We start from the raw sequence: 285,715 nt of genomic DNA, 5'->3' as shown, positions 1-285,715 counted from the left end.
CAATCTGTGCAGAAGTGGCATTGCTGAGTAGATGGGGCTCCTCTGTTGTGGGAACAGCTTGTGTGCCTGAAGGTCAGGGCAAGATCACTGCTCACCTGAGGAAAATCAAGCTGGCTCCTGCATGGTGAGGTGCAGACTGGGGACAGCTTTCCCTGTTACAAGTGAGCGGCAGAGTGGGCAGAGCCCTGGCTTCCCTCCCATGCTCCTGTCCATCAGTGAAGGACAGTGAAGGTGACCTTCTTGCAGCCACCAGCAAGCCCTGGTCCTCGTCAGAGGGCCTGCTAGTCCTCCTCAATGGTCCCATTTCTCCTCAGGGGACCTATTGGTCCTCTTTGATAGATCTATTGGTCCTCTTCAGTGGGGCTGTTGGTCCTCCTGAGGGAAATTTCCTTCCCTCTCCTTTTGCAGCTATTACCCAACAGCACAAGGCCACGCAGAGAAGAAACAATATTGTGACGGGATCACACTTGGTAAGGATTCATTGCCAAGGCAAAAAGGGCCAACTTTCAGCCACCAAAGACAAATGTAATATTTCTGTTAGTCCAGCAACATGGGGAAACATTGCTATGAAACTTTCAATTTTCCTCCTGTGACTCACACCAGATGTAAGTGATGCTGTTTGTGAGATGTCTGATTCTGATCAGCTCTTGCCAGCCCACCAAGAAATACCCAACCTTGTGCAGCCATTCGCTCTCATTTCCAAAAAGAAATGTGATTTACTACTCTGCCCAAATTTTCAGTGTTGTTCTTGTCACTGAAAATTTGTCATTGTCTTCTTTAGCATCATTATTTATCATCATTTCAGTTCTCACCAAATCTGAGAAAGAGAGCATCATGGTGAGTTACCAGGCAATTGCACAAAGTAGGAGGGATGAATTTGGCAGCAAGAGGGGGAAATAATCAAAATAATCACCTGGAGTCACTAGCACAGCTCTTGAGAGAGTGGGCACCAATTGCCATCCCTAAAGCTTGTTTCTCAGTGCTTTAAGGCAATTCCATCAGACTGCTGAGGTTTGTCTCATTAGGTGGAAATCAAAGGCTGTTTATGGACGAAGGAGACCTCAGCTTGGACCTTGGGAAGTGCTCCTCCCTCTCACAGGGCAGAGGTGCAATGTGATGAAGATTTATTCTGCACTGCACTGACTTTACAGCATCCTCAGCAAAACGCTGAGACAATCACTCCACAGCAGCCCCTGGAGACAGGACCAGAGCAGCCACGTGCCATTCCCACCTACCCTTCACTGCTGAGATATTAAAAATGGATGCACACATCTGGGAGATTGGGTTGCCTTCAAAATGCACAGCCCTGCAGCTTTCCCAGCCCATACAGCTCTGCAGGGCATTAAGCTGTTCCCCGTCCCACCAGTGCTTCTGTGCAAAGTGCAGCACTCTGTTAATAAAGCACAATAAACTCTCTTCCAAAGCAGGGTAATAATCACTTGGTAAGGCTCTCGTAACATTTTCCCCAAATTCTCTGATCTAATATTATCTGTATCAGTGTATTTCCTCCTTTGCCACACTGACGTCGTTGTTTCTTTCTCAGTAATTGCAGGAAACGGCCGCCAGTGGGACGGGGGGAGCAGGGATGCAGTGACTGCCTGCTGCAGGCGAGGAGCGTGAGAAGTGATGGAGAAACGGGAGAAATCAGAACTGGGGTTTTTTTTTAATACATGTTTTTTCCAATAAAATTTACCAAAAAATAATAAGAAACCACATTCGGGATGAACTTCACCTCCTGTTGTATTAATAGCTGGCAGATGTTAGCAGCATGAAACATCCCAAACAATACCGACTTAAATCTTTCCTAATTTTTAATGTAAAACTTCCCTTTGAAAGCTCACGATGAGCAAAGATCAGAAAACCTGTTGGGCAATGCTCTACGAGTGGGATGTGTTCCTGGAAGAATTCTTGAAGGCTCTAAATTACCTTTTAATTACGTTTTATTGCACACTGGGAAGACAGACAGACACCTTCCATACCAGCACCACCAGGGGACACTGCTGAGAGGGAGCAGCACGCTGTAGGCTGAAGCACGATCTCCAGCTATGATGATGATGATGATGAAGTGCTCCATAGGTACAGAGCATGGAGCCAAGAAATACATTCTTTTTTGTGTTTTTGGGTTTTTTTTCTTCTTCTCTTTTTCCTCCCTGCAGCTTTAAAGACAGTGCTTGTGCCATCACCTGAATGGCTGGCAGGAAGGGTTATACAAATCTGCGGATGTGTGTTTTGAAAAGTCCCAAATATTCAGTGCCACGTACCTGCTCATTGGCACCGGGGACCCAGGGTTGAACTAAATGGTACTGAGGACACATTCCCACTTCCATTTCAGAGTAGCTTTCCTTTGGCAAAGCGTTCTTCCCTAAGAGCTTCTCAGACCATTTTTCCCACGCTGTGTAGCACTCTGTTACCCTCCCGGCACCACTGTAGTGCAGGTGATGCTCATTTTCTGTGTCCCCATTAATAACTCTTCTTCATGGATTGAAGAAGAGGATTCTGGAGCAGATGAGGCTCAGGGGAGATGTTATGGGTTTCTACAACTCCCTGAAAGGGGGCTGTGGTGAGGTGGGAGTCAGTCTCTTCTCCCAGGTAACAGAAACAGAGTGAGAGGAAATGGCCTCACATTGCATCAGGGGAGGTTCAGGTTGGATGTTGGGAAATGTTTCTTCTCCAAAAGAGCAGTCAGACACTGGCACTGCTGCCCAGGGAGGTGGTGGGTTCACTGTCCCTAGAGGTGTTCAAGGACTGTGCAGATGTGACTCTGAAGGATGTGGTCAGCGGGCATGGTGGGATGAGCTGTGTTCAGACTTGGGTATCAGGGAGGTCTTTTTCAACCTGAATGATTCTATGATGCTGTGACTCTATGACTCCAGATGATTTCTGGTTTCATGTCACAGTGGACGACAGCAATTCTCTCCCAGCCTGCAGCATGACCTCTGTGCTCATCCCAGCCAAGCTGTCACTGCCTCTGGCACAAGCAGGCACCGAACTGCTTACCCATGAAGGAAATAGGTCTGGCCCTGTGGAAGCAGCTGGGCAATGCAATGTCTTTTTTAGATATGCCACTAGAGGGGAACCAAGATCTATAATATTCCCGAGGTTTGCAGAGAGTGCTGGAAATCCTCCTGCAATCCACGAGCTGCAGTGCCCGCTTGGAGCCGCCTGTATCGGACACCAATGGAGTGCTGTTCCTCCTTGCTGCTGAATTCCATGAGACAGCAAGAAAATATCAAATGCATTGACTGCGTTTATCCCAGCCAGTGGTGAGCAAAAGCAGTGGCTCCTGAGGCTCTATGAATTCTATTAAGCACTGACATACATAGATGAAAAATGAAGAATGTAGCCCTCAGCAATACTTTTTTTCTGATAGCACTATCCCTAATTCAGATATCTGTGATACATACAGGATGTTCATGTCTAAAACTAAATGAATTAGTTCTAAGCCATCCACACTTTACATTGAGGGCTCCGTAAATGGAGCATGTGATCATTTCTTTGCAGATTGTCTAAAAATGATGAAGGCTGATATTGTGATTACTGTGTCATTCATTATGGAGGCATCATTCATTTGCAATAATCTGGAGGCGTTAAAGCTGAGCATCTCTAATTATGATGCTTTTAGAGGAAGCATACATAAAAGAAAAGTAGGGGGTAGCTTGTAATTCTCATCATAAAATTAGCTCCTAAATGAAAACAGGAGGGTCAGAAAATTCGTAAGGGTTTTAATTAGTTTAGGGAAGAACTTTAAATTATTTGCAAAATGATGTTGGGCAGCTTTGATGCTCTGAGAGGGTTTGTAAAATGCAGAATCACAACAGAACTTCAGTTTTGACAATGATTTCTGTGATGGAAACCCTTTGGAGATGAGGAGGGGATGGAGCAGCCTCAGTTGTTTGAATCCATTCAAAGGGAAGGTGTGAAGGTGAGACGCACACATGTAAAACCTCTCTGCAGCACGATCTCTGGGCTGGGTACGGGACTGGTCTCAAAGGAAACGTGGATTTCCCTCTCACTTTGGCTTGCTGCAAAATGTAATGGTGAGTTCAGGAGGGAGACGGCTGGGTATCCTTGCTGGGATTAGCACAAAAGGGAAGTATGGATGCTTGTCTGGACATAAAAGTTATGCAAAAGTTTGGAGGGATATTCACTTATGGACCAGCTGACTGCTTTAGCAAAAGGCAAAGTGCTTTCCTGCTCGGTGTCATGGGAAACCTGTTTCCAGTTGCACAGAAGAAGGACTGGAAGCCAACAGAAAGTCCTGAAAGTAGGAATAGGCACAACCTCCTTCTGGGCTGGCTTTGTGTCTGGCATGCAAAAGGGATTGAATTTATGTCTAGCTAGTGCATGATAAAGCAACAGTGTGCCACATTGGATCATGAGCTCTACAAATGGCTCTAGTGTGGGCACCTCACCCCTGGATCTGGACCTGTGCCTCAAATCCTTAATTCTTTGCAATAAAGTAGGCAGGGAGGTTCCCAAATTAGGAATGGTCCATCCCAGCACAGCATCTGGCTCTGAATCCTACACAGCCACACACCAAAGGTCTTCTCCATTTATTTGGATCCATACAAAGGATCTATCTCTTCTTCAAAACCAGAGAGCTTTGTTCTCCTCCCAAAGCACTTCAGTGGCTTTATCTAAACCTCCAGAGCTGGAATGTATCCACCAGTAAACGCAGCGAGGTTTCCATCTGTGCTACAAACACCTCTTAAAATTCTCTCGAAAATACAGCCCAGTGGCCACAGTGAGTTTTTTGGAGGCTGAATTCCTCCCCAGCATTTCTATCACAGCTGCCAAAAAGCGATAAGCAAAATGACCCACCAAAGTGATGCCTTCCTGCTCTGATGTCACCCCGGTGGGTGAGGACAGGGCACATCTCATCCCCTCCACACTGACACCGAGAGTGATTCAACACAGAGTTATGTTTCCCCGGAGGGCTGAACAACAGTTGGACACTGAATCTCAATAGAAATCAGCCGAGAGCTAATGTTTATCTTTTATCAGAGTAATGGGAAAAGTTCGAGCAAGCGGCGAGATTCAGGGCGAAGTCAAACTCCCAAACTTTCTCTTAAATTAGGCCCAGCGGGGGCGTAAAAGCATCCTTGGGGACCGCAGAGCTCTGCAGGAAATTATGCCAGCTCCACCAACTCGCGTTCATTATCAGTGTCGCTCACTCATGTCACCTCCACAATTATTTTAGGACCTGTCACCAGGAATGTTCTCCCACCAGCAAATGCTTCCAGCTAGCGCTAATGGAGAGGCTGAAGTACGAAGCAGAAGTTACCTCTGCACCTACTCCTTCTCACCCACTGCCTTTTTGCACCCCTCTGCACAGAAAGCTTCCAGTCTGGATTTTGAGGGGAATTAATGCCAGGCTCTCGTGGAGATGCTAATGATGTAGGGAGAGGTGAGAGGGGGAAGGAACAAGAGCTGTGCTGTTACAGGGCTGTCCTATGGATCCTGATGGCTGATTAGTTCTCACTGTTCTCCCCTTGTGCTGCTCCATGCAGCTGCAAGCTGTTCCCATTGCCTGCTGGCTGGGGCAGCTCCTGCTCCCCTTCCTCTCCAGCCACCATCCGCACTTGCTGCACCACCATGGGCACCATCCCTGCATGGTGGTGATTTGCATCACGTGTATTCTTGGCTACTTGCACCCCACAATACTGCGGCTGCGTCAGGTTCTGGCTGCAGCTTGAATCCCTCTGCCAACACAGCACAGCAGCCACTGGTGGAGGCACGGAGATGAGCCATGTACTGGAAGGGAGCAGCTCTGATTAAGTGGATTATGCTGGAAATAAGCACCAGACAAAGCACAGAAATGTTGACATGAGCTATAGCAATGAGAAACGGCAGTGATTAATAAGCTGCAGTACTGTAACTAATCAGTGTTTGCAAGCTCTTTGGACCTGGAAAGCATCTGCTGAGAACTGTTTGCTGCGAACATTTCCTGCACAATGCTGACAAATCATATCAAAATCTTCACAGAAATGGCACAAGAAACATTTTAATGATGGATTCTCCATGTGAGCACACCACATCACCCACTCCCCATATCTTCGATCCCTATGCACCAGGGCTGGGGCTCCTTTCAAGCCTCCACCCCACTCCACTCCACCCAAAATGAGATGATGGGTGCACACAGGGCAGCTGCCATGCACCTCAGCCCATGGGTGCCTCTCGCACACCAGATGCAGCTAGGACTGCTGTTACGTCTTCTCCACCTCCACCATCTCCTCCTACCACCTTTTCCAGCCAGAGGATGACTTAAGGGCATTGAGGTGCTGGCAGAGCTGTCCAGAGGGTTTGGGGATGCTCCATCTCTGCACTCCAGTCCAGGCTGGATGGGTCCTGAGGATCCTGATCTGGAGGGTGGCAGTTCTGCCCATGGCAGGGGGTTGGGACTCGGTGCTCTTTGAGGTCCCCTCCAACCTAAGCCATTCTATGATTCTATGTTTCAATGATTTCCTTGGGTCAGCATGAGCACTGCATCAATCTGATTCCCAACAGAGCCTGCTATCAATTCATTTTTTGACACCAAGTTAGCTGAAGCTGAGTTTTCTACAGAAAAACATATAGTTGCCGTATGAGCCAGCGAACAAAAAGCTGCTTCCTTACAAAGTAAAACCCTCCATTCTTTTGTAAATATGCTGGGGAAAAGGGTGCTCAGAGTGAAAGCTCTGGCCCCGTCCTGCCCCCGCCAGAGCAGACACTGCTCCCCAGACACCCCGTCCCGAGACAACAGGTGAAAAGCAAGTTCATGGAGAATTTCTTCTTCCTCCAGTTTCTCTTTTCTTTCCCCCCCCTCCTCTTGCCTGTGTGCCTTTTATGGTGTAACATATGTCAGGGTTCATGTAACAAAAAGAATTTCCAGTGTCAGGCAAATAATTTTTCCATCTGTGTTTTTCTCCCCCCATTTTTTATTCTTTAACGGAAGTGGCATCTGCGAGGTGCTGGCTGTAACCGATCCGGCCAGGAGTTGTGCCGTTCATTACCAGCAGCCCGCTGTCGGTATGCCATTTTTGGCCGCTCCAGCTGTTGTTATGGAGAGGGTATGCATCAGTTCAGCTGACAGCTGCAGGCTCGCAGAGAAAATGAAAGTTGTTTTTTCCTGTTCAGCAGTTGTCTCATCCTTCCCAGTGCACCCTGATGGGGTTTTCTAGTAATGGGCTGAGGTTAGGAATCATGAAGAACATGCACAAGTGTTGTTTGGACATGGGTCAGGGCTTTCTTTTCCTCTTGCCTATCTGCAGAACAGTGCACCCTTAGTGGTGGTTCTGTATGAAACTGATTTGTCAGCCTGGGAGATATTTGGGCACCCAGCAGGTACAAGCTGTGCTGGGCTGTCAGAATTCATGTCAGACATGAGAAAAGAAGACTGAGAGGGGACCTGATCCAGGTATATAAATGTCTAAGGTGTGGGGAGCAGAATGGTGAGGCCAGACTGTTTTCAGTGGTGAGTGGAGACAGGACAAGGGGAAACGGCCGGAAACTGCAGCATAGGAAGTTCCGCACAAACATGCGCAAGAACTTCTTTACAGTGAGGTGACGGAGCACTGGAACAGGCTGCCCAGGGAGGTGGTGGAGTCTCCTTCTCTGGAGACGTTCAAGACCTGCCTGGATGCCTACCTGTGTGACCTGCTGTAGGGAACCTGCTTTGGCAGGGGGGTTGGACACGATGATCCCTGGAGGTCCCTTCCAACCCCTACAATTCTGTGATTCTGTGATTCTGTGATTCAGACACTGAAGGAGTGTGATGAGAAGTGGAAGAGAATGCAGGGAAAGAAGGTCCTCCATCACACCCAGTGTTAGCCATGCTGACTCTGAGCAGTGAGAATTAAGGAATTGTCATTGGCCCCTACTCCAGGTATGCAGAGCAGGGCAGGGCTTTCAGGTGGACAAACCTGAGGAGCACAAAGCATTCTGGCACAGACACAGGCTCATCCCTTGGCCACATGGAGCAACATGTTTGTGTTATTAACAGTGTATTAATGAAGACAAAAATGTAGGTATGTACTGAAACCCTTCCTGAACAAAGTAAAGATAACAGCAGCCATGGTCTGACAGTCCTTCTGCTTGCCCTGTCGTGACGTAACCAGAGCTCATCAGCTGGCTCAGATGCTGTCACCATTACTGGACCAGCATGAGACACCAGGATCCCAGTGCAGAGCCCTGTCCAGGAGCAGGCTGGCAGCGCTCTGTGTCCCCAAGCCCCCATCTCACCACTATCTCAGCTCTGGGTGCAGTTGCTTGTGGTGCCATGTGGTTACAAAACCCCAAGTCTTTGCAGTGGGACTTCAGTTCCGAAGGAGGGGCTGACTCCTCGCTAAATGCCTTGTGGAGGTGGAAGTGCTCTTTCCATCGCTTCCCTGCCCACGCTCCTCCTGTGAGATCCCACACACGTGGCAATCAAAGCTCAGAAAGCAGCCTGACTCTCCAAGCGTTCCGCAGTGCTTTCTCGCCTGCCCAAAGGATGCTGCTGGGGGACACAGCAGGGGCACAGAGCTGGGGGATGTGCAGCTCTGCGAGCACTCCTCTGCATCACTCCCAGCAGCACTGAGGGGCTCCGGGTTCACTCCTACAGTGGGCATGGCAGATTGATGCTGCGTGCTGAGTCTGAATGTGTAACAAGGATGCAAGAGGAATCTTTCCCCCCAGCAGTTTAAAAATGAAGAATATCTGTTTGTCTTTCCAATAAAAGCATCACAGGAAGGATAACTTCCTACTTGAGAAAATACAGGCTGTATCACAATGAAAAAATTGAGGGAAATATTGCTCATCTATTCTCCTTAACCGCCACAATATTTCCAAGCATCCTTCTTTTATTAAATACCGCCTGAGACCTTTTTTTAATACTACATGAAAGAAGGGTACTTTATTAGGTAAATATAATGAAATAACCATGTGTTGTTTCTCACTTCATGGCAAATGTTTCTACTTCCTGATGGTATTGATTCCAGAGATTGAAAAATGTTGCTTTATCCCAGCACCACTCACCTCCACACAATCTGGTAAGTGCAGCCCAGGAGCTGCGTCAGATCTCCTTTTCCATCAAGTCCTTCTGATTTATTAAGTATAACACTTGTGGAGTCAAAAGATGCTGCTTGAACTCAAAGGTTCTGTTCAATGCAATGTATTTTTGCTCGGCATTTCTTTTTCAGTGCCCTACTACTTGTGCACCCATGAAAAGAGAATTTTTTTCAGCTGAAATTGTTGGGAAAGGAAAATGGCAAAGTACACATTTGGTAGAAATTTTATCCAAAAGTTTGCCAGGTGCTGGTGGTAACCATGCACCACCCAATAAAGGACTGAATCTACTTTGAAGAAGACAAAAATTGTGAAGACCTGAAGTGCATGGGGCTTGCAAAGAGCACTTCTTGCGGACTGGAGGATGAGATTTCCTCTATAGGGGCTGTTTGAATTCATTAGCTGAAATCACAACAACCATGCCACTTTAAATGCATGATATTACTTAGGGGACAGGCTCTGACAAGAATGGCTTCTCCAAAGCTCTGTACACTCACACTCTCCAAAGTGACTGGGAAAAGCAGGGAGTGCCTGATACCTTCAGCCCTCCCAAACCCAGCGTACAACCCAGAGGAGTTTGGGGTTAGGAGATCTCTGGTGCACACAGCAGAGAAGTGATGAGCAAAGGGAAGAATGTGTCCTTTGCTGTTTGACCTCTGGTGCACAGTGATGCTTTGCAGAGCCAGAGCAGGTGCAGGCAGCTTTCAAGCTATAGCAAGAGCCAATCCCAACCCTGTGCTCTGACAGTATATCTGCTTTGGTGTTGGATGGGGAGACCCGAATCTGATTCCACGTGAAGTCAATGATGACTTAGGATACAAAAAGAGGTGGAAAAACAGCTGTTACTCTTCTCCATCACTGACAGCACAGCCCTGGATTGCCTGGCTGGCTTGTGTCCTGCAGGTGACACCAAGGTACAGATGAGGGTGTCTACTCGAGGCAAAAAGGGAACAACCAGGCCTGAAGAACTTGCCATCCCCCTCCCTTCTGCCAGTTCCCCTCTGCCCAGTAGTAGCAGTCTCATCTGTGCAGCCTGCTTCTCCTGGCTGTCTATAGCACTTCTACATCTTTTTCCTGACCTTCAAGTTCTGAACTTGAACAAGAAGAGCTGAGCCTGCTTGGGAAAGGTCGGGGAACCCCAGGGTTACTGCACAAGGATACATCATAGCTCCCTTACTTTTGGTTTTCCCTCAGCCCTTGGTTTTGCTGCCCAGCACGAGGAGATCATCCCTCTCTGGTCCCCGTCGCAGCCAGGCTGGCTTTACACTCGCACTGATGCCCCTCAGCCTTTCTCAGCAATTACTTTTCATGTGTGCAACCCAACACACTCCAGCCCATACCCTGTGCTGTGTGACATAATCCTGGATCAGTTACTGCTTATTTCCTTCTTTTTGTTCCTTCTAGCCTCAATCAGACGAATACACATTTTTCACCTCCTACATCAAACGTGCCGTGCATCGCTTCCTCCAGCCACAGACACCGATGGGAAAACTCAGCACCATGAGCCCACTGCAGCATGGTGATGTTTCTGCTGTGATTCTAAGCAGTTTTAAGCTGTTGATTTATTTAAGGTTCTACATCTTCCCAGCATCACCAAGCATCTGATGATTTTATTTTGGTTACTCCTGGCCAGCCTGCTTTTCCACTCACCCAAGCCTACTTCGGTTATGGGGGAAAAAAAAAGTGGAATGGTGGATGTTTATTTTATCTCTTTTCCCCAGAGAAGGAGTTTAATAATTTAGCAGCACATATGAAACTGCTCCGTGAGGAGTAATTTGTTTTAGGGGGAAAAAAAATAAGATGGCTTTTTTTTCCCCTCTCCCAGATCCCCATGCATAAAGGTATGGTTTGCTTTGGATCATGTTCACTCTCTGAAGACTTGGTTTTGCTATTAAAATCTTTATTTCACTACAGATTATTCTACCATTCCTTTGTCTCTCTGCTATTAGTCTGCTTTTGGTATGCAGCTGTCACCATGGCTTTTAGTAACCTGCTTTCTATTGGTTCCCAGCACTGGTTTATATCCCCTCAGAAGACGCCAATAAAGGATTTCAGGTGCTTTGTAACCTGCCAAGTGCAGCTCATCAAGAAACGTATGGAAAGGAAGGGCAGGAAGCAACATATTTGTCACAACTGCTATTTACCAGCCCTGGATTTGGAGGTTATTTGGTCTCTTCAAGAACGCTTTTCCCTAGTGAAATAGCACCTTTGTGCTTGCAGTGCCCAGTGCAGAGATGGACAAATGCACTCTCACTGAGTGAGACTACCTGTGCATCCCTGAGCACTGCAGTCCCTTTTACGGCGATGGCAGGAGTGGGGCTCAATAAACCGCATTTCTCAACGGAGGAATTTCAAAGGCCATTATATGTATTTCCCAGAAATTTCAGAGGTTTAATAGTCTCTGAAATCACCCAGATCTTCCAAAGGTCTATTCTCAGCAGACCTGTAAGCACTCGGTATCTTGCCAGTCTTGGCGTCTCTCTCCAACAGGGCTGAAGTTGGCTGAGTTACTGCGGGAGAGGCAGACAGACAGGCGCATTCACAGTGGCCTCACAATCCACCTTTCACCAACTGGGTAAAAAACCAAACAGCTGAAAACCCTGAGAGTCCCCGCTCTGCTCTGCTCCAGCATCCCATCACCGCCCTGCCATGCGGGTCCCCATATGGGAGACTCTTGCATTCGGGTCCCCATCCATAGCCCTTGTCCTCCTGATGGGGAAAGTGGGATTAAATACAGAGCAGGTCATGCAACTGCTGACTCCTAAACTGTGTCGCTTTTGGCAATGCTGTTTTGTGTTCTGACCAAATGGAAATTCTTCTTTATAGCAGAAGGTTGGATTTTTTTTTTTTTTTTAATTTGGTTTTTTTTTTCCTTCAAAAATTTTTAATAGTTCTTGTGGGTTCCCCCCCTCTGCCATTTTTTAATGCGTACCACATAATAATATGAAGCTAAAGACGCTGTTCTGATAATTCCTTGAGCAGCCCCAGAGAAACACTATCCAGATGTGTTGCTGTTTTTCTGCAGGGGGAATGCATTGTGCATGTCAAAAAAAAAAAAAAAGAAAGAAAGAAGGAAAGAAGGAAAGAAAAAGGCAATTTTGCTCTCCTCTTGGCCTTTGGTTTTAAGTGAAGTGAGGTAGGCCACGATTTTTTGGGCTAGAAGATAAAAGCCAGCACACTCAGCCCTTCCAATAACCCAGTGAGAAAGGATCCAGAAGAGTTCATTCAAGGAAGAAACAGTGAGAGAAAATAAGAAGGGGGGAAAAATCCAGGAATCGGGAGCAGAAATATGAGCCTCGTTCCTTGTAAGCTTGGATAATCTAAGTCAAAAACCACATGAATCAATTCAAGCTGAGTCCAGACTGCTGTTCTGTACACACATGTACACACACACACGCACACACAGTGCATTTGCTGTGTTTTATAACATTTTAGTGGCTGCTGCTTTGTTGGGAACTGTTGGGAAACATATTTGCTCTGTTCCCACTCACGAGGAGGGCTGAAAATGTTTTGATTTTTATAATAATTGGACTTTTACACCCTGAGTGTTTTCAAAGCACTGTGTGAGCGCTATCTAATAATCCTCAAGGCAGCTCAGTGAGGTAGGTAACAGTCAGCATCATTATCCTCATTTTTACAAACTGGGGTGAAACTGAGACGGGGTGATATGTGCATTGCCCAGGGCCACACAACACGTCGATGGCAGAGATGGGATTAGTGGTAAGGAGCTGCTGGCTTCTGGCCCAGGATCAGGGCTCCAGCCACTGGCCCAGGTTTCCCCAGGGATGGAAATGAGAACGGCAGAGGGGAGAAAGGGAAAAGGGTGAAATGTGCAGAATATAGAATCATAGAATGGTTTGAGTTGGAAATGACTTCTAAAGTCTGGTCCCACTCCCTGCACTGAGCAGGGACACCCACAGCTCCGTCAGAGCTCCGAGTTTAGCTTGACTTTGGATGTGTGCAGGGATGGGGCACCACCATCTCTCTGGGCACCCTGTGCCATTCCTTACTGCCCTTAGTATAGACAACTTCTTCCTTATATCCAGTCTAAAATATGCACTGAAATGAGTAATGCATGGATATTTTAAGCACCAAAAAGATGAGCTCAGCACTCAGCGATATTTCGAATGCCCAGGATGGCAGGCAGAGCTGATGGAGGGAATGAGTTTTGCAATGCAGAACAAAGTCAGCTTGTTGCTTCCCTCCTGATCAAGCTCAGCCTGAAGTGAGCCAAGCTCAAAAAGACAGCAAGCAGCAGCTCTGTGCTAACTGGGCTCCTCGGACAGAGATGGATGAGGGAGCGCTGACCCAGGCGGCCCTGCTGGCAGCGCAGCAGTGACAAGCAGCTGGTGGTTACAATGGCCTCCCCCGAAACAGCTGGATCTGAGGGAGGACATCTGGATGCGCTCTGGGTGGTTTGCATGAAACAATGTCCACTGAGTCACAGAAGACCTGGGACTTCAGGATGCAGAACGCGAGCAGTGCCGTGCTGGAGGCAGGAGCTGTTGGAGCGTGGGTGCATGGGGAGGGGGATGGGGCCTCCCACGGTGCTGGGGTGGAAGGATAAATTGCATTAGGGGCTGTGCACTCCCAACCCTCTCCAGGTGTCCAGGGACTGCTTTGGATTGAAGCTGTGTGCAAACCAGCAAAATCCAATAAATCTCAGCATGTGAACTCTCCAGGGCCAAAGAGCCAAACAACAATGCAACAGGTGGAGGAAACTTAAATACATCCTTTCCTATGGCTGCCAGGATGGGTTTGGCTGATCCACTGAAGGCTTCTGAAGTTCCAAGAAGGTTTTTTTCCATGGGATGGTGGGGCTGCCAAGCCCATATCCCACTGGTGCCATGGCCATGCCCTGAGCCTTGCAGGTGATGAGACCATCCAGCAGCGCACCTGACAGACTTGAACCAGGTTTCCAGCTCCTTGCTCTGGATTTCAACAGCAGGTGGAGATGAAGCTCAGTGCTGGCTCTGCAACCCAGCCAGATTTGCCTGGTCCACGGAGCACAAAACTTGTCATAGGCTGCCTTCAGTGTGGATACAGCCCTGTGTTGTGAGGATGTTATTCCCCTCCTGTATGCATCCTTAACTCTGCATTTTCACACTTCAGAAATCACCTATGCATTTTCATTTCTCTGAGGCCGGCATCCTGGATCTTACAATGCAAGGTGACACAAGCACCTGTCTCATTTCTGCACTGCAGTTGTTTGCTGAACACTTCTGCCAAGCAGAGCTGCTTCCAGATCATTCAGCTCACTCTGCTGAGTCCTTCACCCTCCTGACCTCCTGTCTGATTTCCTTGAGTAACTTCACAGCATTTGGGAAAAGCCTGCAACATCAGACACCAGAACATCCCATCAGTGACAGCCTCAGTGGGAGCTTCATCAGGGGAAATTAAGTTTTAGACATCAAAGACTCGGAAGAGTAAGAAATCAGCATAGGAAACCAAATTTTACTAGTTCTGGTGCTGAGCTATTTCTTACCGAGATGACAAAAGTGCCCTTAGGAGTCCTCTACCCTAACGGGAGCACTGGTTACAGGATTAAGTCCAGATCTGTTTCCTTCAAAACATTACTTTCTGCAAAGCAGTGACATTATTGGCATCAAACTGCTGGATTTGCTCAGTGAGAAACCAAACATTCCTTCCTTGAGGGGCCTTGCACCCCAGATCCCAGGTGATGGCACAAAGATGACTTTTGGCAGCCAGTTTCCAGCCCTATGAGACTTGGCTGTATTTCTGAAGTCAGCCAGGGTCTGCAGGTCCTGACCCACTGCCTTCTCCAAACCTGGCATGGGAGCCCACCCTTAGGGCAAGCTTTTATTAACCAGGTTATTAATTTATTAACCATTAAAGTGATTGCAGATCCTGTGCTCACTAAGTACCTTGCGGTGTCCGGACCCACAGCCATAGCACTGCACAGCTCTGGAAAGCTGGAGCCTTCACCAGTTCTGGCTGGAAGTTCATCTCAGTTCATAACTGTTGTGTTTTACCTTTGTTCTGCTTCCCTCCGCATAAGCTTGTGGCCTAGAGGGAGAAATGCTGCTTGAATGTGCAGGAAACCTGGGCTAGATTCCCGTTCTCCTGCTCCTTCAACTACTTTAAAAGGAAAAGGAATGGGGTTTTCCAGCCACATGTGTGTCACAGCCATGCGTTTCGTTAGGCATCTCGGGGAACTCACTCACCCAACCTCATTACCTTTTGTCTGCAGTTCCAGAAATGGAGCAGACGGTTGCCAGACCATGGAATGCAACGTTTGCCCCTTGAAAAGTCTTTAAAGACTTTAAACTTTGCACAGATGCTTTAAGCAGCCCCAGCTGCTGTTTCCACATGAGATGGTCTTAAAGATAAATGGATGTTTGTAATCACATGGGCGCTGATGAGCGGGATGCACCGCCATCCAGGTAAGCAGCTTTATTCAGTGTAAGGGCATTTCCATTTACAAAGCATGAGACTGTCCTGGGCAAGTGCACTGCAGGGCTCACCCACGTCTGTCCACAATTTCTCAGAGAACCATTTCTCCTGCGCTCAGCGCTGCAATTAACTTGATTTATAGGATATATCATTATTGCTCCCTTTTCCTCTGTGTCCTTCTTTTGGAAGGTTTGACAACAGAACATCAGATCTAACAGGACAGGAAAGTGGTCCAGCAGATGGGATCTGCTCCTTGTGATGCCACAGACCTCACCAGGAGGAGCAGAATCCCTAAGCAGTGAGCAGGTTTGATTCAGCAACACCACACAGCAAGCACTCACCTGGCTCAGGGATTTCACAGCAAACCCATCTCACAGGTAAGAAGTTACCATGCGGGGCGAAACTTTCTGAAGTGGGATGCGGTGCTGGGCAGGGGGCCAGCCCTGAGCTGTGGGAGCCCCGGGGCTCGCTTCACCCTCGGATGGCACCATGAGCCCACGCTGCTGCTGCACTTTGATACGGCCCTGCATCCTATGAGCAGCACATGGGGCATTGCATGAAACCTCCCCGCCTGGCTCTGCGTGGGAGCCCACCTGGGTGAGCTATGCTATGAGCTGGCATGGAGAGGTGGGGAGATTTTTGGAGCAGGTGGTGAGGTCTGTGGTGCTGCGGGCATTGCTGTGGGCAGATGAGGTGTTGGCAGACAGTGAGAGTGCCAGGGCAGCTGAGCAGGCAGACTGAGGCTGGTTGGGTGAGATGAAGCAAAGATTTGTCAAATACGGGCTGCCACCTCCACCCTGCCCTCACTCAGCTGTGGTCTTCTCTCAGCTGAGAACTCCTGGCACCTCTTTGTTGTGCTGAACTAAGCTGCTCGATGCAAGTGTAGCGTTTTCCTCTAGGGATGAGGAGGATCACCCCACGATGCAGAAATCCCTGTTCCCATAGAGAGGTAAGCACCGACCATGGGATGCAGAAGCCCCACATCCCATGCAGGAGCTCAGCACCAACCAAGGGCATGTTCTCGGGGGTGGCACCGACCCGCCAGGCTCGGATCACTCTTCTTGCCCTAATCCACACTGGATCAGCTGATTTCATTTCTAATTTCCTCACACATGTGCTCAAGCACAGCTGTGGAACATGAGCCGAGTCTGCAGAGGAAATCCTGAGATTTACACAGGCCCCAGTGGATTACAGAAACCTGGAAACTGGACAGATAACACTCATGTAACAGACTCAAAACATGCTGAGGAGAAAAAAAAAATCACAATAGATTAAAACCTGCTGTTCTCTGCAAAATGTAAAAGTGTCTTTTCCAACACTTTGAACTACTGTGTTAAAACTTTGTAGGTAGCTGTCGTTTCAAAGGTGTAGTCTTCAGGAGGAGAGTTGGTTTTTTAAAAAGGATTTGCTAAAGTCGCAATAAAAGAGACCTTAAAAGGGCTTGACCCGGAGGGCTGCAAGCTTTTTGGCCTGGTGAGAATCATTCCTAAACTGTGTGCAGCTTTCAAAGCTTCTGAGAACTTCCAACGCCTGGCCTAGCTGATGTGAAGTGTGCAAGGTGGTGGGAGTAAGGATAAACATCTCTGGTGGGGAGATGCTGCTCTTCCAATCCCAATGAAACCTGTTGGATGCTGGGTGGGTTCCCGACATGCGACAAATAAATCTCTTCTCTCAGCTCCTCTCTGCCTCCAGAAAGCTCAGACTTTGCATCTGGGGGCCTGGCTTCCTGCAGCCTGGGACAGGGCCTGGCTAGAGGAGGATTTATTCATAGGTGGGTGCTAAGCTGGTGTCACAGCAGGTTTTCCATAGTGACTGGCTCATCATTATCTGAGTCTTGCGATATTGCAGCCTGCTGTGGACAGAAATGCTTTTCTTTTCAACTGCAAATTGTTTCTGGCCATAGCCCCCATTTTCTTTATGAAATGGCTTTGTCCTCATTCACGCTTTCATCTATTCTGTTTCATTCTCTCAGTTTCTCAGTGTCTGCTTTTACATCTTTTTAACAACTCAAGCTAACAATTGGTCTGGAAGGGATGGCCACCACCCTGGACAGACATTTCCATGTTCCCCATATAATTACTGTGTGGAGGGTGTTTTCTGCACACTTTCTAGTTGGCCATGGACTCAGAGCTGTCATTTTTATGCTCATTGAGGTCTACAGCTGCGTCAGTGCTGAATTCAGTGGGACCAAGATCAGGCACAAGGTCAGACTGGTATTTTTTATGCTGTCAAACATGATTTATTGCTTTTCTCGGGATCAATGACTGAAGAATTTGGGTTGCCAAGCTGTGCTGGGTCTCATCCACCCAGGGCAGTTAGCAGGGCCAGAACCTCTTCTTATGAGGCCTCTTCTTCCCTCAGGACTTTGTGTGAATCTGGGTTCCATTTTATCTCTGGCATCAAAAGAATGTTGAGGAGGGGTCAGATAAAAGGTTGGGGGGTTTCCTTCTTCATTTCTATGAAGGGCAAACCAAGATGGTTTGGGGTTTGCGAAAGCAAAAGCAGGTTGACTTGCATCTTAGATCTCCTTTATCTCAGTCACCAATCTTTCATTTGAATGTGAGGTTTCCAAACCTAAACCCAGCTAAGACTTTGTAAGAAAAAAAAAGAAACCAAACCTGAAATCCAGCTTCCTCCTCCACACATTCCAGGCGGTTGCTGAGAAGAATTCTCCTCCAAGTTCATTTTATTCAAACTGTGACAAGAAGAAACCTCAGCTGACTTCATCCTTTGGTCCTAAATTTGGTCCTGAGAAGGGCAAAAAGAGCGGAGAAAGGCAGACAAGACCTGACTTGGATTCTGCCCTACCAACATGCTTTGCACTGGAGCTATTTAAATGCAAAGCAATAACTCCAGGCCTCTCATGACCTTTAGCATGGCTTGAGACACTGTGAAATGATGTTGTAAGTACCATATGGCAAGACAGAAGAAACCCTGCTGAGATTGGCCTGGAGTGCAGAAGCTATTGTAGTACCAGAGAGGCAACAGTAGTTTGGGTTGGCGCCTTACAAGATGAGAGAGAAGGGGTAAAAGGTGCATTGCCTGGAGAGAGGATTGTCTGAAAGATGTAGTAATGTTGTCCTCCTGAAGGGAGCCTGTTCTGGCACAGAAGGGGTTAATATTTTAGGATGCACAAATGCGGGGCATGTAGGAGATGGGACAGGGCAGAAGGCTTGGTTTGAAGAGGTGGGCTTTAAGTATGCGTATTTTGAGCCCTTCTCTTAATATCCAGAAAGAATCAGGGTTTGGCAGATGGTCAGTGACAAAAAGAAGGAAATCAGTCTCTGCAGGTCATTTTTTCCACCAGTAATGTGATCCTGCAACATAAAAAAAAAAAATTAGTTTCCAACCTCTCCCCCAGGAATCTACGTCTCTCCTATTGGATCCAATTCTTTTAAAGAACTGCTTTCCATCTAAAAAATGGATTTCCTCAGCTCTGAATTTCTGTGCAAGTCCCTTCTATTGTGATTTCCAAGGTATCTGTTCTGCTCCATGCGTCAGCTATTTTTCCCAAGAGTTTTGTGACATAAACTGTGGCTTTTGACCGAGAATTAAAGCTTCCTGGGGTGAGTTCTGTGTGTTTTCTTTTGCATTTTGCAGTTCTCTAACTTAGTAAGCAAAAAGTAGCCAAGTATAAAATGGTCCATCCTATGCTACTAGAACATACTCACACAAATGTTTGGGGTTTTTTTGGTACACTCTGTAGCATTTATTGGTGAGTGTTGCAGGCCAAATAGAATGGGAAAGCAGAATGAGTCAGAATCTGAATTTAGTTCAGTTTTTCAAAATTATGGTACAGGTAATGCACAGAGCAGAGATCCCCCAGCGGACCAGCAAGCAGTGTCAACCTACGGTGAACTCCCTTGTATCAATCATCAGTGATGGGCTCTGCACACATTTAATCGCCTTTACTTGCTTATACCAGCCTTGGTTTGTCACAGCACTACCGCATGATATCCACTTTGCCATGCTCACCCTGATCCAGGCTCTATGGGCTCAGTGCAGTTGACAAAGTGCTGTGGATAGGTCTGTGGAAGGCACTATTTTGCAGGCACAAACTCCAAATTTGGTACACAGCTGTGTGCCCACTGCCTTATCCAGCACAGCCACCCTCAGCACCACGGGCTCCAAACCATGTCCAACACACTGCACTTTCACATCCATCCGAAGCGGATCGCAGCGCATTGTAATAACACGCTGCAAAGCCAAGGGCCCAGACTTAGGGATTTTATTGGACCATTAACTCGGACAATGAAATTCTTCAGGGAGGATATTTCTCTAGACAGACAGTTTCATCAAGTGCTTTTTTTCCATCTGACCCTGGGCCCCAAAAGTAATGACAGCCTGAACACAGTGATGCTGTTTGCTGATTGGTACCATGATCCCACCAAAGGGAACCATGAGCCTGGTGAATTCTCCTTTGTAATTAGGTGTGAAAAGCCAATGGAGCTGCATGGCTCTCGCAGGAGACTCATAGCTGAGCTGCTCCATGGATGGCTCCTTCCCATCCCATGGCACTGCTGCAGAATCTCACACAATTGCCCTTTGAAAGCTGCAGCCACAGCACAGGCTTCCTTGCCCTAGTGCTGATGGCAAACCATGGAGAGCACGTGCCTGGAAATCCTGGAGCCCCTGTGAGCTGAGTCTGTCTATGTCCCACCCTCAATAGGTTTCTACGCTGAAGGATCTCAGCCACCAAAATCACTCTTTTTACCCTGCGTTTCAATGCCTCTTTTCTGTCTGAGAACTGGTGCAAAGGTTAATTTGATCCTGGAGTACAGTTGTACAACAGGGAGGGTCATGATCGTGTGCAGGAGACTGAAATGTTGGGTTATTCACTATTTTAGGGTTCCCAAAGAGCTGACCCACTATTTAAATGACAGAATTAGGGTCCCACTGGCTACATTCCCCAAATGAAGTGGCACAGCCTCCAAAGAAGCTGACATTGCCCCAGTGGCAGGAAGAAACATTTTAACTAGCACTTATTCTACAGAATTAAACACTTATTCTACAGGTTAAAGTGACTTGCATGTTGTTTTGGGGAGTATTTCCACCATACTTGAGTGTCTGTATTACTGAGTCTGAGGCACGCGTTGCCCCGCTCATCCCTGGAAAGGGAGCTCCTCATCTCCAACCTAAGCACAAACTGGGGATACAAGGCAAACCAAAGTGGTTGTTCCACAGCTGCCTTTGCTGCTTGACTCGTCATGCTTGATGTGCTTCTTGACATGCACTACCAAATGGCCTCTTGACAGGCAGCTACGCTGACAATAATAAAACACAGGTAAGGTATCACAATTTTTAATAAAAATACACGATTTATTCAAAAGATCAGCCACCCCCATCTCCCCACACAGCAATATATGATGGTGGGAGTTAACCTTCCACATGTTACAGTTGTTTCAGTTCAAGTTTTAAGTGGCTTCCGCTGCACCAGTGGGGAGAAAGAGCACGCCAGCAACAAAATGTGAGCAACCTCATAAATCTGGAGGAACTGGAACCTGGGAGCATTTTGCATGGCTGAATGCAAAACAGTGCAGTGCGTGCAGCAATTGAAACATCACATTACAATTAGACAAGCGGGATATTTGGTAGCATCCTCCAAATTATGTTCGAGAGCATCTCTGTGGCATGTAGCAAAGCAGTTTTGCTGTAATCCAAATAACCCGAGGATAGCAGTAAGGACAGCTGCACCACTGGCATCTGCCTGTGGCTGCTTACCTTACTATCACAGCTGAGCAGCTGCTGTCGGGAGCAGACACAGTTATTACCACCACCATTAACAGCAGCAGTCCACTAACTCTTATGCAAACATACATTATGCAACAAAAGTCAATTCTGCTCCAAAAATAGTTTGTACAAGACCTGATGGCTACAGCAAGAAGAAGTAAGTTTCTGCAGAAGAAACACCTCTGGAGGAGTCCCTCCATCAAGCTGCAATTTAAAAAACAGTAAACATGAAATCATCATTATGTAAACACCACAGATAAGGTTTTCAGCATCACTGATGGAACTTGCAGTTTTCCCAGGAGCTGCCACACCAGCATTGGGTCACCAAGTCAAGGGCTTGCAAAGCTTTCCAGAAACCTGCCAACTACCATAGGCTTCTTCCTGACAAGAGATACAGTGCTTCTTGCCAGCTTTGAGTATGTAGGTGTTTTGGTGGATGCGATTTGGTGCAGGAGAGCGTGGTCAGGTTCCTGGCACAACCCGATCCAACGATATCTACCTACATATGACCTGGCAGCTGAGCTAAGGGCCACCAGAGAAATATCTGATGAACTTAAGATAAAAAATGAACCAGAAACTGCTCCTGACACATTTCCAAAGAAAGTGGATACGTGGCCAACAGCCTCCGAAACGTGGTGCTCTGCCATCTGGGAGGGGACAGTGATGGGGAGGCGCGAGCACATCTGTAGCCTCAGTCTCAGCTTCGGACCACCCCAGGGGATGTAGGAGCAGTTGCTCTTGGCTCTCATTTTTCCGTGCAGGAAATCGCAGACAGAAATATGATGCATCCACCATACGGCGGAGTCCGGTGCGTCCTGGACAAATGAGCTGCTCCCTGCGGCCGAGTGTGCGGGGCGGAGCACGGCCCCGGTAGCCCCTTTCCCCTCTCCCACCTCCACTAAATCCACGCCACGATCAAACCCCGGCATTTCACCGACACAATGAACTCAAACATTCCCCTTCCGGAGGGGATGTGGTCAGTCACCACACACATCTTCTGGGGCCCGACCACAGATCCAAACAGTCTGGTCACACATCACATGTAATCTTAACAGCAAAGTTTCTGACATGCAGTTCAGACCTACCCCTGTCCTTGTGGGATATTTCCCTTATATCTCCATGATAATAAAGAGTGAGACTTGTTCAAAATATTAGTATCTGGGGAGAGAAGGAAAAACTCTTCGGCAGACTATGACTCACACAAGAATTCCCTGAACCTGAGATGTGGGTAAGTCGTTAGGAAGGAGGAACTCATCCCAGCTCGGACGTGAAGAGTCAGGATCTCTTCCCAAGCCAAAGCTCCCTGAGCCTCCTCCGATGAGGCCCTTGCCAGGGAGCTGGCACCACACAGCAGATCCCAGCAGCAGCCCCAGGTGCCACTCGTAAGACGCAGCCCTTTGAGCACAACCTATAGCAAAGGAATCAAATTTAAGGCCACCATTATCTAAGGCCAAAATGTTTTTACAAAAAAAGTCAATTGATTATTTTTTTTTTTAACTGAAAACTTCTATGTGGGGCAAAAAGTGTGTATATATATATATATTTTTTTTTTAATCTGAAGTTGAAAATTCTTTCTGATTTGTATTTTTCAGGAAATAGATCAGGACTTTGGAGTTTGGGGTGAAACTTTCTGCACTTGGGTGAAGCATGTTTTCCCACCAGCTGTAGAGCGTATATCAACACATCCATTTAATCAACCTGCAGTTTCCCTGGTGCCTATTAAAATCCAGCCTGTAGTCTCCCTCTTCCAGCAGCTAGCATGGAGTATCAGCACTTTATCAGCATTTCCACCTATGCTTGGAGTTGCAGATATCTGCAGTAACTCTTTGGTAATGACTTTCTTATGGCTTCTGTTGCAGATATAAAAGCCTATAATGTTGAAATGATTGTTTTTATCAGTCAAAGTATTTTCCAATCTGTCCCATTTCCTCCACCCACATATTTTGTTTTCAGTGAGGAAAATTAAATAAACAGGATCCATTTTTCCAATGAAAACAAAATTAGTTTGCAAGCCAAAAGGAACTCAGCTTGAATGCTATTGGGATTAGAGCAATTTTAAACTATTTCTCTGCATGTGTTGATGAAGAAATTAAAAGTTAAGAGGAAACAAAATCACCATGAATGACGCACTGGAAATAGCCTAACTCAGCTCTGCAGGATAACACGTATCATTTGGACATGGCCCTTGTTTTAGATAACACTGCAACAGCATAGAAGGCTGTGACAGCCACAGCTTTGGAAACTGAAGGACAAACCAGGCGTGATTTGGCTCCATCTGCTCAGAAGATGGGAACAGCACTCTTGAACTGCAGAGGTGAAGCAGCAGCTCCCAAGCTCCAGAATTGTTTTTCTACAGCTTATAGGCTGAACTTAGCCTTTTTCTGGTGCCAGGGAATGCACTGGTGGCTGCAGGACAACCAGCACCTCCAGCCCTTCTGTGGCTCCTAGGTCTGATCCGAGCCCTGAGTGAAGAACATGTAAATGTGTGAGTGCTTCATCCTAATCCAAAGCCATGTCCTTCCTCCTCTCCCCCTGTTGAGCCCTCCCTGTACCAACTTTCAGTACCATATCTTGTATTTCTGCCGTCTCTGAAGGACTGCTTCCTGCACCACAATGGACAGCTTGGAAGAGGTGATATGTGCTGGGAAGAGCTGGAGCGCGCCAAATCCTGGGGTGGCTCAGGGCAGTGCATCCTGCATGGGACAGTGCATCATCTCCGGTACCTCTGTCTCCTTCTGCAGCTCTTGGAGGTGGAGACAAGAGATTGAAGGTCCAGCACTGCAAACCATGCTCTCTCCTGTCTGATCATTCCTTAATTTCTCCTGAGTAATCCAGACCTCTCATTAACACTAACCCCAGAGGCCAGCAGCCCCCATCCCACTCCCAGCAGCCATGACCCACAGCCCATTCTATGTACTTGCACCAGTTGCATTCATCCAGTTTCATTCATCTCCCTTATTGAAATCTGGAAGTGGCTCAGGCCCAAGAAAAGGTCACTTCCCTCCAAACTGGGAGGAGTCAAGGGCTCTGCCTCCCCAGCACCTCCACATCACTGGCCAAGTGCAAACAGTAATGGAAGACTTTTGTAAGGAAGACAGCCAGGAGTCCAGCAAGCTGCAACCATCCTGCATGGATCCCAAAATGCATGGCATGATGCAACAAACCCCTGAGTAGGGCACATGGCATGGAGAGGGCTTCTGCCAGAGCTTCTGGCTCTGTCCTGGGGTACTTTCCAAAGGCAAGCTCACTGACTGAACCTGGAAAGAGAAACACCAGCATTTCCACAAAGGAGAAAAACCACCATAAATAGCACTGAGAATCCAGGTGAGCACAGAGGGCTCAAACAGGAGGAGGGCAATACAACAGGTTGGTTCCCTCTGTGCTGCTGCTGGCACACGCTGCTGACCTCCTGTTGCTGTCTCTGAACAGATGTGGGCAGTTTCACCAATGATGAAGTACTGAATAAGTTTCTCCTTCAGGGATTATCACTACTAAATAAATCTGCAGGTTTATATGTTTAGCAGCTGACCAAGATTCTTTTTCCCTCCTCTTCTTCGTTATATTATTCCTTGCAGCAAGAGCCAAAACAAGGCTTTTAAGCCAGGGGAGGAGAGAGAATGATCAGGATGTGATTTGGGAAATTTTAGAAACAATGCTAAAGCAAATGGGGGCAAAATATCCTCCCCAAAACATAGCTCATTTATGCATTGCAGCTTGTTTCACGGCATATCTTGGACTCCATGAGCATCGGTTTAACCACCAGTTCATAAATTCATCTGGTATATTTTGAATTTGTGTCCTGGGAAAAGATCTCTCCCTGTCTCCTGGTGGTATTGGATTTATTTTTTTTTTTTCCTCTTTCTTTCTTTCTGAGCTGACTTTGAGCAACATGGGGCTTGGATTTACAGTGGTTTTAGTTCCTCTGAAAATATTCCCTGGCCAGCCCCAAAACAAAAGACAGAGTGTGTGATGAAGGAGCCCAACCTGTTTGCTCCTGGTTGGTAACGGCAGGTTGAACTCGGGGCACAGACTGAGTCATGCACTCTTGATGCTTTGCTGTCTACTTTTTTCTTAAAGCTTCTAAACTTTCTTCAATGCACCTCTAGAGCCAGACCTGAGGGAGGCTTGGTGCTCTGCCTGTGGCCTCCATGGCTCCCAGAGATGCCATCCCAGTGCCATTACAAGAATGTTTCCCAGTTCCTCCTTCCAGATTCTAACTTCTCCTTGCCTCATAAGTATTCAATTCAGAATGCTAAAAGGCCCCAGTTTGGGAGAAAGAAGGGAAGTACAAGAAAAACTTACCATAAATCAAAGGTGATGACAGCATCTGAAAAACCCCAAGAATCTTTTATCTGTGATGGGAAAACGACATTGCTGGAGAGCTGAAGGACTCCTGTGGGGCAACTTGTTGCTCAGCTACGGCCCTTGTGTCTCAGAGAAGTGTGTTTGGCAGTGTCCTGACCCTTGGATATCATCTTCATTATCCCAAGTGAACAATGTGAACAAGAAGAGAGGCTATGGAATAGATCCTGCTTGGGTGCAAGAGGCAAGTGTATCCTGTTGATTAAAACTCTGAGTTTGGTAAAAAACACAGAAGTGGAGACTTCTTCAGGAGAAAGTCAAGAGAAAGTTATCACTTCCAGAGGAAGAATAATAAATGCCATGCACAAGCTGGCAACACTCTTACATGACATTGGATACAACAGCTGTGCACACTTCTCATCTCAGCTATTGCGTTTGGGACAAGGATGCGGCTATGGTGGCTGTCCCCTCCATCCCTAGGAACACAAGGACCAGCAATGCTCTGCTCCCTGCCCAGCACTGGCTGCACACATGGCCTCATGCCCAGAAGAAGCAGCAGGTGCTGCGTGAGGCTGTGCCACAGGCATTTAGGAGAGCTGCAAGGAAAAGGGGAGTAAACCTGGTACAAATCCCTGCTCAGCTCACAGGTTTTCAGAAGGCATCCCTCGCTGCCTTTTCCACCTTGCAAGCATGAGCTAATTAAACCTAAGGACAAGCACAGTGTTAGATAAAAGTAAAAGGACCCAATTTGTTCTTTACTTTATGGTAAAAATGGGAGAAAGGTGCTAGGAAAGCCCATGGCCATGGGAGAAACCTGCTCTTGGACTGATCCCCTCATCTTCTTGCAAAGCTGAGGGGGAAAGAAATACTATTTGTAGTATGCTTTTGACAAAAGTGTGTTTGTATTTTTTTTTATTTTTATATCCCAGTTTGCATGAATGAACATATTACACTGGTTTAAGAGAACTTTGGCAGCTTTTTATTGCTGTTTTACAGCACAGTTGTTCTTAGAAACAAAAGGTTTGAATTAATGGTGTTTTAATGTACAGGATATGACAGAAATGAAATGCAGAAACAGTTGGCTTGCACACTGGGATCCAAGTCAAAATAAAATTTGGCCATAAGCCTGCAGCACTCCTCTGGGACACCCAAAAGGGGTGTGAACATTAACTCATACAGCAATAACCCTGGCGATCATGAGCCTGCTTCAGACTCCCACTAATGCAATAATTGAATAAAAACCATCTTCAATTGTCATATCAAAAAGCAACCTTGAACACTGGATAAAGACCCAATAGGAGAACAAACTGCATGTCCAGAGTCATCCCAGGTTCTGGTTAGCTGCAGTTGTCCTGTTAAAGGTGAGCCTCTGACAGAGTCCCAGGCTTTGGTTTGCATCTATTAAGATTTAGCAGACTACTCAAAAGGAGCACTGCAGATTTTCTTTCTGCATTTTTGAGTTAATATAAATCCTCCAAGTACCCAAACCAGAAGGCAGGGATGAGTATCATCAAAATATCTCTGACACTTCCTTCAGGGCTTCAGAAATGCTCAAGACCTCTTTCAATCTGTCAGTGTCTTCCCTGCAGCCTACCACCATGTGCCTTAACTCCTCCATCTCTCCATCCCCCAACTTGCCTCTGACGGTTCCTGCAAGAAGGATGCATTGTGTAGTTGGAGGCTGCTTCATAGTGGTGCCAACTTGCTCCACAGACTCAGCTCTTTTTTCCCCTTTTTTTTTTCCCCCCCTCCTTCTTTTGGTAATTGGGAACAGGCAAAATTTTGGGTATTAAAAAAACAAAAAAAAAAGCGTTCCACATAATTTAGAGAAGTTAACAAAGCGTGAAACTAAATAAAAAACACCATCCGGTGCTGATCTCAACATTTATATATGCGTGAGTGCCTATAGCCATGTAGAATATATCTGAACTAGATCCCCGCTCTCAGAACAAGCTTCTTGCTCTTTCTGTTGCTCTGACACCATACAGTAATTTGAAGACTTTTTAACCAAATCTTTTTTCCAAGCCATGGTATATGTTAAATGCTTCAGGTTTACCACACTCTGATTGCTTTGGATTCTGCCAGTTTGCTGTCATGTCTCTGAACTATCACAGCAATATCTCAAATGCGGTGCTCTGGCACTTTCTGAAGACCCTATTAGCAGCCACAATGTGTGGTCTCTCTTTCCATTCTGCTCTTTCTGAAGATTGGAAAGGCTTGAGATGAAGAGGAACAAGCAAGAGAAGAGTCAATGAGAAAGCACGAGCATCCTGCATTCACTGGGGCTGCTGTTGCATGAGAGGATGAAGAAGCTGACCTGAGGTTGTCAGGCTGGAAGATCTAGAGCTCGATCTTGCCATTGCACAAGGCAGTACCAAAGGGATAAGAATCAGAAGGCTCTTCTGAAATATTTCCAACAGCCATGTCTGAAGCACATTCATATTGAGGACATCCATTTGCTTACGTGCACCATGCCACTAATGCCACCCTCATTCACTTCTTGTTTCCAAGAGGATGAAGCTTCCTGGAGCCATGCATGTGCCCCAGTTGATCTCGGTCCCAAAATTGAGGGCAGTTTGGTCAAGTTATGCTTTAAGTTCTGAGGCTGACAGCTGGCTTGTGTCAGTCAGTGAGAGGCTCGGCATAACATAGTAAAAATTGATTCCTTCTACATTTCTTCTGTTCCTCGCCCGAGCCCAGATTAGACACATGCTCAGCCTCACTCTAGCAAAGTTGATTTCCTGGTTGTGATTAGGGATGGTTTACATTTATTTCCCAACTTTGTTTTCCTTTTATTACTATCATTTAAATAGAATTGTGTATCACTGCTTTTCCAAGACACCTACACTTCAAAAGACACTTACTAGCTTTGGGTCTGAAAAAGGATACAAAAATCCCACAGCCAGAATGACTTGCACTGGCCGAGGCTCCGACCCAAATGCCCTTCTGCAAAGCCTCAATCTTCCTGTCATCCCACTACTTCAAACTCAAGCTGCAAGAGGCACTGAAGGAATTAGAGCATGTTTATCAGAGCACTTAGTGAAAAGTGCAACATTAAATCACTGCCTGTGGAACAGCCACCAGGATGAGTAATAATGAGCTGCTAGCCTGTCAGTTTTCCTCTGGCCGATGCTTTTGCCAGCTTTTGACTCTCCTACCCATCTCAACACCCATGAGGAGTGGGAGAGAAGGTGAAACAGGCTGTCCTCATGAGCTCATTTTTCCCCCTTGAATTATAAGTCATACTGTTGAGCAAAGAAGTACATTCATTTCTTCCATCAGTTCCCCACTGCGGTGCATGGCTGAGCAGCTCCATGTTCAGCATTCGCCTGCCCTGGGGCTATGTCTTCATCTCCTTCAGAGGGGTATGTCTGCTCTGCGTGGAAGGCAGAGCAGGACATTTAGGCACATTAATGTATATGTTGGTCATTGCTTGTGAAAGGACCCAAAAAAAAAAAAACCAAAAACCTGGCTATGTGAACTGGAAGCCTGGATTCTCTGTGAATGCCCAGCTATTCTTTAATCCCTCTTGATAAGACACCAGAGACATGATAACAGCTCCTCCTCCTCTTCCCTCCATAGAGAAGCAGGGATTTTCTCTTCTGCACAAACAGCTTCTTATGGAGAGTTTTTCTGCTAAGAGCTTCCTATGAATTGACCTTCCCCTCCTCTCCTGAGGACATCACTTTCACCATCCCATCCAGAATGCATTATCCCAGTCATGAACATGGATTAAATAATGCCTTTAGGAAGCACTAGTTGCACACAGCAATGGAGCAACCATCAATAACACAGCTTAAGGAGCACCCAATTTTCTCTGAGAACAGAATGGATTCAGAATCAATATTACTTCTCAGGTAGAGCTGGGAGTGGTAGTGCAACTCCACCCATACCTCATAGGAATAGAATGTTTCAGTCACCCTTTGGATCAGCAGGAAGTCATGGAGAAATTAGATACTGAGATTTACCTCCTTCACCAAAATACAGTCAAAATATTTCAACATTGCATCTCATTGTGAAAGTCCCACTCATGCAGCCAAAACAAAATGTTCTGACCTTATTCACACAAAATTGCATCATAAGCTTTGATTTGTCCTCCATGCTTCTTGCAACTGTAAACTCCGCTCAGTCTTTTTCCTTTGGCAGCATCCCTCTGATTTTATGAGGTCTGCGGGGGGTTATTAATGTAGTTCCTGACTCCCTGACAATCCAATACAAGAACTTTTTCCATCTGAAAAACATCCCTAAGATCCCACAGAAACAAGTGCTATTCAGACAGAAAAGTGTACACACCTGACCAGCGGCCCACTGTGCTCTGAGTGCTGCATGGGAAGGATGCTGCAGGTCCTGGAGCATCACCTTTGCTCTGAGCCATTTCTAAACACCAGAGAAATTGCCAATCTTATCCCCATTGTTTCAGGTTGTCCGTAGCCAGGCTCCACCCCTTCAGTCACACAGCTGAATTGCCTTCACCTGTGCTCCCAGGGTTGAGTTGGTCCTTTCCCCAGGTGCTCAATCAGTGGTTCAGGCTGTGACCCAACAATTCCCATACAGCAATTCACCTGCATGTCTGGAAGGGGTGGAAACCAGCTTTCACCCCTCCCTAAGCTTTATGTAAGCACTGGCTGCCTGTAAGGAAGGATCTTTAGCTGGAGAGCCCTTCTCTGGGAGTATCTGGTGAGCCCTGATTTTTGGGACAGAGGAGTAAATCTTTCTTTTTTTTCTTTAACTGGATTGTGACCATTGCCTTTTTGGGGGGGTAATGTAGAACTGGTTATCTGTTATTGCTATTCCCCACAACCGTGGAGATCCTTCTGAAAAGCCAGGTAGAATCAAGGTGACATTAAAGTTCAAACTGCATTTCCCTGGAGCCGAATTAATCCTTAGCAGGGATAACTCAGTGATGCTGTATGGCTGCCTTCATTGTCATGGCAATGGGCAGGGAAGCAACCTGCAGAGATAACACCTGGGGGGGAGAAAATGTCACACTTCTCAAAACACGGAATTCGGGATACCTTGTCTGGATGTGTCTCAGAGCTGGAGAGGGCTTGGTGGAGGAGGCTGAGTTATGCATGTTTGCTGTAGCAAAGCAACAGTAGCTAATGTGAAAGACCATTCCAAGGCTGTTTTTTATTATATGAGGTCCTTTGGAGTTTTAACAAGCATTACTGACTCAACCGGTAAACATGGTAACTGTTGCTAACAGCGTGCAACAATTAAGCAAATTAATCTCAACACAGCCGCGTGCTGCAGCGCTTGTGGGCCTGTTCATCTGGCTTCCCCTCTTAAAGGAGGAGAGCTTTTGCCTCCCTCCTTGATTTAAGTGATGCTGTTTTTTCCAACCAAACTGTGAACTCAAACATTCTGTGAGCTGTTGGCTGAGGCACCTTCACACCCTGAGGTGCCATAGGAAAAAGCCTGCGCTGGCAGATGAGGGACAAATGACAGAGATTTGGATGTGAGATCTTGTCCTTCGTGGTGGTCCCAGCAGCTGATGTGGAGATGCCAAGGTGGTGTTGATCACTTTGCAAGCTGTTGTTGTGCCACCAGGAGACATCCATTCACCTTAGAAAGGGTTTAAATGCTGCCAAAGGGCTGGTTGTGCTTCTGGCATAGAAAATTACATGGGCACTGGGGTTGAGATTGGAGAAAATGCAGGAATTGGTGCTATCAGCAAATCCAATGCTCAGTAAAAACCTCAGAAAGAACCCAATTTCTGGCAGGCAGTGCTTTTGCCCAACCTCTGCAATTGAGGCTTCTCATGACTCTGAGCAATAAACTGAAGTACCCAAAAGCCAGAGTCATTTTAAAAATGGGAAACATGGAACAAAGTAACTGCCTGGTTCCACCTTTGCTGATGCAAGAAGCACATGGATTCACCAGGGTCACCACAATCTCATCACCTTTCCTGCCACCAAAATCCAGAATGGAAATATTGTATTCGAGTCCTCAGCGAGACCAAATGAAGCACAGCTGACAGAGCTCAGCTGAAGCCCAGTAAATCACCCTGAAAACACCCGTGTCACCAAGTTCCAAAGAGAAGCCACCAACAAAAGCAAAGTGAAGCAGTGCACAGGTAGCTATGGGAAGACTCTTAGTCAGGTTTGCAGGTGACCTGTACCACTTCTACTCTTTGAATCAAAGTTCCCCATTATTACATAAATATCCCTCGACTGCTGGGTAATTTCTAAGGATTCTGGTGCCCACCATGGCTAGCAGGTGAATTAGATGTCACTGCATGAGTATCTGCTCTCTTTAACTTCACAGTAGACAATCCCAAGGTGTTTTGTGGAATGAAATTAGACAGAGCTTTGTCAGGCTTCCCAAGAAAACAGAAGGCACTGAAATCCAACTCAGCTTTGTAGACTCAAGAAAGATTGTAAATGGTGGCTCATTTTCATAACTTACAGGGAAAAAAAGAAAACAAAAAACAAAAAACCAAGACATTTACTAGGAAATCATTGGCATTTCTTCTTGGAATGTTTCATGGTCATTCTGGGACATGGGTTTTCAAGAAAACACAGAGAGAAAGGATATGTTGTATGGGGAATGTTGCAGTGCCTTACGCTGTTGAATGAAGACTATTTACTAAACATAATTACATGAACTGATAATAGAAAAGAAAGGCAGCTTCTGTAGGGTGAAGATGGGGAAGCTGAGGCACAGCAGGGTTCCCACATGTTGGCACAGGATAGATGAGAAGTTGCCTCCACTCTCCCAGTGTACTCATTCATCACTGCAGAGTGAGGACTTGAGGCTGCAGGCAAACCTGGAGGAAGTGCATGGCCAGGACAAAGCACCCCCTGGCAAGGCAGGGGTGGTGGTGGGAGGCTGACAGAGCAAAGGGCTTGGGAGAAAATGCCCAGAGATGAGTCAGGCAGCCAATCCAATGGGATTCCATTCTGAATAAAGGCGGAGGAAAGGCTCCACTATTTGGCCCATGACAATAGCAAACCATCCAGATGAAAATCCGCGGTCAAAAGCTCTCTAGCTTGGAGGTCTGCACTGGAGCAAGTGAGCTTTTCAGCAATGCAACATGAACCTCTAGCAGACCAGCAAGGAAATCACCCTGTGACAGTAGCTAAAAATACGCTGGAGCAGAAATCACTTCAAGGCAGGCCAGGGCTGCTGGAGCACCCTCTCCCCTGCAGACCTTTCCAATCACTCTAGCGTGCTTCCTTTTTTCCTTTTTTCTATGTTTTTTTTAAGCTGAATTGGATGGGACATGACTTCCTATTGTGACCAAAATTGCTTCCGTAGGATTGTAGGGGAGAAACCAGAAAAGAAATACGTTAATTTTTCCTCTGAGGCCAGGGAAGAGAAAGAAAAGAGAAGCTGGATATGCAGATGGATAAATGATTAACCAGACGCTGTCCTTTATCTGTCTGGAAGTCCTCTGGAAAATAAAGGTTAAGAAAAGAGTACAGAAGCAACTGGCCATAGAGCTCATTAATCTGTCTCTTTTTGTTGGCACCGGCCAGGTACTCAGACCCCCAGGGGCTCTCAGCATCCACTTTCAGCATATTTCTGTGATAACCAATGTGGTGGTTTGCGTCCAGCAATGACTAAGTGGTGGATTTTGCACTGTTACCTTACCTTACCCCCAGTGTTTTCAGATTGCAGGACAGCACAATAATCAGTTTGGCAAAGGACCTCAGTCAGGCTACGCTTTTAATATGATTTCCAGAAAGAAAAAGCCCTCAAGTTTGTATGAGCAAGAAAGAGCCCAGGTTTCTCCAGAGTTAAATAACAAGGGAGAGCTGAAAAGAGAGAGAGTCATCCGAAAACACAGCCCTCCTTAATGAGAGAGTCTTGACCAGCATAGTTGTTCTTCTTCCAAGTATTTTCATTGTTTTGTTCCATTGGAAAGGAAAGCAGCCTACGTTCCCAATACACCGTACATGCAGAGCTGAGGAAAACCATGGCGGGGAGGTTCTCGACTCAGCTCACATCACCCCCTTCTGCTCAGCCTGCCTTGCGCAACGGTGCTCTGCAGCTGCACTTTGCACTTCTCCAGCAGCCTTGGTGCCAAGCCCACACGAGAGCTGCAGGAGGATTAATGCCACTGGGGCACGTTCCTGTGCAGAAATGGAGCAATGTGTCCCAGTGCTGGGGTCCCTGCAGCAAAGGCTGCTGCCAGATGGCACTGCTTCCCGCTGCAGCTGGGGAAACTGAGGCACAGGTGTGCTGTCCTGCTCCGTGGTGCTCAGTGCACACTTACTGAGTTCCACGGAGCATCCAGCAAGTTTGACAGAGGAAAATCAGCCAAACAGGTGGGAATAAACACAAAGCTAAGCAATCCCATTTGCCCTTTCATCAGGGAGCTGCTGCCCTTTCTGGGTTTGGAGGAAGGAGAAATGGTTAAAGTGATCCATCCCGACAGAGATCACAGGAGACCCCCCTTTGTCAGTGTGGAGTGCTTGCCAGATATTGGGCTGAATAATTAAGCAGCTACTTAACCCTCGGACAGCGCGGCTCCCTGCTCCTGACAGCCCATGCTCATGTAGCTATAGCAACGAGCTGGGCGCCAGCCTGTTGACTGAAGAATATGGAAATCACAAGGATTTAATTTTGCTGTGGCACAAAAAACTTGTTTGATCTGAGGGTTGTGGCTTTTCTGCAGCTTTCAGCAAAGAATAATTTCTATATTCATATCTCCCATTCAGATGTCAGTTAACAGTGCAAAAAAAAAAAAAAGAAAAAGAAAAAAAAAAAGGCCAAGCAATTCTGAAAAAAAAAATCATCTCGGTTTTGTGGGCTGGATTAACGCTTGAAATGCCAATGGATGTGAAGTACTATTGCTTCATCCTGATGTAAGAGAGGCTGGAGGGGGCCTGGCTCTCATTGCATCCCAAGGATGCTCCAAGTGATGGGAAAGTGGGCAGAGCCAGTGAGAGCACAGAGACATCCAGAAAAGGGCTATTGGAAAAAACAAGTTCATTCTGGGTTTGTCGTTTATGGGTCATTGTGTTAAGGTACATACAGCAGGAGGAGAATGTACCTGCGCCAAACCTGTGTCTTGATAACAATAACTGCCTTGGCAACAACTGAGTTACTGGAGGAAGAATGGCAGAAGGGCAGCAGCATCAGCGCTTTGCTAAGAGAAATAGCCAAAGGGATGGACTTGAAGAGTCAGTGCTGTTTCTGTTTTATCTTTCTTGTATGTTGGAAGGGTGGAGGTTGAAGCAGACAGAAGCCTCCATGAAGAATGCAGCAATTCAAAACGCATGGTATCAAAAACAGCCATGTGCATCAAAAAGTGCCCAGTTGGAGCCTACCAAAGCCAACAAACGTTTGCTGTCAGCAGTGATGGGAGCTGGATTGGAGCTACTGCAACTTCACATGAAAAAGGTCTTGTGTGGCCGTGGCTGAAGTCAGCCAAAGCTCAGAGTTAGGATTTGCTTCTCTCCCATTTTCAGAACCTCTAAGGTATTCAGGAGCAACAGGTCTGGGATCTGGGCTCTGTCAGAGGCATTGGCACCCAGCTCTGCCAGGACAGGAGGGAAGCACCCAGCCAGTCTCAGCTTTCCCCACTGGCTGATATCTCCTCATCGTCATGAGCCACCTCATTCATGGGAGTGTCAGCATCAGGGCTTGGAAGCTGTTGTGTTTAATGGGGTAACTGCTCATGGACGGCTCCTTTGGACACCATCCCATGCAGTGGGGCTCATAGGTGCAGAAAAACCACAGTCCTGGCACTGCAGCTCCTCACCACTGGGACCAGTGGGCAGCAGCTGAGTCTGCAAGTTGCCAATGGAGCGAGAGGATATAGTTAATGGCAGAGTTAAAGCTCATTTTTCTCATCCCCAGTAAATCCACTGCTCAGTTAAAAGCTGTAACAGCTTGAACCAAAGAACGCAGGCTCTGCAGCTGCTGACTGCAACAACTCGTGACCTCTGTGGGTTGGCAAAGCTGGAAAGCTCTTGTAACACCCCCCCAGGAGGTTGCTCTGGCTCCTACGTGGGCTGAGTTCTTCATGTCGAGCTGTATGTTGGAGCTGAATTTTAAATGCTTGGTGTAAAACAGTCCTACAGCACAAGGGCTCCTCTGAGGTACTGCTGCAATGGAAGAACATGACATGGTTTTTAAAAATACTCCACAGAAGTGATAACTTTCACCAGGTTGGCTCATCATTTGCAGGACTCACAACAATTGGTTTTCTTAGGAAAATTCTGACTTGGGTTGTCTGCTGTAAGCAAGCAAGAGGAGCACAAGAAGAGCCCTCCTGGGAGTAACACTGCAAGTGTTTGAGCTGGTAAACATCCAGATAAGCAGAATTCTGCAGAGGATTTTGGTGGCTGTGTCAGGAATAGAGAGGAAAATTGGACCCAAGGGTTGTTCAGATGCAGTGTGAACTGACAGTGGAGGTTTCTGGAGAAATTGATTTTTTTAAAATTATTTTTATTATATATATTTTTTTATGTCTGCATTAGCTATTTCATTCCCAGGATGATGGAAGACCCTTAAGGCTCCTAGAGTTAGTTCTGGTCCATTGAACACATAAATTATCCTACATTTCAAAGTTGTCTGAATAAAGTACGCACAAGCAGCCAGCTGGCTGGAGGACAGTTTAAAGTTTCCCTTCTCAGCCATCTGCCCTCTTCTCTGCCCATAAGAATCTGTCAGCAAAGAGCAGCATGGGTCAGGCTCGGTCATTGGCCATCCTGGAGATAAGAACTGCAGGACAGAATCCTCTCTGGCATTCATACACAGATCTCCCTCCTTTCTAGGAAGGCAGTGGTAAACGTTCCTTCTCAAATCCCTGTGTAACAGCTGGTGTGGGGACACCTCCTTGGCATGTGGTGATGGCCTGAAATGGGTCAGCTGCAAAGAAGGCATTGCAGCAATTAAACACAAGCCAGGCACTTACCTGACCTTGAAATATCCACAATGGTAGAGATCAGAAAGCTTGGAACAAAGTCATGAAAGCATCGACCAAGCGATTTGCTGATGGCCTCTAATTTGCTTGAACAGCTCCCAGCCAGCCCTGCCCAAAGCCCACCTGCTGTCTGCGGGGGGAGGCACGCAGTTACCAGCCCACATGGTTCAAAAATGGGAATATTGGTATTTCTGAGGGTTTTTTAATACTACAATAAGAAAAAAAATGGGGACAACAGAATAAATGGTGTTAAAGCTTCTAAGTAGATGTGTTTAGGAGCATTACTACAGAAAAACTGATAACTACAAATAAAAATCCCGATTCGTTTATTCATTGGAAAATGAGTTGGGAAATTGGGAAAATCACAACTTTAACTTGAAAATTGCTCTGTCAGTGAATTCCTAAGTTTTCTCAGAGCAGTGTTTCAGTGAGTGTATATCAAGTGTTACAAAGAAGCAGCAAATAAAATCAAATTTGTTGACCTCTTGGTACCCAGAACTATGGAACTTCCCTACTCTAAGTAGATTGGGCTTTTCTTCAAATCAATTCCAGAGCATTTACTTCAAAAATGAAACACAAAAGGAGTAATACTATTTCAGCAGAATTTTTCCTCTGGGCTGACATATCTGTAAATGCTGGACTGTCCATGGTCGGATGAATTTTGCCTTTCCAGTCTGGAAGTTTATTGTCCATTAATAATTACAGTATCCATTTCAGCCTGTAGGAATGAGGGGATTTGATGCTGGAAGCTGCTGTGTGCTGTTTGCATAAACTGGAGACCACAGTCTGTCCATGCCATCCCAGCCAAGTGGGGAGGATAGATTTCACCCCAGTATGAGTGGGTCCAGAGCTGAGTGTGCTCTGGATTGTGGGAAGCTGCCCACCAGGTGCATTTTCTCCTTGGCACCAAAGACCTACATTGAATACAGTGCTCCCAAGCTCTCATTTTCCATGTTTCGTTCACACTTTTCAAAGCAGCTCTTGCTTTTCTTCTCTCTTGGACTCTGATCTGTATGGGTCCCTTCCAACTTGGGATATTCCATGATTCAAAAAAAAAATTCTAAGGCTTTTCACATCTTCAGCCCTTTCTACCATCCATCATTGGCCCCCTCCAAAATCCCCCCGTCTTTTGCAGAGACGCAGCAACTGAAATGTAATATGGTTCCTAAGCGTAGTTCATCCAACAGAATGACATTAAAATACCTTTGGCTGTGTTTTCTTTAAGGGCTGCTAGCTTGTCAGGCTATCAGGTGGCAATGTTGGTCTTAGCATGAGGAAAGAACCATTCCCGTGCAGCTGAGTGGAGGTTATTGGGCAACAGCACGGTGAGCATTGCAAAGGCTGTGGGCTGCAAAGGCTGTGATAAGCATTGATTCCCAGGGCGGAGAAACTACTTGGGAAACGGGCTCTGATTTTGAGCTGAGTTTCCTAGAAGAAGGGATTGTGCCCGTGCCAGTGCTGGTATTGATAGGGTACATAAACAAATGATACCAAAACAGGCCCTGCACTGTTAGGGAAAGGAGACGAAGAATCCTGGGGTTCTGCTGTGGCTCAGTGGGGCAAAGCAGTGACGGCATGAGATGATGAGATACCATAGGAAGGGACCACCCGAATGAAGGCCTGCAGTTACATGGCACTGAGCAGATACAGCTGTGAAATCTGCATCTCCTTTAGTAAGGTTTAAGAGGTTTTGAACAACAACAACATTTTGGCAGCTGTGTAATCCTCTATTTCACTGGCTGCTGCCATCAGTTTTCATATGAAGGCTTTTCCAAGCTCCTAGAGCACACAGAGATGCGTTTTCTCTGGGTGACCCAAAGCCACTGTGACCCCAATCACATGCAGAACTCCAACCAGAAGCACGGGGACTTGCGTTGCAAAGGCTTTTGTTTTACAGGTCATCACACAGCTCCCTTCAGCTGTGAAGCAGCTTCCTTCCAGCCGTACCTTGGCACGAGGGTTGCAACCAACCAGCACTGCTTTCCTTGCGAGGAGACAGCGAGCAGAAGGATATGCTGTGCTCCACTCTGTGGCAATAGCTCCCCAAGGCAAACTCTGCTGGCTAATCCTTGGAGCCGGGCAAACCTCGCGGAGCCAAGCCGTGCCGTGGTACGAGCCTCAGTCGCTCCCCGAAGGCTCTGTTGCTGTGCAGAGAACAAGGGATCCTGTGACACAGATTAAATCAGGAGATCTGTGAGTTTTCATTCAACTCTAGCCTGAATTGTCCTTTTTACTGTTTAGGTTTTTTTTTTTCCCCTAAGAGTAGAGGGGGAAGGAAGTGCTGCCAGCTCTTTGAGAGGCTCCGAGCCCAGCTGTAATTAGCTGATAAGTTTCTTTATCGCACATTATATGGCAAAATCTTTGGCTGCAGGTCTAAGAAGGGTCACAGGGCACCCAGTCCCCACATCTCCCATTCATCACTGTGGCAAAAACCTCCCAGCACCTTCTCACATGCAGAAACCACAGTCGTGGGTGAGGTGGGCAGATCACTGATGCTCAGGGCTCCTGCAGTACAATGGAATTTACTGGGGGATGTCCCCAGCGACCCTGTGCAGTAACCCATCCCCATGCTCCAAAGGAACCCAACGGTCTTTAGCTTTCTGACCTGAGTGAATTGATTTTTGCACCCTGAATCTGACCGCTTGTTTAACCTGGAGCTTGGGGAGTGATCTATCCACCAGGCGTCCAAGAGGTTTTAGTACCACTCAGAGCATAAGTGTTCTGCTCCACATCCTGTTTCTAGCAGAGGCCAATTTCCACGGTTTCAGAGGAAACAGAAAATTAAGTAAAAAAATCTCAAAACCAGAAGCTAAATCCTGCTAAAAGGGTCAGAAATAAACCCTTACCCCTGTGGATGAGTAGGGGAATCCCCGGAGAATAGGATGCATATTACATAAAAGCAGTGCGAACAAATTTGAACAAGCAGCTTGTAAGTGCACCTTCAGCCTTCCCTGCAGGCATGGAGCTCAGAGGTGGGCAATGGGATAGGCATACAAATTGAATTTCATTGCCGTGGACATCCAAGATATGTTCTGAGTCCCCATGGTGGTGTCCAATGGGATTTACCCTAAGATGTGATGGAGTCTGACAGCATTGTCTCTACTTGCATATTCACGTATATGGCGACAGATGTATATGTATATCCATATATGTATATGAGTGTGTGCATATATCCATGCATACACATTTATAGGATGTAACCAGCAATTGCAAGAGAAAAACCACAAGTTAATGTATGTAATCATGTCAAATCCCCAAAGCAATAAAGGGGAAACCACCTCTGCTCGAGGTTTCTGTGCCATGAAGCCGTTCCCACAGAAGACCCCCAGCAGCCCCCAGACACCCACTCCCACTCCTGGATGCACCCAGCCTGGCCCCAACCCTCTGTCACAGCTCCCATCTCCTTCCCAAACCACTCCAGGACACCATGGCTGAAATGTTTCCCTCCCAACCTTAAGTTATCTCCTTCCAAAGAACAGGGTAATAATTTGTATATATGGCGGTGTACTGTTTTTTGGGCTTTTTTTTTTAATGGGACATGAGCTACTTTAGGAAGCCGTAAGCCTGGAGCCTGAGGTTAGCAAGACAGAGGAGAAAAAAACTCACCTAATTATAAGTGTGCAAAAAAGAGTTCGCCTGTAGGAAATGGGAAGATTACATGCTGAAGGAATTGGCAAATAGCTGCACGACAGGCAGACTGAAGTGAGTTATGTCTCGGCATGACGGCTCCCCACTTGTAACTATTTTCACTTCGGATCATTATTGTCTTCCTTCCTGAGAAGCGTTCAGGGGCTCTGGATCACCCCTGCCTGAGGAGGAGTGTGGAAATTCCTGGCCACAGAGCAGGTCAAGGGGCTGCAGGCACGTTCAGTCCTTCCTCTGGGAAGGACCCCATTAACCACCCGGAGGTGTGGTCACATTCGGAGTTGATTGAAGAAGCCCTCAGCTAATTGTGACTTGCTTTATCAGGGCAACGGATTATTCTGCATGAAAACATCTCAATTTGCTCTAAGCCTAAGCAGGCCACACATTGCAATTAGATGTGGATGATTTTTTTTCACTCTTTCCCCGCGCAATCTGTCTACACAACTCATCTCAGAGCTGTACTGGAAAGTAAAGCTGTTCTCCCAGCTGAGAGCCTTTCTCATTCACCATAGGGCTCCATTTCTTCTGGTTTGCCTGCTCATTGCTCTGCCTCTGAACAGAAAGGAAATAATTCAGCCAGCAGACATTGCAATGATGAGCAACGGAGGAAATGGCTAAACAGCTGGGTTTGTGCATGGTATTTTTATGACCTCTGTCTTACTGGTATTCTCTCTCCATTAAATACTCATTATTGGATTCTGATGCCTTCCCTTCCATATGAAACTGCAATTATTAGCTCTGCCTGTGAATAAACCACAAGTATGGCGCACTTCAGAGAGCACACAGCCTTAGGAATCACTGAAGTTCTAGTGCAAGATGTACATAATGATCTGAGCCCTCCCAAATATCAGAATATATTTAAATATGAGCTACCACCTTAACTACAAATTCAGCAGCAGCTGTGTTAGGGTAATGCCCTGAACGAGGCCATTTCTGAGCAGATACTTCCACCAATGTCATGCAGCTGAATTTGGTGAGTAACAGCCATAGCCTAAGTTATAACATCCTATCACCCCTATTGGTCACAGCAGAAAATCCTGTACCTTGGGTGCTGCTGATGCAAACCTGCATCTTTCCAGCTTGATGGAGGTGTTTTGGTCTTGGCCAAATGCTCCATTGCACCTTCTAGCAGTTGCATGACAAATCCCAGACTTGGATAACTGTCCCTGAATATTGCATTACTGGCTTACACATCAGGCACTATTTAGGCTTTTAGTCTAAGGCACTGCAGCTGTTTCTGGACGGGAGCAGAACATGTCTGCTCTGCTGTGAGGTATGATTGAAGCAAGGGTTGGCTCTGGGGGAAGGAAACCACACTCCAGAGGCCACTGATGGCAATTTCTGTGCTCCTGGTAACAGCAAAGACAGGCACATGGGCTGGATGATGTGTAACCAGCCCCACACTATGGAACACTTGCTGTTGCCATCGAAAGATGGAGAAAAATGCCAGGGGGACCTGAAGAGCTCATCACCTCCCCCCACCCATCGGGCAGGAGCAGCAGCCCCAAAACAGCCCCTGGTAGCTCTGTGTCCAACCTGTCTCAGTGAACTCCCACCACCACGACTCCATTTCTCCCAGTGCTTAGCCCCTTCCAGCCAGAATTCTGACTTATAACGCACTACTAACTGTGGTTTAACCCATCATTTCCATCTCTCTCCAGTGGGTGTGGAGGGAAGGGCTGCTTCTCCTTGCAGCAATCTCTTAAACACTGGCAGATTTAGTAATACAAAGGAGTGAACTTGTTGTGGCCTTAGCAGGGGATCAGCTTAATAATGACTATTATCATTGGCCGGGGATCTATGCTGTCTTTAGTGCTCATCCCCTTCAAGTGTCCCCCAGGGCTATTTTCCAATTGTAAGAAGCTGAAGGAGCAGGCAGAGCCAAACCTCCGGACTGCCATCCTCCATTCCCAGGTCCCATCCATGTTTGTTTGTGGCTTTATTTTTAGATCTACAGAAAAGAAATACTGTGAAGGCGTCGTGCTTCACGAAGAAGCTGGTTTCTGCTCAGCAGTGGTGTCACCACTGTGTCCCACTCAGGTCACAGTCCGTGGGCTCACATACCAGCAAGGACAAGGGGAAATTGTATGGCTGGAGTTTCTGCCCCTGCCCACGAGGCAGCACAGCAAAGCCAATGCTGGAAATGCTGAGGAACTTGGCCTCATTCTTTGCAAGTCAAATGTGCCTTGATAAATCAGAGCCAACTCCACACTGGGGACGTGCAGGGGCCACAGTGTTTGTGTTTGTTTAATTAACGCATCTGGTTTTGCTCCACTTTAGTTCTTTGTTTTCACTTATCAGAAGGTGAAATAAAGCTTGTGCTTCCCCAGGACCCCCGAAGAAATAAGGAGTGTGTTTTTCCAGGAGAGGGAATCTCTATGGACCATCAGCCTATCTGCAGGTTGAGCAAACCATTACAGCCCAGAGCACAGCCAGGAGATGGTCAAAGCCTGTAGCAAAGGGAGAAAACCTCTTATAAATAATATAAATACTATTCCTGCCCCCTTCAGGGCTTTTCTCTTTTCTGATCCATGCAGACCCTACGGGTTCTGCTGCCTGCAGAGTTGCACCAGATGACCTGTAATGGTCCCTTTCAACACAGACATCTCTAGAATTCTACGATTTCCCCACATTTTGTTTCCCATCGAGGCAGGGATAGCCACAGTCCAGCACTGTGCTCATCACCCACCCCTTGGCCAATAGAATCTGTTGGCAGGGCAGCTCCTCTGGCAGCTCTCAAAGAAAGGCAGGGGTGTCAATGGGAAGCTTTCAAAGACTTCCTTGATGTCTTTAGGTTTCTACCAGCAAAAAGCCAACCCCAAACCAATACTATAAGGCAAAACCAGTCTTCCAAATTAACAGCTTGATCAATCTTAGAGCACAGTTTTGCCAGAACAAGGATGGAGAACACTTGCCAAATTATTTGTTGTCATTAAAATAAATTAGGTATCAAGTTATAAAACAATTGCGTGGTGACAGAAAGCTGGAAAGCAAGAGCAGCCCTAATCAGAGGCAAACAGGCTGCGTGTTCTGGAGCCGAGAGCGCGGCGCTGTGAGCAGATCTTCATCCGGTGCAAGCAGTGTGGATCTGCAATCCATCTGCGACCCCAACGGCTGGGAAATTAACTCACAGGGACTAATTACCTCTGAAATGGGAAGAAAGAAAACATCTCACACTGCTCTTGCAGTGTTTTCTTGAGAGTGCCCTGGGAGGCGGATCAGTGATTTCAGTGTTGATCCCCTGGTGCCCATCCTGGAGCAGTGCGTGCTGCTGCAAACCAATGGGAAGCAGCCAGGTGACAGTGGAGAACGTCGAAGTGTCATTGCCTCCTGTTTGCAAGTGTGAGGCTGCAACTCTTAGAGGGCCAGGCTGCACTGCAAGATGTGCCAAGAATGCCCAAAGGAAAAAGTGAGGAAGACGATGAGCAACGAGTACTGAAGGCTCCCGTACCTCCCAGCACCCAAAAATGCCACTTATGGCCAGGTTTCCCCATGGGTGAAGGTCTGTAGATGTAGCTAGGTGGCCCTACAGTGCACCCTGGCACCTTCCTGGCCCCCAGCCCCACGGCGGGCAGCTGGCGCGCGGCGTGTTGTGCAGACGGATTAGCAGTGGCGCGCATACAGCTGTGCTGATCCGACACACAGGGGTTGCGTTCCCGCCAGGCAGGGCTGGCAGATTCCCTGGGAAGGGATGGGGGAAAGGACACCCACAGTTGTTGCCCGAGAGCTTGTCTCTCCCCACCGGCACTAATTCCCGCGGTAATCCCCCTCCACAACAGGCGCAGTGTTGGGGGCCGGGCGGCCCCTTGCCTCCCCGGCTGACCCCGCTGCTCGGACCCACGCCAGCACCCGCTGCCCTGCTCCACAGCTGGATGCTGTCCCCAAGGAGGGGGTGATGGGTGATAGGGGCTGCCCTCACAGGTGGTCCGGCCAGCTGCCAGCTCTCCTTCCCATGGGGCTGTGGCAGGGAGCAGGAGAAGCAGAACGGGCTCTGGGGAGGACAGATGTGGCTTCCTCAGCTGATGCTCAGCCTTTGTCACTCTGCCACAGAGAAAGATTTGGTGTACTTTCCTGCAGACAGCATTCCAGGTCCTGCTAACACACAGGTGCTTCCCTTTAGTTTCTCACCCAGTATCTCATTTAGCTCTGACCTGGGGCTCTGGTGCCTGCACATCCTCCTGCAGCTGCATTGCAGCTCAGCTGGTGCCCCATCTCACAGACAACACTGTATTTATTTATTTCAGGGTACTCTGCAACAGAAAACATAGCAGCAATCTTTGCTTAGAAGCGGCCTGAGTTCTGCCAACACTCTCTGTGCCCCCATAGAGCCCACAGGTGTTTATTACACCATGCAGCATCCTCCACAAAGGTGCAAGTGAGTGCAGCCAAAATATCATCCCTGATCCAGGTCCAGCATTAGCTGAGGAGGTCAGAACTGGGCCAGCCACAAAATCCATAAAAAGGAGCAGACCAGACAGCTGCTGCTCTGCTGAACCACGGAGTTCAAAACCAGTGGGAGCACTGCCAGCTTCAGCCACCAAAACACCTTAACAGAGTCCGATTTTCAGAGGCACATCTTTCATGGAGAATCCCTGGAAAATGCAGATCTATAGTGAAGCACACAGAAATTAGAGACCCAGTTCTCCTGGTTGAGGGAATGTCTCTGCTCTGCTGAAGCAGCGCTCCTCTAAGCTGAGTCTTTCAATTTGAAAGCGTACAAACCTCTACGTGATGGGCAGACAGAAACAATCTGGCTGGACAAGTTTCACTGCCTGAGCTAAGTAAACTCAAAACTGGTCAAATAATGTCCTTTTCACCAAGCTTGGGTTCTGCAGATCCCAGTATGGCTCCATGCATTCCGGGTTCAATTCCCTGTCCTTGCTGCACCCATCAGTACAGGGGCCGGTTTCCAACCTGCTTTCCTTGCCTTGTGACACTGTAACACAATCTCATTGAAGTTTTCTTTCTAAATTAGTTTTTCATACTAGAGCAAACAAGAATGAGAATAGAAGGAAAGTCATTAGGCTGGCTATCACAATAGCTCTGGTTGGTAATTGATTAATAAATAGAAATGGAAAGTACCTTGATTAAGGAAAAAAAACAAAAACCCAGTTCTCAGGAATCAAATTTCCTTTGAAGTAGTTGTCAGTGAGTCACCTGCTGACCGCCAGGATTTACTTCACAAGGGGCTGGAGGTCAAGCCTTCGTGACGTCAGCGGTGTAACACACTGTGGTGATCTGTCACTGCAGTTCTCCAGCGCTGCTGCTGCTGTGCTGACAGCATTTGGGAAAGGGAGAAGGACCCATGGAACAGCAGACTGCCTACAACTGCTACAGGTGACATTTGTGACAGTGACTTTCTGTTCAATCAATAGCTTGAGACACCGGACCTTTCCCAGTGTTACCTTCCCACCTTTAGTAGCAGATGTCACTTGGAGTCTCCAAGTAATGGTATGGAAGAAGGTTGGGGGAGAGCACTGCCTTTCTGAAGAGCAAATTTCAGCCTTTGGAAACTTTCTGATGTATTTTGTGTGTTGGCCGTTTTTTTTTTTCTCTTCTCAGTGACTTTCCATGGAATGCTCACTGGAGACAGGAATGTTGGTTTCTATGCTGCCCTTCCCAAGTGTCCAATGGCATTTGGATAAATTCCACATGCAGCACCTTTTTTTAGCTCTTTTTATTCTTTTTCTAGCTGAGTTTTTTTCAATTGGCCTGCAGTTTGGACTAAAAGCAAGACAAAACTCCCCTTCTGCTGGGTTTACTCAATTATAGCAATCAGTACAATAGTGCTTTCAAAAATATTGAATGCTGACTAAATGGAAGGATCTCCCTATCAGTGTGCTTCAACCCAGAGCAGAAGTGCTCAGCTTTCAGGACTTATGCCCTTTTTGTTTTTTTTTGTTGGGCCAACCAGTTAGCAGCAAGGGAGCTGATGATCCTGGAGACATTTGGACACTTTCATGTCAAGAGCTCCAGGTTTTTCATTCACCCCTTCCCTCTCTTCACAGCCCTGCTGATGTTGACTGCCTTGAAAGAGAAGGGAAGACAATTTGGAGAGGCGTGTGCTGCCCAGATCACCACCCCATGTTCAGACTGTCCTGCAAAGAGCACAGACAAGATGTGGTAGAGGGCCTCCTAGTGATACCCTATTGCAGCACAGCTAAGGAATTGTCCAGCACTTTCTTGACAGAAGGTCTTGTTTTGGTACATTTGGATTATTCACATCTATTTTTCATTTGGTTCATCTGAAATAGACAACATGACCTGCAATCTTCCACAGGGTTTCAGTGCTGGTTCTGTTTGGCCACAGCCTTGCATTTCAGACCAAAGCTAGTTCTGTACTTTTCTGTAAGTGGGCTTATAGACCTGAAACTGGAGGTCAGATTTGGGTGGGAGCTCACAGCTTTTGTCTGCAGGTGGAGAATTGCTCTTCTCTGGGGTTTGGGGTCACACGAACAAAGTAGGACAGAGCTGCTCTTCTATGCGGGCAAGGGCAGGCATCCAGGCATCTCACCTGGGAATGCAGAGAAACAACAGAATCACAGAATAGCATTAGAGAACCATCAAGGTTGGAAAAGACCTCTCAGATCACCAAATCCAACCCCCAGCCCATTTCACCATGCCCACTGACCATCTCCCCAAGTGCCACGTCTCCACATTCTTGAACATCTCCAGGGACAGTGACCTCATCACCTCCCTGGGCCAGAGGGATCAGTACACCTGCTTGCTTGGATTTGGTTAAGCCCAATGCCTGTTTTCTCATTCAAAGATCACTGTAAAACATCACAAGGTTCTGCAAAACGGAGCAGGAAAACAGCAAGTGAGAAGGGGGAGTTGTCATCTCTGGTACCTCCTACTTCTAACGGAGTTTCTTTTAAACACTTTCCAGCATAATCCTCCAAACTATGTGATCTTTCTCCCAGAGGAGCTGCGCTGTTTCTATGGAGTCCTGAAGATACTATCCATTTTCTCTTTGACTTTGTTTCAGTAGCTTCAAGTACTCAAGTAAAACAGTGAGGAAAGAGAGGTTGCACCAGTGGGGAGAAAGGTGCACGTAACAATAGGTCTTGACTTTTCAATTCTCTACGCTTCCCACCCCACAGGGCACAAGTCAAAGGCTGAAGATTAGCACCCGCCGCGCGTTCCCCTCCATCCAAGGCCTCCCCCAACTGGTGGCAATAAAAGCTCAGCCTCAAATCAAAAGCTAAGCTTGCTGAGACTTCAAAACAGCTCACAGCCCAGGCGTGCAGCCTGAATGCCACTCAGCAGCGTGCAGCCTGTGTACAGGTTGTGCCTATTGCCAGGATAAAACCCACCGAGCCCCACAGGCACCTGTCTGAGGGCAGTGTGCAGCCATCACAATGCACAGCGTGTCCATGCAGCAAGAGCCCTGATTTTCCTCTGCCTCTTTCAGAGCTGGTCAGGATGAGGCTCTTTGTTGACACATTGGGTTCTTCCAGCTGGGGATTTCCAAGGTTCTCTCAGTCCTTCCACTAGACAGGGAACATCAACCATATTTTACATATAGGGGGCACTGAGGGGAGCGTTAGGATTTTGTAAGCAAAGAGGGGTTTAGAGGTTTTGCTTGCCCATTTGAAAAACTAAGGGAAAAATCATTTGGGGCTGAATCAAAACCAGGCTTGTTTTTTGTTTTGTTTTTTAATCTTTTGGCAAATCACAAACTGAAAGAGAAGGTGGAATGGGTCATGTAAAAAGTTGCATTTCAATCAAATTGAAACCATTCCTTTCACTGATTTCTTGAAAATGTCTTGGAACCACTTATGCAATTAAAGGGAAGCTTGAAACAAGAAATGAAATGGCGCTTTTTGAAAAATGTCAAAACAAGACCTTTGAGTGCTTTTGCAGAATTATCTCTTCTTTTTTTTTCGAAAGCTAATCACTGGGCAAAATGATCAGAAATTCATTACACATTTCAGAGTGAAGGAATTTGCATTTTTTCACGAAAAAAAAGATAGAGATTCAGGAAAAGAAAACAAATCATTCTCCTGAAGCATCCAGTCCAAAGGAGAGACAAGAGCAGATGCCATGCCCCACAAGTCCTCCTTCAGCCCAGTCCTGCAGCTCTGACCCTTGTAAGCCACTCCATGGAGCAAATTAGTCTCATTAATTTTAATAGAGCACTCAACTGGAGTAAACAGCCCTCACACAGTCATGTCTTCCTCACACACAAGGAAATGTGATCCATTCCACTGCTTAGGGCCTCTGACAGTTCCAGCAACTCAAGTTTAGCACAGTCTCAGTTTGTTTAAGGACTCAATTATATTTAAACTACCAAGGCTCATCTGTAGCATCGGTCTGGTCATTTTATATCCATACTAAAGAAGGAAGCTCTCATTTATGTGTTGCATTTAAGCATGCAGAAGTGTTTTCTAGGTTCCATGGATGACTGAACTTTGCACAGCTGTGACAGGAGAAAACCCAAATCTGAGGTACCAGAGAGGAGTTTGTTGTTTTTTTTTTCCCACCTGACTGCAAAACCAGCAGCACGAAACAAGACCACAGGGTGGCAATTAAAGTAACTACAAAAAGATTAGGTCCCTCCTTCTTTTTCCCTCACATAATGGCAGGTCATTAAAGTTAATAGTCAGGATCACATTTGTACATGTCAGCAAAAAGTCACTGCAGCATCTTTCATCTCAGCTACTGCACGCAGCTTTCCTCCCATTCCTTCAGTCTCCTTGGGAGCAGTATGGTATGTCGGCTTCTGGGTTTGGGTTTTCTTCATTTTGCACCTGCTGCTGGGACTCGCCAGCAGAGGCTTCGAGGTGCTAAATTGAGCCTGTTGGGATATGAAAGCTTTCAAGTTCTCTGAATATTTCTAGGTCAGGGAGGAATTTTTGTTAGATGTAACCCTGGAGATGACTCCATCTGGAGCCAGAGGTGGGTATTTGGTGGAGGAAGGGAAAAATCAGGCTGAAATGTCTTTGATGGTGGCATTTCTACCCCAAGGAGGCAGGTTGTCCCCATGCTACGTGGGTTGACTTCAGTCCAGAGCATCCCAGCACCATCACTCCCCCACCAGATAAACTTGCCTGTTGTTGGACAGGTCCTGTTTCCCAAAAAAGATAGGGTGGGTTTTATGGATGGACCACGAATGGAAACTTCACATGCCCTGTGCATGATCAGCCATGAAGGAAGACTTTCTATTTCTACTTTTTCCCTTGTAGTGTTATAATTCCACATTAAATGTGAGAATAAATGAAGCGTGGCTTTTGGATAACAGATTCAAGTGATGTCCGTCGGTATGGCACCTACTGTGTTCTATTAGCACAGAAAAGGGTATATTATAGGCACAGACATGAGACTCATCGCCATAAAAACTGAGTATATCATAGTTGGGCTAGTCACAATACTCCTTCTTTTGTTCTTCTGTCCAAGGACAAAGTTTGCCTCTCTTCCCAGCTGGCATTTGCAGGAGGAACACACAGACAACAGGGAATAATAATCACTAACAGAGGAAAACTACTACATGTGGCAAACATGCAGAAAGATTGTCAATTTTATAGCAGCAAATGATACCAATAAATGCATGGGCTCGGGGGAACCTGGTGTCATGAGGGAAGTTATAGGTTCCAAACCACCAGCTGCTCTGTTTGCTCTGGTATCAGAGCACGACCCGAACAAACAGGATTCTTGTTTTACATTTGATCCCGCAGAGATGGATACTGTTTGCTGAACTCATCAGCAGGCCTCTCCTGACGGCAGAGCATGCCAGAAGCTGTTGAACGATTCAGGCTTGATGTGATCCTAGGAGAAAATTTCATTTCCCCATTTTTACACTGGAAGGTCTCTGAACTATTCCAGCTGTTTGGGAGTGGGGGGTCTTCGGGAATGATACACCCCAGCCATGCTCCTTTTCCTCCCCACAGGTCTAAACCAGCAGTGATAGCACAGCACAGGTCTTCTGGAAGGAGAATGGAAGAGGGTTTTGCTGTGATCCTTCTGGGGAGAAATACGCTAAGTGTTGGCAGTGGATGTCAGGAGCCCCTCTGCAGAGATGCATCTTTTCCTCCATCGGGGGAATGATCTCATGGATTCACCAGCCTGCTTGGCTTCATTTGAGAGCCATCACCTCTCAGTTTCAAAATGTAGAGGAGACAATGTCTTCCAACCCAACCTGACTCATTGCAGGCAGCCATTGTAGGAGTCACTGCCCTCAGAGTCGTTGAAAAGCTCTGCTTGCGCCCACACATTAGTGGGTCCAGATCACATCTGGATCTGCCTTTTATCTTCTCTTCATACCTTCCAGAACCGCGCGTGTTTACTGCAGCCAGAACTGCTGCAGAGCTTTCAGTCTTCTCTGTGTCTGTCTTGTGGCTTCCAGTGGCCCAAAGACTGCAAATAAAATATGCTGGAAATTCCCTAGCCTTGCCCTGTGCAGGTCTCAGTACCTCCCATATCATCAGTCCTCCTTCAGCAAATTGCTATTGTGCATTTGATACTTTTATCTTTTAACAGTTTTCCTTTACATTTTTCATCTGCTAAATTGCATTTTTGTGGGCTTCTCTCTCTCCTTTTATTTTAGTTTACGTTATTTCTTTCCCTGGTGTAACTGTACTCTTAGGAAGATTTTAATTACCTTCCTTTAAAGCCAAATGACAAGTAGAGCATGTCATCTGTAGCTAAAGTATCACTTGAAAATGCAAAAGCCCCGGCTTTATCAGGCTTAAAAGCTTTCCTGGAATATGTTCAAAAACTGCTGACTGGGCAAGATTAAACATCGCAATGTTAAGTAAAAGATCTCCGCATGTGGTATTCTTTTATTCCCCTGGGTGATCAAGTTCAACTGCAATAGAGCCTTCAGGCCTTCTTCTGAAATATTATTGTGTTTTTCTTCTCCTTTGTGTGACAGGGAGAGGGGTTGGCGCTGCGCTGGTGAGAAGCCGAAAACAACAAACCCAAGAGCAGAGGGGAGAGGCAGAGGGGGTCGGGTATGTCTGGAGCTGGGCAGGGCAATGGAGAGCACCTGCAGAACAGCTCCATCCAAACCCACGCTCAGTCCTAAGCAATCCCCTTGTATGACTCAGGGATGGGCACTGGGAATGGCAAGGCATGGCGTGAGATGGGATGGCATGACATGAGATGGGATGGCATGGGAGCGTACTCCCATTACCAAGAAAGCCATGAGAGGGCCGCATGCAGACAGCAGCAGGCAGGACCACCACCCTGGGGATCAGTTTGGGCTTCCCTGAAGGCTTCAAGGACATGGAGGGCTCTGGATTTATGATATCAGGTTTTCCCCTCCCTGAACACGGTGGGATGATCCTGCCCTGGCAGCCAAGTGCTTGGAAAGGAGAGTGCTGGGATGTGAAGGGAAAACACTTAGGGCTTAAAAGGCATGTTGGGCTTCCAGGTCTGTCCAGATTGTCTCTGAAGAAATCCTCTGAGATCTTGGATTACACATTTTTAATATGAACAGGAACCACCTGCCTGCAATCACACACATAAACTGTTGGTTACATCTCAATGGAAGAGCAGCTTGAATGCTTTTTTTACTGTAATGCTTAACCCACTGTGCATTTTAGAGCTTTATCTTCTTTTAATTGAAAACACACTTCTCAGCCATGCAATGTGCTCGCCTTTATCTCCTCCTGTCTCCCCAAGATGCAGGAAGAAACCCAGACTTTTGCAGAAGGCTTTGCTTGGTTTGAAGTTGGGGGATTCGAGATGACAAAGGGAAAGGCAGTGCTCCACCCATCACCCATGTCTCCTCCAGTGCAAGCACCAAGCTGCTTCTCCTCATTTCCTCCCACCCACCAGTCCCCCATGCTGAGGGAGGGAGTCCCCAGCCACCCACCAACCATGCACAGTAAATCTCAAAAAGCCTTTCTTTAGCTTTTTTTTTTTCAGAGCCCCTTTCATATCCCACCAACAAAAGGAAACAGGTGAACAAACAGCAAGAGAGAGGCAGGGGTCTTGAAGGAGGATGCCCAGAAAGACTTTTATTTTTCTTTCTCCAGATTCACTGAACCTGATCAAGTCTCCTACTTGATCAGGTTCAAAAAAACAACACAGATTTCCAGAATTTTTCCTCTCCTTTTGGACAAACAGGCTGAGCCATGCTGGTCGCCCCAGATTTTCACCAGCTGGGAAAATACAGTTCTCAGTTTCGAGCCAAGCAGCCAACATCAGAGTGTTTTGTTGCTGTTCCTTTTTTGTTATTGTTTTCCCAATCAGGCAAATGCAACAGTTTTGCATCCTTGACCTGTGTGTATGTAACTGTGGTGTTTTAGCAGCTAGAATCACCTTTTGTCCTGCGGGGTTTCCATAGGGACTGAGCATTCCCTTCAATAAAGGACTCCAAATGAATGTAGCCTTCTCAGGGATATCATACAACCAGGCCTGCAAAAGCCTTTTATTAGGACATTCACCTCTGATGGGATAATTTTACCTATCAGATCACATAATCTCTTCCCCTGATGTCGAGCCAGGAAATGGAAAAAGAACAGTGGGGAGATTTCTGCCTCCTGAGCCAGGTTCTGCGTGATGACAGCCTCGATTACTTGGTCACAGCCTTCTCAAAAGATGAGTACACCGAGCACAGCCTGGAATTACAATGCACAATCAAACAATAGGTGGGGCAAGAAAGAGAGCAGCACCCAGATACTTGGAGATCAAATTATCACCATTTAGTCTGTTCGTAAATGTTTTAGCAGGTTAGTTAGCTTGTGGGGTTCAAGTTATGGTGTCTTCTGCTGCTCCAGTAGCGTTTGGTGCAAATGCTTGTGATTGGAAATACGTGGAGGTTAAGAGGATTTAGGGGCAGAGGATGTGGATTAGCACACAGCAAGCTGAAATGTAAGCCTTCCTCCACTCTGACTTGTTAGCACATATCCTCTTTCCTCAGGTTGAGGAGAAACAGAATCACAGTGCAGAACGAGGCTGTGTAGCCTGTTGGAAGGTAATCAACACATACCTGGGTGCAAGAATAAATGATTTCCAGCCCAGAGGAAAGGAGCTGGGCTTCCCGCTACACCCTTTGGGTGAAATCAGCAGCCCCATGAAAACAAAGCTGCCCCATGCATTGCTGCATGATGCATCCCCAGCCAGAGACTTTCAGTAGGCAAACCTGACAGCAGAGCTGTGCTCTGCCCTGCCATCCTCCCCTCATCACAGCTTTCAGCAGAATTCAGGCTGAACCTCTCTCTGCTGAAATTTAAGCCCTCTCTTCTGTGCGTGTGGAGAACTGATCATTCCCTTTCTCTTTTGCAGCAGTTTTTGAAGATTGCTCTTGTCTGCTTTTCCAGTTTTCTTTTCCTGAGGCCAAACCACGTCTCCTCACCCTTTCTCCATCAGGCTGTGATTCATGCTCAGCTGGTGGCCCAGTAGACTCTTCTCTAAAGGAGCACAGCCTGCCCAGCTCCTTTGCACTTTGGTGACGGTGTGAAATAAACTCTGGTTGCAGAGTTTGTGTATAAAGGAGAAATAGCCAGAAAAACATCCCATTTGGTCTAAGGCACAGTGACCAGCCTTCCTCACTAGTGATCCACAACACAAACTCTCCAGCACAGCAGAAGACACGAGGTGCACATTGTGTATTACAAAACCCTGTGGGGAAAGAGCTCAGGGCAGCAGAAGGACAAAAGTCAGGTGAAGCAGGAAGGGGAACCATGAAGAATAGCCTTGATGGAGACCAATTCACTGACCCTGGGTGGGGTGTGGGTCATGCTTTGAATTCAAAGGTATTGCTCCAAACCGAGAGGAGTGCCACTGGATGAGAAATGCTGGTTTATCACTCGTGCTCAGTGGAGGGAAGCCCTCTCCTTCACAGTAAAGCTCTATTTATAAGAATCAGAGTAGTAAAGGACAGAGGCTCTCTTTGTGTTAACCAAGGGACAATAATTTCTGGGAATTCCGCCTTCCCCTTGCCCTTCAGTTTTTGCCCCACAAGTTCATTATTCATTTATTATGGGGAAGAGAGGCGAGGCAAAGGCATGCAGTCCGCTGACAAGTCACCTCCTCGGGTATTTTCTGGCTGGAGCAGGAAGTTGCAGCTGGGTTGGTAACAAAGACATCTTCCCTTTGATTTCCCCCCTGAGCCTTTCCCTGCAGCCTCAGCTTGCTGTCTCAGTGTTGATCTGCTATTTCACCTCCACTGCGAGCCTTCCTCCAGAATAGTTCTACATGAAAGAGGAGGAAAACCCACATGGGACATTATTCTCCTGCAGCCAGACAGGGCCATTATGATCGTCAAGTCTGACTTCACACATAATACAGGACATTCCTTTCTACACTGAGCTTATAGCTCCTCTGTGAGCCAGAGCAGAGCTTGTCGGAAAACACCTGGGGTTAAAGGCTTCAAGTGATGGGGAATCTGCAGCACACCTCCATAATTCCCTGCTCACTCCTACTGGGATCTGCAGCTTGGGATTCCTGCAGAGGGCAAGGACAAAAAGGCAGGAATCGACCTTCGCTCCTGCACATCAGGAATGTTTAAATCAGTTGAATAGCACAGAGGCAGCCTCCGTTCCTGGAAAGATGAGAAGATTGGGCTCATTGCTAAGCCACATATCACTGATCACGCAAAAACAGCCTACTGAGCTGTTTGCAAATTAATCCCTTAGAAAAAAGAGCACGCTCCTAAATTTCAGCGTGCAAAAAAACTCCATGGTTTTGGAAGAGCCAGAACAACATGGGGCTATTCTCCATCTCAGAAGCACCACTGTGGCTCTTCTGGTGCCAGTCTGTCCAAGCAGCCCCTCTGAACCTGCAGAGCCCGAATACCAGCTGCAGGTCAGGGCAGCGTCCCATACACCTCAACAAAACACATCCCACTGCAGCTTATCTCCTCCCATGCAGCATTGCAAAACAGCACTGGGTGCCAGGAGGGTGCTGGGGGCTATCTGCTGGTTCCTGGCAGAGGCTGGAGCATCTGCTCCTCTGACCCAGTAATCAGAGCAGCCGCTCTCCCCTCCTTTGCCAGCTGGGCCGTGTTATGATCCTGACTGCAAATAAATATGGCAAGAAAGCAGAAGAAGGGCTGTCAGGCCAGTAGATAACTCAGCTGCTGTTCCCAGGCAGATTCCCCCGATATCAGGCCCAAGAGAGGCAAATGCCCCTCTCTTGAGGGGTTCAAAGTTCAGGCTTATTAGTGTAAGCTGAGCGAGAGCTAATCAGGGCAGAAGGGCTGATGTCAGAGTCCCGCTCACCCTGCCTGCTTCCCACACAGCAGCATGACCATTAATTAGCTCTCTGATGAACTAAGTCATCTTTCAAGTGAAACAGCCTCTGCAGAACCTGAAGCACAGTGTTCCATGGCAGTAACCACACTGGCTTCACCAAGGTTGGGATTTGAGCCTGGAGAGAAGCCAAACAGCAAAGCACTTCCCATTGCCCGTACAGAGCTACATTAGCATCACACAAATGCTCCTTGCTGCTAAGGACAGACCAAGGTCCCCTCAATGGAAAAGGTTTTACCGCTTTGAAAATCATTACTGAGAGCTGGCGTGGTCAAGCAGTCCAGCCCATAATAGCTTAATCCAAAAAGGGCTGCTGAAATGCACCATTTCGGCTCCGTCCAGCTGGGTCCTTGTGCTGCATTCGTCACGGTGGTATTGGATGGCAGAGCAAGGCAGGGACACAAGGAGAGGGGGCAGAGCCCAGGCTTCCAGACATCTGCCATGCAGACCATGCACAGTCATTTGGGAGCAGCCAAAATCCCAAATCCATCTCACAGACAAACACTTGGGCAGCCTCGACCTCGCTGTGCTTACACTCCTCAGCCTATGCATCCCTTGCAGCCAGGTTCATGCCCAGTGAGAAGGCTTTCTGTCAGCACCCTCCCAGTCCCGGGGATATGCCAGGCTCTGGGTCTGGTAGGACTCCAAGCAGGCTCTTGGCTGCTAAATCTGCACAGAGGGGAAGGGTTGCCCCTTGCTGGGTACAGATGGCCAACTGCACCCGCACATTCCAGGCTGAATTCAATTTTCTGCTCTTCACCCAGGGCCCTGGAGAGCAGCAGCTGCCTCAGACTGCACCTAAGATGCATATAAATAGAGGCATAATACCTTATTATAAAGGAATGCATGCCTAAGTAGGAGACACAGTTACCTTCGGAGGAGGAAGGGGGAGGAGGCGAAATGCAGCACAGAGGAAGGAAAAGCAATCTGACAGAGATCTAGATTGACTAACAGTAACAAGATGCTGTCAAGATGAAAAATCACATTGCCTCCCTCCCTGCTGCTGCAGCAAAAGCAGGGGCCAGATTCTGGCACCTTTTGCTGGGGGAGGACACAAGTTTGCTCCTGAGATGCTGGAAAATGAGGATAGTCCCTGACCATCCCCACCTGCACAGCACAGCACAAGAAGCCTCTGCAGCATGGGGAATCCTCGACAGTGTGCTGCAGTGCTTGAGCCCTGGTTAAATTGAGGGGCTGCAAATTGTTTTGGGCACTGGAGAGCTCGTGGTCCTCCCAGTGCATCCCCTGGCGCTGCTCAGCCATGTGTTCCACAGTACGTTGTGCAACATTGTGCCCACATCAACACGTGCATGGGACTCATGGAGAGCACCAGGCTGAGAGATTTGGCAGCACCCACACAAAACGGGTCTGCTCTCTGCACAGTTTTGGGACAATCTTGCCTCTCACTTGCAGCCAGCAATTGCAGGCAGACTTCAGGGCTCTGCACCTAAGCAAACACGACCTGGCAAACATCCTATGGACATAAACCATCACCAGTGAGCACCACCCGGCCAAAGAGAGCCAAGCCAGAGCTCCCTGGCTCCTTCCAACCCAGCAGCTTTGAAGGTCTTTTTGTTAAGAGTTTTTTTCCTGCAGAGCCCATGCCATGCCCCGGCACACCGCATGCATGGCTGCACCGAATGGGTCCAGCTTGCCAGCGCTGTTCTTTGATCTTCCCAGCCTGGGATGTGATGTAACACCTGCAGAATTATACAGTAACAAGAGAAAAGAAAGCTTCTGGCAAAGAAAAGGCACCAAAAGCAGAGGGTGGAACCTGTCTGACCGCCCCGGCTCGGCACAGCACGCTGCATGGCTCTGGGTTGTGCAGTCGGTTGGCAGAAGGATGTTTAAAGTGGTTTTGTTTGTTTTTCAAGGCACAACCCATCGCCTTGGCTCTGCTCTGTTGCTTGCCCTTCCCACAGTGGGCAAAGGGGAGGAAGGGGCAGACCCATGACTGTGCCCACGCAGCCCCCGGCACAGCTAGCTCCTCTGGCCAGCATCTGAGGTTTCCTAGCAATGCTATGTACTACCTCAGACCAAAGAAAACACATTAGGAGAGCATCCACTTTAGAACAAGGACAAAAACGAGTGCCAGAAACCATGGAAACCCCAGAGAAAACAACTGAAATTCATGTTTATGCGTGGCTCCCGGTAGCTGCAGAAATTGGATTCCCACATGAAAGCGGCCCCACAGCAGCCACCGAGCGGGCAGAGAGCCCAACCCACTGCCACCTGCTTGGCCCCTGCTCCTGGACGCCAGGAGACAGGGGAACATGAAGCTTTGTGTCCATTGGTTAATGCTGGCAAAGGACTTGGGGCTTGAAGCCGAAGCAAAGAATCCATCTTTGAAGAGATTACTCAGCAAATTCAGGTGGCAGCAGCTCTGGGTTACACAAGGACTGGCCCTGTGAAATGACATGGGAGCAGGATCTGGTCTAGCTGAGCCTGTAGCATTTTGGAACTGGCTGCCCAGGGAGGTGGTGGAATCACTGTCCCTGGGGGTGCTCGAGAACCATGGAGACATGCACTGAGAGACGTGGTCAGTGGGCATGGAGGCGTGGGTTGGGGTTGGACTCAGGATCTGAGAGGGCTTTTCCAATCTTTGTGGTTCTATGATTCTATACACTGGAATAAAGCAGTGATGGAAAATGCACCCAAGACCTTTGCCAGCGGCATCAGGGAGGTAATGAAAGCTTCCAGCTTGAATCTTGCCAGAGCAGTGGGTGCTTACTCCCTCACAACAACTCTGGATTAATCCCAGCCCTCCAGCCCAAATATTTCTCTATATCCAGCAATAGATCGAGATCACTGCCAGCAGAGACATATAAATCTCTACCACTGAGGACGTGGCCCCAGCTGGTAGAAGAAAAGGTTCTGGACATGGTTTGTCTTTGAGCTTTGGGAGAAAGCTTTCAGGGCAAGGATCTGGTTTTCATGTTAAGAATTCTTCCATTTCTGATGATTTGTGACAAGCATAATCCCATACTAATTAGATTTTGGTGCATGTGTTGAAAGCACACTGCACATTTAGATCGGTTGGGGTTTATGGAGGCTCTTGCTTGTTCTGCACAATTGTTTCAAAATTAATCCTTGGAAGCCAGTAAGCTCAAACCAGATAGAGAAGCCAGAAACCAAATAAAAAAAATACATAAATAAAATCACTTTTTGTTTTCTACTTCTCCTGATCTAGCAGGGCAGTAGGCAGGTTACCATTTCTGACATTACACTACCACTCAAAAATGTCCCAAGCTGTCTGCTTTCATTGCATCAATGATATCAGCTGTGTTGACCTGCTCTTAGAGAGTTTTAATTCTGTTTGCTCTTGGCTAAACTCCATTCCTAATCCTATTTTCACCCATTTCTATCCAATTTAATACAGCTTCTGTAAGTCAAAATTAATTACTCCATGTGCTCTTCCCAGCCCTGTGGTCTGAAGGAATAATAGAGAAATCCTTCCTTGCCATTAACGGCACCTCATGGCTGCTCTCCTCCAGGAGAGCAGAAAGACAGAGTGAGAGTTGCATACAAAAATCCTAACTCCTTGCTCCTTTGTGCCATTAGTATTTCATCACTGCAGCCCTCTCCTTGGTCAGTCTTCATGTGCCCATTTGCTCATTACGAGATGGTTGTGCCTGAGGAGGAGCGCTGATCTCCTGGGGCAAAGAAACAAGTCAGCACCTCCAGGCCATCTCTCCCTTTTCCTTCACCTACTCAGAAATATTTCATTTGCCTTCCATTTCCAGTATTAATTACTCCTTCTGTCCATTTTTGCCAATGGGTCTCCCAAGGGGAGGAAGGATGGTTGTGTGGTCACACGCATCTCACATTTCGTGAGGCCGTTCTGCTGTATGCCATCCTCACCTCGATGCTGAGTTTGCTCTCTACAGGGATGCCATAGGTTTGAACTCACTGAGACTCACAGTATCCAGAAGATTTAAAGATTTCCTACTAAACCCCATAATAATAATTTTATCCCATTTCTCAGGCATCTGATGCCCATAATGGATATTCTTAGTTTTGTCTGTAATTATTTCATCCTCTGAGCATTCTCACATCCTTCTTTTTTATTTTTTTCTATATACAGGTTGGGATCCAGGAGAGTACCACGTGCTTAGGGACATTGAAGGTTCTCCATGCCTTCGGAAGGAAAAGCATTGCTCTGTGAGCTCTCTGGTTCAGAAAGGGAAAATTAATAACCATTAGAGCAATAAGCCAGTGAAAAAGAAATGAGGTGTTTGTGTCTCTGTATCTGTGCACACCCAGCAACCAGTCTGGCCCAGGCATTTCTCAGTGCTGCTGTATTTCAGAGCTAATTGCCCTCATTGGAGGGAGGACAGTACAGAGCTCTAGGAGGAAATGTCAAGGGCAGTGTGGCCAGCTTTTTTGCCAGGACGATGCAGAGGGAAAATTTCCTCCCCAGGGTTCAGTAAAATGTATGCAGAGGGTACTTGGAGTCCTCCAGTAAACTCAAAAATGGGTTCTCCCAGGAAGTGGAATGATCCACTCAGTGGCATCAGTGAGAGTCACACAGGGTTACTGACATCCAGCCAACAGAGAAAGTTTGCTTTTTCTGTGTCAGACAAGAAAATAAACACAGTGTATAATAAAGCAAGGAGTTTGCTTTCATACAGGATTAAACCATTCATGCTGGCCCATGCTCTGAAGCAGAGGTTAAAATCCAGTTACAGAAAACATTACTACTAATGCAAAAATCTGCATGGTTAAAAAGATTCGAGAGAAGATGCAGTTCTGCAGTGTTCAGGTTTGTTGCTGCAATGCTCAGACATCCCTGAAGCGTGGTTCATTTGCCATTTGGGGAAATATTTGCTTGTCTTCTTTCTTAAACATCTTTAATGCACAGGTTAAACCTTCATCAGAGGATTTTGCATGCTTCAGAGTGTGTTTTCCTTCTGGTATTTAGAGCAGCAAAATATCATTGTGGATATTAGGCAATCACCAGTAACTTGACCTGAGTACCCTTGCAGCAGCAGTTAGGCGATATTTATGAGCACGCACAACTTCAAATTGCTCTGAAATAATTGCTCTAAGCTTTTGCCAAAAAAAAAAGGTCAAAATTACAAGTGAGATATTAAAAAAGAAAGGTTGTAATGCCAAGAAAGGACTTTTTTATGTAACCCATGAGTGTCCTGTAGCTAGCTCTAACAGTGACAGACACTCAGGGTGAGCAACTGCAGTGTCCCAGGTATCTATGGAAGCATGTTTGCAAGCTCAAACGAACCATTTTCCCACAGCATTATGGTAATTCAAGTAAACAAATTGAAAATGAAAGCTTTTTAAAAATTAACTTCATTTCCATCACTTCATTTCTATTATTTACGCTGTGTGGTGCTCCTTTTAGCCTCAGTAAATCATTCCTCTTTCAGTTTCTCAGCAATTAGCACATGGGTGCTGTTGGGCAGGATTTAGGATTTGCTTACCACAATGCACTGAGAGAGAAACAAGTGGAAGAGTACTATGAATCGTTGTGCCATTCCCAAGTGTCAGGTTCTTAAAGAAAATAAGAACATACTGTTGCTGTTTCTTAATAGCATTACCCCTGCAGCTTAAACAGAGGTTCAGTTTGCAGAGCTGACATATTCTGTGTGGGACCAGCCAAAAAAATTGTGTTGGTTCATCATGAAGAATCTCAAGGTTTCGTAAGTCCTTTTAATCCCCACCAATGTTTTTGGAAACTATTTGAGGAAATAAATAAATAAACAAACCCACAAAGAAGAGAAAGACCCAAAATGACCCAACTACACCACAGGTCAGTGGCTTACTTGGTGGTAGAGCATCTCCCAGGGGAAGGCAAGGCCAGAGCTGCTTGCTATACTTCATCTGCTAGCAGGAGAAACGAAGACATGCAAGTGCTAAAACACGGCCGGCACAAAAGTGCTCTTTCATTCCTGGGAGCCATCATCTTCAAGTAATTAACTGGGGATTAGTAAGAAATGATGCCCAAACAAATGAGAGACGGAAGGGCAAGAAATTATATTCCTTTCTTGAACCTTGCGTTATATGGAGCACTGCCAGTGCAAACAGCAAAGAGAACAGAGCGTTATGTCTTCCGAATAATGAAAAAAAATGAGATTGGCAATTAAAGTCGGATGGTTATTTTCACAACAAAGCATCTTAGGGGTGGGCAGTACTTTGCCTGAACCCTGGCATGGTCCTCTGCCTCTGCCCGGCTTCCTGGGCTTAGCTGGTCCCCTGTCCTTGAAGCAGTTTGCATGGGACTCCCAAGGCTGTAAATCAGGGGCTGTGTCAACAGCGTGTCAGCAGCATGAAGGAATACCACTGCTCCTCATGCGAGGTTTCCTTTCAACAATCTCCTCCTTTCATTCGCCTTTTTGACTGATGCATGGCTCAGGAAGCAAGCACAGGAGCAGAGCAGTTGCTAATAGCAAAACTGCATTATCTACAGCATTGGGGAGTTTTGTCCCACAGAGCAAGGTGCTGCATCTGCTGGAGCACTGCTTCCAGGGACTGCTCACATCAAGCTCTCCAAGCTGCTCCTGCTGCTGCTGCTGCCCCAATAAATCATAGAATCACAGACTCATTAAGGAAAAGAACTCCAAGTCCAATCCTAACCCATCCCCATTATGCCCACCAATCCACGTCCCTAAGTGCCCCATCTCCACTGCTGTTCAACACCTGGATTTGCACTGTTTGGATCAGCAATAAGAGCTGCTATTGAAGAACCCAAAGCAGCAGTTGCCTTGCAGCAGGCTGGCAGTGTGGGGAGTCCACCTCATTGTGAGCCTATGTGGAGGAGAAAAAGTGGCAATCCATATAAACTGGGAGTAGTAATTGAGCACGTGTCAAACCACTTTACAACCGTGCTGCACTGGGAAGCCAATAAAAGGACAAAACACAATCCAGCGAGCTTTGATTAAGAATCTAACATTTAAATGAGGTGCATCATCTGTTTGTGTTAAATGTGTTTGATTTAATTTGTTATTGTACACTTATTAAATAAATCAGCTTTATTGAATTTGCTATGCTGGTGGCATGCTGAACAGAAGTGAATAGGAGAGAAGGGTCTGGAATTTTCTTTTTAAGTCAACGAACGCTCTGTTTGCTTGCAGCAGCACTCAAGAAAATTAATTCCAGTTAATTAAAGATGTGAATTTAGAGCAGATCAGTTCAGCCACCCTAAAACTCCTAGCAGAGCATTTCATTCAGAATTCAAGCGCCGTTGATTCAGCTCAGCTTGATTCACTGGCCGCGTGTTGCAAGAAATTGAATTAAGGCCATTTTAAATCTGAATGAATGTGAGCACCAGCCCTTCCTGAGGGTTAATTTTCTCCCAGTGTTTCCCCTGAGCATCTCAGTGCAGTGCTAGAAGCCACCAGCCCAATGGGATGCACCATCTGCCATGCCCTGGGTGGAGAATGGCCTCCATGGCACTGCCCTCCCAGTGCTGACTGCTGTGAAAATGCAATATTTCAGTTCATTGTGAGGGGAGATCCAGTGCAGAGCTATGCATGCAGAGAAGCTGGGGACTTCTCCTACAAGTGGCAGCCGCTGGGAAGACCACAGATCTCTGAGCACAGTGGCATCCATCACCCCTGCCATCAGCTTGTCACCCACATCACAGACAGGCATCCCCCAGTGCCTCCAGGTGTGAGGTGGGTGATGCCCACCCAGCACTCACATATCCAAACACACCCCGGCATGGAACATCTTGAAAAATATCATTATGAGCCTTTTCCTGGTTCCCCTCCATCCTTGCACACAGCCAAGCAATACCTGCTTATGTCACAGAACAGCCAGGGAAGCTTCAAAGCCCTCATGCCATCCGTTGCCATGGGACGAGCAGCATGAAGCCTCCTGCCATCCCATCACCTCCACACGTTGCTCCTTGGAGGAAGGAGGAATTCCTGCCTCGGGACTGGCGCCGCCATGCCAGGACTCCACTGACCTCTATAACCACACAAGATTTAGTGGTTACTTTATTTCAGCTGTAATGAGGCTTTGTAAACCACTAAAAGCCAAATGTTTTCTTCTCCTTTAACTCTTGGTGGAGCATGCAAAATAAATAACAGGACAGGCTGTCTGTGCACAACCTGCACTCTGGCTCCCAGTTACCTGCTGTCTGAAGTTGGCAAGGCAGTGGGATGGGAGCAGGTGAGTGCTGAGCCAGAGGCTGAGTGCGGGCAGCAGTCAGAGCCCCACATTGCATCGGGCACAGGGATGGCTGCCACTGCACTGCAGAGAGCTCAGTGAGAGAAACAAAGGGAGATCTCCTCCAATCTCTTGCAGGTTAACAACACCTGCTTGGAGCACAGAAGATAGATGTTGATTAATGAATGGAGCTGAAACTGTTGTTACTGGACATATTTTTAAGGTGAAATGCTCTTTCTGTAAACGTGCTCCTTATTCCAGACTCTGCTTTGCTGCAGCATAATGTAGACAGCGATGAACACAGTGATGTGCCGCCACTGTGTAATGAACTGCTCCTCCCTCTACTGCTAACAAAAAACTCATCCCATTTCTGTGCTTTGCAACAAGTGTCCGGATGTTTGGCACTCCCATAACCACAGGGGCACCTGGCAGAGCAGTGCTGGGGTGCAACAGCAGGGCTGGGGGCTGTCCCAAGCACACCGCCGTGCCGTCACAATTGGGAACAGGGAGGCCGTTCAGGATTCAGCCCGTGTGACCCAATTAATTTGGAACAACTGGAAACATCTTTCTCCAGGTTTAATTTGCTGCATGAGTGGATACCGCCTGTGTGATGATTTAACGTGGGACAGGGGCAGCGCCCTAGGCAAGAGCATGGCACCAAGCCATCAAAATAGAGGCTCTTGTTGAGGTCCTTTCCCCATTGCTGGGAGCAAAGGGGCACCCAGTGAGCACCCTGCTGCCCACTTTAGCACAGCCACATGCCCCAAGCCATGCCTGCTGTCAGCCAAGAGAGGCTGCTCACCGCATGGAGCATTAATTCATCAGAAAGCACTACTTTCTGTTAACAAGGCAACTGTGATGAATTGTGCCCACTCTTTTCATCAGATGAACTCAGCTGCACTGAGTTGGGAGCAGCCCTTTGGGGTGAAGTCAGGAGTCTACAGAAGGTGAACTGAAAGTCAGGAATGCTGTATTCAGCTCCCAGCTGGGCCCCCAGTAAATAATAACAAAGGAGTAACGAGCTTCAATCAGGAGACCAATCTGCTCATGTTCAGGGAGGATCAAGAATTTCCATTAAATTCACCTGGTGGGTATTTTGTGCCCAACCCCTCTGCCCAACCAATGCCACACAGTAAACTGTGGCTGCAATAAGGGCTGCTTTCAAAGTGTTGGAGGGGTTCCGTGGATTGTTTCAAGTGCACCTTCTCTTTGTTCATTTTCTGGTAAACTAATCCAGCTTGATATTCTAGTTTTTGTTACAGCCGTGACCTTTTCTGTTCCAATTCATATACACAAGCCCAAGCATTTTGGCATCTGTTAAGCTATTTGCTGTAACAATAATCTTGCATCAGTAAGTTCCACAAGTTTATAACCTATTGTACAGCAACAGTTTTATTTAAACAGATAAACTCAGATTCTCACCTGCAGTAAGTTGGACTGAAGTCAATTAATGCCATCAAAAGAGCTGGCCCAAAGCTTTAATTTCATCAAAGGCCTCTTTGATCTTCTATTAGAGGAAAGGGAAAATAGATGCACTTTATAACTAGAGGGGGTTATGCCATGTGTTTTATCTTCTTCTTCTGTCTCTTAATCTTTCAAAGTGCAAAAGTGCTGCCCTTTTGATTCTTCCTGGTTACAGGCTCCCACTGGCGACTCTGCCTCGCGCTGACCCTCATTACAAGGCTGAGGGATCACCTCTCTGACTTGAGCTTGCAGAACAGATCTCCCTTGGGTTATCTGCTACGAGAAGAGAAGCCACCTACACATTGCAAACATGTTTTAGGAAGGGCAGCAATTAACTCCGCACCTGCAGGATGCCTTGCAGCTCTTAGTGGTGTAGAGTGCAAGACAGATACTGCTATGCAGATTCCACTAGGTGGACCTGGCCCAGGTTCACAGCTCTCAGGTTAAGGTAGGACCTTATCCTGTCATTTGCTTATGTTACCAGGAAGACACATCTTCTCAGCCCCTATCACCAAACAAAGGCTTCACTGTATGACATTCAGCCATGTTCTCCTTCTCACCTTCCCCTTTAGTCCCCTCTTGTGACCTCCCCATGATCTCTCAGATAAACCAGTTTCATCCCATGGAGCAGTCCTACTGCAGCCAAACGAATTTCCTTTCCATTTTGCCAATGTAATTGCTCCGGGAGATGGTACTTGGGTTGAACAAGATCTGGAAAGGTTTCTGGAAAGATACTCTTATGCCTCCATTGTTGAGTGGGCCAGGGAATGTCATACAAAAGACATTTTTCCAGTTATACTCCTGGTTTTTATACATTTTTTTGTGTGTGTGTGTGCATGATCAGTCTGAGCTATTGAATGGGTCTGAAAACTCAAACTAGGTCAATGTGCAGTAATTGCACCGTTGGATTGCCGCCTTGGTGATATCCATCTCACCAAGGACAAAGCCGAGCTGCCTTGGCAGGGCTCTGAGCTATCATCTGAAGCTGATCGCTTTCTGTCTCCACCAAGCAGAGCTGGAGCTGAAGCCCAGGCTGCGACGGATGCGCAGCTTGCCTTGAAGCTGCAGGAATCCCCATGCTGAGTCTGAGTGAGGAATTTAATCGGGTCGGGTCTCCCTCGTCTTCAGTAGACTCAGGACAACTGCTTGAGAAGAAAGTGCCAGGGGCCACCGTGCCCAAAAGGGAAGTTTTGTCCCTACCCCCATTAATTAGAGCTTTGCAGAGCACTGAAGCATGAAGATGTAAAACAAAGCACTGTTCCAGCTTCATTCCCCTATAGCTCAGGATCACCTGCTATGCCACAAGGCACTGGTGAGCCCACCAGCAGCTGTGCAGCAAGCTCTTGGAAGCTCTTAAATGTTAAATCATCCCTATAAACAGAATCCACAAAAATCCACAAAAGTTGTATTTCCAATCCTCCACCAGGATGGCCTCTGCCTGGGTGCCTTTAAGCCATGTTCTTTATTGAAAGACAAGAAGAAAAAAAGAAAAACAAGGTAGGGAAAAAAAAAAAAAACAAAAAACAAAAAAAACCCATAGCTTTTAATTTGGACATTGTGTTCTGAGATTGGCTGTGTTTTAGGAAGAGAGCGCTGGGCTCTCTCCCACTTTGTGCCTACACATGGGCATGCCTCTAGAAGACTTTGACAGTGGGGGCAGGCTATAAGTTTCCAGATGCACTGAAATTGGTGCCTGGCACTAATGCTGAGCTGCAGCCTTATGCTGCAGAAGCAGGGAGCGGACATCTCAAGGACATAGTGGAGGAACTACTTACGGTCATCACACCCAGGGCTTGGTGCTCCCTGCAGGACTGGGTGGGTGGGTGAGCAGCACCTGGGACAGCCCTTAGCCAACAGTGGAATGAAGATGAAATCCCAGAGCCCATGAGGACAGTGGCCTCCATGCCTTGCTCACAGATTTATCTGCAGGAGAACCTTGCACTTACATGTACATAAATTAGCCAAGCTTGATCCCAGATCTACTGGCTGATCCAGTGCTAATGCATCTTTGTCAAACCAGCTCGTGTTATTGACCCTGTATTCCACACTCTACATTCTTTCAATCACATTGAGCTGAAGAAGCATCTCCAGAGAGAAAAGAAGTCAAGCTTAGTTAATTCAGTTTAACTACCTTTGACAGAAGTCTTACTTTTCCTTTGTCTAGACAACAGCAAGAATGGACATATTCATGGTGTGTAACACCATTGCCAGGCATACACCTGGAGCAGCAGAGGCTGTGACAAGAGTATGCAGGCAATTGCACTGCAAACAGAGCTGTGACCCACAGGAAGACCCTACCAGCCAGGAGTTGGGAGTTACTCCCTGCACGGGCAGGAAAATCCATTGCAACCATAGGTGAAGTAAGTCTGCACAAGGAAAGAAGGTGTCTGCAACTTGGCCGTACAGCAGCAATCACGACAGAAGTCCCTGGCTTGTGAAGTTGTCAAACTGTAAAGTTAATGAGGTAGAAATGAGAGTTCGATGCAGGCGTCTGAATGTTTGAATTGCTCCCCAACGGGTTCCCCCTCCTCTTATTGCAGCCTGCGTAAATGAAGTGACTAAGGGTCTCCCTGGATGCCGGCCAACTCGCCACTGCTGCTGCAAAAAGTGTACAGCCTTGTTTTGCGGATTAATAAATACGAAGTTGCTGGTGAAGGAGGAACATGTGGTTTCTAAGAACTAGACAAGCAGGAAAAGCAGACAGACATTACTGTGCTCCTTGTCCTGCTGAAAAAACGTCATCCAAGCCATGCCTGCAGAAACACCCCTCCACCAGGAACGCGAAAGCAGTGCTGCTGTGAGACAAAGCAGTGGTGTTTCCAGGAGGCAGAGAGGTGCCTGGGGAGACAAGGGCTCAGGTGCTAAATGAAAAAGGTTGCAGATTTTTGTGCTTTGCCACTGGAAGAGGAACTTACACTGGATAAATCCGATTGGACGTGAGACCTGTGTGGAGGATAAGTTGGTGAACACAGAACTGACACATCAGCACCCATAGGTGCTCGGTGTGAATAGCACTGGGGGAAGCAACAAACAGATCTCTGTGCTACAGAAAGGTGAGGGATGAACTGAGACATTTCCAACAGCCTCTTGGCTGAGGAAATCATATCTCCTTTAGGAAGCCCCACCAGGTGACCCGTCACACTGCTCAAGTGTTAGGAAAACCTTAATTGCAAGAAGCAATCAGAAGAGTCAATTCTGCATTCGTGCCTCCAGTTTGTGGCTAAGATTTTGCCTTTTAAAATCCCATCACTAGCTCCATAAAAAATCCTCCTCTTGAAATGCATTATTTCAGAGAAGCCTGATCTCCCCCTTCCTCACTGCTGGGGAGATGAGGGCCCTGCTACAAAATAAGGGAACAACTTTCATCTGAGGATACAAGCAGGTTCAAAGGAGTCTAAAAGTGGAAATTAAGGCAGAAAAAGGAGTGACCCAGTTAGGTTTAAAGGAGGATTTGGGCCCCGCTGCTGATTCTTTCCCACACTGAAGGAACAGGTCCATACACTGACTTTGGGAAGAGCTGTCCCAGCAAACCCAAAGCATTACTGACGTGCTGATGGATGTGTAGAACGATCCAGGCTCTCACTGCTAACATCTGCACACTCTGCATTATCTGCATCATCGGGCTTTCTATGCTCCAGGCTCGAATCCTCTCCCAGTGCATGCTATAGTGATAAAAAAGCAGCTGTTTAGATCCGGTATCATATCCCGCGTGCAGACAAACACATGTGATGGCAGCCCTGGGGTACTCTGCTCTCTGTTGATGACACATACAGCAACAGGGAAATTGTGAAGATCAATTTTACACCTAATTTGACATGAGTTAACATGTCTCTGTAAGTTTCCTAATGTAACACAGCTTCACTGCGTGTCACTTACAGCTGTTTCCTTTATTTGGTGACTTCCAAAACTGCCGACTTGCAAGTTTAGGAAATTGCCAAGCTGTGACTTTGAATTGCATCGACTCTCATCGTCCAAGAGGCGCTGGAAAGGCTCCAGGGAAGCTCTGTGACGGCTCTGGAAAAGCATTAACACGTCTCATTGGGAGCGAGGCTGTCTGAGATGGCTCCGGAGTATGTCCAGAGATGCTCCCACCTGCCTCTGGGATGAGGTCTGCCGGGGTTTAGTGTGGGTCTGGAAAACTCCAAGAGTTCTAGGAAGGGCACTCAAAAAGAGTTCTGGGAGACTTTGTACTCCTGCTATTGGGATGGTGCTGAGAAGCTCTGCAGAGCTCCTGGATGCCTCTACAACTCTGAATTGTTTTGGGAGGGTTTGGTTTGCCTCCTCTGGAAAGGCTGCAGGAAAGGTCTGGGACAGTTCTTGCAAAGGACGCATGGAGCTCTGAGAAGGCTCCAGCAATGCTGCAGGATCTACGGGTCTCTAGAGGTCAACAGAAGCCACAGCAGTACTCTGCAAAACCCGCAGTCACACATCGACAGCTTCACAGGGTTGCCACTTGGCAGCGTCGGGAGGCTGTGACTTCAGAATTCAGATTTGTGACTCAGCGGATCACAAAGTCTGTGATTTATTGTGTTTCACTGCATTTTGCAAGTGTTTCACATTTGTGGGTTACAAATCTGAGGAGCTGTCAGCTGAGGGGCAATTTTCATGCATACTTCCATCCCATTACTGCTCCTCCATCACCTCTGCTGCTTCCTTCACTCTCAGAGAGAGGAACCAGAGTTCAAAGCCCATGCCTGAGCCTTCTCACATGCCTGCATACTCTCTTCTTTTTCTCCCCAGAATCGCTGCTTTTCCAGGAACACAGAGTGCAATGCTTTCCAAACTACTTCTTCATGTTTAATCACTTGAAAGTCAACCCTTCCCTTTTTCCCCATGACATAGTTTGTCTTCTTACAGGTTTCATATCAGTATCCAATTGCACCTACTCTCCTCTGCCTTCCCTTGTCTCTGCTTTCAGTTTTCCTTCTCCATGTATCCTTTCACCTTCCCAAGCAGGATCCATCTGCAGCACACTGTGATATTTGCCTTCCTCACACAAGCACAGTCCCTGATTTCAGGTTCCCCTGGATGGACACAAATCTCAGCCACCCTCCACTCACACGCCACCAACCCTCCTGTTTAGATCCACCAACCCTGCTGTTTTTCACCACTGTTGTCCCCTGCAGGAGATACATTTTGCCTCATGAGAGTTAGAGAGGGATGGTCCTGCCTCTGGGGATGGATTGAGAGAGCTGCATTTATCCAGAAGTATTAACATGCATTTCTATTTTATTTTCCCACTCTGACATTTATCAAATGTAAGCATGTAGACGTGAACGCAGGAGGGGAGCAGTGCTGGGCAGGATGTTGGCAGCATTGAGGAACTTGGCAGCTTTTTTTCCATGTGTCTCCCAAGTCTTGCTGTGGTTTTATCTCTGATTTTGCCACCAAAGCATGGCTTACATTTTGTAGTAATCTCTGAAGAACAGAACTCCATGAGAGGGATTTCAGAAAGAACCAGCTTGCAAACTCAGCATGCCAATCCTGTTTTATATAATTCTAACATTTGCTTGTAATTCTCATTTAAGACATTTTCACCAAAGCGCAGCCATTCAAAAATACATCTGAGTCTCATTTTCAAAACACAAATCATATGAAAGATGACAATTCACATGAGTCAAGCCAAGCTAGTTGCATTTGGCAGGACTGGCACCTCCTTAACAGTGCTTTGCCTCCTTGTTAGCATGGCTGTCCTCATTCAGGGACACCTTTATTTCCCTGGGTCCTGTTGGCCAGCCCCAGCCCTGGCTGCATTTGGTCTGCTTGCTGCCCATTTCTGCAGCAGAGAACAAGAAGCTCCGGAGCTGCATGGGGCCATTAGTAGGGTGAAATGCTTGCAGCAAGCCCTGCTGGCCCCTCATGTAGGGCTGACATGTGCCATGCAGACATCTTCTTCCCACATCCCGTACACAGCTCACTGTCTGTCTGTCCCCTTTGTTGGGTAATGCGTTTCCAGGGTACAAGGCAACACGCTTCTACAGGGGTGGCAGCAGCTCCTATCCTGCAAAACTCAACTCATCATCTCCCATCCCAGCACTGGAGCTCGGAGGTCATTCAAACACAGGTTGCAGTGAAACTCCAAAATGCTGCTAGGAATCAAAGTGCTTCTTTGGGAGAACCCACAGTGCTTTCTTCCTATTGCAGTAACTATGATTCATTTTCACTGGGTCCAAAATTTTACCTTATGCTGTACTCCCCGTTACACCCAAAGATAGGAAGTAGGCTTAGGAAGTAGGCTCAGGTTCCCCCTCCTGTGCCTCTGTATCCCCCTTTTCCTACAAGAGCCTTCTCACTGAGGCTGAGCCACCAGGAGAATTGTGAGCTACTTCTCAGCCCTGCAGCTCCACAGCACGGATGCTGGGATCGCACCGCAGATGTTGCCTGCTCTGAATATGCAAGGATACTGCATGGTGGTGTCACAGCTGGACATCCCATTAATAGGAACAATATTTGGTTTGAGCCATTTTAATTGAAACCACGGCTGTAGCAGCATGTATTTTTTTTCTGAATCATACGCAAACGTGTTCCACTCGGCCCTCCCCTCCTCCTGCGTGATCGTTATTGCTCTAAGACATCTGGTTTCACAGTTCAACAAGCACAGGCGTATTTCCACCATGTAGTTCCTCGCTTGTTGACAGGGCAGAATTTTTTAATATGGGGTTACTATCATCCAGACTTCCTCCACCTCCTCATTTATGTGACGGATACCTCTAAACAGTCCCCCAGCTCCTCCATCTTCAATCTGCTGGCCCAGTTTTATGAGCTCGCATACATGACACCTCAATGTCTGATTTCCCGCTCCCCTCCCCTCCCAGATGAAATCCAAACCCCAAACATGAACTGGACTTAATACTTTGTTTTTCCCTTTTGTTAAGGGTTGTTCCATAGAAACAAGGCCAGCAGCTTGGAGCCCATTCACTCTGCAAGTAATGTGCATGGGGCTGTATGGGCAGGATAAGCTCCCTGGAGCAGGGCTGTGGGATAACCGAGAGCAGAGCAGCTCCAGAACCTCAGTTTTCTTTCCCTACAGCCTCAACCTTTGTAGTTTTGGTATCTGTGCTCTTTGCATCCTTTGTCCATTGAAGGGTCTCCAGCTGCACTTTAACCCCTCCAGCCCTGGAGGAAAGCATTGGCTCCACTCCAGAGCAGGATGGTGAGCAGGTAACTTGCCCAGAGGTGACAGGAGGTAGGAACAATAAGGACACACTGCAGACATGTGTTTATCTATATAAATCAGAGAAGCAAATGTGAAAATTTTGCATTGGATTGGATGGACCCCAGCTGCAAAGCCACTTCTTGCCCATTGGAAACCACAAGTCTTCACTCTTGGGCTATCTCTTTGCCCAGCCTACAACTGGATGGAAGCACTGCAGCAGGCAGACATCCCCTGACAGTGCATGACCATGGAGAGCTTTAAGCCTGGCTCAGAGAGGTGCACGCTCACCACAATAATTGCACCTGCTGGCCCAAGGCATGAACTGGCCTCTTTGGGTTTTTTTTTTAGACTTGATTATGCACAAAACTCAAAAATAGAGGCAAAAATTATTAGGTAAGGTAAAAACAAATTTTACCTTTCGTTCTTGGTTTATTAGTTACTGGAAAATAAGTTTTACAAACTATCTCTTGCAAAGGACTTGTTTGCAGCTAGTTTATATAGTAGCTTTTGTTCACATAAAAATTTAGAAAGCTACTTTCCTCTTCTCCTTTCCCCCCCTCCAATACATAAGGGAGGTATTACAGTGTGAAATATATCTACCGCTAGCAGGGCTGTGTTGTGAAGCTAAAATGAACACAGTAAATTCTGAGAAGGAATTTGTTTAACCTATAACCTTAAAGTAATAAGTGGAGTGCTAAATGTTTTGGCTCACACTGATATATTTTTATAACACTTGGCAAGGCAGCTAGGAGTCTGTAAGAAAAACTTGAGCACTGGAGACACAGCTCCTGCCTCTCTGTCTCGGGGAGGCTGAGCCTCAGCCGGGCACCGAGCCCCGTCCCCATGCGGGCACCAGGAGCACACGTGGCACTGTGTGAGCACGAGTGGGGCTGCTGCATGAAGTCAGCATGGCTCAGATCACCCTGCTGCAAGCTGCATCCGTTTGCTTTTTGTAATTTAAGTAACATCTCTCTGGAGGCAGTGCTGGAGAAAGTGTGGGTCCTGTGGTCCTCAGGGCCCCGCTGCTCCCCATTTCCCCATCTGCCTCTGGGAACAAAAATTCCCCTCCTCCCTTCAGCACGCAAACACGTTTTCCCAAAGATTTAAGGGGGATGCAATATGCAGGCCTGGTTTTCCTTCATTAACACCCGGCTGACATGGATTTCAATAACGTCACCCCTTGCTCGTGCCACCGGCGGAGCCGCACTGGGTGCCGGGTATCGCTGGGTTTCACAGCAAGCCCCCTCCTGCTCTGTGCTGGCCCCAGGGCAGAGGGCAGCAGCCTGACCTCAGCTTCACAAACCCACAGGGAGCTGCAGAGCAGGAGCTTTCATGGCTGAGATGCAGAGCAGTGCTCGGCCCATCGCCTGGCAGGGGGCCAGGGTATGGTCTGGCCCAAAGGCCTCCTGTATGCTTTGGTTGCGAAGCCACGAACCACAGGTTAAAGCAAATCCTTCTTTCTTTCCAGACAACGTCACTCCTGTTGCACCTCAGCCCGAGGTGGTGTTTTTTCTGGGGGGAGACCAAGGACGCTGTGCTGAGCCAAGGGGCAATGCTGGAAGGGAACTGCAGACATGAGGGAGTCCATCTCCCCAGTTCTGGGGGTGCAAGGCTGGGGAAGGAGGGGTTCAGGCTTGTTGAGGACTGCTTGCAGTGCAGATCCTGAACAGGGCACTGGGGAGGTGGAAGCTGCACCATGCAGAGATGGGAAAGTGGATTTTTTGGGGGGGGGGTTACAGAGAGCCATGAGGTTCCCCTATCACCTCATATGAGCAAAAGTGCAGCAAAGGGAGCTCACCACAGTGATTGTTGCTGTCCTGATAAAGAGGAAAGGGTCCATGCTCTCCCACATGTCATGGTCCTCCCACCCCTTTCATTGTGAAAACAGCACTTTAAAAAGATGTTCCTCCTTGGTCTAAATACACCTTGTGCCTCTTGTAGCTGTGGCACTGAAGATCCATTCCTCTCACCCACTGCCCTGAGGAAGTAAAAAGCATTGACATTCCAGATTTAAAGACGGGGAAAGTGAGTCAAAGAGATCTCAAGTAACCTTCTCCAAGACACGTCAGGACAAGGTCTCTCCCCTCTAGCAGTCCCCAGGAAAGCACTGTGCCTGCAGAACCTACTCCAGGGAGCAGGGACAGCGTCAGGAATGCTTCACACCCCTTGTCCTCCTCATCTTCTTATTTTTTTTTTTTTAATTTGGTATTATTAATCTCTGGGGTGACATAAATAACCTTGCTTGCCCCTTCCCTGCCTCCACCTCCCAGATCATTTACTGTGGATTAATATTTGCTAGCTCGTTTGCACAGTAGCCTGTAGATTTTCAGCCTCCTTGCTGGAATGATGTTGACTTGCAGAGAAATTACAGGGGCTTTGCCCTGGTACAAAGCAAACAGTGTGTGCTGTAATCAGACTCAACACCTCAGCAAATAATGAAAAGAGATATTATGTGGCTATAATTTCCACGCGGGATTAGGTGTTTGTCTTGTAAAGCATTCAGGTGCCACTGGGTGTATAAATGAGTGTGTAATTATGGTCATCAGGTTAAACAGAGGGAGCAGGAATCCGACCCGGGCTTGGGCGTGCACAGATGGGCCTGGTGGTAGCTGTTAATTTGCAGCTATGAATGGCTCTTACAGGTCCCGATTATTTGAGTGACTCGGCTTCTATTTATGGGTCCCGAAAACAGAGCCTGACCCAAGGCTCGCAGGGGTCCACAGGAGCCTTTCCTGCAGTTTGGTACTGAGTCCCCTTTGGAACAGCTTTTGCTCACCTGATTTTTTGTGTAAATCAAGAGTGCTTAAAGAGCTTCTTACACTGTTCCCAGACAGCATCTGGACCTCATCTGCCTATGAAAGCTTTTTGTTTGATGAAGAAGAAGCACTGGGGCAGGAAGAGTGCAGGGACAGCAGCGCTCTCACTCTGGAGAAGTTTGGACAGTGATGGGATGGCAGCACATGCTACATTTCCTCCTGAAATTGTGCTTTGCTCCCTGAAGCTGGAATAGTAGCAACCCATCTACCCCAGATCAGCTGGGAGCTGACAGCTATCCCAGTAAATTCAGGTAAAGTAACCAAAGGACAACGAAGGGGTCTGAGAATGTTGGGCAAAAATGTACCCCCACAACCAAAATGCAGGGTGGGAGCAGGATCTTGCCTACAAAACTAATCAGGGTCCAGCATGGAATGACCAAAGTCCAGAAACTGAAATTGTATAAAGCACAGACTGGGAATAGATACTAGCAAGAAATGTTTGTTGCTTTTTAACACCCCACGAAATACTGATGTACTCATCCTCTCCAGATGGATACAGCACTCACTTTTGGGTTCATTACATAAAAAATCCAAGTTATCTCATGGCCCCAAAGGTGATCCAACTTAATTCCACACTTTAGCTCTACAAACCCAATGAACTTTCCCCCATATAAACTAAGCCTATCCATGCAAACCATGCCAGTGCTCCAGCTCCCAAGCCTTCCAGACAGCTGCTCTCCTCTAGTGCCCATGACATGACTGGAGCTGTGGGGACAAGGATGACAGCCAGAAAGCTCTGGACAGCCTTGCAGGGAGAGGAGCAACTTTGCAAAGGAAGGAGAATTGCAGTCCTGCAGAGCCAGCTCAGATGCCAAAGTGGGACAGAACAGGCAGGAGGAGAATGCTGGTGGAGGAGGCTGGGCTGGTGTCTGGCAGAGGACAAGGCATCTGCCCAAGCTCTGGCACAGCTGCTAGAGACAAAGGGATGGTTTGCAGCCCCAGCAGCTGCCTGGAGCCATCTTGGCTGTCCAGCCCCATGGGTGGAGGCAGGAGAACAACACCTTCCATAGAAACCTCGGGGCCATGTTTTCCCCAAAACACCACCCTATTACAGGGCTGTTCCTATGGAGAGCCCCATAAATACTCCAGGTCAGTGTCATCAAGGAGATAGGTCTACAGCCCCGCAGCATGCAAGAAAACAGCCTGGCCAAAATGTCTATGCTGCGCTCACGCCTTCCCCGAAATGGAGTCACGGCTTATTATAGCAAATGTTATTGCAGCAGAGAAAGAGGCTGCATCCAGGAGAAGGCAATATCCTGCCTGAAATGTTCAGGGACCTCTGCCATGTGCGCATTCTTCCACAGTGTAATTAGGGTGGCAGGCGCTGGCGACAAGCGCGCAGTCTGCTGAGGACAGGATTGGGTTTTTTTCACTCTCTTTGCAGGAGATTCACCTCACATTGGGAGCACACTAGTTTATTGAACACAAAATGTTCCAGAGGAAATAATTAAAGTGGGGTGGAGTGACAAAGCGCTCCATTAATGTCACCTAAGAGAAAAAGGGCGTCCAGAAAGAAAGGATTCAGGAAAACTCTGATGGCCCCATATGCTCTCAGTGAGAAACAGGGACTTGAAGCCGATGCTCTCCTGGGGAAAGTCTGTAGCAAACTGATGGTTTCTGGGATCAGTGTGAATAAAATGTAGGTATTCCTAACACAGAGCACAGAGTGAGCTCGCACACCAGTGTGCAGCCCTGCAGTGTGCTGGGGGCAGCCGAGGGGATGGGAGAGGCCATGTCCGCTCCAGATACACTGGCACAGGGGAATCCACTGTGCTAAATGTTGCGTGGCAGGAGGGACAGAGAGACTTGTACGGGGGGTGGTGGCAGGGGTGATGTGTTAGCCTAGCTGCGAGTTTATCCAGCCATGGATGCAGATACTGGGGGAAGCTGCCTCAAATTTTCTGAATGTCACAAAATTGTTTTTACGAGAAAAGACTTAGCATCTGATGTCACTGGAATATGATGAGGTTGGTGTTCTGACCAGTGCCTTCTTCATATTTCCTCCCATGTGAAGCCCCTGCTGCTTGGTAGGGATTGGGTTCAACCCTTTCCCAACAAAGACTCAAGAAGCATCTTGGAGGAAGCTGGAATTCATACATTCCGGCATTCATGAGATGGAGAGGAGTTCTGCTGATCTTCAGACCTGTTGAGCTGGATTCACAGTGGGCAGTGATCTCACCCCCTGGGGTGCTCAGGGGGAAAGATACTGTAGGTATGTGGCTGGTAAGTCAGGATACATGGTGCCCTGAAGTAATCAATAACATACCTAATAATAATTCACTATTTAAATTCACTTCATTAAGGGAAATGCAGTCCTTTAAACCAGTCTACATACCTATTAAGTCCATCTCCTTCAACTGAGAAGACTTAACAAGTTTAGGGGGAAAAATTAACTACTGAGTAGGCTTGTGTTTGCTGAGGATGTCTGGAAATAACTTCATTCATTCCATGATAGGTGGGTATATGGGGGAAATGTGTTACCCTGAGTACTGCCTTTGGGCTAAAGCATACACTTAATATTTAGCTTGTTGTTTTCCTGTCTCCTCTCTGGGGTGACTTGGTCCCTAGGGAGAAATTTCCACAGCTATTTTGGAGCCCAAGGATGTGATTCACTTGGAGAAACAGATGCAAACAGTAAGTGTCTGTCATGTCTGTCCCCAGGAAGTGGAGGAAATCTGTCACACTTAAAGCTCTGTGGTGGACACCTAAATGCACAGCAAGCTTCTCCCATGGGTGAATGGACACCACAGCCCTGGTGCCACTGCCGGCTGATGTCCCAACCTTCAGCCCCAGTTGAGAGCGGGTCTGGGGCCTTTGGCCCTCCAGGAGCTGCTCTGTCCCTGAGCTGCATCCCTTTTTCTTCTAGTTACAGCTGCCTGCCCCACAGAAAAACAGAACAAAATATGAAATATTTGTCCCAGATGAAAGGACTGTGCCTTGGCAGAGAACAGTCACCTCTCAGGCAGCACCCTTAGAGCCGGCTCTGTGCCCAGGCCGCAGTGCTGAGCAGGAAGCAGAGGGATATATATGTTACCATGGCCACACTGCCTTGGTCTGGGAGTCAGGCAGAGGCAGCACGCCTGGGGCAGGAGGGTACATGAGGTTCTGCGTCCCGCAGGTGGGAGCCCAGCCCTGCCTCCTGCCCAGAGACCTGCCTGGCGGCCGCATGCAAACACACAGCACCAACACTTTCACACCACGGCTGCACGGGGCTCTCCTTCAGGAGGAGCCACAGAGATACCTGCAAGGCAACCGCAGCCTTTGGGCTCCACAGCCCAGCCTCCAGCTACTGCAGGCCTCTGGTGGCACGGCCACAAGCCTCAGACAGCAGCAGGCCTCGAGTGGCCTAAGGGTGGCAGTGGGCCTCAGGCGGCTGCGGCCTTTGTGCACCCACAGGCCTCATGTGCTCTACCACAGCCTCAGCCCAACCCAGAGTGGAGGGACCCAGGGTGCTGCAGTGAGAGGAAAGAGCAGAAGTACAGGTAGTTTCATAGAGGCTGTGTGTGTAATTAATAGTAATTAATAGATAAAAAGTAGCCATCTAGCTTGCAGCAGATGCTGCTGCGTTTGCACAAGGAGGAACAGGATTTTAAAAGGTTGAAAAGGCAGAGCTTTAAGGGCCTCATCCTCCAAACTTTACACACAGATATCCCTTTGTGGGCCCAATAGCAAGCGTTTATATCCACCAAGAGAGCTGTGAAATCATTCCCTCCTGCCTTGGTACAGCTCCAAGCAGATTCTATATGGAGCGAATGATGCAAATCCATGCCCCTCACTTTTACTTCTCATCCACATGCCTCCTCCTGTACTGTGCCCATACTGTCCATGAGGACACAGCCAGTGCAAATAGGGAGCACTGCTCAGCTGAGTTGGGGATGGTGGGGGAGAGAAAGTGGGAGAGAATGAGGACAGTAACATGGGCAAGGATGTGGCACTGGTGCCTTCTCATCCAAGGAATGATCCAGCACCAGAGCCAGCAACATCAGCCTGTATTTTCTCTCCTCTGTAGGAACTGACACAATTTAGCTTTGTTAATCTTGAAGATGTAAAGGAAAGCTATGAGTAAAACTGATTTCAGAAGATCTCTGAGTCTGACTAGAGCTGGAAGGGAGGCAGCAATCACTTCATCTCACCCATGCTCATGACTGAATGCTATCTCTATCATTCCTTCTCAGAGGAAAGAATAAGCAGATGCTCACAGTGGAGAAAAAGCCCCTTCGCATTAAAGAGCAGTCAGGCAACGAGGAAAGGCTCCAAGGGCATCCACAGAACCAGCTGCACAGCTCTTGTTGTACTAGTAAAGGAACAGGGCACCTCCAGAGCTACAGAGCTGCAAACTGAGTGCCAAGGGCTGCAGGCAGCACCAAGAGGAGGAAGAGTTTGGCCCTACATCCAGAGCCCAGAGCCCACACGTGGTCACCCACAGCCATCAGCAGGCACGAGCACATTCAGTGAACCTCCAGCCAGGATGATCGCACACAGTAATGACATTAATAAGAGTAATAAAACCCCACTCTAACTGTAATAGCAAAGCTGAAGTGTGGAAGAAAGTAAAAATTATGCAAATGAGGCTTATCAACTGATCAGAATAACAAGTGAACTTGATCTGTAAGGGGACAGCCTTCTTCAGTAATGAGGATTATTTACACACGATTTCCCTTGCAAATTCAGCTGTACGTTCCCAATAGCAGCAGCACAGGCATTGCTCAAATGCTCAGCTATGTCTCTCTGAGGCTGGGCATTGCCTTCAATGCAGGGCCTGGGCAGCACAAGGGGTTGTGCCACACTCTCAGCTTTTTGCACTAAAACACTGGCCCTAGGTTGGGCACATCCTCCCATCACCCCAGGTTGTGTTGGGTGCCTCGCAGACATCTCTATGGCTGTGCTGAGTGTATAAAGAAAAGAAAACCAGTCAGTGTCATCCACAGCCTCTGCTGAAGAGGGAGTTGGAAGACGCAGAAGTGAGCTTATATTCTGGCAATTAACAGTGTTCATAGCTATTTTTCTCATCATTAGTGGACAGAGCATCTGCCCTGTATCACAGAGAAGCACTTGCCAATGACCCTGAAAGCCTGCACAGCAAGAACAGAGTCTCAGCAGGCTGGATGTCCCACTTCCTCAGCTCCGAGGGATCGTCTGTTACTGAATGCAGCTTCCAAGCAGTGTTCAGAGAGTTGTCTCTTGGAGCTATTTGGGTCATACCCATTGTTTTTGGGCCAGGACTATTCCCACATGCATGATCTATGTGTTCCAAAATATTAGTGTATTGGAAAGGTCCTATTCAATTTCATTCTGTGTTTTCCATACATTTATTAAAACAGTGGGCTGTGAAATTCTGTTATGGATTTCCCCCAGCACAATTTGTGTCTGAGATGCATCACCTGGAAAAGGCCAATCCAGCACAAACCTGCACAGGGGCATCCTTGCTGGGTGCTGACAGGAGCCTCTCACAAAGGTCCCTGTGCAATATATGGAGGAAAAAAAAAATCCCACAACTTTTTCTTTCTGATTATTCAATACAGGACACAAACATCATAAATAACTGGACTTTACTGACTCTGAAATAAGGATGTTTGTGGGACTCTCTGGAGCAATACCTCCCTTTTCCTCATGTACCCCAATTTGCAGCATCCTAGTGCTGGGCACTGCTCCACATGGCTTTTCCCAGGAAGAGTGAGTTTACTGTTTCCTCCAATTACCCCTGGTTTGGAGACCTCTGCAGTCTTCTGCTCTCCCATGGGAGGAGTAGATACCTGGAAGAGAGAGCAGACATACCACAGACATTGTGCTCAGGCTGCCAAATTTGGATGGGACATCAGAGGAGTGCCCATCTCAAAGCTGTGTGTTACCTTCCCCGTGCAAGCACTTACAGCCTTCTTAGAGCAGAATTTCAAAGTGTCACCCATGGTTGTGATCTACCACAGGGCTCCATGAGGCCCCAGGACAAGCCTGCACTGCCAGCAACACGGAGGGACCACCTCAGCCTTGGTGAGTATGTGCAAAAGTATGAGAAAAGGGGAACTCAATTATTAAGGCTATGTGAATATTTTGGGCAGAAGTCCAAGTCTGGCAGTCTCAGTGTGCTGAAACCCACCACACCCATACCCAACAATGCATATTCTTTTTGGCATACCAGGGGGCAGAGGGCAGCCACTCACATGCCTGTGCTAGCGCTTTGTTTCAGGACATCATGCTGTGGAATGGGGACATCCCAACACAAACATTGTCCCATTGTCCCTCTGCCCCAGTACTCCCACAGCCCAGAGCTGGTCTCCAAAGAGCAGATAGAGGAGGTGCTTTGGGGTTGTTTTTCCAGCCCTGAGGCCATCTGCGCTCTGGGAACTTGCCAAGCTCCGCACTGCTCACCCCAATAACCTACAGAAGGATTTGCACCATTGTTAAAAATGCAGGGGCTGGCGTACTACAGGATGTGATAGTTTGATTTTGGTGATGGTTTCTCCAGGAGTGCTGTACTAAAGAGCTCAGTGCTTACTGAGCTTTGGGTGCTAAGTGTCCAGGAGAGCATCGACTCTCAGCCAGGATCCACTCTCATCATGCTTGTACAAAACTTAAGTAACATTCCTGGTGTCGCTAGAGATACTGCATGTTTGGAGACTCATAAATGAAAATGGGATTTGGCCAAAGATTTCTCCCAACAATCCTTTCTCATGCAAATATGCCCATTTTGCACACGCCTTGAATACCAAATTGGCACATGCTATGCTGCTCGGGCAGGCTCACACTTCCCGCATGTAACCCACAGCCTTATTGTTGGCCGGGCACGCGGCTTCCCCTGCCTGGGTGGGGAATGCTTGCTGTGAAATCGGGTTGCTGTTGCTGCATCACTTGCAGTAGCAGCCCATCAGACAGGACAGATGCTCCCATTCAGCCCTTGAGCTAAGAGAAGGAGAAGAAATGAAGATGCAACGCGGAGCCTGGGAAGTCAATAAGGAGCTTTGCTCCATCTCCTGGTTGAAGGTGCTTGAGCATCACAGAATGGGGAGGGGATGGGTGGAAACTCACAGCTTAGGTAAATGGCCATGAAGCAGAAGTGCAGAAGAGAAAGGCATATTTCTGCTCTGCCATCCGTAACCAAGGAGAGAGCCCTCATTCCCCAGTCCCTTCAGGTGCGGTGAGGGACCCGAGCTGGGGGAGTTCACTTTTGTCTGGCTCCGCGTCGCGCTGATCCCGCTGCAGCTGGGAGGGGATTTCCCGTCAGCTCCAACCCAGCTGCTTAAAAATACTCCTCCACTAAGTGAGCTAATATTTCATGAATAAATTGAAGTGGTCAAGTCCCATTTTGTGCAGAAAGCACGGTTCCCTGCCGATTAGCCTGCTTGGTACTTTCGGGGATATAAATAACTTCACAGGCTCATTCTCTGCGCCTTTCAAAATAAAAGCAACATTCAGTTATTTGATTTTTTTTTAATTTTATGCAAATGATCTTCTGTTCTGTGTTATTATGTAAACGAGCCAACTGAAATGGTAATGAGGGAACCCAGAAGTATGCATATATTAACTGCCGCTATGGAGCTTTACACCTACAGAAATGGCACTGAATTACATTTCTGAGGGAGGGACAGGTGTCCCGAGGGTGAAGATTTTATTCCAGAACTTGGTCTCTTCTGAAATCCCTGTATACGAGCATTTCCTGCTCAGGAGAATACTCAGGCATTCCATTCAGAGAGCGAGTTAGTGCTTCACTTCTCAATGGCTTATTGTCAGCGTGAGAAAGCACGGTGTGCTCAATGACCATCAGCCTCACAGCAGCACAGCACTCTGTGTCCCTCCTCATGTCCCTCCTCATGCTCCATTGAGACTAAATCAGACCTGAGCCTACCTGAGAACAGACAGCAGCCCACAGTGAGGGCAAAGCTGTAGGAATTTTTCTCTCTGTGTGCTCTACTGTAAAAGAAGAAGCTATGAGGAAATTGTCCCTATGTGCCCTGCTCCAGGGTTTGGGCAAAAAGAGCATTTCTGGGCTGGGGTGAGCTCATGGTGTGATGTACAGATAGGATGATATGTCCTAAGAATAACTTCTTGCCTGCTAAAAGGAAAAGCAAAACCCCTTTCCAGAGGCAATGCAGACTCCAATGAAGTCCACAGCATAACTCATCCATGTGAGAGGAATAAAAATGTTTCTGCTCCCTAAAGAGCATCCTGGAGCCTGCTCAGCATCCCTCCCCTGTGGGGCGCTCCCATGCTCCCCCTGAGCTGCTGCATGGGACACGTCCCAGTCAAGAAAAACCCCACCAGAATAACAGGGTAAGCAGTATCTTCATTTTCTGCACTTCTCAAGAACATTCAAGGATTTCAACCAAGCTGAAAGCATTCATTTCTTACCCTCATCAAACACCCTGAGAGAGATGAATCTCAGCCCACAAGGGAACAGATGCCTCAAATCCTTCCTAATCCCTGTGTTTAGCAGCGATGTTTGAAGTGATTAGAGGCACAGTGAGCACCGTTCCTGTGCAGGTAGAGCAGATGTCGGACACAGAGGTGCACTAAGCTCTCAGTTGGAGATGGACTGCAGAAATTTTGGCCCAAATCCATCTCGGCACGTCTGATGTTGTGATTATTCAGCTCCAGACACAGAGGGCTGGATGTGTAGCATCACAACATGGTTTCACTTCTCTCATTTTGTGAATTCACCACTGCATCAGGAGCTGGAATGAAATCTGGAGCCCTGTCTTTGATTTCAGGGCAACAGGGATCTCCAAATCTGCAGCTTCTGTTAATAATTAAATGTGAACCAGCAAATAATTGATAATTTGTCATAGCAAAAACTACACCAAGTGCATAGGTCTGATCCAAAAGCCCATGAAAGGCTTCCGCTGAGCCGACTGGATTTTGGAACAAACCTATAGTGGTAATAAAAATAAATCCCTGTAATTAGGCAAAAGGGAAAATCCAAAAGATGCCATTTGAGCCATTTAGGGCTCAAAACCTGCATCCTGGGGTTAGGTCCAGGTGGCCCTGGAACCAAGGTCATGGCCTTGTGAAATGGCAGTTCCCAGAGACTGGGGTGCCCTGAGCCTGGACAGGAATAGGAACCATCACCAGGTTTGGGATGCAGTGGCCCCAGCCCCCATCTCTGCCTGGTTTTCCCAGGGAGTTCTGATCTGCACCACGCCATCGATCCTTCCTCCCCACAGGCATTTGTACAACAGTCCTGGCTGGGATGCTTTGCCATCCAAGATGTAAATGTCATTTTGGGCAGTGCTGCGGGCTTTTCTGCATTGTCTGCTTTCTCCAGAGTGTATTTTCCCAGAGATCTAGAAATTTATCACTTGGAAAGCACAGCCCAAACAGCAGGATTTATTGCTCAGAAACCAGGAAACCCTGACTTTTAAAGCATGTTTATAGTCCATTTTTCACACTGGGATGAGACAAATGTCACCAACATCAGCGCCAGGAGCACACAGGGCCCCAACATCAAATCAGGACAAAATTGTGCCCACTGAGGACATTTTGGATTGGGAACTCAACTATACTCCCTGCTTTTAACGGACTCCTTTCATTCCAGAGAGAGGTCTTCAGGTGCAGATAATTACACTTCTGGCCATAACATTCCTGCAGCAAAAGTGCCTCATCCTCTATTGATGGCTGGAGGCTGGCAGAGAGGAAGGGCTGCTGTGTAAAAGCTGTTTTTTTCTGTGTTCTGAGGGGGGTTTTGTTCTCTTCTGCCTTGCAAACCTGCGTGTGTCTTTAGAGGATGCACTTTTAGACAGACCTTTGCAATCCTCCAGTGCAGACATCTCTATCTTCCTTCCTACTCTAAAGCAAATCCGAACATCTATGTTTACTTAGGGCTGATTGTTTTAGCATTTTTTGGTGGGGTGTTCATATTCTCTGCATTTCCAGAAATAGAGCACAAACATCTACTACTCGGATGTTTTGTTAAGTTATTTTCATTACAAAAAAACAAACTTGCTTCCATCTGGGAATTTTGTTAAGTGTTTTAGATACATTTTTAAGTTCTCTGTATCCCATAACCAGACGTGGAGTTCAGCCAACTATTCCAGGGCTCGAACACATGGATCTTTGGGGATGTTCGGGATCTGGCTCTGAAACCTTCACCTGACTTCATTCTGATAGACGTCGCTCCAAGCTCCTCCTCCACAGATCTGATTTCTCCCAAATGTTGAGGATATCTGGATTCCGGCCCAAACCTTGTCCATGTGGGTTTGCTCATCAGGTTTGCTCAGCTCTATCCCCGTCTCCATCTGGTGACCAGCAGAGCTGCCCCTATCAGCAGAGAGCAGCTTTCCCCTCTGCCTCCCTCCCAGCCACAGTGCAAATGGCAGAGATCGTTCCTCCACTTTCACAGTATTAAGAAGCAGAAACCTCAGGAGGAACATTACAATTTCCAGTGGAACAGGCTACCTTCCCACCTCTTCTTTTTTTTTTTTTTAAAATATTAGTTTTGTTTGACATGTACACCTTTACTTTCCCAAATGAAGATTGCTGCTAACTACCTCTTAAAATATTACTGCAGAAGGGCTGTATTCTACTGAGAATGGCATTTTTTGTAATAACCCCATTTTCCTTTTCACTTATTCTTACCTAAAAAGTTTCAGATTGCAGCTCATCCATCTCCCTGACACCCAAATCCTCTCTCACTTTTTCAAATATATATATATATATAGTTAACCCATTATTAACCCATTATACCCAGGAGAAAAAAGCATGAGAAGGGGCCAGGCCCTGAGCTGGATGAGGCACATCAGTGATTCTGCTCCTCTGTGCTTGGGAAGCAGAGGTTTATCCGTGCCAACCCATTGCAAGCATGAGAGGCACTTGCTGCCTGAGAGCAGGATGCAGGGTGGGTGTGCATCTCTTTATCAAAGCATCGCCAATGCGGGACAGATCCTGAGGACAGGAAGGACCTTGCCAGAAGTGCAGTTATCCTCTGTGAGCTTCTGAGAGAGATTAAAAGAGTAATCTTCAATGTGTAAAAATGTCGAGGTTACATGAAGCTGACGGCTTTCAATTTTCATCAGGCTGCCATGAATTCACTTTCAGGAAAAGCAGTGTCGTATCTTTGGTGAAGTTCCTTTCCTCCATGAAACTTTCAGCCAGCTGTGAACACAGCTGACACTCAACTGCTGAATATTTGCTAACCTCTTCTTAAAAAAAACAGCGCATTCCTCATCAAAATCACACCTACCCGGTGTGCCTGGAAAGATTGTTTTATTCTTTCCCTCCCTTCTGTGTGTGTGGCTTTTATTACAACTCACAGGCAACTGCTTAACATCAACAACAAGAAGGAAACCTTGGCAGAAGCCGGCTCGAAGGAGCCGTATGTGGGATGGTTCTCTGCGTCCTTCCCAGGCAGCGATGGGCACCCAGTGCTGCAGCTGCACGACGCTGCCCCGGCCGGCAGGAGCAGGAGGAGCCCATTCCTTCCTCTCCTTTCTGCAAAGGGAGCTGCTTCTCTCAAGTCTAAATATTTACTGCCGTTTCTGGACACACACACACACAAAAATTAATAAAACTATCCGCGGAGCGAGATTTTGATTCCCAATTATTTTGCCTTTGCGAAGTTAAATGAAAAAAAAAATCTCAACTTTGTTTGTGCATTCTTATTGCAAACACAATGCCAACAATGGCTAAATAGACAGCATAATAAATAGCACCACAATGCCGACATAAAGGCCTTTCTGGTACTGCATACAAAATATAAACTGTGCCATGCCATTATTATTCTGGAGCCCTTGCTGAAACAGTGCAGTTGAAATTCCACCCCCAATGTGCACCTAATCAGCCATTCAGAGCCCCTTAATGACTTGTCAGTTCTTTGCCCTGCCATTTTCTGTCCAATTAATTCTTTTATTGTGCACCGGATAAAGGAAGACAAAGGCCTTCCATGCAATAATGAATCATTAAAATTCAGCAGCTCCTCTCTTGTGCTCTTGGCTCCTCACCAGCAATTCAGGCTGTTTCGCATTCGTTATGTGTGTGGTGGTTAAAATTCACTCTACCTCAAACAAGACCTTTCAAAACGCTTAACCCTTTCCTGGGTGAAGGACTCCATCACTATGTTGTGAATTCAGACGCACAAAAAAAAAAAAAAGGAGGAGGAGGAGGAGGAGGGAGAAGAGTGAGGGGAGGAGAAAGGCAGGCGGAGGTATTTTGGGTAAATGTTTTAATATCACGTCTCTGACAGTCACAATATTGCCTGCTTTCACATCTACAAACAAATACGGGGAAGGAACCGGTGCCAGCGCGGCCGGGAGACGCAGAGCAGGCGCTCCCCAACCTGTGCTGCAGCCCGGGCAGCCACCCGCGCTTTGCATCGCTTTCCCTAAACCAACACGGCCCCGGCAGCGGGTGGTGGGAGGCAGGAGGGGCACTCAGAGTTTGGATTAGGAGCGGCTTGTTTTTTCATTCCTAATTGGTTTAAGATAAACTGAAAGAAGGCGGCTTTTAGACCTCAATAAGTGTGTCCAACGGGCTTTTTGCACGGGCTTCACTAAATCAGGTCAAAACCAACACTCCAGTTAAGCCAGTGACACAGCGTGTCTGCTTGTGCCCGCAGCCATATGGGAACCTCTTGACGGGTCACCAGCAGCGCCCAGACACTCTTCCAAGCCCTGGTTGCAGCCACCTGAGCACCAAATCCTTCCTGGGCAGGACCCAGCGCCCCCAGGCTGCAGAAGATGCAGGTTCCTCGAGCTCTGTTAAAACTCCTTTTTTTTCAGCAGGTTACATGGTTTTGTCGGAAAGCATCGCCTTCCATTTCAATCCTCATGCAGCACAGCTCTGAAACAAAATGAATTTACTTTCCACTCAGACCATAGCTCTGGCTACAGTCCCACTGATGTGACCTGTGCTCACCCTTCACTCCTCAGCCCCACAATGGGAACCCAGAGCGGATGGGAACCCGGCTGCAGGGCGGCAGGAGGATGAAGCAAGCTGTCATCAGCACTGCTTGCTGTGGTTTGGGCTCTGGGGGATTATTTTCAGCTTCTGCTGACTCATCTGAGAAATGTCTTTCCCTCACCGAGCCTTGTGCTTGGCTGCTTGGTGCTGTCCCTAATTCCTGCCTCTAAGGGGCACGAGGGCTTCTCAAGGTGATGGCAGTCCAGCTCGGCTGGCAGTGGTGCAGCAGAAGGACCCAGGAGCCACTTGGTTCTCCTCAGCTCACACGGCACTATAAGCATCGTCCCGTCACGTTCTTTAGTGTGCCATGTGGGGAACCCCGAAAAACCTCGTGGAGCCTCTGCAGAGCCTCCAAGGAAGAATGGAGCCAGGAGTCACGTGGGAAAAGTCCCTGCTTCCACAGGACTCCACGGGAACGGGAGCTTGGAGCCTTTCTGCTGCTGAGTTCCTGCTTATGGATCAGCCTGCAGGCTTAAAAGAACCTGATATCAATTGGAGCTGAACTGAGCCTCTCAAAGGCTGAAAGCAGGGAAATGCTGGAGCATCCCTCAGGAACTGATTCGTCCTCATCCTCGGCTCTTCCATCCCTTTCCTGCTTCCAAAATCTCCCCAGCTTTTCACTGCAGCTGGGCTCAGCCCTCCCCACGGAATAAAAAAGGGGAAAAACAAACCCCTGAGAGCTCCTCTTGCTCTTGCAAGAGCTGTGGGCTGCAGCCGGGGAGTGCAAGGAGTGCGATGGCCTCACATGAGGTTTATTAAAGCTGAGCACTGCCAGGGGGACACCATATAAGAATTTCTTTGCCATAAATCGAATAACTAACTGTAAAAAAAGTGTAACAAAAATGTATAAAACTCCAGGAAAATTTACAACAAGGAGGATGGGAAGGGACTTTTTCCTCCATATAGAAGCAATGTGGATATGGGCTATAAAATTAATTTCCTCTTCCTTACTAAACAGCACCTTCCGAGCAATCCAGATAAATAGCAACAATTATAACTCCCTGCATCAAAATAGAAGAGGAACTATTATCACTTGTATATTCCTGTAATTATCTTGAGAACCCTTTTTTGTTGACAGCCAGGGGTCAAAAGCCGGCCTTGGTTTCACCTGATCTCATTGACTTGTGCAGAGACATTCCAGATCCGCGCCAGCACAGAGCCACCAGCCCAGGCTGGGAGCACACAATGCAGCCATTCACATCGGGAATTCAGCTCGGGGAAAATCACGTCTCGTTCTGCGGGCTTCATCCACACAGCACACGGGAAAAAGGAACAATGCATGAGAACGCATTTGTACAAACAGCAAAGATTTCAAAGCAAAATGCTCTTCTCCGTATATAACTTGTACCACAGATCAGCGTTCTTGGAGATGTGAGTGCAAAACTAAGCATGGGAAATGAACATCGGGAGATTTCCAGCACGCTCTGAAGTCAGACTCACTGAGACTGCTCAGGGCAAGGAGCTTTCCCTGCCCGTCACCTCTGTGAGCATCCATCTGGTAACGTCTTTGAGTTTTACTCCATTGGTTTGCAGTGGGTGTCAGCCAACAATTTTCAGCGTCGGTATTTTGAGTGATGTGCACTGCTACCCAACGCAGACATTTTGACTCTGCCTCAGAGTTATGCAGACATCAGTGAAGTCACTGTGAGCTCTGCTATTAAACATCAAGGGGGCTGTAAAGATAAGCACTTATATTCCCATCTCTCTCTTTTTTCCTTCCCCAAGCATGGCACTTCGGAATGGAAGTCCCGCAACAACGCACAGAGCAGGCAAAGCCAAAAGGCATCAATTTTTCTCACACGAACTAGGCCGAGACTTGAAGCTTACATTGCAACTGGAGGGAGGATAAAGGAGAAAAGAAAGTCTGCTCTGAAAGTTACTCTGCAGCTTTGGCTTACGGTGTAATAAAGTCATTTTGCCAGAAGTTTTGTAAACGAGCACAGAGAAAATGGTGTCCAGTTACAGACACTCTGGCACGATAGGTCTTGGCGAGGCTGCAAGCAGATTTGCTGTGGGACTCTGTTGTTCAGACTTCGTCAATGTTCTTAAGCTTCATTAATTGTCATCACATTTATTATCCTCATGCTCAAACATTTTCCACAGCACTGCAGCACAACCAGGCCTGGTGCATGCTTCTCTGCACTTCTAATCTCAGCCCCTTCCTCCCAGTTTGGGCCCAGCTTGGGAACTTCACACCCGTTTGTCTGAACCACTGAAAACAAACTGCAACATCATCTATATAACCAAAAAAAGTCACAAATGTAACTATTCTAATGGCTGGATTAAAAAAAAAAAATACCATGTGTAATGTATAATTTTGTTGCTATCGTAATTAAGAGGTATTTACATGGGTTCACTAACCAGAAAACAGAATCTGTTACTGTAAAATTCCTACGTGCTGCGCAGAACAGAATGAACTCGGGCTCAAACCATGCAGTCTGACCTTGCAAAGCCTTTCTCACGTGAGCAGTCTCAACAAAATCCTATGAAATCCTTGGGATTACTTGCATGGAAATACACTCCTTGAGGAAGTATAAAAAAATAAAGGCAATCTTGCAGTAAGGCACAGTTTAAACGCAGGGAAAGGGAGCAACAAGGAGAAAACAAAACAAGATAAAAAGGAAACAGCGGAACAGAAAGCCTCGGTCAACGTTTTATTCTGAATAGCCTCTTTCAGAAATATTCCAAGTTCCACAGCAATGGGCTCAAGGAGAAAGAAAACATAACACAGACTTGATAAAAAGCCACTTTTAATTTTATCAAATTGATCTGTACAAAAGTTAGCATTGCTTAGTCAGAAGCTAGTGAAGAGAACAGATAAGTAACAGCCAAAGTCTTTCAAACTTTATACAGAAAAATAGATTGCATAAAAACGAGTTTTCTGTATTTTTCCCCCACCCCCACGTTCCCAAAAGGAAATATGCAAAAAATATTTTTAGAAAAAGAGTAGGAAACGTAGAAAAGGTAAAAAGATGATAACGTCTGAAACATGTTTTTAGATTTACAAAGTTTTTAAAGGCACAAGTTATCATAAAATAGATGGTTATTATATGCTCAGCATACAATGGAAGAAGTAGAAATATATCAATGAAATATTAGTCTAAAACTAAGTACCTAAACATTTTTTTTAGTGGAGAAGATTTTAGTTTCACAGCTTGATGGATGATACCTGGTCCCTAGAAGCCAAAAAAATTAAAAAAATAAAAAATAAAAAAAAATAAAAAAATCAAAGCAGAAGTTGATAATTCCTCATTAAATTACATCTTCCTATAAAGTAGTCCTGGTTCTGAAAGCGTACAACTATTTGCAATGCCTTCAATCCCATGTTAGAGCCTGAAAGCAGGTAGGCAGGAAAACACGGCGCTGTCTGCTGCCGGCCAGGCGTGTGAGCCTCCGAATTTAGGGAGCAGCTTCTGCAGCACCCCTGAGCGCTGCGCTGCCCGTGCTGCAGCTCCCAGTGGAGCTCCCTGCTCATGACCAGGTCTGTGCGAGGCTGCAGCCTTCAGCCTCCCTCGAGCGGTTCAAAACAAAAAGAACCCGAAAACCAAAGAGTATCTATAGACTCATAACACCATTTTATTGTATCATCTCCACTATTTTGATGCTCCCTCCCCACCCCATCTTTAAAAATCTTTTAAAATTCTACTTTTTTTTTTTTCTGCACAAAATTACTTCATTAATTAAAAGACAAAATAATACAGAACATAAATACATATTTAACAGATTAAAAAAAAAAAAACACTTTAAGCTTCAAAAAAAAAAAAAAAAACCAAAACAAAATGTTAATTACAGCCAAACCTTGCTTAGAAGAACTCTCGACTACAAAACAAACACTTCAGACATGTAATTGGTTGGTCCCACCACACTCGCTTGTTCCCACAAGATTGTTACGCAGAATCGCTGGGGTTTCGCTTTCCGTACGCCTTGGTCCGGGTGAGTTCTTGCCCTCAAGGTTGGTCCGTCTCCCACATTGCAATAGACCCTGAAAGTCTCCAACGTCTCTTCCTTTCTCCCCCCACCTCCCCCCCACCCCATTTTGCACTTGTCAGCTTCCACAATGAGCAAGTTCAGTCCTCACAGAGGAGTCGAATGGTTTTGTCCTTCATTTATTCAAAAGGAATCACCAGTCCTTTTCAGTATTTCTTTTTTAACTCTTCTTTTTTTTTTTTTTTTTTTCATTTTTAATTTTATTAATTAAAGAAAAATAGAGCTCTGTCCTTTTGGAGAGTTTCAAAGCAAGGGGACACCCAGTCGCAACGAGCAGAGTTCCCAGCGGCTCAGGAGGCACTTGGGAAACAATCGCGGCACTCCACGTTCTTCCTCTTCGTTCCTTCATTAGTGCATACGTCGGGGAAGCCCTGGGGGGGCTCCACGCATCCTTTTTAAGGCCTTGTCAGGGTTGTGTAGACCGGCTGGTCCCAGTTAGCGGTGGGGCTGTGGGCCGGCGGGATGGACAAGCCGTTGAGGATGGGCGTCGCGTAGGGACGCCGTGAGGAGTGGAAGTAGGGGTACTGATAGATGCTGGAGGGGTAACCGGGATAGGGGTTGTAGTAGTTGGAGCTCTGCAGGTCCGTGTAGTCGCACTGGGAGCTGGAGAAGGAGGCGGCAGCTGTGGCGGTGGAAGCGGTGGTGGCACAGGCCTGGGTGCTGTAGGAACCGTAGTCGGAATGTGCAGGGGAGCCGTGGGACTGGTCGCTGTAGTGACTGGGGCTCAGCTGCTCCGTTTTGATGTGCGGCCTTTGCTGGCCCGAATCAGCCGACGATGGCGATGCTGAGGCCGGGCTCTTGTGAGTCCACACCTGGCCAGCCCCGCCGGCGCCTGCTGCCGAGTGGGAGTAAGACGTGCTGTAGGAGCCAGCACTGGGGCCGTGGTCAGCCGGCATGGCGGTATGGCCATTGAGCGGCAGGTACTGGTCAAACTCGTGCACATCGAAGGTCTCCATGTTGTTGATGACCTCGCTGCTCAGCTCTGAGATGTCCACGTTGCTGAAGTCAATGTTCTGGCGGCCGCTTTCCACGAGGCGGCGGCCCTCATGCTTCAGCTCTTGCTTGCTGCTGTGGTGCAGGTCGGTTTTAGGGGTTGTGGGTGGCGTGGGTGGCCCATGGGGCTGGCCTGGGGACAAAGGGACAGGAAAGTTTTAAGGAGAGAAACCACAAAACACCTCTCAAGGAAGCCGAGAACCACATGTTTCTCCCCGTCCATAATGCAAAAGGAGAAGGGGCAACTTTAAAATAGAGCCCCGTGTTGGAGGTGGCTGATGTTTCCCCTCACTCCCCATTATTTCTTCAAGTTAGGATACAATGCTCACAGAGCCAACAGTTCATAGCGAGAAGCACAACCCAATGAGTGCTGCATCCCTGCAGGGTCACCCTCACAGCAGAAGGACCCCTCTACACAGATGGCCTGAGGCCAGCGTGGCTCCCCCAGAGCAGAGATGCTGTTCCAGCCATGAGGGAAGGGGCCGGGTCCCAGCCAGGCTGGGCAAGAGCGCAGACACGCCTGCAGCCGCAGGACGTTCGCAATCCTCCTGGAATCTGTCAACACGTACCCTGTGCCAATTCACAGCGCTGCGAGAAACGGGGAGCTTCAGGGGGCGCCGCTCCCCCAGACACCCTTCAGGTGACCAATGCATTATTAACCCGTACTGTCACAATTAATTCCCCTCTCTAGACACAAAATCTGAGTCATTTTTTGCACTTCAGGCATTTCCAGTTGCATTTAGTAACTAAATGCATGGCCACACTCACAACCTGATACAAAAACCACAGCTCTTAGAGCAACGGCTCTGCTTTTGGATGCCCCTCAGTCCCACACTGCACAGGCTCTGAGCATGCAGACGGGCTTGTGCCCACAGGCAGGTTCAAGTCACAAAGCAACACCTCCACAACGAGCAGTTCTCAGCCCCCCAGGACCCTTTACCTGTGTGCTCGCCATGGTGGTGGCCATCAGCCATGCCCCCCAGCCCGCTGTCAGCCTTGTAGATCTGGGTGCCGGCGTGGTGGCTGAGCTCAGCCCCGGAGTCAGAGTCGCTCTGCCCAGCTTTCACGCTTTTCCTCCTCCGGGGCTGGTATTTATAATCCGGGTGATCCTTTTTGTGCTGGACCCTGAGCCGCTCAGCTTCTTCCACAAAGGGACGTTTCTCATTTTCACTTAACAAACTGGTTTGGGATTGATTTTTTTTTTTTTTTTAATAAGGAGGAAAAAGAAAAATCCAAAATTAATGTCTTTTCCTTATAAGTTTACAGTTTATTTTCTGACTCACATCCGCACTGCAATGACCAAAGAGTTCAATACAAATTTGCCGTAGCAGCAAAAAAAACAAAACCCTACTGCAAAAATCTGTTAAAATATCAGTTATAGAGGCAGAAAAAAGCACATCCTTACCGATATTGAAAATCAGACAAAATACCCCCCCATCCCATTTAAAAAAGCCACTTTTCATCCCTTTGCCAAATATAATTCCCACAGTCACCCTACAAATGCCACCCCACCACCACGACCCGCAGTGCTGCCCACGTCCAGCTTTGTGTGGGGCTCACAAAGAACTCCCAAAGGCAAAGCAATGGGATCCTTTCTCTTAAATCTTCCCCCGGCCCCAACCTTGCTTTGTACACTGCCGAGGAGCCCAAACAGGCAGCGGCAGTGCGGGTTTGGTGCAGCTGCAGCACACGGCCCAGCAAGAAAAGTTTGCATCAGTTGTGGTAATGGTGCTCATAGCGAGGGAAGTAAGAAAGCAGAGCGAAATTATAGCTAAAAATCGGCTTGTCTAGTTTTACAGATTGTTAGGCAGCAAGCGAGCCAGCCAGCAAAAAAAAAAAAAAAAAAAAAGTACATGAGAAAACGACATTGTAAAAGAAGCAGTAAGAAAATAAGCAGCATTTCTCGGGGATGTAGGAAGCACTGGAAAGAACAGGAACGAGCAAGGGCTGAAGAGTCCGAAGCGCCCTGAGAACCGCTCCACGAGCAAAGACGGACAGGGAAAAAGAAGTTAAAGAAAGGGAAAATGTTAAAGAGAAAGGGGAAAAAACAGCATGAAAGAAGCGGTGAGAGAGATGCGAAGCTGCGCGAACGGCAGCGAAGCCCCCGGAACGTCCCCGGCGGCGCGGAGATGCGCGGTGCGGACTCACCGCCAGAGCTTGCCCAGCGTCTTACTGAGCTCGGCGTTGTGCAGGTGCGGGTATTGGTCGGCCAGCTTCCTGCGGGCGGCCTGCGCCCACACCATGAAGGCGTTCATAGGCCGCTTGACGTGCGGCTTCGCCTTGAGCGACCCGTTGCCGCGCACGGGCATAGGCACCAAGCTCCAGTCGTAGCCCTTCAGCACCTGCGAGACGGCGTCGCGGATGCAGGCGGGGAAGCGCTCGTCCACCTCGGCCGCATCCACCTTAGCGCCCAGCGGGGCGGCACCGGGGGGTCGCGGTGCGGGCGCGGGCGCGCAGCCCAGGCCCTCGGAGCCGGCGGGGGACAGCGGGGAGTCGGAGTCCGAGTCCACGTGGGACATGGAGCTGGTGGTGCCCGCGGGGCTGCACGGAGCCTCCAGCGCCTTGTCGTGCTCCTCGGTCATGTTGAGCATTTGGTGGCCGCGAGCGGGGCGGGATGGGGAAGAGGACGGGGGAGGCGAAAAGGGGGCGCGGGGCTGAGCCGCCCCGAGAAGAGCAGCGGTGCCGTGCAGCCCTCCGCAGGCTCCCAGAAGGCGAGGAAAAAAACCAAAACACAAATAAAAATACAAAAACTGAGCAGAATACGATTTCAAGAAAAGGAAAAAGGCACAAAGGCAGCAAAATCAGCCAAAAAAAAAAAAAAAAAAAAAAAGGAAAAAAAAGAAAAAAAAGCACTCAAACTCTCGCTCCGCAGTCCCGGCGCCCCGCACCGCTCCCTTCGTCCGCTGCCGCGCTCCACGTCCAGTGCAAAACGCGGCCCCCGGCAACGGGCGCCTTTAAGGCGCGGGAGTGAGGCTCCGCCCCCAGCACCGTTCCCGATTGGCGGAGAGGGCGGGGCTCATTTCCATACGGGGCGGTGCGTGCGGTGCGGGGCAGTGCTGCTCTCGCGCTGCGTTCCCGCCCGGAGTGTCCGCTGCCGCTTGGAGCGGTTCGGTTTGCCGCTCCGTTCTCTGCGCTGCGCGGCTGTAAGGCGCTGTGGACGCTCCGCTGTGCGGTACCGCTGGGGCGGCGGGGCTGTGATTAAGCCCCGGCTGTGCCAAAGGTCCTTTTATTCTGGGGGTAACGGGTCTCGGTGCGGTTGGGGTGCACTGAATTTTTGCTCCCTGCCCTGTTCTGTAGCTGTTCGGTCGGTGGTTACCAGGAGAGGAACGCGGTGCTCCGTGCGTCCCGAGCCGCCCGGTGCCGCCCTGCTCCTCCCGTAGCCTTGGGCCGAGTTCAGCACGAGCGCTGCTTCCCCAGAACTCATTGGGAGCATTTGATTCTAATTAGCCGCGGAATCCAGCCCTGTAATTGGGGCTGGAAGAAAGCAGTGCTTCGAATTCCGGCTTTATTCCTTCCTCAGCTTCTCTTTCCCTCTGGAAAAATAGGATCAAGTATAAGATTTACGGGGAAAAATAAGACTTGTGCTCCAACAATGGGCAGTAGCAGCAATATGTGGCTGTGAGCATCGTTTGTTTCCTGCAATGTTTTCTCACCTTGAAATAAAGCGTGCGCTCTGAATTCAAAGTGCTTTCACTTGTGTGTGTGTGCCACGGTGTGCGTGTCTGTCCTATGGGAAAGTGGGTACATGTCAATGAAGTGCAAAGCAGGAATTTATGTTATTTAAAAACTCTCTCATTTCCTTATTAATGTCATTTCTCAAGATTTCAGCTTTCCGTTTCCAGAGCTGCAAAATGAATTACCTTTGGGCAAAGATTTTCTTTTTTAAGTGTAAATTCACAAAGCATCACTTAAAATAATGCTGCTTTAAAGCCTCCCAACACCATCTGTAGGGTAACCGTGTGAGCGAGGGGTGAGGGAACGTCTCTTCCTACTCCAAAGCTCTTGGGGCTGTGGGTTTAGCAGTGCTGTGGGTTTAGCAGTGACACTCAGCAGAGCTCTTTATGTCAGCTGAGAAATGATGCCGGTCACTGTGGGGTCTTGTGGCTCCCTACTAAATTTGTTGCATGGTGTTTCTGTGAGTCAGGTAAATTGTATTTCATTCTTTGAATGAATGGCAGCTGAGCCAAAGAAATAATCACTGCTTTCAGTCCCTGATTGCAGTCAGCCTCTCCTGGCAGTGCCTCCCTGGGAAGATCCCATTGTCATTGTAGGGTTGGGAGGACTCTGTGGGGTGAGGAATGGCAACTAGAGCTGTGCTCCCCTCATTGCTGCCCTCAGGCCCAGGTCATCCTGCAGCCCTGAGGAATGTGAGATCAGTGATGCTGCTTTTCTCCTCACTCACATCCTGCTGTCCTGCCTGGCTCCCCAGTGCTGCCTGGGGCAGTGAGATGCACCTCCTGGCCCGCATGCAAAAGCAGATAGGAGGAGAACATCAGGAACCACTGCCTCTTATTCTGGAGATGGGTAGGAGAAGGGGAGAGCCAGGGATGGGCAGGGCATGTTTCCTCACACCTGCTTTGGGGATCTTGCAGGTCCGTATTTAGTGTGACGAAGAGTTGAGGATGTTTGCCCAGGGATGGGCAAAGGATGGAGCTGCAGGATGGGTCCTGCGGTGATTCCACACCATGTGTTGTTTTATCTGGGCTATCAGCTGGCTGGGAGGAGCACAGACATCTGAAAGGGAAGGGCACCAGGGGCTGAAACAAGGGGCAGGTACAGTCACGCTGCAGTTCCACTTCTGTAGAAGAACGTGTTTCTTCCTTGGTGATTTTGTTTGCTTGGTTCATGCCATATCCTGGTTGATACCCTTTGGCCTTTATCAGAAGAAAGGGGTTACTTCCTCAACCATGCCTATTAAACCAAGCCTCAGATGCCAAAGGAGAAACAGACTGCACAGTCTGCTTTGGGGAGCATTGAGGTTCACGTAATCCAGTGGAGGCTTAAACAGTGTGCTGAACAGGGCAGGTTTAGGGATGGTTTGGGAGGGATAAATAAGCTTTTATTGACAGGGTGGCTACAGCAGGACTCCGTCAGGCACCTGCCAATATTGGCAGTGTTTCTTCATTTTTTGAGAAGTCTGACACTGATAAAATTCCTGGCCAGCTCACACCAATGTTGCTCGGGATCAAGTAGTAAATCCCACATCTGTGTGTCTGGCTCCATCACACTGTCACTTGTCTCTGGGAACTCTCAGAGTCACTGCAGGGTGGAGGAACTCTGACCCCAGTCCTGGTTCCTCTGCAGCACATCTCCTGGTCCTGCATGGCAGTGTCCTGGCTGCAGGGCTGTCAGTGCCCCGTGAACACTGGGGAAGGGACATTTCATCTCAGCATCAAAGAGGAGAGTCATTTTCATATGCGTTTTCAGAGCGTACAAGAACACACAATGGGAAATGCTCTGCAGCACTCATTCCCTCGCTGGGGGGTTGCAGCCAAAAGTGGGCTCTGTGGCTTAATCTGATCGAGTGGTAAGGTTATCATTTTTCAAAAATTGGCTACCTTTGAACTGCGAGCAGACTTTACATGGGAATTTTGAAGAGCAAATAAAAAGAACATTACAGGGAGAATTAAAAACAATCCCTAATCAGATAAGAGTAACCTATGCATCGTGTTAAAATAAGCCTCTGACATCTGCAGGATTAATGCTCTGCCCAGAGGATACGGCATTTCAGTGGCAGCTCAGGGATTTCTGCAAAACAAAATTCAGTCATTTTCAGTACAGCTACTGATTTCTAACAGGGAGGAGAAGATGGGCTGTAGCTTTTAGTTAATTTCAATTAAAACAGCAGCAGAAGAGAGGAAAAGATTTGCTCTCAGAATGAACCATAGTATTGGGTCCAATCCTACAGTGCTTGCAAAGGCTCCAGCACAGACCGCTGTCTGCTCATACAAATCTAACACTGGATTTACATCGCTCAGCTGCTTGCTTGATCAGTTGTGGTCTGAAATCTGTCATCCATGCACATGAGTGAGCCATGCTGCTTTGGACAGTTTGGAAACCTAAGGAGTTGGATCCATTTGGAGGATGAAAATGGACAGAAGTTTTCTGCAAATTTTACTTAACACTTGGAGTATTCGGTCCCCAGCATTTATTTCCACAGCTCCCACCACCAGACTTAGCTTTGCTCTCAAAATTCTCAGTGTCACCTGCACAGCAGGAGTGGAAAACAACCGTGTGCTCCCATCAGAGTTCCTGCGTTCCAGACACGGTGCTCCCACTGCAGCAAGAACAAGTCTGTATTGTTACAGCCTCATCCAGAGCCCATTATTAGAGACGTTTCCACAGACTGCAGAGAGCTAGGGCTCGGGGCTTGCATCACAATGATTGGAAGCAAACCTGCACTCATTGCACAGCTGCTGCAGCTTGCTGAGAGCAGGGTGAAGAAAGAGGGGCTTAAATATTAGTTTAATATTAGTTTTTATTGCGTTAATGGGGCTCTGAGCTCATGCATCCCTTCTTTTTCTGGACAGCTGCATGATAAACGTAATGCAGGAATGTGTCTCCTGGCAGCTCCTTTCCAACCCATGAACATTTACCTGGTGAGATGAAGAAACTCAGCACACCTGTGCCAGGCAGGGCTGCACTGACTTTCCCTTGCTGAAAAGGCACATGGAGAGGAGTGCATGGGAATCCCAAGTCCTTTTCTAGATTTCATCATGGCAGGAGATATCAGTAAAGAAATGAACCTCTTCTTAGGAAGGTTTCATTTCAAAGAGCGCTCTGTGAAAATCTTCACATGCCGCGTTTGGCCTGGAGAGGAATTTCTGCTAAAAGAAAATCAAAAAGCCCTCGCTGACAAATGCCTTTTTGATTATTAATTTTTACTATCCCAGTGGAAGATGTGAACTCGTGGCTCACATGGAGTTTTTGCCTTGCAGCGCTCGCAGCCGCGGTCCTGGCAGCCAAGGACCTGGACCTGAGGGCAATTACAAACCTGAACAAGTTTCTCTTCCGGTCTCAGAAAATGTGTGTAGGGACTAAAACTGGGGGAAAGCAAAATATATGTCAAGGTATTATTTCTATCCAAATTTTAAAAGATACCATTAGCATCACAAAATTTGCTGTAGAGCGATGAATGACACCACAATCAGATTGTAAAGGCCAGGTGATGCAGTGGCGAGAGGTTTGTTTTTTCCCGTTGCACGATGCAGACTGGATGGCATTTTTATTTTATTTCCTCAGAATAACGGAGAACGACAGTTTTATTACATATAATTACTGTGATTATTAATTGTTTGTCCTATGGTACCACTTTGGAATCCCACTTCTGAATCAACACCTCCCCCCTCCCCTTGTTATAGACGCCATACAAATACTGTAAGAAAAAAGTAATTCTTCCTCCAAAAATCCTTTTCAGTCCTAATCCTGCTAACCCTGGAGTTAAGGATCGGATTTCCAGAGGGAAAGATCAGAGATTTAATGGAAAAAAATATTACATCTGGAAAAATGTTAACTAGTAGAAGGAAGCTCCCAAATTCTTCGTGAGATCCCACCTCCCATTCAGCAGATGCAGCTGAACGCTCCGTGGGATTGCCTATTACTGTATTATACATAAGTGAATGTATGTTTTCTTTAGAGGAGTCCCCAAATGTTAATGCTTCTTTACAAAATAGTTATTTCTGCACACATTCACTCGCTCTGTTTTATTTAAACCCAATTCCTGGCAGCCAGAGGGGGAGAAAGTCTGGACCTGAATGAACACAGAGTAATTTAGGGTGCCAGGGACAGCAGGGCTGAGGTGCTGATGGGGACAGCTGCTGGGTGCTGTGACAGTAAATGCTTGTTTCTCTGACACTTTTGCAGCTGTTTGGAACACAGCAAAATAGGGTCGGGCGGGGGGACGTGGCGGCTCGCATTTTGTTGAATGAAGATCAGCATCAATGATGCCTCTGCGCTGCCTGCGGGCCTGACATTTATGAATCGCTTTCCCTTTGAGACGCAGAGCCTGGCTCTTAAATATCTCGTTTGTGTTACTTGCTGGGTTCTTACATTGTTTTCTTTTCTGATACTTTTGTTCGAGAAGAGGGAAAGCCAACAAAAATTACAACATGAAAATGAAAGCTGACAACAAAAAAAGTGAGCAGAAAACCAAACACAAGACAACACCGCACACAAAGCTGGGCACCAACATGAACTGTGGAACAGAGGGAAGGTAATTCAGCATTCTAATCCACCATTTTATGGCACGTTTTCCTTTACAGCTTGATCCATCTTCCAGTAGGGCTAAAGGAAGGCTCCTACGGCCTTTTATGAGTGCTGGATCGGTCCCTTAGAGTAACAACACATTAATGCAATTTAATATACTTAAAACCTTGCAGCTCGTATCGTTGCAAGGCACCATTGGCACGCTGCTGTCTCAGCCTGGGCTGCAGAGCTCAGGGCAATCCCTCGCCATGAAAACCGATCAAGTTCTGCGTCCCCAGCTCCAATTATTCCCTTTTTGCTAAATCTGTAGCCTAAGCCTTCCACTTTTCCTCAGCAATTTCCTCAATTATCCAGTTTGTTTTACAGACATTGCCACTTAACATGGAATTTGCTGTAAAAGTTTCATACAGACCCCACAAAGGAAACCATTCGCTTCCATCTCCTCACATCTATCTAGCCAAACCTCGTGGCTAATCCAAAGGGAGAGCAAAACTGCAGTCCACCCGCAGCCCTTAACAAATAACTTATTTTTCTTTGCCTATACAATGCACCATTATGTCGTGCTTGTGTTTTTTTCTATTTTTTTTTTCCTTCTGACAGAACAATGCAAGCAGCGGTGATGGGAAACTGGAAAAACAAAAGAGGCATTTATAAGGGATGGGTGCACAGTCTGAGAAGCACTGCATAGCGTCACACCTGATAACAGATACTTTCTCAGAGCGCAGCACACGGCTCAGCAATGCGCTGTTTATTTGGATGGGATGCGCTTCTGAAACCTTCTAAACGGCGGCCGGGGACACTGCACTGAAACGTGGTTTGGTTAAAAACAATATCCACGGCTGAACACGGGGTCAAGCGTTTGATGGCTATAGTCATAAAATCGGTGTGGAGATGTGGCTCTTGAGGACTGGGCACAGTGGGATGGGTTGGACTCGGGGATCAGAGAGGGCTTTTCCTACTGCAATGGTTTTACGAGCAATTCCCGGCTCCCTGGGGACTCGCAGCCAAACCCGAACGGCAGCGGCCGCGCTGAGGGGCTGCTTCCCGCCCGCCGCCCTGCCCGGCCCGCGGGGGGCGGCCGCACGCATGCTCGCTGCGGGTCCCGACATGGCGGCGCCCAGCGCGGCGCTGAGGCAGCGGCGGGCGGCGGCGGCGGGCGGCAGCGGCGCCCCCGAGACTCCGGGACGGGCGGCGGGCCCGGAGTCGGCGGGCGGCGGGGTCGGGCCGCCGCTGTCGCCAGGTACCTTCTGGCTCACCCGTATCGTGCTGCTGCGCGCCGTCGCGCTGCTGTACCGTGAGTGTCCGGGTGCTGCCGCCGCGCCGCGTTCTCTCTCCCGGGAGCGGGTGGGGGACGGCCCGGCGCTGCGGGCGGCCCGGCTCGCTGCCAGCAGAACCGCGGGAATTCCTGAGGGTTTGGGGCTTCTCGTGGTTCTGAGAGCTGTCGCGGGTCGGGTGGAACGGTGTGAAGGTCTGCGGGACCCATCGCAGTCTGCTGGGTGGGTGCGGAACGGGGCCGTGCGGTGCGGAACTCGCACTCAGCCCGGGCACAGCGCGGGGCGGGCAGCGCTCAGCCCCACCTCAGCGCCGGTTGTTCACGGGGCGTCGGGGTGCGGGTTTGTGTTCAAAGCCCGAAGGGTGAGTGAAGCATGTAGGATGCTGGGGGGAAATCCTTCGCTCAGAAGGCGATGGGTGCCCCATCCTTGGAGGTGCTCGAGGCTGCAGATGGGCCCTGGGCAGCCTGAGCCGGTGGGCAGCCAGCCCGTGGCCACGGTGGGGCTGTGAGGACCCTTCCAACCCAACCGTGGTGTGATTCCATAGGGGTTATGGGAGAGCTTGTTTTCAGTTCCGCTTCTTGTGCCCAAATGTGGGACGAGGCCCTGATGCCCAGTGAGCAGCACTGGTAGCTGGGTGGGCTCGGGGTGGTTTGGGGGCTCCTGTCCCACTGAGGAAGGGGTGCCCCAAAGCCAACACCTGTCCTCACAGCTGGGTCTGGCCATCCTCAACATGTATTGTGAGGCAGTGGTGCAAGAGGAGCTCCTCAGCTCATCAGAAGAACTTGAAGCAAAGGAGCTTCTGCATGTAGGATCAGAGAAAGACCACATCTGGGCCCTGTGCAACCTACTGTAGGGCACCTGCTTTAGCAGAGGATTGGGCTACGTGGTCCCCAGAGATCCCTTCCAACTGCAGTGATTCTGTGATGTCCCCTCCGATCCAAGAATTGCCAGTAACTCGAAATGGTGAAACTAGTCTCCGACTCAGCTGTACGCATTTGGCTCTTGTTTTGGCAAGTTATACCAAGAGCTCAGAGCCTGCTACCGCTCTGCTGAAAAAATATTCGCAGTGAAACCTAAACTGACATGTAACACACTATGTTACAAATTCTAAACTTGCCCCAGATTTGTCCACAAAATCGTTAGGATTTGTAGGCTGCCAGCCTGCTTAGATTATTTTGCATCAAAACCATGCAGAAGTTGTAGTTTTGTATGGTTTTGACACGTGCTCTGTTTCTAGTTTGGTTTCAGCTCTCGGTGAAATGCGGGGTTATGACTCTTTCAGTCAAAATGAAAGCGATTCTGATATTCCCGTGTGTAAATCCAGACTGCTGAGTTTCCCATAGCTCAGTTTGCAGTTCTTATGAAAAACTGATCAGCGTTCTCTGCTGTGTGTTCTGCAGGGGCTGCTGCTTTCAGATCGTGGATTTGGGGTTATAAATACATCATATCCTGGAACAAATGCTGCCCTGTAGGCTGGTGGTGTGTTGGATGGGAAGGGAGCAGGCAGGGGGTGAAGAGCCAGGAGATGGCAAGGAGCATGTTAGAGGAATGGAGCGTTCAGGTGAATGGGAAACCTCACCTGGGACAACTGAAGTGCTGAGAGGTGGAGAGCAAGCATCGGTTTTAGGGTGATGGGAGCTACAGCATGGAAAAAAGGAGAGGGGAAAAATGAAAGTGAGAAAATGAAGCTGAGATGGAAGGCTACTGACTGAAAGCACGGTGAGCAAATAGAGGCAGAGGAACTGGGTTTCTTTTTTCTGGACGAGAAAAGTGGGAATGCCTGGGGTGGTGAGAGATGATCCCCTAATGCTTCCACAATGCAGAGTGTTGAGATCCTTTAGAGAGGTGCTGTCAGAAGAAGAATTTCAGGTGCCAGAAGTGGAGGCTGGAAGGAGCAGGGTAGGAGTCTGTCCTTTGTGATGGGAGAGGCACAAGAAAAGAGAAGTTACCTGCAAGTTATGAAACTTCTGTTTGTTTGCAGTCAGGTAACAGTGAGTTTTGCTGTTTGTCCTGGTTGAATAACAGCCAGCTGACCCAAAGTCAGGTGTGTGAGCAGGTTTGAGATAGGTCTGATTCCAGCTCTGGTTGTCCCCAGCATTGCTGGGACACCAGCTCTGATCTCAGTGTGGGGGAGATGCTGTGCTGAAACGTTTGTGGGGAGGAAACTGATTGCTATGTCTGAGAGAGAACTTGCCATCAGGCAGATTCCTCTGTCAGAGGCTGCAGAGCTGTGGCATGGCTGTGGTGGGATGCTCTCGAGGGAAGGTGGGTTGCCTTTTGATCTTTCCTGTGAGCTTGGCTTTAGAAACAGCAGAAAACAATTTTAAGCCCCTGTGCCAAGCACCTCTTCAAGTCTCTCTTTTGAAGATGGAACCATTTACTCTGACAGATTATTTTTTCCCAGACATGGCAATCCTGTGCACACCGAGACTCAGACTTGCTGAGGAAACGGCTGATGGCGTTGTGACAGTTTGACATTCCTCACTTGTGGGATGTTTTTCCCCTTCTTTCATTTCACCTTTTTAGATGTAACCCTTTCATTCCTGCTGTGTTCAGGAACAAAACCTTCAGGGGAGAGGGGAGAGTTTTGCAGTAAACTATTGGGGAAAGTGGTCACCCCTGTCGATTGCAGCTCCTGTTAATTAGTGGAGCTGGGAGCTCATTATGCCTGGTGAGTGCAAAGGGAAGGGTGAGAGAGGGAAGGACCCTGAGGATTAGAATCATAGAATCACTAAGGTTGGAAAAGACCTAAAAGATCACCCAGTCCAACCGTTCACCTATTCCCAATAGCTCCCACTAAACCATGTCCCTCAACGCAACATCCAGTCTTTCCTTGAACACCCCCAGGGTCGGTGATTCTACCACCTCCCTGGGCATCCATTGCAGTGCCTGACCATTAGTAGATTAGTAGAGAGAAGCATGATTTGATGTGCACAGTGATGTGGAGGTGACAGGTCTCCATATCATCCTTGGTGCTTCTGCCCTCCCTCCTTTTGGCTGTACAAGGGCACTCCTGAGCCTGCTGAGTTGCCTGCTGCAAGTCAGATGCCTTCTCTTTGGATCTTCACCTCTGGAAGGAGGACAGGCAGAGCTAGGCAGGTATGAAGTGTCCTGTGTGTACTCCCTTTGGTTATAACAGCTCTCCTCTTCATTTTTTTTTTTATTTGAAGGGGGTTTCCAGAAGCATCCAGGGCCTGGGAAGTCCCTGGCAAGGAGTCTGCTTGGGAGGCAGGTTGGAGGTGGGAAGGTGGAAAGGATCTGATTCGTGGAGGCTGGTGAGCAAACCCACCTGCTGCTCAGGGATGGGAAGTAAGGGCAAGATGGCTCTGAGCTGAATGTGCTTGAAGGCTTGCTCTTGGCATTAGGGTAGGCCATTGGGGTTCTCCAAGCTGAGCAGTAAGGTAAATAAAGCACCTGTCCATGCAGTTCTGTTTTGAATAGTAACTTCAAGGGTGTATTTGTAATTTGGGTGATGTAAGCTCTTACAGCTGACAGCCCTCACAGGTGTGTTGATAGCTGGGAGCTCTTTCTCCACTTTAAGTAAATATAGGCAGACTCAGTGGCAAAACACTTCTGGAGGAGGAGTGGGAAGTAAAGCAGGCTCCAGCCTGGGACATTGGGGAGAACTATTCTGTAGGTCCTGTGCTGTGCCATGCTGCTCAGATTCCTCTCCTTGATTCTGTAGAGGCATCTTTATATGGCGCTGGTGCTGCTCTGACTTCCACTATTAACACCTATCTTCCATGGCTAATTACAGTCTGTAATTCATGGCACAGAGGCTTGGAGAAGCGCAGTTTTGACTTCTGAAGCCTTTTCGTTATGGTCTTGTGCTTCGTGTATGTTCCCTATCGCAGGGATAAGTACACAAAGCCTTTGAGGTGCTGGTGGAAGTGCTGTTACAAGTAAAGAGCTGGTCCCAAAGCTTCTGACAACAAATGTGTGTTATTTGCTCCCTTTGCCCTCTTTCTAAGTCATTTTAAGTGCCCTTTTTTTGGATGATTACCATCATCAGATTGCAGATGTAGAAGTTTTCAGTAATTAGATACCACCCTTCCCAATTTCAGCTTTGCTTTGTGGAGTGCTTTGAAATAAAAGCTAGTATGTAAATACAGTTTATCTTCCTTCTCCTCATGTATTGTTTAATAGTAGCATTTTCTTTCCCCAGAGCCAGGCTACGGGAGATTTGTGCTGCTTCTTCCCAGCTCTGAAATCCAAAGCCTTCCTGGGGGAGTTGGGCTTCCTGTGGGCTCCTGGCTCTCTCCGGTGTCCTTCCTCCCCTCTCTCTGCCATCTCCTTTGCTTTCCCCTGCTCTTCCCTCAGTTATTTTAAAAGGCTCCCAGTAGCTTTCCAACAACCTTCTCACTATTGTGGTACATCTTCTGATGCCTTTTCTCCCCGAAAGGTTTTATTTTGGTATGGTGCTTGTTAGCAAGGCTGCACAGCAGAGGCAGTGTGTTAGTGCTGTGTCTGCTAGTGAGCTCTGTGCCTCTTGTTTAACTCTGCACAGGACCAGGTTTGCACTGTAGGAAAGTGAATGGACAGCAAGCAGTGTTAATTTGAGGGAAATGATAGCAAGAAGTGGGAAGGAGTGAGCCTGCCTCCCAGGAACAGCAGAGAGGAGCTGCTCTGGAGCAGATGCATCTTCTCAGAGCTGGAGGCCGCACTGCTGCACTGCTGCCTGTATGGCATTGAGCAAGGGTCAGGTGAGGGAAGTTCATAGCAGTGCCACAGCCTTTTGTATTTGCTTTCACGCTTTTTCAGTGAGACAATGGAGAGATAGGCACTTAAAAAGTCCCCATGCACAGCCACCCCGAAGTCCTTTGCTTTGCGGCTAATGACAATGAAACAAAACAATGCTGAGAAGGGGCTGGTTGTGTTTACTGTGGCTGTAGGGCTGTGGGATGAAAAGTGGCTGCTCAACTTCATTATGGCTTTTTGCTTATTGCTAGACGTTCTTGCTTTTGTATTACAGAGTTTTGCCAGGGAATTCATCAATTGAAAACTAATGGTAATTAGGAAACCATGAACATTCTGCTCCTTTTTCTTGTCAGCAGTACAACCTCCATTTGCCAGCATAGGGCTTTTTTTGAATGCCCCATTGGGTCAAAGGTGCAACTGATACATGGCTCCAGGCAGGTTTTTCTTGTGTGCAAAAGGTAGTTTGGTTTTCATGCAAAGCTCAGTGCTTTTGGTTCATTTCTTCTTGTGGTTTGGGCTTGAAGTAAAAGTTGAGACTTCTTTTAATGAGGGGGAGAGAAAGCCATGTGACCGGAAAGTCTTAGGTTTCACATCTTTAAATCTTTACAGAGCATGAAGAATGGGATTCTCTCATTCTCCTACCATGACAGGCTGAGCCTGGACTGGGGGAAAGGAACTGAGGTGACAGGGCAATGTGGACAGACCAAATCCTTTCAGATGGGTGATTCCTGTGCTGCATGCTCCAGTTGTGTTTATTGGTAGCATGTGGGTTTGAACAAGGAACGCCTTCATTTGGGGGAGAGAGGAGCACGGAAGGAGAAGGTGGAGGGGGAGCTAATGGAAAAGTACAGTCAGGCACCTTCTGAGGTGAGGATAAGTAGTGAAGGTCTATTAGCAGCTGGTGACAATTTACATGCATTACTTATGTAAAGATCAGCTGGCAGCAGGTAGAGGAGCGTGTTCCCATGTGAGCTGTCAGAGGCTCCTGAGTGGGAGGGAGCATGGGAGTCTGTGAAGCAGAGGGTTCTCCAATCTGCAAAGAAGTCAGGCAGGGTGCTTTGGGGGAAAGAAGAGACGGGCATGGGATGAAGATGCCCAAATGGAGGCAGTGTTGATAAGGAGGGAAAAAAAATAAGTCAGTGCAGTGAGCAGCAACGATGATGGGAAAGATGGAGCTTTATTCTGAATTCAGAGAATGTGGGATGTGTTCAGCTGTGCTGGGAGCCTGCAGAAGAAAGCCCTGCCTTGGGAGCCCTCCCAAAACCTTGTGTCGTTCCCAGCAGTGGTGTGGGGAAGGATGGCTGTGTCAGGGCAGCAGTTAACCTTGCCCCCGTGCCCCGGCCGTGCAGCAGGTGTGCCAGCAGGAGCCCCAGGTGGAAATAAATTCCCTTGACCATGTTTACCTGGAGGGAGTAGGAGGATGGGGAGTGGAAAACCCCCAAACACAAGGCCAAAGGGGAGAGGCTTCAGAATAGGGGCTAAGGAAGAGGAACAAAAGCACAGGCTCTGGGGGCAAAAGGGACTTTTTGTCTGAGTAAGCCAGAATCAAAGGGCTGTTGCTAATGGGATTTAGCTATGAAGTCATTAGATGCAAAATGTCATCAGTGCAGCAAATAATTGGTGTTCTGAGGGGGAAGCCACTTCGGAGCCCAGTCTGTGCAGCCTTTAGATGTGCAGTTTGTGCCAACCTATAATGCAGTCTTGTCTGCTTTCAGACTGCAGTATTTTGTACATACAATGTGTACTTTGAATGCTATAGTTTGTTTTTCCTAAATTACCCTTTCCTTGTTTATCTTGCATGCTGCACAGGGGTCTAATTTAGATTTTTCTTTTTAAACTGCTTAGCAGTTCTGGGTTGGGGCAGCAGTTCTGGAGTGTTTGGTGGTGTGGAGTTTGTGATGTAGTTGGTCTTAATTTTTTTATTTACTTATTTTTGAACTCCACATGGAAGATGAAGTTGTTTGAGGATCAAAAGCATTATGTTCCCACTGGCTTGGTGTGATAGGCTCTCTGATTATGCAGAAATCAGAAAGAAGTATTGGTAGAAAAAACGAGTTCTCTAACATATAAAATATGTGCTTTGTTGTCCTAAACTGATTCTTTAATGCAGGCTTTTTTTTTTTTTTTTCTTGTCAGTAACAGAATAAAATATTCTGTGAGTCTTTATCCACTTGTGAGGTCCTTCTAAAAGATGGGCAGAAGACACAACCACTGATACCCCGACATGATTGCGTTCACACTTGGATTCAGGACCCGTTGGCTTCAGTGGGAACCTTCCTAGGGACTTCAGGGGTGCTGTGTTGTGTCTTGGTGGCTTTAAAACAAGGACAAAATACACGGCGTGTGCAAAGAGATGGAGCAAGCAGATGGATTAACTGAACTGGAGACTGTGCTGTGTGTCTGGGGGCAGTGGGATGTTTGTTTTTGGTCCCTGAGGTTGCAGGACTGACTTTGGGAAATGGGGATCCAGGCCTGAACTTCACACAACATTTCTGCCGGCGTTCCCAGAGAGAGCAACCAGATGAGCACCCAAATCCTTGTGTGCCGAATGCCAGCGTGCAGATAAGGAAGGAAATGGATTTGATCATTAACAAAAGGGGAGCGGGGGGGGGGGAACCAAATGGCGTTTTGCAAGACCTCAGCTATTGCTGCGTGTGACGTGGCTGCTGTTTGGTTTGTGTTTGTGACAAGGGTGAGTGAGCTGCTGGGAGCAAAACGCGTGGAGCTTAATCAGGAAATGTTGGCCTTCATATTTATTTTTTTTTTTTTTTCTGAGAAATGGAGATTACTGCATTTGTGAACTGCAAATTGGTAACTGGAGGAGATTCCTAAAATATGAGATAATCCCTAGAAGCTGACCAACTTTCTCTGTAGAACATCAAATTCTAGGTCTACAATCTGTAATTAAATTGCTTGTGTGCTGTTAAAAAAAAGCATCTGGCTGTTCTAAGATTGTCCAGTGTGAGAGTGTAGATATGAAACATGGGAGAGCTGCAGCAACTTGTAAAAATAGTAGCAGTTTAGAGGATGGGAAAATATTAAGCCTCTGTATTTCCAGCCTACCAGATCCAGAAGGTCAACCCATATCATAACTGCCATCTTCTGCAGTTGCAGTGCTTAACCGTGGCGCTGCTGGATGAATGATGGCGTGTTTTGGTCTCATTAGCAGTATTGTGAAATATTAAGTGTATTCAGCATGAGGACAAATTCCAGTGCTTGATAGGTGCGCAGATAATGCTTTATAAAAATGGGAAGTAGGCTGTCCACTGAAATCAAAACACTGCAGATAAAATCTGCTTCTGCCGTGGGCTCTGTGTACTGGACAGGGGATGTAGAGTAAATCAGCAGAGCCAGCATCCATGGTGGAGCTGTGACACTGCAACATATTTGGTGAAACTGAAATAAAAAGGGTCAGAAGGTGCAGCTGTCTCTGCTGCTGCATAGGAACTGTGTGCATCCATCTGGCTGCTTAAACTGTGCTCCCCGGTATCTGTGCTGAGGGCTTCCTGGTGTATCCCACACAAGCATTGTTTTGTGGGAAGCTAATTCCCTCTGAAAGTCTTGAAATTAATGCATTACTTTCACTCTGCATCTGCAATGCAATTAAGCTGTTTTCCTCATCTGCATTAGGAGATGAATAGCATATGTGAGTAACCGGGGGTCACGCTGAGTCCAGCAGTTGGGCTGAACCTCCTGTTTGTTGGTGGGTCAGGTCCCTTGGCTGCAGGCAGCTTTTCCCAAAGTGTGTTACTGAGTTTGCCTGTGGCAAATGGCACATCCCTTGCAGCAGTTGGGGAGAGAATTATCTCAAAACAGATGCTGTGCCATTTCCTGGTGTAAAGCGTAGATGGAATTCCTCTGCCTTTTACATCATGCTAAATAGAAATGGCTGTGTTGTGTTTTAGTGGAGACGAGGACATGTAACAAATTCCTTCCAAAGACATGAATATACTTCTGTAGATCTGATTTCTAATATTTTTTTTTTCTCCTCGTTTTCTGTCTAGTTGTGGCCTTCCTGGTGGCGTACCATCAAAACAAGCAGCTGATAGGAGAGAAAGGCCTGCTCCCATGTAAGCTATACCTACAGAATGTCAAAAAGTATTTCAAAGGGAAGATAAACCTAGATGCCCTCAGCTATGCCCCGACAATCATCTGGTTTCTGGACTGGTCAGACATGGACAGCATCTTGGACTGTATCTCCATGCTTGGTCTGGTGATTTCAGCCTTTATATTGATAACTGGATGTGCAAACATGGTCCTCATGGCTGTCCTGTGGATCCTCTACCTCTCATTGGTCAATGTTGGACAGATCTGGTAGGTTAACAATCTCTCTACTTTGCTTTTCTCTGTAATTCCTTGCAGTTTATTGTCCCCATTGACGTTCTATTACTATTTGAGGTTAGTCATCTGATCAGGAATGATGCATGTGAGAGAAGGAAGACATTGAGCAGAAATGAATTACAGGCATGTTCCTGCTCTCTTTCGCTCAGAAAATCAGTCCTGATTGCCACTGTTCTCTGTGAGAGAACTGGCTGCACAAAATACCGTGCTGCACGTTGTCTTTTGCAAGGGAATTCCCTTGAGATGGTTTATCAATTTTCAGTTTTATCCAGAGAGCTGGAGCACTCAAAATAAATATGCAGAACCTGTGGGAAAGAAAAAGGAAAGAAGAAGGAGGAGTGCACATTGCCTAGCTGCAGAGAAGATCTATGGAGCAGATTTTGGTTTAAAGAAAAGCATGCTCCAGCCAGAGAAGGCATTTCAGCTGGTCTTCATGCTTTTTTTAAGGCCTTAGAGTTGCAGGCTAAAATAATGAGGTCTTGGGAAACCAAACTTCATTAATTCACCTCTTTAAGTACCCGCACCTCTGCTAGAGCAAAGGCAATAGGCTAACTTGGAATAGCTGGAGGGCCCTGAGGAGAAGAGTGCCTGTACTGTTGGATGTGATCCAGCTGTGTCACTGCGATGTTCTGGCTCCACAGCATGTGACTGGACACCCTCATTATAGAAGGGATCAATGAATTTAATTTTAGGGATCTGTATGTGGTTGAGCAGCCCGGCGTCGTGTCCCATCCCATTCATTCCTATCCTACTCCCAGTGGTATGTAAGTGGGTGAACGATAACAGCTTCAGTTTTCTGAAAAGCTCTGTTTTCTGAGCTCTTAACTCAGCATGAACTTCAGCCTGCGAAAGAAAGCCACAATTTGAAAAATAGTTTGGAGACAGTTTTCTGTTGCTCGTTTCCAAGTTACTCCAAGATTGCTTGCCTGTTTTTCTAGATTCTCTACAGGGTGAGGATTCAAGCATCACCCTGCTCATTTCCACAGATACAGGATTCTGGGTGGGACTAATACCTGTCTATTGCCAACATTATTCAAGTTGCAAGGTATGGATGGTGGACCTGCAGAGCTGTAGCAGGCTGAAGGTTTGATCTTGCCCTTCAGGAGCAGGCTAGCTAAGAACTTAGCTTTCTTAGTGCTCTTAAGGCACTCTGGAGCACTCAGTGTTCTGGTGTCATGGCTGTACAGTGGTGTAACTTCATTACAGTTTTCAAACAAAAAGGCACCCTGATTGGGGTGTGATCTCAGCCTCCTGTTGGTCAGGCATGTTCTGCACCGCCCCTCTGCTCCCTGTGGCTTTCCATGCTTGCAGCAGAGATGTGGACCTCCTCTCTGCAGGAGCTGGAGGGATGGCAGTGCTGCAGAACTCCCAAGGTTTGGCTAAAAGCAATCCAGTTATGCCTGTTTAAGTGACCACTCTGTTGTCTTCCAAGCCTGCACAGGGAAGAGCAGTGGGATGAGGGGAGCCTCTTTCATGGGGAGCTGAACCACCAGTAACCAGCAGACCGTGTCCAAATGCCTCTTCCTGGGGGGTTTTAAAGCTCACCACCCAGCTTTAGGTCTTGTTGCAGCTCTGAAGACAATGGGTTGACCAACAGGAATGCAAGAGAGGCCAGAGTTTGCATTCTATAGATGTTGTGGTTGAAAGGAAATGTCCGTTGATTTTTGAGATAAGGCCTTTTTATTATTTTTCTTTGTTTGCCTCATTCATACTTCAGATTTGGAATTTAAAAGTGACAGTGACATGAGGGGGTTACTCCTGGTATCCAGCAGTAACACAGTGTGGAAAGGGGCTGGGTTCTTCTGGGGGAAGGGCTGAGAGGGAAAAGGGTGGGGGGGAAGTGCTGCCCCAATTTCTCTTAGTTGTGGCATTGAATGTATTAGACAGGAAATTAAGTTCATGTAAAGGGGTGGGAGAAAGGAATCAAAGCAACCCAGCAGTACAGTCCATTCTTTTGTGGTTACAGTTTTTCATTAGATCCTCTGAAGTGGGTCACTGGGTGATGTAAACCACATTATTGTTGTGCATGTAGTGTGACATTCAGTTCCCTGGAGAAGGGGTGCTGGCAGCTGGGTGCTTCCAGTGCAAGTGGAGGTGGGGAGAGGGAAAGGGGTGGGTTAATTCTGTCCTTGGCACCCTGCAGAGGGTTTGATGGCACCTGGTGCAGGCTGGCTGTGCCTGAAGTCCTACAGACTTTGGGGTTGTGGGTAACAGTGCTAAGCTTGGTATTGGAGTAGCCTTGAAACTGTGTCAATGGTGATTTTGATGGTATTACGTGGCCTGCTAACTTTGTCTTACAGATTTGGGCAGGTTGAGAGGTTTTGATGAGGTGTGATTCTTCCCTGAATCATGTGGGAAAATTGCTTTGCCAGAAGAGTGGTGGAGTCACCATCCCTAAAGGTGTTCCAGAGCCATGGAGATGTGACACTGAGGGACGTGGTCAGTGGGTATGGTGGCATGGGGGTGAGGCTGGAGTTGGGAGCTTAGAGATCTTTTCCAGCCTCAGTGATTCTGTGGTCTATTGAAGACCACAGCAGCTTCATAAAGAAGGGGAAGGGATAACATTGCCAGAATTTCCTGATAGCAATTATGAGACAGCTCAGTGAAGGTGTCTGAAATAAAGAAGCAGCTCCTCTCATGGCCCCATTACTGCATGGTTGGTTGTAGAGCTGCTTTGCAGGTGTGAGTGCTGCAAGCTGGCACTGCTGGGCACAGGCTGCGGGCTGCTCCTGTCCAGCCAACATTGGGAAAGCAGTTCAAGGATATACAGGGGGACAGGGAGGAAGAGTTCTCTTTAGGCCAGCGAGGAACAATTTATTCTTTTTATCGCCTTTTTTTTTTTTTTTTCTGTTTTAATTTTAAATGTTTCTATTTGTTTTGGGCTGGAGGCTCCAGATGCCGGGCGCTGCTGAAGGATCAAGTCTTTCAACTGCTGCCCAGCTGGCTTGGGCTCAGAGTCAGAGGAAGCTTTAGAAGAGCAAACCGTCCCCTTTGGAAGGCCGGGCACGTTGCCTGCCTCCTGGTGCTGCTGCCTCCGAGCTGGGGGGGAGCAGAGCCTGCTGCAACTGCGCTGTAAGGGACCAGCTTGGGCCTTTGGGTGTGTTATAACACCTATTGATTTAAAAAACAAACAAAAAAAGCCAACCAACCAAAAAGAAAAGACAAAAAATCAGGATTTAAGGTCCAGGAGAAGAAAGATGCCTACCTAGATGGTGAAGGAGGTTAGTTGTTGACTGTGGGAAATGAGGTGTCTGGGGGGGGAGAATGTGGTTCCTTGTGTCCCAGCACTAGGGGTCACATCCTTGGAGGCAATGGCAGGGTCAGCTCCAATTGCTGGGGAATGGAGCTGCCTCTCTGGATGGTGCCTGGTTCTTTCAGTGCAGGATGGATTTTAGAAGCTTGTGTATGCAGGGAAGGAAGCTGTTCCTGCAACAGGTTGGCATGAGATGTTTGTGATAGATTTCCCATGATAAGGATTACTTTGGGAGCCTAAGAATGCTGAGAACTGGAGCCAAGGCTCTGTCCTGGTAAACCCTTGATTTGTCAAGTTCACAGTTGTCTCCACCAAAGCACAGGTGAATTGTATGAATTAAGATGTACTTTGTGCTCAAAGCTAGGCCAACATTTGGAGAAAATCACGTTAATTTTGGTACCTGTGAAATGCAGGACCAAGATTGCCAAATCTTAAAGTGAAGTGCACAGGGAACCTTTTGTAATTCCGAGCACTCTGTTCCCACGCCAGCTGTGATATTCAGAGTCTTCTCAGACTAAATCTGGATGTATTCTCTGGCTGTGTAATGGTACCAAGCTCAGTATGTCTGTTTTAAGATACTGGATTTATTTCCCCCTCTGCCATTCTGAACTTTTGCTTTTGAGCTAGGAAGGGGTCATCGGGATTTCTAAACACTGAAATAGCACAAAAGAACATTTGAAGTCTGACCACAGGTTGGATGAAATGCTTGATCACTGCACTGGTTTTCTTGCAGGCGTTGCAGGCTATTCCTAACTTCAGTAAAACAGCAACAGCAAAAAGTGGTCCCTATTCAGCAATAATAGAAACTATTCAATGAATCTAGAGGTGCCTGTAAATGTTTTTATGGGAGCCTCTCGTGCTTGAGTGTGTGTTTTGTTGTCTGCTAGTCCTGCTTGTCTGGGTTGAGTCCCTGGAAGAATGATAGAGCTCTGCAGGTTTGCTCTGAACGTCTTTGCTTTTCTCCGTTTCCTCCCTCCTTAACATGAATGTAATGGATTGTAGTAGATTTCAGCAGGAATGGGAAAAGCTGTCCCTTCTTAAAAGTACAAGTGTGTGTTGCAGGTGACCTCACAAAACCTCCATTTGTGGTTTTCTTCCCCATGGCTTCTGCTGCAGCCGCTGTCTGCAGGGATGGGCTGTGCAGAACAGGTCCTTTGTCAGGATGGGCTCTTGGGGAGAGGTGTTCTAGCAGAAGTTGAATCATTTTTCTACCAGAATAACTAATGCACTTCCAAAGTGAATTCATAATTCTGGAATAAAATCACTTTTATCCCACAGTAAGGTGTCTCCAGAGAGCTATTACATTTTCTTATATAAACAAACTCTTAAACTACTCTGCCACTGATCTCCTGTTCCTTCTTCTGTTCTTTCCTCTGCAAACCACTCCCCCAGCTGACATTCAGATGTGGTTTGAAAACCCTTTCCTTTCCCATCGCCATTGCCTTGCTTCACTGTACAAAACATTGTCCACTGTTAGAGAGCGTTTGGCGGTACGGTGTGCAAGATGTGATACAAAAGCTGGAATTGTGGGGTTTTAAATCCTATTACCTTTTTTTCCCTTCATAACTGAGATTCTGGTAGAGCTACAGGAGCTCGAGGGAATATGTTAAACAAGCCAATAAATAACATGCTGTAGCTTGAGGTGGCTACAGTGTTCTTTTCAGTGCCTTCTTCCCTTGTGGAATACCTTGGTTGAGCTACTGCTAACAGATATCTAGGATAAATTAATGCTATACAAGGTTTTTTTTGTTTTGTTTTTTGGTTTTTTTTTTTTTTTCCTGCAGTGAAAATGAATCTGAGCAGTGCTTCACCACTGCACAAAGCTAGAGCGTGGTGGCAGATCAGCTGAGCTGTGTGCAGGTGCCCTTTGAAGCCTGTGTGCCATGGTGGGTTCCAGGAAGTTGCAGATGCTTCCCTGCTTTCCTGGAGCACAGAGGAGAGGACAGGCATCTGTCTTTCTGGCCCCAGATGCCTGTTTAGCTGACTGAGCATAATATTAATAGTTCTAATGTTAAATACTTAATGAAGGGACAGGTATACTGCAGGTCAGGAAAGCGTGTCTGTGAGGCATGTAATTTAATTGCAATTAAATTACCATCCTCAGAACTTCATTCACAATAGAGGAAAAAGAAAAACTTGGACGTCGTGGAGGTTTTGTGTTTTATAGGTCTCATTAAAAACCACTTGACCTATGCAGGACTTCAATCACAGTCTCCTGTCTGCAAGCAGATGAACTGGTGAATGGTTCAGGTTGAACTCCACTAAATGCTGGGAGGCTGATGAGATGCTCATGGCTGTGGTGTTCCCTCTCCAGGAGGGCTTTGGTACCATCAGATGGACTTCTCCTTTTCTTTTCTCTTGTATTCTGTAGCTTATTTTTTTAATAATCTGAAGCACTTATGTTTTTGTCTAGCAACATCCTATCCAGTGTAAGTTAGATTTCTTATTCCAGCGTATCAATCAACCATTGTGTGAATTATGGACTGGATTTAGCAAACTTTGTTTGCCTTTTTAAGTGTGCTGGTTTTTGAGCCTCGTGATGAGGGCACAGTGCTTGCAGGGATGGTTGTTTTATGACAAGAAGAGACCAGTTCTGCAGAATTCAGATGGAGAAATCATCCACTGAGTGTCCAGCAAACCAGAGCCATCTCATGTGTGAATGGAGGTACGGGCACGGGCTTGATGCATTTGGGCTGATGCATATTCAGCAGCATGAGTAGTTCACTAACGCTTTCTTGGCTACTCCTGAGCAAGCAAATGCTGAAGGATCACAAGATGTGCCAGCAGGGACTGGGACTTGTGTGTCCTGGGTTTCACTGATGTGCCTGGTTCGGCTGGGGAGTTTGCTGAGGCCTCTCCTATAGGCAGCGATGGACGTGCTGGGATGTACTTAGCTGTGTGACCTTGGTCTCTCTCCTGCTTTATCTGCCTGTCTGGAAGTAATACAAGGCTTGTACTGAGGGTCTAAGGCTTAATTAACATCAGCTTTTCAGATTTTAAAATTGGAAACGCAGGCAAAAAATTAATATTGTGCCTGAATGCAGTGTGCCATTTTGTGTATTTAAAAAGGCATCGAAGTTTTCAGACAGGTCACATGAACAAATATCACCTTGATGTGTGCGCTAAGTTGGAGCTGTTTGGGCTTCATTTAAGGCTTTGCAAGTAACCCTGTCTGCAGCCTGGCTTTATTTTTCTAGCTCTCCCAAGCATCCCAATGACAACAACAACAACAAGTAAATGTGGAATATCTCATTCCTTTATCTGGCCCTTGCCTTGGCCGTAAACCTCAGGAATTTCTTTGTTATTGTGGCTCACAGCCTAGCATCCCTTCATTCCAAACTTCCCTCCCTCTTTCCCCAGAAAGAAAAGATTATCTCTAGAAACGTAAACCTGAAGCTGAAGGATCTCAGGGGGTCATCCTTCCTGTCGAGGAAGCTGCTTTTTGGCACTTCCTACTCCTAGAGAAGAGAGGGAGCGGATCAGTTTCAAAGAATGCTGTGAGCAGACACGGGCAGTTGATATGACATATTAATGAAAACAAAGATTAATACCATGTGACACTGTTGCCTTGCAGTACAACTGGGAACTAATGAGGCTAATGAGAACCATATTTTTGTTTGAGAGATTAAAATTTAATCATGGCTGATGTCAGAAATGAATCATTTAGCATCCCCCCCAGCGCGTTAAGGTCTCCCCTCCCTGCCCTGGGCTGGCGTTTGCTCAGCAGCCACCCGAGGGGCCGGCTCCATCACCTGGCACTTGCTGTTCTCCTTCCTCCATCTGTGAGACCATAAATGTGTGTTCCGGGGTGAAGCTGCTGCTTGCCTCGCTTGGAGTGGTTGGATTAGTTGCCATGGGTTGGGTGCCTGGGTTGCAGTAAGGAGCGCAGGTGCTGCAGGATGTCCCAGGAGGCTTGAGAGCATCCCTGTCCTTATCTTCTCCCAGAGATGTATGTTGGTCTGTGAGAAAGGACTGCAAAGGCAGGCAGAGATAGAGAACACAGGTCCAGCAACGAGTGGACCAGGAGCGAGGAGCTCTTTGTGAGCAGCACTGCCAAATGCCTCACGGGCTGTCATGAGATGCTTCAGTGGAGTCTTGGGCCGCACCAGCTCTGCTCGCTGTCTGCTTCCATGGATAGATTCTTGGAGGAGAACTGAGCCATGGCAAGTGCAGCTTGCCATTGGGGCACACTGGAAAACAAGAGGAGTGGTTTTGGTGGAATGGCATGCCAGGGTTTGTTGAGCAACTGCAGCATGGGACAGTGCAGCATCAATAGGCTGTGCGTTTCTGTAGCAAGCGGAGTCTCTGCAGTGAGTCTTATTTAAATAATGTGAATGCTTGTAGGAATTCAAAGAAATTTGAAAAGAAGAAAATGGAAGAGGAATGTAAATCCTTGAAATCGGTAGCATACAGTGTTTTGACTTGCTGCAATTACTGGTTCATTTTTACTCAATAAGAGTACCTTGGATGATTTATTATTTTATTTTCAATTAATAAGCCTTACAGCACTGTTAGCTCACCGTGCACTCGGGTGTTGTGCTGAGGGTCCCATGCAGGCCTGTGTGCAGCCACAGTGCTGCATCCCTGTGCACAGCGCTCCGTGTTCAGCAGCCTCAGTGTCTGGCTGTGACCTTCAGCCTCCTCGGTGAGTCGCACTGCTTCTGTCTGAACGTGCCCTAAACTTGATTTCATGAGAAAAAATGTAAATCTTCAGGAGTGATCAGAATGGGATATGGAATAGGGCAGCTGTGCAGGGAGCCTTGTGTATGGGCAGTTAATGACATCGCTCTGTTTCCTTTGCAAGAACTGTCTCTAGCTTGCAATCTCTTCTGCAAATCACAGTTGATGAGAAAACAAGAGTCCAGAATTATCATCATGCTGTGGTTGGTGGCATGGCTGTGTGGTGTCGGATGTACCGTGGGGCTTTGCCAGAGACTGAGACAAATATTTTTTTAATTGCTTATTATCTGGCACACCCAGTTGCCAGCTGTATCCAGTATGCAGACTTGGGTATTGATTCCACAGCTGAAAGATTTAGGAAAAGAATGAATAATGTTTTTTCATGATTTTTTTTTTAAAGCTGTAACTTGCCAAATAGCTTCATGCACCCAGCCTGGTCCAGCACACGTTTGTGTTGCTTCACTCATCTAAGTTCCCCAACAGCTGTGGTTGGAAAGAATGTGAATATAGAGGTTGGTGCAGCTGAAAAGAGACCAAGGGTTAGGAAGGGGTACAGGCCTGGTGGAAGCTGTTTGCTGACTTCCCTGAGGGTCTTCACCCGGACATTTACTTTTGAGAGTGCTTGCTGTCAGTAGTGCAAGCTCTTTGCTGGGCTGGGGTTACCCGAAGCACCAGAGAGGTGCAGGGCTGAGCTCTGCTGCTGGAGGGAGCTTCCAGATCTGTCTGGATAAACAGTGGTGCTGTCCTGGGGAATGGGAGGGAAGTGGCTGCAAAAACAAAGCTCTCCTGGGAGAAGATACTGTGGTATAAAGGAGGTGGAAACTTGAACTGAAATAACTCATGTCTTTATGAGCTTGGTACCATGCTTCCACTGAAACCCATAACCTTACTGCAAACTGCTTTTAATGGGGAATCTTACTTGCAGAATGGCTGGTGAGAGGGCTTTGGGGGGGCAACCTTCAGAGATTAATGCAATGAAATGATTTATTTCCTCAAGGAATGGAGTTACTAAAGTGCAGTTTTCAGATTTTACCTATCAATGTCTGTGAGCTGAAACACAAAACCTTTCTGCTGCAACATCCCAGAAAAGCAGGCCTGCAGCTTTGTGTTGCACCTCCTGTGCATCAGCGTGCTGCAGCACAGCTGCCTGGCATTACAGGATGTGAATGCACCAAGCTGATGCTCCTATTTTCCATCAATGCCTGTGTGTGTTGGCTCTGCACGTGCTGTTCTTTGAGCTGGCTCTGCTCAGGGTGTGCTGTAGTTGGGTGCAGTGCTGCTTCCTGCTCCTGTTCTTGTGTTTTCTGTTTTGATCCTGGTGGAAGGAGCGGCTCAGAATGGGCTTCTTGAAGCTGCTGCTTCAGCATCTGTTTTTGGCACTGGAAGGATTTAACCAAAGCAAACACTGCTTTAGTTTGGCAAGTTCTGCTGTCATGCAAGGCAGGGACCCATAATGGCTTTAACTTTGGAAATGAGCACAGGCTGTGAACTTGGCAAAGGCCGGGGCTTGGCCTTTGTGTGTGTGGTCATGTAACCAGGCTCACCAGCCTCACTCCCTGCCTCTTGAGGGACAGATCATGGCACCCTTGGTTTCTCATCCACTGCTCCTCCCCAGCTCTGCTCGGGCACCTTTCCCAGCTCCAGGCGCACACCCAGCCGTAATCCTCCCCTTCGAGCCCCCTTTTATAATGTTATCCCCGTTCCTTCCATTTAGATGTGGATGTTGTAATTACAGAGCACAGGATCCCAGTTTTTAGAGATCCGCGACCACAATAAAGTGAATTCAGAAACCAGACGAGTGGTTTCATTTACTGCCATTCTAGCTTATTTCCTCCCCCCACAACCGCTGTGCAGTGCTGAAGACTTGGCAGCAACTGAAACCAGCTGTCAATAAGGTTTCCTACCCCCACACTTTTAAGTTAATGATGTTCTGAAATTAATGGTGCACTGGGTTAATTCCGTCATCTCGTTTTGATGGACAGTTGGTCTCTTGGAAGTGATGTGTGCCAACTGGCTTTGTTTGGAGGCAGTGCCCTGGAGAAGTGGATTCCCAAGTGCGAGGCACTGTGTGTGTGTGTGTGTGTGTGTATAAACATATAGAGAAAATATGGATTTTGTCCTGAAGTGTTTATGGCTTCGTTTTGCCAGGTGTGTTGCAATTACCTAATGCACTTTCGGGCACATAAGCTCCTCGCTTTTAGGAGTGCCACATGTGGGATAGCAGCAGTGAGTTCTATAACTTTGCCCTTTTTTCTCCCCTATTGCAGTGTATGGACTTGTGACAGAAGCTTCTCCAATGTTCCCTTTTGCTGAGACTTTGGAAGGAAGCTCTGAGCTCTGTCAGAGCGGTGTTGTCTCTGCTGCCACTGCCTATGCCTGGACAATGCTGGGGACATGGGGACGGCAGTGTCACCTTCCATCCCTCACAGGGAAGCAGCACTACCTTTGCAGGCTCTACCTGGCTTCTCTTGTGCAGAGGGGCTGCTGTGGCAGCATCATGCCTGCAGGTTTTGGAGCTGTATCCTGGAGGAAAATAGAAGCTGCCTCCGCACTAACCAAAAACTCTTCTCCCCCATCCTAAGCTGTGCAGTCCGGAGAATAAGAGATTCATAATAGAGATGAAAGTTGACATCTGGGTTCACTTTCTGCAGAGGATGTTCTCTGTGGAGAGCAGTGAGAGAAGCTGTTAACACCAGCTGCAGGCTGGGGATGCAGCCGTGAATTATCCTGCCTGTGGAAATCCCTTTGGTTGGAGGGGCCCTGTGGGGCTGGGCAGTGCCAGGATATGAGTGGTGGGTAGGACGACTTTTTGGTTGTAAACACGGATGCATTTTCCTAGCAAGTATTGGGAAATGTGGATTTTCTATCTGTTTTAAGACTATTTATTAAGAGGCTCTGTGCAGGAGGATGTGTTGGTGGGGAGGGATGCAGCTTCCTGTAGTTCAAACCACACTTTGCTGTGAGGTTTTGCTTTCCAGGAATACACTACGGATCTACACTAGAGCTAGAATTAATCAGTGTGACAAAGTGATGAAAACAACTTACCCCAAGTATTTGATAGTGTTTATGATTCCCAGCTGATATTTATAGCCTTTCCAAGCATGACATGAGATTTGTCTGTAATGATGAATTGTGGCTCATTAACAGTGCTTCTCTCACCAACGAACAGGAATGGCTTCACACCTTTCTTTGATTTAGAAAATATGAGTGGAACATACTTTGAACTTGCAAAACTTTGGGCATTAGCAATCTGCAGATCACAAGTCGCTGCATGGACACCTTTCCAAACTCTCTGTCAAATCCATATTTTCACTTGTTCTTATCTCTAGGTGACATTTCAGACTTCAGAGCACAAGGTAATGAGATAGATGGATATGCTTTGTAAGAAACACTTCTGTTTATGTAAGCAAGGAAGAGAAGGAAAAACAGTCATTCAGTTCCAAGCCACAATCTGAAGTTTAGGGGATTTAGGTACCTGCTTCCTTATACCTATAAAAAAGCCCTGCAAGAAGCACTGCTGCTGTTAGCGTTCAGAGTTGGCCGTTTGGTTTGGGCTCGCTGGCGTTTACATCACAAACATCTTCAGAGAAGTAAATTCACAAGTGTTTGCCTGTCATCACATGACAAGTCCCGGAGCCTGGATTGATGTAATCAGCAACAGACACATGTCAGAAAACTGAATGTGGTTCGGAAGAATACAGTATTTTATTAATTCCTCATTTGGTGTGTGTCTGCGTGTGTTTTAAATGAGCCTCGGGGGGTTCTTTCCTTCTGCCAAGAAATAAGAATGGTTCGTGCGAGTTTGTTTCAGTGCACCACAACTGTGGTGGAGAGCAGTGATGCTGGGTTGCCCTTCATGACAGATAGCTTTATAAAGAGCTGTGTTATTAACAAAGTGAAAACTTGCTGTGCATTTTAAAGTTACGGCTTTGTAGATGCTGGTAGACCCACGTGGGAACTGTTGTGAAACACGTAGCGAGCTGCTTCATGGATTTTGGGACTGTTCAAAGTAGGCATATGTAGGTACAAAGTTTGCACACCTGGATAAAACGTTTGCAGTAAGATTTTTCTGCAAACAGCGACGCATTGAGCTTTGTGGTGTTCACGGTGTGGGTGCAGCTGGGTTGCCTCCTGCTGGGAAGCACCTGCTGTGCCCTGGGCCGTGCAGCATGCAGCGCCCTGGGCCGTGCAGCATGCAGCCTTGTAGCACACTGAGCAGTTCATCACGCCAAAGCAAAGGTGAGGCTTAATTTCCCTCCCCCCCATAAAAGGAGTTGAATTTGCTCTGGTGTTTCAGGCCACAGGGCAGCCAGAGCAACAGTTGGCCACATGGCGCCCTGGGCTGTGCGTTACGTGGGGCAGGCATGCAGCCATCCTCCTTGGCAGATGGTTTGAAATCCAAAAGCTGTGTGAAGTTTGCACTCAAAATAATTTGAGGCGGAAGTCCCTATGAGCAATTAACTGAGTTTTTAATTATTTTTGCTTTTTTTCTCCGTTTTGTTTTGCAGGTATTCCTTTGGTAAGTGAATAAAAACGAGAAAAAAATCCGCAGTAATAATTTATTGGTGCATTTGTGGGTATGTAGTTTTTACTTAATCTTTCTCCCTCTGTCAATTGTTTACATTTAAGATTGTTTTTACTCTCTGCCTTTTATTTTTTTCCTCCTTGTATCCTCTTCAGGGATTTTCATCTTCTCCTTGTTCTGAATGGTCATGTTAACAAGTTTCAGTGCACTTACCGTGTGTGTACCAGTGAGGTGATGCTTCACCAAACGGAGAAGCAGAGGAGTATGGAGAACTGCTCTCCTGTCTGTGTATTTATGCTAATCACTCCAAATTGGTGTGGATATTTTAACTAGCTGGACTTTGCCATATGAATCCATACTTCTATTGTGTTGGCGAGTGCACCCATTGTAATTTTAACCCAAGTTATTCATCTTCTGTATGCTTCCTGCTTTCACCAGTGGTTTTACAAAAGCTGCCTTTCCCGAGTGGCATTCTGTGTTTTTGTCCTTTCTTTGTGTCCTGACTGGAGAGCCACCCTATGAGGGTTTCTGAAGCCCTTTGTACGCAGTAGGGTTTCTCCCTTCCTTGTTTTTGGCTTAGGGACTATTTCTGAGTGAGATGAATGAGATGTAAATCTCGAGCTACTTTTGTTAGAATACAGGAAAACCACAATATTTTTGTTATAATATAGCTGAAACAACAACACTGCCATCCATTGCTGTAGAAGTACATTAAATATTGCTGAGCTCTGGAAGCCTTCTTCTTTGGTAGCATCTACTTCAAAGCAGGATCTTAAAATAAATAAATAAATAAATAAAAATTCCTGGAGAGATCTTTGTAAATGCTGACTGTTTCCTATTCCCCTCCAGGAAGCGTGCTTTTTTTTGATACATCTTAGGATAGATTTTGGTAGCCTCTATTAAAACTGCAGGCTGTCCCTATGAATTTTAAAGAACTCCGGAGTCTGGAAATAACAACAAGCTGTTAGGCCAAATGGGATCAACTGGTATTGCCACAGGTTCTGCTCTTTGCTCTTACTGCTGTCAGGTAACAGTTATTAAAAACACACCTCATATAGGGAATGGGCTGCAGGGCGCCGTGCTGGAGGTTCTGCAGTGCAGAGCACCAGCCATGTTGGGCTGTTTGCTTCTGAGAGGTACTCTGTGCTGGGAACCTGGAGTAGGCTCCAGCCTGAGGGATAGAGCTGGTCTGAAATTAGCTGAGCTGCAGGAATTTCTTGGCTTTATTTGTTGTCATTCTACATTTGACTTTAGGTGCAGCACAATGTGTTTCATGAGCACATGCTGAGTCCATTCCAACGGGGCTGTGCTGCTCAGGTGTGCGATGCTCCTGGCCAGGAGGTAGGAATGGCCCCTTCTCATACTGTTCTTTGCAATGCAGTGCTCTGGAGGTTGAGCATGGACTACTTGCTGGCTGCAGTGCTTGGAGATGCTTTGGTCCTTCCTCCTTCCTGAGATGGGGCTGCTGGAGCCTTGAGGATGGATGGAGGTGCTGCCTGCCCCCAGCATAGCACACCTGCAGGCTGCTTCAGGAGAGCTGGGCTCCTATGGCAGCACTGTTTTCAGCATAAATCTCATCCTCAGAGCCAGGTTTGGTTCTGGCTATTAGCTACAGAACCTAGAGATCTGCTAGAGAATCAGCATAGCGGAATTTGTAAGTCACAGCCTAGAATAGTGATTGAGCACCTGATGGGGAGTCAGGGCCAACCTAGAGGAGCTCAGGTGTGTACAAAGCATTTGAGTGACCACATGGGGTAGAGACAGGATCCACCCCTTTTCAGACCTCATTTAAGGATTGGCAGTAGAGGCAAGGGTATCTTGCTGGAGATTCCTGTTTATCTGAGGCCTTGCAGAGGTAAGCAGCTTTTTTTTTCTTTTATTTCTGTGTCCGTGGCCATTGCATTTGAGTAAATTCTCACCTGCTGCAGCTTAGGACCTTGCTGCTTTGCTGCCATTGCTGTGTTTTCCATCATGTTACAACCAGCAAGGCCAGCTTGTTATTCTTCTTAAAGTCTTTGCTCTTCTCCTTAAAATTAAGGGCATCTTTTCTTCTGGTGTAGAATAAGACTAAAGCTGCTTCAGCCAATCTGTGGTGCTGACAACATGGCTACTTCTGGCCTTTTCTGAGCAAGGATATGTTTATTCTGGAGCAAGAGTTCCTGGTGATGCTTCCGTCTGAGATATCCTGAGGTTTTTCAACATCCAGGCCTGGTTTGTGCAGTGATTTATTACCTCTGCTCTCACAGAGGCTTTGAAGAAGGTGATGCTCCTGTACGGGGTTTCTTGCCGTCTTTCTTTTGTTCTGCCTCTTATTACCTTAAGTAACTCCAGATATTCAGAAGACAGCTTGGCAGTGCAATGCATGGTCTGAAGTGGGTACAAGAAGAGAGTGGGGTACAAGAAGAGAGTCGAGCAGAGCTGCAGAAAGGCTGCAAAGATCTCAGTTTGTTGCAGGCTGCTGTGTCTCCCAGTAGAGCAGCAATGCAGGTGTGGTGTGGGAAAGTGATGCAACCATTTGGGGAGGTTCTGATTCCACGTTGCTGTGTCTGCGGTCATCAGATACCTCTCAGAGCAGCAGTCTGAATTCCCAGTAAGGAACATGGACAAAAAAATCAGAAATGTGCCTGTTTACCTTTGGGCTATCAATGGGCTCATTAAATAGAAAGGATTGGGAAACAGCTGATCTTATTTGACTCTTGATGCACAAAAGTGTCCTATTTGGAGCCAAAGCAAATGTTTCCTTGGGGATGGTTCCAGAGAGCCTCACTTCTACACTCTTTGCAGGCCAACTGTATGGCTAGAATTGGAGACTTTTTAAGCAAAAGTGCTTTTTTCCTCTTGCAGTGAAATATCTTGTTAATCTTGGTGTGGAGAGAAGACAATTAGAGGTTCTCTGAAAGTTGAGTTAAACTCCAATTTTTTTCTATAATCTCTAAACATGGAATAAGCAAATAGTTTAGTCCCTATCTCTGCCTGCTCCCAAATTTTACGTGGCATCTATTATCTCAAAATTTAAGCTGAAGTGTGTTTTGATTAGAGGTAGAATAAAAAGTTGAGAGCGGAGTGTATGTAATTCTCCATTACTTGTTAAATCCTCACTCTGTACTTCAATGCAAATTGTTCCGAAGAGAATTTTCTTTTAAAAGGTCTTCAGGGATCTTGAATTTTAGATGTGCATTGACATAAAATGAAATGTTAGAGTGCACAGCTGGGGTTCTGGCTCTCGCAGCGTGAGATTGAGATGTTCTCCTTTGTGAGTGTGCGTTTCCAAGGCAGGGGTGAAGTTTTCCTGTGAGTTGCACTGCATCGTGAGCAGAGAAGTGGCTGCAGAGGAAAACGAGAGTTGGGAGCACTTGGGGCAAACGTCGCTTGTGCAGGGCTAAAACTTAACTTACAGGGCATGAAGATGGGTAAGCATGGGCTGAGCTGTGCCCTAAGCGAAGCCGCTCATGCCTGCAGACCCATCTGCAGTGCCTGCTGGTGGGGCTGAGATGACCCAAGCGTCACGGTGAGCAAATTCACAGGGACGCAGAACGCTCCCTGGTCTTGTGGCATTCCTAGAGAATTTGGCTTGATGGCAGCACGAGGCCTCACTGAGAGCTGGGGAGCAGCAATGGGTTGGGCACCCAGATAGCTGCAGTGCTGCTCCTCGTCCTTCCCTGCTGCGAGGTGAGGGCTGGGCTGGCTTAGTGACTGTTCCTGTTCCTGGCCATTACCGTGATCTGCTGTTCCTATTTCTCGTGTAAGAGTGGGAAACTTTTCTCTCTGTCTTATTAAATCTATTTTTCAAGCTGTCACTTAACCAGGTCTAGTGACAGAGTCGGATGTTTATGTGGCCCTGGACACTTGAACTCTGGTGTTTTCAATCACAACAGCACCTTTTGCCAGCCGTTGTGAATTAAATACTCCTCGTGACCTTTTACCCTCGCCGCTCTTAAATTCATGCTTTAAAAACAGCTTAATGAGGGGTTTACTGGCCCAATTGGAAGTTTTTATTAAAACCTATTAGTGTGCTGGAGTAGCCTGCCTGAAGGAAACGATTAGCCCAAAGCAACTAAACTCGGAGCTGGCCCCTAGTCACACCAGGTTTTCCCTAAACTGTTTCCAGACCCACGTTAACCCTAACACTGCAGCCTGCATGGTATTCATATCCTCTGCTTTAATTTATAGCTTGTCTGATTCTCTCCCCAGCCTTTCTCCATGTTCGCGAGAGCGTTTTGTTTTAATGTAATTAGACCTGCATTAAAGGGCAGCATGCCTTCATCCGGGCCTCTCTTGTTTGGGAACCTCAATTAAGCAGGAATCCTCCTCCCAGGTCTGTGCATGAGGGTTGGAGCTGGGAGATGCTCTGAGACCCTGGGAGAGCTTCATGTGCAGAGCATCCGCTGGTGATGCTGGGGATTGCAGTGGGTAATGCAGAAAGTGCACACCTCTGGATGGCACGTGAGAGCAAGAGTGGAATCCTGCTGGCTTCTGCTGCTGGTTTCCCCTTGGAGCCATCACATAAGCTCCAAGTCTGGCTTCATTTTGTGAGCTGGGCCAGTGGTGCTTGCCTGTTTTAAATATACGTTTACAATGCTACTGAAGCTCTGCAGCTATTGTCTGAGTGTTCTTGGGTGGATGTGCAGCTGAGGGAATATCAGGCAGGACTTCAGCTGAAACGGCTCATTAAAGTTGCTGCAGCAAGTCCTATGCTGTAGAAATGCAGAGCAGCTGTCACCTTTGTGCACGTTCCTCTGCACTCCTGTGCTGCCCTACTCAGCTGGGTTCATGCAGTGCCTCCCCCCAAAAAACATGGTGTCTTGGAGAAAGGACCTCCAATTCTTTTCATAGATGTCCTTTTGGTGGGGTATCTTGTCTGTTTGTGGATGTCAGCAGCTGCTGATCCAACAGCATGAAATAGTGCACAATTTGTAATCTGCACTTAATGTTTTACTGCTGGGTTTGTGTTGCCTGATTGCTGCAGTGGCTGTGCTGGTGTTCATGGCACATCCCAGTGCCCACGAGCCACAGCTATATGCACTGAATGTAGCTTGACAGGCTTTATATTTCTGTAACTTTATTGTTAACATATAATCAGGGAAAGAATAGAGGGTGAGACATGGACACACTTAGAAGACCTTATTTTAGTCTTTTAGCCTGGAAAGGAGCCAGGTTCCCCCATAACATGATTACATGTTGTCAAAATGAACAACAAAAAAAAAATGGGGGTGTTTTCCATATATGCACTAGATTGCTGTTTAAATGATTTTGGTGTGAGATACATTTTGAGCATCAAAAAGCGATCTGTAAACAAAGCACAAACCAAAAAGCAGCTCAGCCCTCCTCTGTTTCCCGAGCATCACCTCCTGCCTTTACTTCTCCACATGCGGGTGCATCAGCCTGGGGAGGCACCTCTTTAAAAGAATGTTTAAGGAAAAATCTGCCATTAAAGTCATTACTGTAAAGTACTGCCTTTGATTGCGGCAATTATGCAAATGATTTTAAGGGATAAAACACTCCTTAACAAGGACTGATGGAAATGGCGATGCTGGAAGGAGTGTGTGACTTCTCCAAGCACCATTTCCCTGCACAAGTAATTCTCTCCCAGTGGTTTGCCATGTTGTCTGGATGCTGACCTGTGTAAGCAGTGCCGGCCCACGGATGTGATTTTATTTTCCCTTGATCCAGGAATGTAAGTGGGTGGAATGGGAACGCTGGTCTTGCAGAAGCTGGGAAGCCCTTTCCCTAAGCAGATTGTTTCTCCGCAGCTCTTGTGGCTTACTTTTGCCCCAGCTTTAATGAAAAGGAAACAAACAAAAATGCTTTCTGCAGGCAGAGGTTTTCCTTAGGAAAAGTGAAGCTGGATTTTGGTGCCGAGCAGGAGTGGGGCTCTCCTCAAGTCAGGCTCTTGCCTTAGAGCGTTGCTGAGGTTGAGCTAAATCAAACTTTCTCCCATATGGTTTTAAAGCAGAGAAGTCGGATCCTCGTCCACCACGGTTTGGGAAAACACCGTCTGTACTTAACGACTGTGTTGTGGTGTAGCTGAGGGACCTGCATCCTACTTTGGAGTCTGTGCTGCTCATGTTTAGCTTAAATGTGGCTTTTAGCCGATGAGAGTCCAGTGACAGCAGCCATGACCCATGCACAGATCTGTCTTGGATTCATGGCAGTGCCTGGCTTGGCTGGAGCAGGTTTAGTGATTGGCAATTATAAGCACAGCATCTGCTTTTGAGTGTGCAAGTAGCCAGTGTATCATATTCAAGGCGTCATAACCTCTGCCTTTTCTTCTGAAATACATTCTTCCATTCTGGGAGCTTTTTTTCCATGTGAGGGATTTAGTGTGCTTATTGCCATGGCATTGATGTCTCCTTAGTTCTTAATCCTTCTAACAAGGCTGGCTGAAGAAAATGTCTGTGTCTTTATTTTAAATCTGGGCATCTCAGAATGACAATGCAGTTTGGTTCCCTGTATTTAAGAATGCATCTCCTCAAACACACACCTGAGCTCAGTACTGGAGCTGACTTGGTGTGTGTTATGAAGCTGATGGTTCTCCTTATCTCGTGGCAGCATCCCCATCATCAGCCTTTCTGTTAACCTGTGACTTGATGCAGTTTTTTCAGCTACAGCTCTCTATGCAGAAGCAAAACCAAGGTTGGGATATGTCAGTTCTTTATATATAGATACACCTATTTTTGGTATCCTGTTCAGAGAGGTGCAACTGAACAATAGCTCTGGCTCTGATCCTGCTCAGCGTTTTTGAGGAGGATTTGACTGATGTCCAAACATTCCAGCTTGGACTGATTGCTGCTTGTTTGTCTAATAGGAAGGCATTTCCTTTGCCAAAGGATCCCATGCCTGTTCCAAGCTCACAACAGGTGAGGGAAGTGCTGCCCACCGCTGACAGCCTCCCACCACTCGGGTGAGGGTTAGCATGGCCTCATAATGCACGTGGGCAGCGCGTTAAACAGGGCAACCTGAACACAATATCCACTTGTTTGGGGGGCTTAAGGAGGTCAAATGTAATTACCCAGTTGAAGTGTGGCCGGGCAAGTGTGATTAATTCCCTACTCCCTTGGAAAAGCCCCTGGGAATGCTAACGACCTCAGCGCTCAGCTCCTCAGCTCTGCACATGGCTCAGCAGAGTTCCACTGGCCCAGCCTGGCTGCTGTACTGCTCTGCTTACCTTCAGGACTGACCCAGCACCAAGGAGCAACGGGGACGTGTGGTCCAGGGCTGCAGATGGGTTTGGGAAAGGTAACGAGGCAGGAGGGAGCACCCTGACTTTGCTCAAGCTGTGGGGTAGTGAGAGGCTGCAGCAGTTGCACCCGCTGCTGGGAGGCCTCCTATCTCTTTTGGTTGCTTCTATTTAATTGAACAGAATTGTGAATTTTCCCTCTGCAAAACTGGAGCAAAGTATTCCAGCAAGGCTAACCTCACACCGCAGCCACAAAAATTGTTCTTGTAAATACTCTGCTATGGGATTATTTTTCCTTTAGCTCTGTTTTTAAAATAACAAAATTCTGACAGCTGTTTGAAATGAGGTTTCTTTAAGAGCTTAGGTGACTGCAGAGCACCTCAGTTTTTTTTCTTTGCCTCGTTATGGGTTACTGATGCTTCTTCTGCTCCTGAGCGGTGCATTCCTTCTGCCTGTAGTGCGCACTGCGTTACCGTGTCCAAGCTGCTTTGTTCCCTGCTGCCAACCTGGACAAATGGCAGTCTTGTTCTCCCTGCAATATTTACCAGTTGTCACATGTGCTAAGAGCTGGGATAGCCCCAAGCATTGTCCATCTACTTGGTTTTGCTCGTTAGAAAAAAATCAAGTCTGCTGTGATTGTGCTGCAAGCCAAATGGCCACCTTAAGGTATTATGCACCTGAAACGTGGGAGATGGTGAAGTTTTTAGCAAGAAGGACAAGCTGGGGAGAATCCAGGGAAAACAATGGCTTAGCTCCACTGTTGGCTTCAGCAGCTGACACCTCTCAGCAAGGGGCTACTTAAACTCATTGCAGTATTGCCAAGCTTTTGATGGCAGGAGGATGGGAGATGGGCAGAGCTGCCTTCAAGGCGTGCCTTCATCAGAAGTTTGAGCCTGGCAGGGCAGGATGAGCTTTGTTTTTATTTTTCTATCTTTTTCTGAAGTTAAATAAACCTTGATGTTCGGAATAATCCCTGAGCAATAATAATAATAATAAACTAAAGGACATCCAAGGGACTGCTGGCATTTTTATTTTTTCATTAATCACGCTGTCATTTCTAACATACACCTGATTTATCTCTGTCTGGTTAACCATTCAAATGCCCTTTCTCCGACCTGATCTACACCACCTGAAAGTTTTATGGCGGTAATTTATAGAGGATGATTATAGCTCTGAATGAAAGTTTTTGAGCTCTGTTCTCACTGGGATGGTTTGGCCCTGGGCGGCTGTTCCCCAGGTATATGGCAGAACTGCAAATGGAAGGATTGAGGCCTTGGGACTTGGTGTCTCAGAGCTGGGGATGAGGCTGTGTGAGGACCTGTGAGAAGGATCAGTGAGAGCAGGGCCCTGACTCTTGGATCCTCTGTAAGGAGACCAACTCTATCAGGTTCTTCATGATTCTTTATGCTGGATTTGATACTGGAGTTTGGTGCTTTTCTTTTCTTTTTTTTTTTTTTGGGAATTCCACAGATTTCGGTTGCTTTCTTCTAGGAATATTTGGCCACAAATGCACTGTAGTTGCGGTTGGATTAAGCAGTGTAGATATTTTGTCTTTTTTTTAATTGGCATAGGCTCTAAAAAACCCCACTCTTGAGGATCATCAGCAGAACTGCAACATCTTCTGCGTGTCTCTGCAAGATCTCAAGTGTGCAGCCACAGATGTAGAGGGACCGTTAACAGCACTGAAATGGAAATGCTGTTCCTGAAGGAAGAAGAGCCTTTTAGTATTCCTGTCCACTTGTAGCTGGCAGGAACTGTTTTTGGCCAAGCATTAAAACCCAGTTAAATCCAGTGACCTGACCAATAGAACAAAGGGCCGGTTTCAGGACACGTGTCCTTGTGTGCTCTGGGCTGTTCCTTTTGTCTCCCTTTTTCTTACTGGGAGGAAGAGGAAAATTATGTTCTTTATTTCTTCTAGGAGTATTTGTTTGGCTGCTCAATGATACTGCGTGCTAATGAAGCAACATATCTATGCTTTGTGTTTCTTTGCATGACTGTTTCGATGTTTATTGCATTTCTTATGTTCCCTCCACGTATAAAGACTATTGGAAGTGCTGGCATTGGGTAATGAAATGAGAGACAGAGGTCAAGTTTGATCTCCTCCTGAAGTGCTGGAGCCCTTCATCTCCCCGTGGCAGGAACAGGCTGTCACTCCTCACTGTCTTTGCAGAAACTGATGCAAAAGTAAGTAACCACATGAAAGGAACTGCCCAGGGATTTCTTGTTAAGGCTCCTTTGTCTGAGAATGCTTGAGATGGAAATTTTTTGTGGGAATGCGGTGGTTTGGAGAGATTTCTGGATCAGGAAAATGAAGTTAATATTTTTGTCTTTTAATTAAAAAGCAAAGTTTTGTAGTGCAGAGTGACAGTGTGTAGAAATGTAGAAGTCAGTTCCACGTAGGGCAAAACGTGTGCTTGTGCATGCAAGAAAAGGTGGAACTGCAGCATCTCAAAACCAAATTGAGATCTTATCCCTAGGCTTGTTAGCAATTGCATTTTCTTACCTTGTCCCTTGTTGAGCAAACTGATCTGTGGGAAGAAAACATAATAATGACCTTGCATTGTTATGAACTTAAATCTTTGTACAATTTATGGGACTAAACTTTTTCTTTAAGTAGAATGCCACCTAGCTGAATGCGTTTGGCCGCCTCCTGATCACATCCACCATGTTCCTTTAAACCCTTTAAAAGAGGAAAAGAAAAAAAGATTTATTTATTTTTAGTCTAGAGAAATGATTTTCTCATGGGTTTCTCTTCCGTTTCTAAACTGGGTGAAACCGCAGTGTGAAGCCATCCTCTTCCCAGTTGTATATAGGAAGCGAGCACAAGCCAAGGTACATATTTTATGTTAGTCAAAAGAGATAAGTGTCAGGATTTCAAAGTCAGCTCCACCTCACAGCTTCCAGCTCTGCAGTGCTGGCAGTACCTTGGCTCTTGCACCTTGGCTCGGAACAGCTGGCGTTTCTATTGCAGCTTTCTTGTATTTTCATCTCCATTTGTGGTGAAGTTCCTGCATGCGCGCCAAAGTTCTCTGAGTCATAATCTCTCAATGAAAGACCTCACATTTTGGGGAAACTGGTAGCAAAACCTAGGTAGGTGCTGGCCCTGGAGCTGCAGGCATGCTGCTGGGTGCTGAGAAGGGCAGTGGATGGGGATGCTGTGCTTTAGCACCCAGCTGCCAGTGCACCAGGTGTGTGCTCTGCATTGTGTGCTGACCTTGTCTTTACATAAAATGGGGACAAGGCTTTCCCCAAGGTGCTTCCAGATTCACATGTAAAGCTGCTGCTGAAGAGTGAGTGATTGCTGTTTTTGGGTAAGGTACGGTGCCTAGAATAATGTTTCAGTTCTGGGGTTTGGATTTCTGTGCTTTGGGGCTTTTGGGTGATACAACCACCATTAAAAGTGGACTAAACAGCTCTGGGTTACAGAGGGGCAGGTAGCTGAGGTGCAGAGGTTTGAGGTTACTTCTTGATTTACAATTTACTACAGATGTTTCTCAGGGAGGAGCTGGAATTTCCAAAAGAGGGGGTGAAAGATAATTTGTGCAATAATAAGCAGTGTGCAGTCTTGATGCAGGATAGGAATGTCAGGAGTTCTGCATCTCTGTGTGTCTGTGATGCTCAGTTCTGCCCAGGGCTGCCCAGCATTTTTCCACAGTGATTTTCACACTGGTGCCTATCTGCAGACATGTCACAGAGCTCTTTGTCCTAGGAGGCTTTAGGGTTCACAGCTGTGGTGGTTGTTGAACCCTTGGGAAGGAGGTTGAAGTGTTTTTAACATGAAGAGCTGTCTTGCCTGTGTCCGTACCACACAGCGGATGAGGTCCCATCTGAAGCATCATTTGGGCTTTAAGACAGTCCCCTGTCAGAGGAGTGAACCAAACCTCAGAGCAGAGATAAATCCACGTTTCTGGGTGTTTCTCACAGGGTGCTGGGCTTGTGATCTGTCCTGCAGCTGCCTGCGTGCTGTGATGTGGCACAGCTCTGTAAATCCTTGCTTGTGTTTTGCTGTGTTATCAGCCCTGTAGTGGAGCTCGAGGTGATTTTGTTATTATTGTTTTAAAGAAAGTGGCTTGATGCATATATTTCAATCTGCGGGAATATGGAGTCCTCTGAGATCTGTGCATGGTATATAGATAGTTAAGCAGGGGAATTTGGCCAAGACGTTCTGGCACACAGCTTGGACGGTTATAGTAATTTATTATGATATTTTCCCATCTGCTTGTTATTATTAAATATGGAGTACTGATGTTGCGCAATCTTACCTTTTGGATTTATATCCAGAAGAAATCAGTGTGTGTATTTTATTTTTTTAAATAGCTTTTAACTCTAACTTATGGCTACAAACAGTGTTTTGAATTTCTCCTTTGTGACTTTAAAGTCAAATGAAATTAGACTCACGACACATGTCACTCTTTAAGGGTCAGCACTTTCTGGTTTGAAAATTAGCCTGTACATGGATATCTTTCTTGAGTGTTTTATTTCACTTCTAAATCCTGGTTACCAGCAGCTTCTTTTATAGCTGGAGCTGTGCTTGGAAATCGTGGGGTTTTCAGTTTTGTGTCCTTGGCGGTGTGCACAAGGAAGCCAGAACAATCAGCATGCTGCTGGGGCCCCAGGGCAGCAGCAGCAGCTATAAAGCTGCTGGAATATGGCAGTGCCTCTTGGGCTGCTGCTGCCCATGGGAGCTGTGTGCACTGGCACTGTTCTGTTATGCCCTGCTTTGGAGATGACCCCACCAACACAGGATAAAAAAATCCATGCTTTGAGCATGCATCTGTTAGAGGAGAATCTGGTTGGTGCTGCAGGAGGGCTTTGCAGTTCCTTGAACTCCAGAAAGCTGTAGCACAGACCTGGAGCTGGTGCTTGCTGTGCTCAGCCCCTCCTGACATCAGCCACAGGTGCTCCCATTGCTGCCTGCATCCGTCCTGCAAAGCAGTGCAGTGCCCATCTGAGCTCTGTGCCAAGTGGGAGCACTCATCCAGGGAAGCAGCCAAAGCCCAGGAATGGAAGCCATGCAACAAATCACAAGAGATTGGATTTTATTGGTTTGCTGGTGGTTTTTTTTTTGGTTTTTTTTTTTTTACACTATAGAAATAACTCACTGTATCATGCTGAATGCAAAATATTTCACTTTCCATAGGTATAAATGCATATCGAAGAGCTGCAGGACTGATTTCCCACTTGCAGAGGTTTTCAGAAGTTTCATCTTTACTCTCTGTACTTATCCTCTCTGGTAGTTATTTGCAGTGATGCACCCTGTCATGCTCAAAAGCTATCGATCTCTTTAAAGGGCTCTCCAGTCTGCTGAGCAGTGCTGCATCTATTAGAGCAAAATAACTGTGTGTGTAAACCATCTTTTCTTAAACACTACCACATGTAGCGTTGGCTATTTTATAGCGTCATTATTTTGACAAATAATGCAGATGCCTTAGAATTGCTCTTGGTCCACTTACTGTGTTTGAAATGATTTTTAAATAAAACTTTTTTTTTTTCCCCTCCCTTTTCCCAGGGACTTATTGGTGTGAGCACACCAGAGCCTCAGGTGTGTGATAAATCACTGCAGTAAGCCTTCCCTGTGTTTGGGCTACCTTCCCACATGTTTCCACTTAGGAAGCTCCAGCCCTCAGCTTTACTGACGAGTCCCTCCTTAATTATTGAAGGTTCGCATCAAAGAGTGGGTAATGACTTCTGTTCATAAAGGAAATGCTTCCTTCGAGCATCTCTTTGAGAGGTGTTTCCATTCGCTTGTAATGTCAGCAGGATTTAAGCAGGATGTTTTGCCCAGCTTTGCTGAAGCACTGATAACCATTTCAGTGATAACCCTCCAAGCAGGACCTGCGATTCTGCATTTCCAGGTTGGCTTTGCATTGCTGAATGTGTACGAGCTGCACAATCCCTTGTTGGGTGACTCTTTGTTCTGAAGCACATGTATTTTCAGCCTGAATTAATAACGTTGTGGATTGAGGGCAGAAAAAGCAGTGATTAATTCATATGTTTCATTTTATGCACTGAAGTCATTTGGATTTCCTACAGCGGGGAGAGCTGAGCGGGTGTATGAGTCTTGTGGTATTGGGACATATGTGAATAGCTGTTTAATATCAGTTGTCACTATCCTGTGTGATTTTTTTTTAATGTGGTTGATTTCAGTGGTTTGTATAAAAATTAAAAGGAAAAAAAGTTTTGTTGTTTTTGTTTTTTTTCATATTAGAAGCAAAAATTCTAATTACATGCTACAGAATATCCTCATGAGTGAATCTGATGTCACCCGCATGGGAAATTCACCACCCAGGCTGCAGGCAGCACCATCACAGCTCGCTGTGCTGGGGTGGCAGGGGGAGAAAGGAAAATGTTGCTGCACACGGCGTTACGTTATCGTAATCGGAATCCTTCCAGCTGGCAGCTTCTCAGCAGAACTTGACGAATGGTAATATTTGCAGCAAAACATGTTACTGTTCTCCTCTCCTTTAACAGGAAGGCTTTGTGATGCATGCGGCTTGGCCAGAGTAGGGCCTTGGTCTACGGTTGGCAGTAGGTGGATGTGTGCAGGAATGCCCAGCCCCATGTGCTTCGTTACGTGGCTAAGGAGCACTGCAGCATGAGGTGTTAGAGGAGCAAGGATGTTGTTTTGCTGGGATAACCGTGACCAGAAGCTGTGTGGGCACTGGGGCGTCTTTGTCAATGCACTGTCCATGCAAACCCCTTCCTCGTAGCACTGCTTGGTTTTCGTGCCAAACGAGTGGTGGTTAAACCATAGCTGTCAGTTTGGGTGAGCTGCCTTCGTGCTCCTACAGTTTTAGTTTGCAATTACAAATGGAGCAAAATCTGTGGTCTGAAAGCCTTCAGAAATTTACTGTGCAATTGATCGTGTTTGTAGCAGAGGCCATGAGGAGTAAGTGATTGTTGAGAGCTGTATGAAGTGGGGAAGGGACTAATGCCTTGAAAAATGCATTCCTGGGGAGGGGGGCTGGGTGGGTGGGAAGCCTTGCCAGCTGAATTGTTAGAAAGTTTGAAATGTAAGATTGCATCCTGTGAGTGTGGTGATGGTGGTTGGTTTCTGTTTGTTTTTGTTGTGGGCTTTTTTTATGATCTTTTGGCTAGGGGAGATGGGGCTGAGTTTAGGCTTGTCTTTTATTGCTGTTTTGTTACTGACTATGGGATGTAAATGTGATTTAAAAATAGAACTGTAAAGCTTAAAGCATTAGCTATTGCTTCATCACGTTACTGTGTCAGGAGTTTCAGGATTCCTCCATAGCTCTCTCCTGCTCTGCAGATGTAGTGGCAACAGTTGTCTGGACGCTGTAGCTGGAGGGGGTGGAATACCCAGGGACAGAAATAATTAGTGTGCTTAATTCCCTGCCAAGGGAAATTGATTTGATGGATGGGGCAGAAAACAGGGAACCAAGAGCCCTGCAGTTCTGAACCTGCTGGTGCTGCCACTGTATGTGACTTGTGGGCAGGTGATGAGGCTTTGCTGCTGCAGTGTTCCAGCAGTGGCTGGCACATCTGATTGCTAACATAACACGCACTGCACCTGTGAGTAGTTAGTTAGCTTTACCTCCTGTGTCTTGTGGGACATAGAGGGCAAGGAAAAGCTATTGCTGTACTTCTGGAAGGTAGTTAAGACTTTGCAGATAATTGCTCTTCTTCCTTTTGAACTCAGATGTGCACTCTCTGTGCCCCTTGGTCATCTCAGTAAAGCTGTGCAGAGGCATTCTCAATGCGGATTTGTTGCATGTAGCTGTGGGCATTGCATTGGAGAGGACTTAGTCGCCTTGGCTGGATTTCAGGCATTGCTGGGATGGTGACAACTGCTGAGATGCTGCTGCAGCTGAGGGAAAGTCTGTGGCAGTGGGAAAAGTGGGCTCAGGTGTGGTCCTTCAGGCCCAAGGCTGTGTGCTGGGATCACAGCCAGCTGTGCCAGCCGGAGGATTGGGTTCTCACTTGTCATAATGGAAAGCTGGAAAGGTCCAGGTAAGCTGATTCTAATTGCCTTTTCCAGTAAGGAGAATTACAGTGCCATGCACAGTGCTTAGGAGAGGACAGAGGAGGGGCAGTGAGCTGAGGCAGTGGACGTCCTGAAGCAGCAGTGGAGGACCAGCTGTTCCCGCAGTGCATGTAGCACATGTTTAGTCTTGTAGACATTTCTGAGGGGTGCAATTATGCAGTTACTTTGCATTGGGTAAATACAGATTTCAGTTAGCACAAGTTTGAAGTGGATTGTAATTGTGAGAACATGTATGTTTTAATTTCCTTTCCAAGGTTTTCTTGATCGCTCCCTTGACACTTCTATCAAATTGTTCTCCTGACAGTTGAGCGTGACAGCTCAGGTCTTGAGTGCACCTGCTGCAGTCTCAGGTGAATGTGGGCTCACCAACTGCTTGGAGGGGCATGTGAGGGAAGGCTGGCAGAGCTGCGGGGGCCTGGGGCAGCCTACACTTCTGAAAGCTTCTCTCTTCCCCTTCTCTCTCTGGGTTCCTCCATGCTCTGCCTTTGCCCCCCTGCTCCCTTCCTTTGTGATGATGTATCATGGTGGACCCCTGCAGGCTCTACCTCCCTCCTGAGCATGCAGGGAGCCCTTATCATAGAATCTTGTATTTAGTTAAACAAAACACAGAAAAAATGATGAAGCCATTGTTGTGCTGCATTGCTCCAACCAGGCTGGTGCCACCTGTGTGGTGGCAGTGGGATGCCTGTTGCCAGGGTTACCCAGTGCTGACCCCCCCCCAGGGGCTCTGTGTCACCTTCCCACTGGCCCCAGGGGTCACACTCTGTCCCCAGCCCCACAACCTGTGCCTGGGGCCTCCCAGCCCCTGCTCAGAGCTGGGCTGTGCTCAGCGAGGCTTCGTTACTTTTACAAAATACATTTTGGGGTTTCCTTTAGAACCATCCTAAACAGTTAAAACAGCGAAACCACAGCTGTCAAAATAAATAACCGTGCTCTGTGTTGCTTTGTCTTTTTGTTTTCTTATGGTGCTGAAAGTTGCTTATTCCTAAAAATGGAATCCGCAGCGATGGTAGCAGCTGCTGGCTCTGTTAATGAGGCCGTCTGTCCCAGCTCTTTCCAGCATCTGAGATCTCCAAGCTTAACAATGTTGGTACGTGTTGCAAGGAAATGTAATGGCTTGTTATTAAGAGCAACCTTTAATGAATGCTGCATCTAGTTGCTAATCAACAGAAACCTGACTTACATTTACCATTTTTATCAGCTGATGTCAGAACTTGTGTTTTAAATTCACGTTATAATTGGGCACTGATTCCTGTTATTTTGTTAGTAGTGAGCCAAACTTCTTCATGCCAATGTTTGACACCTATGGAAGCGTCTCTGGGTGGATGCTGTGCACCCACAGGGCCAAAGTCAGATATTGACAGGCTGAAAAAAGAGCCTGAAGAAATGACCTGAGATCCTCAGTCTCCTGCAGTTATTTTTCCACAGTGTGTCCTGATGCAGAGTGATGGGCCTTATGATGGAGGCAGAGAATTCCTGTAACTCAGGAGAGGTCATCGTGTGAAATCTTGGCTGCAGACCTGTAGTGTTTTGATTTGCTTTTCTCTGCTGAAGCTGAAAATGGCGGCTTTGGGGCTGAGGCAGCTCCACTTGGCCCCTTACAGACCCGCAGTGCAAGCATCGCTGTGGCTGGAAAGAATTATGTTGAAGTATTTCTGATTTCTTTTATTGTTTATAATTTTCAATGTCCTGCATGTCAGCTTAGTTGTTCCAGCACTGGGTTCAGTGATTGCTGATGTAGTTCACCCCTTTCTTTGTGTCAGCAGTGGGATTTCGGCACTCTGAAGGCTTGGCGCATAGTTCAGGCCTCTGGACATCAGCATTTCTCTTTGTTTATGTATTTGCTCATCCCTTTGTACTGTGCAGGGAGAGAACAACTTCCTAACACCGTTGACTTTTTGGCTCTTGTCCCATAATTGCAAAAAAAAAAAAAAACTGCTGCTTCCTCCTACGTATCCATCAGATCTTTTTAAAGTCAGATGGGTTTTGAAAGCAGCTTTTTGATTTCCTGAGGTCCGCGTTTGGTCTTCCTTCCTCCTGCTCCCTCTTTCTTCCTTTGTTCCTCGAGGTTAAAGCTGTGGGTGTTGAGGTCCCATTAGTCATTTTGGCTGTTTCTGAGCTCTTCATGTTGAAAAATGCCTGGATCAAACCATTCCTGAATTACAGCCGTGTTACATCACTGGGGTTTCATTAGCTGAGTTACTTCAGAGTGATGTTGCTGAATGGAGAGTCCCATTTCTTTTGTTGGAGCTGAGGGGATGTCTTAAAGGATGCAGCAGTATCAGTTTTCTTATCTGACTGTAATCCCTCGAAATAGGCTTAGCTCTGGGCAAAGCATATCCCCTTTGAGAATCAGAAAATTCATATTAGAGATATTGCAGTGATTTTTGTCGTGCTGTCTTGTATAAATATTGTCCAATGCCGTTTTTGGTTTTTTTGTTTGGCCTTTAAAGGTCACAAGTGTAAAAGATGCGGAAAGAATGTAACAAAGCCCCACATAGGGGTTTCAGTAGTTCCTGGACTTTATTGCTGCCAAAGGGGATGAGCCCTTCAGTCCTTCCCCTCCTGGTGGCTCAGGCACAGTCTCTGCTGGGTTAGATGCTCATTGTCAGTAGGAGGAGGGCCGTGTGAGCAGCAAACCTTGAGGTCTGTAGGCATCTGGTGGTGGGTTGGGTGGGAAAGCATTGATTTCCCCAGTGGGGGCGCCTCAACCATGGCAGTTGTCTCTGGCCTGTGCAGCAGTAAGAGCAGCATGTAGGAAACCAGTGTGCAGTGCCACTGTGTTCTGCTTTCCTCTGTGGCTCTCCCTTACCAGCAGGGCCTGGCTTTCCAGGATTGCATTTCATGTTCAACTTGAAAGCTGGCTGTGACCTACCATGGTCTTATTCTCTCTGTTGAGAAGACGTACGTTGAAGTGAGTGGCTCTGGTTTGAGGTTAGTGGGCTCGATGCTGAGGTTATTTTCCTCCTTGGTATTTTAAAGGCAGTACACTCGCTAGAAGTCTTAAATGAGAGATCTAATTCAAGCTGACAGGGAAGCTGGATGAGAGCAGTCGTCCCTTAGTGGGTATTTGTCATCTCCTGCGAATGCTGATGTTAGAACATGCGCTCACACAAGGCTAAGATGTGAGCTTTTAAGGTCAGCAGGAATCTCACATGATACAACAGGAAAAGTTTGTCTGCTACACTTTTATCTCAAAACTTGCTTTATGTCTGCTAGCAGAAGTGGTTGCTAGGTGCTTTCATGGTGTTGGTTTTAATTTGCTCTAGCTTGAAGTGTACAAGCGGGAAATGATAGTTTTGAAATGGTGAAGAAAGCAGGCTGGTTGAGCTGTTAGGCTCCTGTGTTGCCATGCTAACCATGTTAACAGCTGCTAATGGTTTCTTAAGCTGCCAGAGCAGCCTGAAGATAGATTTAACACCCAACAGACACCTGTTTTTAGCGGTTCAGCTCTGCAGGCACATGGCACGGTACTGCAGGGGTCCTGTCTGTATAAGGAACAAATAAAATGTCTTCAACAGGTTCCTCGAGAGTGGAAATTGCTGGCTTTCTATTCATATTAAGGCTTTCTTGATGCAAATCAAGAAGGAAAAGCACAGTAAGAGGGAGCTTGCTCTGAAGGAGATGAGCACTCATTTCAGTATCCACTGCATGATGGATTTCAGGCATTTCCAGTCGCAGAACTGGAATGTATAGCAACTACTGACTGCTCCTGGCCTCCACTTTTGTTCTGCTGCTGTTCCTGCTCTGTTCTTCATCATCTCCCCTCACTCTCAGTCCCTTCCCATTTCATTTACAAAGTTCTCTGTGTGGCTCGTGCTTTGTGGACCATTGCAGGATGCTCAGCTTTCCTTCTCAAGTCACTGTGATCTTTGCTCAGATTTACTGCTGCCCATCATTGCCCCTGTTTGTAATAAGTAGTGTTTTAGGGGGCAACGGGGAGAATTCCCTGCTGCAGGAGGTGAGTCCTGGGGAGCTGGCAAAGCTGCTGTTGGGTGACCCAGCACCAACCTCCGTCGTGCCTGCAGCAGGATGGTGAGAAGCCCTGAGAAGTCTCTGTGAGCCCCTCCTGATGCTCATTGCCCTCAGTTTATGAGACTGTGTGGCCCAGCCTTGTGGCAGCTGGCTGCAGGAGGGATTTGAAGGGTGGTTTGATGCTGGGAAGGCCAAGAGCAGGAGAGAAGTCCACCCTCACTGTTGGGCAGTGCTGGGTGTTCTCCTTGCCTAGGTGGCCATGCCTGGGAGGTGCTGGTGGGTTCATAGGAACACATGAAAGTATTTTTGTTACTTTAAGACAGAGTAATTAAATACAGTATGTACAGATCCTTCAAAATGACAGCCGCCCACAGAGCTAAAAACAGGAAATCCATTAACTTCATTATTTAAAAAATAAAATAAAAATCTTCCCAACTGATTCCTCTGTCACTTAAAGTTCTGCATGGAAGGAGGGCTAATTTAACGCTGCATTAACTCACTGTTATCACCCTCCTGTTACCTAAGTAGTTTCTAATGACTACCCTGGAGAGCACTTGGAAGCTTTTAAAAGTTTTTATGCTAAATTTTTTTTTCCGTGTGGTTTATACTTTTAAGAACAAAAGTTATTGATAACATTTTTCCAAATCTTCCAGCGACATTGAAAACTATTTTGTTACCTGCAGAAACGTGAAGCATCTCTAGTCTGTGATCTGTGGCAAGCAACGCTTCTGAAACACTTTGAACCTGTGGTGATGTTCTGAGAAATGAATGGGGCAGAGTTTGGCTGTGGGGTGCTGGTGCATATCTTGGGATTGGGGTGTTTGCAGTGTCCTGGGGCAGGAGCAGGGCTGTGTGCCCTCACCTGAGATGAGATGCCCAAGGATTGTCCTGCAGCCCCCTGAGCCTGGGCTGTCACAGCTCTGAAAAGAGACCCCAAGGGACGGGTGGCTGGCAGAGCTCATTCTTTGTTCCGAGGGCTTTAAGTGAAGGCACCACCAGACTGAGAAGCAATGAATCACTTTCTTTCCTCATTGTCTTTTTTTTCAGAACTGTGGTGGACTGATTTCTTCCTTTTTTAATCATCTTTCCTCCTTTCTCCGTCCTGGTTAAGATCAGCATCTTTTGCACTTGGGATTTTTTGGGGGTGGGAGAACCACTACAGAATGAAGGGGTTCTTTTTGCTCTGCTGTGTTGCCCTGTAGCAAAGGGGATGCAGGGTGCTATGGCTGCCTGGGGCTGGAGTTTCACTGCCTATGACACATCCATGTGCATGGGATTTCAGGGAATTTTAAAGGAAAATACAGGTGGTGGTAATGAGCTGACTTTTCAGAGCTCTGAGTTGCAAGCTGTGATTTTGGAAAATGCCTGTGCATGAATGTTGCACGCAGTTTTGGTGCCCTGAATGTGGCTTTTCTTGGGTGGCTGGAAGACCTAAATTAAGTTAAAGCTGAGCCTTGTATGTATGTTCTGCTGCTGATTGAGGAGATCCAGGGCTGCTCTGTGACATTACCAGCAGGTTTTCCATGTTTGTGGAGTGGCTTTGTAACTGTGGAGAGATGTGGTGTATCTATTAATCTGTAATCTAGGCATTGCCAGTGAACTTTTTCATAGGGAGCCCTGGGAAACCTTTTAAGCCTGACAAAACTTGAACATTTCTTCTGTGCACTGTTTGTTACTCAGTTTTTCAGTGCTGTTTGGAAAGCCAGAGAGCAAGGGGACTGAGTCTGTGCTCCTTTGGTACGTATGTAGTCCTGGAGAAAGAGAAATGACCGCAGAGAAGGCAGATTGGAGGACAGCAGCTCGCAGTGCCATGCACAGCATGAACAACGGTGGTGTGGACTTCAGCACAGAAAGTCAGAGTGAGTCTCTGAACATCTGCTGCATCTTCCTTCTTGCAGCCCAAGCTCCTGGCACTGAACTGTGCGGCTCTGCCTTAGATAGCGCTGCTCCTGTGGCTTTCTGCTTATCCTCTCCAGGGCTTTGTTGGTGGTGTTCTTCTCTGTGTCGTGAGAAGGGCATGTTCAGCAGGTGGGAGTCAGGCCATGGGGAGGCAGCCCTGCGTGACAGCCAAACCCAGCTGGAACTGGTGATAATGGTGTGATGAGTTTTAGTGTGGACGGTATTGCACGATGAAGGTTAAAATGGCATTTGTATTTGGCTGACGTTTGTAATTAGCACTTTAACTTGTTAGAGGGCCTATCGGTGAAGCAATTCAAAACGATGCAGCTCTTCAAAGTTAGCTAGTATTTGTCAGCCTGGTTTTTTGCATTCCTTCCTTGGCTCTGTGCTCCTGCAAGCGGGAGGTCGGGAGCAGATGGGGGGCAGGAGGAGCACCAGCAGGGAGGATTCTGGGGATGAGCAGTGTGGGAGCAGCCCGTGGGGTGCACTGCTCAGTGCTGGGCACAGCTCTGCCCCTGTTGGTTGGGCTGCTCGTGGTTGTTGCACGTGCCGTCCTTAATCAGAATATCCTGAAGCCGTCAGCCAAACCCATGCCGTGTTCAACAGGTGTTTTAATGCTGCAGCGTAAATTATATCATACTAAATTTCAGGGAGGTAGGGAGGAGAGACTCAGGAGCAGTTAATCTAATTCCAGCCTAAGTCGGTATTGGGTATCTTCCTTGCTTTGACTGCCAGTGAGTGTGACACCCAATATTCATTGGGGACAGCTGCGCTGTGCGCTGCACGGCTCTGCTGTGTGCTGGCTGCAAAGAGAGCCATAAAATGTGTGTACATGGCAGGAGCATTTGGCTGTGCTGTGCAGGCACGGCCTCTATAAATTGTGTGCAGATATGTACACACAGAGAGAAGCAGTTTGCTGTTATGGGTGTTTTTTGTCATCATGCGTTTGATGGTAAATAATAAAGATGACAATTGGAAGCCCTAATGATATAGTGCTATATAATCTGTGTTCCATTAGAAATAATACTCTTTATAGGGAGATAACGGTGCTGCTTTGGATTTTCCTGGTGCCCATTCATACCAAATTGCCTTTTATTTTTACATGTTAAGTACCAATAATGTTTTCTACAGTGCATGACGTGCTCCTGCCAGAGTGTTTGCTGTCCTGGGGAACGCGGTGAGGCTCCTCCTGTGGTTCCTCTTCCTCCCTTCTCCCTTCTCCAGCGCAGCCTTCCGAAAATGCCAGAGGATGGATTTTTTGCTGCATCAAGTTAAGAGCATGGAACAAACATTCGAAACGCGTGTGAGGCAAATGCAGCCACCATTGGCAGTTTAGTTTGTTTCTTTTTTTTCCTAGAGAAAAAAAAAATTGGCTCCCTCTCCTGCTGTGCTGGAGATAACAATGGCGCATTGTGCCGCGCTGCAGCTGCTGAAATTTGACTAGATCCAACTGAAGAAAACAGGAGCAGGTGGGTCAACAACGTGACCCCTTCGTTCCCAGCAGTATCAGTGTGCGCCAGGGCCAGAGGGACGGGGCCAAGGTGAGCCCTGATTTCAGCCCCGCATCAGTGGAGCGTTGGTTTGGGCTTTGGGTGCGAGCCGCCTTGTTGCCTTTCTGAGATGACTTTAGTGACTGCAAGCGCTCTGGGCTTTGCTGCTGTTGGTAAAATGGGTTTTACTCTGCTCAGCACTGTGCGTGGTGCCTTGGTGTCCCTCCAGTGCTGGTGCCTGGATCCCATGCTGTGCCAGTGTCTGGTTTATGCTGCTCCGTTTAAGTGCCCAGTGTGTGCCCTCTGCTCCCCAAAGCATGGCATTATTTGGATTTCATAATGATGATGATTTTTTTTACCATTTAGGTCTTCACAGGTTACAGACATGAATTTTTTATAGAATGAAGGGTGACGGTCTCAAGTTGTGTTAAGAGAGATTGGATATTAGGAAATAAGAATCCCTGCCCAGGGAGGTGGGAGGTCACTGTCCCTGCAGGTCCTCAAGTGGAGAGGTGGCACTGAGGGACGTGGTCAGTGAGCATGGTGGGATGGGGTGGGGTTGGACTTCTCCTGAGGACTGCCCTGTGAAGACTTGGAGATTCCTTGTAGGCTCTGCTGTGATTGGGCCTCAGAAGTGGAGTTCAAAGGTGGCAATGTGCAAACTGCAGCAGCACTCAGCAGCAGCTGTGCATGCAGTGATGGTGAGCAGCGTGCTTGGTTACCCTTGGAGGTCTTCATGACTTAACTGTAAGTTTGGTAGAAAACCAAGTGCTCATAGCTGCTGGGATAATTCTACCATCACAAGGAGGTGTATTGCTCATGGAGTGGCATCAAACACTATTTTATTTGCACGTGATTATGGCTGTAAGAATAACAAGCTGCAGCCATTCCTGAGTCTCTGCTAAAAACAGCTCACATTTGTTGAATGTTTTCCCTTGTCTGAGCTGAAGGCTTGGAGAGCAGTTGGTGATTCTAAGCTAAAACACAACAGAAGTAGGAGAGGGACTTCAGAGAAAGAAACGGTGCTGTGCAGGAGGATGCAGCCAGGATTGAGGATGCATACAGGGGAGAGATGAGGGCCAGCTTGGTCTCAATGTGCAAAGCAAAGCAGGAAGGGAAAATGTAATATCGAGAGGCGGTGACAGAAGTGGGGAAGCTGCAAAAGGGGGGAGCAGCAGCAGTGGATGGGCGGCTGCAAAGCTGGAGAAGTGTGGGCAAGGGGCTGCAGGCTGGGAGGGGAGGGATGGAGGCTGTGGAAGAGCCAGGGCAGGCATGTGGCTGCTATTTGTGCTAGCATGGGAAATCAATCCCTGTGACCACATGGCCAGCAGTGGATCTGAGTGCATCAGGAAGAGGATTGTTAATAAATCAGAGGCTCTTCGTGCCTATCTGCGTCCTAGTCTTGTTTTTTAGCAGGAGCTTGGTGGAATCTGATATGGCAGTCAACAGCAGAGTAAAGCATAGCACAATGCTAAAGCTCCATCTGCAGAAGCAAATCTGCCCATTGCTGTTGGTGGGCACAGAGAAGCTGAAGACAAATGGGATTTAGCTGCAAGCGGAGGAGGTTTAGATGGAGGTGTCTGCAGCACTGGTGCTGTGACCGTGCTTTGCCTTTGGCAAAGCAGCAAAATCCTGCTTGGTGCCAGCTCAGCTGTGCCTGCTGCCAGCCTGCATTGCCAGCAGAACGGTCTGCAGCCCCCACCAGCAGCTGGAGCCTGGCGCGCTGCGGGCCCACAGTGCTGACCTCCCTGCTGGCATCACAGCACTGTGCCCATGGTGCTGCATTGTGCCGTGTGGCAGTGCCAGGCCCATGAGCTCGTTGCTTTGGGGCACAAAGCACAGGGTAGGCTGAACTCCATGGCGCCTGGAGACCGCTGTGGCTGTGGCTTTGCTTTGCAAGCACGAATCCTGAATTTAGGGTATGACCTACATTGTGTGCTGCTCTGTCCTTTGGTGAGCTTCTCCGTGCCTGCAAACACCTTCCTGGGAGTTGTGATGAAAAATCAAACAGAGAAAACTGCATTTGCGTGCAGGTCAGAGGCTGCTGGAGATGCCATCCTGGATGTCCTGCACACACACTGGTGTCTGCTAGGAGTACAGCATTAACATATGAAAGCACAGCCAACAGTGGGTTCTTGTATGGGCAGAAGTGCAGAGCTGTGGTGCCAGTTCGACCCACAACTGCTGTCTGCAGCCGGGCTGGGTAACAATTAACCTTTCAGTCATGTGTCAGCCATTGCTTTCCTGGTGCAGCTGCTTTTAACAATGCACGTCGCTTCTCCTCCCAGCACTGCTGGCTTTGGCACTTGGAGGGTCTGTTTGAGGAAGCGTAGGATGGATGGAGGAAGAATGGTGTTTCCTTAAATCAAAATGTAATTAAAAAGAAACTTTGTGTATATTAAATAAGATTCCACTCCTGCTGATTCTGATATTTTAAAGTAAGCTCAACATAGTTTGGCTTGCGTGACAAAAGCATGTCATTTTCTGGGTCACTTTGCACATTGCATTGTTCTGTGCTTCATAACAGCCCATGCATTTGCTTTGTGCTGGGTGAAGTAACCTTGTAAATAACACAAGTGTTGGCATATGCAGCGGCACCCACAGCAACATGCAAAGGTAACAGTGTTAGGTACTAGAGAGAGAACTGCTGGGAAATGCATGTACAGGGGTGTATTTTTCTGAAGCTCACATTCTTGTGTAAAGCACCTTGATTTCATGTAGGTAGGTCAGTGTGTGATGTGCACACGAGGGCAGAGCTGGGAGCCACCTTCCCTTGGGTTATGTTTCAGAAGGGTTTGTTCGCACTTGGGAATTAAAGATTGGTGGCAGGATAACTTACAGGACTTCTACAGCAAATATTCTCCTTTTCATTTCTCTGCAGGATGGGAGTCACAGCTTCTGGAGACTGGGTTCCTGGGGATGTTCCTCTGCCCACTCTGGACCCTGTCCCGGCTGCCCCGTTCCACACCTCCATCCAGCATCGTCATCTGGGGCTTCCGCTGGCTGATCTTCAGGATCATGCTGGGAGCGGTGAGTGGGGCTCTATGGTTGGGCTTTTGGGTTTTGTCTTTGGGTTGTTTTGTTGTTTGTTTTTTTGCTGAGATGGCAGCAGTGGGAACATCTGATCCCAGCAAGAAGCTGTCCCTGGGGCAGAGCACCGCAGTCCTCCGGTTCAGGACTTTTCTAGTCAGAAGGAAGGAGCTTGGAGTAGGAAATGCTTCTTGCTCTGTTTTGCAGAGTCGTTATTGTTAGTGCTTATTTAAAGGAAGACAAACGTGTGCTTACTCCTGTGCATCGCTGTGTTGGTGCTGCTCTTGGGACTGGCACTTTCAAAGGAAGTGAAGCTGAAGGCCGTTGTGGCTCTTTGATAAGATGCTTGGGAATGCAGCGGGTAATTCCCAGGAGCTTTTTGCTGAGTTATTTTTTTTTTCTTTGTGTGTGCTCTACTGAAATGTCATTCTTTGCTCCTTGATTTCAAAGGGAACAATTGCTTCGTTACTGTCCAAGTGCCAGTGGAAATTCCCAAGTCACTTGTAAAAGAATCCATCAGGAACTGACACATCGTTGTTAAACTGGAGGTGGGGCTGAGCATTACCTCATGATCTGGAGCTGAGTGGTGGATGCTTCAAAACATCCCCAGATTGTCATTTAGGATCACTGTAGAAGTGTTGCAGGCAGTAGGGCATCCCTGGGTCTCTTTTCTCTGAAGTCCTTCTGTCACACCAAGCTCTTGAAGTGCTTGAATCTATAGTCAAACTCAATAAGCTCTTAATTATCCCTCTCTTCTTACTAATAAGAACAATGGATGTTTGAAGGGAGCAGTGATAACCAAAGGAAGCACAGTGTATGGTCTGCAAGCAGCACATGCATCCGTATTTCATAACTGAAATTTCTGGTCCTCTCTTTTGTGCAGAAAATGATGGGCACTTTTGGTAGCCCACTTTTGGTGCTGCGATATCTTCATTGTGTTTTTGAGGGCACAAAAGTTGTTGCAGTTGTTATTGCAGACCTAAAGTGCACCAACAGGATGGCTGCCCTTAGTGCTGATCCTGGGGACTCACACTGGGGGAGTGGAGGGGCCCTACCTGAAGAACCCTCTGCAGTGGTTTGAGTGGGGCTGAGGGGTGCCCATCCTGCAGGGTTAGATCCCTTAAGGTGACCTGATACTCCTCTGAAATGATGAAGTCCTGAGTGTAATGCAGATTATTTTTTCCTACAAGAACTTCACTTGTGGGTGTAATATTTGGTCTGTTGATCAGCAGTGATGTTCGGTGAAAATAACAGGGTTGCAGAAGTTTCCATCTCAGGCAGAGGATGCTTGGCTCCTGTGGCCTCAGTGCTCTTCAGCTGTGGCACTGATTACAGAAAGAAAGGAGCAAAAGGAACTGCAGCTGAATTATGTTGTGTTACTACCAAGTTTGTATCCTGCTTTCCTTATAAAATGAGACTCTGTGCTTTGCTCTTTCCAGTTGTAATATATATTCTGAACTATGAGAAAGGCTTGTTGTAATGGAAAATTGAGCTCATGAAGTTTGTGTTGTCGTTGTCTCTGTGCTGCTCCCCAGTCATAAATCTGCAGTTATTTTGGAGAGGGCACTCTGCAGTCAGTGCTGCCCCTCAAGTCCTTTGTGTGTGCTGCTTGCTGGTATGGCACTAACAGGCATGGGAGAGGAAAACATGGAAAGGTCATTAAAGGGGGATCTATGCAAGCAAGTGGAAATCAGTGATTGATGGTATCTTTAATGTTCCAGGGCCCAAACACGTGTACGTTTCCTTCTCAGATGGTGTAATGATGCTTGCAGGCACTGGGACGAGAGTTTAATGCGTGAAACCCAAGCATCCTCCTGCAGTGCAGGTGCACCTGCTCCAAGGCAATCTTTGATTTCTTCACTAATCTGGGCAGGGGTTGAAACATGTGCACAAATGCAGCCTGAAGGGAGAGTTCCCAGGGGTGGGATTGGTGGGGATTATGTCTCACACGGGAAGTTTGGCTTTCCCTGCACGGCTCCCCAGGGGCTGCTGAGCAGGCTGGGCATGGATTTCCCTGCAAAATGCCATCTTCCAGCTCGCAGCCCTCCCTTGGGCTGGTTTTGTTCCTCCCTCCCTGTGCTGGCGGGTGGGTGAGCAATGCTGTGTGCAGTTCTGAAGCTCGTCTGAAACATTCTGGCCTGTCTGGCTTTGACACTGTGATGGACCCCAGGGAAGGGCTTCAGTTTCCCATCCCATCGCTCTCTTTTTTTCTGAAGTCAGCTCCTGTATCACGACCAGGAGAGGAGTGTGGATTTCACGTTTCAGCCCCATTTCACCCCCTTTCTTTTTTTCTTCTTTCCCCATTCAATGCATCACATTTAGGAACTCTTTCCATTCAGAATTCTAGCAACCAGCGCATTAAAACACTTGGGATTTCTACCAGAGTAAATGCCAGTGTGCCTACACTTATGCAAAGGAACAGACCAAGCCCAATAGCTGCTGGATGCCAAATCTAAGTGTAAGGACACAGGCTAGATCTGAAGGACTTTCACCCAACCCAAATTGGTATGACTCTTGTCATTGTTGCCCCCAGGCAACATCCATCATCCCCTTGAAAGCTTCCCATATCCTACCACCCCACACCCTTGTTTACAACCTGCTAGTTGAGAACCACTGCAGCAGAAATCTGCCTTTATGCTTCTGACCACAGAAACCCACAGAGCTGGTGGGAGCCTTGTGGAGCTGTTCTGTTGCCTTAAAGCAACCCAGGGTGGAAGCAGCCCTGAGCTTTCTGGAGAAGCCTTTGGAGCAGGTCTTGCTGCACCATACCTGACTTCCAGCTGGGCTTCATTAAGAGAGATGCTGCGTGTGAGAGGTAAAATCATCCCTTCTGCCTTCCTGTGCAAGGAGTGGGTTCAGGCTCTGCTGCTGGAGTTTGATTGGCAGCAAGCGCTGGGCTGATCTCAAATATTGCTGGCTTTTTAAAAGGCATAATTATGTGATTCAATCTATATGTTTGATTTTCCTAATAATCCATTAGTGCAGGATGTAAAGACGGATGCTTCTTAGGAACGTGCAGAGGCAAAAGAATAGCAGTCCCTTTGTGCGAGCGAGCAGCGTGGTAGGAAATAAGTGGTGCAAACAGATTCGTGCTGCTAATTTGTCTCAGAAGTGCTGTGTGACTCAAGATCCTTGTCTTGGTGTGGCTGTGCTCTGATGGCTTGAGGCAAGCAAGCAGAGCAGGGCAGCACTGCCTCTGTCCTCATTCCCCAGCATTTCAAGGCCAAGGCACCGTGTGAGGCTGTGGGCTTTTTGATGAGCAAGGTTTGTTTTTGTTTTTTCTCTCTTGCAGGCAGCAGAATTGCTGGTGGACCTGCACAGCCCTGAGTTGATGCATGCCCACCAGCACAGCATGCTGCTGGGACGTCGTGCAGCTCCTCGAGCCAGGAAAGCCATCAGGGATTTAATCTGTAAGCTGTAAAATTGTTTCTTCGTTAGTTGGAGTGTCAGGGAAAGGCTGCATGTGTGCACGCTTGCTCAGATATGTGAGGACTCAATTTTCAGCAGCACCTGCGTGTGTAGCTGTAGTAACACTGATACATGCTGGTAACTGCAGAAACGTGTACAGAGGGATGGAGGTGATGGACCATGAGCCTACAGATCTGTAGTGGAGGCTGATGCCTTCGATGCAACCTGTGGCTTCGGTGATGTTTACTCTGGTTATTCCCAAGAGTTGTCTCTGTTCATTGCACATCACTTGTCAAGCCTCACAGCAGAGGTTTGCTGCCATCAGAGGCAGTGTGCCTGAATTTAGGTGGATTTTCATCATCTCCAACTAAAGCGACTCCTGCATCTCTTCCTTCCCAGCCTTTTTCTTTGTGGGATGCTGACATGGAGCGTGCAGTTCCCTGTGTTACATACAGCCAAGCTTGCGACGGCTGTGCTGCAGCACTGATCCCATCCAGATGTGTGCACTGAGCAAGAGTCAGTATGGATATGGCAGAACAGTGCCCAGTGCCCCAAGGTCCTCACTGCTTCTTGCTGCTGTTCCGTGACAACACCAACCCCAACAGATTGCACTGGACTTGGGTCTGCTGTCAGATCCCAGTCCTTGGGCAGCTGCAGAGCAGAGCTGGGTGTGATCTTGGGGCTGTTTTCCCATTGCTGCAGTCAGGAGATGTGGGCACTCCGTGAGCAGTGACCCTTCATAGGCACAAAGCAAGGTGAGCCCATGCACGTGCAGCAGCCTCATTGCACTGCTAATGGCCCTTTCACAGAGCTTTCTAATATGCATTTTATTTTCCATCAGCATCACAGAGCACACAGTGCTGCCGAGATGCTCACGTTAGGCCTAATTGGGTGCTGTTTGCAGAGCTTGGTGATGTTCTGTGCGAATGATTATCAGCACTGGAAATGTGGTGAGGTGTAACGGCATGTTGGGAAGCTGAGAGTAAATGGGGAATTAAGGTGGAGCTGCATCTTGCAAGGGATCACAGACATATGGAATAAGTTACTGGGGAAGGTGGCTGGAGCAGAGCATAAGTGAGTCTGAGACATCTTGATTAGTTTCTGGAGGAAGGGATTGAAGAGTGTAGTGGAAAAGCAGGGAAACAGGATTTAAAGCACATTACCACTTTAATTTAAAAGTGCCCAAAGCAAGGAAATTCAGATTTAAAGCTGCCAATCCATCACTGGTGCACGCAGGTGTTGGAGCTGGGGTCTGTGTGCAGATGGGTCGGGGCCGTGCAGGCTCAGCCCCCCAGAGTGGGGCAGAACCCTTGGGGCAGTTGGAGGAGAAGTCTCAGCTTTGCCCCAGGACTTGAATGTACAGTGAGTGCACAACCCAGCAAAGTCCCATCCTTTTGTCACTGAAGCTGCTGTGTCCCATGTCCTTGATGCCCTCCTCAGGATCCCTTGCACCGTTCTGGGAATGCTCCTGGCTGAAAGCACCGCACTTCACCATCCCCAGGAGCATCCCAGGTGCCCAGGGATGGGGTGACACAGGGAAGGGTTTCTTTTCTTCCCTCGCCTTGTGTTTGAGAGCCCTTCACAGGGAGCTGTTGCCACCATGCCCCATTACAGATGTGTGAGCACAGGCAGAAGTCTGTCATTTGGGGGATCCCTGTCCCTTCTTGCTGCTGCCTGTTGGATTGATGCACATCCTTCCCCAGTGCTGTGGTGCAATCAGCGTGCACCAAAATGACCACAAAGGTCCAGTGTTCATCTCTGCTCATCAGAGCAGCTTCTCCCTGGGCAGCTCAGACCCTGGGCTGCAGAGCAGAGCCATCCTGAGGATTTCCTGGTGCAAAGTAACGTAAATCCTTCCGTGTTTCAAGTGCACACACAAGGTATTTTCCCTGTGACATGAGTAGAGGAGGGGAGAGAGATCATTTAAGGCCGGAGTCTTGTGGAAGAAATGGTGCCAAAAGGTTTATAATAATGAGCAATAAGTTCTTCCCCTAAATTCTCATCTGTTTCCTGCTGAGTGCTGCCCATCCTTCACACTCAGATGTGCTTTCAGAGGAAAGGGATCCCTTATCTCCAGATTGTGAGTAGTGAGTACACCGTTCGCTATCGCATCTCTTACATTTCATTTTATTTTTCACAGTTTGACCGAGGGTTTTTTAACCCTCTGCAGCAGCTTCTTGCAGAAACGAAGTGGTTTGTGTTGATCTCTTTGCATTTCTCTTGTTTTCGCCTGGATTCCTCGAAAAGTGTCATAACGTGGGTGGCATTTTAAAGGTTACTGGAAAGGGTGGGGATGTGATTAGCTAATAAGGGAGATGAACTTTCTGGCAGAAGTAATGAAGACTTTGAAGAAAACAGAATCTGGATGCCTGTGGTAAAATTGCATTAGATGTAATGAAATAAAAGTTGGAATTTGGGAGATCTTTGTAAATACAGAAAAAAAAAAAAGAAGAATCAAACGGATGTAGTTGTCATCTCAGTGACAAGCGTGCCCTGATCCTGGGCATTATGGCTCTGAAATTGAGAATAATTATTCTAATTTGTTTTATTACATTAGCGTGGGTAGGAGGGAAGAAAGGGAGCTTTCTTTTATGGCTTTCTCATTATTCAGAGGAAGGGCCAGACTCCTGACTCGGGCGCTGGGGCTTCATGGGAATTTTTGGAAAATGATGTCTGCAATGTTCTGACCTTTGCCGTCCCAGCTGCAGCCTCCTCCTCTCTGCAGGGATCCCACACTTGACTCCTTAGCAACCTCCTTTGTGCTTCTGATCTCTCTCCATTTGTCTAGTAATAGCCCTTGGCAGGAAGACGTGTTGTTCCTTCAGTGCCTCTAAAAGGCATGGAGCCGTTAATGCCAAGGACTTTTCAGAACCCCTTTCACCCACTGCTTACAGCTCGTCTTCAAAGTCAATCAAACGCTGCTGCTGCCGTGCTGCTTTCTCAAAGGGTCTTTCTGATAGCAGAGGGGGAAAAAGAACAGCAAATAGAGCAAGAGCTCACGCGGGTGACTTCTCTTCCAGAAACACACCAGTCCATTGGGATGCTGTGCCTTCACGGTGACTCCAGTTTAGCTGGGACAGGCTCACGATGCATCAAAACCTCCACAAGCAGAGCATCATCTGTTTGTCGCATTGCATCATCCATTTATCTTGTTGCACTGTTTGCTCACGTGCACTCTGTTCACTTTGTGCAGGAATTGAGTTCCTGCTCAGCACTGTTGTGCTCTCTGGTCTCCCTGTCTGCATGGAGCTGCCCCACACGTGGGACTGGCTCTGTGTCCCCCCTGTGCATAGCAGTGGCCCTGTGCTCTCTCACAGGCGGGCTGTACAGTTGGCTGCGGGGCATTGGAACAGGCAGCCCAGGAAGGTGATGGGGTTTCTGTCCCTGAGAACGTGGAGACGTGGCACTTAGGGACGTGGTGGGATGGCTTGGGGTTGGACTTGGTGATCTGAGAGGGTTTTTCCAACCTGAATGGTTCTGTGATTCTAAATGCGTAACCCTGTCCTGTAGCCTGCTGATGTTGGGATGCCCATCACCTCGAACCTCAAGTGGTGCTGACAGAGCAAAGCTATAAACAGCAGTGCCACCTGAGGAGCGCATGCTTGTCATTCTCTGGCTAAGGAAGTGCTGTTCCAGCCCGTTGTTTCTCTCTTTGCATGGAAGAAACAGGAGGGATTTGAATGACCAGCTGCTAATTTAAGGAGAGGTTGGTAGGAGCACCAGCTGCCAGCTCTTTTCAGAGCTTTAGCTTGCTGCTGTCAGTTGTAGAAGAGGGTTTCCCAAAAGCCTAATACCTGTGTCACATCCTCACTGTGCGGCATTTCTAAAAGCAAAGGGGCTCTGTGTGCAGAGCAAGATCTCAGCAGGCGTGCAGTGCTCTCATGTCGGATCCCGAGTTGGAGAGCTGTGTCTGCCATGGAGCAGAGTTGCTTTGAGGCATTGGCTTTGGAATGTCTCTTCTTCAGTGAGCTTGGGGTCTAAATTACAGCTGGTTTGTCTTCAAAATGGGTTTGTATAGATTTGGATTTCAAAGAAGTGAAAGCCACGTTATCTGTGGGTAGGATGGAGCATGGGTTGGTGGGCAGTTGTGTGAGATGTGAGGTGCCCTACTGGATTTTCTCTGGCAGCAATCAATATTATGAGAAAAACTGAAATACCAGAACTGAGGGTCGTCCTCTGAGATATTTTCCTTTTCCAGACAGCGTTTGAATCATGAAGTCACAGAGTGGAGGTCTTTGGGTGGACTCTAAATTTATAACTCTGGTGCCCCATTCCCCGCCGCATCAATGCAGGGGTTGCAGACATAGCCGCAGTCACCAGGCTCTTTCTCTTGCCGTGCTATTGGTCTGTCTGTACCATTTTTTTATTTTTTTTTTCTCCAGAATTAATTTTGGGCTGAAAAAGTCTCAAAGAGCGCTTTGTTCCTCATTGACACTCACTCCAGGGAAAAAGGGGGGAAAAAAAAAAGAAAAAAAAAAAAAAAAGAGGAAAAAAACCGTGGAAAATCTGACATCTGCATTGTAGAGAAAAATCAATAGATAGGGAGGAATATAATTATCCCCCACTCCTGAAAGAATTTTTAAAATATTTTTTGTAGCAGTGACTCATATCGGCTTAGTGCTTGAATGACATTTTAATTATTTCAGCTTTTTTTTTCATTTTGAATCACCAAAGAGCAGCAGCCCGAGAGGGGTGCAGCAGGGCAGAGCTGTCTGTGGGTTGTGGGATGGAAGGGGCTGCCTGTTGTTGCTGCCATCTGACCTGGCACTGCCAAAGAGCCCAGTGCTGAAAGGCAGCCGTGCAGCACGGAGCTGTGCAAAGCACCCATTGCCTGTTGTGTTTAATTAGGATCGGCTCGTTAGGAGGAGGATTGTAAGAGTGAATGCAGGAGGGAGCAGGGAGCCACATGCTGCTGAGGGATGCACTGCACGGCTGCGTGCACATCCCGTGTTGGTGGTAATGTGGAGTTTGTGTCGATTGTGTCTGCATGTGGGGGAAGAGAAGGGCAGATGGGATCACTCCTCTGTCTGTGTCGTGTTCTGCTCCTTCTGAAAGCTGTCCAATTTGACCAGCAGAGCCTGCTGCAAGGTGGGCAGCAGCCTTGTAATGGGTGGGAAAGCTGTTGGTAAACTTCCTTTCTATGGCTTAATTTCCTCAGAAATTCCCCTTACTGTGTGTTCTGCCAGTGATGGGGAACAAGAAGAGGTGTGTGAAGTGCTCAATCAAATGAGACTGGAATTGATGCGTTGGGAGCAAAGGGCTGATTTGGATTTCCACCCCCAAAGTGCCCTGGCTGCCAGTTGGCAAACTTAGCAGATGTGTTCAACCATCCACACAGATGGGATCTATAGAATGTATTGGGTCTGAAATAGAGTGCATTGGTCAGAAATAATGAGGCTGCAGTTTATAGGAGGCTTACTGACTTCCATGAACTGAACCAGGTAGATGCCATGCTGGTCAGTCCAAGTCCTGCATCAGGCAGGCACGAACATGGATTTATTCAACGTGGGTTCTGCTAAGAATTTGTTGGGCAAGATTTTTTTAAAGTATTATTATTATTATAGAATCAAAGAGTGGTGTGAGTTGTAAGGGATCTCTAAAGGCCGTCTGGTCCCACTGCCTGCACTGAGCAGGGACACCACAGCTCCATCAGTGCTCAGAGCCCCGTCCAGCCTGACTGTGGGGTGTGCAGGGATGGGACAGCACAGCAGGGTGCTTCTGGTGATTAAAACCATTATATAAAAAAAAAAAAAGGCATTTCATTTGGATACTATTAATATAAGTAGTAATAATAAAAAGTCTTAAATGTAGTTTTCCTTCAAGATGTGCTGCACCTGAATTGCACACCCAGGGCTGTGGTAGGGGCAGGTGCTGCGGCTGTGCAGTAAATCAGCAGTAGGATCTCAGCTCCCCCTTCCTGGGCCTTGCTGCTGCTCAGAGGGGCTCTGCAGCCCCGTCCCATTGGTATGAATTTAATAATTCTGGTTAGAGCTGGATTCAAAGCAAGGCCACAGGGCCAAAAGGGCAATTGCTGGTTCAGTTCACCACCTGTTTCCTTCCCTTTGGCTTCTATTTAATTTGTATCACTGAATACCTTTCTCTTCTGATACAGAGGGCTTTGAAAGTGCCTGCACCCACCCCCTGTGTGCAAACAGAGCAGTGTTTCTGCGGGTGTCCTCCTGTGCTGGGGCTGTTTGTGAGCATGCACCTCCAGCACTGGGGAAAGCAAGTCAACTTGGAATGCTGTGTCCCTGCCCTCCAGCACAATGTACCCCTTTTTATTTGATCTGATGGGAAAGCTCAAAAGTGTTTTGGAAATCATTACTTCTTCCCCACTAGGCTCCCATCCTGTGTCAAAATAGGTGCAGAAATTCAAGTTTTTAGATAAAGCTCTGCTAGCAAAATGTGGGAACTTCTAAATGTGGCAGCTTGAAAGGAAAATCTTCTCTATTTATTTCAGAATAACTCAGCCCACACACAGGACTGGCTAGTCAGGGGTTAACAGAGGCTGTGCTAGGAAATACTCTGCTTAGTGCCTGCCTGTGAGCATGGACGGCTCCAGCCACAAGCAATTAGTGCAGAGCTAATGGGTCAATGCTTGTGCTGTATCAAAAAGGATGTGGTATGTGGGGATGCTGGAACACCGGGGGGAAAATTAAAGTTGGGAAGATAGAAGGGGACATGATGCTGAATTTGGCTTTGGTTGAACTGGTACAGCCCTAAGAGTTTTTCTTTTTTTATTTAAGAAACAAACAAACAAAAAACAAGGTTTGAGATTGCTCTTGTGTTAATGGGACAGATACAGCCAGGGAGGGTTTGAGGCTACAGAGCTGTCTAAATAAATTTTCTTGTACTTTGGGTATTGGACAGATCCTGCTCTCAAAAAATGGCCTCAAAGCGCTGGAGAAGCCCTTTGTAAAAGTCCTGGTCTTTCTCACAGGTATTGCCTCCAATGTGGCCTTAATGCATTGAGACACAGGGCTTGTTCCTAATTCAGCTGCCACCCACTGATCTGTGGGGCTCAATCTCAATCACAGGCTTAAAAGCTGAACGCTTTGGGCTGCACTGAGCTGAGGAAGGGCCACTTCCCTTTATCCTTTTCTTTTGCTTACAAGTGGCAGCTGAAGGGGTGGGGACTGCAATGGGATCCCAGCTCGGCTTAGTGTCTGCCCCAGACGCTCCATGTGTGATGCTTTCAGTCTGGATCCAGATGATAGGGGGTTCTCCCAGTGCTGATGCACCCTGATGCTGTCCCGTGCCCTCAGGCTCCTTTTCCTCCTGGTCCCTGCCCTAACACAGGGCAATTCAGGTACGTCAGAGATGCACAAGCCCCTGCCTGTCTGTGAGTGAGGGACAGGGTTTTTTCCCTATACTTTGATCTGTATTATGGCAGCATAATCTGCTGCAGCTGTGGAGTTTAGGCCGGTTCATACATACAGAGATATCTTGAGAATGGCTTGGGAAAATTGTTAGCAGGCTGAAAGCAATCCAGCGGCTGGGAGATGCTGGCAGATGTGAGGATCCCCATCTCCTTCTCCCTCCTCCTCCGCCACCTGAGCTCACAGAGACCTCAGGCATCCTTTTATTCCACTTCTCTCCTCATGCTTCTCTGGTTGCTGCTGTCTGAGGATGAAGCAGTTATCGGTGTGTTGGCAGTGGTTGGGCTGTGTGCAGTCCCCGCTGTTTGCTGTGCCCCAGTGTGTTGCAGGACACAGGCAGACACAGCAGCTTTGTGGGCTGATGGGTGTGCAATGGCTCTGTGCTGCCTGCATGCCCCAGGATTACTTATTTATTCTTGCTGCATTACATAAATAAGTAACCCCCAACCCCTGCAGACATTGCCTCACTTGATGTTGTGTGCTTATCCTGGCAGCTTTTGCACAGAAGGAATTAGACAGTTTGAGCTCTTAGTGCATTTTGAAAGAGGCTGTGGCCAACAGATGGTTCCATCCTGAGGTTCTTTTGGTGTCCGTGTTCTGTCTGCCCCATAGACTGAAGTGCTGTCAGTGCCAGCATCCTCTCCAGCACATTGAATGCAAAACATGAGCTTCCCTTGACCCAGTGCAGCCACTCGCCAGCTCCTGTGTGTTTTCTACATCTACCTGCTTTGTTGGTACTTAAATTAGAAGACAAACCCCATTATGCTTTCTATTTCAAGGACCCGTTTCCTTTATTTCACATCACTCCATCTGCTCTGCAGTGAGGTCTCGGGCTGTGCAGCCTTTCTGTTCCATCTCTGTGTGATGTGAGGCTGAACCTCAGGTTGGTTACAGGGATGTAAGATGGCATTTCTTAGGCTGTTTGTATCTTCAGAAGAACGTGAACAAACATTAAAAAAATAAAAATCAGCAGAATCCATGTCATTGGGGCAGGGTGTGAACCAACGGGTTCCACCTGAGCACAAGGTGGGGATGTCTGAGCTCGGGCATCAGTGATGCACTCTGTTCAGTGGTCCGGGTTCTTTCAGCCACTGGAGAACCCAGAGTGGGATCTGGGAGCAGCAGCGGTGTGAGAAGGACCTGAAGCGCCCCATTATCGTGGAAGCAGGAGCGTTCTGTGCTGAAAGCAGTTTGATATTAAGAGCTTGAAGTGATTTTCCTGTTTGATAGCTTTATAGTAAACAAAACGTGATTAATTCCCTTCGTGACTCATTGCAGGAGAGATTTTGAGTTTAATTACAGCCTTTTTCTATTGAATCCTTGCTTTAATTATCTAGGCAGAATAACAGAGCGCGGTAAGAACTCGCACAAGGCGGGGGGAAGGTCATAGAGATAGCTGTCCTTTAGTCCCTGCACAGAGCCTTTCTTTGCATCCTTTCTGCCCTGACAGCGCTGTCGGCTGCAGCGCATCCTGCCCGATGCTATCACTGCATCCTGTAACTCTAGAAACAATCCCAGGGGCTGAGTGAGCACAGCAGGTCGGGGGGGCTGGACAGCTGCTGCTGCCAGGAGCCTGTGCTGCCCTGGAGCAGGAATGAGGGGAAATGCAGCCCTCGCTACCAGGGCAGCCCCCAGCCTGTTTTCCCATCCTGCAGCTCCCCTCTTTTATGATTGGACCAACTCCGCTTGGCTATTTGGTGGTGGTGCTGGAGGGGCTGTCCCATTGCTGCATCACTCACTGTTATATCCTCTGCTCCTTTTACCTGTTTGCAAACACATTGCTTTTCCCTGTAGCGTTGGCAGCAGTTACCTCTCAGGAGGTGTTTTTCTTGTCACTTATGGTTTCGTAGACTCACAGAGTCTTCAAGGTTGGAAAAGACTTCTCAAATAAGTCCAAGCCATCCCACCGTGCCCACCAGCCATGGCCCTCAGTGCCACATCTCCATGGTTTTCAAACGCTTCCAGAGATGGTGACCCCACCACCTCCCTGTTGTGAGGGCTCTTAGGGATGATGCTCTCTAGCTTGCATTTTCTGTGTCTTGCAGGGCTGCCCTGCATGCAGTTGGCCTTGGGGTTGCTGTCCTGTTCCACGGGACATGCTGCCTGTAGCTGATGCATCTGCTGGGTTCCCCAGGCCCATTCCTGATTAAAAATGATAAAAGTTGCCGGAGTCCATGATGGTTCCTGTTTACTGTCCTCTGCAATTAACATTAATGTGAAAAATATTTCATTTTTGGAAAAGGGGAGAAATGGAGGAAAAAAAGAAAAAAAATTGCAGCAGCAGATGGGCAAAATCTGCTCAATCCAAGCACCAGATACAACTTCAGGCTGTGAGTAGCCCTGCTGAAAGCAGTGGGGTCACTTCATTCACAGTGACATGCGTCGAAGCATCATCTGCTGTGAGGCTCAGACCAGGAGAGGTGCAGATTTCCTGCTAGTTTGTGTCTGATGATCTTGTAGCTATTCCTGTGCATCGTGTTTGGTTCAGGAAGTCAGCACTGGGTTAAGTCTGAGGTGCAACTAATTTACATCATCTGATGGCACGTGTTTGGGACAGAATGCCAAACATTAAGTGATCTGCTCATGGCAGAGCCTGCAGAAGCTAAAGAAGAGTTCTCACTGCCTCACCTGAGGATTTGGGGGTATTTGTGGATATTTATTGAGAGCTCTGGGCGATTGCTGGGGGTACTCAGCTCCCTAAACTTTGGGATTTTGCTGAACTGTTCAGTGCTGCGAGTGAAGAGTTTAATGGAATTTGGATGAATCTGCTCAGCCGGGCTGTACCACAGCACTGTGACCTTCTCCTCCTCTGAGCTGTCAGGAAAAGGAATAAAAAAGAAAAAGGAACAAAAGGTAGCATTGGGTCCTTACAGAAACTCAGCAGATTTTTCTGCTAAAGAAGGCAGGAACATTACAATTAGGGGCAATGTCAGAGGTAGGCAGATAGCCCTTGATTGTATGCAGATGATAGAGCTGGTTCAGTCTTTTGACTAGCGAAGCTTTCCTCAATTTGGGATATTGTGATCCTAATCAGAGACCTTTAGCTGTACATCAAAGCCCCCATAGCTCGGGGCTGGCATGGGCTGATTGCAGGGCTTCCTGCTCATCCCTGCCCAGGTGTCCTTCCTGCCGTGGCCGACTGATTCCTTTTTAGTCCTCATCACCAAGGCAAAGAAATTTAATCCCAATATTGCTGCCAGCCCTGGAATGGACCCACTGGTTTGGAAATGTCACCCTCCTGTTGCCTTGAAATATCAGTGTGCTCAGCCTCTGCTACCTGCTAATTTCACTGCCAACCTCTAACCCGAGGTAGAGCAGGCCTGTCATTAGCACGTTCATCTGTGTTTAGATCTGTCAGCTTCCTTCCCCTTCTCCTCTTTTGTTTCTCTAATTACTTTGATTGCATCTCTGCATCCAGCTCAGGGCTCAGGTGGCTGCTGAAGCTGCGTGGTCCTGTGCCAGCATCCCTCTCCTACAGGAGTACTTTAAACAGGGAGAGAATTGGGTCTGGATTTTAAAGTCACAAAACCAGCCGTATGTAGGTTTGCAGGTGACTTTTCACTCTGTTTCAGAGCAGTGTCAGAGCCCAGTTCTCACAGAATCACAGAATTGTAGGGGTTGGAAGGGACCTCCAGAGATCATCGAGTCCAACCCCCCCTGCCAAAGCAGGTTCCTTTCCTGGCCACAGTTCTTCCTTATCCTAAATGTTTCACACTGGAACAGCCAAGTGGCTGAAGATGGTAACAGAAATGTTGGGGAATGGGCTCCTCACTCCACCATTGCACTCTTAGGGCTGAGGCCAGCTCTCGGGGTGCTCTTCCAGCCACACTGCCCAACCCTGTTGTCATCCATCAGTGAGGTCCTGAGCACCTCCTGCTCTGCTCCTCAGAGGTGTGTTTGGAAATGAATGCTTTCCATTTCCCTGGCAAGCTGTGCTCTGAGCAGCCCTCCTACTGTGCAGGTACCATCAGAAGCCATGTGGCAGCTAAAGAGCATTTGCTCAGAGCCCTCTCCTGTTGGGACAACATCTGGGCTCTGGGTACAGATGTGCCGTAAATTTCCAGGGTGATGCCTCTTCCAGCCTTGCACTTCCAACTGGTTCTGGTAGCGCTGTCCCTGTGCTGTAACCAGAGCTGCCGACATCTAGAGATAATAATTTGGCATGCAAGGTTGAATAAAATATTCCTAATGCTGTTTTTTTTGTGTTTGTTTTTCCAGGGATTGATTAAAATTCGAGGGGATCACTGCTGGAGAGACTTAACTTGCATGAATTATCACTATGAGGTGAGCAATTTGCACTTTAAAACTGTTTTTTCTTGCCTGCTTTGTTTTGGTGGATTTTTCTGTAGCCTTTTCTTTACTACCAGGCAGTTCTCCATGTTGGTCTTCTTTTATTGTTGCCTTCAGCCTATAGCCATGCTGTCAGCATTCATGTGCCAGCTCATTGATGCTGTTTTTCCCAACAACAGTCCTCAGAGAGCAATTTCTGTCCTCCCCCACTGCCGTGGACTCTTGGGGATAAATGTGAACTGCACAGAGAACTCCCTTTGTAAAAGCAAGGAAAGGGAGGAACAGAAAGGACTTTCCCGTAGCACTGTGCTGCGTGCTTTCTGCCAACATTTCACTTTATTCCAAAACTCAGACATATGCAGGCAGAAATAGAGCATCTCAGTGCTATCCAAGATGCTGAGCACTGGTCGTTGGCAATGCAGAATTATGCAGCTTTATCTTTCTGACATCTGTTCCAGTGATTGCATTACGTTCTGATTATAAACTGCGGTTTGTATTCTGGCTCTGTTCTTTGATTTTAGGGAGAGGGAGCTCAGCTTCCTCTCTGTTTTTACCTATAGTTTTGCATTTGCATTTTGTATAAACAGAGATCAAAAGGTAAGAAATTGCTGTGTACAGGGACTCTCTCCTGAGGAAGTCCTGGCTCCCTACGAAATAAGCAGTACTGTGAGGGACAGTGCCCTTCTGCAGTTAGTGTTGGAGCCACTGAGTCACAGTGCTGGGGATCTGTGCTCTGTGCCCATACGAGGAGCAGGGAGCACTTCACATCTGTGTGCACAGAGCTGCAGTGATCAGCCCTGATCTCTGGTGTGGGTTCTGTGCTGTGTTTGTCCCTAGGGGTGGACCTTTGGGGTGATGTCCTCACTAGACCATCATCACGTCTGGAAACCATTTTCCCTTTCCAATTAAATCTGATGGATTCTGACTTTCCTGACCTGCAGAACGTGTTCCAAGGTGTTGCCTATGGATGGCTTTTTACAGGGGAGGCACTGAGCAGCAGCCTTGGGGATGCTCATACAGCATCTCCCTTTTCACAATTGTGTGATAAGAACTGCGTGTGTGTGCTGGGGACCGAGTTACCAATCCTGTTACAGGATCAGGATTCCTCTTTCCAAAACAGGAAAAATTCCATCATTTTTACCAGGTGCCAGTACCCATCCTGCAGCAACCAGCCTGCATAATCCCCAAGACTTCAAATGAAAACCAGAATCAGTTCTGTAACCCAGAAGGCTAATGAAGACCATTCCCATCCTACCCATAAGGCAGGATCCCCACTGAAGTAATTGTGAACAGGGGGCAGATCACATTATCAATATCAATTATTTTAATCCACGCCGAAGAAGCTGTAATAAAGGGAAATTGAAAGAGGCCAGCATTCTTCTACCAGTGCTGCAGATTCACCTGTTCAGCTGAGTCCTCTGCATGCCCTGTTCTCACAGTGCAGAGTGGAAATACTTTGGGGACCCTGGGCTTGGTATGAGGTGGAGGAGGAAGTCCCACTAATTTGGGGCTTATTGAAGTCCTCAGAAGTCCACGTAATCTGGTCCTGGTAAAGTTTCCCTGTAGCTGGTGGCTTGCAATAGCCAGAACTTTGCCCATCTCCTTAAGTGCAGCCACATGAATCCAGTTGAGAAGGACAAGGGATGTATGGCAGGGAGAAAGCTGTTCCAGGTAGGTTACAGTGCAGGTCCCCAAATTCCAACCAGTCAATGACAGAAAGTTGAGGGTGAGGCTGAAGATACCCCAGCAAGAGGAGGAGGCAGCTGCAAATCTGCTCGTCATTAGGATGATAAAACTGGGTATTGGATCAGCCGTAGTGGAGCTGGGCCAAAAGGAGTCTGTGTGATGTATGTTGGCCACCCCAGCTCTTGTGTTCCAGCCCGGAATTGCAGTCCAAAACCTACATGTGCTCCTCTGCCAAGAGAATTAATGAGAACACATGGCCTCCATCTCCCGCGTGCTGAGCGCGCCCCGCACTATTTATTTGCAGTAGGACCAGCAGCCATGCTTGTGGAAAATAACATTTCCACTTGTGTCAGGAGTCGTGTGTGAAATAGTAAAAAATTGTTACGGCTCGGGTAATTAAACGGAGCATAATTTTCATCCCTTTTTCCTTTCTGATGTGCGGGGCCTTAGTCCAAACCTTTATGGAGATCTGTTCCCCAAATGAAGCCTCTCTGTGTTGAGGGCTTACGATCTGTGACGCTGTGGAGTTTGGAGAGGGAAATGGCAGAACGCATGGTTTACATAGGAAAGGTATTTTCCTACCAATGCAACACCCCTTGGATCCCTGAGGAGTCCGTGTGCTGCAGCATGGAGACAGACACTGATGGAGAGAAATTCAAGTGGTGGTGCCTTGCTACCTGCAGATGTGTGCAGGGCTGGGAGGTGCTGGGTGGGGGTCTGGGCTCTGGCATTCATTGGGTTCTATTTCTCATTCCTTGGCTTTGCAGCCATTCCACTGCTGGCTGTGGTTAGGGGGCTGTTTATCCTGTAAGAAGTCCTGGTTGCAAGAAGATTTTGCACAGTGGGACTTGATCGTGCTGCTGTTGACACAGAGGGAAGCTGCCTCTGGTTTGTAGGTCTGTTTGTCATCATTAAGCATTTCTCTGCTATGTACACGATGGTTTACAAATGCATGTGCAGTGGTTTACAGAATGCAGCTCGATTTCTGCTTCCACAGGAGCACATGGCACAGATCTGACCGCAGAGGAGCCCTCTGCAAAGAGCCCAGCAGCAGCCTGCAGCTACAGGAGGCTTTGGGCTGCTGCAGGTGCTTCTGCAGCTTGCAGGGTATTGCCTGGGCATGGGCTGGAGCAGCTTCCAGCCTAGGTAGGTACCAGGAAGGGGAACGCCGACCTGCTCTCACAGCTCCATCAGGCTTTCTCTGGCCTTCCCCGCTCTCATTCTGGGTGAGCTGCCTTGCTGGCACAAGCACAATGCCTTAACATACTCCAAATGGAGAAAACCCTTAGTGCCAGCCCTGCGTTTAGGACCTCCTCCCAGACCTGCAGCTCCCCAACATGCTCATAGCACCGAGCACCTTGCAGCCACATGTCTTTTCACAGGGAGGTTTGAGTGGCAAAGGCAGGAGATGAGCGTTTCTGACTTGGACTTGCACCCAAATGGAGCCAGGGTTTCGGATGCTGGTGGTGGTCTTGGCAGAGTGGCTAAGGAGAAAATCTTTGGGCTTTAGAAATGGTGAAGTCTTATGTGGTTGCATCCATCGCATCTCCCCGTACCCAGCATGGAGCTACATGCTACGGGATGCAACCTGCGATGCGTTTTATGGTGGCTGCCAAAGTACTGTTGCTTTTTAATTACAGACAGATATCTCATAAAACCCAGCCACCAACTGGTGAGAACAGCTGCTGGAGCAGCTGCACAGGGAGCAGGGAGCCCTGCTGGGCAGCCGCCTTCATCGCCTCCTCCTTTCTGCTCTGTGCCATAACCCCATGGGGTGCTTACATGTGTTCCAGGGTCACTCTCTCTGAGCAGGTGCCAGCCCTGGTACACACCGGGTAGGGAACCTCTCTGTGCCCAGCTGGAGCAACTTGTATTTTATTTCTTTTAATGCAAAGAATTTAAGTGCAGTTTTGAATGATGCACCTTTTATCAAAGAGTTTCTCAGTGTCATACAAGCAAGCAAACCTTCCACTGAGACAGAGATCATAGGATGGTACGGATTGGAAGGGTCCTCAAGGTGAGATGGATGAATAAAAAAATAAAATAATTAAAACACCCCTAAATCAGGAAAGTCTTTGCCAGCACTGGAAGAGAGATCCAGGATTTCCCCTACTCTCAGGGTGCTCAGGGTGCCCCCATGCAGAACCCTTCCAAGGACTGTGCTGAGCTGCTCAATCCCAACCAAAGGTGCGCTTCAGTTCGCCTGACTCTGTCAGTGTTGCTGCAGTAGAGCTTTGTTCTTTGTGTAAGATGCTGTGCGCATAAAGGTCACTTCTTCTGATTTGTACAAATTATTGCTAATTATTCTGGAACTGTTTTTCTTAAATGGAGGCTGTCAGTCACGGCTGCAGCTTCCAGCAGCTCTCCAGTTCCTAGAGAAGCTCTCTGGAGCATGGTGTCTTTTGTGCCTAATTACAGGGCTGCTGACTGATAGCTGTGCTGATAAGGGTGAGAAATAAGGAGGCTGGAGCTGCTCTTTAAACGCCTCCTGATTTCCTTGCTCCCTTCTCTTCAGTGTATTGGATCTTGTTAGACTTTAATCTAGCTTTTTTTCCTAGCTATTGTGAAGCAAAGAGGAAAGCTGTCAACAAATTACTATCAACAAGAAAATAGTTTCTGTCTTAGAATCATAGGCTGGTAGAGATAGATAGGCTCATAGAATTGTGGGTTCTATGGTATGAATTATTTCCCAGCTTACTCAGTAGAAATGCCATGAGGAGTACAGATCCAGTAATGTCCCTGACACCATATCCTCACTTCACAGCCTGGAGGGCTGCAAGTAAATGCTGTATGCTCTGTACCTTAAGAATACAAAGTCTTTTTGAAATCGATTTTAGTTTGGATTGATGAATGCTTGCTTTGAACTGAAATTTATTATCAGTTACCAACTTGAAATTAAATGGGTCTGTAATCAGAATAGCCCAGGCTATCAGCTGCATTGACAGAGAACAAAATAGGTGCAGCTATTTGGACAGGAGTTGGACTCAGTGATCCTTACAGGTTCCTTCCAGCTCAGGATGTTTAGTGATTATGTGTGACTCTGGGTTTTAAAGCAGAAGGCAGTACAACGGTGTGAGGTGTAAACAGGAGTGATCTCGGTGTTCAGCACTGGTGCAAACGCAGGTGGGGAACCCTGGCTGTGTGTACATTGGAGGCTGGAGCTGAGCAGTACGGGCACTGCGTGACCTCTCTGCTGCCAGTTGTGATTTCTTCATCTTTCAGTAAAGAGAATTTTGCCTTACAAAATCCTCGTGCTGACAGTAAAGCACTGACGCACACCGCGTGCTGCCAGGCGGCTCTGCGTCTCTGCGTGGGCTCTGCTTTTCCACACCAGCCCTCAGCCTGTGCACCCCACCCAGAAGTTCTAGTGCTTTTTTTTGGTTTGCTTTAATCTTTTTCTCATCCAAAATGGACTTCATTGCAGAAGCTGCTGCAGAATTGGCCCAAACGCGGAGGGTTCACAAGGGGAGGGCTGGAGAAGAGCCGTGGAGCTGGTGGGTGTGCTGTGGGTCCTGGGCTGCACACAGCCGATCACTACTTGAAATGGTAAAATCTGTGCTCCAGCAGGTGGGTTTCTGTGATTTAAGGAGCGAAAGCAGTTGTCCTGTAGAAGCCAAAGGCACTGTTCAGTCTTTGCAGAGAGAGGGACACGCGGTTCTGCCTGGGGCAGATTATGGTGCAGGTTGTGTTCATCTCCAGTTGCAAAAACAAACTGTTCTCTGCGCTGAGGCAGCCGATACCAGAAGGAAAAGCACACTTCTGTGCAGCTTTTTTTTTTGTTCCATTTGGTCATAAGTTTTGAAAAATGACCTTTTCTGAGGCATAATTGAAAAACCAGTTGTGCCTCTTCACACGTATTGAAGGGCCACTTAGCGTGGGTCTGAAGCTGAGGATTAGGTGCTTTCTTCTGGGTTTTGGTGATTTGCATGATGTCAGTGGAAGAAGGGCTAATTCTTGACCTTGCCTGCGATCAATTAAGTAACAAGATCCATCATAAGGTAAGTGCATGAAGCAATAGTATTGGCAGATGAATGTCAACACGACATCAAAAGCTTATTACAGTGTATCTGGATTTTGTATCAGGCTCTGCGGGAAGGTCTCTATCTGAGACAGGTTTTCAGATGAATCCCAGGTGTTCTCTCTGTAAGTAGTGTTTGAATGAAGTTTGCTGGAAATATTTGTTCCCCCCAACTTTGGGCTGAGCTCTGTTGTTCTGATAACAGTTAAACATAGTGGTTGCTTAAAAAGAGAGGGATTGATGGCTTTTAGGGTGGAACATTGGGGCAAGGATCAGGGTGGAAGCACTGGGGAGGATGGATTTTGCTTGCTTTGCATTGCTTAGGGGTGCTGGTGGGAGGTGCAGGGACTGCAAAGTAGAGCTGAGCTCTTTGGGAGGGGGCCCAGCTTTAGCACTGGGTCTGGGCTGTGCTGCAGATGATCGCTTCTGGAAGTGCAGCAGAGCTCAAGGACACTGGAAAGCAATGATGAGCTTACAGAAGTGAAGCCTTCCTCATAAAGCTGCAAATTGAAAGGACATATTGATAAATAGTGACACGTATTCCCAGTTGTGTTGTATTTTGGAAAGTGAAAAGGCGTACAGGTCTCTTGCAGTCTGAGGATGCTGCAGAAGAACCAACATAATTGATGGCGTGGGAGTTAATGCAGAACAAAAGTGCTGTCCCCGCTGGTAGGGGAAACCTGCAAGCTGTGCTTTATTCCAGGCATGGAGTGCCTTCCAGAGCCTCACACCACACCAGCACTCTGCCTTGTGTTACCCCCAGCAGCCAACATAAAAGACCAATGGTGACTGGATTCTCAACCCCCTGAAACCAAGCGTCAGCTCTGCTCTTCTCTCCATCGGGACCAGGATCCCCACAGTGAGTTTAGGAGAGGTGCAGATGAGTGTCTGCTCAGTGAGCTGTCAAAACAAAAGGCAGAGCTGCAGCCCTGTGCTCTCAGCCTGCGCTCAGGAAACCACACAGTGCTGATGGAAATGGGACGTAAGCAGGTGCTGAGAGAGAAGCCTTCAGAGGAGCTCTGAGAGGAATCTAATAGGACAAGGGGAAATGGTTTTGAATTGAAAGAGGGGAAATTTAGACTGGACGTAAGGAAAAAGCTGCTAAGGATGGTGAGGAATGACACAGGGTGCCCAGAGAGGTGGTGGTGCCCCATCCCTGCACACACCCACAGTCAAGCTGGACAGGACTCTGAGCACTGATGGAGCTGTGGGTGTCCCTGCTCAGAGAATTGGACCAGACAGCATTCAGAGCTCCCTTCCAGCTTCAGCTGATCTGTGATTCTAATGGCAGAAATTTTAGGGCTGGACTGAGTGTGCAGCAGTGACCCCAGGCAGAGCCCCTCTACTGAGGGCAGCACAGCACATTTCCTTATCTTTTCCGTTCAGTTTGAAAACATTATTTTTTCTGTGCATGCTTCTTCACCAATGGTAACTGCGCTAAAACAACCAAAGATGAAGTCAGCAGCTTCTGGGGTTTCTGGTTTGGTGTGAGCAAAGCAGGTCAGTGGCACCTGTCACTGCAGTCACCCACTGCTGCCACAGCTTTCAGCCAATTTCCAGTAGCATTAAAGCAAAATTGGAGAAAAGAGTGAAAGTTTAGTGGAAATGCCTCCTGGGCATTTCTGTTGGGAGCCGTTGGAGGGTTTTGAGGCATAGGAAGACATCGCCCCCCGCCCTGCTGGGACTCGTGCGGAGCTGTCAGTCACGCACTGTGAATGCATTGGGGATATGCCAATACTGTTTTCAGCAGTAATACAATTCCTCTTCCTGGATTCTTTTCTGTTTTTCTTAAGGATTTGTTTTAAGCCTGGTGAAAGCTTCCTGTACAACTATTGGATTTCATCTCTTCATTACACATTCCCACTGTTTCAGTCTCGTTTACAGACCACCCAGGACCCTCATCGCTTGCCTTCAATATTTTCTTTTTTTTTTCTTTCCCCTCTTTCTTTGTTCCCCTCTCCACCTGTTTGGTCTTTCTCCATTCTGATCAGATGAATCCATAAAGGCCTTTGCACACACCTGACCAGCTCTCCCTATGCATAGCATCCATCCCATTGGCCAATTTCTCCCCCAGGAGTGCTGGAGCCCACTGCTTCCTGCTGCCTCCTGGGGCAGGTTGCTGCTCATGCAACATTTGGGGCCAGCAAGGTTTATCAGCTCTGCAGGTAACAGAGAAAGTGCTCAGATAATTGCTTACATTGTGGATTTGTCAGTGAGTTAATGGTGTGTTTTAAGAAATCTGCAAAGAGAAGGAAGATGACAAATTTCAGTGCTACCTGGAAGGCAGAAACAAGACAGGAGACAGTTTGGGAGCTTTCCAGCCTTTCCCAGTAGTGTGCCTGTTCTCTTTTGCTTTACGAATGAGGATTACTTCCTTAGCCTCTTCCAAACAGTGCCAGCCCCAGTGTCAGCACGGAACTGCTCAGCACACGTCCCTGTCTCTGCATCCTCAAATAGATGAAAGCCATGGCAATAATTATTTGGATTTTTTTACCATCCTCACTGGCACGTGTGGACATGACATGCTGTGTATCCTCATCTCCTGCACTGGAGTTGTGCTTCACATCCACCCCCACCTTCCTATGTTCAGATGGGACCAACCACCACTGTGGTTCCTCTACTGCCGAGACCCCTGGGGTGGTGCAAACTGTTGGTGTCAACCAAAATTCAGAGCTCTTCTCTTTGATGTTTGCTTTCGAAGGGCCAGAATCCAAGTGAAACCAAAAATTTGAACACATGCGTTTTCACATGATATCAACTACAGAATGGTGTGTGCAGTGCCCCAGTGTGCAACTAAATTACCTTAAAAAACAGCCCACATCACTGCTATCTGCCTTCCAGGGAAAGCAAAATAAGTTCATGCTTTTGATTGCCGATAGACTTCAAACAAATAGGGTGTTTGCTTACAAATAGGTGCTTTCTTCTTTGGAGGTCAGTTTGTGTTTTTGTGGGATTATGAGCACGTGGTACGGTTTCATCTCTTTCTATGACCATTGGATGTGTTATGTTCTTTAAGGAATGAGGAAGTTTTTCACCCAGAGGGTGATGAGGCACTGGAACAGGTTGCCCAAGGAGGCTGTGGATGCCCCATCCCTGCAGGCATTCAAGGCCAGGCTGGATGTGGCTCTGGGCAGCCTGGTCTGCTGGTTGGCGACCCTGCACATAGCAGAGGGATGAAACTGGATAATCATTGTCCTTTTCAACCCAGGCCATTCTGTGACTCTAGGAAATCTCTCCTAAGGAATTAAGTGAAATATGGAATTTGTGTCCTGCAAAATACCAGGCACAGAAGTTCTGCCAAAGAAGCTGTGTGTTCCCACTGGTGCCCATGTTAGTCCTTTCTCTGCCTTTGGCCTCTTACTTTTCTTGTGAGAATAATCGTAAGAAACTCCTCTAGTTCTCAGGTTAATACCATCTTAATTATTGCATACATCAACAGTTTTAAATTCCACTTGAAGTCTTATTTCCCCAGAAACAACTGGGCCAGGAACAAGAGCAGCTGGTGACAGAATGTCACAAATTGAACTTATACCAGCAGAAAGAATGGCTTGCACTATTTGCACATCTTCACTTTGAAGTGATGCCGTCTCCATCTAATGCTCTGTGTTTTCCATCTTTCCCCATTGAATTTGTGTGGAACTACAGCACACAGGTGATGTCAGCAGTGCAGAGGGCTGAGTGGCCGATGCAGTTCTTACGCACGACTCCCTCCATACTGCAGAGCTGGCAAATCCCCACCCAATTGCCCACTGCATTTCTTCCCACTCGCAGCTCTCACGTTGTTCCCAGCAATCCCACATGGCTGCAGGGAGCACAAACGAGTTCACAGCGATGCGCGGCGTTCTGCTCCCGAGTCGTGTGTGCCAAACTGACCTTTAATCTTGGAGTATAAATCACTTTCCAGGCCTATTATTTGTAAAATCCTACAGACTTGCAAATGCACAAAAGAAGCCTTTGTCTCTTATTAATTTAATTTATAGGTTAAAGTTTCAAGTCAGTGGCAAGCAAAAGCTGATTTACTGTTTGCTTCGGGAACTGCCGTTCTGGAGAGCATGGCATGTGTTGGGCTGCCTGAAACTGTGACGTGTAATTAGGAGCTTCTGTAATTACATATAATGCAATATAATTTGCTTATCTTTTTGGTATGTATTACACATAAAAGCTGGGAGGCTAACTCGATGTGAATTAGCTCTTTCAACCTTAAAAGCACATCAGATCACTGAAAACACTGCTTTGTGTCTCATTCTGTTAACATCGTGACAAGATCAATGTTTTCAAGCATTTCAAGTCGCTGCCCTTTTCTTTTACATGTAGAGTAGCCCCATCCTCTTTTCTACTGCCAGTTTGTGCTGCAAGAAGATAATCACAGAAGCACAGAATGGTTTGAGTCGGAAGGGAGCTCTGAAGGCCGTCTGGTCCCACTCCCTGCACTGAGCAGGGACACCCACAGCTCCATCAGTGCTCAGAGCCCTGTGGGTGCTGACTGTGGGTGTGCAGGGATGGGGCACCACCGCCTTTCTGAGCAATAATAGCAAATTCTATAATAGAACACAGAGAAAAGCAGTATTGATCTTTTTCCCACTGATTTGAAACCAAATGAAACCACTGTTCCTCTGCTTTAATTTGGCTGATGCCATGGAATTCCACTGCTATTGTCGCAGTGCCCCAATGCTCTGCTCCATGGCTTTGGGGCTCAGCCATGCAGTGTTCAGGTGGGATCCATACAACTCGAGGCAAAGAAATGAAACTTCCTCATAGCCGTGCTGTCACATCATGCTGCATTGTGAGCAGTCTGACTGCACGAGGTGCTCAGCAAAAGCTTTTACCTCTGAGCCGTTCCTTTGGTAAGGCACAGATAGTGAGTAGTTGCTCCTGCAGGCACTGTGGAAATGTTTGTATTAAGAACGGCTCTTATCTCACACGCATTCATGAACTGACTTATCTATATTTTCCGAGGATCATATTCTTCCTCTTCCCTTTCAGCCCGAACGTCTCAATGGCTAAAAGGGGTTTTATTGCTCTGGCATTAATCACGGCGTTTGACAGAATCGAGCTGGATCCTGTCCAATTAGGCTGAGACAATATTGAATTTCGAACTGTCGTGCTGGATCCATTGGAAGTAACACAAGCTCACCGCTCCCCACGCTCAGTGCTGGGGGTAAGGAGTGCTGCCTGTTCCCTTGGAGAAGCAACTGCAAATCCTCTTCTGCAAGTAATGCTCTTAACGAGCGTGTGCTGAGCTACCAAGTGCAGGTCGGCTGCTATACCCACTGTTCTAATGGTACCTTTCTCTGCAAAGATGTCAGTTTGTTGGTAGCCCAAGGGCCTTGCGACAGCCTTCGTCTTGTTTGAGAGGACTTCCTGTCATCCATCTGAGGAGGAGAAATAGAATCCCACGTGGGGGGTGGCCCACGCTGTATGGAATGAGTTACCACGGGTAAGTCCTTGAGGCAGTGGTCGCAATTAACGGTTTGTGAGCAGCCCCCAATGGAAATCTGTTTGAATGTGTTACTCTTGGCCTCCAGGCAAATAAGTGAAATATTTTAATTCATAAAATTAATTGGGATTTTAGCAGCCTTTCAATATCAAATATAGCAGATACCTTGTAACCCTGTCCTGCTCTGCTCTAAGCCAGAGGACTGGGAGCATCAGCGTGGGCATGGGAGCCAAATGTGAGGAAGAACAGGCTGAAATGTTTCTTCACTTATGTCCCTCATTAATTATTATAATTATAATAATTATTATGGGTTGGGTTTTTTTGTATTGCTGCTACACATCAAGCTGGTGCAAATCACCATGAAGAATATTTCCAGCAAACACAGTCAGAGCCCCATGAGATGCACAGCCACTTCCTGAGGGCTGTGCCCGTGGGATGCCGGCTCAGCCTCTGCTCCTCCACCCTGCTCACTGCTCCTGTAGGTACACAGCTGGGGGACACATCACAGCCTCTCCTCCTATTGAGCGTAGAGCCTGAACTATCTGAGTGCCCAGGGGATTGACAGGAGAGAGCAGGAGCCAAAGCAAACTGCAGTAACCTCATTTCTCTGCCAAAAGGAGTGAAAGGATAATGTAGCGTGTAGTTATCAAAGGGGAGTTTTCTCAAAGCTGGTCAAACCTGACTTTACTAATTAAACCTTGGTTTTATTAAAGAGAGAGCAGCTCTCCTTTGTAACTTGCTGAGATTAAAGTTGATGGATGGGTGCCCCTGTGAGTTCCTGCACCGTTGGCCACATGTGCTGACCGTGGTGTGGATGCTGCCATTGGGGAAACCTTCTTCCAGCAGTTCTGGTCCCAGCACTGGGGCTGTTTGGGGATGTCCTGCGGGGGCTGTTGGAGTGGCACAGGGGATGCTATGAAAGTGCCTGGAGCAGCCCTGCAAAGGCAGGCAGCCCACGCTCTGCTCTGCTGCCAGGTGCTCTTCCTGCCCTCAGTGTCAGGTAGTGGCTTTGCTGGAAGGCAGCTTGCTGTGGCTGGGATGGATCCTGCTGGAGGAAGTGCTGAACCCCTCATTTCCCTGCACATGTTGTTTCAGAGGGGAAATCCTTTACTTTGTCAAGTCAGTGCATTTTGCTACGGTCTGTGAATTTGTCATCAGCCAGAACTCTTTTATGAAACTGGAAATAAGCCATCACAAAACAATTATTATTTTTTTACATTAAAGCATTTAATGTCTGCAAAACGTTTGACCATGAAGATTCCTCTGCGGATGTCTGCCTGCTGTTCCCATCCTTCCCACCAGCAGGACCAACAGCATTCAGTGCCTCCCTTGGCAGCTCCGTTGCAGCCACAGGACTGATCCCCATCACCTCAGGAGATACAGAAGGCAGCTGTAATTAATAACCACGTCCCCGCAGCTTCTTGCACCTGGGGGATTTGTGTTCTGTTGTTTTATTGCTTCTGTAAGCCCAGCAGTATGACTAAGAGCAATCCCATCACTTTCATGGTTATACAAGGCTTCTCCAGCACAGTATGCTTCTGAGATGGTGGTTGCTGGGTTTTCTTCTTTGCAGGTAGAAGGAGAAGCTGCTGCCAGGGCTGTGGAAGGCGAGTGATTGCTTTATTTACTTTTCAAATACCTGAGCAGCTCAGGTGCTGCCTCCTGGTGTGTCCCATAAGGATGAGCCCTGGTTTCATTTCGTGCCATTCATCTCCAGCAAACCTCAGAGGGGTTAGTGCTGGGTTTGAAGACTTTCAGCCTGTCTCCTTCAGAGAGTGCTTTTGAGGGCAATAATAAGGGGTTTTAGTGAGATCACCTCTGCACTGAGTATGGTATGAGTTTAATTTGCGAGTTAAGGTGTTCCTGACTTCTAGATTTCTAACATTTCCTCTTCTACGAAATCTTATATGTCACCTATACAGGAGTTGTTGTGGCTGGGGGTTGCGGAAGAACACTCAGGAATTCCTTACTGCTTCTCTGGCACTCGAGTTCAGTTTACAGCATACACCAAAGAAATGGCTCCCTTTGGGTTGGGATAGGTTACAGGCTCTGCTGGTGCAGAAACAAAGGGCTGCCTGTTCCAGTTGGCATGTCTGTAAGGCAGGAGGGGATGCTGCAGGTGGTGAAGATGCGATGCAGCATTTCGTGGACACATTTACTTGTAGGAGCTCACGTACAGTGAGAGTGGTTCAGTGAAACCGAACTCCTGGGATAATGGAGACACTGAAAGAAAGGAGGTGGTCGGAGCTCCAGGTGCTTGCAGCACTGGTTTCTGCAGGGACATTGTTGCAGCCCTTTGTGGTTCAGTGGGGCTGGTCTCTTGCTGAGAGGAACAGCGGGGTTGCGTGGGTCGCTGGTGGCCCTGGGCTGTGTTGGTGGCCCCAAACAGCTCTGCCCCATGGGGGCTGATCAGACCCCCTCCCTGTGCAGCCATGCCTGCAGTGCTCTTCCTGCAGGCTTGTCTGCTCCTCCCGGAGCTGCTGCAGGTCGCTGTGTGCCCCTGGGGTCCTGCTGCAAACAGAGCCTGCACGGTAGCGAGCCCTGACCTCTCCTCAGGACTTTTCACACCGGTCAGAATGAACCCCCATGGACCCTTAATAGGTGTTTTTGTGTTTGGTTAAGGAGGCTCCGCAACATGCTGGTTTTATGGGTATTGCATTTCTGTGCACCAGAGCTGGGTTTAGGGTCCCTTTGGGATGAATGGCCAAGTTACTCTTTTCTTCCAGAAGTTGTATTTAGAGGTAAAGCAGCTGTAAAATTGTATAATCTCTCCTCAGACAGCACTACTGGAGGATAGAATTGAAAGCCACAAAAAAGTCAGCAACGACAAGCAGTGAATTTCTCCTTGGAACCATGGCTGATATGAAGTTTTTCTCCTGCTGTTAACATAACCATTGCCTTTGGTCTCAAAGGTGACTGAAGGAGATGTATTACATTGCTAAAGGTGCGGAGATTTTAGCACCTGATACCAGCGATGAGAGCTGCCTCCTTCTGTGTCCTCCTGGCCTTGGGTACCAGCAGAGCATTGCACTCAGTGCCTTTGTGCTTAGGGGCAATGTTGTGGTCCTTCCTTCATGGATGTCTCCAAGGGAGCTGGCCGTATAGAATCATTCAGGTTGGAAAAGACCTTTCAGATCACTCAACCCATCCCACCATGCCCGCTGACCACGTCCCTCAGTGCCACATCTCCATGGTTCTTGAATGCTTCCAGGGATGACGACCCCACCATTCCCTGGGCAGCTGTGCCCGACCGTTCTTTAGGAGAAGGAATCATTCCTGATATCCAACCTGACCCTCCTCTAGTGCAACTTGCAGCCATTACCTCTTGTCCTAAACATATGCATGTGCCACTTATAAGACCCCATTTCTACAAGAGGATTCTCCTTTGCCAACTGGTAGCCTCAAGCCCAGCCTGCTTCTGGGAGAGCCTGATGCTTGGTTGGCTGTTGTTTGAAAGCTTGCTTCAGAATTCAGCTCTACCTGCTGAAAGAATTTATTATAAAAGATATTGAGAGCTTTGTCTTGTTTCGTTTACAGATTTCACGGAATAAATTGTATCCATGTTATGGGACCATGGATGTGTGTCCACAACACCAGCTGTTTTTGATAAGCTATAAAGTGGCCCATCTCAAGTAAATCAAACACAAATTTTACAAAACAATTATGCATCGGCATTTTTATTCCCTTCCCTCAGAGTTTGAACTTAATTTTATTGCTTCAGATTTAGCAGAAATTTAATACTTTCTAATCTTCTGAGGAGCAAACCATCTCTCTGAGGCCCAGCATTCCTTGGCTGTGCAGCATGGATTTTTGGTTCCAAGCACAGCTTATATTTTACCAAATTCAAGTTGCCTCTGTACTACTGTACATCTGCCCAACTTTAGTGGATGTAGGAAACTTTTGAAGCTTGCTCAAGAATGTGCTTTATGTTTAGTTGCAAAACAGGAAAGATTCCCCATTTAAAGTATTTCACACAAAGCTTGTTTGGTCAGTGTGTCAGATCCAACCAACGTGCTGTGTCGTTCAAGCCATTGGGTCAGGGCTGCAGAGGAATCTGTACATTCAATGAGGATCCAAGCCTTATCTTTATTGAAAGAAAGTCCTTTAAAGCTACCAGTGCAGCCCTTGGTTGTGTGTTATTAGGTAAGCATCTGATCTGCTCTGCAGCAGGGCTCTGGTGTAATAAATACTTCCATGTGTGAGAGCTCTGATGTTGCAAGATAGGAGCATTACGGACCTTCATGCATGAAGGCATCCCCAGCTCAGGGCTGGTTAATTGTGACTGAAACACAAGATGATAGGAAGGGAAATCTGGCACATAACTGGGAGGGGAGCAGGGTTTAGAGGGAGGAACCCACAGGTGCTGGAAGAAATGTTGACGACTGGATAGGATACCCTGGCCTTATGCAGCAGTTGGGCTGCTCCAGGTGTTGGGCTGAAGGTTTAGGTTGTGGGAGTGCCTTGTAGTGCTTCCCATAGCACTGGGCATCCCAAACCCATCATTTTGGAGAAAGTAAGGGCTTGTTTTATTGTTCTAAAGCAAGGGCTCATGGTTAGGTACCTTTGTTCCAGTTTGTTTGAAAACTGCATGTTTCTCTTGTGTTCTTCGTGGGCTGTCCATGCCTACTGCAAAAGCAGCTCGTGTTGGTAGAGCTTGTGTTGCTATGTAAGAGGAGCAATGTCCCTGCAGGACCCTGAGCTCAGGCAGTGACAGCAGAGTCTTTTCCTCCATCCTCGAATTTCGGGGCACAGCCGATGGGATCACAATCCCTGGGTCCTGACTGAGATCCCAAACTGCCTGCGTGTGCTCAGGAACCGGTCCCACGGTATGGCCTTCATGAATTGCTGCTTCCAGAATTACCCTTGGAATTACCGCTGTGGGTGAAGACTCCTGGCATTAAAGGCTGATTTCCAGTCTGCTCATTCAAAGAATACCCTTTGTTCTCTGAAACTGAAATGGTGCCGTTTTGTGGAAGGATAGAGCCCGGGGCTGTTGCAGGAGGGCTGAGGTAGGTGGAAGAATGGTGGCATTATCCCATGCAGACGTGAGGTTAATCACACTGCCTTTGTGGACAGAGTCCTTCTGCTTCAGGGGAGCAGTTTGGGTTTGCCCCCTTCCCCCAAATCACAGTTTTGCAGTGATTGCACTCAGTGGGTTTGGCTCTGGTGTGGAGGTCCCTGGTTCCCCATTGACACATTTGCAGGCAGCCCTGGATGGCGTTGCTCTTTGTGAGTTTGTGCCAGACCTGTATTATTTTAATGTGGCTGTTAGTGTGTAAATCTGTCCATATTGTGGTGTATAAACAACAGCGTTTTCCCTTTGCAGCTTTAAAAAAAAAAACAACAAAAAAACCAACAAAAAAAAAAACACAGCATTGTTTTTTCCTCTGGTTTCTGTCCAGTAACGCCGGGCATCTACTGCCTGAATGCAACTACTCAGCAGCAAGCCCTGCTTAAAAAGTAACAGGAGATGGTCTGCCCTCTGATATTTGCTCTGTGGCTCTGTAAGGGATGTTCCCAGGCAGGGAGCATGCAACCTGGAGCAGAGCAGGTTGGGGGCTCTTCTAATAGGACCCTCAGGCAGGTCCCCACGGAGAGCCATTGTGAAGTCATTAGAGGTGTCATGCCTCTTATCTGCTTTTGTTTATTAAAAAAAAAAGGCTACAAATAAAGCAGTGTCACAAGATCCCATTTGTAATTGAGGCTCCTAAATGAATTAGCCACGGTAAATGTTCTGCATGGCTTTCCCTCTCCTCGGAAGAAGGCTCCTTTGTGCATCCCTGCTGACAGCAGCCTGGGCAGCATCCGCACACGGAGTACCTGAGGGCATCGCTGGGCCTTTTTCTCCTTTCTTGTTTTCACACTTCCCTCCCCGTTTCCCTGCCTGTCCTTTCACATTCTTTGGACAGGAGGATTTCCTACAATCTCCTTTCAGCATCACTTCCTCTTTGGCCCCTGTGCTTTCCCCTCACTGTCTCTGCAATCAGCTGTAGCTTCGTGTCCTCATTTCACTTGGTGCTCATTAACAGTGAAGGATGGTGGAAGAGGAACAAATGCATTGCAGAGAAGGGCTTCGGGGCATGGATTTCCAGACCATTGCTCAGCCAGCCTCAGTGGGGTGTGTTGCTGCTCCTCGCACACCTATGCTGTTTGCCTACAATCATGTTCCAAGAGTAGGGCTCTTGTGCCTCTTTATCCTTTACTCCTTCATTTGGATCTCGCTGGTTTCTGTAAATCTGCTTTTTTTGTAGCCAGTTCCATCCTTTTTGGGGAATGATGGGCATAGTTTCACTCCTTGTATGTTGGCTGAGCTACTGCTTTCAAGTGCATTGTCAGCAGCAAGTCTTCATTTCTGCAGTGGAGGGATTTTTCCTACTTGTTTCTGTTAATCTCTACAAACTTGGCCTGTGGAGGAACTGTTTACAGCAGAGCAAATTCAAGTCTCCATTTGCTAGCCCTAAAAAAAAAAAAAACATTTTTAATTAATAGCAATGGGTTGAAAGTTTCTTGGGTTTGGGTGCAGGATGCGCCCATAGGCCCCAAATACAGGGAATGGGAGATTTTGGGGATCCAACCCCCAGCTGCGGCCGATCGCCCCAGTACAAGGGAGCAGTGACCAGACAGTGCAGGTTGGCTGCAGTCCTACATGGCTCCAAGCCCCCTGCATTGCAGCCCGATTCCCGAGCAGCTTCCAGCAGTGAGCACCCTGTGCCACGTTGTGCCCTGTTGGCCACGCTGTGCTCCAGGAGCCCTGCAGCCACCAATGTGATACACGCAGGTACAGAGCGCACTGAAACCCATTCCCCCTCAGTCTGGGAACCTGGCTGTAATCCGTTCCAGTTGCAAACTCGCAATCAGTCCTCACCCTACACCCTTTTAATGCTTTTGGGGCTGTTTAAGCTAAATCTGCTCAGCATGAGTATAATCTCATTTTACTGTTCAGTGCAATGTTGTTCCAAGCGGGCCAGGCTAATTAAACTCCACAGCCGCTTGTGCACTGACACTTTTGATGGAGTAACTGGAGTAATTCATGGTGAGTCCTGCGTTCAGCCAGACCAAGGCTGACATTGGAGACATATTTCATAGAGCAGTAATGAGCCTAAATTTCAGGTATGCGTCCTCTTCCCAGCCCTCCCCAACATGGCAGCAGTCACTGTTTACCCAAGGAAATTAAAGCCAGCAATGTGCATGCTGAGTATTTTTATTTGTTTTTTTCCTTCTTTTTTTTTTTTTAAAAAAAAAAAAAGAACGTCCCAACACCCTCCCTGCCTGTAAAACTTTGTGCATGATTGATTTTAGGGGGCGGATGAAAAGAGCAAATCTCTTCCACCGCATTCCAAATCATCCATCAGAAATCACAGGGGAGACATTTGTGCCCTGGGAGCTGGGTGCGCGTTGTCCCAGCTTTAATTGTGGGGCCTGGATGTGTGCAAACAATTTCTTAACGTAATTGGATGAGGGTCACTGCCTGCCCTGAGATATATGGGCACACTAATCAGAGAATAATTTCGACCGAGGTTGAAGTTGCCAGTAAAAGTTGTAAAAGTTAATTTTATAGGAGTTTGTACAAAATATCAGCGAGCGGTTGTGCAGTTATGGTTTATTTGCTTTGTCTAGTGACATTTTTATGATGTTTTATTATTATTATTTGTGCTCTAAATGCAATTTGGGGCAGAATGGAAGGGAAGAGGAGGGAGCACTGACCTGGTTTGCAGTGTGTGCAGAAGGATTGATCCAGGTGAGAGCAATTCATGAACCCATACAAGCTGCCCTGGCCAGAACTAGGGCAGAGAGTCAGAGCTACATCAAGTTTTGGGGTAATTGATGTACTTTTACCTTTATATTCTTCCCTTTGCTTTCCAACGAGCAGCAAAGCTCAGCCAGAGTGCATGAAGTAAGTGATTCTGTGTATGCCTGCAGGGAAGGGAGCTGGCACAGCGGTGGGAGCGTGTGGATTTTGGGGTGTTTACAGGGCACTGAACCCAGAACGCAGTCAGAGGTTGGAGGCTTCATCAGACCCATCTCAGGAGATAGTTTTTGTTCTACAACTGCATGACTTCTTTCTTAATCCGTGCCTAATAGCGTTTGATTTTTACAGTTCCCATTAATTAATAGGATTATTAATTAGTATTAATAGATATGGCTGAAGCCCAATGTCATCAAATATAATGGCTTCCATTTATTATTATTTCAGGTGAAATGCCCCATAGCTGGATTTTTGCCATACTGCCTTTTTATTCTTTAAGCTTCAACAAAATCTGTTGTCGAGGGGCTCTGATCTTAAAGAATTTGCTAGGCACCTAATTGCATGGGCATGCAAATGGCCCTCAATAAAAACCACATTCTGGAAGCATGTGGAGGGTGAGGGAGCAATGGAAGCACCCCTGGAGGTCCTGAGGAGTCTCAGGGTGTTGCAGAGCCCTCCTGGACAGGCTTTGTGCAAGCAGGAGCCTTGCCAGGAGCAGCTCTGCTGGACTCCACACCGAAACACGCATATAAAACCTTACAGCCCTTGTAAATGAGTAATGGCTTTGGAAAGAGCCCCGTTAAAAGAGCAAGCCGTGTCAGCCCAATGGAGTTACCCATTAAGCTGCAGGCAGTACCCAGAGAGCTGGGTGCGGGTTCTGCAGAGCCCTGCTGGGCTCCTTGCCCTTTGGGTCCAGCTCCTGCTTTTCAGCAGCATGACTTCCATGTACTTTCTCAAAATAATTTTCTGTGGTCCTGGAGAATCCCCTGAGCTTTGCAGTTTAAATAAAAGCCAGACCTCAAATGAAAGCTTTGTAACATTCAAGCAGTCCATGTTGACGGTTTCTACGGTGCAGCACGACCCTTTTTCCAAAAGCAAACATGATGGTCATAGGACTCAGTGAAAGATTCTGGGCTGTTAAATGGCCTGAAATGCATTCCAATGCCTGTCTGGCTACCTTTGTATTTTTGGCTTCCAAAGTGAGAACAGGGATGTCTGAAGATTCTGCTGGTGAGTTGTGCCTGTGCCTCTATCCCTGGTAGAGATGTTAATGTTTGGCAGTGAGGCATGGTGACACTGTCTTGTGACATTTTCCTTAATGGATCATAGAACATGAGGATGGTTTGAGTTGAAAGGCACCTCTGAATGCCATGTGGTGCCAATCCCTGCCCTGAGCAGAGGCACCCACAGTTCCATCAGTGCTCAGAGCCCCATCCAGCCTGACCGTGGGTTTGTGCAGGGATGAGGACATCAAGCAACGGTTTGGAAGGATTACAGGTTAGGAGAGAATCATTCACAGTGCTCTGCCACGGCATCAAAGGGGCATCCTTGATCTGAAATAGTGTTTCTGGTGCCCTGATGCTAACAGATTGCTTTGTGTTACTGAGGTGGGTCTCGGTAACCCGGGATCCTCCTGCAACCAGGAGCTGGCTTTGGGAGCCCTGGTCCCTCCACGGAGGAAGTGAGAGGAGGCACAGGAGCAGCAGATGCAAGTTGGGGGGAGCTCCAGGTTGGACTGCCCCACAGATCCACTCCTCAGAAATGATCTCCTGTGGTTTATTCGCTGTCTTTTAAATCTCTTAAAATGCTCTGGGCTCCCAGCCCGCCCGCAGCCTGGCCAGCAGTTGTGTTTGTTCATGGTCACCAGAGTTTTCCACAGTCGTTTCACATTAGTTGAAAGGAGGATGTTTTGAGTGGGGGTTGTGTAATTGGAGTTGTTTTGCAGAGCCTATCATGCACCGTTCTGTGCACCTTCCTGCTATTCATCTCCGCTGGATTTTGGTCAGCACAATCGCTATTGTTTTCTGCTGGACTGAGTCTGGTAGCAGAAAAATGGCTCAGGATGGACCTCGAGGGATTTCATCCCTAATAATAAACCGCTGGAGGAGTCGGCAAGCGTTCTGCATTGACATTTGACATGAAATGGGCGTTTTGCCATTGCTTTCAGAGTGGCTGCTTTGCTTCTCATTTCTGGGGCTCACTGCACGTGCACTGAGGTTGCACTGCTCAGCCCACTGACCTGCACCAATCAGCCATGTGCCAGGAGACATTTTTATTTCATAGGACTGATCGAATCAGGTGTCAGCAACATTTGAAACGAATTTGCCTTGTGAAATACTGCTGTGCTCCTCTGCTGGTGATGGGACAGGAGTTCAGATCTGTGTGTGCTGCAGAGACCACTACACAGACCTCCTGCCTGCCCCTTCCTTGCAGCCCTCTCTGATGGAGGAGGGGGCCAGGCTGGGCTGTGCCTTGTACCTCCCCTCATGAAGCCAGAAGGGCACCCATGGCTTCCCTTTGTACACTCATTAAGCATCTTCTCTACTGATGGTTGTCTCCATTTGGAAATACCAACCAAAGCTTCAGACAGACCCCACAGCTCCTGAGAAGCAGTGGGGCAGACGCTGGTGGGAGGCAGCAGCAGGCTTTGGTTGGGCCCCGGTCTCCAGTGTCGCGTCAGCCCACCATGGGAAGGACGGAATTAAGAGCTGGAGACCCTGCTTTAATTAAATTCAAAAGTACCCATAAATTCCACTCATTTTTTCATTAACATGTAGGATCAGGAAATCATGCTTTCGGCTCTCAGGCTTTAATAAGGAGCCCAGCGCAGTCTGTCTCCTGTAACTTTTTGATGGCTAACTCTATTAACGGGTGAGAAATTACTTAATTTGCCTCTTCTGTTTTATCTGACACGAAGCAGTTTCACAGCTCCAGCTCCTCGATTCAGGGAAACATGTTTAATTTTCATCAGACATCGATGTGATTTGTGGTCTGTAATTTAAACAGATAGTATCACGGCAGGGCTCGTTGATATTTAAGAGGATGCCTGTCACAGCTCTTATTTATTTTGCTTTTCTGTTGTTTCTGTGTAAGTCTGCCCTACGGGGCTCCATCCCAGCCCTGGGCTGTCCATGTGGAGTTGGCTCACAGTGCACCGCTTTTTTTTTGCCTAGGATCTGGGTTTGGTTCTGACGTGTGTTGCTGGTTAAAAGAGCAGAATTCCAATTCTTAAAGTGCATAAATTCCATTTGCAGTGTCAAGCACTCAGGGGTGCTGGGTGTGCACCAGCTCAGCAGTGCTTGGTTCGTTCCCACAGCTGAAGGGAATGCAGGAATCCTGAGGTCCTTAGTGTGGATAGGAGTGGGTCTGCGGGCAGTGCTGACTGCTGTCCAGGCACCAGTGTCAGTGATGGGTGTAAGATATGAAATACTTGGTTGTTGTTAACATCAGTCTAAACAACGATCTTTGCTTTAAAATAACAATTGCTTTAACAGGAGTGCCTCGGCAGAACTAAAATCAGGTTGGATATTGAGAAAAATTCCCTATAACGAATGCTCGAGCATTGGCACTGCTGCCCAGGGAGGTGGGCCAGAACCACAGAGATGTGGCACCTGGAGACACAGTTTGGTGTCACGGTGGGATGGGTTGAGGTTGGACCTGGGGATATCAGAGACCTGCTCTGACCTTAATGCTTGTATGAAAACAGACAATTTCTTGTTGAGGTGTAAGTCTGGAGTTTAACTGCTGTGTTTATGTGACTGCTGATGGATGGAGATAAGCCTTGGAAAGCAAAGTGGGGTGCAGGATGGGGGCAGCTCTGCTGGCGCTGGGTTGCACTGTGGCAGCCCTAGCTGTGGGAGCAGGCTGGGCCGAAGGGAGCCCCTGGGCACATGTTGGCAGAGGTTCTGAAAAAGAAAAAAGTGGTTTTAATTATTCTAAGTAGGAAAAAAATGCTTGCGTTATTGAAAACATCTGCATCCAGCTGGGATCACTCTTATCAAGTAAAATGTTAATTGCTTCTGACTGAAGCAGCAGTATGTTTATTCAAATATGCCTTTCATTTTGATGATGCTGCTAATTAAGTCCTTTATTTTATTTAGACAATTATGTCCAAACAATTGCACCGTTACAGTAGCTCTAATTTACCCGTTATTTTCTTACTGGAGATCACACGCAGCTTCAGAGCAGTGAGGTGAGGCTGTGCATGGTGCGTGTCAGAGCCCTGCACACAGCTCAGCTCCCACGTCCTGCTTCTGTCTGCAGTGCTGGCAGGTGGAGGTTTGCTTTATTTTGTGTTTCCTCGGTGGATTCTGCTTTGCAGAGTCATGCATCACCGTGTTCTCATCAAGCAGAGACGTGGTCCTTTCCTCGCACAGAAATGCACAACCTGAGGTCTGTGGAAGGGACCGGATTATCCGTTGCGTTTATTTGTGAGTCGCTGTCACGCCTAATTCCATTTTCTTCCCTTTCTTTCCCTTGTGTCCCTGCACAAAGGATTCAGGATCAGGGGTTCAATGAGCACCTTCCCCCCTCTCTTTGGTGCACACGCTTCAGCCAGTGCTTTTCCCATCTATTTCTACAGCAGTAAAACTGGACACTGGACAGCAGTAATGCCACTAATGAGTGACGTGGGAATGACTCTCTGCAGCCTTTTGCTTGCAGTTTTCTTTCTGTATTCAGGAGTGCTGCCATGAAAACAGGATCCTTTCTCCCCTGTCACCACTGTCCCCATCCCCTGGTGCCGATGTCCCCGTGCCTGGCGCCGCTGCTCAGTGCCCACAGATGGTTTAACTCCTGCACCCTCGTCGTGCTGTGCTGCCTTTCTCTGCTGCTTTCTTTTCCTGGCACTTCTTTACCACATCTCTTTAAAACTAAGAAAAAACCTCTAACTGGTAAATCGTGTATTTCCCTGTACCCTCTTAAGTCCTAAAACTCCATTTTCAATGCAATTTACAATTTACCATCCCACACTTAACATTTTCCCTCCTTTGCTGGCTCTGTTTGTGGCAGCTCTGACCCTGTAGGTGCAGCTGTTTCTCTCTTTGCCTGTTGTCTTCTCCTTGCAGGCACTGGGGTGCAGGTTTGGTTGCAGCTCAGTAGAACAGCGCTTTGGAGAGCTGCAGCGTGGGTGAAACTCACAGCTGTGCTTTGGGGCTGGGATGCAGTGGTGGAGAGGAACAGGAGGGCTGCAGGGTAAGCAATGAGCCATTTTGAAGGCAGTTTGAGCTTCCCTGTGTGGAAGTCCCATTATCGATGCTCTGCTCACTGTTTCCTCCTTTGGGATCCGCTCCTGCCCTGAGCTCCAGCACACAGGCAAATAAATGTAAATATAAATAATATTTTGTCAAATAAATATAAATAATATTTTGTCAACAGTGTGGGGTGGGGGAGATGTCTGTAGCCTTCCAAAGTTGTTTGTCAAGAAATGTGGCTGATGACCTCCCTTACCTTTTGCATCTTGTTTACACCTGCGAGACCAGCTATTAAATTAAAAATACACCTGCCCTTGGAGGCCTAGGCCTGTCTTAAGCACCAGGCTTTGTATTTTCAGGCTTGGTGACCCATGCCCTTGGAATTACAGGGTGCTATGGGCACTGCAAGCCATGGGGGCTGAGCACCCCAGGGACCATGGTGGTAACCTGGGGTTTAGACAGCCGACCCACTTGTGCTCATCATCCTGGCTGCAAACCAAGCAAACAGGGCTATGAGTAGGCTCAGGCTAGCTACTAGTATGGTTCGATCCAAATTTAGGTGGTGGCTGCTGCTTGAACAGGATGCTGATGTTGGTGCCACACCTCTTGTGTCTGGGATGGGGCGAAGGGATGTGTTTGCAAAGCAGGGTGCACGCAATTCCTCCTCCTCCTGTCCTGTCTGTGCCATCCTATTCAGGACAGTCTTCGGGTCGTTGCAAAACCCACAGGTTTGCCCACAGTCCCGTGGCTTGCAGGGACACAGGGCCTGGGGCTCTCTGGTGTCTGTCTGCATCAAAGGCTGTTTACTGTCCCGGGGACACGGAGCGGCTGTGTTGTGTCAGCTGCGGCCGGAGGCTGACAGCATCTTCTCCTTGTTCCTGGATTCCCATTTTCCTGAGCAGCTCAGGAAGTGCCGCGTCTTGGAGCCCCCAGCACAGCGCTGGGCAGGCTGGGGCTCCCTGCTCTGAATGCAGCCTGCTTGTTGGTGCTCTCCACGACTCAGCAACAAAGCGGAGTTTCCTTGTTTGTATTTGCTGGCCATGTCAGGGGGATGATGGATTGGCCTGGAAAGGTAAATAACCCGCTGGGCTGCAGCGTAGACCAAGCAACCCTGAGAATGTGCAGTCGCTATCGTGAAGGCCTTTCGTTTGTTACGTTTGATTTGACAGATTGTGGTGATTACTCAATATTTTCACTCTGCTTTGGACCTTCGCTGTTTATTTCTGTTAGAAGTTACTTAAACATCCCAAATTTGTTCTTCTTAAACAGTTGTTCTGAGAGGCTTTCAGGCAATAGGTGCCTCTGACTTTGCAGTGCAAATAAATAAATACTCTGTTTCCAGGATTTCCATTTTAGTTCTGTTTATTTTCCTTTAATACATGTGCACATACGCACCCACGGAATGGCCAGGGAGGCATGGTGAGGTACAAGCTTAATTCTGTCCTAATTGTTAAATAGTGATGTGCCACAACATCCCAGTCTTCTTTCAGACCTATGGACACTGTGGTAAAACAAATAAGACAAATAATAAAGCAGTAACCATGTAATAGAGCTTATTCAAGAAGTAAAACCTATTGTTTAGTCATAGCATTGCCAAGCTGAAAAGGAACGGGGGGAAAACCCTCTGTTAACATTGGTGCTTTGAAATGCTTACAGCTGCCATCGCATAAAACCCATGAAAGGATTATTTTCGGAAACTTTGTTGGCAGGAGCGTAAGGTCAGTATTTATTGTCAGCCAAAGTCATGCTATTTTGGGGCAAAGTGCACTGAATTGCTCTGCGTTAGGTGCTGGCTTCCCTGGCCTTGCACCAGGACAGCTCCCAGCCCCAGCAAAACGGGTGCAGGAGGAGGGTGTCAGGGTGTGAGCTGCAGTCTACAGGGCAGTTTGCCTCCTGTATCAAGTGGGCTGTGGTTTCTGACAGGGATTTCCTTGCAGAAAGGTCTGCTGCAGCTCTTTGGGATGCACTGTGCAATCAGGGATATCCAGGGCAGGTGATGGATGGAGTGAAACCATTTGGAATAACACTCCTACACGTAACAAACCAACGGTGCAATTAAGCTCCTGGAGCAGAAGGGCTTCTGGTGGCAGATGTCAGCATTGCCTGACCAGGACGCAGCACATTGCCACGTGCTGCCTGCTGCACTTGGGGCTCATTGCAGCCAGCAGGACATCCATGGCTATGGCACACAGCGTGAGTGCTAATGGGGGCTGGGGATGAGGCACTCCATCCCTTGTTTTATTTCAGTGCTCCCAACAAAACGAGCTAATATCTACCCAGTGCCTGGAGCCGTTTGGAATTAGATTAAAAGTTTTCATCGGCTCTTCTTAATAGAGCCAGATAAACCAGGCTAATAGTCATGTGTTGAGTTATTGAAGGGAAGTGCAGGTAATATGCAATCACCTTTAACCTTCAGCTTCCTAAGACCTCCTGCTTAGTGATTGTTTGTCTGTGGTGTAAACCATAGTCCAGTTCATAAATTATTATGTAGTTCCACTAACGTTAATGCAGTACAGGTTTCACGGTGTTTCATTTTGTAGTGTAAGCTAATTCTGGCTGTGCACACAATAAAGCTCCAATGTTGCTAGAATTAACCCTTTCCCTGACAACTGTTAGTTTGCCAGTAAGTGAATGACTGCTAGCTTTGCACTGGTCTGTATTTCTTTCTTTGGCATGATCCATACATTGCTGTTAACAATTTTAAAATTAATAATTTTGTACCAAAGGGATATGTATTTTGGTATAGCATAGTAGCAGTGTGATGGGTTTTAATGGAATACAAGGCAGTAGAGCAAAACATCCCATGCTGCATGGTACAGCATCCCCTGCAGTGCCCACGGCATGGCAGCCTCACGGGATGGCCGGGTGCTGAGCAGCTCAGCTGGAGGCCGAATGTTGGCTGAAGTGTCAGAGATGCAGCAGGGCCCCTCCTGCAACACGGATGCCTCACGCCATCAGCACGTAGCTGTACGCTGCTGTCAGTGGGGTAATTCCTCTCTGAATGAATTCTGTGCATGTATTTCTACCCGATAATCAGAGATACGCCGATTGCCGTTGCAATTTTGAAGTTGTTTCTCAGCATTTCGGATTGGATGGAGGTTTCTTTTCACCCTGTTGGGTTTTTTTAAGCTTCCTTTATGCAGAATTGCTGCCGGACTGGACAAATCCCCCCTCCCCACGCTTCCGGAGCGCAGCCCCACACACAGCCACTGCTGCCCTCTGCGGGAGCACTCCCAGCAGCCTCCACTGCCATGCACAGAAATCCTCACCCACCGACCCCGCACAGCCCTGGGCACCCCTCACCCCTCCCCTGCCGTGCCCACGGTTTGTGCTGGGCTCAGGCTGAGTTGCAGCGCTGTGTCTCTGGTCGCTCACCTGCACTGTGTGTGGGAGCAAAACTTGTCCCCTGTGGAAGAGCATTTCCACTGCTGTACACCAGCCTTGCTGTTCTCCTCTTCCTTGTGACACTTTAGGAATATTAGAAGCCAGTGAATTTGTGTTGCTTTAATAATAACGTATCAATAGCATGGTACATTAATAGAATGTACTTAAAATTTAGTTGCAACCGATTATTTTCTTAATTTGTTCTCTCTGAATACCTGTAGAAATTTCATTTGGTTTCATGCATTTTTTTTATCATAGTTATTCTGAATTTACTTCTTCCTCTTGTTGCTCAGTTGCCGTTTTTCATTTAATTAACAGATGTATGACCTTGCATTGAGGGCTGCCTGATAGACAGCATAAACATACACTGAGAAAAGGCTGAAAACCTTTTGGAAGAGCAGAACAACGTGCAGCGGCTCCTTAATCACTTCCTGCCTTCAGCAGTGATGGGGACATGGGCGTTTTGGGGGAGCTTATGCCCAAACCTTTAGGCTTTCATAATTTGCCTTTGACACTGTAATTTTTTTTCCACAAAGGAGCCATGAAGGATGAAATTCCAATTTCACTGTTGCATGTAGGACAGGGCAGACTGTAGGCAGGAGCTGCTGATCCCTGTGGCTGCTGCTGTTTGCAGAAGGCCGCCGGAGCGGACGTGCTCCCTTCCAAGCCCTCGCCTTTCGCCTCAGTCTCCAGCAGCCTCATACACTGGCATTCTCAACGTTTCTTGTTTTTGGAAAAAGTTATTGCTTCGTTAGCTCTGCAGGACCTGGATTGCATCCATGAGGTAGGAGATTTGCACCAGAGAAACTGGACAGCCACTGAAGCCCGTGTTGGCTCTGATCTCGGGCCAGCTGGCTCTGGGGAAACCCTCTGCTTTTTTGGTCCTTGGTTCCTTCTCCTGACACTGGGTATGAGCCCCAGTCCCATTCTGTGAGTCCACTCATCTGTGAGCCCCATCCTGACCCCTCTGGCCGAGCAGTGGGACAGAGCCATCCTGCTGCCTTTCACCTGGGTCTCTGCCCATCACTCCCAGCCCCTCCTGCTCCTCTCACAGTGACCCCATGTGCTGTCCTGCTCAACCACGTAGTGCAGGCCTTGCCCAGACCAAACACAAGTCTCTTACAGTCTCTTCATCCAGACTTGAAATGCAGCACCACTTCATGTAGGAGAGTCCGTAGCTGTCTGCTGTTACTGCTAGGCCAGAGCTCCTCAGCTGGGACCGTGCCTTTGAATCATCCTCCTGCTCTAGCCTGCATAGCATCACCCTTCCCGTTCTTGCGTGGTCCAGCCAGAACGGAGCCCTTGGTCTCCATAGACCCCTGGTTTCTGTAGGCCCTTAGGGTCCAGCTGTGCTTCACATTCTCACGGTGCCTCCTGCAAAATTGTTCTCAGCCCTCCAGGACCACAGGCACTCTCCTGGCATCCAGCACACACTGCTGGCTTCCGTGCTAGTGAGGGGAACCGTCCTGATGTCTCCTGTTGCAAATGGGCCACCCAAATGCTGCTGGCAGAAGGCTCAGGACGCCCTCACAGGAAGGCCTGCCTCCACTTTCAGTTGGGTTTCTGTCACCTCCTTGCAAATGCTGCACGGTCCAGCATGTCTGGGCAGTTCTTCTGCCTCTTCTCTTTGAACAGTGAGCAGTAACAGACTTGCTGGTTAAAATGAGTCTGCTCTGGTTCTTTTATTCTTGCCATTCACACAGCCTTGAGACGATGAATGCTATTTCTTCACACCTCCTTTTCTGGCCAAGCCCCCGGGTAGGTGCCCATGTTCAGTAGCCTGGACGTTCTGTGGGCTCCCTTGGGAGCTCAGGAGCTCCATTCATGTGACACTGAGGGATGCAATGATTGTCATCTTCCACCAACACTTGACAGTCAAGTAAATGTCTCCTCTGGGTTGAGTCCAGCACACGGCAAATATGCATTTAGAATTCATTTGAGATAATTCTGGGCAGCCATCCCCACAGCCATGTTTTTTTGTTGTTGACTGCTCTATTTCCATTTCTTTCTGCTCTAGGCATGGCACACTGACAAGCAAGGCAGCAAATAGCCGTGGCTATACTGAAGCAAACATGAAATTGTTGATTCAGAAAGTGCCAGGAACTACAAGATGCTTCTCAACTCCATCCCAACTTTGTAGTTTTTTCCATTGCGGTGGTGCAAACGGGCCATTTATCAGAGCAGCGATGCGGTTGTATGCCATCACACGAAGGGCACTGAAGGAGGTGGTCCATGCGGGTCCTCACCGTGGGCTGGATACAAACCCTCCTATCTGCAGAGCACCTCCTTACAGCCGCTCGCGTTTTTCTTGCAGGCGTCCGTCTTCCGCCGAGCAGCAGCAGCCCATGTTAGTTTTTCCATATCCACCGGGAACCGCACTCGTTAAAGCCGTTCCACGCAGGAGGGGCGCGGGGATCCGGTTCCTTCCAACAACACGGCGTGCTGCTCGCGGCGGGCACGGCGTTGGGGCGAGCAGAAAACATTGCCCCATTCAGCTGCACGGCCTCAGGCGCACGCCTGCGACAGGCTCCCGGTCTGCGTGCTGCAAGCTGACACCTATTGGCACACTCTGCACAAAGAGGTCCCTAATAATTCGGAACGCTCTTTAAATGCAACCAGAATAACAACACCGGCATAATTTTCACTTTCTTATTAGCTTCTTTGTGACCTATCTGGGGAGCCTGGGAAATAAGTCTTTCGAGCGCTGACTTACCCCTGCTCCTCTCCTGGGCTTGTTTGTCTATATGTATTAATTCATCCAAGTCTCCAAATAATTTGGAAACTGGTTGTTTTTCCCTTCAAAGTGTGCAACATTGACTTTTTAATGGCGGCCTTTCCAAGTGTTTGCTGGATGTTGAAATCAAAGTGCTGAGAAGAGGAATTCATGCAAATATACATTAAAATATCCGTGCATATTTTAAAAACAGACTGACTTTGAGTTCCCTTTGCAGTGATGTAGTTTGCCTCCTCCTGAACGAGTTGCTGTGGTCCTTCTCCTGATAGCAGCATCCCAGGTTGCTGAACACCTCCTCACCCCCAGTAAGGAAGAAGGGTTTTATTATTATAACAACTGATGTGCCCATGCTGTGTCAGTGGCTTGCTGGGGTCTTGCATCACATGGAATAAGGACACATTTAGATACATTCAAAGCTCTTGGCCTTGTCCTTCTAAGTCTCACACTGTTTTCCTTTCCCTGGAACGGAAATCTTTCAGCAGTACTTGCCATTGAAACATCTAAAGAGTTTTATTTCCTAGCTTATATCTAAATTTTATTTTAATTCCTGCATCAACTTGGAAACATGCTAATCACTGATGCGTAGGTTAGGACTCTTCTTTTTGCATTGCCGCATACTTTGAATGCACTGAGCTGCTTGTGTGGGCGAGAAGCTTACTTTTTAAATATTTTATGGAAGGCACAAAATCTCAGAGGTGTTTTATGTGGCAAGCTAAAGATGTAATTTAATAACAACAAATAGTTGAGCGGTTATTCGGGGAAGGTTTGCCTATGTGTAGATATACTGAGGAATGTAATGGAAAATCCAAATTACCTTTGCACGGCACACTGTTTTCTGTTCCTCTCCCCCTCCCCCCCAAAAAAAAATACAAAAAAAACCCCAATGGGCCTATGGCTTTATTCCATGCGATAGGTCTTTATGGTGCTGTCTGATCCTCAAATCTTTGCATTTCACTGCAGAGTGTGGGGTGACTGCCTGCGCAGTGTCTCTTGCTGCTTCCACTTCCACAGCTTCCAGGAGATTTCCAGGGCTAGCACATGGTATTGAACTCATTGAACTCATTACCACTGGCACGTTCTGGTTATGATGGTACTGTATCACATTTTTGTAGGTAAGGAATTTTGCACATGTAGCAATAGACAAAGAAAAAAAATTTGAGGGGGAAAAAAAAAAGAAGCGGAAATCTTATGTTTTGGAAGCTTTTATAAAAAATATTAAAATTGTTTTCTGCTCCCATCGCCCTCAGCTTTGGCACCGAGCTGAAAAAGAAAGGGCAGGCTGCAGGGTCTGGCTCTTGCATCCCTCCATGTGCCACAGATGGAGTCACTTCCTCAGCCCCCGGAGGGGTTTAGTTCAGGCTGTGAGTGCTGGTGCATTGCTGACCTTGTTCTAGAGCAGAGCTGGCAGGACCCCAAATGAGGACTTGGCCACCTGCCCCCTTGAAGGGCACGGAGCAGCTGCCACATGGCTGCACAGCCCCATCCTGCAACAGCGCCAGCTTGAGTTTCAGCTCCCGCATTCGCCAAGAGGAGGGATTATCAAGGAAATGTAGAGGGATGCATAGCAGAAGTGGCATGAAATGTCATTAAAGGAGCAGCAGTGGAGAGGGGAGGGCCAGGCAGCTCACAGACCCCTCTGCTGTTCTGATGGCTCGGTTAATGGATTGTGCTGGGCATGTCATTTCTTGGGCCTCATTCCCTCCAAGCTTATGCTGTGTCTGCGTGGGGCTTTCTGCTCTGATCTGTAGCTTCCTGGCCATTTCCACAGCATTCAGCATCATTGAGTCCCAGGCAAAAAAAGCTGCACAAACACAGTCACTGCTTTCCCTTCTGCAAACGCACTGAGTGTGACCAAAGGGGATGGCTGGGAGCTCGCTCTCACCTTCTTGTTTGCTCATTCTTGGCAGTGCTGTTCTCATGGCCATGCTGTGATGTTGGGAATAATCCCTAAATTGTAGGCGGTGTTATTGGGAAAGCTGTGGCACATGGCACGGCTCTGGGCAGTGGTGAGTGGCTTTGTTAAGGGAGCTGCAGGGCTTTGCTCTGCATTGCTAACCGGGTTATTTACATAGTGGGGAGGCAGGGACGTGTGGGGGTGGCCTGTATTGCTGTGCTCTTTTGCTCTGGGTTTCTTGTGGACAGTCGCGTTAGCTTTATTTTGTCCTTGATTTAAGTACAGCTGGAAAGGCAGCTCAGACTGTATTTAATAACTAGTCCTTCAACACAGAGAGGTGCAGAAAGTAATTTGTCCCCTTGCCAAGCACCAGAAAGAATGGGCATTTTGTTCTTCGCTTCACGGTGATTTTACCTGGGTGTATTATGGAAAGAGAGAGAGACTTGTGCTACTGTTACTCTGCACGCTGTGTTGATTTATTGAAATTGGACCCTGCAAGTGTAAGTTGTGAGGTACGTTATGACATGGAATTTCTAGGAGAAATATACAATTGGTCTGGTTATTATTTTTTCCCTCCGCCGTTCACTTGGGCGTGTTTCCAGCTTTTGCACTAAGGAACAAGACTTTAAATTAGTGTTGAATTTTAACACAGTGCAGCTTTGCCACCACGTTCCCAGTGTGTTATTAAGAAGCATCTGAGCTGTGTTCTTGTTTTATCAGCAGAGCTTTTTGCTGCTTGTGACTCTAATGCTTGAGCTCCGTTCTGCAGATTGAAGCAAGCCTTGCTCACCTGCCCTGAGGCGGATGGTTTCCATCCATCTCTTTTTCAGAGGAGCAAATTGAAAAGAAGCCCTGCTGTTGTCCCACCCTCTGGCATTGTCCTCTAGGGCTCAAACTGCGCCTTCAAATACATCATTCCCCTTCCTTGCACCTCTGTGTGAATTTGGGTGTTTTGGAAAATGCTTTTTGACCATTTTACTTATGAGATGAATGGCAGAATGGAATAAATTTGTTGGGATATTGCAGCACTTCTTGTGTTTAAGTGGAAGCGTGTGGAGAAGGCAGGAGGCTTTGCTAGGGGAGAGTGTAGCTGGTCTATTTTGTAGGGCTTTATTTTCTTTCTCTTTTTTTTGCTCATATTCCTATAAAATTTAGTATCTGCTTTCGGAAGCTGATAGAGACATCAGAAAGTCAGCAGTCTGAAAATGCAGGCGTTGGCAGTGGGCTGATCACAGGGCACAAGGGAGGCCCAAGCTCCATCAGCAAAGGAACAGTGCTTTGCACCAAGCAGGCACTTTGCTCAGTGTGGGGACAGACTCCTTAGATGTATGAGGTTCCTGGAGGAAGGTTTCACTGACGCATTCCAGGCACATCTGTAACACATGGGAGATTCTCAGCTGTACATGGCAAGTTATGTTCTCACCTCTTTGTCTTTCTATTAAGATCACCGCTTTTAGAACATATAAATGTTATAAATGGGGGAACAGGCGCGGGGTGGCTGCGTTCTCGGCACGTGTGGCTGCCAGATGTGTGCTGGCACTGGCACAGCCTGGGAGGGGCAAAGCCCTCCAATATCTCTAATAAAGCACTCGGCGCATTGGTTATGGAAACACTGACGCAGATGAGAAAACCGCAGGGAAGGAGTTGGTTGGAGACGTGGAGCTGCGTTATCCATTCCTGAGATCTGTAAGAAGAATCAGTTCCCTGATAGCCACTCTGATCAACTTATTTCCTCTTCATCTGTACTGAAACATACATTAAAAGAATTCCTTCTTGCAGAATTCCCAGCATTACGTATTGTTTCATATGTCATTATTTGCAGAGCAAGAAGTTCAAGATTAGTTTTTTGAGTTGGTTCTTTCACACGTATCTCCATGGCACATCGGTAGATACCTAGAATGCCCTACTTGTTTTAAATTATTGTCTAGGCAGGTTTTAACTCCAATCTCACTGTTCTGCAAAATCAGTGGGATTGCACTGTGCATGAAAATTACAGTTGTCCATTAACAAGTTCTCAACAAACGAACGTGGGATTTGAACATTGTGGTACTGAGAAACACGGTGGATTTTCACTGCACTTCACCATTAGTGTGTTTCTATTTGTTATTGTCCCACGCAGCTATTAATGGTATTTGTGATCATCAGATTAAAGCACCCATATGCGCTGATGTTCTTCCATATTTGCCTCTTGACATGTGCAGTAAGTAATTCAGCAAAATGCTGCAACACGTGCTTAATTTTAGATCCACTCGTTTGGAGCTGGTTGCGTACCCAAGTGGTGGCACAAGCCAGCACAGGGCAGCAGCCGGCTGGTAAGAGGCAAATTTTGGGAATACACATTGAGCAGAGAGCTGCTGGCATGGAGGGACCACGGCCACTCAGCTCAGGTTCTCTGCCATCCTTTGCTTCCCTTGTGCTGTTTGATCAATGGGAAAAAAGCCATCGTCCATCTCTGCTGAAAGATCAGCTCCCGAGTAATGATGTCCAGCTGTACTGACAGAATGTGATTTCTCATCAGTTTGGTTGATGACTTAATCTGGGACTGATTAGCATCTTGGAGACAGTCCAGACAATCAAAAATGATGCATAATTTTGCTGCAGGCCACGGTTTATTTAACATTTTAGCATCCTCCCAGCTCGTGTGTAGGCACAAGCAGAGAAGGCACTCAGCTACTGGAGAACCAGCGCTGCAGTGCTGCAGTGTGTGTTGGGCTGGGTTTTAGGAATGCTGCCCTGCAGTAGCAACCAGCTCCTGTCTTTGGGATGGGAATGGCGATTGTGCCATTGTGATTCGCCATTGTGGCGAATGTGCCGCTGGTTTGCTGGGGCAGGGGATGTGTCAGTTTCACAGCACTGAGCACCCTGTGCTCACCACGGGCACTGCTCCCAGTCATTCTGTGCCTCTGAGGCAAAGATAACCCACAAAAGCAATGGAACCCTCCCCCTTCCCACCAGTAGAAGCTGCATCCTTCAGCAGCTGAAGGCATTTTCCATTCCTCCTTGCAGCTTTGAGATCGTCACCCCCCATGAGACTTCTTGCTGCCAGCAAGATGTCAGTGGGGGGCCCAAAATCCTAGGGCTGCAACTGGGACAGCGCTGAGGAGGCAGCAGGGCTCTCCCTTGCAAGGGTTAAAGCCCAACCGGGGCTGCTGGAAGAGTTCAGTTGTTTTACATTAGGACGGGGCAGCCCTGGCTGCCTGACGTGCTCTGGGACCCGGGGGCTGAGTCCCCAGTGTTAAATCTGCGTAACCGATGCCGTACAACTGGCACCAGCCTTGACCACAAGTGGCCGTTAAAATAAACATCCCCGGGCTTAACTGACAGGCAGACTCAAGGAGAAACAGGCCTGCATGACGGGGAATATTAAATACCCGGCGAGAGCCTAACTTCAGCAGACAAACGCTCCCTCGGCCTCAGTGCAGCCCTGTGCCGCCCTCGGGGGCTCGGGGTGTGTGCCAGCATGTGGAGCCAGCCCTGCAGAGCCAGCAGGGCCCGGCCACAGCCAGGGACAGCCTGGGAGACGCGTGGAGAGAGGGCAGCCTAAAAATGGCCCTCGCTGAGCCGGCAGCTCGCTCTGCTCCATGCCTGGGCATGGCTCTTCAGGGAGCAGTGCCGCTGCTGGCCTGCTGTCACACAGACCCTGAGCTCGTGCTGGGTTTGCGCTCGTTAGGAAAGGAGGTAAAAGGCTTTATGAGAAATGAGGCACTTGGCCTAGGACCGTGTTCTTATTTATAACCATGACTTGTACTCCCTCCAACGCAGGACAAGTGTGAGGGCATTATTACGTCCATGGGGACGGCCGGACGACACATTTATTGGGTGGAATTTATTTGTCTGCAGAATTTATTTACTTTTCTTGTAGGAAGGCATAGAAACAAGGCACACTTACAAAACAAGCGGGGCGATTGCACAAGGGCAGTGCTTCACGGAGCTCCAGGCTAAAGGGTCCGACTGTTCCGGCAGCGGTGCTGCACTCTGCGCCCGAAGGGGAACCACTGCAGTTGTTGAGAACGTGCTGTAGAACTTTCCATTCCTAAACGGTGCCTAAAACACGTGTGGTTATTATTTTTAACCAAGGAAGGCCTTGATCAGGCTGTGTGTTAACAAGCAGAACAATCACAGTTTTCTGTCCAAATGGTCGAAGATGTTTCAGCCTCTTTCCTGGCTTTAGCAGAATTGAAGTTTTCTATCAATTTCTTGCCTTTGCAAGAAGTCACTACTTTAACCTTCTGAACAAAACAACCAACGTGTTGTTTCCATGGAAGAAGATGCAATACTTAAATGGCTGCAGAGGTGCAGTCCATTGCCAAAAGAGCAGAACTGGCGGCTGGATTCATTCACATCTTTCAGGAGTTTGAACATCAGCTCCTTGTGTCAAAGGGTTTTCTTGTAAATTATTTTGTTTGTCCTAAATTCTTTCGGCCTACATCCTTTGTTACTAGGGAGAAATCTTCAAACAGAGGTAGGTTTTGCTGAGCTTTTGGCTGCATCCTCGGAACAGCTACCTGTTTTTCCTGTTTTGCTGTTAACACAGGGAAGAGTTGCTAATGCTGAAGGTGACACTTTCTGTTTTCCAGACACAGACTTTGGCAGATTTTTTTTTTCCCCAGGAAGCAAAGGGATTACTTTTATTCCCTGACCTGTTTACAGCATATTCACGAGCTGTACTCCTTCAGCCCCACAGAAAGAGTTAAGTTTTTGAAATACCGTGGACAAAAATGGGCAGAGTTATCCTGGTGTTTATGTTAATGCTGTTTCTAGAGGAAAATGGAAATAAGATAAACCGCATGTTAAAAACAATATCTGAAATCTTCACTGTAACCGTGCAAGGTCTGTCAGTGCATTGGAAAGCAGTGTGGCAGAGTTGTCAGGCTTTACTGCTGAAAAATGGGATGGAAGAATGTAGGACAAATGTATGGAAGATGTATTAGAAATGTCTGTTTTTATGTCTAAAGCAGTGGGGTGAGGTCTGCAGAAGCAGAGGTGTCTTCTTTCTGCACAGGGATGTACTTGGGTGTCCTTCTCCATGGCTCCGTACCTGGGGTTTCTGAAGTCTCAGCCTCCTTTATTTTCATCTTGTCTTTCATGACTAGATTCTAAAGAGATAGATAATATATTAATCTGGTTTCTTGCTTGCCTTTTGGGTGTTCACTTATGCAATAAGTGGAGCAGACTTCACTGATGTAATTGCAAGAAATTCCACCCCAGCAGACTTGCCCCAGGTTATTTAATGATTTTGTGATGGGACTGTTAGGCGAAACATGCATTTCCTTGGCGATAGCCATCCGTTTTTGAACATCTCTAGTGCAGTGAAGAGCCAGTTTCTTTTTTTTGTAATGGAAGCACCATTTTAAGTGCAGAAAGTGGCAGTTCTTTTTGTATACATCCATGAAGATGGGAGCTGATCACCCTTTCCAGCCTTGCAAAAACATCTGGTCAGGGTGATTGCCAGTCACCACCATACAACAGAGGAGTTAGATCTTCAGCCCAGGTCCCTAAGGTGATGTCCAGTCTACTTTTTATCTGAAATCTCTTGAGAGTTAGTGATTTTGGTTTTGTTTTAATGCAACAGTTCAATTCTGTGATTTTCTCCCTCTTTTTGTGACGTGAATTGAAGTCTTCTCAGCAATGCTCGGGTGACTCACAGAGACAACCAGTACCAGGACCCCTTTCACACAACCCTCAGCCCCTCTTGCTCCTTGGATGTTTCGCTTGTAAAAGTGACTGCTCAAACCAGAGGGCTGTTTTAAACACACTTATTTGAGGCAGATGATGTTCAGCTCTCCCTCTCTCATAGTTGGAAAGTTAAACCAGACAGCCTGTGACTCTGAGTTTCCCCTCCTTCCCCTTCAGTTTGATTTGGCGTGCAGCAACGTGGTGTTCCAGTTCGGAGAATTCAAATGACCATCCAGGTAGCGAGTTCCTAATGGCACAATTTACCCTTTGTGAACACATTTCATGAAAGATCCCACTGTTTGTCTCTAGTTGTAACTCTCTTGCGTGAAAGAAAAAAAAACACCCTGTAAATGTCCGGGCTGCCAAACTGCCTAATCCAAACACAGGCACGAGCCGTGGCTTTGCTGGTGTTTGCCGCCCTCTGATTTTGCCTGTGTATTCCTTGGCCTGGTGCTGAACATCATATTTATGAGCATGCACCCAAAAAAAGCCCACTGAAGGAGATACGACTCTGGTTTTAGCAGTGGACTTATAAAAAGGAAAAAGGTGAAGTAATGAAGGCCTTCATGAAAGCAGCCTCAGCACAGCGGAGCAGCACTGTGCATTGGGGTAGTGAGCAGGGGGATTAAACCCCACATTGCCTGGGTCTCGTGAGCAGGCATGGCGTAGGAAAGTTCTTCCACCCTCTCTAATGCTTCAGATTTGTCCTTTAAAGCACATCCCCAAAGGGAGAGAATGGACTTCTGTGTACAGTGTGGGTCTCAGTGCGTGGATGGAAAATGGGCACTGCCTGGGTTGGCAATGGTTCGCAGTGTGGGGCACCGCATATGGAGAAGCAGATCGCTCATAGCTGTGAGCTGCTTGAAAAATGGCCATGTTGGAGGCTGGACACCCACAGAAACAGCTGCCTTTCCAGAAGGGTTGAACCTGGCATTTCCTCCCCAGGCAGTGGCTTGGAGGGCTGGGGAGCCTCCAGCCTCCGCAACGCTGATGTCCGTAGACAGAGCCTCCATGAGACCATCAGATGTCATGGCAGAGCCACTCAAAGGTTCCTTCTGCACATCCTGCCTTTCTTTGTGTCCTAGCAGGAGGCTGTGCATCCTTCTTTGGGGCTGTCCCTGCTCTGTAGCCAGGTGAGAGCCAGGCCTGGAGCCTGCGTTGCTGGCAGAGATGGGACTGCAACAGCAATGACTGCAGCTGATGGGACAGCTGCTGCAAAGAGCTCGTTTTATAGCCTGGTTGGAATCTCAGGAAAACCCTCCAAAAGCAAGTTGCAGGAGGCCACTGGGCTTTCTGGCTGCAGGAGGTGCAGGATCTGGCAGCTTCTGATGAGGGCAGAAAGACAAAACTTAACTGAGCAACTGCCCCAATGCCTGCAGGTATCCCAGTGTTGGCAGGGTGGTAGAGCAGGGGATTGTGCCCCTTAGCACTGTATCCCCTTGCTGCACTTGTACTTGGCATAGCAGATTTGTGTAGAGACCTGAAAGACAATTTGCCTGTAAGTCTTCTGCAGGGAGAGCAGGCTGAAATCTGTGCTGTGCTTTGTCCCAATTCAATGCAAGCTTGTCATTGTATTTTCATGTGGCAGACAGGTTTTCTTCCTCTTCCTCCTCTTCTGACCATCTTCTGTGATTAGGTTCACCTTCACATGTTTAAGGCAGTCTGTGATGTATATCTTAATACTTAAACTCAAATTGAATCTTAAACGCTTTCCTCACCCCCTGACAGTTCAGAGGCTCTATCTTTTGGCCTCAGGACACCACTTGCAAAGTGTTTTGAAACCATGCTAATTTTGATATCATTCCATGGCTGTCTTGTGACAGAGAGAGTGCCAGGAACTCTTTACTGAAAGGTCAGAAAATAGTAGTTCATTGAAAAATCTCACAGATGAATATTGTAGTGAAGCTTTGTCAGCCATCACTCAAGTCTGGGTGGAACTGGACAGAATTGTCTTCTCTAGATACGCTGCCCAGTGATGGAAGCGTGACATGGGACAAGGGAAGCTCATCCAGCTCAAAGGTCTCCTTGTGGGACTTTGTATCTCTTGCACCTTTGAAGTACACTGGGCTGTTTGTCTATGCTAGTGGTACCTCATTGATTCTGGAGATCTTTGAGGTGCCAGGTATCTCATGGAAATGGGCTGTGGGACCCACAGTGTCCCACCTAGAGTTAATGGCATGAAAGATACTGATCTCTAGAGTGACCCCACTCCTCAGTATGAAGTGTCGGCATCCTTTCCTTTGAATCATTTTGTTCTCAGGAAAATAAGGAAATGTGTGAACCTTAGTGTTGGAAATATTAAGCACTGTCTTCCTCCCTACTGGATGGTGGAGTGTTGGGTCTCACAGTGATGACAAAGCTTGACGTGTGGCTCCCTGTTCTCTTTTTGGCTGCTGATTGCATGGCAGGACATAGCCTGTTTGAGAAGCTGTGGCACAGGATAGCTGCTGCCCCCCGTCTGATTTACCAGTTGCTAATAACAGAGTATGTGATGGGAGCTGGTAAATCCATTGGCATGCTCATGCACCAAAGCAATCCTCAGTCCTACAGGAGGAAAGACTAAATGAACCCCAAAGTAAGGTATATTAAAAGAAAATGTAAAATGGCAGAGGCCACATGAACTAAGCAGAGGTATTTTCTAGCTGTCTAGTCTAACGTTTGGTATCATTTTTCTCTAGGATTACAGGGGCTTTCACCTCATAAATTTGTGCCTGTTTGAGGTCGTTAATCTTTCTTTACATGTTGCCTTGCAATTTTAGAGCTTTGCCACCATCTGGGATCACATTTTAAATGGAGTTTCCACTCAGTACGTTCCTTTTCATGAAATTATTTATATATAGATAAATATATAATAAATATATCAGGACTGGGTTGTTTTTAAACATTTTCAGTGCTTTCGCAAGGGCTTACCTTGTGTGGAAAAACTTGTCTTCTCTAATAGAGAGCCATAACAGTGACCAATTAAAGGATCACATTTGCAATATGCTCTTAAATGGCAATTTAAAATATTGGTGAGTGACCTGCCTGGTGATCCATGGGAACACGAGCTCCGTCAGAAAGCGTTGCTGGGGCTGTGTTGGGAATCGTAAAATGGCTTAGGTTGGAAGAGATGTCCTGGGGCAGGAGATGCCAGGAAAACCCCATTTGATGGCAGCTCTGTGCCCAAGCTGGGGGAGAATGGGGTGCTGGTGGGCATCCCTGCCAGTGAGAGGTGGGGCCTAGAGAAAAGCAGCCCCTTGTCCCAGCCCTGATGAGATGGGAGCTTCTTGATAAGCATTAATTGCCCTCAGCTGCTGTTTCTTCCAGGCATGCCCTCCAGTCTGGTCCATCCCAAGCCTAGCATGACCCATGTGGTGCTGCCCATAAGCAGGATTTTCCCCCAAAGTTGGGAGGCAGTGATGACCCATGGTTGGTAGCACCAGCTTCTGCTGGCCCCACCAGAGCCAAGATGTCTGTTCCTGGCCCCACTAATTATTTTAAAGGGATTTTGAACAAATAAATAGCCTGAACAGTTCGGCAGTTCCTTGTGTAATTTTAGCTCTGGATCCCTCCAAGAATGTACAGAATAAATAGGTGAATCTGTAATACATCCACAATTAACTCTATATACAGCAAGCAGCTCGGAGGCATGCTATGTAGGAACAGTGTCAATAAACAGGTATGCTGTGGGGCATGGAAATGTGGTCTGTATTACTGGGGGATAGCTCTGACCAGGAGGTAGGGTGCAGTCTGGAAAAGCAAACAGTGCTGCTATAGATCCTTCTGCCCCCACCCAACTTGCTGGAATTCAGACTGTGCTTTTAGGTGTACCCACGGTAAAATACAGCCCTGTGAGCCAGCCCTGCTCCTTGCCCGATCTGCAGTAAGTTGGGGCTGACTCATGATGAGCAAAGCTTGGCTTCGTAGCTAAATGTCACAGATGTGGCAGGAAGGTTTCACCTACGCTGGTGACTTTGCAAATATAACTTTGGGAACATGACAAAATTCCTCGGGATGTTTTATAACGCAGAGGCATGAAATTGCACAGCAGAATTTTCTCCCCAAACCCTTTCCCCTCCGGCATCTGTGGCCGCATGTGCAGCCATCGCTCCCCAAGAAACCCAACACCCAGACGTGAATCATTTCTCTGATTTTTCATGCTTTTAACTTTTCATTGCTGAAGCTTCTCTCGGTCGGGAGATCTAGGGACCTGTTTCAGCTTTGAAAAACCTTAGACGGAGGGAAGGCTGGGGAAAGGAGTTAAAAATGAAACAGCAGATTTATATATATAAAAAGTAAAAATATATGTTCTACATCTGAAGTTTATTTAGGTCCTTTGGGAGAGTGGCGCGGCACTATGTCTCTACTAAATTGCCAACATTTTATGGTCGTGCTGGCACCGAGTCAAACACACATCTTCTTGGCTTGCGCTGCTGTCTTGAAGCAGGCAGATTCCAGTGTGTTTTTCTATGAACTGAATATTACTATTGACTGAACAAGGGAAGCGCTGCCCAGTAAGAGCGTGTAGGTAACTCTTCTTTTTAACAGATCTACCAAAACTTTGTTATTTTGATGTTGTGCTGTTGAAGAGCCGACCCCTGGTGACCCACCCAGACACTGGATGTCTGTGTTTGAAGAGAGACACGGCTTTTAGCTTTTTCTTGTGATTTTATTTTGATTGGTGATACAGCAGCAATTGGAAAGTTTGAAAGGAACTGTTTTTAACTGATCAGTATTGTGTATGCAAGCGTGCTAGGAGCATGCATGGGGAGACTTGTGTGCATGCATGCATGTATAAAATACGCACAGCACGAGTTACAGTTGGGATTTGCACACGAAGCCGAGCAGTTTGCTGCTCAATTTCCTTCCTAAGCCCTTGCCTACATGTGTATCTTTGTGCAAAACCACCGTTGTTCATCAATCAAGCTTGCTGCACGTGTAGTGCGCCCACCACAAAGCCTTACAGGCTGGGAAGCAGCAGCTCTCTGTAAGCTCCCCGCGATGAAGAAGGGCATTTTGCAGAAGCCGCTGGTTACCGTGCATCACGAGAGACGTTCAGGCTTCAATACAGACACACATCTTCCCACACATAGCAGCAGCTGGGAGCGACCCGGTTTATCTCCTTCCTGCTCGCTGCCTTCTGCTCTCCTGCACGGGGCTGGGAAGCCATCTCTGCACAGGTTTTGGAAAGAGGAGCTTTGATCTGCAGATGCGTAAGGAGGAAGGGTCAAGATCTGAAGCAGAACAGACTGGCAGAGAAACAGCCTGTTGGATCACGTCGATCAAATTACACCCTGCCACGGAGAATCCTTTCTCTTTTTTTTTAGGTCCAAAGTGCAAGAGAACTGAGAGCTTTCCTTTGAAGCTGAGAAGATGATTTCATGCCTCAGTGCTTTGGGAAGGTGAAGAAGTGTGCTTTGCAGTTCGTCTCTACCTTTCACAGACCTTCAGGAAAACATCCACCCATACCTCTCCACCTGGTTTTCCAGGGTACCACTCTTCTTCACACCCTTCTGCTTGCAGTGAAGTCTTCCTCTCCTCAGACTGCACCAAGCTCATCCTGCTCCTTTTGGCTGAGTAGCTGTGTGCTCTCACCACTTATTCATGTTTGCTCTTGTTCTATTTCCTTCCCTTTTTCAAGATTTTTCTGCAGATAAATGCACTCACAGTTGAGAGTTTTGGTTAAGTAAGTGCTTTTCAAGTGCAAACAAATAATAGTGTCCAGAGTGCATAGGGATATTTATGACTTGCTTTAGTTTTCACAAAGTCACATTTGTATGATAGGCACCCAGGGTGATAGTTTGGAAGGCTGTCCTTAGAGCTGTTTTAATTTGAAGTCAAAATCAATAGATAACCCAATTTCACTTCATACAAACAGACTGAATAATGGATTTTTGTTCAACTTTTTGAAATTAATTCCTTTGTAACTTGCAACTGTTTTTTGAAAGAGAGCTTGAGCTTTAGGATGCTCCCTCTGAGGTTGCAGAAGATCATCTGCAGCGCTTGGGAAGGGAAGGAAAGCAGGAGCTCAGCTGATGTGGTGCATCTCTGCCCTCATTTCTTGTCTCAAGAGTGAAGGCTTTGCTCTTTCCAACTCGATGCTCTCATGGGCACTTTGCCACTCATGGTACAGTATGCCATGCTCAGCCCTGGCCTGGCAGCGTGTTGTTCAAGGACAGGATGTTTTCATGCACGTGTGTAGGGCAGCTTGGAGATCTCCCTCAGCTGAGATGGGGCATCCGACACAGCCTCAGTGCTCTCTCAGAGTTTGTGTAATGCCGTGCCAATGGGGAGGCTGAGAGGAGAGCCCACGTGCATTTACAGTCCCAGAGAAGAGCGTTTGCTCTGGTATATAATAGCCTTCTGTTGGGTTTTAGTAGCGTATAGTTTAGTAAATTAGGAGTCTTCAGGTACTTAGCGCTTTAATGGTTCTCACTAAGAACATAATTAAACCATAGACCCCTTAGGGAGAAAAAACAGTTTATTGTGCATATTTTTAGAATCTGTTACCAGCCCTCATAAAACCTGGTAGAGACAAGCCAGAGAACATGCCATAGCTGGCGACCCAGCATGCATTTATCACGGCCAGCAGCCCCTGCCGAACATCGCGCCGAAGTCGCACGTCACAAATCTGCCCTGTGAATTATGGAATTAATTTTCCCCAATCTTGTTTCAGTACTCGTTTGCAGTGCAGTTTTTCTCTGGCTGCCAGAGGTGTGAGGCAGGCAGGTTTATTGTATTGTACCTTGTGTTGACACATAAAGCCAGTTTTTGCTAATCGTTTTTTTATTTAAAAACGCTTTCTGCTGTGCAGGAGTACCCAGAAACGTGGCTGCTTGGAGGCTGTGCTGAGCAGGTCCCCGTGCACCATCCTTGGCCTTGTTTGTTCAGTTGCATCTGAGCTGGTGCTGCGTTTTTCTGTGTCAGGATTTCACCATTCCCCATGCACAGAGTTGCTGGCTGCTTCCTAGACTGCTGCTCTTCGTGGGGCAGCCGTGAACCAAAGTGCAAAGCTAAAAATCCTCTGTGAAAGGAGCAGGGTAAGAGATGATGGAGTGCATTTCCCTCCTCCCAGGCTATGTCAGTCTTGTTAGAGGACACAATTGCACCAAGAGGCGTTCAGCACACTTGTGCTTTGCAGGTCCCCCCGAGCACCCCAGCAGCCAGCAGCAAGCTTTCCCAGCATCGCCCTCGCTTTCACACAGTTTCCCAGCTCTGTGTTCCAGCCTCAGCAATGAGCAAAGCCGGCTTTCTCCCTGGGAAGCCCACGCTGTGCTCACAGCATCTGGAAGGCATCGGGAGGAACACACACACGCAGTGCTTGCTGCCCGCACCCTCCCCCTGCAGCTGTTCTACTCAGTGCTGGGACACACGAGATGCTCCTCTGTGCGCATCTTTTGCTCACCTTGGAGGTGTAGAGAAGCAGCTGCTGCAGTGGGGAGGAAGGTTCCTGGCTAATGGTGCAGTACCTAAAAGAGAGCTGTAAGAAAGAAGAGAGACTCTTGAGCGTGGTCTTTTGTGATAGGACAAGGGGAAATGGTTTCAAACTAATGGAGAGGAGATTGGATGCAAGAAGAAAGTTGTTTACACTGCCAGTGGTGAAGCAGCGGCACAGGGTGCCCAGAGAGGTGGTGGTGCCCCATCCTTGCACACACCCATGGTCAGGCTGAACTCTGAACGCTGATGGAGCTGTGGGTGTCCCTGCTCAGTGTGGGGATTGGAACCAGATGGCCTTTAGAGATCCCTTCCAACTCAAACCATTCTGTGATCACTTTATGCTGCTTTTTGTCCCCACTGGAGAAGAGGCTTCTCTTTCTGTCCCTAACGGGGACGATGCCTGGGGTGACAAACCACAGCAGCAGAGGGGCTGTGGCTGGCCTGGGAAAGGAGCAGCCCCACTGGTCCATTTGTCAGCATCAGGCTGGGGCAGGCGCACATGCAGCTGGGGACACTGAGTGGCATGGTCAAGAGCTGGCAGTGGCCTTCACTTTGAAATAAAGCAGCAAATCCTGATCAAATGTGCAACAACTCGGTGTGATCACACTGAGATTTAACTCATCTGTAACTACGTGTGTGATTGCATGTGTAATACAGCCCATTCTTCTTGGTCCCAGGCTGCAAGTGCTGCTTGCACAGAGGAGTGTCCAGGCTCTCCTCCCCAGCACATGGGGAGATGGGGTTGTGTGAGCATGAGTGCCACCTTCATGCAGCTCCTCTTGGCCTAAACATTTCAACCTGTGGGATTCTTATCTTATCAAGGTCAGCTTAGCTTAACACATTTGAGAAAAAATCAATCAAAGAAGCCTGCCTGAAGTCAGTTTTGGTTACTGCACTTTAGGAAAAAAAGATAAAGGAATGAGGTCAGTTTTGGTTATCACGCTTCAGAAAAAAAAAGAAGTGAAAGCAGCCAAGAAAGCAACCTGCCTTTCTGGAAGGGTGAAAGCATTTCACAGCAGCTCGTGCTGACGGTACGAAGTGTCTCAGTGAGTTTCCCCAGAGCTCTGGGAGCCCCAGAGCCATCGTGCAGGCACAGGGTAACCGGAACCGGGGCTGCGGTGGCTGCAGGGCCGCGTCCCCCCGGGCTGGGGGGGCTCTGACCCCCACCCCCACAGCGGCCGGGACCCCGCAGCGCTCCGTGACCCCACCGCTGCTCCATCCGCTGCCGCTGTCCGAGGAAGGAAGGATGCGGTCTCCTGTCCTAAGGGGTTACAGCAGCCTCCAGCCCATGGAAAGCAACACGTTTATTAGTCCCAGCTTCGCTAATGGGGAATTACAATAGTTGTGGGATTTGGCAGTGGAAGCACGCTCGATTGCCATGCCTAGTACAATATTTTCCCTGTTTTGTTTGTAGTTTTGATTTAGCTACAAATAATTTAAAGATGTGTTGTGTCTCCTTCAATTAAAACTTGCCTCTTCATCCTCTCTGTTTTTCTGACAGTTTTAAAACAATCCTAGTGAGTTTGAGCTTGTCAGACATGCTAAGGTAAATTGTTAACTCCTCTCTTTTTGCTTTAGATAGCAGCGTTTCTGAGGGTTGCTGCTATTAACATATCACAGCTTGCTGCCTTTGTAAAATTTGCAGCTTTGTTGTACTGGATGGAAGATCTCCCTGCATCAAAAAAATTCAGAAGAATAATATTGTCACACAGCCAGCATGTAAATACCTTAAACCAATATAGCATGTTTAGAGGAATTAGACTTTCCTCTGCCGAATTATGATTTTGGAAAGCAGCTCTGCCACCACATTTATTTCAAATTTAAACATTTTGAAAGAGTATCTCCGAGGGTTTTGAAATCTGGTTCCCATTCCTGTCTCCGTTTGACCTCCTGTGTGACCCCAAGAAAATCTTTTTCTCTGTTTCTGGATCAGCTCGGTTATTCTCCCCATCTCTTGTGCTTCTGCAGAATGATTTAACATCCATTGGTGTGGAGCTACGTGCCACACGGCAGTATTAAAGGAACAGGGGTTCAACTGAAGATAAATGATTTGGGTTATAGCAGAAAGGAAGAAGATTAACTCTTGTTTTCTATTAGATGTACTGGCTTAAAAATTCCCGGGTTTTGCATGAAAAAGGTCTGGATGAAGTAATTTCCTCTAAAATGAAAGGAAGCGCAGGGAAGGGAAGAAATGACTCCACAGTTCTGTTGGATCCCAGCGATGCCCTTGGGCTGGGGCTGACTCTGTGTTTTCATCTTTCAGACCCAGCCAGTGCCCAACCCCATTGCCTACTTCATGCACCGCTCACCAGGCTGGTTTCATCAGTTTGAGACCCTCTTCAACCACTTCATCGAGCTGGTGGTGCCCTTTTTCATCTTCATGGAACGAAGGATGTGCATGGTGCACGGCGTTCTGCAGATCCTTTTCCAGGTAAGATGTTCCTGCGGTTGCTTCCTAAGGTCCCGTCTCCTCCCAGCAAACCACAGGGTCTCCATGTGAGCTGCAGCTGCACCCCTGTCACCACTCCACCACCTGCAGTGGAACGCTGGGTGGCAGCGAGGTGGTTGCTGTACCCATGTTTCCAAACTGGAGCAGAGGAACTGATGCAAGAGCCGGGTCAGGAGTTCAGGCTCCAGTGAGTCAGAATGATTCAGAGCTCTCACAGTTGGCTTTGGGGTGACTCGCGCTGGTGGGGCTGCCCTGGGTGTATTGCTGGAGAGGTGCTCCCTGGCCTCTGCTTCATTTCCCATTCATGTGAACAGCAGAGAAACATTGGCTCAGGACAAGTGTGCAGGGGCTGATCCTGCAGTGGCCAGGAGGCTGTGGTTGGTCAGGATGAATCATAGAATGGCTTAGGTTGGAGGGGACCTCAAGGATCACCCAGTTCCAACTCCTGCCATAAGCAGGGCTGCCACCCACCATGTCAGGCTGCCCAGGGCCCTTCCAGCCTGGCCATGAACGCTTCCAGAGATGGAGCTTGAACACTTGCATTTTCTCTGAAAGTTGATATTTATGGACATCTTTGTTTGTTTGTTTGTTTCATATTCAATGGTTAAGGGCTGTTCTGTATCTCTGAATTTGAGTTATTTGGTTTTTGTCCTGTTTTTTACAACCATCAGATTGACTGAGCTTAGATTCATAGCAAAAATCCTTCAGAAATTAATGGCATTCATGTCTCAGTTGTGGGTTGTTGTTGTTTGGTTTTTTTTTTCACATGAAATAAATAAATGTGCAAAAGTTAGAGGAAAGAAGCTCCTGAGCACGTGCTTTCCAAAGACTCATCTCATTTCTCCCTTCTGAGCTCCAGGATAACTGAAAGCCCCAAGCGAAGCGGCGCTGACGTGCAGCAGCACAGCTCCCATTTAGTGCAGCCTTTGTTCAGTATCACTCCAGCGTCGTGAAATTCATATGCTGTAGCTGTTACTGCTTCCTGTAAATACGTGTGATGATTAAACTGGAGAACAGCTTATAAACTCTATTGGTAAACCACAAAAATGCTGATCAGATTTTAAAGGGCTGACATAAAAGCTGCGGGATTTGTGCACTCGCAGAGGAGCCCGCCAGCTCCCCTGCTTCCCAAGCTCATAGTATTGAGCTGGGTACCAGCAAACACACAGCATGGAACCTCGATTGCTTGGCACAGCTCTTGGCACCAGGTTTTGCTGTAGTGGGGGCTTGGGGCAAGGTGAGGGCAGCTGCTTCTGCACCACGGGCAGAGCAACACATCCTTTGGCAGCTGCTCCTTCGGAAGGGAATGGGGGGTGGGGGAGATAGCTGCTGAAATTGGATTAGTGAACAGGAATTGCAAGTAGGAATAGTTCTGCACACGAAGAAGTGTAGGGAGGATGACAGTGGCTCTTTCTCAAGGCAGACAGACTCAGAGAGGACCAGAGTGCAGCACGGTGAGTGGCCTCTCGGAAAACAAAGTTTTGCAGTCTTTGGCACAGCTATGCAGCCTCAGAGCTGTTCTGCTCTGCTCTGCTCAGTTCTGCCTTGATAGAAAAATAGTAGTTTAATGGACTGTGACGATGCTGCTTTGTCTTCACATCTCTGCCAGTGAAACTTGCTTTCCCAAAGCCTGAGCTGCTCGCTCGTGCCTTCCTTGGCTGCTCAGCGCTGGGCTGGTCCTGTGCTGCGGGACCCTAATGAGCAGCACTGCTGATTGTGTGCTGAGGACTTCAGGCGAAGCCACTGGGATCTGAGAGAGCAAACTGCATCCAATAGAGGCTCATAATGACATACTGTAAATGCATGCATCTGACCGCCCTTTAATTGGTGCTTTATTGATAGTTTGCAATTACTGACTTATTCTATCACGAGTGGAGTCTGCAAAGGTAAAAAAGGGTCCCAGTGTAAAATGCAGCTCTGGTGCATTTATAGCATTTCAACAAAAACCTGTTTATTTAATATTTACTGCCCTTTTCTTCATTCAGAATGACTTTTATTGACAATACTTCTGCTCTGCAAAGGAAGCAATAAAGTTTAATGTTGATATACCACTTAATTCTGCTTTTCAAGATTTGAATTGACATTACATGCAAGTTTTATTGGACATTTTATAATTGTTATTGGAGTCATGGTGGCTAGGTTGAGTAAGTGTATTTTTCCAGATTCCAACTGGCCCGGAGAATATTGCTTTGTCAGGAGCCCAGAAGAAGTTGTGCTTTTAAAAAGACTTTTCTTTTTTTTTTGTTGTAATTGCAAGTGTGAACTTATTGTTCTTTCCCAGTTCACCTTTGCAAGGTAGAAGGCTCAGTGGATTGCTGTGCAGTTATGCCCATGAGACTGCAGGCTCAGCATGTCCTGCTGCTGCTCCACTTGCACTGGTGCTGCTGGGAACTCAGTGCTGTCAGTAGGAGTGTGGTTTGGGTCTGCTTCTTCCCATCTGAGTCCTCCATAACTTGAATTTCCAGAAATCTTCCCATTTGGCTGCTTTTTTGATCTCAAAATCAAGGAGTATGTTGAGTGCTGGCCAGTTCCCATTTGAAAAATCGTTTGTTGTTGCTAACCATTGGGCTGGAGAGAGAGAGCTTTGTGATGGGTGCAGCTTTCACAGGACATCTGTACTCAGAGACGTTCTGGATCAAATCACAGTGCCCAGAGCACATTTGCCAGGATCAAAAGTAAGCTGAGAGAAAACATCATCCAAGCACTCAATGCAGCATGTCCAGGCCCTGTCAGCAGTTTGTCCCCTGTGCTCCTGCTATATGAACATTTAACTTTTCAATATCGTTGGGGATTTATTGTAAGCAGCTTTGTAAGCCAGATTTGATGTGCTGAGCAACACTGCTGCAAATTGTCTCTGCCAGAAATGAAGCTGGAGGAGAGAGTTACAGCTCATCTCCTCCCTGCTTGGGTCTGCAGCAGATGTCCAGCTTGAGCCTCAGAAACCTCCAAGTGTGCCTAAGTTGGAATTGGCCTCTTGTTCACATTATAACCAACAGTCTTCAGAGTTTGTGAGAGTTCACTAAATTCTGAAAGCTCTTTGCTGCCTTTTATTGCAGTGTTTGTGGAGAGCACGGACGCATTTTGAGCCAGGACTGTGCATCGAGATGCTCATGTTGGGAGTTCAAACCTAACCTTATTAGGTTCAATCTTCCAGCACCCGGTTCAGGGTTTCAGACACCCTGTCTAAACTCACACAGAGGAACTTGTTTTCACTGCATGTGCCTGCATGGGGACTGTTGAATGTGTTGTCACTTCATGGGCTGGAAGTGGAAGAGTTGGGGAAATCCAGATGTTTGGAAGTTCACTGTGCAGTTGGTACAAGGTGGGCAGGAAGCAGAGGCTGTTGCGTGTCATGGACATGGGAATGCTGCAGGAGGTTGGAGCAGCTGCCAGTAAATAGTTGTGAAATTCAACGGATGGTTCTTTCGTTCAGGGTCCTGTGATATCAGTAGGCTGATTTTGTAGCAGTGTTGGGACCTGAGCAACAATATATACATGTAGATTTGAAGCACCCCAAAGTTCATGACAAATCACGACCAAAATGTGATTGTTAGCGTGGAGAGATGGGAGAACTGTAGAATCATAGACTCCTTTGAGATGGAAGGGACTTTAAAGGGTGTCTGGTCCAATTTCCTGCTCTTAACAGGGACACCCACAGTTCCATCAGTGCTCAGAGCCCCATCCAGCCTGACTGTGGGTGTGTGCAGGGATGGGACACTGCCACCTCTCTGAGCACCCTGTGCCACTGCCTCACTGCCCTTAGCATAAAGAAAATCTTTCTTATATCCAAGAAGAGGTCTTAGAAACGGTGCTAGACTTTCTGGAGGCCACAGGTGAGGTTTGGACGCTGTCATTCTAGTTTCTGTAAGACAGAGCCCTAAGGAGCTCATTGTTTTAAGAAAAGGAAGATGGAAGTACTGAATGAGGAGAGGAAAGGCAGGGCAAGGGAGGCTCACAACCTGCTCACAAACCAGGTGCCATCAGGTAGAGGACCCTTCCATCAACCCATCACCCCCTGGGTCCATCCCTCTGCTCACCACCCACAGCCAGCATCAAGCACGAGGGTCCAGGAGTGAAATCAGAGAGGGTGCAAAACCATCTCCTTGCTGTTTTGCGGTTGTTTCGCTGTTCTGCGTCGCTGGCTCCTAAAACCCTGAAGTTGCATGTTTTTCACGATGTCTAACGCACAGCTTACACCAGCAAACGTATTTCTTGGCTCCTTAAGGCAGGCTGTAAAATTACACTGCTTGGCAAATGAATTGATGAGGGGAAGCTAGAGGGAAGCCAAAAAGTGAGGAGAAAGCCACCTTGCCCCCATGAGCTGGCAGGTAGTGCTGGATCCGAGTGCTCGTAGGGCCGGCACAGGAGGGGCTGAGGTTTTCTACAGCCGTGGAGCAGTTTCAGCTGTGCCAGGTGGGAAGGAGCTTCAATATCACAATGGTAAAATAAATAAATGTATAGTTTATTACACACAAAAAAAAATAGTAAGTGGAAAGTGTAAAGCTAGCACTGTTGGAAAAGCAGGGTCATTCCGTTGCTTCTAGGGAGCTGTTCTGGGTAGCAGTCGTGGTTTGGGATTTCCAGGGTTTTAGACCTCAAATCACTTTGGATTCAAATCAGATTTGGGGGCCTGATCTCTTCCACGGCCCCTGGAATCTCCTGGCACCTCCTGTATGGAGCGTCCTCGTGCAGCCTGGGGGCTCAGGAGGTGCCAGGGGCATCGGTTCTGGGAGGGGATAGGAGTAAAGCAGAAGTCCTGCTGGGGCCTCAGGGCTGCCACCAGTCTTCATCCCACAAAGGCTTGGCAGTGGGTGTAATTCAGGGCTGTCCGAGGGTGTTTTCAGCAGGAGCCATGTGTGAAAGGCAGAAATGACAATGCCAAGAGCAAAGCTGAATTCCAAGCTTGTGGAAAGGAAACATAAAAGCCCTCAGCAGCCAAACCCCTCAGTCTGATTCAGAGAGCTGACCAACTAAACTCCTGGCACAGCTCTTGGGTCGGTCTGAAGTGCTGTATTATGGAAACAGCTGCTTTACGTGCTGGGGGAGGGCCAGGGCCCCACCAGAGAACTGGGAAAGCACCCTGCTTGCTGCTCTGCTGGGCACTGCACTGGGACATGTGGCCCTGTCTGAGATGGAGACGCTCAGAGAGGGACAGAAAGGCATTTTCATCATTTTCCTGTCTTTATTTTTATTATTTTAAAGCAGAAAACAGTTGTTGAATAAATATCTATATTCTTCTGGGTTTTTTTTCTCAGCTTGGACAAATCTCAGCCTTCTAGTAATTTTGATGCAGGTGATCCTTTTCCCATCTCCTCTCCAAAGCTATGCATGGGAAGCGAAGCAGGGGTTTTTCCCCTCTTTTTGGGGAGGACCAGCCCCCCCACCACTGCCACTGCCATGCTGTGAGACCTTAGAGGGATGAACAGCCCCTCGAGCCACACACACACAAATTAAATCAGGCTGCTGCAGTGCCACAGCTGCAACATATTGTGTTGCTAAGTTAGGAGGTAGCAGAGGTCACAGAAGCGGCCCAGATAGAAGGAACAAAAATTAAACAGCTCCCCCACCCCTTTCCTGCAGAAAGTGTCTGAATCAGTGTTTGTTTTCACTTGTCAGATATGAGCTTGGTTTTGTTCTTTTTCTTACGCTGGTGTAAGTCAGATGTGTCTCCAGGAGGACTGTCAGGGTTGCACAAACCCCAGGCTTGCGTCAGAAGAATCAGACCCTCGTTTCTGCTTTAGTTACGCACCTATAGGGTATTTGCACTGCTCAGGAGGTTGTTTGTATTTACTGGCATAAAGTAGTGCCTGTATGATGTCTGTAGGAACCATGCGTGTGAAAATAAAGCTGCTGCCCCGTTTGCCCTGTGTGCCACGCCAGGGCTGCTGGATGATGTGGGCAAGAGGCAGAAAACTTGGGCATCCGCTCTGCAGATCGGCATCATGAGCAAGCTTGAAGACCACAGAAGAGATGCAGACAGTATTTCTCCATGAGGTGTCCCCAGGCCTGCTCCTGATTTCACTTGCAGCAGAGCAGCTCCATGGTGGCACATCTCCAGCGAGGTCAGCTGTGAGGGAGCGCGGTCCCCATGCTGGTGGCTGCGGTCCCAAGCAGGGCAGGCAGATGGTGGATGTGTAATCCTGAAAGTCCAAATTGCGTTGATTTTGTTGTGGTTTAGAAAGCAACAAGAAACAGAAAACGTCCCAGGAAAATTAACAATAGAGCATTAGTTTGCTGCTAGGGGAGAAATGGTCCGCTGGAAAATAGTTTTATAGCTCAATTGTTTTAAAATCTGGCTTGGATTTGGGTCTGAGATGGAGAATGAAGGGAGAGCATTTGAAAAAGTTATTGGGAACCCTGAAGCTCTGTGCTGGGACTGTGGCAGTCACTGCTGCAGCCCCAGGTCCCTGGGACTGGCCCTGTGTGCCCATCCCTATCCCCTCCATCCCCATCCTCGAGCAACAGCAAAACAAAAGGCATGGGAAATCAAAGGAGCTGCAGGCCAGATTTTCCATTGCATTTAAACCCCCTTAAATTAAATACCAAGCTGTTTAAAAAAAAAAAATAAAGATCCAACTTAGGCAGAACCCAAACCATTTAATCACTCTTATATTTGATTTCACATCCATGTGAAATAATAATATCTGTCACAAGGCGAGGCTGCCATACCAGACACAAGAATACCAGTGCCTACCACCCCAAATCAGTAAATAACACTGCTCGTATAATGGTGTCTGGTATTAGTTAGCAACAAGTTTAGCTCTTGCATTTTGCAGTAGTCGGAGTGACTTAGAAACACTTACTGTTAGCCATAGGAGTGCATTTAATTAGCTTCTGATTCAGGGGGCTGGGGGCTTTTCTTTTTCTTTTTTTTTTTTAAATCATTAAATAAAGTGTCACCCCTAGCCAGTGCTGTAAACTCTATTTTGATTGTGGCTGCAATAACCCCTTTGGGCGTCATTCAAATTGTACTAAACAGTTTCTGGAGAGCGCTGGTTTCTCTCAAAATAAACCAAAGGCCGGCTTTGACAAGCTCTAATGAAAAACAAATTGTTATATTACTTAGAAAAATAATTTGAAGGAAGTCTGAATTAGTTGTAAAGGTGGAAAAGGTTCAGCTACTTGAAAATAGAAATTTGGAAGGTATTTATTTTAACCATTAAGCCAGCGGCCTTGAAATACAGCCTTGTTTGTTACAGAATGCGCCTAACGAGAGACATGAATCATGCTGTTAATCAGTATGGGAACTTGATTAATTGGAAAAGGGACCGTCAGTGACTCCAAAAGGCGGAGTCTCCTGGCAGCGGTCTGACACGGAGCCCTGAAGCTGGTGTGATTTACCATCAGTCATCCTGCTGGCACTCGGAGAGGAGCTTTGGAGGGATCCCACAGCCTTGGGTTTGTGGGTTGTTGTTTTTTTAAATTGAAAATAAAATGTGGTTCTTCGGGATGCTGTCAGCCTTCGGTTGTGTTCGGTTGTCCTTGAGACGTGCTCTGTGCAGAGCGGGGCTGCGCCTGTCTCAGAGGCTCTCATTGGGACGGCCCAGGCTCCCGTTGTCTCACCTTTGCTACTGATAGTGGTTTTGCTTATTAAACCTGAGAGGCAGCTTTTACACCCAGCTATGAAATCGGATTTGCATGGGAGGCCCCAGCGATGTGAAGTGCGGCCATGGTTATAAAATCGCAGCAGGAAGGCCCGTATTCATTTTCACTGTTGACTGGGGCTCTTGGTTTGGGGGCCAGGAAGAGCTTGAGTGAGTTTGGCCATCCAAAAGCCCTGCTTGTGTTTCACATCAGCGTGAATTTGCTCACAGGACTTGGCTTCCCCACAGCAGGGCTATTTCAGCTTTGTTTCGGACTCTCGGTGCCGGCCCTGTCAGTGTTACACCCATGCTGACACCAGGCTGCGAGCACCTGGGGACCGCAGAGGTAGCCCTTGCAGTCAGGTGCCTTGCTGAGCCTTGCCCTGCATTCAGAGATCACAAGTCAGACCCCAAATCGCAGGGCTTGCTTCAGTATAATGCGACAGACTGTGGTTGCCCTTTGTGTTCATCCTGCCTCACAGCCTGTCAGGGTGCTCGTTCCCATTTGCTGTGTAGGCTGTTCTCTTCGCACTACATGAACACCTTCCAGAGCCGTATTAAATGACATGGCTGACATCCACACATGTGGGCCTGCCTTTGCCAAGGGAAGAGCTTGTGGAGCATTTAGGCTCACAGGGCTCTAGGGCAGGCTTGGTTTTTGTTTTTCTTTCCTGTTCTAATTTTGCATTTGATTTTTAAGATTTCTCTGAGATTCAGAATCCTTGTGCTTGCAGTGCTGTAGCAGAATTCCAGGTGGTTGGGCTTGAAGAGAAAAATCAATTACGGTGATGTTGTCAGTGTAACTATACGAGTTGGCAAGGCTGCAATAGGTTCAGAACATCTGCACTTTCCAGATGTGATTCACTCTGAACGATGCTGCAGCATTTGTGTCCAAACAAGGAGGGGAGATAAAGTATGTGTTGCACATGTGATCGCATGTATGTGTAAGGTATGTATAAAGCATTGTCTAATAAGAGCCAGACTGGCTGTAAACCAGAGATGTTACTGCGCTCAATGACACGATCTTGAAGATGTTCTGTTGTTACATTTCCAGTGATGATTGTTTATTTCTGTTTAGGTGTAGCTGCTAATGCTAACTAAATCATTATGATCCATCACGTTGCACAAGCCAAAGCACTCACCCATTAATATGTGTCGAATGTCTACTTAAGCTGTACACTTATACAGTTTCAGAGTAATGGCTTTAAGCTCTTCCAAGTTTAATCACATTGTGCTGTATTCCTGATTTGAACAGCTCACACTGCATCTTCCCAACCCTCAGCTCTCACCAGGTCTTTGCTAATTGTCACATTGCTTTTCAGCAATGTAACTGCGGTGGCGTCGGGGTTTTGGTTTCTCTCCCCCTACCATTGAGACTGCAAAGACCTTTAAATAATGTTTTATATTGAAATCTAAAAAAAAAAAAAAAAGGAGGAGGCATCAGTATAGTCTAACTGGAAACAGATGGCAGATTATGAACTTTTTTTTAATGGGAATTTATAATAGATGTATTCTGAAGAGTCATTTAATAGTGTCAAATGCAGACACGTGAAGACAGAATGTGCCATTTGATAAGTGGAAGCAGTGGGGAGTGGGCTGTTGCCTTTGGTGCATTTTCTTGTGTTTGAGAAGGATTTTGCAGTGTAGTTAACAGCTACAGGCAGCTCACTTGGCTGAAACCGGTGTATCTCCAAGTCCACTGAGACCACCCTGTGTTCTTGCATGATACCTACTATCTTCCCAGGTCGTCAATTCTTTTGTTGTTCTTGATTTGCAAATTAAAGTAAGTTGTTTTCTGCCAGGTTAAGTTGGGATGTTTTTTATGCATTGAGGTTATGTGGATAGTTTTGTGTATATGCACCCTACATCAGCTGATGGGGGACACGAGTCCTACCAGTATCCCTTGCACAAAGAGTGCATGCTTTTACTTAAACCATTAAAATGAATCCTGTGCACTTCCAGCTTAAGGACAAAATGCTGAAACATGTTGTCCATGCTGCTTAAGGATAGCACTGAGGGTGGATTTCATGGTGACCTGCTTCAGTGAAAATAACTCATTAGCTTCTTCTGGGCCAAGTTGCTGGCTTTAATGTTTCTCTGTAATGATGCTGCCTCCAGAGAGGTTTTATTTTGATTTGGAAGTGTTGGGATGAGGATGCAGCCCCGAGATGCTTTAGCCCACACGCAGTTTACACAGCTGTTTTATCTGATTCCCCAGGCACCTCCAAAGGCATTATCTCTTCGGAGATGCAACAGCTAGAAATTGCAGGAAACCTGTGTCACTCAGTGCTTTCATCTTCCTGTGAAAACAGGGCTTTCTTGGAGCCAGTGAGTCAGAGCAGTCTCCGATTGGTGCGAGATGCTCCAGTGTACAGTGCCTGGCTGGCAGCTTCCCACCAGCACGATGGGGTCAGCAGCAATTCCAGCACTTGGCAGCCCCCAATCTCATTTTCCCTGACTGCAATGCTGTTGGCATTCTGCAAAAGGACAGGTTCTGTCTGCTGCCATAAACTGAGTCAGTGGCTGATGTCAAGCTCCACATTACCTCGCCCCAGCCAGTGCTTGTGTCACGGCACCGCGCTGCAATTGCTGTCCTCCAAGAGACTCTTGGGGTTTACTTTGGTCTCTCCCAGTAGCACACAGGTTTGTCTGTCTGCAGGAGGTGTTTTTCATGCATACAACCCACTCTGAACATGGGCTAAGCAAAACAGGAGCAACATAGGTTTGTTCTGAGATTGGTGTCTCTATATGGAGTTATTCAGAAAGAGCGATGGCACTTTAAGTTTACACCCTACTTTAATTAGAAAAACTTGCAAGCACAGAGAAACGCTAGAGTTATGCCAGTTTTGCAGACTGAGACAGCTAGTGGCCTGTAACAATGTTCCCTGCTCATCACATTGGCACTTCTCGTGACTTTTGCTTATAAGAGATGAAAGAGAAAATCCCAAAGGCTGATTCATTCAGCTAATAAAGATCCAAGGATCTGAGCCCTCTAAAGCTTGAAAAGCTTGTTCTTATCTTTGAAACATGTTGTCACTGAGCTGATGCTAGGTAACTGAAACAGCCATGTGTGCATAGCACAGAATTGCAGAAGCCTTCTACCCAAGGTAGTGCAGTGGAACTGTGGAGAAAGTCTATTAGGAGTGCACACGAAATGAACACTAGTTCCTTAGAGCAGTTTGGAAATGTTCAGTACAAGACTATGACCTGTGTAGCATAGCAGTTGGTTTTGCTAGGTCCCATGGGTTGATTTCTTTCACTTTGCAAGCAAAGGAAGCAGAGAGGAGGGTGAGGATGCAGACAACAACGAAGTAACAAATTCAGAGCGCAGTCAACATAAAGTTAAAAATTTCTTCCATAAAAACAAACTGTACTGCACTGTTTGTTTGGATTGGGAATTAGTATGGCAGGAGTGGACAATGGGAAGGGGGCAGGGATTGCTTTTATTGCATCAACAATGTCATTTATTCCATAACCAACACTTGAAAACCAGTTCTAATCCCCACTCAAATCCCTGTGTAGTCACAACAGTAAATCTGCCAGTTCTCAATCAAAAGCTGGTCAGTACTGGGGCCAGAAACCTCAGAAAGGAGCAAAGCCAAGGTAGAAGGGTTAGGATCTGGGGGAGGGAGCACTGTGAGACCCAATGCACCCAAATTAGCCCTGGTTTGTTGATTTGGTTGGCAGGTGGTGGGGCCAGAGATACTACAGGGCCAAGATTTGGTTGCGTCTCCACAAAGTGTTCAGAGACAGCAAGAAGGTCCTAAAGAAGGACGGAGATCATTTTCCAATGGCTGTTTAGAAAAAATACAACTGTAGATACGAGCGCCAGTTTAAAAACATTGTTATCCATCCTACATCCCTTTGCCTATCCCCTTCTCCACCCAACACTAAGAAGTGAGCAGCTGGAGACCCCTGGGGCTATGGGATGCCTCTGGTCCCTGTCACTATCAGTGCAGGGGGTTTTTGGTGCCTGCAGGGCTTTTCCTCTGGCCCCAGTTACTGATGACTGGAGTGCAGCGCAAGGGGAGGGAGATGTTTTTATGGAAATCTGTACCTCAACCGTCTTGGCAGCCAAACCTAAATGGCTCCAGTCTTTTGCCCCCAGCTTCATGTTTATGGTCAATCTGAAACTCCACCTGTGATCACCACATGCGTCCTCGGCAAGACTGCAGTAAATTAAAGCACAACAGGGAATTTTAAGAAATACATCCTCTTCCTTCTTGGAGTCAGGTTACATCGACCTCCAAACATCTGGACTCAGTGTCTCAGGGCTCCCAGAGGTTCTGCCGTATTAAAGGTTCATCTGCCTTTGTTACATTCCCGGCCTTTTCCCTTCCTCATTGCCTCTACTTGGTTGAGCGTTGCTTTCAGTGTGGCAGGCCCTCTCTGTAACTGATGTTTTATATCCAATGTGTAAAATGTATGATTGAATTTCGGTTATCTGTTGCCTCTGATGAACACAGACCCATTGCCCATCGCCATTCAGTGTGGTTGTGAGAGGAGACTAAAATTTAGCACGTTCCTATTTGTTCGAAAGTCTGAATTCCTTTCTTCCCTTTTGCTCTCGTGGTCTTCAAGGTCTTTTCCAACACTGATTCTATCTGCTGCTGAGTATTGTGGGATGTCATATCACCAACAACAGAGCATCATCACAGCATTAGTGCCCAAATGTGGGCTGTGACGCAGTCTTATGCAACTTATAACAGTGAAATGCAGCATCTCATGGCAATCCCCCATCCTCAACCCAAAGAGGGGGACATCTCTGCCTTCATCCCCCTGGCATCCAAACCCTGCAGCACTTATGCAAAGATCAATGCCCAGAAGGAAAATGTAACTCCAGCTTTTTGCTTTCCGCCTTTCAGGCGCAGGCCTCAAGGTTTTAAAGACTTACATATGTGTTTCACTTGATGTGCTCTGAGTATTCCCATTGAAGTTAACTAAGTGGATAAGACTTTACAGGATGAAAGCCAAATGAGTCCTCACCCACCGTGCTGGGAAGTCTCGTTAAAGTGGGTCATTGGAGGGAAAGGAGGAGGAGCCAATATTGAACTTGCACCTTTTACTTTATACTTCTAATTACTTAAAGAATATATTTTTTTCTAAGCCAGCTTGGGGAGAAAAAAAAACACCAAGCTGTGATGTAACCACCACAGTCAGATGTTGTCATGACTACTAAACAAGAAACCCAATTTGTAAAATGAGAAAAAACATATGAATGTGAGAAAAAACGAAAAGAGAGACAATCTCAGAATATTGAGTATGATGTAGAGAAACATATAAACAGACACAGTTAGGAAATTCCATAAGGAATATGACTTGTTTAATATTAATCATAAAGGAAAAGATTATGAGAGCTCCAGTGAGTGCCAGATGAAATACTGCACATGTCCAGAGCCCGATAAGAGTCCTTGCAATGGTTCTACTTGGTGGCTCTGGGACGTGCTCTTCTCTCTCTGATGCTTCTCCTCCTGGCAGGACGGTGCGTTGTGCGGTGCAGTGGAAACCTTTGTGTATTCAGTGGTTGTCAAAATAATCTGTGCCATTATTTAAAGTATCGGTGACCGATGGGGAAGATAATTCTGTATAGAGATGCTCTTCTCTGTGTTTTGTCCTAGAAGGGATGTGGAGATCCTGAAAGGGAACCTTTGGAGAAATCCCACATATGCATGACTTAGTAATGAATATGCGCAGATATCTCAAGCTGAGGACAGACCTGTTGTCAGAGGGACAAACCAGGAGCTGTGTGGCTCTCAACAGGACACCACGAGGAGCTGCTTCACAGCGTGCTGGGAGCCATGCTGCATCCCTTTGTAGTGCTGGGCTGGCAGTGCTCGTGTCCTGGTGATGGTGTCAGCAGCAGAGTGACAGCATCAGTGCCACCATGGGATGACAGCAGCACAGTGACACCCAGCAGGGAGCCCACAGCAAATGCATGGGCAGAGCTGTCATTTGCTACTTCGTTAAACTTCCCTTGACCGTGCCTGCACTCCTTGGTGCATGTCATGGAGAGATGTCAGGGCTATCTGTGCACCGGGAGATCAGTGCCCTGTGGCATGTCCTCTGCTCAGCCACCCGGTTTTGCAGCAGTGGAGCTGGCTGTTAGGAGGCTGCTCTCAGTGTTTGGCACTCCCTTGAAAACATTTCAGTTTATAGTAACCCTGAGAGTTCCTTCTCACTGTCAGTCAAAATTAAGCTATGATGTCCCACTAAAAACACCCAGACGATGTCAGACTGATGTCCATAGGGTCAGGGTGTAGGTGTCCACCAGCCCGGGGCCTTCTGGGGCTGTGGGCCAGGCTCTCTCCTTACCTCCATGCATACACAGGTGTCTTTTTTTCCTCCTGAACACATCCAACCCTGCTGCAGCCTGGCACCAACACCAGCAGAGTGCTGTGCTGATGTGCAGGAACCTGGAGCAGCACAGCTCCACACATCTCTCAGCTCCGTGCAGCTTGCCATGTTTGGATCCTGTTTGCTTCTGATGTAGTGCATCCTTCTGATGGCTGTAATTTCAGACTCCATCAGCTCTGGGCTTCTTTCATGCCCTATCTTGTTCCCCCCCCACACCTAGCTCAAAGGAGCGTGTTATTCCACTTGTTTGGATGAAGTTGTTTGAATCACAGGACCAGGCAATACCGAGTTGTTACTCTCACTGTCTGTTGACAAATCTAATTTGCTGATGAATAATGAGTAACCTTTTAAAATCATCCCCGCGGCTGCACTCGTTTTTTGTTAATGAGTCACTTTGGAGCATAGGAACTTACTCATGGACAGGCAGCTGTATCTCATCCTCTGTTGGAGATTATTTGGAGCTGGAAAACCTCAAGCTGCACTTTTCCAAGAGTGCATCCTTCCCTGATAACAGCGCAGCTGCCATTAGGCTCTTGTCAATCCAGAGGCTCATTGCCACATTAGTCTGCCAGCAGCATGGCTGTTCTGCGACATCTCTTCCTGGAATATTCTAATAGATGTATATTTTTATTTCTCTTCCAAAGTTCATCTCATATGTAAGTGATCAGTGCAGCAGCGTGAGCAAGGATCCCCTTGCAGCTGTGACCTTGAAAGTGGGTGGCATTTTCTGCTTCCTCTCCAGCATCCTTCGGGATCCGCATTTCATGTGATCCCATCTGACAGCAGCCAAATCTGTGCTGGGAAAAGTAGTGTGATACTACCAGGAAATACCCACTGCCCCAGCCTCCTTAGGGCTGAGATCTTCAAAGCTCCCTGTAGGAGACAGGCTCCTCAGGCAGCTTTTGAAACCCCAGTATGCCATGTGTGCATGCAGCTACCTCGCAGTTAAATGGTGCAAACTTTATTCTTCTGTGTATGTTCCTTCTGACAGCCTTATCTTTTCAGTGCCTACAAGGCAAAATACAGGGCTGCAGCTTCTTTTACGTGTTTTTTATGACTATCCAGTGCCAAACAGTTCCTCTGCGGGAAGTTTATGGCAGTTTCCTTCAGGCACACAGATGCACACAAAATAAAATCCAAGCGTGGCTATAGGAGCACCCAGCAGCTTCGTGGGCTCTGCAGCCCTTCCTGCTCCCTCCTGCCCACCATCCCCAGCTGTGATGTGGTCCTGTGCTCCACGTTCATCTGTTTTGATCATTTCATAATTTACACCTCGTTCCCATTTTCACCTAAATTACAAGCAAGGCACCCAAAAGCTGAAAAGAAACTGCTGCAGATGGCAGCACAAAAAAGTGTTATTTAACACATTATTTAACACATTTTGTGTTTTCTTAAGCGTATCTGGTTTTGCCCACTGTACATTTCATTTGCTGTTTACTTAAGTCCCTACCACTGACAGCTTGTGGATGCTAAGCTACCATCTGCGACATGAGCAAAATGCCTTTTTTCTCCTCCTCCTTCCTTTGCCCTCTAAACATCTAACAAAGGCTTTGCATTCAGCAGTGGGGCACTTTGGGTTTGGGTCTGCGGTACAGCGTGTCAGCGAGCTGCCTGCTTACACCATAGGTTTGTCACCATTCTCAACCCATTGTCTGCTGGCACAACCAGGAGCTGCCAGTGTGGATGCTGACAATTTGAGACTGTTCTGGAGCAGAGGACCTGAGCTGTGGCTCATCAGAGCCCTTGCACAGAGCTGTAGGAATGGAGGATTGCTGCACGTCAGCGGTGCCTGGGTGCAAAGGCTCATACACAGCAATCTCCATTTCACAGATGGAGATGCAAAGGCGCTGTTCTGCACCTTCCTTGCATTCCTCCTTTTTTTCTTCCATGTTATTAAAGATATCATTTCTACCAAAGCTTTTCCATTCAATATTTTATTTTTATCCCCGAGGCTTTTACAGGTTTCCTTTATTAAAATCAAATGGTCACCAGCCCCAAACAAGGCACTGGATTATTTCTTCTCAGTGCGTTTTCACACCACAACTGTTTCCTATTTTCTTGAGCTCACAGAAGCCCACAGCCCAGCGCTCGGCGCGGTGCGGTGCGTGAGAGCTCCGAACGTGCTGAGAGGGGTTGGTTGGGTGGAAAAACCCAGGTCATCCCCCTGTGCTGAAATACACCCAGCCTTGGCTCCCGGTGACAAGGAGTAGCCAACCCAAGTCAAATATTTTACTTCAGATGTTGCTAAGAGCTTAGAGTTACCGAAATTATGCGCTTTAATGAGGTAAAGAAAGTAGCTGCAGAAAGATATAAATCAGGGAAGCCACCAATGTTTTCCGCCATAGTGTCAAGCTGATCAGATGTGACATCTCCTTGACTTTTTCATTGCATTTTTCCCTGTGCTTGAGGAAGTGGCCGTGTTCTTTACTTTCAAAGGAAGAGATGAGTTTGATCCAATGTCAGGACCGAAATACATTGAATTTAGGGAGCGGAGCCCCAGTCTAGCTTTTGCAGCTGGCTGCTATGTCTCCAGCATTGGTCAAACCAAAACCTTGGATTTGAATCGTTTTGAAAGGGATTTGTAGCACAGCTCCCATCCCCGTGTGCCAGGGCTGTCTGAAATTGGAGGTACTCAGCCCATCCATCCAGATTAGTTCCAAAGAACACTGCTTTCCCCATACTCTGTCTTCAGTACCAACTTGATCCATACTTTATCAGGACCTGGGCAGCTATTGTACCAAAGTTCTCTATCACAATGGGTTTTTCTCCTTCTCTGATGGGGTTTGCTCTTATTTCTGCAGTGGTTAGATTCATCCAAATATCATAGAAAAAAAGTTCAAAGCAGCCGGCAGCAACTGTGTGTGGAAAAGGAACTGAAGTATTTTTGCCAGAAGTATTTTAGCATTCCTTCAATCAAGGAATATAAACAGTTCCATGTGACTTCAAACTGATCCAAGGTTTGAGGGAGCAGGGTTTAAATCAGATTGTTTCTTGCTGAAGGAATTCTGAAGCCACACATCTCTATGGAGGATCTCCCAATTAGTAGAGGAGAGTATTCTGGAAAAAGGACTCACTTTCTGGTCTTCATAGTGTCCTACTTCATCAGTGATGATTAAGTAATCATCGAGCACCTATTACAGTGGAACATTGGACTTCAGCATGTAATTTGTGAACAACTTAGGGATTTATGCCTATTGACAGCCTATTCCAGATTGCTATTAAAATGAAGACAGAGCCCAAACAAGGATTGTTTCTACTGGAGCAAAAAGCACTTTTGCTGAATACTTTTTTCCCTGTATTTTAACATTAGGACATCGTGTTGGCTCTTCAATATTGAAATGGCAAATGAAATGACACCTGTGATCTGCCCAGAGCACACCATGGTGCAGGTCTGTCCGTGCAGTGCCTGGGTGCAGGGCCATCAGCTTCCTGCTGCAGCTGATGGGAAGGTCCTCCTGAAGCCGTGCACTGCTCTCCATCCTCCAAAGCCTGCATCCGTTTCCAGAAGTGCATCCAGCCAGCAGAACAAGCAGCCCATGTAACTTTTTTGCCTTTTTGACAGTTTTATAACCTTAAATTTGCACCTTATGGAAAACTGTGACTCTTAATGATGAATTACCATGTTGGAATTTTTCTTATGATGTCTTAATATTCGAGGTTGTAGCAGACCTCAGCAGAGAGGAAAAATAAAAACCTGCAGCAAAATGCTCCCAGAACAACTTGACTAGGCAAGTATCGCCCAGCCCGGCGCTATCCAAAATTCGTGGTTATATTTAGTGCTGTTTTTTTAAAGCTGTCATGCTCTTTACTAGGTGGCGAGCACAAATCCAAAACCAGCTTGAAAGGAAGCTATGAAACAATTTCTCATGGATGCATTCTTCAATCACTTTTAGTAAGAAACTCGCTTCCCATAGTGCAAACCAGATGCTGGTTGGTAACCACAGCAGGCAGGAGCTCTTCATTAAATGCTTCTGTTGCTGCACTCCAAGAATGCCTCATACAGTGCTAATGGGAAAAAAAAATAATTCCATTATTTTATAGGGTCAGCTTCCAGCTTACTTCCCTTGTTTTATCTTGTGTCGGAGTGCCTCCAGCAGTGACAGAGCTGAGTACCAGATTGGAGCTGCTCACGCTGCCATGGAGCAGCGGGGTAGACCTGGCTTCCTGGGGAAGGTGCCCAGAGCTGGGTCTGTCCCACATCCCGTTTTGATAGATGCTCCAATTCTGATTGGAAGTGTTTCTCCCCACTCTGCTCATCCCGCACCAGCAGAGCCCGCTGTCCCATCCAGCACAACTCATCTGGAGATAGCACTGGGGCTGGACTTCAGCACGATGTGGGCTATAAAAGCACTTTTAATGAGCAGGACGGAGCTGGTTAGTGAAATGCTTGGACCGTTAATAGACGTAGGACTTTTTTAACGTGCTGTTTGACTTTATTGATGAAATGAGCTAATCGGAGCGAGCGCTGCGTGAGCGCTGAGTGAAGAAATCCAGGCGTGCTCTGCAGTAACAATTCTCTGGTTTTGCACAGCGATGTTGTTGTCATGTGGATGGATCCTAAAGCATGACCCAGCGCCATGCAGAGCTCTGTGGGGTCTGTGGATGCTGCAGGGCTCTCGCTGCCCCATCCTGGCTGGGCCCTGGGGTTTGAACCTCCTGCACCCCGCTCTGCAGAAAATTCCACGGTCTCCTTTATGACCATAAGTAATCAGGAACTCGGGTTTGCGTCCTGTTTCAGTGTCCGCACAAGGCCCCATAATGATATGCTCGTACGGTTTTCTCAGCACTGAATCAGGGCCAGATCATGATCTCATGCTGGTGCAAACCAGCGGGTTCCTCCATGCAGGAACTCTGTCCGAGACCTGAAGGACTCAGCTTCACCCCTTGGAGAGCCCTCCTTCCTCCCAGCAGAACCTGCCAGTCAAGTCAGCTTTCTGGAGCAAATTAGAGTAAAATCAGGAAGGAATTAGCTGAGATGGGTCCTCTGCCTGTAGGATGCTGCTGGAACGCTGGCTGGGGTTTGCTACTTGTTGTTGCTCTTTGCCCTTTAGTGAGAAGAGGTCCTGACAGGCTTCTGCCATTGGGTATCTTTGACAGCTTCCCCCTTTAGGAAGTAACTTTACCGTCAGGGATGGAAAGATGTTGATAATTCAGAGCAGAGTAGCAAAAAATTTCCTCCTTCTGTAAAATTATTCTTTCATTTTATATTGTTCCAACACTCTGCATAAACACTCCTTCGGCAGTGATTTAGCCTGTAATGTATTAACAGGGAGTTCTGTAGCCTGCAGCGAAAGAGGCGATGGATGAAGCAACGCTGAGAGGTATTTTACATAAGAAAGCTGCGGAGCAGAATAAATGTGTCAAAGTCAGAAATTCAGAGGCATCCCAACTCCACAGGTCAGGATGGGAGGCAGGTTGTGTTTCAGACCCAAAGCAAGCAACCAATCCCAAATTCACACACAGTTCTTTGGCAATTGAGTTAAACGTATAAAATTTCCTAGAACAGAAAAGCAAACTTGTCCAAGTCCTCGCGCTTTACTGTTGATAAAAGACACTTGTTTAACTTAACTCTTCAGCACTGGGCTTCCCTCCTGTGCCCCAGTCTTGGAGGGGCTGTGTGCTGAGCTCAGGGTACGTTCTGCTGCGAGGCTGTTGGGGAGGGCCATATGCAAGAACACCATCACTCCTCTTGCGTTCTCTTGCCCCTCTTTAAAATACTTTCCCCTGAAAGTCTGGAAGTTGTGCTTCTTCCTAGGAACGCTCCACCCTCAGATGCCATCAGCGGTGGGAACTGCAGTAGGTGGTTCAAACGGCTGCAAATTAAAGTGCGTATGGGCTGAAGCATCCCTATTGCCTTGCACAGAGATGAACAAATGTCACGTCTGTCGCACAAGTGGGAAGGTTTGGGTTCCCAAATGCTTTTGCACAGTTCTGTTTGTAACTTCAGAGCAGGTGCTGAGTGGGGGCTGCAGAACCCTTACAGCACAATTTGGAATGCATCAAAATCTGCCCCGGCTCCCGGACAGGTTTTAGTCAGGATTGCTGCAGGGTTCCATTTATGTGTATGTACTTAGTTTATTCATCAATATTTGCATTATACATTTATAAGTTCAGGAGAGAGCCAAACTGTTGAGTGGTTGTACACACTATAAATATTTGCCTCTTTTTTAGGCATAAATCTTGGTCTTTTTTATTTAGTTGTTTAAGGCCCAGTCTTGGCTGCTCAGAAAAATAAAAATCTCTGTGTGTATGAGTTATACATTGCACTGAATTCTAGCTAATTGCTCTGGCTCTAAATGAATTATTTGCATAATGCAGAGGGATCGCTCACCAACTGGAGGTGCACGGCGTTTGTACAACTGTGCAAGGCATGGCTTGAGGTTTATTATTGTCGTATTTCTGTATTAAATGTGGTAATAATATGTGGGTTCCCTCCTGTCATCTTGTGGGAAGGAAACACACGGCCTTTGCCTATGAAGTCATGTTTGGGATAGCAAATTTGGGCTATTTCCTGACTCCACAGTATTCCCAGTGAGCTGAGGAGGTGTTTCTGCCTTTTTGGCCGATGGAATTGCTGGCAGAGGTGTCTGAGGGGTGCCCAGTGTCCTGAGGTTAGGTGTGCTCCCAGCAGGTAAGGGATGGAGAAAGGGAGAGCGTCTGTTTGGAGCTTAGGAAGCGCATTGAGGCTATTTGAGCCCTGTGTTTGGGAAGGAAAAAAAAAAGCACGAACTCATAGATGTTGGTTGTCAGAATTGCTACGAGGAGGAAGTTGGAGGTGCTTGCAGTGAGAGCGCAGCCCACGCCGTGCCCTTGCTCAGGGTGATTCACTGGCTTTTCTCTGCTGGGAAAGCAGGAGCAGGTTGTGTTTAAAGAAAAAACAGAAATGCACGTGGGCTGTGCTTCGTAATGTGCGTTAGGCTGAGATCACCTAATGCACAGCCTGTCCAAAAGTAAGCTGAAGGCAAGCCACTGCTCTGTCTGATCTTACTGGCACTGCTCCCTTTGCTTCTTTTTCTCCTGGTCCTCCTGATAGCTTTCTGAATTTCTCTGGGATTCACAAAACTGTTTTCTCTGCTGTGTAAAAGAGAGCAAATGGACAGGTAATTATTTCCTTTGTATTTTTTCTGTGCTCTGCAAAGCAGAGATTAAATCCTCCTCCAAATAATGAGTTAAGAAGTTAACAAGAGATCAAATTAATATTAGGGAAAATTAAATGTTCTTGCTGTTGTCATTTATTGGGAATTTTTTGCCCATGCCTACAATAACTGTTGGGAAAAACTACATATATAAGTATTTTTCAAACTGGAACCAGATGGGGAAATGATAGCCTGTTTTTCTTTGTGGGAGGCTGTGTTTTCACGGTACGCAAGTAACTGGAGGCACATGAAAACCAAATTTGCCTTTTGAGGCTTGTCCTCCCTATCTCTTCCAGGAAGGACCGGCTTTCAGTGCTCTGAATTTCAGGCTGTTGTATGAGCAGGAGGTTGGCTGCTGGTGGAGCTGTGGGTTGAAGAGGAGCAGGTAGCTGTGGAGCTACAGTGAGCTCAATGAGAGATAGGGATGGGGACCAGCTGGTCCTGCTGTAGCGAATGCAGCTGGTTCAGGGAGCATGATTCATCTTTGCTTCAGATCCTTCATAAAGCCATACAGCCTAGCTTTAACAACTAAGTTATTCTTGGTGATGTGCAAGTTCATTGAAGAGCAGTCTTAGTTTTTGGGAGGTCCAGTGGCATGTCCAGAAGATAGAGGGGTCATCATTATCCTGACCTGCTGAACTGGTCCACCTGTGTAGCAGAAATGCTAAGTCACAACCTGAAACAGTGATTGAGCACCTGATGGGAAGGCAGGGCCAACCCAGGGGAGCTCAGGTGCATGCAATGCAATGCACCTGAGTGACTGGGAGGGGTGCAGCCAGGATCCACCCCTTCCCAGACCTCATTTAAGGGTTGGCAGTGAAGATGAGGGGATTTTGCTGGAGATCCCTGCCTGAGGCCTTCAAAAGGTAAGCAGCTCTGCTCTTTCATTTCTGTGGCTGCTGCGTTTGGGCTTGTTCTTGTTTGCTGTAGCTGAAGACTTTGTCACCCCACTACTGTTGTGGTACTTGTCAACCCATTATATCTTTACAAGGTGTGACCCTGGGGACCTGCTGGGACCAAGGTACTGTGGTTCTGGATCCATCAGTGAGCTGGGCTTCTGGGAAGAGATTGGTTCACTCTATTGTATTGCTGTCCTGGAATAGCAGAAAAGGCTGGGTAGCTTCCTCTGTTAAAAATAATACTCTTTATGGGCACCTCACTTCTTGCTCTTCTGTGCCCGTTACTTAACAGCCCTCAACCATGTTTAGTGGTGTGCAGCCCGTTGTTCCTTCTGTACCAACATACAGTCTGCTACAGAGAATCTCAGCTTCTCATGCCTACTGCGTGTTTGTAACAATCTGTGATTTAAAAAATAAAAACCAGCCAAACAAAGAAGTCTAACCTGTAAAAAAGTTATGGGTGTAGGTGCCCATTTTCTGACAGAGGGGTTTGGTAACAGTGCAGGGGACAGAAATGTAAGGAATAATTGTTTTTGGGCCTAGAACCAGGAAAACTACTTTTCCAAATTAATCCAGTGAGAGCCATGAATCCACAGTATTTCATATCACACTTCATAAAACTCCAGTCATAATCCATAAAACTGACATTATTAGATTAAAAACCTCAGTTCCTCCTATAAGGAGCTCGCTCATTAGACATGCTGTAGTTTTATAACCTTAAAGTTCCTACCCAATTACCGTGATTAATACTGTGCTTTAATAAAAAATTTTTAAAAATCACCACAGGGGTTGATACCATCTGTTTGTTATAATTGCACATTTAAATATCTTCCAGCAAGAGAAGGACACTTGGTAAACAGGAATCAGAGCAGAACTGGGAGATCACAGGCTGTCCTCCACCTTCCCACCTCTCCATAGAAATGTACCTGGCTTGGTGTGAGCATGATGCACAGTGCATGTAGGCTGTAGTTACTGCACACATCAGCAGTGGAGCAGCAGCACTGCTGTGCCCTGCAGCCCCGTGGCTCCTGAACATCTCCTGAAGCTGATGAAATGGATCCAGGGGAAGGCATGAAGATTCTTGGAGGCTGCAGCACCTCCGCTGTGGAGCGAATAGAAGGCCCTGGGGAGACCTTGCTGTGGGCTTTTGGTATTCAGAAGGAGCTTAGAAACAAGTTGGACAGTGACTTCTTATATGATCTGATAGTGAGAGGATGAGGCGGAATGGTTTTAAACTAAAAGAGTAGAGATTTAGGTCAGATGTTGAAGGGAAATTCTTCCCTCGGAGGCAGCAAGGCTCTGGCTGTGCTGCACAGAGAAGTGTGGGTTTCCCATCCCAGGAGGTGCCCAATGCCATGGGTGGGCCTGGGCAGCCTGAGCTGGTGGGGGGCAGCCATCACACAATGGAGTGTTGGAAGTGGGTGGGCTCTAAGATCCCTTTCAACCCAACCATCCTTTGACTCATTCCATGATTCTATGATTGCCAGGGATTCAAGTGCTCGGTCTGTGGGGAAGTAAAATCTTGGGAAGCTTGGGGATGTGCCTCAAATTGGCCAGCACTGAGCATGCATGCTTTTTGTTTCCCTTCTTAGAGATCTTTGAACCATGTTACCACGAGTTGTGCTGCAGATAGACTCCAATGTTCCTGAGAGCAAGCAGGAACTGACCCAGCTCTGCTTTGCTGCAGCAAGGAGGGCAGGGCACAGAGGCTAAGGACGTTTCATGGTGCAAACAAAGACTTTTGTAAGTGGGTACTGTTAGCCAAAGCATGCACTGGTTGGAATCACAGATGATCTGCTGACCCTGGGGTACTACAGAAAGCAGTGGTTGCTCAGCAGAACTTCAGCCCTAATGTTGGCTGGACAGATCTCACAGCCACCACCTGCATCCTGCTATGGAACATTGGTGGGACAGCCAGCCCTCCTTGTTGTGAATAACTGTTTTCCTGGTCATCAGCTTCCGAGCAGGGGTGCCATTGGAATTTATTTGCACAGAGCTCTGGGAGTCACTGTGTACCCCCTCAGGCAGGGGTAGCATTACTGTGCCTTCTGGCTCATGGCTGGGAGAGCTGCAGCTAAAAATGTGTCGGGTTCGTGGTTCCACCCACAGACCAGAAATCACCAAACCTGTATTATTTTTGAATCCCCTGCTTTTGAGGGCTGGTGGAAATAAGATATCTTGCTTCTGACTTCCAAGCAATAAAGAGGTGAATCACTACTGAGCAAAGCCTCTGCTGGACCACCCAGTCGCTCCGTGCAAAGCTGTAAAGCGATCCTCAGCAGAAGTGGCAAAGTGGAGACCGATTTTCTTGATATTACTGTGACTGTGAGAGGCAAATCAAATGGGAAATAAAGCATCGGGGCTCGCTAACAAAGTGGCTAACTGAGAAGTGTGCTAATGAATGCAGGCTGATTAACATGCATTGAACTGAAAGCTAAACTGCGTACGGGTCACAGGGGGAACGCAGAGCTTATTTACTCTTCTGAGTACAACATGTTATGTTCAAGACCCAACATGTGTGGGTAATTCAGATTTAAATGCTTTCTTCCTCCTCATAGTCCTGGATAATTATCCAACTCAGGATAAATAAGTTAATTTATTTTTGTTTTTACTAAATAATGGTCAGGGCTTTTGTTACTGCAATTGGTCAGATCTCTTCTTTTTTTTCTTTTTTTCTTTTTTTTTAAGGATTATGTAGACCTGCTGCTGCAAATTCTTGCCAGGGCCTTGGAAAACTGTAACTTGCAAGTCACTGTGTTGGGTTTTTTTTAAGTGCCAATCTCAAAGGGACATAAATGATAAGGTTTTTAACATTTATTTGTTGTCATTTTTATTAGTTTTTGTACATATTTTTAATACAATGCAAGCTGAAAGTCTTCAGGCCAGAACTGAGCGTGTTGGTGACGTTTGGATTGTAGAATCGTATGGTGGGTGGCCACCTCTTATTTTCAAACATAGGGCCCCAACAGGACACCAAGTACACAAAAATGAGCCTCTTTCAGGGGAGGACTGGGCACGTTGGGCAAGTGCCCTCAAGGATAAACCATAGGGGATTAGCATTTGGGCATGTAGGTATTTTGGGGTGACTTGTAATTAAGGCATTGCATTTGTAATTGGGAGATTTTGGTCCTATTTTGGGCTCTGCTGCAAGAGTCCTTAGGTGATCTTGACTGAGTTTCTGTAAGGTGATGTCCCCAGAGAGACTTGTTGAAATTAGGTGCTGAAATTCTTCCCTTCACTGCCTGTTACACAGCTGTTTTAAATTCTAATTTTATTTGCCCTGTAGTCTTAGATTTAGATTTCTTCAGAACAGGAACTGTGTCTTACCACGGGGTCTAGCAAATCCAAACTATGTTGGTCCATGTTGCAGTAGAGCCTCTTCATGTTATGTGAGTGTAACAAAATCCTGACAACAAGCCCTGGGTAATCCCTAAAGGCTGTGGAGCTCCCACGGAGCCCTTGCTCCCCATGAGTCCCAGAAGAGCTCTGTTCAGAAGGAGATGCCTCGCTCAGAGCCAAGGGCAGTTGGAAGGAATGTGCATAAAACACATTGCAGCCTTCGTGGTATCTCCCAGGGTTCAGCCAAGGAGCCACCACTTGGGTTGTAGCTTTTTGGTGGTGTTTGTTGTGGGGTTTTGTGTATGTTAAGAAGGCAGACTCAAAGGGGTGCTTCGTGGGGAAAATGGGAAGTTTCTGATGGTCTCCAGCTCACCAGCAGTCATCTGATGTTTCCCTTGAGTCTCCAGCTGCCTACAGTTCACAGAATCATAGAATTGTTTGAGTTGGAAGGGACCTTTAAAGGTCATCCAGTCCAACTCCCATTTGGGTCTGCTTTTCTTTGGGTCAGATCATTGGGTCACCTCACTGGGTCTCCTCTGCGGGGTATCCGTGTGTCCACAGTGCTCAGAATTCCCCCAAAGCTCCATCACTTCTTCACTGGTGGGAGATTGAGGGCAGGCAGTGGTGACCCCAATTTGGCAGCAGCATGGTCCCCACTGCTGGGGCATCGTTGTTCCTGCTGTCTTGAGAAGTATTCCTTGACTACATGCACTAAAATCATGACTGAACAGTTCATGGGAGGATAAAGCTCAGCTGTGTAATGGAGAAGTGTTCTTTAAATAGAATGATCATGGTACCAATCAGAGTTAAGCTTTCAGCCCAGCTGGAAGGTGGGAGGTTCTCATTAGTTGCTCTGAAGTCTGCAAACTAAATGGCTTTATTACATCAGAGCATTATTTTTCAATATGTAATGCATGAAGTCAGCTTTGTCTTCTTCTTTTTTTTTTTTTTTGTGGGTAAGATGATGGGACTTTCTTCTTTCTTATTTTTCCCTTTTTGTTTTAATATGTCTGAAGAGCAGCTAGTTAATTAGCAGAGCCAGGGCTAAATTCTAAGTAATGTGACTTATGGGACAGGAATCCAGATAGTTCTCAAAACTGAAATAGTCCTGAGCAGTCATCAGCTGCTTTTCCTGTCTCTATGTGTGGGTTCCCATACTCTGCTGTACACCAGCACCCTGCATTACTTGCAGCACATTCCTACTCGATGGCAAGGCAGTCAGGCTCTGGCAAGGAAAGGATTGGACTGGTGGCTGTTGTGCTGGCAAAGAGTTTTGGATCAGCTCTCAGCATCTTCATGGGACTGGTTGCTGGCTGTAGGAACTCAGTGGGGCAGATAGAATGGAACATGACATGTAGGGCAGCACACCCTCTGATAAGGAGCAAAAATCTCTGCGCTGTGCTTGGGGAAATTGCTTGTGCTTACAGAGACTTGTGTGCATGGTTTGCTTGCAGTAGGAACTGGGTGCTGCAGAGGAGATCCAGCAGTTGTTCTGTGTGCTTGGTTTATGGGGCTGCAATGAAAGGCTCTGTGGAGCTTGGGGTGTACCTTGAGCAGAGGTGCAGCTGCATCTTCACTGCAGCTCATGGATGGAAATGGCAAGGAAGTGACATCATGCAGCTGAGGGAAGGCTGCAAAATGAAGCCATATGCTGCGAAGATGTGGTTCATGGCCAAGGCCAAATGGGCTGTGCCCAAACACCACTGCTGTGCACTCATCAGGACTTGCTGGAGAACTAGGGTGCAAGAAGGTTCCTTCTGTTTTTCAAGGCATTGTAATAGCAAGAAGAAGTAATGTGTACCTACAAAAGGTCTTTCTTCCAGTGTACACAAATATTTACAGAGACTCCTCCAGAGGCTCCCACATTTTTCCACTTTCTATTCCTTACACATGAAGAAAATTCTCATAAATGGGCAATAAAAGCTAAAATTAAAAACGCCTCTTAAAAAAAAAAAAAGCATGCTTCTATATTTAAAGCTGCTCTTTAATTAGAAAGTCCAATATTTCCTTTTGAAGGGTTTCAGAAACATTGATTTCATGGATACGTGGACATCATGGGGATGATGAATGAGCCCTTGTTGCTGTGTGGGGTTGGGAGCAGGAGGAGTTCTGCTTTCTCCTTGAGGCATGGCATGGTGAGACCTGTCTGGGTCACCTGTCCCAAAGCTGTGTGATGAGCAGGGGGTCTTGTGCCACTTTCCCATTGCAGTACACTTGCACTTGAGTTCCCAAGAGGAGCACCAGCTCAGCCAAGGGGAGAGCTTTGGGTGCTGCTGTGTGTTTAGGGCTGCTCAGACCAGGCTGGACTGAGGACCAGAGCCACTCCAAGCGTTTCTAAAGCTGTTTTTAAGGGAGTTGCATTCAACAAATCCTCAAAGAGGTGGGAGCTATTGAGGCGTCCTCCAAACTCTACAGCACCTTCTGCTTCCTTCTTTCCACGTTAGGTGCTGCTGATCATCAGTGGGAACCTGAGCTTCCTCAACTGGCTGACCATCGTGCCCAGCATCGCCTGCTTTGATGACCGCAGCCTGGCCTTCCTGTTCAGCTCTGGGCGTGGGGGGGTGAAGGAGCGTGTGCTGCAGCTGCAGGGCAGCAGTGAGAAACCCCCCATAGGGCTGGGTGAGTTCTTCCGGGGAGGAGGGAAGTGGCAAAGAGGTGTGTTCAGCTCAAAGGCTTTCTATCCTCTCTTTCTGGAACAAACGTGAGTGGACGAGGAGAAAATTCTGCCCCCTACGCGGCTCCCTCTGGGATGTGAATATTATCTGAGCGTTGCACTCCTGACGGATGTGTGCAAAGCCAGCAGCTGGTTTGTAAATCTGTGCCCTGTCGGTGCCACTAGAGGGCATGTCCCAGTGCAGGTACAGTGCTGCCTGCATAGGGAACGCAGCTGGGTTCCTGGCTTTGTGCTCACCAGCCAGCATCAGGCTCCAACTCGAAATAAGTACTGTAGAATTGCACCATTTCACTTGTGATCTGTTTTATTTTATTTTGACTATTTAAAGTCAAAGATGAAACACGCAGTGCAGTTTTGGGGCAAGGAGCTCATGGGCATCAGAGCATAAGTAACTGAGGATGGGGCTGGACTTCCAGGAAGAGCAGAACTGATTATTGATTTACTGTGGGACCAGCAGTTCTTCCACGGGCTGAAAAGAGAGCTCAACATCCTGCTTGGGAAAGGAGAGCGGAGCAGCTGCTCCTGGCTATGCCTACAGGGAGGGAATTGCCCCAGAGCATCCCAGATTCCCCAGAAGTAGGATGGAGGCAAACTCCTGTTCATACCAGGAACACAAGAAAGCAAATACGAGGGGGTTTGTAGCTTACCAACAGGGATTCATGTTGCTGTGATGCTTCCCTCTGGAGGGAGTTTTCAAACAGCCTGGCTCCAGGAGGTGCACAAGCAGCACTGGGGTATTTTTCATGGGGCTGTGTAACAGATGTACAGTTTTATTTGTAGTGTTTTTGTAAACCGCTTACTAGCGACAAATTGCCTGTAATATCAACAACAATCACAGATGCTCATTTTTAAATACACTGAACATCTGTCAGAGGAGTGAAAAATGTCAACAAGACAAAGCATCTGTCTCTAGTCCTTTCTCCCATACCAAGAAATGCAGCTTATTGGCCAGAGGCAATGCTTCCCACAAGGCTGATGTAGCTTCATTAAGTGTTCTGTGTCCTATATTACATATTTGGTTGGGATTGGATTGTAAATGTGTCCCTGTGCTGGAATTTAAAACAAACAAACAAAAAAAAATTGGGGAGGAATTTTAAAGTAATATGGTTAAATATTCAGTGTGAATTTGGTTTTCTGCATGTTTTTCTGCAAACAAAGCAGAGGCTGTTGAGCTGGCACTGATGGGCTGTGTGGCAAGAGGCTTAGAGGAACTCTCACCCCTGGGTCACAAGAGCAGAAGACAGGAGGGTGTCCCACTTGTGACCTGGTTTAACAGGATCTGACTGCATCCTCATGTGCGTATTTCCCACTGGGAGCTCCAATTCCCACCGCCAGTGCTTGGCTCCCGTCTGCTCATCCAGACCCCGTTGGCTCATGGCCTTTCCCAAGTCTTGCTCCATCCTCGCTGTATTCTCCAGTATTAAGCCCTTCTCCTTCTGTGACAGCTTTGCTGTCACCCCATAGGTACGGTGACAATTGCAGCATCAGGACTGAGAAGGGCAGGATCCTGTGAGTCCTTTAACTGCAGGAGGTGGAGGACAAGCAGTGCGTAGGGCCAGAAACTGACTTGTGGAGCTGGGTCACAGTTAAGGGATCGTGCAGTGCTCTGGGGCTGAGCCTGATCCTTGCTTGCAGCTACAGAGTTCACTGAAGAGACAAAATGCTGCCCAAGCACCCCACAGTGGAGCAGAGTGATGGGGGGAGGCAGATTGGCGAGCTCCTTTCCAAATCCAGTGCTGCTCCAGAAATGTTCTCAGACTAAACAATTATTAATAGCTTCTGAGAGGGGTTCAAATAAACATCCCTCTCCTGCAGAGATAAGGGGAAAGCTGCGTGCTATTGCTTTGAATCTGATCCGTTGGCTGTTAATGTTAAACAAATTAAAAACGGCCATAAACATAGGAGCTCTTCAGAGGTCACCGCTGCTTATTTGTCTGATTGCAGCAGGTTTCTCCCTAACTCCAAATGCCACGTGAATGCAGCCCAGCCAACAGAGCACTGCTCCTGCATTAATGATAAGGGGTAGGGAACTGCATAGGGAGGAGAGGATGAGGACAGAGAGGGAAAGGCAGAAACGAGCCTGGGTGGTGGGAGCCAGATACAGCCCAGGAGATGATGCTGAGCAAGGTGCAGGTGCCAGCTGTGTTCTTTCCCCACTTCCAAGGCAATGATTAATCTCACATTTTAGACATTTTTCTTTTTAGTCCTTTCTCAGACTATTTAGAGAAAGGCAGATCTGCTCAGCGATAGCGGCTGGCAGCAGCACCGGCTGTTTGCTCCTGGCTGCGGGGCAGAGCTGGCTGTGGGCAGCACTCACATCCCTCTGCTCTGCTGTCATGTCCCCCCAGGATGCCACATCCGCAGGGTGGTGAACATCTCCTTTGGGCTCCTGATCGCCTACCTCAGCGTGCCTGTCGTCATCAACCTGCTCAGCTCCAGACAGGTTATGAATACGTCCTTCAACCCCCTCAGGATAGTCAACACCTACGGAGCTTTTGGAAGGTATTGCATTTTAATGGCACACTGCAGAATCACAGAACCATAGGGTCATCCAGTCCAACTTCTCCCTAAGGCAAGTTCCCTGGAGCACATTGCAATGGGACACGTCCAGGTGGGTTTTGAATATCTGTGGAGAAGGAAACTCCACCTCCTTCCTGGGTAGCTTGTTCCAGGGCTCTGTCACCCTCACAGTAAAGAAACTTCTCTTAGAGCTTCCTGCGTTCATTTGTGATGCTTGTCCTGTAGCTGGGCACCACCAAAAAGTGCCTGGCCCCATTCACTTGACTCCCACCTTTTAGATATTTAATAGAATCGTTATAAAATGATTGGAAAAGGTCTCTAAGATCAAGTTCAACCATCAAGACATCCACACCGTGTCCAATCATGTCCTTGCTTATAAGGCCACTCCTCATATTACTAAGCATTGACGAGATCCCTCTCTTCCCCAGGTTAAACAGCCCTGGTTCTCTCAGCCTTTCCCCTTCAGGAGGTGCTGCAGGCCCCCACCATCTCTGCAGACCTCTTGGTTCTCTCCAGCAGTTTCCTGTCTGATTTGGACAGGGGATCCCAGCACTGGGTGCAGTGCTCCAGATGTGGCTTCCCCAGGGCAAAGCAGAGGGGATGAGAACCTCCCTCACCTGCTGGCTTCACTATGCAATGCCCCCCAGGGTCCCATTGGCCTTCTTGGCCAGCAGGGCACACTTCTGGCTCACAGTCACCTGTTGGCCACCCGGACTCCCAGGTCCTTCTCATAGAGCTTCCTTCCAGCAGGGTCGTATAGCTCTCCACTGTCAGCAGCAAGAAGTGTGGTCCAATAGCCTTAAATCCAAACAGGAATCTTTCCAGTAGCCATAGACTTGGAATATCTGTTTATGAGAGAGAAAGAGAAGAAGGAGCAGGTTTCTTTCCCACTGAATTATAATTTGTTTTCTTTGAGCTACTTTTAGTGAGCTCATTATACTGATGGAGCAGATGTAATAGTGGGATGAAAATATCCATAAGAGAGTTCATCCAGTGGATATTCCTCACCATCACCAGCCCACTTTATTTATGGTGAACTCCTCTTCCCGTGCGCATGTTCGCTGTCCCTCATGTAAATATTCACATAAGCTGTTGGGTAGCAGATTTAAGGCCAACAAAAGGAAGTGCTTTTTCCAACGAGTGACTTGGGGAATTCATTGCTACAGGAAACTGCGGAGACGAAAGTATAAATGGGCTCAAAGAAAAAAAAAAGAGCAAGACAGATGGAGAGGACAGGCTCAGCAGTCTGGCTGCTGCCGTCAGCTCAGGAAATCCCACTGAGGGCTGCGAGATGGGGCTGGACAGGGGAAGCACCTCCACCTGCATTAGGAACCTGAGTCTGGGTTTTGGGGCACAGGCCAGCGAGCTTAGGCAACCTGCAGTCCATGGTGAGTGCTGTCCCACTGCCTCTCCTTGATCAAAACACCTGTGAAAATGATGAGAAACACCTCATGCTTATGGAGAACTAGCCAACAGAGTTAGGCAACCTTGTCCTGAAAGCTTGCAGCTGGGGAACACAAGGCAAAGGGCATCAAGGTGGAATGAGCAGAGTGGCTTATGTGCCACCACAGAGGTGACAACAGAGCCAGTTCTTTCTGCATGCATCTTGGGTTTGGCTGTGCTGCTCCCTCCCTTCCCTAGGGGCTGCTCTGGGTTGGTGGGCTGTGAGCAGGTCTTGTAGGAGGAGCAGCAGTAATAAGGCTTTTATGAGAGCATCAGGTTGGGAGAAGCAGAGCCCTCTGTAAGCTCTGGAGGTGCAGAGCACACCTGCAGGACATCACATGGATAGGCTGTTTTCTCTGATGTTTTGAACTGCAGACATTATAGGAAAAATAACAAACTTAGAGGGAAAAAAAAAAACAAAACATAATTAAAAATACCAGTGCTAAAAGGTTATGGAAAACACTGAAGTTTCTCCATTTTTTCAGAGAGAAAGAAATAACCCCTGAGCCTCTTTGAAGGCTGGAGCGGTGAAGCTACGGGAGATTGTTTTCTTTGGGTTGTTGTTCGTTTTCTTCTTCAGTCTATGGTTTCTGCTTCAGCAGTTACCAGAACCTAAAGAGCATGTGATGAAATGCTGCTGTAATATGTTTGTAATTCCAGCCTATGTAAACCAATAAAAAGAGGATTGCAGCTTATAATGAATATACGATTATGTGAAACTTGACATATTTTGAATCACACAGTAGGAACATACTTTTATTAGTAATTTGGTGTCCCTGATTTACAGTGTGTTTCTAACCATTGGGCAGCTGGCCACAGCTCATAACTCAGCCCAGTGTACAATATGGAACTTGGCTGGAGAATCCAGAAATCTATTAAACGGAGGTAACAATTATAAGCTGAGATGCACAGCATTCTGTGGGCTGGAGGCATCTATCACTGGAAAACATCAAGGGAGAAGGTGGTGTCTGTGTGTTTCCAGAGTTTCAGTTTTAGGGCTGTAGGAGGAAGGACCAAAGGAGTGAAAGATGAAAGGGTGTCAGGAGCTGCATGGTTTGGATAAGGGAGAGTTATGTGTTTGTGAGGAAAATCAGCTCTTCTGCATAGATGGAGCATCACTGCCAGCTCATTGGAAACTCAACAGTCATGTTTTCACATGGGCTTAGCGTGGCCTGGACAGTTTGCTATCTGCACTGTCCCACACCTTGCTGTGCAGAGAAAGTCAAACCCAGCAGCAGAGGGAATGCGTGTGACCTGCCATGAGGTTGAGTGCTTTTTAGTGCAGATTCAAAATGTCTACTGTGTTTCAGGGGCGTTTTTTTTTTTCCTTTCTGCTTTCCTTGGCTTGATTTGCAGCAGTTCATACAGTACCTCCTTCTCTTGCTGAGGAATAGCTCTGTGAAACCTCTCTTGTGACCAGGAAGGAGCATAGGGACTGGTGGTGGTGGTGCCCTAAGAGCCAGCTGCTGAGCACACTGCAGAAGTGAAGGCCCTGGGGAGACCTGCTAGCAGCCTTCCAGTATCTGAAGGGGGCTGTAAGAAAGAAGAGGACAGACTCTTCAGCAGGGTCTGTTGTGACAGGATGAGGGGAAATGGTTTAAAACTAAATGAGGGGAGATTTATACTGGATATAAGGAAGGAGCTCCATGCTAATGGCAGTTGAGGAATGGCACAGGGTGCCCAGAGAGGTGGCAGTGCCCCATCCCTGCACACATCCATGACCAGGCTGGAGGGGGCTCTGAGCACGGATGTGGGTGTCCCTGCCCAGTGCAGGGAGTGGGACCAGATGGCCTTAAGTTGGTCCCTTCCAACTCAAACCGTTCTATGATTCTATGCCAAAGAGAGAAGTTGGCCCACAAAGAGAACGAAAGTCATAGAATCACGGGATCACTGGGACTGGAAAGGACCTGTAAGATCACCAAGTCCAACCCTAAGCCCTCACCACCACACCCACTAAACAACGTCCCGAAGTGCTACATCTACCCTTGACTTGAGACAGATAACAGACCTGATGTTGTGTTCTGCAGCATCACCAAGGAGAGAACCGAAGTCATCCTCCAGGGAACGTCCAGCCCAGACCCCAATGACCCCACTGCTGTCTGGCAGGAGTTTGATTTCAAGTGCAAGCCTGGGGACCTGTGGAGACGGCCGTGCTTCATCTCACCCTACCATTACCGCCTGGACTGGCTGATGTGGTTTGCGGCCTTCCAGGTACGTGCATCCCCTGGACCAGGGAAAGCAATCCATGTGAATTTACAGTGTGTGTGGGGCAGGGGGTGGATATTTGAAGCCTCAGCTAACTTAATTACGTTTTTTAAAAAAATTGTATTCCTAAAGGATGTCTGCTGCTGTGAGGCTTTTTAATTGTTTCTCAGCAATAACAAGAGTTAAAGAGATGGAGGTAGTGCCTGTCCCTGAATTGGTGGTGCAGTGGGCAGCCATTGCTCTCTGTTCTGCATAGGGACGTGGCATCCTCACCTGGCACCCACAGACAGGTAAATGGGTCTCCATTAAGGAAGAGAAGAGGGGAATTATTGTAAATTAATTTGTTAACGTCCAATAGCCTTTTCTGCAAAATGGCATGGCCAGGAGAATGTAGAGTAGTGTTACAAAGTTGGGGCTCACGGCAGTGGTGGGAGCAGCCCCATTTCTCCCCTTGTTTTCACGTTCCTTCCTGGCGTTCTTCCTCTTTCTCTCCCCCTGCCCCAAACTTCACTGTTTTTTCTTTGTGGTATTTTCATTTAGATGCCTCTTAGATTCCTCAGTGATGACATAACCATCGCTCTTTGGCTATGGTTTTATATTTACCCTGCTAGTTTTTTTGTGTGCTGGAATTTCATTTAATCTGCATTAGGTATGCTTATCCGACAGCAAAGGTTAAAGCTCTGGCCAGCAGCATTGCTCAGCGCTAAATGACGGTGCAGAAGTTGGAGCTGTTGGTTTAAAGCTTCCTGCTTTTCAAGAGGGCTCCAGCATGGAATCACAGCATGGTTGGGTTGGAAGGGACCTCCCAGCCCTCCCAGCCCCACCCCGTGTCATGGGCTGGATGCCCCCACCAGATCAGAATGCCCATGGCCTGAGGAGCCCAAATAAGCACAAGGCACTGATACTACAGCATCATGGCAAGTGCTGCTGTGCTGGTGCTGAGAGACATTGCCACGCACCAGCCCTGTCTGTCGGCAGGCAGCGGCTGTGCGCTGAGTGACAATGATGTATGGGGGAGCCTGGGGACGAGCAGGAAGAGGAAATAACACAGCCTCATTTGCATCTTTATGATTATTTTTTTAATGCACCAGGAGGTTCCCTGAAGTCCACCTATCAGACTGGGGGCTGTTGGGGCGTGCACATGCAAAGGCGTCTGTCCGCACCGGCTGATTAGCAGTAATTAGTGCTTGTGCACAGGAGATGCGCTGTCTCCTCCTGCTGCGAGGTTGCCACGAGGCCACAGATCCTTTCCATAGCAAGATGTGGGTGTTCACATGGCCTCCCACTGCAGCTTGGTAAAGAATTTCCCCCTAATATCTAATCTAAATCTCCCCTCTTTTAGTTTAAAGCCATACCCCCTTGTCCTGTCACTATCTGCCCATGTAAAAAGTCGCTCTCCTCCTGTTTATAAGCTCTCCTCAAGTACTTCAAGGCTGCATGAGGTGTCCCTGGAGTCTCCAGGCTGAATACCCCTGGCTCCCCACCTGTTTCAATAGGAGAGGTGCCACAGCCTCTGAGTGTCCTCATGCCCTCTTCTGGACCCCTTCCGTCAGCTCCACAATTCTCTGTGCCAGGGACCCCAAGGCTGGACAAGGGCAGAGCAGAGTAGGGGGACAGTTCTCTCCCTGCCCCACTGCCACCCCTTGCTGATGCAGCCCAGGACTCTGTTGGCTGCCCCTTTTCTCACTGCTCAGATTGAGTCTGGTAAGGCAGTGGGAAGGATGAGGAACCAGAAGCCAAAAGCCCAGCAGAAGTTTGTGCAGTCGGGTGAGTTCCACAAAGCCCATACAGTAGTTTATGGAGTCCATAAAACCAAGTTCCTTCAGCCTCTGGATTAGGTTTAATTTGTTTTCAGAAGTTCTGGATTTTTTCACCCCGCTGTTTGCCGCCGTCGCGGGGTTGGTGCTGGAGGCAGCCGCTTAAGGACCTGCCATATCCCGTTCTGACAGGCTGCAGAAAAGTCCAAGGAGTTTGGGGGAAGGTATTTACCATCCCTTTGTGCTGCTCCTGACAGGTTCCTCTTTGCACCTCATCACCGCTTGACATACGACGCCGTCCTCCTGCACAGCTCCCACCTTGGCTGTAACTGCAGGACGTGCTGTGAGCCCACTATGGGGGAGCCAGGGAGAGCCAATGCTGCCCTGCTCTGAGCTGCAATTAGCAGTTGGCTGCTAATTACCAGAGTGCCTTAATTATAAGTAATGTAACGTGGCATTATTTTCCAGGAAGCAATGTTTGTGATGTTAATTTTATTACTCAAATACAGTATGCCGTTTACAATTGAGGAAGAGGTCTAAAAGCCCCCAGTGGTGCTGCAGGTCTGGGTCTGAGCAGGTAGAAGTGAAAAGCCCCCCTCCTGAGCCGAGCATCCTAATTTGGGAAGGATGCAGCCAGTTGGCACGGGTGCCAACAGAGGGGCCTACAGAATCTTGGGTCCACAGCGACCATGAGAATAGCTCTGAATGCTCTGGGAGCAGGAGGAAAGGCAGCAGAGCAGGTTTGGGATGTAGGAAAACCTACCGCAAAGTGGAAAGTAACAATCTGTTTTCTGGGTCCCTGTGGAGAAGGGAGGAAATAATGGGCTAAATGGCAGAATATGATTTAATCTCGGGAAAATTCAGGTTAAGCGGTAGGAAAAAAGTTTCCAACAGGAAGATAATGCAATGGCAGAATCTGCAACTGGTTGTTTTAATGCAGAGATCTCGATTTTGCTGGAAAGAGATTGTTCAAGCATTGTGTGCCCTCCAGCTGATGGCAGCGCTCCTGTAATCATCTGACTTACGGTGGGTGTTCATAGGGGCCCCATCACCACAACCCCAAATGGAGCCGTGCTGTGCTACTGGTACAGAAAGCACTGTGGGCAGATCTGCAGCAGCCTGTGGTGGGTTCAGCATCGGTCAGAAGTAACAACCAGAAAACAAAATACTGCTCATGCTTCAGGGGCTTCGAGTTGGTCACTTTTCCTGGTAGCAGGATGCCTCGGGCTTGGCAGAAGCACCTTGTTTGTAGAACAAGACGTGTTCTTCACCATTGGGCAGCAGTGGAAAGCCTTCAGTGCTCTGAATAATGAAAAATCAAAGGAAAGGATTCTTCTTTCCTTCTTGTGGCATGAAGGGTATTTCTTCTGTTTAGACTGTGTAAGCTTTCCATAGTGGGGTCTGCGTCTGGCCAGTGCAGAAACATGCTTGTGCTGCTCACCAGGTCGTAACCAGACAGAAAATAACAATCCCAGCACCATCTCAGCACTGTTTGTTAAAGCTCAGTGTTCTGTTATACCTTGAAGTGACTCCAAAAGTATCCAGGTGTCGGGATGGTTTTGTGCAGAAGGTGTGCAGCTAAAATTCAGATCGCTTTGTTTCATGTGTTTGTGAAGAAGTGAATTGGGAATTGTGTTACCTCGTGTTAACTGAGTACAGGGCACAGGATGCCAGTGTGCCGTTCAGATTGCACATCACCGTGTCCTAAAAGCCCTCTGAAGTGGCATGTACTACCACTAAATGACAGCAATTGTGGGGCACCTAGGAGAAAGGTGTGTTTGCCAGATGTGATGGATGAGTTTATGGGTGCAACTCAGCTGACTCCCAAAGAGAGAACAGAAATGTGAGCAGCGGGACAGGGGAGCTGGGAAAGGAGGCTTCACCTTACTGCACGCACTGAGAGAGCTGAGAAAAAGAAACCCGATATGGAGAGAAGGGAGATGAATATTTTAATAAAATACTGTATTCCAACGTCTGTTACCTGGGTCGTCCAGCCAGGAGGTACAGGAAAACGCTGCATGGCAGCAACGTGCAGAAGGAGGTGTGTGCAGGGCAGTAAAACCTAAACCTCATGCGCAGTGCACTAGGCACAGCCTTTTACATTTCCTTTCCTTCCCCTCCTAAAAACACAGACCTCGATTCACTTCCATTTTCCATTGCCACATTCAGGTGGTTTGGTCTATGTGCAGAATGTGGGAGTTATATTTTCTTTGTTTGGCTGGGGTCGGTTGTCTTCCTCCGGGGACGCTTCTCTGGAGGGGAAAGCATCTTAAGGGGTGGCTCTTGGTGGGTTGGGGAAACTGCCCTCTTAAATGGTACAGTGAGAACAGTACTGCAGAGGAGTGGTTTGCCTCTTTGGGGAACTCCTAGGAAGAGGGTGAGTTGATGGGAAGTGATGGAACCTGGCCTTGGGAGGTGATGGGAAGTGGTGGGACATGGTGTAGCCTTTAGCCTTCCTTGGTTAATCCTCTTGGGTAGAAGGATGGCAGCAGACACTGAGATGGAGTTCTAAGAAAGCAAAGCCTTGTGTTGGTTGTGCTGTTCCTTCTGTGCAATATGGTTCATTCCTCTAGCTGATAGCTCAGCTTCTCTAAACAGTGAGTGCTGAGGTCACTCCTAAACATCAGTGTAAGCAGAAATATGAGTATTGGGTGAAAACATCCCCAGTGGTGGAGTTACTGCTTTGCATCCACAATATGGGTAGGCTGTGGTGCCAGAAATGCCCCTTACAACAGCATGGAAATGCAAACTCCCCCGCCATCCACCCAATGTGAGAACATGCAGAGCTCCCAACCATGCAAAATCATAATGCAGGGCTCCAATGCCAAGTTTCCAGCTGTTTCCACATGTGCATCTCAGAGTTACCTCCTCCTGTGCGCCTGTGCCAGGACTGAGATTCAATAAAATGCCACACTAATCCGCAGTCCTTTTCCATTAAATGACCAATTAAACCTGGAGGAAAAGGGTTCTTATTATTATTATTTCAGTTGGGAATGTGTTCCCTGTAGTGCTGCATGTTGGGTTTTTTTTATATATTTTTTGTGATTATTTTATTCTCTTTTACATTATCTCTGCAGAATTTTGTTGCTGCTGCTGCTGCAGTAGTGGTAATTGGGCTTAAAGTCCTATAGGGTTATGAAATACATCTGTATGTAAATGAATGCATTCAAGGTGAGAATTCTGTGTTTATACACTGGTAAAATGTGAAAACGGTGAAGCTAGAGAATAGAAAAGGTTACAGAGAAATATGGGTGCAGCATTGCTGCATGGTACTGGGGAGGCTGCAGCGATGCACACAGATGGGGACAAGGAGCAAATCCAGTCCCAATGATGTGTTCTGCCTAAAGCCTGGTTCATGGAGCTGCTCTTCTCATGCCTTTTCATTGGGTTGATGCTGGTGTTGTATGCTGGTCCCGGTGCCAGTGTTCCTGTCCCAGCAGCAGCAGGAAAATGCCTGGGGATGTGCTTTGCCCTTGGCTTTTCCACCTGAAATGGCCAGGGATGCTGTAGGATTTCCACTTACAAAGATCCAAAACCAAAAGCTGGACCCACCATGCACACCTTAGTGTCGTTAAATACAAGAAGCCCCTGGTTTCTTGTATTTAATGTTTTTGGTGGTTCAAGCTCTGACTCTTCCGTTTTTGCTCAGTGCCAGGTGAGTCCCTCCCATCCTAAATATCACAGATAGGTATGGCAGCTCAGCACAGAGTCTGCTCAGTCTGCTCCCAGTGGAGCCACAGAGAGGAACTGTCACCTCCACGATGCTGCCCTGGATGGAGCCCAAATCACCTGGGCTCTTTCTTTCCCCCTTCACCACCGTATCACTTTACTGGGTAATGAGTAAAGCAGCACAGACGTGAGCACAGCCCCGCTGCTCCCAGTGCTCCCAGCATCGCGCCGTATCCAGGCCGTGGTGCCGGGGGAGCAGGGGGGGCCGCGCCGGGTGGAAATTTCTCACCGCAGACCTTGCTGGGGCCAGACATGCTGTAAATTTTATAAGAAAAACACTTTACAAACCAGAAGTCCAACTCTCGTGCGCATGGAGCCGCTAATTAATGGTTTGGAGACCGGGCAAGCCAAGGAGCCCATTCCGCCATCACCGAGCCCTGTGGGTTTGCAGCAGGCTCTGAAGAATTGAGGTCTTCTGTGCAGCTCTGGCTTCTCACCCGCAGGTTCCTTGCACATCAGGCAGTGCCACTAGGAAACTTTCTACAAAGCTCTAGTCTGAAATATCTGAGGCTTTCCTCTTAGCTTGTGATGAGCCCAGGTCACAAGCTCTGTGAGGTAGCACTGCTGCTTGATGGAGCTTCCCACCAGAATTTGGGGCTTTGCGTCTCCTTTCTCTGCCATTTCCCTTAGCAACGGAAATAACAAACTGCCATTATAAAAGATTTGCAGAGTAACTTTGCATTGATGTTCTGCAGTAGTCACACTCTTGCAGGTACAAATGCTGGGTTTAGCTTTCCCACAGTGTCCCCTACTGCTTGCATTAAAAAATCCAGTTAGGTGCACATTAAAAAAGGGAGAAAAAATGAGTATAAGGCACTGAAAGTCACCAGAAGGGGAAATGCTTTTTATGGAGCCTCACCAAAAATCCTTGCAGGGGGTGAGGAGCTTTCATTCATGGAGGGAGGTAAATATGGAATCAAAATTGGCAGCTCTATGTGGGCTGCAGCATTCTAGGGCTGATTTATTTGGTTTCAGTGGTAGCAGGAAAAAGGGCATGGCACAGATGTTGGAGGTAGTCTGGGTAGCTGAGAATCCAGGAATAGAGAATTCACTTTCTTCTATTATTTGTCTGCTAACACAACAGGGAAAGCAACGTATTTTGAAATGATGGATGAATTCTCAGTGGGTCTCAGCCTTGAGGTTTTGGACCCTGCACGGTCTGATCGTGCAGCACCAGCAAATCTCTCATTTGCCATTGCAACAACTATACTCCCTGCCCAGTGATCACACAGATGTGTTTAATTGTTTAATTAAAGCTAAAAGGTGCCTCACATCTGTATTTCATCCTCTTTCTCTCAGACATATGAGCAGAACGAGTGGATCATCCACCTGGCTGGGAAGCTGCTGGCTCAGGAGGAGGAGGCCCTGTCTCTGATAGCAACAAACCCATTTGCGGACAGGGATCCCCCACGGTAAGTGCTTGGGGCAAGCTTCTTGGTAGAAAGCACCTGGGCTGTGCATTCAGCATAAGTGTTCCAACTGGAAAGAAGGTTTCGGTCTCCCAGAAACCAGCCACAGGATGAGAGATGATAGCCTCAAGTTGTGCTGGGGCGTTTCGGGTTGGATATTAAGAGAAATTTCTTCTCCAGAAGAGCGGCTGGGCATTGGAACAGGCTGCCCAAGGAGGTGGTTGAGTCCCCATCCCTGTTGGTTGATTGCTCTTTGTGTTTGATGCCATTTAATAGGGCAATTTAAATAACTTGTCTCCCTAGAGATCTGGTGCTCAGTACCATGATGGGGACAAGGGACATGTGGCTGGCCCCTTCCCAGCGCCCAGCACTGCTTCTCTTGGACGTGGATCCTACCTACCACGGTGGTTTCCTGCCCCACAGCCTCAGATTTTTTGCCATGATCTCTTTGCAAGGTCAGATCAGAAATACCATTTCCAGCAGCCTATTGGGATACTTCAAAGATGAAACAGTCCTGCAAAAAGAATTGTTTTTGTTGACACTTGTCTTGGAATTGTTTGCATTTTCAGTGACAAAGCAAACATCAGCAAGTGCAAAGCACAGATGAAAACCCCAAGGTTTGGTACAAAAGGAAATTTTGCACAAAAGTGTCTATTTTGTTGATGAAGTTATTTTTAGCTGAAAAAATATTTTAAGGGAATTTTGGATCAACTCAAGTAATATTATGCTCTTGCTAATGTTTTCCATTTGAGGTTCTCATGATGCATTACAAACAGGGATTAAGGTTCCCAGCACCATGTGAAGTGAGCTTCCTTTTGAAGCAGAGCTGTGCTTTTCAGTTTTAACGTAGTGTGTCCCCAAAATCCTCTATGGGGAGACTTTTCTAGCTTAGACATTAAGAATTTCTTTCCACCTTTTACCAAAGTGCTTTCTTTTGGATATGGGATTCAGTATATGTTGAGATTGTATATATGTATGTATACAGAAAAGACCACAAGATACACAGCTTGGGACACCAGTGAGTGTCCCAACACTGTGTTTGAGTATTTCTTATAACCACGTTTCTGAGGATGCCCAAGCAGCCAGAATGGTCTCGTGCAGCACTGGTGCCCCATCAGAGCATTACTGCAGGCTGATGGTGACACTCTTCCTCCAAAGATAGGAGCTGAGACTGCTGTAAGATCAGTTATTTGGGATTTTGTATGGATTCCCTTTTCAGAGCCCATATTCTTAGTGCAGCCCTCCCTGTATGCTGTATCTGGGTGTGTAGTCCAGGTTTTCGTGCCGTGGCTCCTTGGGCTGCACGGGCAGCAGGTTATGCACACAAATAATTACATCCTGACTGCAGCCCAGGAGATTTCTTGGAGAGCCTGTGTTAACTACTGTTCCAAAAGGCGTGCTGGAAGATACCAGCATGTCCCTTAGCATGGATGGGTACAACTTTGATACCGTTTATGAGGGATTTTAGCTCTGCTTGGCTGGGAGAGGGCTGCTCTGGGACCTGCAGGACTCCTTTGGGGAGCATTTGGGAGACCATGGTGGGGTACGAAGTGTTGGAGGAGCTGTTGGAGGCCTGTATGGTGCTGGCCCTGTGTCAGAGCCCCCAGTTGGAGCTGGGTGTCCCCCGGTGCCAGCAGCCAGATGTGGGTACCAGCTGGTGGCAGCTGGCAGTGAGCAGGGCTCGGCGGCAACAGAAGCTCTCCATAATCCCAGAGCTGTTTATTGCCCAGTGCCAGCAGTGCTGCTCCCTTTTCTCACCACAGCCGGAACTACAAACATCACAGCAGCTCAGAAATGAGACGTGCATCACATCTTTTCAGGGCTTTGCCACAAAGGGCTGCACCTCTTTTGTGTGTTCTGGCATCGGTGGTGTTAAAAAACATATAAAAAGCTTATAAGTTTTTAGTGTGTTCTGTGACAGGTGAGGAAATTGTATTTTCAGGAATTTCAAATGAAAATACAGCAAATCTTTACCTTTGTTAGCACTTACAGGATAGTGACTGCCGAGTTTTCAAGGGGCACAGGCAGGTCAGCGATGGCAGAGCAGTGTGTTGCTGTGTACTGCACACAGTGCTCCATATCTCGGCAAACAGGGCTTTGATTCATGCAGTACCTTGTTCTAACCAATGCTCAGACTCTGTTTTCACTCCTTAGCAGCTAGTTTATAGTAGGAAAAGATCAGCATCCAGTGCTGGTTTTATGTGTCAGCTGCCTTTGCTCTGGCATTACTTTTGCTTTAAAAGCTTTTCATGGGCCTAGTGTGTTTTTGGGTGGCTTAAAATAAAAATAACAATTTACAAATGCTCCTTTTGGCCCAGCCTGGAGTCCAACGCATTGCTTCACCCTGTTTGCTGCTCACATTTCTGATTTCAGTGGGCCAACCCCAATACCTGCGCTGGCTTCCCTGCATTGCACCCAGGTGTGAGGACGTGACTTAGTCCCTGGTTGTTATTTGTGCTTCTTCCATTACTGTTTGCTGCTAGCACTTCCTCTGCACATGGAAACTGATCATTTTGCTTTTTTTTTTTTTCTTTTTTTTTCTTTTTTTTTTGTAGTTTTTATGCCCCTTCCCAATTCTGCTGAGTTTACACTTCTGGCATTCATGGCTGGCGCACTCCAGCAGCTCTGGCAATCTCTTCTGCTCCCGCATTCGTTCTGCTCAGGCAGGCTCCCTCCCTGCCTTGCTGGGGCTTTCTTCCTGCATTTCAGAAATGCCATTTCCTCACTGGATTTTAGGCTCACTGAAGCAGGATCCCTCCTGCACCCCCATCCACCCAGAGAACCCTGGCCATAATGGGTAACACTGTGGTGTGAGAACAGTTGGAGAGCAGGACAGACTCTTCAGCAGGGCCTGTTATGGTAGGACAAGGGGAAATGATCTCAAAATAAAAGAGGGGAGATTTAGACTGGTTATAAGGAAGAAGGTCTTTATGCCACAGGTGGTGTGGAGTGGCACAGGGTGCCCAGAGAGGTGGCAGTGCCCCATCCCTGCACACACCCACAGTCAGGCTGGATGGGGCTCTGAGCACTGATGGAGCTGTGGGTGTCCCTGCTCAGTGCAGGGAGTGGGAACAGACAGCACTCAGAGGTCCTCTTCAATTCAAGCCATTCTGTGATTTTATAAGCAAGGCATCCAGTGTGTGATCCTTAAGAACCTTTCTAGCCCAAGCCATTCAATTATTTTTTAATTTCAACTCCTTAGCAGCATTGAGTTGAGCACTGGATGTGCAGATTCTCAGTGCCTTTTTGGTGGTGCAACTCATTTGAGTTGCAAGCAGCGACCTTAAATTTGAGCCATAATGGTAATACTTGAGAAGAAGAGAGAATTCCAGAGCTCTTGGGCTATGGAAGGGTCCAAAGCTGTGCTGGGTGGTGTGGGGCTGTCACTGCAAACCTTAATGCTGCTCATGCCCACCTCCAGCCATCGCCACTCCACTCCCTTCAGTAGCTGCTTTCCTCCCAGTTCCCCCTCCACTCTAAGGGGAATTTTGAGACTTAATTATTTTCATTCCCTGCTAGACTAAATAATTAGGGGAAGGGACTGTTTTCCATAAGAACATTACGCTCCATACTCCGCGGAGTTTATTCTGTTAATGGAAACTCTACACCTTAAATAGCCAAGGGACTTTCAAAATGAGTTAATGCCTTCGAAATGAAATTTCTGAGACCAAAGTTTGTAGGTTTCTTTACAACTCTAGAAATTATAGTATTTTTTCAAGTGTGATAAACTTAAAATGAGAAACAGGTGACTGATTAAAAATGAGGGCATTGTTGAGCACCCGGCCTAGCTGAGTGTGAAGCTTTACTTCAAGCAAAGTGATGTTTGTGGAATGTAGATTTACAAAATATTATTGTGCAGCGGATAGTTCATAAAACACCCGCCGTCATAAATCTGAATGGTGGGGCTTTGGCTGAGAAATTAATAAGTGTTTAACGCACCGTCATGGAAACAGCCTGCAACAACGAGAGAAAACAAAAACGGGGCTTTGCCTACAGGGGGAGGAAAAAAAATATCGATTTTATTTTGGACCTGAAGTGTTCAGTGTCTCTGATATTAAATCATGTTCACTTAAGGACTTTTATTCCAATTATAGTCACGCTCAGTTGGAAGAGCCCCAGCGTGCAGCCGAAGCCCTGGATTTGTCGCAGCGGTGTTATTTATGGTGGCAGTGCTTCCAATTTGATGCTACCTGACTGGGAAGGGCTGTGCCCTAAAATATCTATTTACAGCCCTGATGAGCACAGAAGAGAATCAGAAATTACGCAAACCAGCAGCTGCTCCCTTGGGTGCAGGAAAAGAGACCTCCCCAAAACCTTGGGGAGAGGATGGCGTGGGAGGAGGAAGGCTCTGGGCTCAGCCCTGGGGTGGTCGAGTTGGTTTTAGGAACACTATGGAAGTCGTGGTGCTTTTTTAGAGTAAAAGACCAAAAAGTGTGTGTTTTTTTAAATAGGACAAACAAACAGAAGTCCATCCCAACAGGGGCAACAGTCATCCTGTAACTAATGAGTGTGGTGCAGAAGGAAGGCAGGAAACAGAGGATTAAGGGAAAGTATGTGTTGTAGGTGTCTTCTGCAGGGAAAAGATGTTTTTTGTACGTTTCCCATGAAAACCTGTCCTAGGAAGTGATGCATTTCTCAGGGGTGAAAGAGTCCCAGCATGTTCTTTTGGCTGTCTTGTTGGGTTTTATTGCAGCTCCCTACATATGGGGACAATGTTAACAGAGCCACCTCCATGGTGGGGCCGATCTGCTCCATCCCTGCACCTGCAGAGACTGTGTGCTGGCCCCGTGTCCAGGGGAATCCAGGCAGTGCCTAAGCCTGGTAGATACCCACCTTCTTTTCCCACTAGGTTTGCTTTGCTAAGAATCATAGAACAGAGTCATAGAAACACTAAGGTTGGAAGAGACCTCTGAGATCAAGTCCAACCATTAACCCATCCCCACCGTGCCCACCAGAGCGTGTCCCTATCACATCATGTTCTAATTTGTCAGATGGAGGCAAAACAAGACATTTTGCCCTCTCCCAAGAGTTTTGAGGATGAGATGCTCCAGCTCAAGGGCCAGACCTTTCAGGAACCTGAGAGAAAGAGAAGTCAGCGACATGGAAAAACAACCCATAAAACTGCCCTTACACTGCGAGCGGTTCGTGGGCTGAGTTGAATTTATGATCGCTGCTGCTCATGGGGCTTGAACAAGCAGGAGAGCCAGTGATGGAGGCTCTGCTGCTTTAATGAATTTGTACTTTCCACTGCCACTTGCTCACTGATTTACAGTGAAGTGGGGAACCTTGAGATAAAAAAAAAACCAACACATCGAAAGGACGCCTCGTGTTTTGGTTTCTTTCTTCCCTCTCCCACCCCTGCTTGCCCTGTCAGGCCATTAATTCTAACAGAAAACACCGGCTCTGGTTTTTTCCCTCGAACCCCTCAGCTGTTGCAGGGAGACAGCTGCACCCTCTGGAACTAATTACAGCTGTCTGGGAGATTTAGCCCTCCCTCGCAACAACTCCAATATTGCTGCTAATTTTTAACACGTACAGTTGGAAGATGTCATAATAGGCTGATATATGATCGAATCTTAAAAGTGCTGCAGCGCAGCTGCTACCAGGCATCTGCTGGGATGAATATATTGATTTAAAAAATAATGCAAAGTATTTTTAGCCTCTCTGCCCTTCCCGGGGCTGAAGCCCTGCCTGGTGCGGGCAGCGATGGAGGGCACGTGCTCACCCAGGAGGCAATGGCACAGGGACACGTGTGGATGCTTCACTTCTGCAGTGGAGCTGGCAATGGGATGCTCTTTTCCCTTGTCTTGCATCCCACTGTTGTCATAGCAGAGTGGGTTTTCAGTCTCCTGGAGGAGGAGTGTCTGGTTTGCTTTATTATGACCGTATCACGCTTTTCATGGGATGATTTTGCTCTGGTGTCTCCTATTGGACCTCATCTGGGCTCGGCTGGATGCCTCCTCCATGTAGCTGCTGCCACTGCTTCCCAGCAGGTCAGAGAGAGCTCGAGTTGTGTTCAATTGGTAAATCCTGGGAAAGTGCTTGCAGCGAGGAATGGCCTCCCTGACCTTCCTGACTGCCTCTGAAACATGAGCACTGCTCATCCCTCTGGTATGAGCAGAGGGCATCAGTCTCCTTTTAACAAAGATGAAATCAAGCAGCTTCCTCATAAACTTCTTGAAGATGTTTCCCTTGAGCAGCAAGGCTCTGCAAGCTGGCACTGTCCTGCACTCACAGGAGCCTCGGGGACCTTTGGATTCCTTCCACTACCCCAAAAGGTCTTTGCATGAGCCCCAAAGTTGCGGGGGGGGGAAAAAAAAAGCAAAGCAAAAAAACAACATTTTTTGTAAGGCAAGCTGCAGCCCGTAGCAGTTCTTCATTCTGTGTGCATGAGGTTTGTATGGGTTGCAGCTGTGCAGGTCACCAGGTGATGTTTGCAAACTGCGAGCCCTGGCTTGGTGGGTCCCTGGTGTTCTTGCTCCCTGCATTAGGGAGGAGGGAACATAGAGACTGCAAACTGAAACTTCGGAAATGAGGCACCCAGGTAGCTTATAAATAGTGGGGGAGCTTGTAAACTCTATGAGCCCTGAAACGAGGGGCTCCAGTGAGTATTAAATGCTGCAGTTTTTACATCAGTGAGCCTCAGGAGTCAAGAATGATGATGGTTACAAGCTTTCTGTGTTTCTCCCCTACCCCAGGAAGGCACAGGGAGGACGGGCAGTGGATGCTCTGCCTTGATGTCCTGGTGTTTTGTGCTCAGAGGTTTTTCTGCTGCAGTTTCTCAGCTTTCATAGGCTGTGAGCAGCTCGGGATTTACTGTGCATCCTGATGCAGGTGGGATATGGTGGGACAAATGGGCTGTTTGGTTTGGGGCTGGGGCTCACGGGGACCTCTCAGGTTTGTTTGGACTCTGAACATAAGGGCTGGAAACATGCTCAGATAGAAAGGCAAACTTTCTGCCACAAAAATGCAGCTTCAGTTGTGTGTGGTTGCTTTAATGCTCACACGGTTCTAGTTTTACATGCCGATCCCTTTGATAGCAAACATTTTAATAGACAGAGAACATATGGGAAAAATCATACCAAATCAGATGATAGATATTGCTTAATTTGGGCAGGCAAGCCCATTCAGGAGGGGCAAGGAGATTTTCATTCCAGAAGGGTCCTGGGTGGACCTTGGTGTAGGGGAAGGTACTTTAGGGTCCAAGCAGTACTGGGGTGTCTGAGCCCTGCCCAGGGCGCTCAGACAAAGCCCTCAGTCTTCCACACTCTGCATCCCCAGCAAGAAGAAGGGAACATAGTTGCCTCTATTTGGTGCCATTTGCCAGGTTTCTGAGAGGAGCAGTCTGAGTGGTTTGCTTCCTGGAATGATGATAGCTCAGGATTAGAGCAGCTGCTTTTGCCCCTCTCTAGGCAGCCAGTGATGGTAGAATGAAGGTTTGGGGATGGTGGATGTGTTTCGTGAATTCAAGCAAGCAACCAAGCATCACAGCTGTTAAACCTCCTATCTGTCTCAGACAGGAGCCTGCAGGCTACCTGAGCCTGCATAAACCTTCCTGCTCTAATTATTAACAGGAAATTTTGTGCTCCTGAGAAGCAAACACTGTGGGAGTAACACTTCAGCCTCCATTTGACTTTTAGCAGCCTCAGAAAAAAAGGTGTAAAAACAGCCATAGTAGTAACAGAGTGGACAGCTGCAGGATCCCTGAACCAGAGGTGCCATGGGGCACACCTTCACCACCGTCATCCCTTGTCACCCAGCCCCTATCAGTTGTTGGGTGAGGGCTGTTCTGTGCAGCTCCAAATGCGCTGCTCTGGGCTACTTTGGGTCACTCCTTTTTGCCTGCAGGAGGGTGAAACTTGGAGGTGTTTGCTCTGCTTTTGGCACAGCCAGGGGACGATCCATCAGCAGCAAGTGGTGAACAGCTGCATGCTAATGTGTTTTGTTAGCAGAATCATTTCTGTATTGCTCATCTGGGTGCCAATCAAGGTTTAAATTGAGATGTCAAGATGTGATTACGGCAGACCTTTTAATTGGTCTGTAGTTTTATCAGCCGTCTGCAATCTCCCCTGCTTCCCATGTGAGTGTGTTACACAGGTGAGTGCTAATGGCCAATGTACAGGAGTCGTCCCTAATTATTTTAGCAGTAGGAGCTGACTTTATGGCGTCCCGAGGTGCAGCCCGGGAGCGAGCAGCTGCGTGAGCGCAGTGCCCTGCTCAGTAGCAGGGTTTGTATTTTAGTAGTGAAGCAAAGCGGGTTTAAATGAGCACTGACATGACTTTGACATTTTTATATTGTGGGTTATTTTATGAACTTATCCAGTGAATGCGGCGATGCACTCTGCAAACAGGGACCCCGATGCTGAAGGACTGGGGTGTTACTCCTTCCCTTGTCAGCATGCCCTACATCAAGCGGGACACAGCTCCTGCACCAAGCGGCATGGTTAGCCTCCGAACGTGTTTTGCGAGGCTGATGAATGCTTCTTTCTGCACTGCTTTAAAATCTCCTTTTCTGTCAACTCCCAGGGCGGCCAGAAAACAGATGCGCTCAGAGCTCTGCTAATAAGCAGTGGAGCAAAGGGAGCAGCCGTTCGCTGGGGCAGAGGGACATGGGGAGTGTGCATGCCACAGGTTTCCCAGCAGAAATACTTCATAGGTGCTTTTGGGAAAGAAAAAGAAATGGTATTGGTGTTTTATTATTATTCTTTCAACTTGGTCATAGAGTGGGGTGTGGAGCAATAGTGTGGTGCTGGATTATGCACACAGTGATGGTGTGCGAAGGCTTTCCTTCCCTGTGCATCATCCTCAAATAGCATTCCAGGGAGCCAGCACGGTCAGCACTGGCATCACTGATGGTGGTGGCAGGGAGGTTACATAAATGCAGATCCAATCCATCACCCACAGCATTGATGCCCAGCCCCTCCTACCACCCTCTGCTTTGTTTCCCTGCAGGTGGATCCGAGGGGAACATTTCAAGTACAAATTCAGCCAGCCTGGAGGAACGCATGCTGCACAGGGCAAATGGTGGATTCGGAAGAGGATCGGCCCCTACTTCCCCCCTGTCAACCTCCAGGGGCTGAGGAAGTTTTATGAAGACAGAAATTGGCCGTACCCAGAGCGGGACTGATGGAGAGAAGTGAGACAGGTCCAGAGTGACCAGCTGGGAGAGCCGTCAGCTTCCTTATAAATCACACTTCTTCCCTATCTCTGTGTGTTTTTTTTTTCCACATATCCTTGTTTACACATATTTTACAGGAGGTTTCCAGACAACCTGTCCACCTGCTGCTGTGGTCTGGTTTTTCTCATCTTTCTCTTCCTTTCTGTTTGTCTTTCTTCTCGTGGCCTTGCCTGATGATTGATTTCTTTTGTCAGGCTGCTCCATTAGAAAATCATCAGCTCTAGAGTCAGGAAAAAGATGAACAAATACTAAGTCAAGTTAATATGTCCAATTTGACATATTTCAGATTTGCAACAAGCATTTGTGGAGTGGATTTTAATACTTCTGCTGATGCTGGAATTTCACTTTATTGCCAGACAGACCCAAAATGGACAAAAATTATCAAATGTATGTTAGGGGGAAAGGTTAGGTAAAAGTAAAGCCTCCCTCCCCTTTCTCAGTGCTGTCTACTTTACAAAAAGCTCTCAGGGCCACACTCAAGACTCATACAGATGTAAATCTGTGCATTTTAAGACACTTGTTGCACTGATGGCGATTTCAGTGTGAATGTAGACAGTGAAGCTGTGAGAGGAGCGGTTCCCTTTTCAATGCACCTCGCTTAGAGGAGGCACTGGGCTGGCACAGGGCGCTTCACCATCACATCCCCCTCATCCTACCCTGTCCCCTCCCTGTCCCGTCTTAATCCATGCTCATTCCCATATCCCATCCCATTTCAAACCATCCAGTTGCAGCTTCCACATGTGCTGTTGGCACAGAGCTCACACCAGCCTCAGGCAATTCACTGAGCCATTAAAGCTGCTTTCTTCCAGACATTCCTGTCCTTGGGAAGGTCCTGCTCAGCACCCCCTGATCACAAGGCAGCAATCTGCATCTGGAGCCACAGATTCTGCAGCACAGAGGGAAAACGTCCCTGGGCTCGGAGAATCCTGTGTGGGACAGATGGGGCAGATGGGGCGATCCTGCATTCCCCATTCTTTGCTCCTGAGCGTGCCCTCCTCCTGCTTTGTGTTTAACGTCACCCCCAGTGGTTTGACCATGTGGGTGCAACTCTGTGAGCCCACACTAGGAACATGGGGGGAAGACGGGAAGGAGCAGAGCGTGAACAGCTGGAAGCGACGGGTTGTGGCAATAATTGCTTTCTTGTTAGCACATTTTGCTGCAGACACTTCTTCTCAAAGGGGGGAAAAAAAAGTTCAAAGTGACGTGCGCAACGCATAAAATCTCTAGCCCTGGGATTGCCTGCAGAAAAACCGCAGGTCTGCTGAGAAACCCGAAATAGCTCCGTGCTGTGTGGGCTCCGTGAGTCAGCGGCTGTGCCCCGGGACAAGCACAGCCCTGTGCAGCCCGCAGCGCCCGGCCGGGCCCAGGCTGGCTGTGAGACAGGGCCTGCTTTTAGGAGCGGCTGGAGTCGCTGAGTCTGCCGCCAGCACGGCCGCGCTCAAACGGGTTTTGTTTGAGTAGGTCCCGGCCTGGCAGCGCGGCCGCGCTGGGCTGCTTTTCCTGTTTGCTTAGCCCGGGGCTTCATAACGGGCCCTTTCTCTCGTTCTGGGCGCTGACGGAGCTCGGGACCCGGCTGTGTTGTGCTCGGGGAGCAGCCTGTGGCCTGCGTGGCCTGTGTGCCTGGAGCTGCACAGCCTGTGCCTTTGGGTCGGGGTTGTGGCAGGACACAAAGAGGCTTTCAGCCACCCGGCTGGGGTCAGCGCAAGCCACGGGCGCAGGGATGAGCGTGGCTCTGAAATAGATCGGCGCTCATGTGGCCGACATGAAGGCCGTGTGGGGACTGATGGCGGCTTTGTCCCTGCGCTGTCCACGAGCTCATTTGGTCCAGTGCAGTCTGTCCCCTCCTGACACAAGAAGCTCAGCATTGTGGCCGAGTGCAGTTTGGAAGGAAAAACATCAGAAAAGAAACGTGCAGGCAAGCCTGATCCACATACCAGGACAGGGCAGGGGGGTGGCTGCACAGGTTGTGGCTGCAGGCTCACTGCATCATGCCTTTCTACCCGCTTTTGGACCACGTGTACTGAACAGGCACTACCCAGCACATAGATCTGAAAAAGGCTTGAAGAAAGCAGCACAGGGAACCTCACTCATCTTTACTTTTTACCTAACAGTGTTAAAAATTGAAGCAGCATCTCGTGGTGTCCAGACATGCCTTGCTGAGCCCCAGAACCAACAGTGACTGAAATGGTGAGGCTAAGGACAGCTTATGCTGTGGGGACACCGCGTGCTCCCACCTCCTTTTGTCGCCAAGGGGAGCACAACACTGCAGCAGGTCCCACCCCACTCAGCAGTCCCTTGCAGCTGGCACTGGTCAGGGTTATGACTGTGGAGGTGCACAGCCCATTGCCCAGTGCTTGGAGCCATGGATAGCACTTTCCAAACAGTAAATAATGTTTATGACTCAGTTGTGTTTTCCTAAATATTTGCCCCAGTTCAAACCTGATATTCCTCTGCAAACAATAGGGAGAACGTTTTGTTTGGATTACTGTGCAGAAAGACAGGTAAGTGCTGAGATGCCGTGTCACTCTCAGTGTCACCCCCCTCCCTCCCCAGCACAGCAACGGGGCTGAGGGCAGTGATGTGCACTGCGTTTGCTGAGATCAGGGTGACGGAGGATGTTTCGCATCTCTCAGTGCCTGCTGTAGCTAATGGCCCTCCAGAAAGCACTGAGTTTTTTGCCTGGGGACTGCCAGCACAGCAGAGCTTCCTGCGGAGCATCCCTGTGCCCTGTGCAAGTACAGGAGCTGCCTGCACTACCTCCCTGCCAGGTGTTATTTGAAGCATTTCACCTTTTGTTTTCTAGCTCTCACATGGCTTAATTTCAGCACTGGGGCTGGATGCTCAGGGAATGGCTGGAGCCCATCCTATCTTGGGGGCTTCAGGCAGCCCATGGCCACTGTGTTCATGGCAGTATTTTGGGGACGTGAGGACACCTGGAGCCCACAGTGGCTACACTGGCATCAAGCCTGATCTATGCCTATCTCTGGCCATTGGAGATTCCCTTGACATGGCTGCAGCCATCGGCGCTCCCTCCTCATTCATTCCACCCAAAGCTTCCTTTTTTCTAAAAGCCCCTTACTGCCCCAGCCCTGCTGGCTGCTTCCCCTCCACGCTGGCCCTAATGCAAACAAGCTGCACGAGCAGGGTCGGTCCGTCCGGTGAGTGACGGTGCGAGGGCGCAGGGACACGGCAGCTCTGCACTGCAGCCACTCGCCGGCAGCACGCGGGGTGCCCCCCGCCCCGCTTTAATTAATTTCTTTTGGTTTCCAACCTCTGGGTCAGGGATAATGGAACCCAGACCGTCATTTACATTCCTGTTTGCTGTGCATTGTGCTGTTTAAAGGTTGCTTTTTTTTTTTTTAAATCTAAAATTCTTGCTCCATGCTGCAGTGCTGGCTGGAAGATAATATACATTCAAAGGCAGCGAGGAAGGTGGATGCAGGGGATTAAATTAGAAACGTTTCCCTTTGGACAGAACTTTTTAAAAAAGAAAAGAAACAATTATTTTGTGGGGGTTAGGAAATCGGAACCACATTGTGTTATCTGTTGACTGGAAGTTTTCTTGGAGAGGTTTTTACTTTCCTTGAGCTATGTGCTGGACATAAAGCTTTGTGGCATTCCCACATCAGCACACCATAAATCCATCTTGAGAGATAATTCTGAGCCCGCTGCTGCCAGGTCCTTTGGGTGCTGCTGGGGATGGGCAGGGGTCTGCAACCTCATGGCCCCAGGATTAGGATCTGGACAATAATACGTGGCAGCTCCTGGCTGCCCCCATAGCTCTTTTGGCTTTGCTGTGCTCTTCTGGCCCATTCCCTGATTTGGGGTTACATCTAATCCCATTCCTCCCTCCTGTTCCTTCTTGAGGTCCCACCAGAGCCGTTGGTGCAGCTGCTGCATGCCTGTCACATCCTGGCATTCTGGGGCTCCCGCTGCCCCAGTGGATAAATCATTCCCTGTGCAATTTGGGAAAACCCAGCAGTGGGGCTTTCAGCATGAGCTGAAGGTGTCCAAGGGAGGGGGATGTGGGAGGATGGATCAGGCTGTTTGGGGTCCCCGAAGGAAAGGAGCACTTTGGTTGTGTTATAGCCATATGAAGCTTTGGCTCAGGCTCTGTTGAATACAAAGCTGCAAGAGCTCTCACATCATTACAGATCCCCTCCTGTCTCCAGGCCCTCCAGGAGAGCTGTCTTCTGGAGGTGAGATGGAAACCTGTGCTGTGTGTTAACACGCAGCGCTCGCCCTCCCACGGGAATTTCAGACAGCTGGAAAGTCTTTAATGATGGATTTATAGTTTGAAGTTCTGTCTCCAAACATAAGAAAGGTCGCTTTGGAGGACAGCTGAGCTCTCTGCCGAGATTAGCAGCACAAGGTAATGCTGAGCACCAGCGCTTTGTGCAGGGGCAGCCCTGTGCTACCTGCACTGACAGCTCCGTGCTCCAAACAGAGCTCACGTTCCTCCTTCATGTATAACTTGTGGTTATTTGCTTTAAAGCAGCCAAGCTGCAGTCTATGAGATCCCACAGAAAATCTATCTGCACACCTCCCCTGCTCCAATCTGCCTTTAGAAGCTGGCTTTGCTTTAACACATATTAAAGGAAAGAGCTTTTTTCCTTCCCAGTAGATTAAGTTTGGCTAAACAATTCAGTGTGAACTGCTGGGCATGAGGCAGAAACCTGTAGGCTAAATTACCCAGCTGCTATAAGTTTAGAGCAGCATGGGATGAATTTCAGGATCGTATATTAGTTTTCATTTAATCTGATTATTCTGGGTCTGGAGTTCCTGGAGGGTCTTCAGGTTATTGTCAGTCAAAAGGATCTTTAAAAGCTTCCATTTGCACTAAACTTTTCCCATTAGAAATCTATTTTCATTATGGATCAATTTTTATTTTAGTGAAAAAATTATTTCTCCACCTCCCCACCCCCCCCCCCCCTAATTTCCAGACGAGATTAAAAATGAAGCAGGGAGGGTTTCTTTGTGCCTTCTGTCAGTCGGGGGCTGGGAGGGTTGTGGAGACTTGCCACTCAAAATGCCACAGTTTTAGGGAAAAAGCAACGTGGTGGCTTCTAGAAATGACCCCCAAACCTACACTGTTTGTGCAGGATTTCGTGTGGGTTGTGCCAGCCTGAACCCTCGGGTCTCCCTGTGCCCTCATGCTGCTCTGCTTGGCAGTCCCATCATGGAGACATGTAGGGATGTGAGGGGACACCCAGCTGTCTCCATGTCCCATTGCCTCACGTGTCACTGCCAAAAATGCTCTGCAGGGTCAGGTTTTTGCAGGAGGGCAATGGGGAGGAGGGAGCTGGCTGCAGAGCCACATGTTCTCCTCAGCACTGGGGTTTCTGCCCCTCCTGGTGCCTTTTGTCCTTCTGTGGGCACCTGGCACGGGGCAGCCCTGGACGTGTGGCATCAGTGCTGCTGGAGCCGGGCTGTGCTCCAGCAGTGCCTCAGTTTCCCTTTATACCTGATGGCAGACCCTGTGCTCTCCACAGCAATACTACAGACAGGCATCTGGTTTTGCAGGAGGGATTTCGGGGCTGTTCTCCTAGCAGCAAAGCACTCAACCAACGACCTCCAACTCCCCCCATCCTCTGCAGCCTCCGGTTTCCTCCCCGCAGAGCAGCCGTCGGGACGTGCTCTCATGCCCACAGTGGATGTGCAGCAGCTGTGGGATGCAGTGCTGCCCCACACACCGCTCCCCCGATTTCCTCTGCAGTAGCTGCTCGGGATAAGCTTGCATGTCGCTGAGCTTTTCCGCGTGTGTTAACTATTGCTGAGACAATTACGTTAAAATCACACCACCTGCAAGCGGTTAGTTAGAATAATAAATAAGTGATAGATTATCAAATAAAGCGTTCGCTTCGGATGAGGTCATCCCAGCACCATGTCGTGAGTCTCGGCGGGTTTGCAGCCTGCTTTCCTGCCGCCAATCGACCAAATCGCTCTTGTATCAGTCAATAAAAGCGTTGTAGAGATTAAAGAATCAATTAGGCATTAGCCGAAGGGGCAAAAGCATAACCCAAACATGCTGATAAAATCCAGTAGGTGATTATGGGAATGGTTCCTATTTCATTTTACTTTAGAAGGAAATAATTGCTCGTTACCGAGCATGGAGCAGCCAGGCCGGGTGCTTTTCAGCTTTATGGGGAAGCAGGAGGAAGCCCTGGTGCTGGGCTGACAGACGCAGAGGCACGCCACGCTTTAGGGCTGAATGTGCATGTTTTGCTGCTTGCTTTGAGAAGAGCTATTTTAGCCCTGAAAGGAGACGGTGGAGCAGTCTGTCATTTAGTGCATCCTGCGGAGCTCAGTGCCACAGCCAGGCATTGCCCACTGGGCACATATTTGCAGATGGATTTCAGGAGCCCAAGCATGAGGGCTGCTGGCAGCAGCTGCACCCTGCGATGCACAGGAGCAAATAGATCTGTATGCACTGTGTCTGGCCGATATCTGCTCTTCATACATGCACAAACTTGGATTAACCAAGCAAAATCCAGTCAGCTGAAAAAGCATTTAGGGATGTATATGCTTAACTCCTTTCCAATACTTCTGGTGGCAATACATTGGGCGAGTGGCTCGCGGTGGGAATTGGGCCAGCCATGGCTGTGGCCATTCTGAAGTCATGGGAAGGGGCTATGTGGGAATGTGAGGTCTCCACGCTGCAGCTTTTGACCCAGTTTTGCTGCCAATAGGGGACGTTCAGGTTGGATAAGAGGAACAACTTCTTTGAAAGAACGGTGCCAGGCACTGGCACTGCTGCCCAGGGACGTGGTGGGGTCACCATCCCTGGAGGTGCTCAAGGACCATGGAGATGTGGCATTTGGGGCACGTTCAGTGGGATAGGTTGAGGTTGGGCTTGAGGATCCCAGACGTCTTTTCCAACCTGAATGGTTCTGTGATTCTGTGAAAGATGCTAACAGTTATGATAGTGCTGAAATACTGAAGGAGGTAGATAGGCTTTGGAAACAAAAGGCAAATCAGTAAGTGTTCTCACCTCTTGGAATAGTCGCTGTAAAAGGCTGAGATGGTTTTGCAAAGCACTAAATTCTGAGGTGGCACAATGAGTATAAATGACTTCAGTCTGAGATGATTTTGCAAGGTGCAGCCCATCACGCCCTTGGTTCTGTGGCAGCCATCCAGTGCTGCCTGGGTGCAGATTTTCTGCCCTGGATTCACAGTGCAGGAACTCCTGGCTTGGATGGGAGGGATGAATGTTGCCAGGCTGCAGGTGGGGGCAGCTCTGTGTCTCCTTCCACATGGGAAACTGGGAGTTGCTCCCAGTTTAGCTTAGTAATTGGGCAAGTTCTGAGGTTTACTGTTCAAGCAGGTTTTTCTCCAAAAAAGTATCTTGTTGGGAGGGCATTGTCTGCAGCATTTCCAACACAGACCTGCTTATAGGCAATGCAAGCTTGCTTCTTGACTTGGAACCAGAGGCTGAGAACCAGCACCAGAAAAGCCAGAACTGAAGCCAGGAGGATGAGAAGCTGTCACTTTCTGTAAGTAGCATCTCCCCATCCCCATGAAGCCCTTTGGGCACAACCATGCCATGTGTGCAGCCCTCACCACACAGACCCACTCCTGGAGACCCCCCAGCATCCCTCCCTGCCCGTTCCCCTGCTCCCATTCATTGTGTGTTCTGTCCCTTTGTGGCATGGCGTGGCAGCCCCAGCGTGCAGCTGTGCTGTCGGTGCGGAGCGGCCATCTGCAGCGCCCGCCCTGGAAAGCAGCCCCGCAGCTGCGCTCGCCTGGTACCGGCGGTACCCGGACGAGGTCATTCATCACCGGGTGAGGAAGCTTGGCAGGGAAGAGGAGGACGGCAACCACAGGAGGCAAATTTTAAAGCGCTATGCGGACTGTGGTTATTGTATCTGCTGCCTGAGCTGGTTTCCCTTTGCTGCTATAGATGGGTGATGAAGCTCCCCGCTGGGGCAGGAAGCGTTCTCGTGTGTTGATGGGATAGAGCAGCCCCATCGAGGACTCCACTGAGGCCAGGGCCAGCACTGCTCCAGGCAGTGGGATGTGTATCCCTTCCCCGTGCAAAGCGAGAAGTGTGGAAATGGGGAATGAAGGGCCCGTCCCAAAGGCTGCATTGGGATGGGGTCGAGATTGGGTAGGATGCCATAGTGCAGGCACTGTCCCTTTCTCAGCACCTCTGCTATAGCAAATTCCAGGAGAGAGCAAAATGTGCCTGCTGTGCCCTGCAGGCACACGGTACCCTGGACCAACAGGGGTGGAAGTGCTGCAAAGCACTGAGCCCTGTGACCCTCTCACCCTACTGTGGGCATCCATTAGCTGCACAGGAGAGAGGGCATGGCAGTGAGCACAGTGCTGCACTGGAGCTCATGTCCCCAACCCTCTTGTCCTCCCTGCTCCATGTGCTTGAGGGAGCCAGCAGCCACCTGCTGCAATGTCCACTGCAAGCACTGGTGTTGCTTCTGCAGTTTTGGTCCCCAGCTCATGTGTGAGCATTGGGAGCTGCACAAGAGGTGTGAGCCCAAAACAGAGCCCGCCTTGCTGCAGTGGACACGGGGTGGCACCACTGGACCCTGCAGTGGATATCAGATGGGATGGGACACAGTCTCTCCCCAGCAGGAGGAGGTGAGTGCATGGGGACAGGGCACAGAGAGCAGCCAAGCCCAACTCCGACGCAGCGGGCTGTCTCCGTGGGATGCCCTGCCTTTCCTGTTTACTTGTTATTTTGGAAATAGAACAATAAATAATTTATCGCCAATTGGTTGGCACGCTTCCGACGTGTCAGTTCAGTTGATTTTAACTGGCCAAGTGTCAGGGCAGAAGGCCAGGAGCGCCGTGCTAGGGAACAGTCAACAGCACAATTATAAGATTAACACCTTGTTTGGTGGTCAGATACTGTCGAGTGGTAAAAGATTGCTCCATTGCTCCGGTTCATCTCTATAGAGCATCGCTCACAAATTACCTTATTAAGCACGCGGTCGGCTCCCTGCACCTGTGTCCTCAGATATTCCCATTCATGGTGGAGAGGAGGCCAGCACTGCCGGGGCCGCTGGGGGCTGTGCAGCTGCGGCTGCATTATTCGCTCTTTGCATATTTGCATATCAATGAGCCCCTGATTAATATTTAAAGAGCCAGCTGTCCGAGCCACCTAGGAAAGAAAAAAAGCTCTGTTCACGTTTTTATTTATTTATTTATTTGGGGATAACACTCACGGCCGTTTATCAAGTACGCTTCATTTTTAACCCCACTATTCTTTTATTAAAAAAAAATAAATAAGGGAAGGGTGAGGGGGGGTGGAAATATGAAACACCATTAAGGAGTGATCAGCGAAAGAGTTGTGCCGCTCTCAATGCTCCTCAGTCCCTTTGTGCCATGGGCGCAGCTGCACAGCACAGGTTTGCGGGCGCCCATGGGAACCACGGCTGGGGGCAGCCTCACAGCAGGGGCTCAGCAAGGCGGGGGCTGCATCGCTGCTGTGGATGCATTTTCTTACCCAGATTCCCCTCGCTGCTATGGTAAAGCCATTGCTGGTGTCATTGTGCCCTGGCACTGCTCACCCGTGGGCAGCCGGATTGAAGCCAGCTTTGGTTTGGGTGGATTCAGGATGAGGAGCTGTGATGGGATGAGGGGAAATGGTTTCAAAGTAAAAGAGGGGAGATTAAGATTGGGTATAAGGAAAAAGTAATGCTAAGGGTGGTGAGGAACGGCACAGGGTGCCCAGACCAGTGGCGGTGCCCCATCTCTGCACACACCTACAGTCAGGCTGATGGAGCTGTGGGTGTCCCTGCTCAGTGAAGGGAGTGAGACCAGCCTTTAGAGGTCCCTTCCAACTCACACCATTCTTTGACTCAGTGATTCTAGGACTCTGTGTCCCAGCTGTGCACACGTATGGGCACCGGGCTCTGGGCACATCAATGGGCACCAGTTGGCCCCCACTAAGAACCCACTAAGGAGTGGGACACAAAGGAATGGCTCGAGCAGGCTAATCAATTGAAATGCCAGCAAAAAACTGAGGCTCGGTATTTCCTGTGCCTCCTCAGCACTGTTAATCGTCAGGGCTTTTTGTTTCCTGGCTTAAAAAGCTGTCATTTTAATAGGCTATTCTCTCGGCATTCTTTTCCTCGTGCATTTGTCAATAATCCTCAAACAGCGGAAGCTTTGTTATCCCAACTAATTGGAGTCAAGTAGGGCTCCGTTAAAAGATTTTTCACAACTGAGCCCTGGGAAAAATGCAAAAGGATTTTAATTTTCAATAAAATATGCAGATGAGTAGAAATTAGCAGTGGGGAAGGGGTCTGGAGGCCACTTGAATAACGGCGCTGCTCAGACAGTCGCAGCTCGAGGGATTAAGGAGGATGTCAGCGGGCTGCTTGCATTGCTATGGGGCTGGAGGGGGGGGTCAGCACTGGACCCTGCCGTGATGGCAGCATCCCCAGACCTGCCCACCACCACAGGGAAAGGGATGGCTCAGGGGCTGTTTTATTTTTTAAGCGGTATTTTCACAGGACCGCCAATCTGGCAGGTTGCATTGAGCTGTGCCAAGGGCAGACATATTTCAGGCTGTGCTTCGTCTTTTTCATATATAAATAAGGGAAATTTGTGTCTCTCTTGGGGTGGCATCAGTGTGCAGCTCCCACTAAGCCATGCACAGGTATATAATTTGGCCCCACATTTTCCTATTCCAGCAGCCACCGCTTGACCTTGCAAGCATAGGTGTGGGCTGGGATGCCCTGGGCAAAGCCAGAGGCTCCTGGAAGCATCCTGGCTGCCAAATGCTCATTTCTGCTGCTGCAACCTCCAGATAGCAAATGGGCAATTAGAAGCAGAGCAAAAAATCCCTCTGGCTGCACCAGCCATGCTGCATGGCTGCATTTGCTCCAATAGCCTCTTGTGTTCCTGCTGCTGGGTGCACTGGGAGCTTGCAGCAGTGACCTGGAGTACAGCACTTCCCAGCTGAAGGGGCTGAGCAGAGCTGTGGGTTTGCTCTGGCTATTTGTCCTTGCATTAGAGCCACGGGGATTCACACGAAGCTGGCCATGGAAGCGCCGTCCCTTACCCCAGCCATCCCCTGCCCTTTCCCCAGCTGCACAGGAGCATGCTGCTCACCACCTCTGCTCCGTAAGCACGACCCAGGAGCTCCCTCCTGCTTTTCCAGCAGCTCTTTCCAGCACTTTTTAGGACCATTGCTCTGCACAGGGCAGGAGGCAGCCCTCATTTGGGCTTAGAAGGGTTCGCAGGGCAGGAAGGAGCCAATGGCCCCGCGGAGACGTGGGGAGCAGCCCCCCCTGGAGCCAGCAGCGTGCGCGGGGGCTGATGGAGAGCCCGAGGGAAGCACAGCTGAGCCGTCACCTGTTGGAGCTCAGACGGCCACAGCTGCGCCCGCCGCTTTGAACACTCTGGATTAGGCAGACGAGTGCCCCGCACACACTTGTGCTCTGCATGCCAATGCCTTCCTCCTCCTCCTCCTCCTCCTGCAGCCTCCCTCCTCCCAGTGCACTGCCGGAGCTGCATGCACGGCACAGGGTCTCAAATTGACAGAGCAGTGGAGGCACCTGCAATGAAGATAAGCTGACAAAACATTCAGTGCTTGTGGAGCTTCCTTTCTGCTTTTGGCCCTAGCGTGAGCAAAATGTGGGGTCTCCAGGAGGTGCCTCAGCTCACCCATATGGTTCATCACCACCTGAGCTGCAAAGTGCTGCTCGGAGGTCAGGATGTGCCCTCGGCCATTCCAAGAGGAGAGGGATCACTCTGGCTCTGGGTTGTCGGATTTTTGCCTTTTTAAAGCTTTCCTCCCTATGCCATACTTCTGAAATCGCCCCATCTCGCTATCTGCTCCCCATGCTCATGCGTTGGGTCTGTTTAAGAGCAGGGCTGTAACATTAGTGAGATTTATGGCCGACTCTGGAGTGGAAGGGCAGAGAGCCGGGTGTTTTTTTCCTCAGGTGAAAGAAAACCTCGAATGTTAACTCACGAGACATTACAACGACTGCTCCTTCAATCCTTGATTTACGAGCTCAAATTTATGAGTTAAAAATTATTATTCCACTCGCATATATTTTTTCCCCTGGTCGTTTTAGTGCTTGTGAAAGGTGAGGGTTTTGACAGCTCCTGGAAACAAAAGCCTTTAATATCTCCCTGAGCGAGGCTCTCCCAGGCCAGAAGAGATCTGCCAGCGGCTTTTCCTCGCCGCCGCAGATATTGCTCTCTCCAGCCCTGGCTTATCCAAACAGAGAGGACTTTAGCAGGAGATAAGGAAGGGCTGATGAGCAGCGTCTGTCCTTCGTGCCTCCGGGATCCTCCTCCGCATCCGGAGTCAGGCTGGAGACAGCAGCTGCCACAAGGATGCCCGCCACAGTTTTGGTCTGGGGCTTTTTTTTTCCAGGCTCTTTAGCAGGGGATATATGGGAGCCCTGCTTCTGTTGCTTGCAGCAAATGGATAAAATTGGGCATAGCACTGAGTTTTTAGTAAATAAGTTGTGTATTTCCCTAATGCCATGAGCAGCACACTGCAGTGAGCTGTGCCTGCTTGCCCTCCTCCTCCAGGGCAGCTCCAGGTTTCCCTGATCCCATTGGAAAACTTTCTGCTCCAAAAGAGCAGTCAGGCACTGTCGCTGCTGCACCAGGATGTGGTGGGGTCACCATCCTCAGAAGTGTTCCAGAACCACAGGGATGTGGCACTCAGGGATGTGGTCGGTGGGCATGGTGGGATCTGAGAGGGCTTTTCCAACCTGAACGACTGTGATTCTGTAATGAAGGACCCACCCCATCCCCAAGCAGTACCAGCAGCTCAGGCTGAAAGCGGGCAGCAGCCTTTAAAAGGTGACATCCATGAAATGCCAAGGAGCAAATATGTTCTCTTTAAAGCATGTGTCACTCAGTTTCTTAGAGAACCCAGGGATTAAAACCTTCATGGGTCTGAGGAAACAGTGCCAGAGCCCCTGCTGCACTTCATCAGAGTACATTTTTGACAAAGCTTTTCTCATTCAGTAACAATTTAGTTGACCAAAAACTGAATCCAAAAGGACAAGCAACTCTGTGGCATTTTTGTTGCATTTTCAGCATTTTTTCATGTCTGTTTGCCGTCTGCTGCCTTAGCAATGGGAAGGTGGTGGTGGTGATGTGCTGGAGGAAAAGTGAGAGCCCCAAAAAGCAGCTGGGAGTGACGGGGTGCATCCCAGCCATGGTGGCTGCTGTCCCCATCTCACCATGCTGCAGAAGATACTTCTAGATTTACTGGTCAGGAAAACAAAATGTTGGGGTTTGAGCTGTTGGAATGCCAAAGCAGAAAGGCCGTGCTTGAGCTGCTTGAGAGAGGAATATTTGGGAGTGGAATATTTGAGCTTTGTATGGACAGAGTCTGCAGGCACTTTTCCATGTGAGTCCTTATGGGGCCAGTCTGTCCTGGGGTGCATTTTTGTCCCATTCTCTGCCCATGCATAGACCAGGTGTCTCACTTACTGCATTCTGCTTCCTTCGGGGGCACGAGGAGTTTGAGGCAGAACAAGTCCTGCTGGGTGTCCAGCTTCACGCATCCCTATCTATGCCTGTCTCCTCCTGTCCTCCCACAGAGCGCGCTGAGGGATCCCTGGGATTCAGCACAGCCCTTGCGTTCTCTATCCACACACCACAAGGATCTCTCCTGGTGATTCCTGCTGCTGGATGAGCTGAGGCTCAGGGCCGGGTGATGTGAAGCTGTGAGCTGCTGAGGTCAGGTGTGGGCAGGAGGGCTCCAGGCTGGCAGTGCAGTCAGGTCTGAGCCGGGCCCAACACGTGCATCATCCACAGGAGCAGGCAGCCAGCGTTCCCACCGCGCGTGTCACAGTTCCCAGGATAACCAAGGCATCCATACAAACAAAACACAGAAACCCTCCGTCTCTCCGGAGACAAGTCACAAACACAGAGCCAGGCCAAGCCCATTGATGAAGCTGCACGCAGTGAATCACCCACCCAGCTGCAGCCGAAACAATTTGGGTCAAATATGCACTCTGGCAGAACTCCACTGCCTTATCTCGTACTTTGCTTGCTGTACCTCAGCTCAAGGTTTGCTTTGCGGCGCTTTCAGCTGGCTGCAGAGTGCTCAGTGCTAAGGGTGGGCACTGCTTGCGCTGTTACCTGCTTGGATGCTTTTATTCCTATTAGTGATGATGACATTTTCCTTCCTGGCCGACGTTCCCTGCAGCTGAGCACAGAGGATAGAGACATTCACGAGGAGCTGCACTGAACTCTGCCTGTTCCCAGGGGCACTGAAGAGCACTCAGACCACCAGCAGCTGTGGAGGTGGACTGGGACCTTCCCAGTGCGGGCCTGGGGCTGTGCCCACCTCCATGCAGGGCTGCACTGAGCTCCGAGCACAGCTCCTGCTCCATGAGTGTGGGCCCAGAGGACCTTCCTCCAAGATTACATCAGTAGCATGAGGATGCTGAGTGTACTGTCTGGGAATCTAGAAGACGAGGGCTGTTTTGTTGTGTTTTTTTTTTAATTTTTTTTTTTTTTTTTTTTTTTTTTGAGATTATGTATATGATAAAATATGTTCTTCTGACTCTCTCTTTTGGGCTGCTTGCAGAAGGGATGTGCTGCAATAGGAACGTTGCGTGGTTCATCCATACCTGGGACAGTTTTGTTTGATGGGACAGGAGCAGGGCTGGGCTTGAGGCTTCTGCCCCGTTTGATCCCAGTTGTACAGATGGAAACCACAGGGAGGAACATGCACAGTGCTGCCCTCTCTGCTGATGGGGTCACGGCAGGAGCTGGGCTGCAGTGGGATGCTGTGCTTGTGGGTACTACTGTGAGGATGCTGTAAGCAGCAAAAAGCTCAGCATGGCTTTATTTGTGCTGTGCAGATCTCCTTGTAGCTGTTTATGGAGGTTGTGGGTGCCCTATCCCTAGAAGTCCCTGAGGCCTTAGAAGGGCTCCGGGCAGCCTGAGCTCGAGGAGGGGGGGGAAGGAGGGGAGCAGCCAGCCCATGGCAGGGGTTGTGCTGGGAGATCCCTTCCAACCCAACCATTATGTGATTGTATGACAGATTTCAATAGATCTGGGATGTAGCTTTGTACAACAAGAGAATGTGGTGTTTCCAGTTTCTTAGCATGGGATTTTACCCCATGATAGACAGTGAGATGGGAGAAGACTTAATAGGACAAGCTGCTTCTCCCCAAGAGCGGTCAGGCACTGGCACTGCTGCCCAGGCAGGTGGGAGGGAGGGGTTAATGTCCCTGTGTATGGGAACTATTGAATCACAGCATCAACCACTGATTGAGCACCTGGGGAAAGGACCTGGTCAACACTGGGAGCAGAGGCAAAGGCAATTCAGCTGCGTGACCAGAAGGGGTGGAATCTGGCTGCAGCTCTCTTAGACCCCGTTTAAGGGCTGACTGCCACTGCGGAGGGGTCTTTTCCTGGAGATCCCTCCATGGTGAAGCTTTCCCCTGTGAACCTTGAATCTTCTGATACAAGTAAGTGATTTTCTTCCCTTTCTTAATATCACCTTTGTATGGTGCTGATCCTTCTGTTGTTGCACCTCTGGTAAAACACCTTTTCATATTGATCTGTCCAATTGCTACACCCTGCAAGTGTTGAGGTGGAAGTGTGGCACTGAGGGGCACGGTCAGTAGGCATGGTGGGATGGCTTGGGGATGGACTGGTGATCTGAGAGAGCTTTTCCAACCAGAATGGTTCTATGATTCTATGCAGGAGCAGAGCAGTATAGTTGGAGCTGCATGAGGTGTGGGGACATGCAGGTCTTGGTGCAGCACAGAGTGAATGCAGAGAGATGAGGGCACCCTGAAGGCTTTCCCTGCAAGGCTGGAAAAATGGGCTGAAGGGGGGAGAGGTAGAGAGGATTCAGATCCTTGATTTGAGTCCTGCCCTGGGCAGCTGGGGATTAGCTGTGGGGGTCTGCAGAAGGGGCAGAGCACAGGGCTGCCTTCACTCAGATGCATGGAGCATAGTTGAGCATGGGCCAGGCAATGGTGTGGGCTGCACAGCACAGATCCGTCCTGCTACGAGCAGCAATACTCCAGCTGGCAACACCTCCATAAAGGCTCAAAGTGTGTCCTGCTTGGGCTTGGGGTGAGCTCTGGTCCCAGAAGGGGACAAGAGAAGGACAGCAGGTGGCCAGATTAGACCTGTGTCGGTTCTGGTGTCGGCACAGTGCCATGAGCCCCAACCCTCCTGAGTGGAGGAGTGCAGGTCAGGACACATCCCTGTGCCCATTGGGTGGGCAGCAACGCTCAGTGCCTGGCCTGTGGGGTGCTGGGCAGCAAAACATCCCTACAAACCCTCAGATTTGTTCTCTTTCAACATTTCAGCAAGATACCGACATTTTAACAGGGGGGAAACAGAAGAAAGTTGTCTGTGGGGATGTTTGTAGAATGGTCCCCAAGTACAGAGCAGGTGGGAATCGCTCCAAATATGTGGCTTGAACCCAAAGAAGCTAAAATAAGTAAACACACAGAAGAGTGAAAAGAAAGAAAAGCACTTGGCTGTGTTCTTCATGGTTCCTTCCCCCTCCTTTCTGATCGTCTCTGTCTCGTCCCCAGTGGTAGAGGCGATAAGTGAGGATTTCACCCATCGTTTCAAAGTAGTGCAGAGGAAGAAAGCAGCCTTTGTGGAGGGGGTTCTGCAGTTCTCTGTTCTGGGAAGGTTGGAAGTAGTACAAAAACATCCTTTCTCGTAATATTGTGTCGCTTCCAGCTCTAAGCTCCGCCGTGACCCAGATGTTTAGATGCTGATGCCGAAAAGGAAAATAAGAGCCATGGAGAGAAAGCCAAGGGAGTGGGATGCAGTGCAAAATGTGCATCCAGAAACCTGCTCTGAGCTGGGTCTGCTGCCTGGCTTTTGCAGTCAGGGAAAGGAGTTGGGAAAACTGAGACACTGTGACTTAATCTTAACTCAATGGGCACTGCAAGGACTGCTGGTCCAACTGCACATCCCCTTCCATACAAGTGCACAGCGTTGCTGCAAGACTGGATGTTCAGCCTTGAATGTATTCAGCATTTGTTACCATTGAGATGTTTTTCTGCCAGTTCTCCTTTTATCACCTCTCAGTCACTGAGTACTGCTTTCTTGACCTTGCCACAATTATCAGTGCGTGTTCATCGTTTTGCTTTTACAGCTATCTTTATTCAAAGGGAGGGAGCTCCTTGAGTGGATGTGGGGGATAACTGATCCTGCATAGCTAATTAGGTATGGAAAGCTGAGTGTGAAACTCTTCTTTGTTGTCTATATCTTCATTGTCCATATTCTATGATCTGATTTTTGAGTGGTCCTGTGTGGGGCCAGGAGTTGGACTCAGTGACCCTTATGGGTCCCTTCCAACTCGGGATGCTCTGTGATTTTGTGATTCTCTCTCATTATCTCAGCAAGAACTTCCCCCCATGTCTGCTCTCTTTGTTCTGCCCCAGCTCAGGCTGCTGTGTCGCTGCTGGGGCTCCATAGGGATGGAGTGACTCAGGACGTGGGGATGCCCTGTTTCATGCAGCCCTTTTGCACCTCCTTGCATGGGTGCCCAGTGCAGGTCTCCTTCTGTCCCCATGTACCCTCCAACCTCCACAAAGACCTCACTCCTCACCCCTCCCCCCCCCCCCCCCCCCCCCCCCTTTCCCCAGTTGTGCTTAATTCAATTTGCTTCTCCCTAACCAGCTTCCCATAGTTTGACCATTAACAAATGGACTTGGCCGGAGGCCTCGGGGACCATTTGCATGATAAACCTTCTGCATCAGCATGAATGCCAGCCCCAGGCACTGGCAAACCCAGGGCTGTGCCAGCATCCCTTGCCCAGCACACTGCAAGGAGCCAAATCTGCACTGCACCGCTGCCAGCTCACAGAGAAAGGGGTGAAGGAGCTGCACACAAAGAGCAGTCTATAGCCTGGCTGGGCACCTGACACTGGGAGGAGGGAGAGCCGAGACGTGCTTAGCTCTGATAATCCCCAGTTTGAGTTTAATATATATATTATTTTTTTAATCAAAAGCACAGCAACAGCTGGTGCTGAGGCTTTCCAGGAGATGAACTCATGAACAACTGTTCAAAATAACTTTATTCGTACTGCTATTAGATCAGTCCACTGGAGAGCAACCAATTATTTTTGATTACTCAAAGTAGATAAGGCAGCTCCGAGAACCACGGCTGCAGGGCACGGCCCCCAGCACCTACGTGAGCCCCTAGCATCCATGTCAGCCCCCAGCACTGTGGGTTTGCAGGGGGCTTTGCAGACATGAATGGTGCAGGCACAGAGGATGCAGCGGGCACACACATGTACCACAGGCAAGCTGGTGGGGTTTGCAGGCAGGTGTGTGCTCTTTCTGCTTAGAAACCAATTAGCAGGCTCTTTAGCCTGCCTATGGCTGGGCTGTCTGTCTTGCTTGCAACCCCTCAGAATGGAGGCAGCACTAGGAAGTGGGGGGGTTGAGCAGGGCAGGTCCTGGCAGCTGGCACAAGCCATGCCAGGTCCTGTTGGTGCAGCAGTGCTGGCAGCAGTCAGAGCAGGCAAGGAATTGAGAAGCTTCCAAATTACTTTTTGTCATCTGTTTGCACAAAATCCATTCTCATGGTGGGTGAGGAATGGAGAAGGAAGCTGATGTTCCATCACACTGCAGAGCTGAGCTGTTGGGTGCACACAAAGCTGGGCTGTTGGGGTGCAGGCTCTGTGCAAGCACCCCTCTGCCCCAAGCAGGGTTGCACATTTCCATCCCTTTCCATACTGAGCAGGGCTTCTCCATGAGGCCCCTGTGTTGCCCATCACTGGGCATTGATGTGGGGTGGCATCACTCTGCTGTTGTTGCACAATGCATTTGACTTTTATTTGCAGCGCACACACTTGCTTACCCTACTCAGGAATAAAGTGCAGTTGATCAGCTGAGGTCAGTGCTGGAGATCTGTGCTTTCCAGCATGACATCAAGCAAACCTGAGTGTGCGAGCTGCTTGCCAGCAGAGTGCTCTCCCAAGGGAAGGAAAGGTGGAAGCTGAAACACTGCAAACGGGGCTGCAGGGAACAGCCTGCACTGGCCAGGAGACAGACAGCATGAGCTAATAGGTCTTTTCCATTTCTCGCTCCTGTGATTCAAGAAGTCCTGTCGCTGGGGATTGTTTAAAAATAGGCTGGATGAAACACATGGTGGTGGATGGACAGATCAGCCCTGCCTTGGCTGGGGGACAGGTTGCTCTAACGGGACTTTTCCATCGCGCCGTCCCATGATTAATCAGGACAAGAAAAGAAGTAGGAAATTGATAAACACAATAGTAATTCCATCCAGTGTTTGCCTTAGTCAGGTTATTGTAATCCTGACATCATGTCTTGAAAAGAAGACTGGAAATAAATCTCCAGCAGATAGGATCTGTTCGTGGGGGCTGTGCAGTGCAGCAGGAGGGCAGGGGTTAAACATCATGGAGCTGTTTGTCCTGGGTCCCAAATCTGCAATGGGGCAGTTGGCTGCCAGGGGGCACACAGTCACAATGCAGTGTCTGCACAGTGCAGGTAGGTCTGTCCCTCTGTCACTGCCATGGGTGGGTGAGTGTGAGCCACGTGGGAGAGGTGCTCTGAGCCCATGAACCCCCACCCCTCGTTGACCTCACCAGGGTCACAGAGATCCTGGTGGAAGTCATGGTTTCAGGGAGGGAAGTGAAACATTCTCCCTCTTCTTCTCCTAACAGATATCTATTGGTGAAAGGAAACTGAAGAAAAGTCACACCTGAAACAGAGAAACCCAGAGCGAGAGACGCAGCCCTGCTGTACACAGGAAAGCTCAGAGCATCACCAGCCCAAGAAATGCCCTGGCTGTGTTCATACCCAGCACAAGGCTACGTGAAGGGGAGATGCCCTCACCTTTCCGGATGGGAGATGCTGCAGATCCTCGGGATGTTTTGGGGTGCTGCAGTGGGACAGGAGCTGCAGAGCCAGCATGAGGTTCTGCGGGGTGGTGCAGTGAGGTGGGGGGAAGCTGTCTGTGCACGAGGACTGCAATATTGAGGCAGAGGCTTGGCTGTTGCACTTCTTATGCAGTCATGCTGCAGCTTAGCAAAAGGAACTTCTATTATTTTTATGATCAGTTTAGTTCTGCCTGTTGAGAAGGAGAGTGATGCCCTGCACTGCTGCTTGCGGCGGGCAGCACTGCCCTCTAGTGCGGCTGTATCTGTTGGCTGAATGCTGGGGTTGGTGTTTTTTTTTATGTTTCTGGTTTCTTTCCTTGTTTTTGGTTTTTGTTTTTTGTTTTTTTTCTTTTGGTTGGTTTGGGTTTTTTTAGTCTGTTTTTGTTTTTGTTTTTGTTTTTAATGGAAAAATAAGGGTCACTGCTACAAAGGCTGAGGGAGCTGGAGTTATTCAGCTGGGGAAAGGAAGGCTCCAAGGAGAGCTGATTGCAGCCTTTCAGGAGCTTATAAATAAGAGGAGGAAGAACAGCTTTTTACATGGGCAGACAGAGATAGGACAAGGGAGAATGAATCATAGAATCATTCAGATTGGAAAATACCACTAAGACCATCAAGTCCAACCATTAACCCACCTCCACTACGTCCTTGGGCAGGAAGATGTAGCCAGGGGAATCAGCAAGGGATGATTAGAGACCCTCTTCTGTTTCCCAGCTTAAGTATATCTGTGCTTGCAACTTCCTCAGAGGATGAGGAATGATAGAATTGAGTTGGAAGGGATCTCTAAAGGCCATCTGGTCCCATTCCCTGCACTGAGCAGGGACACCCAGAGCTCCATCAGTGCTCAGAGCCCTGTCCAGCCTGACTGTGGGTGCCTGCAGGGATGAGGCACCGCCACTGGTCTGGGCACCCTGTGCCGTTCCTCACCACCCTTAGCATGAACAATTTCCTCTTTATATGCAATCTAGGATAAAGCAGTGAGGCTGTGAGTGTACAGAGGCCTACAGAGCCTTTGGGCACATCCCAAACCACTCCTCCTGGCACTGTGCTGCCAGGTTCTGGGGCATTGCACATGCTATAAAGCTCTGCAAAGCACTCACCATTACCAGGACTGTGTTTCAATGAGCTGTGATTACTCCTAGACCATGACATTTAATTACACTGCAGAATAGCATCACCTGCCTGGCTTCTCTAGCTCAAAACCTGAGAGGGATGTGTCCATTCATCCAGCACCACCCAACCTGGGCCGTATTCTCCAAGCATCCCTACTGCTTGCTGCCATAACCAAATAAGATGATAGTCTGCTGAGAAGTCTGTGCTTTCTGCCCATGGGAAAAGCATGGCAATGGAGCATTGGGTGCTCCAAGGACAGCACCATCAGAGACAGCCAGTGTGAAGTGCTCAGCACTCTGGAGGTCTCTGAGGAGTTCAGATGCAGATGTTCAGTAACACCAGGACATGCAGAGCGTTGCTCACGTTCATGGCTATTGGCGCTGCTCAGCCACGCACATGGTTATTTTCCTTGGCCCCGACAGAGAAATGAGCTCCTCAAGGACTTTTCATTAAGCAAAAATTTATGAGAGAGAAAGAAAATCATGTTTTACTGTCTGAGGTCTGAGCCGATGCTGTTTCTTCAGACGTTTTCGTAACGCAGCTTGGCAAGAGGCGAGAGAACATCTCCAGTGGAACAGGAATTTTGTGGGGATGCTGGGGGCTGCTTGTGCCGGTCACTCAGTCCCCATAGGGGCACTGCCCCCATCGAGGTCTGTCCCCCCGGAGCCGCAACAAGAGCAAAACACCCCGTGAAAAATAACGTGAGCGTGATGTAAAGCGTCGCTGGGATTTGATGCTAATTTTAGTGGTCACCTTGGCTGCGTTTAAGGAAGTTGCCGGTGCTGCCAAGAGCGAATTTACCTGATGATGAATGAGGAATCAGAGCATAAAATAAATAAATATCAGCAACACCTTTTTTTTTTCGTGCTTTTTTGGCAGGTCGGTGTCATCCAAGGTCAAACATTTGTGCATTAGGAGAACTACTGCCAGAGCTCAGAGCTCTAAAATCCTTTCTAAGTGAGGAGCAGCGTCCTTGAGGGCTAGACTTAAAAAAGAAAGGCTGAACTGCAGTCTCCCAGAAACTCTTGCCATTGGCTGAGTTTTCACATAGGTGTTAATCTTCCTTCTTTGTACTCTTTCTCAGGCTTTGAAAGAGTGTGCTGGGAAGAATTCTGTGCCTTCCTCCTGGAGATGCTGCAGGATAGAGAGGCCATGGTCCTGTAAGTGAGGTCAGACCTTGAATTGTGAGCTGGGGGGCACACAATGCTCTAGAGGAAACTTCTTCTCCTGTTCATGGGAAATCTTTCTGAGCAGTTGGTTTACTGCCCTCTAAAACATTAAAAAAGTGGGATTTTTTTTTTTTCAACAAATGCAACAAATTGCAGCATGCAGGAATGGCATCCCTAGATATAGCTGCCTGGTGCTGCAGGCTCCTGCACATCCCTCCAAAGCACCTTTCTGCTGTCTGAAGATGGATCCTGGGCTACGGCCCTGGGGATGCACAGCTCTCCCAGCAGTTTTATGACTTCTTTTAACTGCTTTGTCTTCCCAGGGACTGGGAGGGAGTTGAGAACCACAGAATCATAGAATGGTTTGAGTTGGAAGGGATCTTTAAAGGCCATCTGGTCCAACTCCCAGCAATGAAAGGGGCACCTACTGCTCCATCAGGTGCTCAGGTCCTGGTCTTTTACAGGCTGGCCTTTCAAGATGTGCCTTTTATTATTTCCCACCCATCCAGATAGAATACATAAGGTTACAGAAATAACCCAAACTACTCAGGAAGGCAGAGGGAAAGGTTGCATTACGTGAAGCATTACGTGGAGACAGGGCGCAGGGATGCGTAGGAGCCCTCAGAAAAAAATGATAAATGGAATCCGTAATTTTTACTGGGGAAGGAGCAGATTATGGGTGAGGGAACAAAATAATAATAAAAAAAGCTTAAATTAGCAGCGTGGCTTGATAGCTGGGAGCTGAAAGTTTTTCTGCTCATATATAATACACATATCTTGTGGAACATGACCCAGCACAGAGCATGGAAATTACCTGCAAAAAGGCATTCTATGAAACCATATTAGAGTGGACTCTCCCTACAAGAGCTTCAAAGATGAATATCCATCTTTGTCGTTGCTGCACTTTGATTCCTATACTGCTGAACCACATCCCACAGCAAGCACCTGTGGTGCTGCTGTGCTTTAGCACGTCCATATATTTCATAGAGAAGGGATAAAAGTCACAGTGAAGGGCCAGTACATCTTCTACGCCCAATACAAACCCAGTGAGACACTCTGTATTTCTCCCTACGAACAATCTGGATGTTTTTTGGGCAGCTGCCCGTTCTTGCACCCATCCAGCAAAGCTGGGCATTGGTCTCCATCTTATTGCCTTAGGCTATGAGGTAATGCACTGCCTCGTGCAGCCACTGGCATTTACCCAGGAAAAGATGCAATGTGCCATGGAACAGCACTGCAGATGGATCCAAGACCCTCCATCACTGGACGTGTGCAGGAACATCACAGCCAGAAGGAGCAATGTCACTGCCAGAATGTACAGCTTTGAAGAAGGGATGCCCCTGCCCATCCCAGTGCCAGCAGGCATCTGGCTGGGATCTGGCCTGGACCTGAGTGCCAATGGGACAATGCACAATCTGCAAAGTCATCAGAAAGTAAAGCGTTGCCTTAGAGAGGTGTTAAACCAGGACAGCTCACCCATGTAGGGAGT

The 285,715-nt window shown here is 47.8% G+C and overlaps 2 protein-coding genes and 2 long non-coding RNA genes across 6 annotated transcripts; 2 read left to right on the top strand and 2 right to left on the bottom strand.

The window, feature by feature from the left end:
• Positions 1 to 22,083: 22,083 nt before the first annotated feature.
• On the bottom strand, positions 22,084 to 29,841 carry LOC125700692 (uncharacterized). The gene is made up of 4 exons (XR_007380020.1): positions 29,764 to 29,841; positions 24,333 to 24,425; positions 23,734 to 23,911; positions 22,084 to 23,630 (listed from the first exon to the last, which is right to left on the bottom strand). It is a non-coding gene; the product is annotated as an uncharacterized LOC125700692 (long non-coding RNA).
• Positions 29,842 to 91,799: 61,958 nt separating this feature from the next.
• Positions 91,800 to 95,528, bottom strand: SOX8 (SRY-box transcription factor 8). Its single transcript, XM_048961403.1, has 3 exons — positions 94,771 to 95,528; positions 93,563 to 93,801; positions 91,800 to 92,755 (listed from the first exon to the last, which is right to left on the bottom strand). The coding sequence occupies exons 1-3, from the start codon at positions 95,211 to 95,213 to the stop codon at positions 92,025 to 92,027; spliced, it is 1,413 nt and encodes a 470-aa protein (XP_048817360.1). The 5' UTR covers positions 95,214 to 95,528; the 3' UTR covers positions 91,800 to 92,024.
• A 6,385-nt stretch (positions 95,529 to 101,913) lies between these two features.
• Positions 101,914 to 266,043, top strand: LMF1 (lipase maturation factor 1). Of its 3 annotated transcripts, none has more exons than XM_048961400.1 (11): positions 101,914 to 102,121; positions 110,804 to 111,113; positions 123,582 to 123,592; positions 149,026 to 149,174; positions 164,180 to 164,245; positions 211,699 to 211,866; positions 239,640 to 239,814; positions 242,218 to 242,371; positions 245,860 to 246,043; positions 252,823 to 252,935; positions 261,885 to 266,043. In XM_048961400.1, the coding sequence occupies exons 1-11, from the start codon at positions 101,914 to 101,916 to the stop codon at positions 262,057 to 262,059; spliced, it is 1,713 nt and encodes a 570-aa protein (XP_048817357.1). In that variant the 3' UTR covers positions 262,060 to 266,043. The 3 variants fall into 3 exon arrangements, with proteins under 3 accessions (XP_048817357.1, XP_048817358.1, XP_048817359.1); XM_048961401.1 differs by lacking the exon at positions 123,582 to 123,592 and adding an exon at positions 144,436 to 144,614 and having other exon boundaries at positions 101,990 to 102,067; XM_048961402.1 differs by lacking the exons at positions 101,914 to 102,121; positions 123,582 to 123,592 and having other exon boundaries at positions 110,978 to 111,113.
• A 10,592-nt stretch (positions 266,044 to 276,635) lies between these two features.
• On the top strand, positions 276,636 to 282,294 carry LOC125700937 (uncharacterized). Its single transcript, XR_007380092.1, has 3 exons — positions 276,636 to 277,532; positions 279,194 to 279,264; positions 281,732 to 282,294. It is a non-coding gene; the product is annotated as an uncharacterized LOC125700937 (long non-coding RNA).
• Positions 282,295 to 285,715: the final 3,421 nt, after the last annotated feature.

The sequence above is a fragment of the Lagopus muta genome, chromosome 15 (assembly GCF_023343835.1).
Source record: "Lagopus muta isolate bLagMut1 chromosome 15, bLagMut1 primary, whole genome shotgun sequence".
Lineage (NCBI taxonomy): Eukaryota > Metazoa > Chordata > Aves > Galliformes > Phasianidae > Lagopus > Lagopus muta.
Note: the sequence above shows the minus strand (reverse complement) of the source record. Positions and strands in the feature narration are given on the sequence as shown.

What these genes read in the sequence shown, in the direction of transcription:
- SOX8 (XM_048961403.1), bottom strand. Translation starts at nt 95,213, where the DNA reads ATGCTCAACATGACCGAGGAGCACGACAAGGCGCTGGAGGCTCCGTGC. An exon ending in ACGCTGGGCAAGCTCTGGCG is followed by an intron (nt 93,802 to 94,770) that starts GTGAGTCCGCAC and finishes ATCCCAAACCAG; the next exon opens with TTTGTTAAGTGAAAATGAGA. An exon ending in CCACCATGGCGAGCACACAG is followed by an intron (nt 92,756 to 93,562) that starts GTAAAGGGTCCT and finishes CTTTGTCCCCAG; the next exon opens with GCCAGCCCCATGGGCCACCC.
- LMF1 (XM_048961400.1), top strand. Translation starts at nt 101,914, where the DNA reads ATGCTCGCTGCGGGTCCCGACATGGCGGCGCCCAGCGCGGCGCTGAGG. An exon ending in GCATGAATTATCACTATGAG is followed by an intron (nt 164,246 to 211,698) that starts GTGAGCAATTTG and finishes TTCATCTTTCAG; the next exon opens with ACCCAGCCAGTGCCCAACCC. An exon ending in GAAACCCCCCATAGGGCTGG is followed by an intron (nt 239,815 to 242,217) that starts GTGAGTTCTTCC and finishes ATGTCCCCCCAG; the next exon opens with GATGCCACATCCGCAGGGTG.